The sequence below is a fragment of the Sinohyriopsis cumingii genome, chromosome 9 (assembly GCF_028554795.1).
Source record: "Sinohyriopsis cumingii isolate HCF-2022 chromosome 9, ASM2855479v2, whole genome shotgun sequence".
Taxonomy (NCBI): domain Eukaryota; kingdom Metazoa; phylum Mollusca; class Bivalvia; order Unionida; family Unionidae; genus Sinohyriopsis; species Sinohyriopsis cumingii.
This window is the reverse complement of record NC_142969.1, coordinates 24,735,040-25,023,397: the sequence shown is the minus strand read 5'-3', so window position 1 is coordinate 25,023,397 and position 288,358 is coordinate 24,735,040. Positions and strand designations below refer to the sequence as shown.

Genomic DNA, 288,358 nt, shown 5'->3' with positions numbered 1-288,358 from the left:
GACACCAACTAAACACATGCACACTACTTCTTGAAAATGGTTTTCTCCACCCTGCTGCAATACCGACAGATATTAAGTGACTTGTAAATAATATGTCCAAATTCTGTGTACAACAACTCTGGAAGTTTGTTTATTGTCAGTATCAAGAAGTGCATCAGATCCTTTGAGGGTCTCCTGTTTTATTGATGTGGCCTTGGTAGATCAGGAATTTTGCAGAAAAGTTATTTCTTTGGTCAGAGTTGGGCATTGGTATGGTGGCTTTATGACCTTATCCTTAATTTCTAATACTTTAAATTAATAATTTTTTTGTGCTTGTTTTATAAATATCAGTAATAGAAAGGACTGGGATTTTATTTATTTGTACTTGAGAATATGTTATGGGGAAATCCTTTTCATTCAAATTATATTTTAATAAAGTTTTTTAAAAAACTTTTCAGATGCAGTTGACAACAAGAAATTTTGATAACTCATTGTGTTCAAGCAGTACTCAGTTTCCTTTAAATTCACCCTTTGAGTATGGGGTTGATCACAGAAAAGTTCGATCAACCTGGATTCCAGATTTCAAACAAGAATTTCAAGACCAATCATATTCAAGTCAGTCAGCTCTGTCAAAGGGGCCTAATTCAACACAAAAGTCCAGTGTAAAAGATGATCATGATATTTCAGGCAATCATGTGGACTCTGGATATTTTGATCAAGTGAGCTTTAGTGAGAAGTTTGGTTTAAACAGCAGCTGTTCCAGTGACAAACTCTCTGGCCTTGATGACCTGGTCAGTAAGATTGTTGATGAAGAAACATCTTTATTTCCATTTAGTGGAACAGGCCATGATGGGTACCAAAATCTTGAGAGAGAGGATTCATTCTCTTTCAGCAGGTTTGTGATTTATCTTCTGCCATTAAATTTTGACTGGATACACTTCCTTTAAAACTATTAGGAGAGTAAAATGGCACATAAAGGAAGGAGTTGTTTCTTTTAAATTGATAAACTTTCACCATCAAATTTAATTTTCTTTTGAATATAATGTAAGAATGTGAGCAACATGTGGAGACAGTGAACAGTTTGTAGACTAGAGCATATATTTTAACTGCTGCAGTAAGATCATTTTCCATTATGCTTCAGAACTCCTGGCTCCAGCTATTTTAAATAGAATGCTTTAGAAGACAGAAAAGATTATAACCCTTGTGAATCTTGTATGTTTATGCATGTAACCAAAACATGACACCTGTGATGATTTTATGCCATTAGTAAGTTATGTCAATATTTCTACATTTAAGTCATGAAATTGCATCAAGATTAATTTGCCTTGGTATTATGTTTGTTAAAAGATTTGTTTTAAGCTGTTCACTCCCCCAAAATGGTGTATGTATCATGAATAATATTTTTTTTTATACAGATGTTCACTTGTCACCCACAGTTTTTAACAATCATTTGTTACTTGGCATAAAATTTTCCTTTTAGATCATCTGATTTTGGAACAGGGATTCCATCATCATGGTCAGCAGATTTACAAGAGAGTCCCATCTCAAGGAATGATAAGAACTCACTTCCCTTTAACAGTCAACTCCACAGTACTCCAAATTACTGGGTGGAAAAGAAGCAGGCTAATCAGGCAAAGGGCAGAGAAAACATGCAGCCATGGAACAGTTTGCGGTGCTCAGACTTGACTAAAGCTTTGAATGATTTTCAGTTTGGAGAATCCAAAATGCATACCTCAGGACAAGAGAGGAATGACTTTGATTTTTTCATGCCAACGACATCGACATGCCATCCCTCTGGCCGCAGTAGTTTGTCTTCGCAGACTAGTCGTAAATCAAGTAGCAATGATTCATTCTATGAGCTACATGGTTTTGTAAATTCCCATGACACCTCCAATAAATCGCAATCACATCTTGAATCACTTGGGTCAACAAATTCCAAACTTAACCTATCAAATAATGATTCAGACATTAGCATTTCCAACGTGCATTCTCCGCCAATACTTTTGGATACCCTGGATGCCCAGAATAATGTGGGATCTAAGCATGCTCTTCCATTCAGTACAAAAGGCACCCAGTTTTCAAGCAATTTTGCACAGGATAGTTCATATTCAAATGAGTTGGTGTTTTCCCCAGATATTTTGAAGCAGAATGGTGTGACAACAAAGAAGACTAGCTTTCTTGGAGATGCATCATCCACTATTTCTAATTTGGAAAAAAATTTGAGTCAGTTAGCTTTGGGTGTAGGACAGTCTGTATCACTTGCACCAGGCAATGAATCATATTCCCAGAACAAACCTATTTCATCAGATCTCTCACTTCTTCAGAAGTCTTCTAACTTAAACCATTTTACCCATTCCAGTAGAAAGGACAACATTAGTCAATCAAAAACTTTCGTGGACACAGCATATCATCGCAGGAGTTCAGTGCCTAGTACTGTTCATCCCATTCAGGTTGTTACACAGCATACCCAAGGACAAGGAAATGGCCGACTTTTGTCGAGTCAAAGCACCACAGTCTCTCCTGACGGTGCCTTTGGTGATTTTAGTAGGAACAATATCAGCATTCCGACAGTGCATCAATCTATATCTGGTCCATTTGTTCAGATGCCACCAAGATCTTTTGGTAGGCAGGTTCCTATAACCCAGCCTACGACTGCACAACAGTTTGAGAAACATCTCAGGGCCTCGGTGATACCAGGATTCAATCCCAAAGTTGCACATTTATCTCCGATTCCACCAGATCTCCACCATCCAACTCCAATGGATCTGAAGCACCACTTTTTCTCTCAGGAGAAAAGGTTCCAAACTTTTGGCCTAAACCCATGCCCATCTGATGTTTTTGTAAATGATGTGCTCTCCCCATATGCTCAAGAGCATAACATTGAGCAAAGAAATCATGATGAAATTTACCATGATACTCAAGGATTCAGTGCGCAGTTTCAGCCTCTCTCTCCTTTTGTGAAATGCCCTCCTGGAACTGGGCTTGTATATCCGTTTATGGGTGCTCCTACCCATGGCATAGTACCTTCTGAAGGATTAGAGTTGTATGCTGTAGACCCGTTTGGCAATTTCACTGTAGTATACCCTGATATGCTGTATGATGTCCCCCGTTACGTCTATGGATTTCAGCCTTTTTACCATAATTTTAGGCAAAGGTAAGTGTATCATTAAGAACTGTATTATAAGTTACGAAATTCTGCAGACAGTTCCATCCCTCCTATCTGTACAAATGTAGCAGGCAAGCTGCAAGAAAGCAATTAAAATATGTGGTCAGTACCTTTTTCTTTCATTGATTTGGTCTTGTCTTACGTCGCTGTCATTCAGCTTTTTAATCAAGTGTAAAAATTATTTATTTTTATGTCAATCCATGAATTATTGGATTTTCAGTAGAATAAAGGTGATGTTTCACTGGAATGAATCATTCAGAAATGTTTTTGTTTTTTTGTCACTTCAATTGACAGATATTGATAATGTCATGACAACAAAAATTGATTTTTAGTTTTGACATACACATGATCTGGTGGTAAGTGTAGTACCCTGTCATGCAGAATTGATTAAGACCCACACTGCTTATTTTTTAATAAATATTTTCTGAAATTTTTTCCTAATAGCATAAAATAGCCAGTAAACAGCTGGCATTATTGCATGGGACAGTGTAAGAAATTTGCTATTTCAGTCTGTTGTACATATTGATAGCTATTATGTTTAAGTGACAATAAAAAGAAAATTTGCTTGTTCTTCATGAATAATGGTATATACAGATCAAGTATGTGAAAAACTCAGCCACTTGATAAAATGTCCATTATTCACTCGAAACCAGCAAATATCCCTTATATAATCTTTATTAAGTAATGAAATAACTAGATGCAGTTTGTTTCTTCATGATTTTCCTGGTGTACTTCTATTGCTTGCCCGATCAGTAACCCCATTGGCAAATATTGTTCCAGATACAGTTTATGTTTCCTAAAACCATTTTTCTCATTGAAGAAGGAGTGGCCCAGCAAATGAGCTTCATGTCAGGCTAGAAGAATGTTATGAACAGTTCAAGAACATTGAAAAGGAAAGAAAGAAGGTAAACTTTTCTTCATTAAGTTGGACTAGTAGCTTTGCTTAACTTTCAGTTACCTTTGTTTTAAGTTAATTTTCTAGTAATTTGCAGTGGATGGTACATGTCCTTAAAGGAGCACTATTGCATAATATGAAAAATATAAAATTCCAGTAAAATTAAAAGGAGTAATGTCTTGTAAAAATACAGCTTCCTACCCCATACAGTACATTGGGACTGGCATAGATAATCTTAGTCAAACTTCCAGATTTCAAAAACAGCTGCATCGGTTTTGAGATCTATAAATAGCACACAGGAATAATGTTTACATATTTGAACAGCTGCGGCTGTTACCGTAGAAGCTTGTGAGTCCACGTAAACATTAATACTATCGAAAACACTCTTCCCAGAAGAAGAAATATGTTTTGGGGAAAACATGCCTATACATAAAGGATTATTTTGATCAAGAAAATGGAGAAAGAAGAAATTGAAGACAGGATAAAAGATACATTGGAGCTATATGCTTTGAAGCTACATGGAAAATGGCTTAAATTAAGCTGAGATGAGATAACACAGGGGCGTCTCAAAACCATTCTACAAATGCTGGATTATTATTGCTCAAGGATCTAGATGTTGCCATAATATCCAGTTGAAGCTTGCAGCAAATTTAAATCAATGAAGTTTTCCATTAATGATGGAGGAATGGATTTGCATTAAATATAATGATCACGGTTATTGTTACTGGAAATTAATGTGGAGAGGAAGATATAAATATATATACTTTCATCCTTTTGACCTTTAACTGAGTGCATGCTATCTGCATAAACAGAACTCTTTCTTTTGCCATATATATTGCTTAATTCAAAGACCTGTTGTTGTTAAACCACAATTCATTTGCTTTACTGAACATTTATTTACAGTGCATTGTGTGTATCTTAGTCCCCATGTCAGTCAGGTGTAATTTAACATAATGTTCACATGTTCAAATGTGACATGTTTTTAGTTAATGTTGTTTTGTATGCCTCTATAGCAACCAAGCATTTTTGACATCACCCATGTTGAAACTTGTTTTAATATATTTAAAATCTATAATGGAAATTAAAGTCAATTTTTAGAAATAAAAGAAATATTGTTTACAATTTCTACAACTATATTTTGTATGGAGAACAACCAATTATTTTGTCTGAGAAGAGGGAGACAATGGATTCATTTTCAAATCAGAAATATTTTTCTTTATTACTTCAAGATAGTTTATTCTTTTCAACTAATAATATAACTGGATAGACTTTTTTCTCCCACAATTCAGAGCATTAATTTTTAAAGCTATCTGAAGGCTGGAATTTTTTAGTTTTGGTGTTACAAACCCCCCCCCCCCTTCCCCATTGGCAGTTGCAAGTTTAATGCAAGAAAAAAAATGAGAAAAAAACTCTAAACCAAGTTGAACCTACAGATTATATTATATTTTTAGTTATTTCAGTGAGAGCCAATTGTGCCATATTTTGTTGTTACAAGTATTTTTTGTGGGGAATGGTGTTGAGAGTTATGACTTGTTCAAAATATTTATGTTTATAATAGCATACTCTTATGATGGCAGCCATACTTTAGATGATCTGTGTTCAGTGCATTTTTGTCCAGCTGATTTTGTTTTTTTTTTAATCTTAGACCATGAAGGATGTTTAATGGTCACATCAGTCTTGTAATTAACATTCCAACCCAGTTGATCTGTGTTTTAGTCTTCCAAAAGGCTCTGTTCTTAGCCCATTATCTTCACTCTCAGGTGTCATGAATCAACATCTGGTATCTCATCAGTTGTACAATGAAGACAATTATACAAGTCTAGCTGCCCAACTGAAGTTGAGGCTACTATCCAAAGTGTTGAGAGGTGCATTTCTGATGTGAAGTCATTGGTAACATGTAACTAGCTGTAGATGAATGATGATAAAAATGAAACCATCCTGAAGACTAAAAGACTTTCTTATTCATAAAATTTCAAATAATAAGTATTAGCAATGCCAGCATTAAATTTACAGTTGGTTTGAAACCCAGGTGTCACTTTCTACAGTACTCTATTATTATACCAAAATGTAATGAAACATATCAAGCTGAGATACATCAGCTCCATTGGAATTTTCTTTCAGTTAATGCCACTAAAACTTATGTGTTCCTTAGTACATTCAAGACTGGATTATTGTAATTCACTTCTATCTAGTTGGCCTCGGTATTTACTACAGAAGCTACAAAAAGTTCAAAACACAGCTGCTCAGATCATCCTTGGACTACAAAGAACTGAGAACATCTACACCCTGCTCTGTAACCTTCACTGGCTACCCAAAGAGTGATTTATCATTCTTTTTCTGTCAATGTCAGGATTCAGGTTTTTTAAGGCATTATCTGTGCCCAAGATAAGCAGCATATCTGCATATTTCACTCAATTAAAATAGTAAAATAACCATTTTTTTCCTTTCAGTATGCCAAGCATTTTATCTTTCACTCAAAACACCAATATTTCTGTGTATGTTTGTGTGAACAACAGATTGAAACTTTGGTCAAATTGTATTGTCTGATGCTACTTACATGTTTGATGGAACAAACTTAAAATTGCACACTTTTAGGACGTAAACAAGAACCTATCTAACTTAATGAATGTTGCTTGCAGAAGTTTTCTGTTTACTGTACTTCCGATTATCCGTAGGTCATTTATTGCATCATATCAGTCATTCAGATAATATCAGACAGACCATGAATATGTCAGAATACCAGGAAGAAAATCAGCAAAATCCAAATGCCTGAAGAAAAGACTTTTTCCCAGCCAATTGACAACCCATCATCATCAATAGTAATATGTATTCTCTTAGACACAGTGGCTAAATCTGTTGAATTAGCCTCTGATGAATTGCGCCCCAAAACATGATAGAAACAAGATTTCATCAAAATCATTTGGAGACACAATCACTTCTGTGATTGAAGTAACTCAAATTGAGACCCATGAAAAACAAGATAATAAACATGACATAGAAAGGAGTAGGTAGAATTAGTTGTTTTAGTGTTTACTTTAAAAATAATTTAAAACTGAAACTACTGAAATATTTTTGTATAAAAACTTAATTTCACTGAGTTATTTTTTATTTTATGAGTGAAATACCCAATATGTCCAAAATTTGTTTGGGGCACTGGATGTTATGTCTTCTTCATGGAGCAAATCTTATTGGTTCTGTTCTTTCCACCTCACCATCACACTTGTATTCAAGATATCACAAAAACCATTGACCCTAACCGGATCAGATCGGATAGTTTTAATGTGTTCCAAGACCTGATTAGGTTCTGTTTAATGCTGCCTTGCACAATGAATGATATAAGCTTGGAAACAAAGTATCTCCAGTATGATCTGAATGAACTGGACCAGATTTAAAATGCGGATGGCTTATCTTTTGGTGACCTTGTCTCGACTTTTAATGTCACAGTGATATTCTGCTTGCATGAATTTGTGTCATGGGGTAGGCGGTTATAGAATCTTGAAGAAACTTACCAACCTTACTTTTACCCACACAACTAGACAGATGAGTGTGAAGTTGCCTCCCAAATGCTAGAGACAACTGCCCTCTGGATCTGTTTGAGAATATGGAAGCAGCATTTAAACAAATATATGAACATCTAAATTCTACTATGCTGAATGTAGTAGATTTTTAAATAGAACTGAAAAGAGAAGTGAAGCGAACAGAACACACTATTTCCAGAAATCCAGCAGGAACCATTGAGGACTCAGAAGAAGGAACATCACCCATGTGGGTATTCTCAAAACTTTGAGATTGTTTGCTGATTTGTAAATATTAATAACTCTTATGATAATCATTTTTATTTTATGTTTCTAATATTGTCATAAATCTTTCAAGTTTACCTCTTAATTCACTCATCAGTCTTAAAAAAGGGATTATCATTTAACCCTACTCTCAGTGAAATCGACCCAGGCCAAATTCATTAAGACTTGGATAACTTCTTTCGATGAATTACACTTTTTTCATTACGCTCAGAAAACTGATGATGAGATTAACTCTTTCGAAAATGAAAATATTCATTAATTCAGACAAGAAAGCATGTGGATACCACCTAACCACAATGAATGTATTGAAACTTTTTTAAATTGGTAAATTTTTCTATGTTAAACGGTAAACAAAAAAGGAGATATTGCCTGAATATTACAACCAGTGAAAACCAGGCCCAACGAGAACTATGCAATAACAAAAATATCGTTATTAGAAAAGCCGATAGAGGCTCCACTATTGTAATCATGATCACTGATGATTACATTAATGAAGCCCAAAGACAATTAAATGAGGAGAATTATTATACCAATGTAAGGAAAGACCTTCCTGAAACATATGAAACATGGTTAAAAAACTTGTACTACAAATTCATGAGAAAGGGGAATTAGATGCAAAGGTTTTTCTTAACTATATCAATGACCAAATCTGTACTCCTAGATTCTATCTTCATCCAGAAATTCATAAAAGTCTTATCCTGGGAGAAATTCCTGGAAGAACAATTATTAGTGGAAATAACTCTACAACTGAAAAAATAAGTAGTCATATAGACAAATCCATTAAACTGTTTGTTGCCTTGAGAAGGTCCAAGACCTTGTAGGTTGTGGTGACTGTGACTCAACCTTCAAAGTCACATTGTCATATTTTGTGTTTAATGAAGGAATCTACTTGTAAACAAGTACAGCAAATAGCTTGTAAGCAAGATATGGTATGACCAAGTTGGACCAAGTTAATAATATAGATGCCTTAACTGGGGTTTCTGGAAATGCGCAGCTTTTCTTGACCTTGAGAAAATTTTGAAGATATAGAATGTCATTCTGTTTATAGTTGGGCTTTATGCATCATTGGTGGATGAGGGAAGCCTGCTTAGCTTGTTAACTTGGTATCTTTGGTTGCCTTTAAAGAATTCCAAAGCCTTATCAGGTTCTGGTAGATGTAATCTGACCTAATTCTCAAAGCTGAACAGAATATGTTGATTTGCATTGATTTCACTCTTAGCATTTCTGCCTTATTTTCTCATCATCTAAGCTAAGTATTTTAAACCTAAATATAAACTACTTCTGTACATCAAGGACAGATTTAAAGTGGCCCCTTGTGTATCCTTTTTAGACATATTTCACTATAATTAGTATCTTGATAATATTATCAACATGAAAAGATGATGTAATGTTTTTTAATCACAACTGGTTTCCAAGATTGCTTGGAAGTAAACTTGCACTCCATTGCAGAAAATATTGAGTAACCTTGGAAACCTAAATGTATTATTGTCACATAATGACTTCCCCTTCAAAGCAGAAACTCTTGCTATTTAGCCTTAAAAATCAGGGGACTTCTGTATCGCACTCTTAACAAAATGAAATTTCATTCACCATACTTGTTTGATCTTTTGCTTCTGGTAAGTAGAAGTAAAACAGATCTACATTAATTGGTATAATTATGGGCATAGGGAAGGATGTGCTTTTTGCTTATATAAACAAATCTTTTGTTTGTTGGTTTATATTGTTTCATTTGAGCAGGGGCTCAGTGTGCAGGCTTTTTTATCTTATCGAGCCAGTATTGTTGGTGGCAGCCAGGGCAATATCAGCAGAATCAAGTTATTTTGTTGAAGTTTTTCAATACCAAAGCAGCTTTATAATGAGGGATCATTGTTGTTGTTGTTGAGGGCTTAACACCATTTTTCAGCACATGATAGTCTTTACATGATTGCCAGTATATATTGTGAAGGAAGAACCTAGGAAAAAACCCTGAAAGAACCACTGACCCACATGCTTTCTCACATACCCATGTTGGTCAAGTCCAAGAGTTGAATCCACACTGACAGGTGAAATGTTAGTCACCTGTATTGGCAAGCACCTCTGACCATTCGGCCATCTGGGTCCTTAGGAATCACTGCCACCATGATAATTATGCACCATGCAGAAGGGGTAATTTTTCTAAAATACTTTCTTTTGTATAGACAGAGGCTGAACTGGCTAGGCAGAACCCTGGAAAAAAGGTCTCCAGTGCTAATAATGTGGTTGTGCCAAGGCTGCCAACTAATCCTTCTAGGGTTGACAGACTGGTGGTGGACTCTTTCAAAGAGCATGCTAGAGTAAGTATATTCTCAGTTGTAACTTTTGTTTGGTCTTCAAATTAAAAGGTGATAACATTTCTGACAACATTATTGTTGTCATTGTCAAATTTTCGACTATTTTGAACTTTAGGGACTTGCAATTAACATGGTTAATAAAAAATAAATAGTAACTTAATGTAGACCCATGAAATTTGGCAGGCAAATTTCTCTTCGTAATTATTTTCAGTCTGTTACTGTAGTTTTTCAATTGTTTACAGATTTTAAAAACTTTTTGTACCTCTTTTGATACTAACCTTGTTAGCACAATTAAGCAAAAACAACTCAAGTTAAATTAGTGGGAATATTTGGCATTCTTAAATTTAGATGTTGATGACCTGATTAGGTTTTAGGCTAATTCAGGAATTGTTCAATTTTTATACACTTCTTTTTAGTTCATCACAACAATAAGTTTTTGCATTTAGCTGAAGTTTCTTACACCCCCTATAAAAACTTATATCTGAAATCATGAAAGTTGGAGAGGGGATGTATGTTGTCAAGCACTATAACCTTATCACAAACATAGGTCACTGACCCATATTTCGTTCTTGATTTAGTCAAACTTTTGTTAAAATTTACTTTACAATCACTATTTGTGCTAGAATCATTGAATATCTGAAACTAGAGGGTTGTATTTATCTCTAGTTGTACCACACCCTGAAAACAAAAGAGGGTAATTGTGACCTATATTGAACATTTTACTGGCTTAGATTAGGTTTTTGTGTTGGCCTCATGACCCCATGTTTTGTGTATCCTTTATACGTAACCGTTGTACCTAGATTTATGAACCTTGTTGAGGGAATTCATCTTGATGAATATTATACTGTCATCATAAGAGCAAGTCACAGCGACCCATATTTCTTCCTTTCCTGGTCTGGGGTTAATTTTTTTTAAAGTTTATTTTTCCTGCACTGTTAATGTTAGAATCATCAAACCATGTCATATTTGATTTCAGATTTTCTTGGAATAGCATGCCTAGAAACAATTCTAGCAAACTTCCTTACTAGTTCAAAAATTTAGGGAAAGCCTGTCTTTGATCACTCATATCTATAATTTCCTGTTGTGTATTACTGTTATTTTGAAATGGATATTGAATTGGTAGGTATTTTTTTAAAGAAATAAATAATCAAAGCTGGTTCAATGCATACCTTGAGAAGTGTGTAAGAATTAGATATAGGTGGGTCTGATTTATAATGTTATGAAACTGTCCAATTTGCTAAACATTTAAAAATATCCAGACTCTCAGGCTTTAAAGGAATGAAGTGTTCCATTTTATTATTAGGACTGAGCAAAGGTATTTTTTCTTGGAAGCAATTTCACTTCTGTGTTCTTTCAAGTTGATATTTGAAATGGTAGCATGGTAGAAATGAGTGATGAATGGAATGTGTTGCATCATTTCCATGCTTTTAATAGTAATAAATGGAGTGAAAACAAAAATCTGTCCAGAAGAGGACTGAATTTGGACAGCAGATCACCATAACACGACTGTCTAACATAGAGCAATTTAAAGTTAGGTTTTTTAAAAATTTGCTGCCATATTTTGTATTAGATATAATTGCTCTTGTTGGTTTTTGTTGATCAATCACAGATCATTACTCTTGTTGAGAAGATGGAAAAGCTTCGAGACTTTATGGTCCATCCCAATATACACTCAGCACTGGAAAGATGGCTTGAGGGAATCAGAAAAGTACAGGCTAGGCGTAAAGAGGAGGTTGTAAATACTGCGAATAGACACAGAAATGGAGGACCTCGCCATCATGAAGAAAAGGGTATTCCTAATTATAGTCTAAATGAGAATTTTTCTTCACTGTATATTTCGTAGTATTTATGTTATTTTGTTTAACAGACCAATAAATTACATGATCTGCTGCTGTATTATTAGAAGATAGCATGATCATCACTTAGGTTGTTGGAACCACAATGGCTTTTTAGTTAGCGTGCTGGACTCAGGACTGAAAAGGTGTGGATTTGAATCCTAGCTGGCCCCTTGGGCAAGGCACTTTACTCTAATTGCCTCAGCACTAATTAACCTATTTGTGTTGCTGTGTTGTAAAGCACCAAACCAAATCAAACTTAGGTTGTTAGCATTAGGTATTTGCATTGCAAAATTTATATTAAAATCTTAAATATGTAAAGAAGAGATGCAGATATTTAAATGGTTATCTAAAACATTAGTTTTCTTGAATTACAGTGGTCCCCCATTTAAAACACCATTACTTCTGTAGAAATATGGCCTTACTAAATGGGTGGCCTTTCAAAGAGAGACGAAATAGTTGAAATACATTGTTTTTTTATGTAGATCAAGGTTCCTTATAAAAGGGGTGGCCTCTCTTAAGTTTTCTGCTTGCTCTACATCCAGTTATCAATAGGTCAGTTTAAAAATTGAATGGAGATTTATTCTACTTCTTGTTGACAGTAGGATTTACTAGGTACAATTTTCACCAGATATCACAAATATGTTTCTGTACAAATGGAAAATTCCAATCAGAGGATACAAATGGTGCAGTCATAACTGAACATTGGTCCATTACTAATATAGATTCTAGTTATATAAAAACAGCTTGTTATTTTGTCTGTGTTATCAAATAGTGAGACATTGGTATCAGTGAGTTAAAGGATATTGGGTTATAAGTTATATATCTAATTTCATATAGCTGTTCTGTTTGAGACTTGTACTCTTTGCTTTTTTTTTCAGATGTCCTTGCCCTTGCAGCAAGTATTGCAGAGTTAACTGCCCTTACAAGAAGAGCAAGAACAGCTACATGGTGTGCATTACAGATGGCAGACAAGAATAATCCACAGCTAGAAAAATTAGGAATCGTATACAAGTATACAACAACAGATGCAGGATTTATGAGTTTCAAGTCGATACCAGTGGCAGAGGATAAAGATCAGAGTTCCCAGATTAAAGAAACAGTAGAGACAGAAGCAGGAAAATAGTGCAATCATATACTGAGAGTGGAGAGAATATTCTTACCTTAAATGACATAATATAGAGACAGCTGATATTTTTTTTAGAACTAGTGAAAGATGTTTTGCAGTAGCGCTGGAGGATTATAAGTTTGTAAAGCTGCTTATTTTTCTTCCTCAGAATGAATTATGATGTAAATTTCTCATTCAGTTAATGGAAGTTGACTGTTTGTAGAACATTTTCTAATTGCTGCAGAATGAATTAAGTCAGTTACTGTTATCAAGCAAAAACAACTCAGTGCATGTATATATTTTGCTATTTATTCTTACTTGTCAACACAAACAGTTGATCATAAAATGATTTATTTTGTAGTTAAGACTTTCATGAAATACCTGCATCATGTATCATTTTTAGTCAAAACTAAATCACATGTTCAGAATTCAGGTTGCGAATAATATCGCAGAATCCAATGACTAGATAATATGCCATATATATTCATTTATAAATTGGAAAGAACTGCAAACACAGTATACCCTGGTCGGCCATGAAATTATGTGATGGCAGAACTGGGTTTATGAAGTTTGAATATGGAGCTGGCTTACAAGTGAGTATATATGGTACTAGTATAATAAACATTGCACGCATAGATTTTTTGGTGATTAAAATAGTTATACATGGAATTTGCATACCTGTGATATCTCATAGTATGAGGAATAATCTCCAAAACTATCAGACAATTTCATAGTGTCACTTCACGAGTTTCATTTATCATAGAATAAGATATTGCTTATGCTTAGATTTTTTTCAGGGGACATTTTGGGTATCATATTTTCATAATAAGTTAGATGTTCGAGTAAACTTGTAGACTAATAATATCCAACATTCAGTCATGATTGTATGCATATTCTACACAATCAACTGGGTTTTTTCTCTCACTGTTAATGGGAATCTAAAAGACAGTTTGTTTACATTTGGCGTCAGTACACACACAACCTTGAGAAAACTCAAACCCGAGAATATTGTCATATTTTCTAGTCAGGTACTTGGAAAATATCACAGTGTGAATCAGTTGGTGTTCAGTTACCATAATTGTGGAAGAAATTTCTTGATTTTCTTTTCTCATAACAACAACTGACAAATAATGTTCACTTTTTATTAAAGTTGATTTTCTCTATGTGAGTTTATGATTATGAAATTGTACTGCATCCCATGTAATGGTGTGTACATAACGTGCATGTTTCATAGGACTTGTGGAGCTGGTTATTTAATTAATAGCTGTGTGGTCTGTTTAGATGAAGAAGTCTTGGGAGTTGGCAAGATTCCCAAAAATTGAAGTGCTCAGGCTTAAGTACATGGCTCATAAGGCACTCTTTGGTGCATGATACCACAAAGCTATTTAATAATGCTTGTACATTTTATTGTTTGATGATTAAGTAGCAGATATTTAGCAAATGAACAAAATATTTTATACAAATTGTTAGGTTAGTATTTACAATGTATAATGGTACCAGCATAGTATTTGCTTTTCCATTGCTTCCACTGAAACTGCTTGCCTTTGAGTGACATATTAGTAGATAACATTCATAGTTAAGACAAAAGTTTCTTACAAAGAATATTTGCAAGTGTCTAGTTGACTAACATATTAATGTTCTTCCTGAATTTGCTTAAGATATTTTATGTTTAATGCAACAGATAGTCTGATATAGCTTATTTATTCTAAAACTTCATTGATGTCTTTTACCTTTGTCTAATTCTATCACACAATTAATCTCCAGTAATGTGCATGAAAAGTACTTCAATTTGCTATATGTCATTTTTTCCATCTTTCTAGATAAACAGTCAGTGATATATCATTTTTAATTACCCTGACTTACAGTTGCTCCCGTGAATAACATTGCCTAATTTAAATAAGTTCCATTTGCAATATGTAAGGGCTGTTCCATTTAAACATACGTGGTAACCAGGGAAGGCATATTTTTTAAAATGTATGCCAGGGTACTTCGTTTTCGCAGATTTCAAATTAAAATGATTAGAAAATCCTAAATTACGTCTATGGGTGAGTACTCCACTTTAAAAGTGCCTTCACTGGGTCCCATGTATGTTTTAATGGAACTGCCCTAATCAAATCTTTGAGCTTTCTAGTTGTCAGCTTCAAGGAAAATATGGTGGGAGGGTGGACTACCAATTATAATAATATTTTAAAATGTTATGATTTCATATATATCATCGATTTTGTCCTCAATGATGATTCTATTCTTCAAGAAACTGCATCTAGTCTGTAGAATTTTAACACTTATGCAATATTGTCTGTTCGCATATTCAGTATTTATTTCCAAACTTTTAAAGTTTCAAGAGGTAGTCCTTGGGATGCAAAAAAAAATCAGTGCAATCAAATACTGCTTAAGACAGTATCTTTTGACATTGTTGACAGTAATGATCTTGACAAACTGTGTGTATCCAGTTGCCTTGTGGGATATGCATAATTTTTATTTATCTTTTGATTTTAATTCATTTTCTTTATCTTTTGTTCTTGTTGCAACAATCTCAGGTTTTCATATTTGCGTTTTAAAAATATGCCATGCTTCTTAAATTAGACACTTTATATACTGTTACAGGCTCGCTGGAAATTGTTGTCTCTTGTTAATATGCATTGCAATGTACAGTTATATGTATCAGTTGTCTGTCTGATCAAGTTTGCTATTTATATGATTTTAAATATTTTATGTTGTATGTTCTTTATGTAATTATCATTCTGATATTGCTATTTTTCTACAAATGAAACACTAAGTATATTTTTACACATTGTTTGTGTAGACTATAAAACTTGTAAGCAGCAAGTGATAAAAGCACAGCTCAAAAGGTCACAACTGTTTTATTTGCTTGTAGTCAAAGTAAATGTGTAACAGTCAGTTTGGTGATTCATTGTCTGTTGCAAACTCATGATTAGAAGTAATGCTTATGATTGTGTTACTGACAGTTTTTCTTACAAAGTTATGGTTTTGCATGACAGTTCTAAATTATTATAATAACAGGAAGTGTAGTTTGTTCACAATTTATTTTTTGTCCATAATTGTAATTCTAATTATCAAAGAAAGATTTTTCTTTAGGGGGTTGTGTATGGTTGAAGAGGAAATTGATCAAATTGAATATTTTGTCTGCATATGAGTATCCAGGTTAAAAACAATTTTTTACCCACAATATGGACCCAGTGTTACAGCCTTATGACCTCACAATTGGACAAATTCAAAAATCTCTTATTCCTTTTGAAAGTTTAAACTGTTTTTGTGATATCCTAATGGATTGGTTAAGATCTATGAAGAGGAACTACAACCCTGATCCAAACTCTGATACAGGAACAAGTGATTATTTTTTCATTCTGAAAAAAATAATAATGGGGCATACAAATTTCTACTTTTTTTGCTATAACTTTATCAGATGTTTGGAGATTTCTTAATTACTTGGCATCTGTGTAGAGCCTGTTCTTTCCTCTTAAATATCATTATTGTGTCTATATGAACTGGGAAGAAGATATATCAGCCCCTGGAGTTGGGATATAAAAGCATCACTACAAATGCCATCACTTAGATCTAAAGTGATAATGACAAAACTTCTTTTTGCTAAATACTGTATGTGGGATGATGTTTATTTTATTATATTTAACTCTTTATTTATCCAGGTATGGTATGAATGCAACTTTTAGTTAGGGTCTCTGGTATTTTCTTTAAGATTGCATATTTTTCATTCTTCATTGTGCATTGAAGACTTTAAGCTTTGAATACAGAGTTGGAGATCAAAATCTGTATTGGTTTTAGAGTAGCAAAGTCAGTTTTTCTTTTATTAAACAACTTTGAAATCAGTCCTCACAGAGAAATTGTTTTTGGAACACATTTTAAACTTTTACACAGGAACTTCTTGTAGAATTGACACTCAGAGTACTCATCCAGTTTTTAAAACTAAAAAGAGTTGGCCACAAAAAAATAAATAGAGAAAGTTAAATTATATGGTTATTTATACACTGGCCATAATGACATTAGTTCTTCATCTCAGACCTTGACCAAATGCTGTGGATAGCCTGCACTTGAGGTAAGGAAGAAGCCTATCACTGATGGGGTCAAAAGGTCAAAGGCACTGTGATTGAGAGAAAAAAGTGGTTTCTGAACAAATATTTCTCTTAAATAGAGGACTGTTACAGTGTGCCATTATTGATACCCTTGTTTTTACTGATATTGTTCACATTCAATTTAAGTATAATCTAATTGTGTACCTCAAAAAAGTATTTAATTCTAGCATTGCACCATTTATTTCCCTGACAATTGATTTTAAACATTTGCCCATGTTATTCAATCATATATCATGTATGACCTTGTTGATCGAATTTTGTCTTACCATGCTTATTTGCTTTAGTGCACACTTTTCATCCTGAATTGAACATAGCTATCTTTATGTATTTTTATGATGAATAATTTTAAAATCTTTATAATCAAAATGAAGAATTATGAGACAGGTGATAGAAAAACAATATCAAGATCTGTTTAGTGAAAGGCTGCACCTTTATTTCACGAGTAATCAGGTGCATGTCTGTTGGAAGTTAGAGTCTTTACTTATTTGTACATACCTTGCATAATAATATTACATGCTTTGAAATGAAATTGCTTTAATTTTGTCTGTTGTGCATTTTGTGTTGATCAGATAAATGGCATCAAAATGTGCTATTGCCAACTTTCCAAAAGATGTTAATATTATTTTTATATTATTTATATGATAATCACAGTTTGTGCCTAATGAATTTTACACACAGGGTGTTTCAGACATGACATGGCAATCTCTGTTTGATCATATTGCCAAAATCTGATTGAATTATATTGTTGGTTGTGTTATTAATATCTTTCCCTGCTAATAACTATATGTGCTTTAGATTGCCTCATTAGCTTTTCTTTAGTACATCAGACTGTTGCAGTGAATCATTGAAATTCTATTCCATAAAATTATAATTCCATTAGAAATTTTATATATATATACATATATATATATATATATATATATATATATATATATATATATATATATATATATATATATATATAAACTTGTTAGATCAGACATTAATAATCAAGATGTTTTGAAATGAGATTCTGTTGATTGATCATGATCGATTATGAATTGTATTTTTGTCCCTGATGTTAGCTGAACAAAATCAATATTTATCTATCCATTATTTATTGATACAATTATGTACTGAAACTATATTTAACAGTAGAACTTCAAAGGCTAATAGAGCATGGGGCCTTTTTTCATTAAGCATTTGTGGTCACAGGCAATAGAAAATGTTACTTTCTTACTGAAAAATGCTTTGAGTATTTGAAGGTTTTATGTTTGAGTTTAAAAAATGTTGGTGTATGTCTATTTAAGCAAAAGCTGGTGAGGAAATATCAATCAGTCTCAGGCTCAGTCATCTATAGGAGTAAACATTTGGCTTGAATTGTTGGTTGATTTTATTTTTCCAGGTCACAGACAAAAGAATACTTTACACAGGGACTGAGTGATTAATTTAATGATTGATGCTTGATTTATGGAATGTTTACCACATACTTAAACTGAGTTGAAGGAATATTACAAGAGCAGATTTATGTGTAGAGTACATTGGTAGTATGGTTTGATATGTTGAAGAGTCTTTTTATGTCGGGTCATCATTTGGAAAACATTTCCCCAGAATCATTATTTATGTTTTAATTATTCTGCAACATTGCAGGGGTTTAGCTACATTGTCATTAAAAAATATAGAGTATTCTTTGAAAAGTATTATGCATGGCAGAACATTGACTTCAGGAAAAGCATGCATCTTGTTCCTGTTTGAAAAATTGTTTTTATTGTGATTTATCTTGCCTTATTTGTCATTCCAGATTCACTACTTATCAGTCAATAATACTTCTCTGAAGGTTTATTTATGAAGATTGTAGCCTTTTTATTTGTAGGTTGTAGTTTTTCCTGCTACTTTTAAGCTGTTAAAGGAACAAAATCATTCTATCCAGATAGTTACTCTTCAGCATTAAAAAAGAAATAAAGTCTACTCTGGCCCTAGAAAATTGGACAGTAGTATTTCCTTCATATAGTGCAGAAGTACAGTGTACAAGAAAAATCAAGCTTTGATGAAGAAAAGTAACTTTGTTTTGAGTTTAACAGTTTGACTCTTTATTGGAAATAGAAGACAATTTCTTCAAAACATGACCTGAGGAATACATTTTCATAATCCAAATGATACTGAAAAAGTTTAGTTTCTTAATCCACAATAAACACCAAACATTAAGGATATTTTACAAAAGTAAATGCAGCATTTGTCAAGTGAATTTAATTTTTTACTGCATCTTTAAATTAAAAGTATCTTGTGAAATAGAATCATGGATGACATCAAAATCAGTAATATCAGCATATATAAATTAACATTTGTCACTGGTCCTACTGTATGCACATATTACCGAGTGATCATGCTGTGGGATATATCTCATGGTCAATTATGGTAATGTAAATAAGCTTATGAAAGAGATGAAATTCATTTCAGATTTTTATTATTGCAATCGAAAAAATTTCCTTTTGAAAAGGAAGACATTGCCATATGTTTTCAGTCTTTATTTCATCTACATCTGAGTAATTGGTCAAGGAAAATTCAGGTAATATTACAATTGGTTGCTAAGAATTTTAAGATTATCCAGATCTAATACAACTCCTCCTACATTATAACATGATTTCGCATAAGAAATGGTACTACTTTAAATCCCAGGATCAAAATTAAACGATTGTATTTGAATTGTCTTATTAAATTTATGACAGTATGGGTTGAAAGAAAACAGCTTGAAACTTGGTATGATAGCTTTATTTCCTTTTTTGAAACATTTGACAAAATTCAATCATTTGGAACATGCTTACAATGAAGCAGTCCAGATTATAATGTTCTTACCACACTGCAGTTCAGTGCATAATGTGGTCAGCATTTAAGAACCACTGCTGCCACATTATAGTGCAGGAGAGCTTTACACATAACTTGGCATATTTCACAGAAAGGTGATTGAAAGCCTGCTGAGCAAGGTTTAACGTTTATTGTTGGATAAAAATAAATATTCCTATTAGTATATTTCAAATTCAGACTTTTTTTTATAGCTGACATTCTTATTTGACATTGTTATGGATTAGCATCTTGGCAAGACATTCCAGTATATGGAGTCCAGATAAAGAAGTTTTGTTTTAAATGGAATGTGCCATTATTTAGACAGTTGGTAGTTGTAGAGCAAGCACAGAAATAAGGTACTATACAAGTGCAATGGTTATGGAGATTGCTGTGTTCAGTAGATTCAAATTCTCTATGCTGTAGAGTGCATGCAATATTTGCACAAGCAAATTTATTAGTTGCTGTGCAGTTTTTATTCTTCATTGATTGTAAATCTGGTAGCCATCTTGGTTAATTACATTTGTAATTTCATTTGTAGATTTTTATCATTGCTTAATTGGGCTGTAGTGTGTATTATTTGTTGTGAAAATTATTCCATCATAGTAGGGTTAATGCAATTTTCAGTACAATAAACTAGAACACTTTACATTTTGCATGTTTTTGAGTGGAGTTAAATTTTTACTTCATATGCACAAATTCGTCTGATTTGGTTTGTGAAAAATAGCTTGTTTCATGGATTTAGACTTAATTGATTTAATAATATGCTGAAGTGTTTTGTTTGAAAGTTTGAGCTAGTCTTCAGAATGACTGTACAAAATGCTATCTGTACTCACTGATAAATTGACTTCAGCTGCAAATGATATAGATCTTGGTCTGCCATTTTATATTGTACTGGTAGATCAGGGACTGGTTGTTTGTTTACTCCTAACAAACTGCATATACCCAGATCTGCTGGTTTATGATGCAGCTGGAGATCTTTTGCTGTGTAGTTTACAGTTGTAATTGTAAATAAGTATATATATTATTTTGCTTGATGGGAGTTTTATGGTAAGGCTACATTGAAATCCATGTGACATTGACACAGTTTGCTAGATATTATTTATCAAATTCAAACAAGGTCTTGTTGTGCAATTATAGAACAATTTGTTTTAAATGTTTTTTTAGCTGTGTGTAAAAATGGTGTTTGAAATCTGATTTTATTTATTCTTGTGTGTTCTTTGTAATTAATATGCTAATCTTAATAGCACATTGTTCTTGCAGACATTTAAACATATTACCAAATACAAACTGTGCATTTTCAGATCTGGCATTTTTGTAACCCAGTGAGAATATTTAAAAGTAAAATTGGATGATATAAATTGGTATGTTAATTTCTTTATGGTTTGAGGGGCCAAGTACATGTGGAACATGGCATGTAAATGTATTATTTTATGTTAATAAAACTAGACACATAAACATAAGCAGCACATAAAAAATACACCCATTATATGCTAATATCTCAGGGTATCTATTAGTAAGGAACCTATTAATGAGGTTTTACCTCATTGGTAGAAACATAAACAGGAATCTCATTTGGATGAAGGGGGTGGGGTAAGTTAAGATTGATCTGCTTGTTATAGAAGCACAATCTGTATACTCACACCAGAGACTTGTAAGGAAAAGAATGGGATAGGGTTCCGAAGACAAGAAATGCGAAGTCATGGTGCAGATGCATTAGGCAGATCACTGCACTCTTCCAGCTTATAGATAACATAAATTTGGGTGACACCTAGAAGTTTGCAATATCATAGCAACCATTCTTTTTCCATTGCTAGATCGTTCTTCTCTATTTGCATGTGGAGTTAGGCTCCTTTGTATGTATTAACATTATCCATTTTGAGATTTTGCTGTGAATTATAATTGTTGATTTGTCTCTGAAAGATTTATAGATACAGTTGATTCCTCATTGGTGCCATATGCAATTTGACACTACCAGTCTGTAATTTGTCATATACTCTTAGTATTTTTTTACGTGTACAAATATTTATAGGTAAATAATCATATATTTAATCTGATTCTTATGTATGGGATGTAGTAGATTTAAAACAATGTTCTTGGCACTCAGAATTAAAGTAGAAACATGTTATTATCTTATGTATTGTTGAGGTACAAAACATTTGATGATGTGGTAATAATATGTAATTTAGTAATGAATTCAAGTCCCTATTAACATTTATAGGCATTCTGAGACTCATGAGATGAATTACTATGCACATATATACGCACTTATAAATTGAGTGCAACTGAAAACAGAATAGACCCTGATGTGCCATCACATAATAAGCCAGCAGGTCAGGGTCTGTATAATTTGTTTTTTTTTTTTCTTCTGCTGATTACTCCTAACAAATTGCAGATACCCAGATCTGCCAGCATATTATGCGATGGCAGATCTGGGTCTTTACATTTTTCAGTTGAACTTGTTAATGAGTTATGTGCACTGTTTAGGAAAATGTGTTTGGAATTTGAGCCTCAACCCAAATTGTTATTGTACCAAAAGAAGTTAAAACTTGTCTTGTACCACAACAGTCTGAGGGTAATTTATACAAAATAGGATCATATTGTGAAAGGCTCAGGAGGACAGTCTATATTGTACTTGTATGATAATATTGCCATAGGTTATGTAGCATTATGACCTCAATTCTTATGCATTATATCAGAGCTTGAATACATTAATGTACAGAATTTCAATTTTGTGACTGTGATAGTAGTATTTGCAAAATCAGATGTAATTTATTCATATGTTTGTTTGCTTATTTATTTTGTTTAAAGTATTTTATTATGCAAGAAAATAGTTCATGCATTGAAAATTTGTCTTGGATAGTAGTCATTTGCATAAAGCATGAAATCTGTTTTATGAAGAATTCAGGTGTACTCATATATACATTGGCCTCCAATATGAACATTGCCATATAAGTCTCTGTTTGTCAATATTAGCTTTAGTGGTGGTGATGGTTTGTGGGTCCAAAGCAGTGAAACCTGTCTATATTGAATATTCAAGAGAGAACACAATTGTGTCTTTTCAAGATCAGATTCCTTGCTGTAAAAAATTGAGTACCTGGCTACCATGTATGTTTAAATGGAACAGCCCTAACAGTGCAATTTATCTGAGGTGCCATAATTTGTATGTTTCCTTTACTCTCATTCGTGATAGAATTCAATGCAAACTCGGGAATAATAGTAGGAACCAGTTAGAGTCCATGTGTAGTAAACTAATGTTTCGATGAAAACATCATAATGGCAGTGTTATGTTTTGAAAGAGTATGTGCGGTGGGAAGTTTTGCTATGAATGCAAAAAATATGTAATTACTTGATTTTAAAAACAGGGTTCATATACTGGACATACTCCCCAAGCGTATACAGATGGTGGCTGACTGAAAACTAGATGGTCACTTAAGAATTGTGAAGATCAATGACAATTACAAGAAAATTATCACTTCTCATTATCAACCCAATGTTTTTAAATTAAAGTACAAAAGAATTCCAGCTTTCAAGTTTACCTTTTGACCATTGGATGTATGATGAAAAATATGTTGAGTCTCAATAATGGGAGAAAAAAAATATTGGTGGAATTTAGAACTGTACTTCTTAACCCATGTTATTTATTGTGATTCAAGTTACTGTTGCATTTTGGGATTCAAATTTTCTTTGTTAGAGCTTTTTATATTTATCCATTTTTATTTAAATATTTTCTTATGGTATTGGTCTCAAACACCTGTAAATATTTAATGTAAAATTTTAACTTTTGCGCAGCTCTACAAATGTTTTGATTGAGGACTGAAATCAAAATTGTTATGTAATATTGGCCTGTGTCCATTTTAACTAGCTTGTCTTTAATTTTAAGACTGGGTTTAAAACATTGTTCAGACTTAGCTGGACTATATGCACTAAAACTGCTTAATTCTAGGTTCAGATGCTGGGTTCATTGTTGAAATTCAGGACTGAAGCACCAGAGATGTTCAAGAAAACGGAAAACTAAAAATTCTGTGGGTTTGAATAATGGTGTGGTTTTCGTTTCAAGTTTCGAGTTCACGGCCAAGAAAAGGCTTTTCACAATGAGTGATGCCAAATATTTGAATGATAAATGTTTGAGTTTTCAAAGATTGTCTTTATTTTCAAATTAAGTGATGATATATGTGGCTCAGTTTGTGCTTATGTAGTGTAAGAGGTCAATATATAAATGAGTATATATTATTAAAAGATGATTAAAATGGCCATGCTTTGTTTTAGCTGGTACAGTAAAGATGATGTAGAACAAAACATCAGCATTGATGGTTGTGTCAATTTGCAGACTTCTTGCTAAATAATCATTGTAACTTTTTAAAATTAATATTTATAGAATTATATTTGAATTTTCTTCACTGTTGTTGTTTTCATCTTGGAGAGAATCTTTTCCATGCCAAGATCAGATAATTAGCAACTACAGAAAATAGAATTTAACAAAATGTCAGTTCATTTTTATTGTGAATTTACATTAGCTATTTAGTTTATTAAGTCACATAATTCCTAGTGAAAAGGGTAGTCAATCCAGGAAATGATGTGCACAAAACTTGGATAGATGGTACATATAAAAAATATTGCTGTGTCTCATTTAGCTGTAGAAAATGAAGTTGAGAAAACCTCAGATTTCTTAAATACTTGTTTCATTATGAACTGTAAATAAAAACTGGATTATAAAATAACTTATGGGACAGTCTGTTTGATCATACATGTATACAGTCAGTTGGGACCATTATAATTAATAATTATCAATCTTGGCATTAAAAGGTTTTATGTTACAACTAAAATTTCCTTGTAAATAGAAAATTTATTTATTGAATACCAAATTTGCATTGGTAGGTTTATTGTGGTTATAGATTTTATGGCTGCTGTCCTTGCTAAGCAAAGTGGACCTTGTGAATTTATCTGTGTTTAAATTGAAACTCCCTTTTATATGTATTATTAAAAAGAGTCAGGTGTTAGAGCTTGTCCAAACAGTGTAAAGTTTATTGAGACTAAGGACAGTTCCATTTATTGATGGTACACAGGGAAGGCAGATTAAAAAAAAAATATATGTCAGGATACTCAAATTGCACAAAGAGTTCATAATAAAATGACACAAATTTTAAACTGCATGTGTGACTACTCCACATTGAAAGTGCCTTGCCTGATTACAAAGTATTTGTTAAATTGGAAGAACCATGTTAGGGTTCATGCAACACCAAGTTGCTGATTGCCACACTTTGGCTGATCAGTGTGGGTCAAATGGCTATTTATCAAACAAAGTTCTTCTTGAGTGTTTTGTAACTACAGTATATAAGATAATGAAATTGGGAGAAAATTACTGTCATTGGATTTGCTGTGATTTAGAATTTTTAAAATATTACTTGCACTATGTCTGCCACAAGTTTAGATTATAAGGCAAAAGGTATTTTGCAATGGAATAAATCTCTGAATAGCTTACCATAATTTGTGCATTTAGTTAATGGTGCTAAGTCAGAAATCTCTGAATTTTTTGGGGCAGGTAAAATATCCCACTTTGGCCAGAATCATGTATGAAATATAAACCAAATATTTTTCAACTCTATTTTCCAAGCAAATAGCACATTGTAGGATGTTTCTAACCTTATTGAACTGTTTAGTTTTCTTCAGTACAAAGATTTGTTACAAAAACTCTTTATTACATATTTAATCATTTTGGTTGATCTGGTAGTTTATATGAATGATAGTAATTCTGTATCATACGTTAAGATTGGAATTACATGAGTGTCTTCATGGACGTCCACTTATTGATATTCTTAAATCAAACTTTTATAAATGCTGACATGTATTTAATTTCATTCACACTGTGTAACTAAAGTATTTGGAAAGCATATGGGGTGTTGTGTTATAGAACAAACTGCATTTGTGTTTTATTCTGAGACAGCAAAAAAACCTGTTTGATAAACTGTATCTCAGCTAGATGGCCATCACATTTCAGCATGTCTTATCAGACTTGTTCTTTTCACCAGCTCAGAATAAATTATGAATATAGTTTTGCATATAGAAATTCAACATGATGCAGGCCAGATTTTTATTGTTTGCAGTAATGTATATCAGTATTACATACTTTGAAACAAAAATCTTTCAAAATAATATTGTTTCGATGTCTTCAGTGTAAAAGAATGGATCATTATGATCAAGGAATGATGGGGCAAAAGGTAATATAATACTTATATATGCTGGACCAATTGCATACCTGGAGCTCACATTCTCTGAAGTAGGCTTTATTAAAAATCCGATTAATGATGGGAGGTTTCAGTTTTCACACAGATATAAAAGGTTGTTTTGAGATCTATCCACATTTGATAAAATTGGTGCTTGCTCAAGTGAATGACATTCATTTTGATAATGCTTGATTGTAATGAATGTGGTGGATTTGTTTTGATAGTATCATGTATGCAAAGGTTTGTGAAGGTATATCACAAAATACTTTTGTTGAAAAAAGAAAGTCAGGAAGCTATGATAGTACATATTATATTTAAAAGCCATCCAAAGATATGTAGAATACATGAGTAAGAAATTATATCAAAGTATCATGTTTATGAAGGTACATGAGAAAGATGTGCATAGGACATGAAAGCAGTTTGGTATATGAAGAGAATGATATTTATCTTACAATATTGTGGCAGCTTCATATGGTAGGCAATTTTTGTACCTTTTATTGCCACTGATATGTAAAAGAACATGCTCAAATATAACTGATGTCTATCTCCCATCAATGATTTGTTCAGATAACTATTTTACATATAGCTCTCGCATCATCAGTTCACAAAACATACTTTTACTATGTATCAAAAGCTTTGTCATCAGATCATATAGATATCTGTAGTTATGCTAATAACATTTGCAACCAACCTTCAGTTTTCTGGCATACAAATTATCCCTTTTCATGATCTGATGCAGAATTAAAACATAGAGTTAACCTTTTTAATAGTACTTAAAAAATATGTTGTTTAAAGATATATTCAGAAATTGCCATCCTTGGGATAAAGTTGCTGACATTTTGTTGTAAATTCTAAGGCATCTTGTTCATTTTTTGGGTTAGGGTGAGGAACAGAGAGATGGTTCTATGTAGTCATTATGATGTTTGCTGAGTATTGGGCTGTTAGTGAATAAAAATGAAATTGTGATGGTGAGTAGATGGATCAAGATTTATACGATATATGTTGAGCCCAGTATTTGGCTCAACATTATGAAAAGTTGGCAGAAATCTGGACAGCTGTGCACAGTATCCATCCATAACTATGATCCCACTTTCTATTTCCCAGTGAAACTTGTTGGATATAAATGAATGGTATATTATTATTTTAGGCATTCTAAGTAGTTCTTGTTTCATGAAAAGTATAAAGATCACATATACATTTAATTTCAGAAATACTTTACTTTTCCTAAAATAAAAAATACAGGTAGATACGAACATGTTGGAATTTCACCTGTATGTGTTTAATGATTAATATTTTATATATCTTTTCATATACAATCTGGGATATTGGCAGTGGGAATCTATTTATGGCAAAGTACTGTAAGGTCCAGCAGTGCTTTGCATTTGTTTTGAACAGTTATTTGCTATAGAGTGATACAGGTACATTTGGAAAACTATCCTAAGGTTTTTTATGCACCAGATTTTTAATTATAGCTGCTTTTACTTGATGTAGGTGTAGTTGTTATTAAGAATTTCTAGTTCAATTTGGCTTGGTTCCATCACCTAGCAAGTTTGTTCATGTCATTTGAAATATTAAAAGCATGAATATTAATTGGATACAGTGTTTGTTTCTTCCTATTACCACTTAATATAGGATGCCAGAAACATTTCCCTTTAATTCAAAGTTGAGTTTAGAAGTATAGTGAGATAAGACAAATAGATTAAAGCTTGACAGTTTTTATGTATCCATTTCTAGATACTTGGGCAGTTTCACATTACATGAAATTTGGGTCTTTGGATACTCAAGATAATCAAACTAGCTTTAAACCTACTAATGTCACTTAAAGGTGGACACTTAAGATTTTGTATGTTATTGAAACCATTGTGATCTAACAAAAGTTGTGACAGGTATATCTGAACACTTATTCAGATGGATTGATCATGGAATTGCAAATCAAATAATTTATAATTTTAGCTGGGTTGCAATTTGATGAAGAATGGGCATGCACGCAGGGCATACTTCAATAACTGCACAAAAACATGACATTAAAATCTACACTTACAAAACTCTGACCATCAAAAGAGGAAGTAGTTTACATTATGACAATAATGCTGCCATTACTGAGTAGACTTCAAAGCCACCATCATCAATCAACCACCAAAAGAATCAGTAGTTAGAAAGGATAATAACACTGCCATTAATAAGTAGTCTTCGAAGCAGCAGTTAATAAGCAATAATTAACGACAATTGTTTATATCACAATATAAATGATGAAGCTGTTGGTTTCTTCATTTTTAAAAATATTCTGTTAATGTCTGTCTAGACAAAGACATATGACTATTGACAGTGCCAGTATACCTATCATGATCAACCCAGATTAGATCAAGGACAATTTTTATGAAGACCTGGAGTCTGTCAAATTATTGCAAGCAGACATGCTTATCATCATTGGTGGCTTCAGTGCTAGAACTGGAGCAGATCACCAGACATGGCAAGTTGTCATTGGCAAACATGGCATTGGTAAGTGCAAAAACAAGGGTCTCCTCCTACTGAGGAAATCTGTTGAAAACAACTTCCTAATTGTCAACGCAGTCTTTCAGAAGTGCAGGATGCTTGATTGACCACAGGCTCATAGTCTCCAAGCTCTGTATTGAGATTAGCAGATGACCACAAGGCAAGAAAGTGCTACAAAACCTCATTTTCTCCAAATTGAAACAAGAGAATGTGAAGGAAACTTGGGCATCCATCAGAGACTCTGCCTCCATTGGCCTCCAAAACTCTCAGTCCAACCACATGTAAACATCATCAATTGGTTTGATGACAATGATGTGCTATGCAGAGACTTGTGTACTCATCTGCATCCAAAACTCACATGTAAGCATCACATTTGGTTTGATGAGAATGATGCAGCCATACAGAGACTTATGAATTCATCTGCCCCCAAATCTCTCAGTCCCACCACATGTAAACATCACAATTTGTTTGATGACAGTGATGTGCTATACAGAGACTTGTGTACTCATCTGCATCCAAAACTCACATGTAAGCATCACAAGTGGTTTGATGAGCATGATGCTGCCATACAGAGACCACTGAGTATGAAACATCAGCTACAATGACTTATTTAGGATAGCCCTTCATCATCGAGTATGGTAGCCTTGAACATTAGGTGGTATTTGCAATGCAAACTTTTAGAGTTGCAAGACTTGTGGCTGTCAAAGCAGATGAGATTGAGTCTTAAGCAGACAGGAATCACATGAACTTCTATGATACTTTGAAGGCAATCTTTGGCTACAGTAATCAGTAGCATCTCCAATACAGAGTGCTGACAGTACCATACTGGTCACTGACAAAGAGGAGATACTATAAAGACGACCAGACTACTTCAACAATATCCTCAGTCTGCAATCATTTATCAATGAGGAGGCAATTGATCAACTGCCTCAAGTGGAACTTAAGACATCCTCCAGCACTGACCGAAACTGAGAAAGCAATTGACCTGCTGTCCAATGGTAAAAGACTTGGTTTGGATGCTATACCAGCAGAAGTCTACAAAGCCAAAGGCTTATCAATTCACAGAAACTGACTAAACCCTTCCAGACGGTGTGGCCTTGAGGAACTATACTCCAGGAGTTCAAGGATGCATCCATTGTCCACTTGTACAAGCAGAAGGGCAACAGACAATCTGGAAACAATCATCAGGGATTCTGCCTTGTCAATAGCTGGCAAAATCCTTGCCAGAGTTCTGCTGAATCTGAACATCTCATGCATCACATTGATCATGGACTCCTGCCTGAGAGTCAGTTTGTTTTCAGGAACGGACCACAAACATGGTGTTTGCAGCTCATCAACTCAAGGAGAAATTCCAGAAACAGAACTCCAACCTGTATATGACACTCATCAACATGACAAAAGCCTATGAGACAGTCAGTACTTGGGGCCTCTGGAAGACATGCATTGAATGACTCTAGAATTTGTATTGTTATGACTATAGTCTTAAACTAATTAACAGAAAACCAACAAGTTTTGTAAAATTCAACAAATAACTTAGTTCCCTAGAATACATAGTGAAAATTTAAAAAGAACTTAACAATAATGTGAATTAAATCCCAAACAGTCATAAAAAAGTTATCAAAAGTCCAAATGTATAAAGTTTTAATTAAATTCCAGTGGTATTCCAAATAAGATACAATGCTGAATGTGTAGCCTCAAAAGTGTTAATATTCCAGTGGTCTAGAGTGTGGAGATGGGCCAACTGTCTTTCCATATTTTACAATAATACATTCAAGATGTCCTTGTCTGAATTCACTATGGTTCCAAATTAATATTCCAGTCAAAGGATATTATAGATGAACATTTGTATTTCCAGTGAATAATAATTTGTATAAATAATTGCACCCAAATGAAATACTGAACACAATAAGACTGATTCTGCTTCAGATGTTAAATGCAAGCATGAGTAATTTCTTGTGTAAACAAGGTTATAAACTCATCTACTTGACATAGGTCACAGTTACCATTATCTGAAAATATTTTGTCACTTAATGGAATTTTCCATTCTAGAATGTTCTAAGTTGTCAAGAAGACCAAGTCTGTTACTAAAATTATAATAAAGGACATGAGAAACACGAGGTAGACCATGTATTGCCATGGTGAATACCAATGTAAAAGACCCAGACCAAAATAAACATTTAATTCCATTGATAATGATCTGAATACTTAATCCACAGTCATAGAGAAAATATTAGCTATATATATCTTGTGTATTTTACAAATTTATGTCTGTAGTCGGGTACACAGTGAACTTGATTTTGGACAAGGTGAAGTACAAAATACAATTATACATAAAATATAATCATGGCGAAAAAAAACTTACAAATACAAATTAAATACGTAACAGTATGAACAACAACTTTATGCAAGGAAAAAGAAAATGTGTCTAGAAAGAATCAGCAGCAACAAAATCAAAGCTTGCTTTTTTTAGTAGTAAACTTCATGCTTCTTTACTAAAACTGCATTCTCCTCCTAAATATAAATTTCGAAGTGCAATGGATTGGAACTTGTCAGACTTTGCCTTTTCTCAGTTGATACACCACACAAAGTATTGAACTCCGTTTCCATCACATATTTCATAATATTAAAGTCATGGTGAGTGTATGCAAGTGTGTTGTCACTGTCAGTTTTAGAGACCAAACACATTTATGAAAAAGAAGATGTATCAGTCCAAGAATTAATACCTGGGGTACCCCATTACATATATTTGCCAATGAACTAGTTCCCTATTTTGACATAATGTCTTCTGTTTTAGAGGTACATGTACCTTATCATGGTGTTTATTGCCAAAACTGAAAGTTGATATGCTGCCAGTTTCTGAAGGAGCAGTAAATGGGGTAAAAAGTCAAGAACTTTTGGTAAATCCATCAAAATATCTGCAGCTTATTTGTTTTGGTATAGAACTAAATCATAGTCTTCTATTGAATTATTTTAGTCTGACAGCTGAAACTCTGAAAGCAGAGAGTTATGGGCATAATATATTGTCCAAGTTATCAGTGATCTGGTCACAGTTCATTTGAAGAGTTTTGATAATAGTTGGGGGAATACTGCAAGAACGTTAGTTTTGTTTGTTGTGGATTGTTTTTCTTGCTGAGAATATGTTATGGGCAACACTGTAATTTATGTGTTTGTTTATAGGACCATTCAGTGATTGAATTTCAAGTTTTAATAGTTTTGGTGAAATAGGATATATTCTGGTTGCCTTTTTAATGCTGATATTTGATGTGGCTTTTGCTGTAAAGTCTTTCAGTGACATGAGAGAAATAACTTAGGTGGTTATTTCCTATGTCTTTAGTGACATTAATGAATGAATCATTGAAGATATGTTAAATATGGCATGTCCATTTTGACACAAATTTGTCAAATGTTTATTAAGAATATTTATCTCTGATGATTGGCTCACTCCATACTTTTTGATAAGTTTTTTAGGCTTGTCCCAATGTCCTATCATGGAATAAATTCTGATTGGTGGAATTTATTAACACCACATATCATCATTTTCTCAACAGATGTTTTAAAATTTGAAGGAAAGGCTCAATGCAAGGGTGTAGGATTTATTAGTTTAGTCTCAAGTCCTGCAAATTAACATTTGTTGCATCAATGCTATTGACTTTCTGATGATATTGTTACATGTTTCATTGATATCTAGAAACTAGTTAAGATAAAAAGGTATACATGTTTAAAATACTTCCTTCAAAGGAAAACTGCAGTAATTGCACGTCAACCTTTATATACAATTCGGAATACTATCTTTTTTGCATGAAATACATAATTTTAATTCGAAACCTATACCGCGGTAGTGCAAGGGAAATAACCTGTACATTAGTTATTTTGATATTTAAGAGTTAGTGCCCCTATAATCTAGTCGTTGAGACGCACTCTATGCAATATTATCTTGTGTATGCCGTCGTCCAAATGTTAACGATCACGCGATGTGACAGATGCGGGAAACAAAAGTTAATCAATAGATATACATATGACTTGTTTGGGGGATTCTTTTTTTAAAACTATTTGTTGTCCCTTGAAAGAAAGTATATTATAGTTCGGTGATTTGCAGGTAAGTCCATTGCAAGATAAGAATCATGGATTGGAGCAAAGCAGAATATGATTTTATCGCTCTGTTGGATTAGACCAACAAGTTGTTCTCTGCCCCCCCCCCCCCCCCCCCCCCCGGTTCTATTTGTGACCTGACTGATGGTGGTGTCTGGAAATAAAAAGGCGGAGAACAGCTTGGATTCCCTCATTTCATTTGCGTTTTAGTTTTTAAAAATCTATATGATAAATCAAGTCTAGGTATTTAGAGAGAGAATTCAATAATTGGAGTTTCCTTTGACTTATCACCCCGTATTTTTATATTTGGAAATGTATATAGGTGTGTACAATATACATGTCCAAATATCAAAAACGGGGTGACGAGGGTCAGAGGAAACTGGGATTAAGAGTTCAATAAATTCCTTGTCTAATCGCCCGTACCGGATATCTGCAAAAACCTTCGTTATCACTTACGATCCGTCATCATCATCATCATCATCATCATCAACCATGATTTCTAGTTGGATAGAATCACCAGAATGATTTGGAATTTAGCATATGTGCAGGATGTTTGTACTTGATATTCATTTTAATTAGACTGTATAATCACATATCTAAATATCTAAGAAATAAATTTAGGGTGCTGTTTTATATTATTCATTATCACTCTGAGAGACAAAATTTATTAGGCTACTCATAATTCCCCACTGTCTCATTAGATTACCATAAAGAATGTTCAATTTGTCCAAGAAAGCCTTTACATTTTTAAGCCTTTGGTTAAATTTCAGTGTCTGCAAAGTAGTATATTATGATTTTTGTATGAATCTTTATGAAGTTGTATTTTAAATTGTTGATTTCTTTCTGTAATTTCAGTAAGTGAGTATGCAGCTTGATAAATATATCATTTTCCTTTTTTAATATTTGCTTCTTTGCTTTTTTCTACAATTCCTGTATAAATTCAGTAGGGGGTTTGAAGATAATACAGTTGTCATTAGTGTTCATCACTACTTTCACTAGAGGCTGGAATGGCCTGGTGATCAAACGTCTCAGCCAGATTCTCTGAGTGAATCCTGGTCAGGACCAAGTTGATGTATGTCATATGTTGTTTGAAGTATGTACAAAGAATTAAATATCTCTCCCTGACCTGTTGTTTTTGCTGACATGCTTCTCAAAGTAAAGACTGCTTTGGTGGCCTAGTGGTTAGAGTGTCCACCCCAGTTATGGGAGATCGTGGTTTCGAACCCTGATCGAGTCATACCAAAGACTTCTAAAAATGGTACTTACAGCTGCCTCACTAGACAATTAGCATTAAGAGGTTAGTGTTAGGGCTGGTCAGCCTGGTGTCTGGATAATGTAACTGGGTGGGACATCATGCTACATGCCTACGGCATGATGTCCCAGTACTAGACATCACTTTAAACTGCCACACTGCAGACATCGTAACGATATGACTGGACAATTGTTAAAGCTATGTTAAAAATCTAAATCACACATGCTTATCAAGTAAAACTCCTTCTACCAGTCCTGAAATTTATTTTTGTTGGGCATTGCTGATACTGTTGATAGCTAACTGCTTACTAAAAATGGCTTCAAAAACAAATCACACTTGAACACAGACATGATTTTTCTCCATTTGAAAGTGGAATTCCGCTTTTCTCCTGACTTGAATCAGAATTTTCGTGATATAGTCCATTTTTCATATTATCTCCGATCCAGCTTTTTTTAAAAACAGTCTGTCTGGTCCCATTCCGTAATGACCTTTGTAAATTATTTGTTCCATATATTAGTTAGCCCTTGACTCTCATAAAGAGTATTCTGATTGTCAAAGGTTTAAATTCATCCAATGAATCTTCATGTAATGGAAACTGATGGCAATGGAAAGAAGTATGCTTGCAAAACATGGCTTCCCGAGTTGTTGAGAGACCATGACACAAAAAGTTTACATAAAGGTTTAAAAAACGTATGGAAATGGGAATGGCTGGAGCGAAAAGTTGACAGAAATTTATTTGGTCAGTTTATTAAAAAAACTGAACACTAGAGGACTGACATTTTGTGACCTCTGCAAGAAAGATCTGAATTACGGTAATTTCAGTTGGAAGAGTTTGGAACAGCACCTACAAAAGTAGCTGCATATGAAAAATTTAAGCTCAGAAGGCATCTGGAAAAAGTGCAATAAATTACTGTAAGAGGAAAGATTTCTTGCATGATAGAACAGATGTAGCCTTCTGTCAGAATGTGCTCACTGCATGTCGCCAATGCAAGCATCAGCTTGAAAGGAGAAAGGTTGTCATTGAGAAGGAAAAGAAATGATTGCACATTGAGCCAAAAAAGTCAGTGGTGACAAAAAAGAAGGCTAAAGAAATCTTTGCCAAAGCTGCAAAAGAGCTCATCTGGCATATCAACAGGTTGTGTCCATTGGAGATAAAGATAAGTGAATGTATGGGATTATTTGTATATAGCTGATGTACTAGGGTGTTTATTTTACAGTTTTGTTATGAAAAGACAGAAGTATAATATATTTGCTGCAAAATATTGACAAATTATTGTTACTTAATTACAATGTGAACACTGTCATGGACATGGAATAACTTCAGCATCAGTAGTATTGGACAACAAATTCATGTGGCAATAAATATTGTGAATTTTTGAAGTCAAGTTGAACTGTTTTGGTAAGTTTATTAGTTTTTCAGATAGTTATTTTGGTTTATTTTATGATCATAAGTTGAACTGGGAGCAGTTTTTTATATGTGTAAAATGTGTTTTTGGACCCCCAGATCAGGGGCACTGATCTTTGAGACCCAGTTGGTGGAGGACCCCCAAACCCCCCTTACAATTTTTTCAGCTTTTTTGGGGAAGACCAGAATCATGTCTGTGAACAATGTTGTGACAGTTGAACTGATCATGCCTTGTGTTTTATATATTTAGTAAAATCCAACTTTCACAAACTTGTCAAAAACCTATAAAACATAGGGCTGAAACATTTTCATTCAAAGCAATGATATGTAATAACTTTTTTCCTCCTATGTGCATCCAGCATTTCTTTGATTTACCTATATTGGCTTGTTCCACTTCCTGATCATACCTATGCAAATTAGCAAAATGGGCTCACCCACTGCAGCCTTCAAACACATCTCACTAGCAATTGTGAGCCAGTTAAGTAATTTGTGAAATGGTGGTTTATACCTTACCTCTTTGCCTTTTAATTACCACTATTAAAACTGCCCAAATTATAGTTTTACATCAGGTCCAACCATGACTGTTCACCATTTATGTATTCAACATGTAACTGGCATATACTGAAAGTGGTGGCTATTTTTCTTCTATTTTCGAAGATTACTGAAAATTGTGTTTTCTCAAAACATGGCTGTGTCAATGGGTTTGGGAGTAACAAATCATGTTTTTAGCATGCCATGCCATGTTACAGTTTGATTAAAATCAGATCTTTATGTAGAACAATGACAATATGTTTTTAATCAGGTTGCACCGTGTCTGTCAACTTCTTGGAAAGACATTTCTGCATTTAATATACTTTTACACTGAAAATAGTTGATAGACTTAGGGACCAACGGTTTCATTTTCAGGGGATTATTTTTCTAACCAGGATACTTTTTTTTCCATTACCTCAGGATAATGTATTTTAAAAAAGAAAATGAATGTATTTTAAATAGTTTTTGTCTCTCCAACAAATCAGAGCAAGAATATTTTTCCAAGTTTATTTTGGGTTTGATCTTTTTATACATTTACCATCCATTCCAGTGATTATCTCTATTTTGGTCCCATCTTCAACATTAAAAAGGGTACCATGAATTAAAAAATAAGTGAGTTTAAAGATGAATTATTCTGATTTAACTTTCATTTAATTGACTACATCCTTTACAGTCCATTCTGGTGATTTTATACACCACTGGTTTCTCACATCACTTCTTTCATTATGAGTCTATGCTCTTAAAATAAGTAACAGAAAAGAGTGAAAAGCAGTAAGCTTTGTAAAATTCAAAAAATAATTTATGTCCCTAGAATATGAAGTGAAAATGAAAAAGAGAACATATGGCGTTGCAAATTAAATCCCCAAATTATCTTGAAGTACAGGCATAGGTCTTAATAATTTAAAGTTCTGAATAAACTTTAGTAGAAGTCCAACGCTAAACTATTTGTTTATGTGTTTGTCATGCCCTGTATAATGCTGATGTGCCAACAGTCTTTTGTTGGAACACAGTAATATAATTTCAGGTTTGAATTCACTATAAATTCCTGTGAATGTCTGTATCCAAGAATATTATTTTTGAAAGAGTACTCTGTATTGCCAGAGAAAATAGTTACTGAACTAAATAATTTGAAGAAATAATTCTAGCCCAGATGAATACAACAATGATACAGATAGATTCTGCAAAATTTTAAGCACGATTTTGAATATTTCCAGTACCAAGATTATATAATCCTCTACTTGACCTCAAATCACAAGTACCATTTTCTTTAATAAAAAGACATTATCTAATGGAAAATAACCTTGTAGAAGGTTCTTAATGTTTACAAAATAAAATGTTAGTTATTATTAGAAGTCTGTTACTAAAATTATAATAGATAACCTGGACAGTGTCAGGTAAATTGTTGGGGAATCCCAGAATTAAAAAAATAAAACAATAATTAAGGACAAGTAGAAAATAAACTTGATTTTGGACAAGGTAAAGTCCAACATACAATAACATATAATGAGAAAAAAACAAAAACAAACAAACAAACAACATAAATTAAATATACTTAACATCTGTAGACTGCATTATATTTCCTATTGTTAAAACAAATGGTAATATACATGCTTACAGTTTTCATAGTCATAAAGATTGTAACAATCGAGCTTGAGCTTAAATGGGAGATATCTCCATTGGTCATTCATTTAAGTCCGAAGGGTGCAAAATTTATCACAGAACCTCCACTTAGAATTTCTGATGTCCACTTGACCAGCTTCAATTACTGACCGATTAGGGGTAAGAATGTATAGTCTAGTAGGAGTGAGAGGATTCTATAATATAATAGCCTTGACTGGCATTTGAGTAGTTTGAGCCTACTCTGCTGTCGAAAGAAGGTAGGATTGATTAGTTCTTTACCTTCAGGTACAAACTATCCATGCATATGAGGTAAGAGGTGGGTTTTTCAAGATATAAAGAGCAATTATATGTTGTGTCCCTTATGAAGACAGCCTCATATGATGCATCTTTACAAGTATATACACCATGATTTTGATAGACTTTATTACCTTGAGTGTGTTGAAATATATGAAAATACTTCAGTAATACCTTTACAAGATTGTTTAAGAAAATATTTTTCACATATTTGAATGACTTGCCAAAAAACATGGAGGTGTTATGATCATCATTGTAAGATGTGAATATTGACATCACTTTGCAGTTTTAGTTTGAGTTATTTCCCCTTTGTGTCTATTGCTTAAAGGTGTATATGATGTAATCTTGTTTGTGCATTCATGCCATATTTACGACCACTCCAGTGGCCTAAGTGGTTAGAATATCTGCCTTGGATTTGGCAGGTCACTGGTTTGAACCCTGGCCAAGTCATACCAGTGACTTATAAAAATGATACAGGCAGCTGCCTCGCTTTGTGCTCAGAATTAAGAGATTAGTGTTAGGACTGGTTGGCCTGGTGTCAGGATAATGTGACTGGGTGAGACATGATGCTACATGTCTGCAGCATGATGCTCCAGTGTTAGACATCACCATAAACTGTCACACTGCAGACATTGTAGCAATATGAATCAGATTGTTAAAGTTGCATTAAAAATCCTAAATTGCATTGTTGTTCAGGTCCTTTTGAGCATTCTGATAGCCTTGCATTATGTTTAATATTTGAGAAGAGTATGTTTGAATTTCTCATGGTGAATTTGGTTGATTTTATATGTGCCATTACATGGTGCCATATCAACAGGTGACTTGTATGCATGGTGTCATGAGTAGGTAAAATAAAAATAAGGTGCTTCTAGATTAGGGGTCTCAAATTCAAACCACCCTGAGGACTGCATGAAAGCATTTTCAGTGGCCAAGGAATGCACCACCTTTATTATCTCTCATGATACCTTGTGACGCCAATCATTTTGCAGGCCACATGATACGGCTTGGCGGGCTGCATGCAGCCTTCAGGCTGCATGTTTGAGGCTCCTGTTCTAGATAGTTGGTGAAATGTTCACTTATTGCATTTACATGCATGGATAATAACATGTACTGAATCTAGTTACCCGATAATTGTAGAGTTGATATGGTGAATTTTACCATGGTTTTAAGCAGATTGTTAGTAATTAGTGGGCAAAATGAGGCAGTCAGCACATACATTTAAAGTGCATAATGGGAAGCATTTGCCTTTCAACCAAAACATATTCTGATTAGTTAGCAAGTGTTCGGAGTACCCCAATAGACAGGAGACCCAACCTTGCTCCACAGCTTAAATGTTGTGCATTATAAAATCCTGTCATAGCAACTAGTGTCACAGTTTGTAATGGATCATCGTGAAACTTGGCACATGTTTATGATCTTCATCTAAGATGTTCATATCTATAAGTCTCTCTGCTACTGTGATTCTTGCTAGAGTTGTTGCCTTGGAGCCTGATGTATACCAGAATATTGTGAATTCGTTTAGTCTCAGTTTTTTATTGACCACCATGAAACATGATACACATTATGGCCATCATCTGATGATGTGGATGTCAACAGATCACTTTACTACTGCAATCTGTTTTGGATTTGTTGCCCTTTTTGTAATATTGTAGAGTAGAACTCAATTTTGTTAGTGCATCTAATTCCCCAGTTTCCGATGGATTGCCGTAAAAAATACTAGGGAAAAATCACTCGGGGATATTCCCAGGAATTTTTTTGTTAGCTTTGAGGTAAGAGTTCGGTAGCATCACAAACTGTTTTAAGGAAATGTTATCATACAAGTGGAAAAAACTAAGAGCAATGCTGTAGGCATTTTTTACAAACATAGACTTTGCTGAATTTGTGTACTGAATAGCAAATATGACTTAGTTCTTCATCATTCAAATGCTGAAAGAGAAAAAGTAGTCCATGATGTGTATGATCATATTGGAATCATTGTGGCGTGTCGGGTTTGTTATGCTGACATTGTGGTAGGTGTCGGGTGAGGTGCTTCCAATATTTATTTAAATTATTATAGAAGTCCCACCCAGGCTCGATTTTGGTTGGAAGTTAAATTAGTGAAAGACATATGTAAAGCTCTGAGCCCCCAGTCAGCAGTGCTGACGGTTAAATGATTGAATATACAAAAAGTGAAATTCAACTAATAAAAATTTAATGACAATTCAATAATCAAATGATTAAAATTTCCCAAATACTCTCCTTCCACTCAACCCTATGGTAGCCTATTGCATCACTTGATTTGTAGTGTGAGATAGCTTTCCACCTGTCCTTGTATTCTACTCATGTGTGTATTATTCTCTCTTATTCCTTCAATTCCTTATTCTCTTCCTCCTGACTTTCTCCAAAATTCCTTCTCCTCCTTGACTTCTCTATACTTCTCCACCTTTTCCACTTTCTCCTCCTCGACTCCTTTTCCTCCTCCTCCTCGACTCTATACCAACTAGACTTGTTGACTCCGACTGATCTGCTAGTCTTACTTTCGTTGCCTCTCTTAGAGACTTGTGACTCAATCAAACCCGAAGTTCTGTGTCCCCTGAAAGCTTCCTGTGAAAACACAAGGACGGTACAGTATTTTCCTAAGCCCTCTCATCTCACACTACACCCAGCCTATCATCAGATAACAGCTATTAAATTTCTTTGGTCATGCATTCATTCACATCAAAATACTCATACGTTCTTGTATGGTAAAACAATGTTGTAATAAAAGCACAGTATCAATTACTTCTCACATATACATCAATAGATTGCGTCACATCAGTATATATTCCTAATCCCATTATATTAAACAATATTACAACAAGCAGATGCATTACTTTACATTACAACTCATACAAAGTACAGAAATATTCAAATATCCATGCATCCATATTAGCTAATCTTATATACTTCAACCATTTTCCAAATTCACAATTCAGGCATGTGTAAAATGAAACATCACATGAATAAATGCACTAGTTTACTATGAAGTAATCTAATAGCAAATTACAAAATTAATTCTGACTACAAGCTAACAATCTACATAATTCTCTACATAATACTCAAATACGCCTGTAAATGAACACTGCAAAGGTAATTCTGCATACTAAGTGATCCTAGTACTTAAGTATACATACTACACATAATTACAATGCCGTAATATTCTGCAAAAATCGAGTGAATAACTTACTGACCTTTACGAAGCTTTGTCTTTCCTTAGAATCTCCTAAGTTTTACTGCCAGATTACAAGTGGCTTCCTCTCATTAATCCTATTTGCTCAGCAATCTTCCCAGGAGAACAAAATTTTTGCTTGCTAGTTAGAAGTTATAATTCGGATTGAAATTGTTACCACACCCTCCGTCTCACTTCCCACCAGATGTCTGTTTGATCTGATCCAATCAAACTTAGCGGACAATGTCCTTCTCGCTGTCTCTTCACATGGGGACAGATTTACAACATGCCATGGTCCTTACGGGTTCCTCTGGTCTTTGTAACACGTAGGTGGGAAGTTGCTCGATCTAAAGCCTGTGCCAATCCAAGTGTCGGATCTTCTCTCTGGTCTCGGTAACCTTGCGTAAGAGATTAACTCAAGCCTATGGCATGTTCAGACATCAAACATGGCTTGTAATAATAATACCTTAGTTTATACATGACTTACGAACTGGAGTTGAGCAAACGTGATAATCATTCATCTGGAAATTTGCACAGTCAGCAGTTTTATTATGTAATATTGAAATCAGCTGAACTGAATGACTAAATGTTTTTCTTATATAAATTGGTAGTTTGAGCACAATTATATAATTAATTGAATGTTGTATTCTTGTCATGAAATTATTAAATTGAAGATGCATATGCGTTCAACAGATTAGATTCATCGTTGCAGGATGGCTATACCTCATTATCACAGTCTATTTTTGTAAGTGGATATTTTATGTATTGCATACCTTGTGTGTCACACTGATATGAATTATCACAGTGAACTTGTTGTGTAAATATACACTAATATCAAACATGATTAGATAACAAATCTTTGTTAAAGGTTATGTACATGGTAAGAAGATCCCAATTGATACCTGTTTATATTGAACCAAATCTGATGGTTAGGTTCAGAGTTAAATTTTGCCTCCATATTCTTTTGTGAATAATTGGTAGTAACCTCATGTCATATTAAAACATACATTGTCTGATTTGGTAGAAAATATGATATTTCTTCTAGCATGGAAATAAATTATCAAATTTTATATTTAGTTGTGGTCATATTAATGCAGGATTATTGTCAACAAATTAATATAGAATTTAGATTTTTTATTAGCTGTAAGAGATTTTAAGCCCCAACTTTGCCTATGGTATGGTGTCTATTATTTTTAAGTTTGCATTACTAATAACCATAACAAGCTGTCTGATCTATGGTAATTTATTTATTTACTAAAATTAATAATAAAAGTATAGATCCACTGGCCTTATGGCAATGTTTGTATGTCAGGGGAGGTAATTCATTTAAAAATGAATGATTAAGTTGATAATGATTAAATCCCATGAATATTGTTCCACTGATGGTAATACTTAAAACAGTTGTAGCAAATGCTTTTAGAAGGAAAGCACCACAATAGTTCCTTCAGTATTATTTCAGATGTTAATATAATACTCAAGTAATATCTAACAAAACAAAAATCTAAAGATTATTTAGACTATTATGTTTATAATAGTAAAAAGAACCATGAATAGTAATATTACATAATTATATCCATTGATCTGATTTGATGTAAAAAAAGAACCACGAATAGCAATATTACATAATTATATCCATTGATCTGATTTGATGTAAATTTTGTTACTTGAACTCTACAAGTCATAAGTGTTCTCAATACTATAATTATTTTTTTCAGTTTTACATGGTGGATGAAAGGTACCGGTCCAGAATGAAGTGGCAGCATCACCTTACTTTGGTCATTCTGTGGATGGTGCAATCATTTACTGTATCATTTGCATCAACACGGCCTCACATTATTGTAATTGTGGCTGATGATTTGGTAATTGATTTGGGTCTGCTTGAATTTCTTATGTATGTAGTGTATAGCATTAGCAGAATAGGTACACTTTATTGTTGTTGTTGTTGTTTTGGGTTTAATGCCATTTCACAGTGCAAGATAGGCTATACATGGCAGCCTGTATAACTAATGGAGGAAGAACCTAAGAAAAACTCCAGTAGGAACCAACAACGCATGGGAAGCTACTGGCAGTTTTCTTATATACCCACATTGACTGAGCTTGAAAGTCAAACCCACCTAGATAGAGGTGAGATGGCAATGATTGGTAAAGGTGAGAGCTTTAGATCACTCTGACATCCAGGGATCAAGATCAACTTTGAATCACCACATTCATAATGAAATATTTAATGCTGCCACAATTATTGCTTGAATAATACAAGTACAGCGACACCTCTATTAACTGACACTCTGGATAAATGCAAAGGTCCCTCACTTTAAAGTGTCTCGTTATGGTGAACCCTCACTATGGTTGTGGCTCCCATTTTTGGAATGAACATAGTATGAAGTGACATTTCTTATATTGTAATACAATAGATTTAATTGGCTCCCTGGACAACATTATAGTTTTTAGTTATTTTATCTATATGGTCTGTTATCACTGGTATACAAGTTGTTGGTTATTTTATCTATATGGTCTGTTATCACTGGTATACAAGTTGTTGGTTATTTTATGTATATGGTCTGTTATCACTGGTGTACAAGTTGTTGGTTATTTTATCTATATGGTCTGTTATCACTGGTACACAAGTTGTTGGTTATTTTATCTATATGGTCTGTTATCACTGGGTATACAAGTTGTTGGTTATTTTATCTATATGGTCTGTTATCACTGGTTGTTGTGACATGATACATGAATTTGTCAGTTGGCTGCTCAAAAATGAGTCCATGCAAGATATCATACAGTACACAGACAGTAACTTGTTTATTATACAGTTAAACCTGTCAAGTACCCTTTGCTATGAATGACCACCTGTCATTTGTGACTGCAGTCATCATGCACTGATCAATTTTATTTTATAAATGCACTGTCATGAGGAACCACTTGCAGAAAGTGACCAGCAAGCATGATTGTTTTTGCAAAATAATATTTTTGACATTACTAGAAAACAATCACATTGCAAAAGCAAAGAAAAACACCACTAATTTTTGTTTAATCGTTTATCCATATACCAAACTGAACTACATTTTCCGCAATGGAATTGCTAAAGTCATGTAAATCCCCATTATTATTAACTGTAGGGGTGAAATGATACACCTGTGTTGCATATCGATACAATTCAGAATACACATCCTATGATATGATACATTATCAATACACATAATAACTTGATGTTCTTTCTGTCTTTAGAAGGTCTGTATTTGGTAGGTATTGCTCTTTTATGTGATTTACTGGTGTATTCCCAGATTACAGATAGACATGCATATGATCAATTTATTTGCCATTCTCACCTATGACAAGATAACAACTTACTTTCAGACAGACTTCATATCATTTTAGGCCATTTGATCACATGCAGGATTCACTTTAGCCACCAGACAGAGGTATTTTTATCAAAGAAATATCTTTACCTCTTAATTTTATTTTTTCATTCTTTTGTATTCAGTTTATCTAAACCATGAGAGGGAAATATAATTTTTGTAGCATATGATCCCGTATGGATAAATTGTTTGAGGAAAGAAATGAAAATTCTATCATCCTTTTAAATTGTCGGTATTTTAATTTGGTTTGGTATTCTGCCTTTTCTACATTTGCTGAAATGGTGATTGACCTGCATGTCTTCTTGTTCTGTCCATGCAGCAGGTACATTGGGTTCATATTTAACACCAATTTCAGGCTCAAAATCATCACTGGTATCTCAGTTAACATGTACCCCATCTCCATCATAACTTTAACAAATATTTTCATCATAACTATCATCAGCCAGTAATTGCTGAATGAAATCCTCATCTGAAGATGTACCACACCAGGAATCAGCCATTTTGGGTTTTCTAGGTAGCCTGTATGTTAAACATGCATTTGCAAAACTTCCTTGATGCAAGGTTTAAATACAACATAATGTTATCCCAGGGCAAGATGTGCCAGTCAGATTTAGTTTACCAACAAAGGATGTCGTTTGACTAATTATGCAGATGGTGAGTTCCAGGTAAAATGTCATCGATGATGCAGTTTCGTCTTGTCTGTCAGTAGGATAAAGAGATACCAAATGTTATACTTGCAATTTCTGAGAGAATGTAAATCATGTTCCTGTTGATTTCATGCAGGTATGGCCTGATGTAAGGGCGCTCAATTTTAATAAGCCAGCTAGTAAGCAGCTACCCATGCCAATGGTGTGGGTGAATTCCAACTTTCAGTAGGCCAACTAGCTGTGACCTTACACCCTAACATGTCCAAATATTAAAAAGGAGGTGGCAAGGTTCAAAGGAAATTCAGACTACTTTATGCTGAACAAATTTTTGGGATAAAATAATTACATACCATGGAATTGGTGGGGGGTGCAATATTACCAACTACATCACTTGGTATTATATTACAAACCACATCACTTCGTGTTAATTTGTAGATGGCAAGTGGGTATTGTCAAGTCTTTTTCATTTTAGCTCACCAAAACAAGTGCCTGCCCCTTCTTCAGATGTATCAGTCAAGGACATGTATAGTCCTTTCAAAGGGTCACATCATTTATTTAAAGGGTTTCATTGTAGTGGTTGAGTAAAGGAATCACCTAATCCATGTGTATATTGTTTTCCTGAAAAACCTCATGTATGACGAATCCATATATTATTGGAGAGCAGAGAAATCTTTGTCCCCGTCAAACACATAAAAAGCTTGCAGTTTCTGCTGTTATTTAACCCTGGACCTCAATGTTCTGAAACTCTGTATGTATATTTCTCAAACAGGTTATAAAAGTACCCCAGTGGGCAAGATTATTAATTACAGAAGTGAAAAAGATTAAAAATTAAATGAAATTAAATGGTTGCGATACAGGGAACCCAAATATAACATGGTAGAGTGTGTCTATAATGGCCAGTGGCATAATAATGTACTGAACCACAGTATAGCAAAAATAATTCTAATTTAATGAAATGCATTATGTACTGAATTGCAGGATGGTGAGAATGATGAAAAATTAGATGAATGCATGTGTGTGCATGTATGTGTGTGAAATGAAACAAATGTCAGTCAAACATATAGTAATAATTCTACGACTTGTCAATTTATGTAGCTGTTGGAATTAAGACAGCCCCAAGTTAGATAAGAAGTAATCACCGATGTGTAGGACAACATTAATTATGCTACAGGGCCTTCCATTAGATATAACATTGAAGGGTGAGATGCTACAGGGCCTTCCATTAGATATAACATTGAAGGATGAGATGCTACAGGGCCTTCCATTAGATATAACATTGAAGGATGAGATGGTACAGGGCCTTCCATTAGATATAACATTGAAGGGTGAGATGCTACAGGGCCTTCCATTAGATATAACATTGAAGGATGAGATGCTACAGGGCCTTCCATTAGATATAACATTGAAGGATGAGATGCTACAGGGCCTTCCATTAGATATAACATTGAAGGGTGAGATGCTACAGGGCCTTCCATTAGATATAACATTGAAGGGTGAGATGCTACAGGGCCTTCCATTAGATATAACATTGAAGGGTGAGATGCTACAGGGCCTTCCATTAGATATAACATTGAAGGATGAGATGCTAAAGTAGGCAGAGGGTATGGGGGACTGTCCCCAACCAGAATAATTAAATTTTTCAAAGTAGCCAGGTGTAAATTAAAAGTATCCATTACATCACCTGGCTTCTAGCTGAGAAGGAAACCACTGTGATATGTAAGCTGTATGTTTTTGAAACATAACTAATTATTTTGATATATTTGCCAGGTTGGCTGTTATTTTGATTAGTGACTGGGAATAAAGCAAAAACTTGAGAATAAGATGAAACGTGAAATGTGGTTCCTCTGCAATTATGGTCAGATTTATTAGAGTAAACTTTTCTCATCTGGATCCCCAACTGTTCTCTAGGACCCTCCAGTTCCTGGAGATCTGTTGTCCTCGATTTCAATGGTCAAAGGCCAAAGAAAACTCTATATACAACCAGTATTTTATAACCCTTATTAATTCGTTATGCAACAATTTTATTTTACTTGTATTCTGAATTCTCTTTTAAGTTTGCTGAATTTTGTCTTATCATCCCATACAACTTGCAGCCTGAATTATTGCTAAATAATTGCTAAAGTTTGGACAGACAGATTTGGATTCATTGATCCTCAGTACTTATTCAAACAAAATTCAGACATTTTAAGACAATATTTTTAACAGACAGATCAAAAGGGTGATGAAACTGCGAAACGACCTCTTTAAAATATTTAAATAAATAAGTTCCAGCTTCATGTTGTGGATTCTTTTTTAGCTCATTAGATATTTTCAACTTCTTATGCAATATAAATGTAGGGCCAATTTTAGTTAGACCTGATAGGAATGTTTTCAGGACATGCTCCACAAAAATGATGTTTAATGTGGCTTCCATACCATTGATGCTGCTTCCATAGTAACCAAACTGGAAAATCTGTTTCATTGTATTCAGAATGGCTTAGCCACTATTGATCAGATTTTATAGGAATATGTTGTAGCATATACAGATTTGGTTGTGGGTGGCTTCTGTTCCAAAACCTATTTTGGACCTCTTTTTGTAGAAGTTTTTGTCGAACTTGGCAGGAATAATTTAAGGAGATTGTTTGAAAGGCTACTGTTTACTTTAGCAATCACATGGAAGAATGTTTAACCTTTTTTTATTGAATGGCTGAGCCAACAATTTCAGTCAAACTTGTTAGGAATGTTTCTTATGACATGCTTTGTCAAAAGTTTGTCCATGGTGGTTCCCTTATCAATGGTGTAGCTTCCATAGCAGTTTTCAACTTCTTCATCAGAATAGCTTGATCAGTTTTTGATGTGAATGATGTTATCTTGGATATATATCAAACTTGTTTCTGGGGTGCACCCCCCCCCCCATGGTGTGGCTAGTTGTTACTCACATAAATAAATAAAAAAGCTGCCCTAGAATTACATTATCTCCAGATCTATCAGACCATTAAATTAGGTAGAGACCTACAGTAGTTGAACACCATTCTCTTTATTACAAACGTTGCCAGTACACAATCTAGTTCAGCTAAATATGTTACTCAGAGTATTTAAAGAACATGTCAGATACCACAAATTTTTACAAATTAAATGGAAATTATCTTGACACAGGTGTGGCTTTCAACACAGGGCACCTACTTTATCACTAAATTTGTCTTTTTTGACCATGGTATGCCAAGTCAGCAATATTTGACCCACTTGGGCCTCATGTTGTCTTAAATGCCATGCAAATACACTTATTTCATTATTAAGAAATTTTGTTCTTTTTGGATTTTACAGGGATGGAATGATGTCAGCTTCCATGGTTCGGATCAGATTCCTACACCAAATATTGATGCCCTGGCTTATGGAGGAATCATCCTGAATAATTACTATGTGTCCCCAATTTGTACCCCAACAAGAGGGGCTTTGATGTCAGGAAGACACCCAATACACACAGGTAGTCAATACATTGTACCATATATGCTCACTTATGATTCTAGTCTAATTGCAGACTGCACAGACCCAGATATGCTTCACATATTGCACTGGCTGATCTGGGTCTGATTGTAACCTGCACTGACCTTGATCTGCTGTGACATATAACATCATCAGATTTGGGTCTATGTGGTTTTTAGGAGTAATCAGTTGAACAGAACAGAACTTGATTATGTGATGTGAGATCAGGGATATGCTGTTTGTAGTTGGACTTGACTTATAAGCTAGTATGTACAGTACTTTAATCGAATTGTATATATAGTACTTTAATTAAATTGTATAAGCAGTACTTTAATTAAATTGTGTCTTTATCCATTATTGAATGCAAATCCATGAATAGACAGATAGTTGAGATAAAAATTCAGGCAAAATAAATGATGTTACTACATGCAATTCTCTCCATTTTCTTCATTGTGTTATTTGGGTTCAAACCCCAGCAGAGTCATGCCAAAGACTTCTAAAAATGGTACTACCAGCTACCTCACTAGGCACTCAGCATTCAGAGGTAAGTATTAAGACTGGTTGGCCTGGTGTCATGATGATGTGAATGGGTAGGACATGATGCTACATGTCTGCGGCATGATGCCCCAGTGCTAGACATCACTATAAACTGCCACACTATAGACTTCGTAGCAATCTGACTGAATTTTTTTTAAAGCTACATTAAAAATCCAAATCACACATACACTCATTGTGTTATTATTATTTCCATGCTTTTAAAACAAAAGAAATTAATCAGGGATATTGTTATACCCTCTGATTGTCTTTCTGGCTGGCTGTTAGCACATCTCCTGAACCTCTGGGTGTAAATTCATGAAACTAGTTGGGTTACCACATTTATGACCATCTGTGCGAGGGGTATGACCTTGCTCATGTTCTGGGGTTCCAGGTGTCAAGTGTGCAACAGTTTCAATTACAGTGAATTTTCAAATATTTTCAGACTCTTTTATAAGCTGCCTATAAGACAAATGCATTATATATGTGAAAATATTTTCATTGTGTTCTCTGGGTCACCATCTAAAGGTAGGTATGAGTACTAGGGAATGGGGTGATGGAGGTTAAATATATGGTTGGAATATGGAGTTAAAAGCAGGGAGATGTGCCTTGGCAGCCTATTGCTATTGTTATTGTTGTTATTATTATTATTATTGTTATTATTATTAACAAGGGCTCCAGCACAGTGTGATCTTTGCATCTCAGACATACGGGCTTCCACTTAACATTACCATCATGCCTCAGTGGTTCCAGAAGCTGGGATATAGAACCCACATGGTTGGCAAGGTAACAGATTCCTCTACTCTAAGAGGGTGGTCTTTTTGAAAGCTGTTTTTGAGCATCATTTATAGGCACAGACAATTAATTCATTTCCCAACAACCATAATGTTAATGTTGGGCTAAATTATATAGGATCATGGTAAGAGAATTATACAATTAATCATGGTAAGAGAATTAATACAATTAATCATGGTAAGAGAGTTAAAACAATTAATCATGGTAAGAGAATTAATACAATTAATCATGGTAAGAGAATTAATACAATTAATTATGGTAAGAGAATTAATACAGTTAATCATGGTAAGAGAATTAATACAATTAATCATGGTAAGAGAATTAATACAGTTCCCATAATGTTAATGTTGGGCTGAATCACTGTAGTTTCTTGGTAAGATAATTAATACAGTTTAGATGATTGGTGTGTCCTCTGCAAAAATGTGTTCCTGTAACTTTGTCCATGTATTCCAGAACTTATTCCCACAGCTATTCCAGATTTTACAATGCCTCACTATATAGAGTACACTCTTTATACAATGCTGTCTCATTATAGAGTGTACTCTTTGTATATACCATATTTACAGTATGTTTTCAGAATCGGTTTGTTTTCGGACACTGTTTTTGGGGGGCAAATATAATATTTAAATGCCTTATAATTTTTGGACTTTGCTATGCTTTAATTTTTTCTACAACTTACGTTTTTGGAAACAATCTAAGACGATCTGCTGTGTTGTTTTAAAAGTAAAATTCACAATGTGTTTGCCATTAATTTAGCTGATACAAAGTTGGCTTCATTAGGTTGCTAAAACAAACGCTTTTTCTCTGAGGCATTATGTACCACAGTTTAAACATAGTTATTATTATACAGGTAATAAACCTATTTGTAGATCTTCGGTACATAGTGGGCTCTTTTAACAAAATCCAGATCGCTGCCTTTTATTTTTGAACACACCTGTCAAAGAAATCCCACAAGTTATTTTATTAACAATTATCACCTAGACACCTTGAAATCTCTGACATACATCAGAACAATCTTTAAGCAGTCAATTGTTTTGAGTCGGCAAGCTCTGCTCATTTTGAAGTTACCCTCAGTTAGGTGGGGGAAAAAAGAAGCAAGAACCACAACAAATAAATCACTTTTTTTAAAAAAAAATACCAACATATTAATCACACCAACTCGTATATTACAACTTGTTATTTTTACCCATCCTAGGCGTGCGTAAGCACTCATCCCATATTGAGCCTCTCACCTTTGGTGCTCTAAGATTAGCCATATACGTGTACTGGTATTTCTGCTCTTGATACTAAAATGTTTCTGTCATAAATGTCTTCAGAATTATAATTCAAAAGTCTTTTTATTTAGTTTGTATTAATAGCTTAATTACACAGAAATAAATCTTGCTTGCTTTTGTACGGTAGATTTTAATGATCACTGATTAGCAGAGGGTTAAACTGTGGATTGCAAGATTACTAATATGGCGGTTCTTTTGGAAAATATGAATACAATTGTGGCTCTAATACATATATGGCTGCATTTTCTGGTGGATGGACATGTATCAAAGAGACAAAATTGGCTAGTAATGCCTGTTTTTCATTCATTATCCTTTCTGTGGTGTTAGACAAAATACTACTTTGTGGCAGCACGTTGTCATGTGAGCTAACGATAACTTCATTACAGACTGGGGGGGGGCACAAATTTATCTTTCCGTTTGTTTTCGGACATCTAATTAAAGAATTTAATGTCTTCAGATGACAAAAAAGTAGTTATTTCTTGCCATCCTAAAACATGTCGTAAACATGGTAATACATTTTATGTACAGTGCCCATGAATGCCTCTCATACAGTTTTCCATTATTACACTGTTCTCCCTCATTATATTGTTTTCCTTTATGGCACATGAAAGCCCTTATACTGAGGTATACTTAAGAAGTCTGTGTCTTAAATGTGCAAAGGAAGTATGGCCTATTTATTTATCTGATATCACATTATATTTGATTCTCTACACCACAGAACAAAATCCAAATGAAAGGAAACTAAGTATATAGCAATTATAAAATAAAATAAAATGTTTCCATTTACCTGGATCCATGACCTTACCTCATCATAAGTGGGAAGTAATATAGTGAGGGGCTTTATAGTGAGAGAGCACAGTACATTTAGATATTTATATAACCTAACAGCTGACAGCATTGGTTTTGCATGTAGCTATTTTATTATTTTGTCAGTGGCACCTGGGAATGTTTGCGGAGCAGTATCTTCCCACTCTACGAGGTTTTGAGTCTCACTATGGCTATTACCAGGGATGTGAAGACTACTTTGACCACACCTATGAAGCTGACCTAGTAAGAGAGTTTTTCTTTTTTACCTTTTATGTATGCTCTGCAATGAATATATGTAAGGGGTATGTATTCTTACCCTTGTCTGTCACGTCTGTATGTAGAATTGTCTGTTCAGTTTCAGCTTTAACCTTTGATGTTGTTGGTGCAATTCCATCCTGACATGCTTGCTGTTTTAATCTCACTTTAGATACTGTACAATCTGGATAGACATATATGAGTTTTGTGAAGAAGCCAAAAAAAATACCACCCTTTCATGCTTTCTGTGTAAATAGCATTGAGCAGAACAATTGTCTTTTTTTTTGCACCTACTTTTAATGTACACTTAATTTGTCTAATCCACTTTAGTGGAATGTGAGACATGGTGATAAGTTTACAAAAACATATTGTTGTCATCTCCAACAGCTTCATGAACATTTAGGTCACAGGTTTTAACCAAAGAACTTAACCCTCATTTATTGACCTTGTGTGTGTGTATTATACAGATATTATGATAAGCTATTTAGGGACAAAACATACCTGTATATCACAGAGTCTGATAAATGTTAATGTCAAAGTCAGATTATAGCCCTAGAGGCTGCCAGGAAAAGAACCCTTGTCACCCTGTTTAAATTTTGTTGCCCAGATGAAGGGAGAGAAGGCATTTGAAGTTGAAACAGCTATTTGACCTTCATATCTGTCACCAAGAATTATTATTATTTTTTTAAGTAGTTTTGATGTTATGCTTGGAAGAAATATAGAGTAGTTCATTATACCATGTAGTAGTCCACTGGGTTACTGGATTGAATTATATGATAGTCCAGTTGCGGCATTCTGGTAGTCCGGGTTAGTGTTTTCAAAAAGCAATTTTAGACTGGTACCATTCCATGCCATATGTTCCCCATGGCTGGCTCTTTTTTTCTTCTTCATTGCACCAGATCTTTCTTCCGACAACTTGCATTTTTTTGGGTTATTAAATTCCATTTTTTAATTAAAATTTCAACATTTTTTTAATGACTGTAATTGGTAATATACCTATGCCCACAAGCTTGGACTATTCATTGTGTAGAAGGTCATTTGCAAATTAACACCACATGGTGAAGTATTATGAAGTATCTGTTTATTGGAACTGACCGCTCTGGGCAGTATGTGCACTCACTGGACAATGTTTTGACATGAAGTTGAGTAAATATGATTAAAGGGATTACCTATTTCAAATGTGAATCGTCTTGACAGTCAAGGGCTGGGTATGTGTCAGTTTTGTTTATTCTAAATGATATTAAATAATCATAAGTTATTAATGTCCATTCATCTGAGAAGCTACATCTAACATGAAATTACATTGCATTGAATATGCTTATCAGAATAAGTATGGTTTCTGCAAATGGTTTCTGACATTTGATTGTTGTCAGTTAATAGTTTTTAATGACATTCATGTAGTTTATTGTGCCAGATTAAAGCTGAAAATTTAGCAGGAAATCTACATTGCCATTTTAGCATTACTATGTTTTTGAAATGGATAAAATTTAAGGGTACACCAAACGTTAGTGACTGGTTATATCATTCTTTTTGAAAGACACATCTAATGAAGTAAACTCAAATCATGCCCTTCATTTAATTAAATCATTGTTCAACCAAGAAATTTAAAGGATGCATACATTTTGATTTTTAAGAATATATCAGTCTAGGTTGATTTTCTGTTCTCTTCCACAGTTTCAGTGAGTTATGGCCTGTGTTTGACTTAAAATTTTGCACTTTAGTTTCCTGAAACCAGATTTGGTATGTTGTTTAACATTTCATAAACCTAAATTAAGTTTCATTTTGATCTTTCTCCAGAAAAAAGTCGTGGCATTATGACCCCTGTTTGACTTGAACCTTTACCCTTTAGTTTTGACTTAAAGAAATGTCAGTTAATATGAAACTTTATATTATGAAGACTTTGGTCAGCTTTAATTTTAACCATTTTATGGGAAAAAATTGATTGAGTTATGTCCCCTTGACTTGACTATTTCCACTTAATCACTTTTGAAAGATTTTTTTGATCTGAGCAAAATTTGGTATGAGGCTTTACATCAAAAAGACCTAGGTTATATGAGATAGATTGTACAGAGTTATAGCCCAAAGATTTACATAAAACCTAGCTCATCAGTTACTGCAAAATAACTTTTTAAGGGACTCACTGGTTTGAAATCAGATGTGGTATGAAGATTTAGATGAAGATGGATTTTCACCTTTTTCCAGCCAAAATTTTATTTGGAGTTATGGCCCTTGACGACTTAGAGCTTTGCCTATCAATTTCCACTCCATTACTTTGGAGAAACTTCATGGATTAAAACCAACATTAGTATGAGGCTTTATATTAAGAAGCTTTTGGTCAGGCTTGATTTTAAATATTTTACAGACAAATTTGGCAAAGTTATGTCCCAGTTGGACTTGAAACTTTGCACTTCATTTGCATCCTATTGGCAGGGATATCTGTTTTATTGGATATTTCCGGTTGTACTGTCAGTGTTGTTTGCCAGCTTAGATTTACAGTGTGAAATTTGGCAATTGCTTTTTTATTAAGCAAGAGAGACCATGACGAAAAGAACAAGGAGATTCTAAAATGATCTCTATACCAAATATCCTTGAATCTTGTCATATTTTGGCGCTTTAAATGTTATTATTTTTGTTTGATATTCTTATCTCCTATCATTGCATAGTTATGTTTGTATTCAGAAGTAAGTGTTGATATTTTTATTGTTGTCTCTGTTTTGTGTAGGAATATTGGGGTCTTGACTGGCGGAGGAACCTGGAAGTATTAAGGAATGAGACAAACCTCTATTCCACTGATCTCTTCACAAAGGAGGCTGTCAGCATCATCAGTAATCATAATGTTTCAGAGGTTAGTTACTCTGATATCTCATGGACTCATATGTCAGTTATTGTAGTTACTCTGATATCTTATAGACTCATAGGTCATTTATTATATTTACTCTGATATCTCATTTACTCATATGTCAGTTATTATAGTTACTCTAATATCTCATAGACTCATAGGTCATTTATTATAGTTACTCTGATATTTCATAGACTCATAGGTCAGTTATTATTGTTACTCAAATATCTCATAGACTCATGGCTTAGTTATAATTACTCTGATATCTCATAGACACATTTGTCAGTTATTATAGTTGCTCTGATACTTCATAGACTCATAGGTCAGTTATTGTAGTTACTTTAATATCTTATAGACTCATTGGTTAGTTATTATATTTATTGTAATATCTCATTGACTCATTGGGCAGTTATTATAGTTACTCTGATATCTCATAGACTCATAGGCCAGTTATTATGAACCTTTCAGTTGCTGCCAAACATTGTATAACAGTCAACTTTATAGATTGGTCACCTGTATATACTATATATAAGCTAGTGTATACGTTGCTTCCCACTGCAATCAACATATAGTCTGATTGCCTGTCACATAATGTTTTGAAAGATAATTATTTTATTATTTTGTTCTTATTGCTACTAATAAACTGCATAGACCCAGATCTGCTGGCACATTATGTGATGGCAGATCTGGGTCTTTGCAATTTGCAGTTGGACTTGACATGCAGTTGAGTATATACATGGCACATCTAACTACATAAAAGTTTTCCTGCTTAACAAAACTGATATCTGCCAGTTGCATGTGTGACCTTAATCAAGAGATTTGACGAGAAATTAATTTATTTTTGTCATTTATTAGTATTTGTGGTTCTTAAGAAAATGAAAATTTGGTTGGTACAGATACTTAATTTTTGGAGATATTCTTCTGATGGGGAAGATTGTTTTTTTTTTCCATTTTCACAGCTGAGGTTTTACTTTATCGTTATATTCAAAGGGGGATTTCCATTGTAAGTGATTGATCTTTGAGAAGAAAAGATCTAGCTTTTACCTGACATAATGCTGTAGCTATTTATTGACAGCAGTGTACAAGTACCATATACTTCTGTTTATCTAATAACCATATATTTATTAAATAGCCATATACATATATTTATTAAATAGTCACATACTTGTATTTATTTAATAGTCATATTCTTGTATTTATTTAATAGCCATATACTTGACTGTATTTTTTAAATAACCATCTTTTTTTTAAATAGCCATATACTTGTGTTTATTAAATAGCCATTTACTTCCATTATATGGGCCATATTCTTGTATTTATTAAAAAGCCATATACTTGTATTTATATAATAGCCATATACTTGTGTTTATTAAATAGCCATATACTTGTATTTATATAATAGTCATGTACTTGTACTTGATGCACTTGTACTATTCTTTAGCATTACATCTCCATATGCTGTAATGCTTAACATGTCCATATACTGTTATACTTGTACATTTCTTTAGCTTAACATGTCCATATACTGTAATACTTGTACATTTCTTTAGCTTAACATGTCCATATACTGTAATACTTGTACATTTCTTTAGCTTAACATGTCCATATACTGTAATACTTGTACTTTTCTTTAGCTTTACATCTCCATATACTGTAATACTTGTACATTTCTTTAGCTTAACATGTCCATATACTGTAATACTTGTACATTTCTTTAGCTTAACATGTCCATATACTGTAATACATGTACTTTTCATTAGCTTAACATGTCCATATACTGTAATACATGTACTTTTCTTTAGCTTTACATCTCCATATGCTGTACATTTCTTTAGCTTAACATGTCCATATACTGTAATACTTGTACATTTCTTTAGCTTAACATGTCCATATACTGTAATACTTGTACATTTCTTTAGCTTAACATGTCCATATACTGTAATACTTGTACATTTCTTTAGCTTAACATGTCCATATACTGTAATACTTGTACATTTCTTTAGCTTTACATCTCCATATACTGTAATACATGTAAATATCTTAGCTAGACATGCCCATATACTCTAATACTTTAATATTTCTTTAGCTTTGCATGTCCATATACTGTAACACTCATAATATGAACTCTGCTTATTTTCAGCCACTCTTCCTGTATCTACCACATCAGGCTGTTCATAGCGGCAACACAGAAGGTGATCCACTCCAGGCACCACAAAGCTATGTGGACAGGTTCCCACACATACAGAACTACCACCGTAGACTGTTTGCAGGTAGGTTAATAATTATGTTAGGACTTACATTTGAATTAAATAAAAGTCAGTATAAACAAATATTGCATGGTATTGAGGACCTTATAACAATTTTGGACTGGTCAGGCCCCCTCCACAACAGGTATAGGGATCTCAGTTTTACTTCAGTCCATATCCTTTGTTTAAGGTGACTTACTGGTCGATAAAGTGCCATGGGGCTTTTAAGTTTTAACAAAACTACGCCATGTATAGCCTATCATATGCTAAAAATGGCGTTAAACCCTACAACAACAACAACAACTCTAAGGATTGCCATGAAACTTTATACATACATTCATCTGATGCTTTCTTTACTAACTGAGCTGCTGTGGCTTCCTCTCAAACTCTTTATATTTTACACTACATGACTTTTGTATAATGCTAGTATAGTACTGCCACCATTGCCACTGGATAAATTATACTGCCAGTCAAGCTTGAACTAAAATTGATGGGTGCCAAACGGGGCAAAAAAAATAGTTTAATGCCACCTGAGGGTACCTCGTAGGTTTAACAAGTCATCCAAAACATACATCATAAATCTAATTATTTTGTTTAAATGTTTTGACAAGAAAATTGATTCCAGTAGTGTGATTATAACATACACTTGCACTAGGTAAAATATTGTGATGTATTTTATCAATAGACTCATGTGTAACCTTAAACATTTTCCTTTGCTGAACATCTAGCATTAGTAGATATGACATTTATAGCATTAGTAAATATGACATTCATATACATCTTCTTAAACAGCTATTAAGGGTGATCTAGATCTTTTTTAGTTGCTGTCTTTACAAATGCTGTTCTCAGGTTTTCCACATGGTCTTAAGTACTAGCATTTACCAATCACTGCTATCTCACCACACTCTGCATTGGTTCAAGTCCTGAGCGCAGACAATGTGGGTATGTGAGAAAGTTTGCCATTAGCTTCCCATGGATCATTGGTTCTTCCTCCACCTGTGTTATACTGGCTGCCATGTATCATGTGCTGAAAAATGGTGTTAAACCCAAAACAACAACAACAACAGCTTGTCCATATGCCAGAACAGGCTGAATCATTTCATGTTTAAAATGTTTTGCAAGCGTAACATGCTGAATATACTTGTATATAAATTAAGACCCAACTGCAATCAAAAACTGTGGTCTGCCATCATATAATGCACTGGTAGATCAGGGTCTATGCTGTTTGTTTTACTGATTACTCCTTGCAAACAGAGTTGATCCAGATCTGCTGGCACATTTTGCAATGACAGATCTCGGTCTGTACAGTTCGCAGTTGGACTCTCCTTTTAGGCAAGTATATACGGTATATACTTATAAAACTGTGTTCACTTATTTCATACATTTTTTCACTGGCTAGTTATTTCCTAAATGTTTTGCCTTTGGGCATTTTATTAAATGGAATTGGCATCATCCACACTTGCCATGGACTTGACTGCTTTTGCTCATGTGCCATCCAATACAATGAACAGTTTGTAAGATCTCCAAATGTTTTCTAATTGACTACAGTTTTTGAATTCGGATAGATCCGAGTAAAATTTAAAATTGTTAATGGAGAAATGAAGGGGATTTACCAAACTTAGATGGGTATTTACAAAAGAAAACGTAAGGAACACAATGAAAACATAGAGGAGCACTCATAATTAAGGCAGGGTGCAGTGCTCCTCTAAATATAGTGTGCTGGAATGCTGTATAATTGTATTGTGCTGAATGCCAGTGCAAGAAGGCAGTCTTTTACACTCAAGTCACACATTTATGTCTAATAAACACTAAGGTATGGAATTTTTTTTACTAGATTATTTAATTCTTAAATATTGATGAAAGTCCTTTCCTGGTGTTACAGGTATGATGGCAGCCCTTGACGATTCTGTTGGATCTGTTGTTGCTGCTTTGAAATCTCGTGGGATGATCGACAACTCCATCATTATGTTCACAACTGACAATGGAGGGCCTGCCAATGGTTTTGATGCCAATGCAGCTAACAATTTTCCATTAAGGTGATACATTTATATCACTTACCCTTCCCCCTTCCATATACAGGGGTCATACAGCTATCGCTATGTCTGTCTGTAAACATATTTATCAGGAGCATAGTCTCAAACCATGCAAAATATATCAGCTTAACTGCTTGAATTTACCAGATTGTACACTAGAATCAGCATCTGTGGTAATTTTTATTGCTTTCTAGATTTGAGAATGATACTAGAGTAAAAAAAAATAATAAATCAATTAGCCATCATGTCATATCTACCTCCTGTTAAAACTTTGTAAAGTTTACCATTGGTAAATGAGCTACGTATAATGAGACAGAAAACTTATGGTTACATAAATTGCAAAGACTACAATTTTGTTTTTTATAGTTAAAAATATTATAAAATAGGAATGAATGCTACCTTTATGTTGAATTTGTTTTTTATTGTTTTTATCAAGACTATTGCACTTCAGTCACATGTCAGATTTACTTGCAACCTTTCTCATCCCATGCTTTCAAAGTTTTGATGTTTTTTCAAGAATGATCACTTCTAGTAATGCATTATGGGATTGCAGACAGCATGCATGATTTACTTGTGTTTGAAGCTGAAGAGGATAGCGTTGTGCAAGCTGCATACCTCCAAAACTGATAATTTGACAATGGAAGTGCTTCACTGAGCATTGTCAGTTTTACATTTTGCAAAATCACATGTTAATACAGTTTTATGAAGCATTTTTTTTTCCCTTAGCTCAGGTTACAGTTATGACATATATTAAATTGACCTAAGCAAGGCATGAAAAGAAAATAAGTAAGAGGGGCCAAGTGTTGGAACTGTTTTGTTGCTCATAATATATGTGTCCACCGAGTTAGTCAGCTTAGAGGTAGTATCCAAAATTGAATAGCTAATCACCAGATAATAGAGGCAATTGGTAATGATAATGCTAAGTGCCATTCAAGCACAAAACATTATGGGATATACTGAGTATAAGACTATTTTCTGTGACCCTGAGCTTTGCCGTACATGGGATTAGTATAATGATGGAAAATGGATAGCCTGGGCATAGCAACCAGTCCAATAAAAAATTATCGCCCGATTTATTTTGTTAATTTTTGTAAAAAATAGTCATTGAGCAGTTCAGACAATTCATGATTGGTAAGCACAGCTATATCAAACTAAAGTAAAAAAAATGTCATGCTCATTTTTTTGTGCACAACTTTTGGTGCATTAAATATATGTTTTGCAGAACTTGGTGCCTGTTTTGTACAAGTCCTACATGGGTACAACTTGACTGAAACACTGTTCATTATAGGAGAATGAAGATATATAATTGACTGTGGAAATACGGTATCACGGGTCAGATGGTTACCTTTTGGCTGAGACTATGTTTCTAGTACAATAGAAATTCTATGTACATTTAAAAATATAACGTTTATTTCTGTCTCCAAGCCAAAGTCTGTTAATTTTCCATGCTGTTTTTTTCCAGGGGTGTGAAAGCCACACTGTGGGAGGGAGGAGTGCGAGGAGTGGGGTTCATCAACAGTGCTTTACTCCAGAAGACAGGCTATGTCAATGAAGAGATGTTCCATGTGTGTGACTGGCTACCCACCCTCTATAGAGCAGCAGGGGGAGACCCAAGTGAGATGGAAAACTTGGATGGATACGATTTATGGGACATGTTATCAAAAGATACCAAGTCAAAACGTACAGAGATCTTGCACAATATTGATCCAAAGGGGAATTTTGGAGGCCTACAAGTCGGGGATTATAAGATTTTGGTTGGAGATGTAGGGATGTCTTGGGATGATTGGTATCCCCCATGGCAGAGCCCAGCTGATAGTGTCTTACTGCATGTCAATAACTCCCGCAGTTTCCATAGAAATGGACTCAGAGCTCATATTCCAGACCATCATATTGCTAAAACAAGTGTTGAAGACCTTGTGAAAGTATTCCATATGGGATTGGAATCTAGAATTACAGATATTCCATATGACATGTTAAAAACAAATTTCCCTATTGTGGATATGGAAAAGATGAAGTCTCGACCAAAGAGGTCATATGTCCATGGAAGTACTCCTGTCAAAATTGAATGTGGTCCAAAACCATTTAATGCTTCCACAAGCTGTGAACCAACCAAGTCGCCATGTTTATTTCATATTCCATCTGACCCTTGTGAATATTACAACATAGCAGACCAAAACAAGGACCTTGTCATTAGTCTTCTTGTCAGACTTAATCAGTATGCCATGACAATGGTACCCCCTTTGAATACCCCTGTGGACCCAGCAGGAAACCCCAAATATCATAATGGTACATGGGTTCCATGGGTCACGTTGTAGACTTAAAAACAGGTTACTCACACTATCATTTGAGAAAATTTCCTCAAAATTTTTCAGTATCAGAGATAATCTTGTAACAGTGAGGTATTTAAAAGACCATGTCTTTGGTCAACTGTTGGTTTCGATTTCCAAGTACCATATTTACTAACTAATAAGTCTAGTCCAACTGCAAATTTTCAGGTTCAAGTTCTTGAAAGTTAGATTCAGGGGTGGGGATGCATCATTACACAAATGCAGGCTAGGCACCAGGTTTGCAGAACATTGTTTTTCTTATACTTTGGTGAACATCTTTATTTAGTACCTACAGTATTTTTATTTAATTATTAATTTATATATTCTTGGCATATCAGTATTTTTGTTTACCCCCAAAATTGGTTTCTACTTAATATCTACTCAGGTCGCATAATTCTTACCTTACTTTCTCTAGAGTTGGCACCAAATTGCAGATTTTGACTCGTATAATAATTGCTTGAATAATAAATGCTTGATGTATATTTTTCAGTAAATAGTTTGACTGAATTTACAGATGCCTTGTACATTCATTCCAGACTATTTTGTTTTACTTTCTTTACAATTTTCAATACTCAAAACTTAAAATTTTTGTTTGCTTTTGTTAGTTACTTATTAAGGTTTACTCTTGCAGCGGTATACTAATATTTCATTTTACTCTAAATTGACTCTTATTTTACTCTAAATCGACTCTTCATTTTTAGAATTGAATCATTATTTTTACCAGATAACAAAAGTTTATCACAGTGGCAAAAAAATAATTGCAAGTTGTTGTGCTCGTGTCACATTTAAATATGAGGGACAATTTTGAAATGGGAGACAAATTATGACTCTGATTAACCGTGTCCGAGAATGTTCCCTAAATTCCCAAAATTACATTCAGCAAGTTGGATCCATTTAAGTAATGACATGAAATAATATTTTGGGAATAGACTGATTGTAACTTGCTTTAATGTTTGTAGGAGGAACAAAATGTTGACACAGATAGATAAAGTAATGATATGTGTTGAAAGATTGCAACTGAAAGATGTATGAAGATACTACAAATTCTGGACAGAGTTATTTTTGAAATTAGTGGACATGTGCACTTATTTTTTATATTTGCTTATTGATATTGAAATGTTGATTGGTTGTTAAATGTTTTTATGGGACTTTCAACACATTTTTGGCTGTATCATGCTGATTAAATGGGAGCTTAGCACCACTCCCAAGGATTCACTTAGACAGCCAACTTGGGCTGGCCAGAGTGGGTATTGAACCCACAACCCATAGATTATGAATCCAGCACTCTACCAGACAATAGTTATGCAGATCAGCCGTATTACTGAGCATTGTTGATTAAAGGAAGGCCAGAGAGCAAAAAGGAAATGGCATAATTGAAACAAAGTTAATAAAAAGATACCTTTGTAATTTAATTAGCGGTGGATTATTTGTCCAATTAAAGTTATATACTCATACCTGAGAAAATTGGAGAAATTTTTTTTTTAATGTTGAAAATACAGGTAACAATAAACAAGATAAATAAACATTCCATAAGAAGTGTCTTTGTTGTTTTGGTTATCTTGTTTTCACTCTCTTCTTCTTTAATTACCCATATACTTGTCCACAAATTGATCACTTCTTTACTATTAAGAAGACTCTATATATTTTTTTTACACTTGCCTGCCTACATGCCTTGATATTGATTAAAATAAACAATTGTACAGCTGTAACATCTAACTCTATGACCATAGTGTGCAACAGAATGGAGATTGATTACAGAATCTGAGTGTTCTGCAGTAATGTTACTCATGCAGTGGCTTTTTTCATTTTGAATGACCAAAGACTGCACTCATTTTAGTTTTTGTAAAATCATCATACAGCTGAGTTTTGAACAAGATGTGACAATTAAGTCTTGATTTCTGAGAAAGATGTGGCAGTCAAAGACTTGAATGTCTGAGAAGGATGTGACATTCAAGTCTTGATATCTGGGTGATGTGACAGTCAAGTCATGATATCTGAGAAGGATGTGACAGTCAAGTCTTGATATCTGAGAAGGATGTGACAGTGAAGTCTTGATAGCTTGCAAAGATGTGACAGTCAAGAACTATAGGTTCTTTAAATGATTAAGATGTATTTACCTCTATTTCTAGATCTAAAATTCTAAAATATACCAGCATTAGTATTTTTTTGGTAATACTTGTAAAAATTAGTGTCCACACATGCAAGATGCTTTCTATAGATTAGATGAAAGCATATGATTTTCAGTGAGATAGATGAATCTGGAGGATTCTGAGACAACAGACAATACGAGTCAGGGATAAAATTCAGGCAGCACTGATACAAAGTGAGCACATTACAGTTGCATTATCAGGGTTTTTCTAATACTAGGTTATTCTCAAGAAGGTGAATCATCTCTGAAGTATACGTGATAAAGAAAGGCCATGGTGTCTATGTTTTGGATGAGTCAATTATGTATCTGGGACTGGTACATTCGCCTCAGAATTTGAATGTTGGTGAAGTTTAAATATTTCAAAATTAAAATACCTGTATTTGCATTCATGCAAAAAATATAAAAAGGACAAAAGATGGGACATTGACACAAAGGCAGAGGTCAGGTTTAATGAGGATTTGTCCATGTAGCATGGTTTGTATCATATATTTATAACCCTGCATGGGTGGCTGAGATGTCTAAGGTCAGGTTTAATGGGTATCTGTCCATGTAGCATGATGTGTATCATATATTTATAGCCCTGCATGGGTGGCAGAGTTGTCTAAGGTCGGGTTTAATGAGAATTTGTCCATCTAGCATGGTTTGTATTATATATTTATAGTCCTGCATGGGTGGCTGAGTGGTCCCAGGCACTCACTTTCACAGATTACAGTAGAACCTGTCTTGAAAGACCACCCCTTTTGCCAAAAATTATGGTCTTTCAAGACAGGTGGTCTCTCATAACAGGTCATAATGCTATATAATCAATCTGCACATTGAGAATATGGTCTCTCAATACAGGTGGTCATTCAAGACAGGTTTTACTGTACTGACAAATTGAAGTGACCTTTCATCTCAATCCATGTGGATTCGAGTCTCAGGCTTGGCAAACAAGGGTATGTGACAAAGTGTTTGTTCTTCTCAGGTTTTTCATGGGTTCTTCATCCACCAAATATATCCTGACTGCCATGTATAGTCTATCATGTGCTGAAAAATGGGATTGAACCATAACAACAACAAGAACATGAGTGAATGCCTGAATGTGATAAGGCTGGACATATATTGCATTTTCAGACTATATGACAAAATGGCCACACTACAATACTATTATAAAATAGTGATGATTTATTTTTAATAAGAAAAATGGTACACTGTGAATGGTTAAAAAAAGGAAAATGTAACTCTTGATGTGATTCAACCACAATACTTCTGACAACTTTTCCATTCACTCTGTTTAGAGAGCTAATCCGAATACATGGTGCAGTGTTGACAAATTTAATAAATCATTGGGAATTTTGAACTGTATTTTGTATTTATTTAAAAGTAAGTCTTTCATGTAGAACATTGGTTAGTACCTCCACAATTTAACTTTATTTTTATCCCCTACCCTTTAAAAAAACCCAGCATGTTACAAGATTCTTTGGAGCAAACATTTGGGAATTACATGTACTCTGCAGTAAATTTGTATTAAAGCTTTTAGCCTCACCCCCACCCAGAATTTAAAGAAAATAAAACATGCAAAATAAACAAAAATTAAAATAAGCTTAAGATGGCAGAATCTTTTGAGACAAATGCACACTAAGTCAAGCCTTATCCTATTCCATACTTTTGTGATTTTTGGAGAATTTTTTTATATTTTATCAAGATTGTTTTCAGATGTTTTGAAAATGTTTGATACTATATATATTTTTCAAAACTTTTAACATAAACATATATTTTTCAATTTTTGTATATATATTTTCCAAAATTTCTTTTATATTTTTTCCTTCCCAATTTTTTTTCTTCAGAATAGTTATTCATTTTTCTCATAAATGTCTGGATGACATTTTATTTAGTTCATTACAACTCCATGTGGTGGTTAACACTTAATAATATGTATAACATGTTTCATATCTACTTTTTCAAATAATGTATTTTGTGGAATATATGATTAAAACTTTTTTAATAATTGATATTGAAAATCCTTCTGCTTTTTTATTTTTTATTTCTATCATTAAACATTAAGTTAATATTCTTTAGGCCTTTTCCAAAAAATTCTTTTACTGGCCATCCATTACATTCATCGTTTGATTTACATACAGTTTTTTTTATTGGTTGTATTGCATAAAGGATGATGGGTAATTACTGTTATCATACATCACATAAAGGATGATGGGTAATTACTGGTATCATACATCACATAAAAGATGAGGGTAATTTCTGGTATCATACATCACATAAAGGATGATGGGTAATTACTGGTATCATACATCACATAAAAGATGATGGGTAATTACTGGTATCATACATTACATAAAGGATGATGGGTAATTTACTGGTATCATGCATCACATGGTTCTCTTTCACATGACCATAGCTATTTTCTGTTTTAAATTCCAATAAAAGAACACCAGTTTCCTTATATAATAATGATCATTTTCATCAAATGTGCATTTTAAGCAATTGTTTAAAATTCATACATAAGCAATTTACTCGTATCAAATAAATCCTAGTATATACCTACCTATTCAACATCAATTTTGATTTAAGCCTGTGAACTATTAAGTTCACAGTAAATATATTTTGGTTACAAATTCAATGTAAACGAAGTAGAGCAATTCAATATAGATCATTAGATAAACATTGGAAACAACACAAGCACACCAATGATATGTGCTACGGAAGTAAAAAAATGAAAAGAATCTGAGGATCACAAAAATGAATATATGCAATGGACAAATAAAGACAATAAATGGCAATTAAATAAAGAAATGGAAGAGGAAAAGAGTAAATATGTCAATGTTTATGGTTTAATTGAGCAATGCTTTTATGGTAGGTTGCATAGCATACACTGCAAATTACATTTTAATAATTTTTGACAGGTGATCATTATTCTGTGATTGAATACCTTGAAAAGTATTTAAAAATCAGTGGTCAATACGATGTGTTGTATGATGCATTTCATGTGAATAAATGTGTTATCATGAACCAATAAAATAATACCACTTTTGTTTTTGAACAGGGTGTCCACTGAGATCTTTTAAAACAAATAAACAGAAATAAGCAAATTTTATAATTGTATGACATAGTATGCATCAGACATGAAAAATAACTTAGTAACTTGAACTTGAAATGAATGCTCATTTTATTTCTTGCTTTTCAACAGCATCACGGACATAGGTGAAAATCGTATGAATTTAGATTGCTACTAATGTAGCCATTTACACTGAAGTCCCACCATATGAGTGTAAAAATGTATTTTTTTTTATATGTATGCTCAGCTATATAGAGGATTTTTGCATAATCAGAGACAACAGAACAGGAGGACTAGGTAAACTTGTGTCAAAGTTAAAATGTTGGAGGTCATGAAAACACTGGAAAGTATAAAATGTATGTTTTAATTAAAAAAGTTAGAATTAAGAAAAAAGGTCAAAAATTAAAATGTCAGAGGTATAAAAATGTAGCTAAATTAAAATACCATGGGTCATGTAAAAGGGAAGTATGAGATAGATTTAATCAAATGGTATAAATATATTAAGAGATTTAATCAGATGGTATAAACATAGTGAGTATTCTATATTTGACAGTTCATCTTGAGATGACAGTAATAAACCTGCAGAATAACCATTTATAACTGGAAAATTTAAATAGATTACATACTTTTTGTTATCTTCGTAGCACAATGAAAGATTTCTTACAAAAGTTACAACACTGCTTTTTATAATGTGGAATTTACTGGAGACAATTGATTAATTTAAGTTCCTAAGACTGATTTAAATGATACTGTGCTTTGAATAAATTAAGTTTTTATTTTTGTTCACTGATTATGCAAAGATGTGGCAAAAGGTAAAAAGTATTGAAGCTCTAATATGAAATAACCAAAAACCGGCTTGATGTATAATTTTAAAAGTTCTGCTGAGTGCGGCCACCACCATCACCAATTAACACAGAAGAAAGGAACAGGAAAAACAAGAGCAAAGAAATAATACTAAGAAGAGGAAACAATTAGCAACCCACCAAGCTGTGAACAAAGGAAGTACACAGAACAAAGTTACTCTCAAACAAAGGAACGATAGGAACACGTAACAGAAAACAAAGGAACAAAGGAGAGACTTGGAGCGGAGGAGCAGACTGGGCGTTGGGACAAAAACAAAAGATAAGTCATCGTTCAATGCTAGATGCATTTTAAGTAAAAGAATGCAAACTAGGTCCAAACAAATGGCTCTGTTCAATCCAAACACACAAGCCACCAAACAACCCTATCAACAAATCGGTAAAAATAATGGATGTATCACAACTCCAAACAGCACCAATAAAGCATGTAAAACAAGGAAGATTAACACAAGTCGTACCAACCACAGCAAACTCCAATTCAACCAACATCACACTGGGACCCCAAATTCTGGTAACAAACACAGACCAAACAAATCACAAACCAGCAGACATAACTAACACACACCCCCCACCAACAGAAACTACTAGAAATACAAAACTACACTCCAGGGAACAATATAAATACAATGCCAATACTATTGCCAATCCTCTTCAAGGAAGCGGAAAAACCACACACAAATGAAGATATAGAAACCACTATTCCAAACCTAACAAATGAATTTGACAGTAACCTACTTACCTTAAACTCCCCACAATTAGACCGCATAACCATAACCAGCACCCCAAAATTCACCAAAAATGAAATAACCAATCCTAGAAACATGCAAACAAACCAACAACAGGAAATCAAGCAAAAAACAATAAATCAAAACATTAGGAAAGAAACTATACACTCAAGCCAAACTCCTGGACCATCTGGGATAATAACACCATGGGAACCACCAACCTATGGGAACAAATCCAATGAATTAGACACTACCAAACTATCCAGCAGCATCACTAATAAGGCAACGCAAAGACCCCAAACAACCCAAAACCCCAAAAACATATACCTAGGTAAAGGCAAGGGCCCGCTAAAACCCCAAAACAACCAAAACCCCCCCACAAGTAAGGTTAACTCAAAACAGGAAATAAAACAACAACAGAACCCCCAAAACAAAATTCACAATTATCATTCCATCGAACACACCATATACATAAGCAGCAGGTGCAACAGAATTACTAGTCTAAGTACCAATAGTATTATGACAGCACTGGCCAAAATTCAAACTGATAAGACCAAGGCAAAACTACCTGATTGTCCAATGCAGCACAATTCAACAGGTGGAAAAATTCATCCAATTTGAAACTATAGGCCGAATAAAGATCAAAGTAGAGAGACACCATAGCACTCAAAGGAAAACACGAGTCACTTCATACTCCAAGCACAGTGAAACCACAACTAATCTGGCTGAACCCACTAAAACCACTATCTTTAAAAAAGTAATAGCACTAAACGGATACAACAAGGACATAAGCAATAAACTCCTACTTCATAAACTCACAGCAAATGGAACACAGACCACCAAAGTCTATCGTCTTAAAAATCACAAGGGACAAGAAACAAACAAAGCAGTTATAGAGGCTACCGAGCCAATACCCTCAATAATAAAACTAGGACAGTCAGGGGTGTACCATAAGCTGGAAAACTACATAATTTGGCCAAGATTTTGCACCAAATGCCTGCACTGGGGACACTATGCCCTCAGATGTAGATTCAAACCAAGATGTAAGTACTGTGGAGGTCCAGACAAAGGAGAATGCCACACAACTAAACAAAAATGTGCTAACTGTAAAGAAAACCATTATCCTAGATCGGCAGAATGCAGATTTGCAATAAAAGAGAAACAAATAGTGGACTTAATGAACGAAAAACACCTCACCTACCATTCTGCCAAAAACATTATTTGTAAAAACAACCTCAACACACCCAAATCTACCTCTGAAACAATCAATAAGCACCAAAACTCTCCACACAGAATCAGAAGGGAAAACACTGCATCACAAAACATGCCTTCGAATCAGGAAACAAAAGAACCAAAAACTACAACTCACATTGTAACAAACCAAGACCACCCTGATAACACTCCAGATACAAACAAAACTGTCACCTGAAACATCCCCAAACCTAACACACACCCCAACACAGAATTAATACAGGAAGTAATGAACCTAACAACAGGAACCCTAATACAAGATCTCAATAGCATAATGAGAACCCTCAAAACCAATTTCACCATACTAGTTGATTGGACCACAAGACTAACAGATAAAGGCAACGTCAAAAATGGATAGTACAAAAAATAATAAAATCCCCATCTGGCAATGGAACTGCAGAGGAATCTTTAAAAACCTATCAGAACTGCAGAACAAACTGAATAATACGGCCGTAAAACCAGACGTAATCTGCCTACAGGAAACCCTCATAACACATGAACACAAACGCCTGCCCAAACTACAAGGCTATAGCCAGGAAATCTTTAAAAACAGACCCATGGGGCAGAAAGTGGTTGGACTAGCAATTTTTTTGATAGATACACTAATCTACTATGAAATAATAGAAGTACCCCCTAACCTAAACATCAATAATATCATCAAAATAATGTCAGTAATGATAAATATAGGAACCACAAACATTCAAATAATAAATGCATACGACCCAGGGGGTACCTTTTGCCCTACCAATCTAATCTCACTAAGGGCAATCACTAATAACAACAACAACAATCTAATTATCTGTGGCGACTTCAACGCACACAGTGAATTATGGGGAAGTAAAAAGAAAGATCAAAGAGGGAAAATGGTTGAAAAATGGATAACTGTGAACAATCTGGTCATCTTAAATGACGGGTCAAACACTAGATTAAACCCTGAGGATGGCACTCTCTCAGCCATAGACCTAACCATCACTACCCCAAAATTGGCTCAAACAAAACCTCAACACATTCCAAATGAAACCCCACCTAAATGGAGGTACCAACAGGCAGACTGGGACCAATTCCAATTATTACTAGCTAGAGTAAATCCAGATAACTTAGAAAGCCCAAATATTTACATGTATTATGATAACATAACAGACACAATTATAGAGGCAGCTAACTGATGCATCCCAAAGACAACTAATATCCAAAATAAAAACCCTGTACCATGGTGGGCTAAACAGTGCACTATAGCACATAAAGACAAAAAAAGAGCCTTAAATAAATATAAACGCACTAAAAATTCTATCTACTTTCAGCAATATAAAGATAAAGAAAAAGCACTAAAACAAACAATAAAAACTGCTAAAATTAATCTATGGCAAACCTTTTGCTCTAAACTGAGTCTAAAATCAAACTCAAAACAAATATGGGACAAGAAAAAAGCCATAAAAGGGAAAGCAACCACCTCAGCCCCAAAAATTAAAAATGCCATAACAAATAAAGATAAGGCAGACCTCCTAGTGAAGCATTTTTTGAACATGAGTAGCAACAATAACCACACCAGAAACTTTCAAGAACACAAAAAACTAATGGAGGAAACCCGACCTCAAATGTTTCAAGACCAAGGAACAAAAGAATCCCACCTAAATAGTGACATCACAGTACATGAATGGGAGATAGCCCTACGATCCAAAAACGAAACATCCCCTGGTAAGGATCAGTTAGGTTACATTATCTATAAAAAAATCTACCTATCAATATAACAATAGCCATAATTAAACTCTTTAATAGGATATGGGATAAAGGCCAACTACCCACCAAATGGAAACAGGCCATAGTAATACCAATCGACAAGCTAGGTAAAGATCCCAACAACATAAATTCGTAAAGATCCATCTCCCTTACAAACAATATTTGTAAAATAATGGAGACAATAATCGCAAATAGGTTAAAACACCACCTAGAAACCAATAACCTACTCTCAATAAATCAATGTGGCTTTCAGAACAAATGGTCCACCACTGACCTACTTCTCAGATTGGAAACAGACATCAAACTCGCTTTTAACGCACATAGGAAAACCGATCGCAACCTCATAGCGGTTTTTCTAGACCAAGAAAAAGCGTTTGACCTAGTATGGACCAATGGACTAATGGCCAAGTTAAACCAATTTGGAATATCTGGATGCTTGTTCAACTGGATTAGCGATTTCCTCACAGGCCGGAAAATTACCACAAGAAGAGGCAACACCCATTTGGAAGAATTTTCACTTGAAAATGGAACACTGCAAGGCAGTGTAATAAAAAAAAAAAGTCCCTTACTACTTAACCTAATGGTAAACGACCTTGACCTCAATGCAGCCTCCACAAAAATAAACTTGTCACAATTTGCAGATGATAGTGGCATATGGAGGAATGGAACTCCTGCCAATAAAAAGTAAAGTTTTTAAAGACTAGTTAAAGAAATCCAGCAGAGCCTAGACAACATAGGGAGATGGGCGGACAAATAGGGTTTCAAAATATCTCATGAAAAAATTGTGGCAATCATATTTACCCCCAAACGAAATAATAACCTAGTCCATCCAAACTTCTATATACAAAAATCAATTAATCAAATATGTCACAGTAGTAAAATTCCTAGGAATGTTCTTTGACAACCACCTCACATGGAAACAGTACATTGAACAACTCACCCAGAATTGTAAAAAAGATCTCAATTTACTCAGGAATATCACAGGGACTGACTGGGGATCCAACCAGGAAACCCTCCTCACGATATATAAAACCCTAATTAGATCAAAACTGGATTACGGTTGCTAAGCATATAACTTGGCTAAGCAGCCTGTACTACAAAAACTTGACACTATCCAGAGAAAAGCCTTACTATTATGCACAGGAACACTCCCCTCAACATCATTAGAAGAACTACAAACACTAACAGGAGAACTACCCTTAAAATTACGTAGGCAAGAACTGCTCCTCCAATACTCCATTCGATTAGATACCCACCCAGACAACCATCCCACCAAAATAGCTATAAACAAGTGTAAAGTTGTCTTCAAACCCAAAATCATACCCACCACACCAAGTGGCAAAGTAATCCTTGAACTAAGAGAAAAGATACCTCTACTAAAAAAACAGGTAACAAACAATACAGATCAGAACAAATCACCATGGTTACAAAAACCACCAAGGATTAACACTGAAGCTACCAAATTAGCCAATAAAGAAGGACAAGAAAACTTACTAAAACCTGTACTGGTACACGAAATCAACCAAAAATACCCGGACTATGTTAAAATATATACTGATGGATCAAAAACAAACAACCCACCAAGAACAGCAGCAGCAATAGTCATCTCTGAATTCAATATACAAACGGGATCCAGATTACCTGACTATTGCTCCATTTACACCACTGAATTCTGGGCTATACTTGAATCACTACAATGGATCAAAGACAACCAAATACCTAAAGCAGTCATTATAAGCGATTCCCTAAGCGTTATCAAATCGATCCAAAATCACAATACACGCTCTAGGGAACAATTCCTCGACAGAGCATGCCAATTAATCGACGATATCACCACAGCACATCAATTAGTCGAGCTCATGTGGATACCATCGCACGTTTGGAATATCTGGCAATGAAACAGACAAAGTTGCACAAACCAAACTAGGAGATCAAAACTCTATCAAGCTTAACTATAGCTCAACAGAAGCACTAAGCTTTGCACAAACATATGTAGACCAAAAATGGCAAGATTTTTGGAACTCCTCCACAAAAGGTAAAAAGCACCATGAAACCCAAAAAACCATAGATAGGAACATACAGCTACCTAAGGGTACCTATTTAGAACAGAAAACCATAAACAGGATAATAACTGGAAAAACTAAACTAGCAAGCAGTTTTGGAAGGTTTATAGGACCCAAACCAGCAACCATTAACTGCTTTAACTGCCAAACCACCGAAGATCTACACCACGTATTCAATATATGCCCAAAATATCAATCCGCTAGGAAAATATTTATCAAAAACCAAAAAGAGATAGGATCACCACACACATACCCAGAGTTACTTATGGACTCTAATAAAAATAAACAATAAGCATATAAAAATATAAATAAATTCATAGACTCAGCAGGACTTAGGAACAAAATATAATTACTATCCCCACAAAACCAAAAGACCCAGTAACTAGCTAAATAAATTTAGAAGCCCCCACATAAAAACCCATAACATATCATTCAATTTTATAAAAATATTAATAAATAATTCACTTACGAAGCACCTATCAAACACTAAGGAACTGCAAAATCGGATGTCCCAGATGTCCTTAACAAACTGAGTAATCAGCTAGGACTCCGGTTCTAGATGTCCTTAACGAACTGTGTAATTGGCTAGGACTCCAGTCTCCTGCTAAATAAAGTATAAATAACATTCAATCTCTAAAAACAATAAATAAATAACTTAAAGAGGCAATATCTAAAAACTTATAAATAACATAACGTAGGAATCACACCCTAAACACCTCGACTAGTAATACCTTAATAACCTTGAAAATCTCTCTTCATACATGATTTCTACTAACAACCTCTATAAACAGCATAGAACACCCCCCCTTTTTAGAACATTTTAAAAAAACAAAAAAAAAACCCCCAAAAAACAAACCAAAAAGTAAAAACACGCAAGAAACAGCAGGCAAATGCAACAAGAAACCAGCGATGTGAAGCAACCAGGACTGTTCCTGAGCTCTCCTTCCCACTAATAACAGCCAACCATTCAACTGTAAGGGACCTTTATGGACCTGCAGATTGAGGCCAAACTATCAGGGTTCCTTGAACCCATAAAAGCCTGGGGGAGGTGGCACCATTCCCTTCCCCAGGAACAACTAGCAGGCTGTGGTGCAGTCAGAAAAAAGTGGCACATGCACACTTGTGCGCATGCCACTATAATTAAACTCAACAACAACAAAAACCAAAAACGAATAGAGAAATGTTGTTGTTGTTGTTGTTGTAGGGTTTAACGCCATTTTGCAGCACACGATAGGCTACACATGGCAGCCAGTATTAATGGTGGAGGAAGAACCCGGGAAAACCCCGGAAAGAACCACCTACCCACGAGAAGCTACTGGCAAGCTTTCTCACATACCCACATTAGCCGAATCTGAGCGGTGAGATGGCAGTGATCCATAACGGAGAGCGCTTTAGACCGAATAGAGAAATGTAATAGTTTCAAATATAAAAATAATTATTTCATGTCTCATGCTTACCAGATATAATAAAAGAGTTTGATTTGGAATATTTAAGATTTATTTGTTGGCACAGCTATGTAAAGACCATGCTTTTACAGCCTCCAAGACTGAATATCAGTAAACATTTTGAGATATTGTCATCATTGCTTTTCCACAGGAAAATATACATAATAACGCTTTATGATTAATTTAGAATACAATGCAATTTGGCTGACTTAAAAGTTTGACAATACTTATAAATGACAGATAAAAATAGCATTTGAGGTATCTAAACTATGATCCCAAAAGCTGAACTGCCCAAACAAATGTAATTTAATTGTGGGAGCTTATTAAACTGGACAAAAGAAATTAGCAGAATTGAAAGAATGCTAATCAAATACTCTACCCACATATCACACAAGCAAGCAAGAAACAGATTTATGTATAAAAAGGTTTACATCACTCTTGCAGAAGACTAAATTACATCTGACAATGTTGACAAGCACTCAAATGAAAACGATAAAGTTTGAGTCCGATGGTTATAATATAAGGTAGTACGAAGTTGTTTATCAACATGCATAACTTTCACTGTGACATTACAGTCCACAATATTCAATCAAGATTGTACTGGATCGCACCTTTAGGTTGATCTCTTCCGAAACTGTCCAAATACATACTTATTTTGATGTATGTACTTCTTTTATATGTGTAAATAATGACTTTCCAAAGGAATATGGATGTATGAGAATCTGAATGAAGTGAATAATTGCCATTTGATGGTATGTTGAGTAAAATTCTAAAAAAAGTTACACCTATCACTGAAAATGAGTTTCAGTGTTGAACACCTACATGACCTGTATGACATTTACTATAGTACTTAATGCTTTCGGAGATTTGTAATGTGTGCACCTTGTGCTACTGTAAGAACATTATATAGCTATCTGATTTTACTGCACCTTTATTGTGTAGTATGGTGCATCTTTGGCACCTTCTATTTTTGGTCACAATATACAGTGTATTTTCATGTGACAAGCTTTCAGTGCACCTTCACTTCTGTATCTCCTGTTTGCACCTTTTGCCATGGTCATCATAAGTGTTTCAGCAGTGCACCTTCTGTAATAACTCTGGTGGAGATCATAAACATATCCATTCTCGGGACAAAATATCTTCTGTTTGGAGTCTTGTAAAATCATCTACATCAGCATTAGATTGCTCAATTTAAAGTCTCTCGAATTAACAGATTATCCAATTATTCCTTTGTAATTTTCTTTATGCCTACATTGTTATTTTAAATTGTGCTTAAATATATTTATTTACATAAGTGAATAATATCTTTATGTATTAGCAACTGATAGCTGCAGTAATAAAGTTATCTATGTGTTCACAATTTTAGTTTTCGTTGTCTCTTCTATTAGGACCAAAAGTAGGGAACCCACAAACATGTAACTGCCATTTGAGACTGCTCAAAGTAGACCTTGACTGGAGTTTACAATATTGTAATAGAAAGTATTTTGGAACAAGTTTGAATATATCAGAATATAAATTATAACTAATGACTTAAAAGCATTATGTCACAATGGTCATAGACAGCAACAATATCAGATTCATATTTAAACATTTAAGGTAGTCATTAAACTAGTACCATTATTAAGTGTTACAAATATGGCAATGAAAAAAACAACTGACTAGATGAAATGACACAAAAGATAATACAGAAGGTGCCTACAATGCGCTTATTTATTAGACTGAATTCTTAGGCCCATTGATAGATGTGATAACAAAATAATCCATTATAAGCTTGATTTACATCATGCAACTTAACAGGCATAAATAACAGAAAATTAAGAGCCAGCGTATTTGTCCATTAGAAGTCCTGTAGTAATTCTTTCATGGGGATTTTGAAAGCTGCCATATTGTTAGTCATACTATATATGTTAAAGAGTTACTAAAATGAGTTAAAATTACTGTGTTCCAACTAAAAGATATTCAAACAAAGTACCAGAAAGGCTTCAATTTCATTAAGGTACTTGATATCTCACAATTATTATTTGCATGGTAAGTTACAAATACTATGACATACAGGGTTGCCTGTATATTAAAATATTACACATATTGTAATTTTTTCATTTAATTTTTTTTTGAATATTAAAACAAACTGGAACAAAATAGTCAATAAAACAACAATTCAATTGATACCCTCTCTCTCTTTATCTTCAATAAATAATTTGTCCGTCAAGAACCAATGATGTCTTAAATATATGGAATGTTGATTTTACTGTGAATTATACGTATTGTAATTGTAGTTTTGAATCATTGTTAAACTGACCTGCTGCCAAAGTCATGCTCAGTATAATGAAATACCTTACGAGCTACAGAATATGATATTTCAGTATTTAAGGCACAACATGTAATAATTGTCCGTAAGACAAAATGATTTAGGTATTAATTAAAAATACTTAATTCTTACTATATTTTTAGTATCTTTTGTTTGTCTGTCTGTCTTTAGCTCATTTTATATTTAATTATTTACACCATGCTCAAAATTACAGATTTTAGAATCTTGGTAAACTTTGGATAAAGTACAATAAATTTGTGATTCATGTTCAATTCATGTGCGATTGTTTAATCTTGATAATAAAGTATTGTGCTACTTAATCGGGCTTCATGACTTCTGACTACTTGCAGTTCAAACCCAGAACATCTATGCTCCCCTGATATGTAATAACACCCACATCGCTAGAGTGACACCTCTGGAGGCCAGAACGACACCTGTGTTTCTCGATATGAGAGTGATAATCAATAAATACAATCCAAACAAGCAACAACATGCATAACTATTTTATATTGTCCACATGTTTGGCGTGATTTTCTGCTGCCCCATCTGTGTGTAATGATAAAACGGGTGGGTGGGGTCAAGGTTTTGCCATATCGTACGCATTGATTTTAATCAGGGATGGGTCAATATAATTACTTAGCATCAAGACCGCTCCAGTGGCCTAGTTGTTAGAGCATCCTCCTCGGATGCGGGAGGTCGTGGGTTCGATCCCAGACCAAGTCATACCAAAGACTTACAAAAATGGTACTAACAGCTAACTCGCTTGGCGCTCAGCATTAAGAGGTTAGTGTTAGAAATAGTCCTACATGTAAAACATAGTACATGTTGATTTTGTTTAGGCCCACAACATAAATATCATCGTCAGGTCTTACATGTAAGACTAGTGTTAGAACTGGTCGGCCTAGTGTCAGGATAATGTGACTGGGTGGGACGTCATGCTGCGACGTGATGTCACATCACTATAAACTGCCACCTAACAGACATCGTAGCGATATGACTGAAAAATTGTTAAAGCTACGATAAAAATCCAAAACACACACTTAGCGTCAAGTGTTCGAAATTTGTTCAAAATATTTGTTGTTGGGTTACCACCATGTCCAATAAAATCAGCCTGCCACCCCCCGCCAACCTGTATTCGTATCAGTTCCTTATCGCGCCTATTTCGGGTGTCTATTGAAAAACAAAAGAAGAATGTTTTATTTTTAAACATTTCTTCGAATTTGTTACTATCTATCTATAACCATTTCTTCGAAATCGACTGGTTGCTTGTTCTGATATTAATGACATAAACTTATCTTATCATAAGATGAGGAGGACAGTCTGCGACAGTCGTCAACACCTAAGTCAAGTAAATGAGGTAAGTCGTCTGCCTATCATACTTTCTCTAAGATTGGTTTATTAGTTAGGGAGTACATGTAGACTTTATAGTTCTGTACAATATAAAGTTATTGCTATTTACATTTTGTTTTGAATATAGAAAGGCTGAATTACGTTGTTTTTTTTTTTTTAGTCTTAATTTTACTACGATGTCGTGGTTACAAAAGTTGTAGTCCGGCGAAAGAGGCGGGGGTTAGTAATATTTTACTATTATAAAAAAACAAAAAAGTGTTTTTTAGAAGCCCCCTACCCCCCAAAAATGAAGAAAACATTATGGTCTATTGTGTGCAGTTTTCAAGTTTTTAGCTGGCAGATTTTTAGTTCGATATTCAGTTTGCTTTTCCAGACCCATTTAAATAGTTTGACATTTATGGTACCGTAAGGACCCTTGTGTACACCACAACATATATGTCAAAATAGCGATAAAAAATGGGGTGGAAGGGTATGAGGAAACCCACTTTTAGTAAATGATGGATTAATTGATTAAGTTCAAATGTGTCACCATTCAAGCTTTAACGAAATTAGATAGCCTGTGTAATTTTTTAAAACCGAAAGTAAAAGATGAGGATGTTGAAATTTAACAATTCAACATTGCACCAATACACAGGTGCTCGAAGCGAGCTTGATGTTAAGAAAAAAACCAATCATCTCAAGGAAAAAAATCGTACAGAGTGACAAAAATACCTTAGATTACCCCGATGACCCGTTTTGACATAGGACCCTCTCTATTATAATATATAAGAGTCCAATGTCAGAACGGGTCATCGGGGTAATCTAAGGTATTTTTGTCACTTTGTATGATTTTTTTACTTTAGATTATTATTATTTTTTAACATCCAGCTTGCGTCGAGCACCTGTGCACCAATATTGCTGCTGTTTAATAAGTATGGTAATGTTGTTTTTCAGCGTCATAATATTTCTGCAACCTCTTGACAATGTTCCTTAACTATTCGAATCGGTGAAGAATTAGATCTACTTTGTAAAAGACACATGTTCCACTACTGCCAGATCTTAATTTAAACATTGCAAAAGTATGTTAGTAAAACTATGCATACTATCACCCCACATAAATTAAATTTAAAGAATTGTTATTATAACGTCAGAAATAACTTTACCTTGTACAAGTGCATATAAGTTTGAATACTGTGATTATTATCTACTTCATGTGGTGTTTGTAAAACTGTACTGCAAAAATGTTTCTTCCGAAAAAGGGCAAGTTTCAATCAGATGAAGAAAGTAGTGTAATTAATCAGAAAAAGTAAAATGATACACATATTTTGATATGTGCCTACTCTCATCCCACACAAATCATGTTTAGATTTCTGTAAGAAACCAAATTTAAAGACAGTAGTCTACAGTATAAAAAAATCACTGCCTTGTACAAGTGCATATAATTTTGAATACTATAATTGTCTATTTCATACGTGTTTACATAATTGTGCAGAGAAAAATGTTTCTTTTGAGAAAGTTAAAGTTTCAGTCATATTAAGAAAGCAGTGTAATTATTCTGAAAAATTGAAATGATCATTAATATGTGCATGAACATATGTATACATGTACAAAATTAGATTTGTCTCCTGTAGTTAATTTTGTTCAGAAATACTTAATGAATCTCATGGTGGATGACCATACTGCAGGATTGATTTATTTAATGCACATAGCAGCATAAAAATAAAAATAAATTATCAAAATTGCATACAAGTCTTTGATCATTTAATTATGAAGAAGATCATGCCTTCTGAACTTGTTTGTCAAGTTAATGCATTTTAAATGTAGGCATTTTAAATTGGTTTGCATGCAAGAATCATTTACTGTTGATGTCATGAAAACCTGTTCAAGTACTATATATAAACAAGGAAAATACTTGTGAAATATCATTTCATCAATAGTTTTGTTTGGCAAACAAGCTTTACCTGCTTTACAGGCCAAAGGTCTATAGATACATAACAGCAAATTTTTTAGTATGACTACAGTTTTTTGTTGTTCATTTTTCAAACATTTAATAATACATTGTATCAGAACCTGCATCCATGACAGAAAAGTCAATCTGAGTCTTCTTCCTGTTCTGCTCCTGCAAACTGAAAACTAATAGGAATGCTTGAACAAAGGCATATCTTGGCACTACCTAAAAGTATAATGAAACTTTCTTCACTGTACTTGTACTTCCTGGAATATGTTTAAGTAGGATTGAACTTTAACTTTGAGATTCACTTTGCCATTCAAGTCAGTGAAGGATGAAAGCCTTTTTTCCAAAAGTAGATTCTCCATGTCTGAAAAATTTACTTTCAGTAAAAATACATGAAGAAACACTAACATGATCTGAAAAAAGTTTGATGTAAATTTTATTTTTCCATAACTCAAGTTTAATTGTTTCATTCAGTAGAACAACCTTTTATACTATCTGTAATTTAAAAATGCAAGTACTTTTGGGAATATAATGCATATATAGACAAAGCCAAATCAAAGTATGATGAAGAAAGAGCTAACACCATGTATTTTTCCCTCCTTAATGCACTGGGGCATCATTGAGAGTCTCAGATATTGCTTTTTCTGCCTCATTGGCCTTGACCATGTGTTTGCTTCTCAGGTAGTCTACTGCAGGAGTTATAAATACCTTTCAAAATAAGTTTCATTACAACCTAATCAAACTATGCTGCATTCCAGGGACCTGTGAGGTTTGAAACAAGTGTCCATGCAGCTTATTTGCTTCATGAGGGATCCAGGCCCCTCTGTCAAAGGAAATCCTTGCATGCATGATGCAATTTACAGTTACAAACAGTAGATAAGCTTTCTAAACAGTTGAACCACTCCATATCTGAAAAAAGACTTTAAATTACCATGGATTCTTTCTGAGTTCTGGACTTTCCTCCAGTCTCTGCAAAGATCCTTTATTTCTTGTACTGTTTTGCTGGGCCTTGAAAGTATTTCTTCAGTATCCTCTTTACAGGTCCATTTGGTATCTCCCAAGTTTTCTTTGGAAGGATTGACCATTCCTGTTTATTTTCTGTAATATTAACAGCTGGAAAGCTGTTTAAGCTGGGTTTCGGGTACCAATTATGAATTTTAGAAGATCACTGTTAACAGTGTAAATTGGGCTTATGTTGAAAAATGGCCATTGTAATCACGAGTCAGATAAAGGCCCCATAAATGCACCAAGAATATATAGCATTCCAAGTACTGTGTATTTTGGAACATATTTTCTTTGACTCATTCCTTCCTGCAAGTTGTATACATGTACAAAACAACTTCCATAGCACAATCATTCAAAATACAACCTCACTACAACAATCAGGATGTTATAATTCATAAAATTTGATAAGGCCAAAATCATACCTCATGTATGTAAACATACAAGTTGTCAAATTAAATATTTTCTGACACAGTTTGGAAACAAAAATCAGTTATTTGTTTTGGAAATAACACTAACATAAATATTTTTAAAATGATGGTCTCCATCAGATACAAGTCATAAGACACCCATTAGCTTTGTAAACTATTATCCATTGCATTATTGATAAATCTTGTATACTTTTGAGCTTCAAGGACAATTTATATTAAGTGCATATGCAATGTTTTAGCAGTGCTTCCTCTGTGTTATTTCTGCAATGTAATCAATTTTACAATCTTGCAGACATGTCATGTTAGCTCGGTAGATACTGACAAAAGATCAAGACATTTTTTGTAAAACAGCAACAAAGTTTTATCATCTATATATTTAAAAAAACTTAAATAAAGATTCATATTTTTCTATTTAACCTTTATTGTGAATTGTGAATCAATAACTTGATGCTTTTCTGTTGCACCTTGAATAAGCCTGTGATATTTTCCTACTTAAAACTGGACATTATCCCTTTAAATTTGACACATCTCCATATCTTGATCTTCATATGGGGACTGTGGTATTTAAGTGCATAGAGGGATCAGGACAGGATTATTTCTTTTCCTGTTAAAGCATAAGCTGGATTATAAATTTTGATCTGGACAGAGATGTGTACCATACCTCCAGATGATGGGGTCAGATGGAGAAAAGTAACCTAGTTTACTGTTTATTTGAAAGGTTTCAAAGTGCTGTACAGTTGACTTGAATGTTTTTTTTATAGCCTGTATTAGGACATTTATTGATGTGGAAAATGCAGAAAATGCATGCGAAATAAGTGAAATAGGGCTGTTAGAGATAATGCATCAGCATTAGGCTGAGTATAGTAATCAATAACCAGATCATTTCTGCTACAGAGACTGTTACAGCTTAACCCAGGTTCAAGAATACAACATTAAAATATATCTACTGAATCTTTCTATTTCTTTGTGTTAGTCTTTGTAAAATGCATGCATATTTTGCCTATTTAAGCTTCATGTAAAAGGTTTGAAGTCTTCATCTCAAAAACCAAGTAAGAAGGCACATACACATGCTATACAACTACACTACGTAGCTTGAAAAACATGATGGCTCTGAATTTTCTTAAAATATTTTTAGTTTTTTTTTCTTCTTATGATTATATGCAAAAGCAAGCAAGATATACCATAGGTACTTATAAGTTGAGTCAATCTACAAGCAGCATAGAGCCTGATCTGCCATTGCATAATCTGACAGCAGATCAGGGTCTATATTGTTTGTTCTTCTGATTATTCCTAACAAACTGCATAGACTTAGATCTGCTGGTGCATTATGTGGTGATATATCTGAGTCTATGCAGTTTGCAGTTGGATTGAACTTATAAGCAAGTATTTACAGCAGGAATGGTTGACTCAGTGATCATCATTTTGTCATTACAGCGGGATAAGTTTCACACTTAACTTTTTCTGACAAAGGTTGTCTAGAGGGTGTGTACCAGTTGCCACATGGAAACTGTCACTGCACAGTTATTGTTAATTATGTTTGAAGTGTACACATTTTTAAACTGACAAAGAAATTTGTAAAAAAAAAAAAAACATTTTGTCTATGCATCTGGCAAAAATAGTGTACAGGATCAGCATGAGTACCAGTAGTGATTGTTTGGTAACTGGTTCAAGGCGGAGGCTGATGCTGATCCCCTATTTATTTCATAGATGTGTCACCCGGTTTTAGGGAAACTCCTGTTTTCTATTTCAGAGCACCTTATCTTCCTGATGTCTATCTGGGAGAAAATCAAGAAGTTTCCACATGAGGTGCTGATGCGGGAAGTTGTTCCTTTGTATGGGGATCACTTTCCTTTTGAAGTTCGTCACTACCTGGCAGATTTAGTTGAAAGCTTGCCTTGGTATGTTTAATGATAATTTCTTGTCTTGCAATAAGATTATTTTTTTATGGGTACTGTTATATACTATATGTGTTTGGATCTCAAAATAAGTTACTTTGTTCTAAAACATATGAAATTATTTCCGATTCTTTGACTGAAAGCAAACAGATCAAAGAAAAAGCTGAAATCCAAGTGAACAAATGCATATATTAGACTATGCCTTTTTTTTGCACATCAGAGTATCCACACTTTACATGTATGTTAATGAATGAAAACCAACATTACTTTGTTTTGTGTAGCTTAATTCAGTCAGCAACTACAGCCCAGCGTGTACAGTCTGGTGCTGATACAGAATTTTGACCAATAGCAAACTACATTACATGCCAATACCAATACCAGTTCACAACAATGTATTAAAAATTTGAAGTAAGGATCTGTTTTGTAGTGGGTTATTTTTTGTATATGTTATATTTCACTGAAACTAATTCCCATATGTTTATGATATTTTTGATTTTATTTTTCTCAGGGGTGTGTAATATAGTTTTAATATCATTATATCAGTGTCAGCAATCTAATGAAAAGCAAAGCATTGCCCTCCCAATTTTGACAATTTGAATCGTACAGTATTCCAGCTTGTTGAGGATATTTTGGATAAAAAGCAAACCATTCCCCCACTTTCTGAAAGCTGTATTAATCTGTCTCTTTGGTCCTGTTACATGTGTTGTGAAATGTAAGTTTTTTTTTCTGAAAACATCTTGTATAAATAAAATTATTTAAAAATAATGTCTGAAAATTACAAGGCATAAAAAATTTGGTGTCAATAAATAAACTATCAAAGACAGAAAGAAAGATAGATTCATTCAGCTTCTAATTTATAGCTGACATGAGTTCAGAAATAATATAATTATATATATGTAAATTATGACTGTATTACAGTATATAAACTTGATGTAACTTATAACTGTATTACACTATATAAACTTGATGTGTGGCAGTTCAGTTTAAACTAAGGTAGATAAATCCCTTTAAATGCAATTATAGAGAGGAAAGATTAAATTTTTGTCTTTCTGGGAGGATTGGATTTGAAAGGTGGTAGAGTTTACTTCATGTTAGGTATGATCATTAACTATTCTCAGAGAAACATAATTTACAACATTTACTTTCTGGTAACAAAATTTTCAAGTTTATAAATCTGTTTGCTGAGAAATACTGATACAGTACTTGACCACTCCTTTGAATCTCTTGAATATTATGTTTGCTTAAATAAAGTTTGACAGTTGCTAGTATTGTCATGTTAAAGCACCCCAAACATTTTATGTTATATGGGATCACATATATGTTTAAAGGCATTTCATGTCTTCAGTGCCATTTCTCACAAATCAATTTAAATGTATAATTTTAATTTTAGCTTTTAATAATAAGTAAAAAAATAACCCAATATACTTTTTTCCTGAAACTCTTCTAAATATAATTACTAATTGTGCAAAGAAACCAATAACCTTAAAAATATCCAGAAAAATTCTGTAGTCAGTCAAGTCTGATCAGATGGTGGGAATCAAACCTACAATGTTCTGATTATGAGTTCAACATGTTAATCACTGAGCCACTGCAACTTCTTTCAATAGAACTTACAACATCAGGTGTGTGGTCTCTAGGTCCATGCTGATTGCACAGATTAACTCTCCTTGTAATGTTAAGTAAGTATACTTACTTTAAAGGTGGGGCTGTGAACAATTTCTAAGCTATTTATCAGGACTTAGTCCAAGTGGGCAGGGAGATATTAGAAGATGATGCTACTTGTACAGTTTAAGTGACAGAGCACTTTTACTTCCTGGTTTGGGACTAGTTGCATTTTTATATGACTGCTATTAAGCAGGGAGTATTGTGTTATGATGTTATATGTGTGCCCATCTGTTACCAGTTTTGTTTCCACACAATAATTAAAGTTGTCCACCATATACAGTTGCAAAACGTTGTAGGTTGCTTGCATTTAGAGTAAGGTAGAAACATTTTAGTGTCCAAAGGTCAAAGATCAAAGATCAAAGAAGAAAAGTCATTTCATTACAATAACTCGATTTCTCCACCATCTACAATTTCCAAACTTAATGGATAACTTGCACCTGGGGTAAAGAATTCTATAAATTTTGAGGTCAAAGGTCAAGGTTATAGTGACTGAAAGTATTGAATGGTTTCTGCACAGTAACATTATTTCTACACCACACACCTAGAGCATACCAAGACCAAACTTTGGATTGCTTGCACTTGGGGTAAGGAAGAAGCCTATTGATTTTGGAATTCAAAAGGTCAAATATTAATGTCTCTGAATTAAAGAAAAAAACTGGACTCTGCACAAACACTTTAATTATCTACATTGAAATACTATCAAAGATGGGCAGGTATATTGTTATGTATATTTGATTTAATTTATATTTGATTCAATTTAATTATTTGTTTGTTAGTTTTAAATATTTTTTTAAATTCCATTACATGCTATTATAGGTAACTTTATTTACTGGATTTAATATTGTCCAGATTAGAGTTTAGTTCTGACAGATTTTTTTATTTTTGACCTAAACAACTTCATAGAAACATTGTATCTAATGTTGACCTAGTTCCTGACCTTGATTCAGAACCAGTATAAGGTTTTTATAAACTTTTTTAAATTTAAAAAAACAACTCTTTCCCAGAGTAAAAATCATTGGTTTTAGTCAAGCCCATACTAGGAATATGTGATGTTAGGCATGTAAAAAGCTTCTGTGTTGTTCTAGAAGGGTGATCATGTGACCCTCATATGGGAATTTGTTTTGCATCTTAAATTAGTGTATAATTGTTTTCTATAGAGAATTTGGACAGTCAGGCTTAAAACTATTGACACTTAAAGGTGTTTTGTTGTGACCAGTTTGAGTTGAATTTTTAATTTTTCTTCAAATTATTTGGATTCTAAGAGATTATTTGTCCCAGGAAATACTTGTGCTCTAAATTAATTCTTGGACAAGGACAGTTATCAAAATTTACACAGAATTCAAATACTGGAATATTATTTTCAGTGATTCAACAAAGAACTGTTGACACGTCAGTATGACACTGACCACAGCATACGTCATCATCTTCCATTTTGGATTTCATCAGGTTTCGAACTCAGTTTCATTAGGACTTTTTATTACTAGAACTTTTATTTTTTAATTCTTGGATTATTCTTGGCTTATTTTTGGATTTTATTCGTAGAACCATAAGTTTTTTCTCTCATTTTACCTTGTTTTTCTATGGAAATAAATTATTTGTTAAATTTTACAAAGCTTGTTGTCTTCACTCTTTTCTTGTTACATTTTGTAAGAGCCTAAACAAGACAATGTCATGTGCTATTCATGGTACTCTTTTTGTTTTACCTCTTTTCCGTACTTTGAGGTAGGGCAATGAAATTGGGTTCCTTTTCATGTCTGTCTAATGACTTTACAGCTCTGTTTTAAATGTCATGGTCAGATTTCATTATTGTGAAATTTTTCACTTCACCTTGGTAGATGGGGGACAAAATTCACTGAATTCTTTTATTATTATTACTATTATTATTATTATTATTATTATTATAAACATAGTTAACAGTGTTGTACATGGGCTGGGATAGCAGGTTTCTTAAATTTTTTTTCTCTCAAAGTCACCCTAATCTTGACCCCTGCTGACTCACTTTTTGTTATCAGTACTAATAGAAACAGTTATTTTGCCCTCCCGCCCATTTTGGGTGACATTGGGGCATATTGTTTCTAGTGCACTGGGTACTAGGTCCAATACTGTTCAAATAAGTAAGGTATAATTTTGGAAAAATGTTTTACATTTCAGGGAAGACATTCATGAGGATGATGTCCAACATGAAGACTATGCCAAACAGGCATATAGCAGCATTGTTCATGGACTTCATACAGAAGCTGGAAAGGCAGTGGACTTTCTTATGAAAACAAAAATGACTGACTTTGCGTCAAAATTTGAGGCAAGTATCTGAAGTTAAATACAATCATTACAGCCTTGCACATGTGCAATGCTATCTCATCAAAATACGTCTCTCACTCACAGGTAATGTTTCTCCTTTGTAACTAATATTTTAATATTAATATGTTAATGCTGTCTCACTTGGAGATAACAAGATCAGAATGCAAGTTTCATTGCAATTCACAATCAGCAGATAAAAGCAGGGCTCAAAATAGGGTCAGAAAGATGGGAAAAGTGTGTCTTCCACCAGATATAAAAGGAATGGTTGCCAGATCAAACAAGTTCCATGCTACTTCTAAAATAGCAATATCAGTGGTGTATATGAACTTCCAAAGTACATTCTGGGAATGAAAATCTACTCAAGATAAAGATTCAGTCCTACGACTTTAAAAACACTGATCTTACGTTATGGACTGAACACCACATTGCAGAAATGAACCCTTCAGGACTTGGTAGTGCACATGTAAAATGGGAGCTAATTTAAGTGGTAGGATATTGTACTCGTGTGGTTTGCAATGAACATCATCAACATAAACCTACTCTTGTTGCAAATCTATCAGCAGACAATATATTTGGTGCAGACAATCTGCCAGTGATGGACATAAAAGTGCAAGTGACAGTGATGAAAATTCAGAAAAAATGAAAAGCTATTTTGTTTGATTTATCCAACTTTAGCAATAAATATAATTGATAAGGTTGAGATAAATGATAATGTGATAATATTGCATTATATATTTTGTTATCTCGTTTAAAAATTATATTTCACCTATTTTGGCCCTTTCCTAAAGCGTAGATACTACTTACATTTTGTAAAATGTGAGCTGATGAAAGGATGAAATTGGACTGAATTGCAGATATTGCTTATCATATTGATACGTGGAATTGTAATTTCAAAGTAATGTTTATTTTTACCCAGACATCTTTTCCCCGTTCTGTTTCAGTTTATCATTTAAGACTCATTTAGATATATCATTTAAGATTCATAAAGAGATTCATAGACTTTTTAATTGGCAATTACTGTATATAAATATAAAGACTGTTGTAAGATATTACAGGTTTTCACCTTAAAATACTTTTTTTACATTATTTTAAATTGTTGGAATGTGAATTAAACATTTGATTTCAGTGGCTTAAATTTTGTGATTAATATAATATACACTCAATCACCTTTTGGGGTGCATGGATCATGTGCATGTGTACAGTGTCATAATATTTAAGAAACAACCCAACGTATTTGTCAGCAAAGATAATATGCATATAAAATATTCTTAGGTCATGAAGGTGGTGGACAGAAATGACCCTAATATGTAGTCCTTTTCCAAGTGAATGTTTTAGGTCCTATGGCTTTGAACAAGAAAGAATTGGCTTTCCTTTTCCAAGATGTACAGTAATTTTGGTAGTATAGAGAATTTATCTTTTGTTCTTTTCAGGCCTTGTATGCAGGCAGTCCCATGGAACTGGTTTCTGTAATGAAGAAATGTCTGAAGAAAGAGAAAAGTTTGTTACAGGTGTCCAAACGTATATCTCAAACAATTTGAGAAAGAACTCTAGCACACAAATCAAGCAGTTACTTTCATAGAGTTCTTTGGGGTAAAAAGCAGTGCTCAGGCAAAATGTAAATTGGCTTTAACCCCCCCCCTTCATTTTTCAAAACCAAAATAATGTACTCGTATTTCATATCTGCAACTTTCTTCAAAAAAGGTTTAATTGATTGATATTTTTTGCTATAGTTGAGCTTTTGCTCTATTTTCTTCAAGCCTTTTCAGTTTGTAAGAAATTCTTCTCTCAAGCTTATGTCAAGATGAACACAGACAGATATATCTCAGTGACACATGTAACTATTCATAAGATATTTCCACCTTTTTATGTGTATATATGTATTTGTCTGTCCATGTACATGTATATGCACCAAAATTCTTGTATGTACTTATTCCCACATCTTTCCATGGGTTTTTGAAACTCATCAGATATTGTTGACATGAAGTGATTATGTGCTAGTTGTTACATTGTCATGCTCGGATGTCCAGAGTTATGACTTATTTTGGAGTTAAATGTATAAACTATGGATGATAATTCTTGTGTGCATGTGCAACTAGTTCCATGAAATGCTTTAAAGTACCTTGAACCTTGGCAGAGGTTATTGACATCAAGTGAAGATGGTGATATAATTTTGCTGTCTTACTCCAAGGCATATTTCCAGATTTATGCCCCATCAGGTACCAGTTGTGCCATTAGGTGAATATATACCAGTTGCTTTGCTGTCATTCTCCAGTGCTTTTTTTCAGAATTATATATATATATATATATATATATATATATATATATATATATATATATATTTGCATGCCTAATAGAGCAGCAGTTTTGACTGGAACATACTTTGAACAACTGGATATTGATCATAGGAGTTACCAGATATCATTATATTAACTTGTCTTTTATATCTATTAGACTCAGATAAACACCTTAATGAAGTATTAGTTCAAAAGGTCACTAGGTCTAGTTTATAGACAGTTTCTATGTCATATAGTCAGTAAAGATGTTGCCAACTAAACTTAATTCAGATGTGGCTAAATCTGAAATCCACTAATCAGGTGCTACAATAACTGTTTCAAGGCCTGAAATTTGCTGAGCAGTTGTTGTAATGATACTACCTTTAGATCTGAAATCTACTGACAAAGTGTTGAAATGACAATGTCCAGAGGCCTGAAATCCATTGAACAGGTGTTAGGCTGACACTACCCAATGTCCTGAATTCCACAGATAAAGTTTTACAGTGCCACTACCTTAGGCCTGAACTCCACTGGCCAGGTATTACAGTGACACTCTAATGTCCTGAAATCCACTGACCAGATGTTGAAGTGGTACTGCACCATAGCTTAAAATTTACTTTCCAGGCATAACAATGACAATGCTTTAAGTGCTGAAATTCTCTGCTGTTACACTGACATTGCCTTCAGACCTGAAATCAACTGACCAGGTGTTAAAATGACAATTACCCAAATGTCTGGAATACATTGACCAGGTTTTACAATGACACTGTCTCAAGGCCTGAAATTTACTTGCCCAGTTGTTACATTGACACTTTTCCAGGGCCTGAAATCTGCTGACAAGGTGTTACAATGACACTGTTCCAAGGCTTGGAATCTGCTGAAAAGGTTTTACAATGACACTGCTCAAAAGCTTAGAATTTGCAGAAATGTTTTACATTTAAACTGCCCCAAAGCCTGAAATCTGTCAACCAGGTGTTAACAGTGTCTCAAAGCCTGGAATTCACTGTCCAGGTGTTACAATGACACTGCCCCAAGGCTTGGAAGTTTCTGAAAAGTTGTTACAATGACACAGCCCCAAGGCTTGGAAGTTTCTGAAAAGTTGTTACAATGACACTGCCCCAAGGCTTGGAAGTTTCTGAAAAGTTGTTACAATGACACAGCCCCAAGGCTTGGAAGTTTCTGAAAAGTTGTTACAATGACACTGCCCCAAGGCTTGGAAGTTTCTGAAAAGTTGTTACAATGACACAGCTTACAATGACACTGATCCAAAGAATCTGCTGAACAGATGTTTATCCTTATTGTAGACAGACTTTTTATCATTCAGGATTTCTTATATACCTGTAAATCCCTGATGCAGCTAGGTGTAAATGACTTGTTGGGTACTCAACTGATAATCAGGCAGTTGACATAAGTGCATTTAAGAAGCTGGTGGAATGTTTTCAATTCTGCAGTTTAAAATAAATGAGAAAAAGGTAAAATTAACACCTGACATATTCTGGTATAATGATTTGATTAAATGCTACCCAGTAAATTGCTAAAAATGGTTGTGATATATCAGTTACCTGTTTTGTGTACAGTCTAAAAATAAAGTAAACTGATGCAGCAAAAATGCTTACATTGATACAAAAGCAGATTTGATATGACAGAATTGCTTGTAACAAAGTTGATTGCAGTTGTGAGAGTTGACTGTCATAGGATTTCTCATCTGTCTTGTCTATTAATATCGAAATGTTTAATTGGGTCTTTGAGAACACAGGATAAATGAGGACAGATGGTTACGTCTGAATACATCCAAATACATCTGCTTCCAAGAGATTTTTATTTAGCAAGATACCTAGGTGTATAAAAGACATGGCTTATTCACTTGTTCATGTGCAGAAGGGTAAAAATTGGACTTATTTTTTTATATTGGACTCGTGATTTTTGTGTTACTACCTCTTTTCGCTTCAAATCTCAAACTTATCCTACTTTTTGCTAAGGTTCACCTGCCCATGTGCAGTTTGGACTGGTTCTTTTTTGACTGGTAAAAAAGACTAAAATCAGACAAACTCTGGTTCTGAAAAGTGGTAATTTTTGGTTTTAAAAAATTAGGCCCCAAACATTAGGTTTATCCTGCTGTGTTTTGTAATATGAGTAGGAAGTGTACATTATTTGGTATCATTGTAGAGCTACATCTGTCTACTTCTCTGTAATGCCACCCACTTTGGTGTAACGTAAATGATGTTGAAGGTACAGAGTTCGGACGTAGGGTATGCACTTATGAAGTGTAAATGTAGCTTGTGGGATTGACGAGTTACCAAGTTTTTCATAAATTTCTTACAAATAGTCAAGGAATGGTTAATTTTGTAATTTATGTGCAGTATTAATGCACAAATGATCAAAAACACAAGGAATATTTAAAATTGGTGATATTTTTGCAATTCACCTGTTAACTCATTAGCCCATGGAGATTCTTTAGATTTTTGCCTGAAATGAGGGAAGGAAATGCATATTTGGGGTTACTTTTGAATACATCCGAATACATCAGCTTCTAGGGGATTTTCATTTTGCCAGATTTTTAGATTTATAAAGGACATTCTATTGGATTGGCTATTTTGCTTGCACATGTGCAGAAGGGTAAATGTTCGATTCTTTTTCATATCAGACTCATGATTTTTATGACCCTGCCACTTTTCAGTCCAAATCTCAACTTCTAATTTTTGCAATTGTTCACCTGTCAGTGTGCAGTTCAGACCAGTCTTTTTTAGATCTCAGGCCAATAAGTAAAATATCTGGACACAAACTCCGGTTTCAAAAAGCTGTAATTTTTGTCAAAAGAAATAGTGTCTAAAATTAGTTTTTTTTCCCCACTGTATTTTGGAAAGTGAGTAGAAAGTGTACATTAATTGGTATCATTGTAGAGTTGCATCTACTTTTCTATAATACCACCCACTTTGGTGTATTGTACATGATGTTGACAGTATGGAGCTTGGAAGTGGGGTACATCTTTATGATGCATAACATAACATAATGGTTAATAAGTTATCTGGAGTCATGTGTTTTAGGACTGCAACAAATTTCGTATACAACCTCGTGAAAGTAGGAGTGAATCTTTAACTCAAATTAAAACTATTGCTCTGCTCAGTGAATAAATATATTTCTGTGTTCACTTTGTTGATTGCCATTATTATATCAGCAATTTGAAAGTATCATGATATAATTACATGACTACACACACTCTGCATATAATGCCTAATTTCATTGTTTGATGTTAGTTGGTATGCCATACAGTTGTTTTTGAATTGTATTCGTGACACAGCTTCATGATGATTAAAATTGGCATAATATGTGATGAATTATTTACCGCTGTTTCTTTTAGTCCATGCTAATGCCACAAAATGAATTGGGATCCAGTTCAAAACAGCAACGAGATATTGCTGGAGCTCTTGAGGCACTTCAGCAGATGATTAAGGTAGGATATTTTCAGAACTCTTTTATAAGAAAGAAAACCTGTGAATAAAATATTCCATTATGACAATAGTGTAATATTGTACACTAACCACAATAAATTATCCCACTAACAGTAATGCTCGAGATTTCTGAGACTTTGTTGTTTCAGCTTCAGGTTTAAATACTGCAATGTAAGTTTTCGTGGAAGAATGACTTGATTAGTGAAAACATATGCATACAAATCCATTGGAGGAAACTGTTGGTGTATATCAGAAAGCAGTCAAGTACAGCATTGGTTCATGATGTTTCTCAGCTTAATTGTGTGTCTGTCCATATTGTCTTTACAGTTTCAGCTTAGGGGACTCTATCACAAAAAATGATTTGGGAGCTGTGCTATCTTTTTGCTGACTTTTTTCTTATATTGTAGTTTTGTATTTTGATTTTTTTTGTGTATGCAGATATTTTGCTATACTTGTCAGTACAATTATGCAGAAACTTCTTGACTTTGGACAATTAAAATTTATTACACATGTTTTTGGTTCTGTGGATGAATGGGGTTTTAACTTCATGCCATTAAGCATGGCTTTTTTGTATTCTAATGAGTTTTATTTTTTAACTTTTGCATTTAGTTCAGCAGAAACCATACTTCAAGTTGCCCAAATACTCAGAATCTGTTTGACCTATCCCAGTCAAATATTTCAGACTCAGTTATACAGACATGTAGTAGTCTAAATTGTTTTGTCACAGAATGTAATGTGTGCATGGAATGTTAAAGACAATCAGACACCAGAAATGTTGTATTATAAGGTGTGCTATTAAATTAATGTATCTACCATCAGATCTTGTGTCAACATTGGCATCAGTATATGAAAGCCTGCATATGTTCAGCTTCACTGCATCTTAGCCATTCTTTCTATCTAGGTCCTTTAGGCAACAGTTTGAGGTCTGTTTCCTTGTATCCAGCTTGTAAGAGTACTTGGTAGATTCTTGGTCATGTTTTATTTTTGTGTTTTTCTAGGATCATTTGCACACATACTCAGCATATATATATATATATATATATATATATATATATATATATATATATATATATATATATATATATACACACACACACACACACACAGACACAGACACACACACACACACTTGGAATCATAAAACTTGATGATGGATTGATCATGAGGAGTACTACACCCTTATCACAACAAGCAGGTCACTGCATCCCATATTTCACACTTCACCAACTTAGTTACAAATAGGAATGAGATCTATGCATAGCAATTGGGCTCACATGACCTAAGTTGTAGTAAGGGAATAATGTAAATATTGTATGAAATGTTAGACTAAAAACCCATGTCAAAGTCACCATTCATTCAAGAAGACAACATTGCTTGAGATGGCCAGCAGAAAGCCATTCAAGTTACAGCCTATTTCAGTAGTCCCACCACCATTGCCATGTGACCCAATGAGGTCGAGCTGTAGATCTCCCTAACCAATGCTGTGATCATAGAATGAAATGGAAGGTAAACAGACCTGTTAACTCTTATGATTTTGCCATAAGTCTGAGGAAAATTACCCTTAAAATACAGACTTAGGGCAAATTACTAGTAAAAACTACAGAAAAATGATGGTTGCCAAAAAATCAGGATAATTGGTTCATCCGTGTTTTATTTGAATCTGGGTTTCATCTTAGAATGAGTGAAATTAGTCAGGGAACCAGACTAACTTTACAGCAGCCCCTAGACACTTAAAACTGCACCTGTTTATTCATGCAAAGCATCTGCATGATCAAACTGTTGATTATATAATTTTTTTAATGGCGTCCAGAAAGCAATGCATGTTTAAGACAAAAGGGAAAATAGCTTCTAGAAAAGTGTTAATAATCAACACAGAAGAATAAAAAGTAGTATTCATTTTTTTGTTAATAAAAGCTGGAAAGGACACGGTGAGGTTTATTGGACATCACATGTCAATTTGAGTATGTCTCATGGCGGGAGATCATATGAAATGGAAAAGAATTTCCAAGAATTATATCAAGTTTAGAGATAGCAAGTCATTGAGCTGCATATGATTTGGAACTAGAGTTTGTGCAACTGTTCTAGTGGTAAATCAAGTGTATGCTTTTTTTTTACAAACTTTTCAGTTGAACATAATGTTTATCGTAGATGTGTTGAACTTTTAATTATGTTTTCCAGCTTTATAATAGCAGTTCTTGGTATTTTGTTACACCTTACTGAAAACTGGTCAGTCTTACAGATAAAATCAGCTGCCTTACTGAGACGGACTCATCAGGGTTGGCAGGTCTGGGTACATGTGCAGGGTTTCCAGCTGGCACTTTGCAAGATGCCTGGGGTGACCTTGCACCATATGTACTCAGCTTGTTACCACTCCAGAGGCCATAATTCTGATCTGATTTTGATTCACATTTTGATATATGCTTTTATCATCAAGATTTCAGACAGGTTCGATAATGAGTGAGATCTTGTGCATCTGATTGGCTTGTTACCGGTTTGGAGATCATACTTCTGATGAAATTTTAATCAAAATTAAAATATTTACTTTTATCATGAAGATCTCCGATAGGTTAACTAATGAGTGAGATACATGCATATCAATAAGGTGATCTTCCATTTAATTGACTGAACTTGTAGCCACTCTCGAAGTCATATATCTCAACCAGTTTTAATCAAACTTTGCATATAGGCTAATATCATAGAGTTCTTGGATAAGTTTGATAATGAGTGAGATCCACATGTTAATATGGTGATCTTGGCTTGTTACCATTCTGGAAGCCATATTTGTAATCAGATCTTGATAAAACTTGGAATATATGCTTTTATGATCAAGATCTCATCTGGGTTTGGATAGTGAGCAATATCCACACATATTATTAATGAGTTGATCTTGCATCTAATTAGCAGAGCATTTTACCACTCCAGAGACTGTACATACTATTGATCCAAATTTGAGTAAACTTGCTAAATAGACATAAATGATGTTGTCCAATAAACTTCAGTATGAGCAAGATCTGCACATGGTAATGAAATTCACTGGTTATGAATATTTCTCAAATGAATGCAATTTAAGCAAAAATTGACTTGCTTATAAAATACCTGTTCTCTTTCTCTCTTTCTCTCTCTCTCTGTCACCCCCACCCCCCACACACTGTAAACAAGGAAAGTTACCCATGATTACACTGGTTTGGGGTTACAGGGTTCTTCCCCTTGCTGAAATTGTATTTTAAAAAATTAGATAGGAAAAAAACGAATACAAGATATGTTATTTCAATAGAATAATTTTCAAGATGAGGAAAACAATACACCTCAGGGGTTATAATGAATAATTTGTAATTTATAACTGAAGAAAAGTATATGATAGAAATATTGTTGGAGAAAATGTACAGTAGCAGGCTAGCATAAACTATACGCAATGTTGTAATTAAGGATCAGGATTTCTTTATTTATTTGCAGGTAAGTTTTTTTTTCTTCTAATGTTGATATTGCTCCATATAAGAACATCTCTAAAGTTATAAATTTATTTGCATAAAATTATTTCTTTGCACTCTGCCAAAGTTGAAATTCTTAAGTATTTTGAAGCAAGTTTGGTGATATTGATTTTGGCATTTGATATTATTGCCCTGTGCAAGTGCTTAAAACATTTGTTATTTTTATGTTAACACATGTATAGTGCATTATTTATGTTGTTGTTGTTGTGGGGTTTAACGCCATTTTTCAGCACGATAGGCTATACATGGCGGCCAGTATTAATGGTGGAGGAAGAATCCGGAAAACCCCGGAAAGAACCACCGACCCACGAGAAGCTACTGGCAAGCTTTCTCACATGCCCACATTGGCTGAATCTTAGACTCGAACCGCCGCAGACAGAGGTGAGATGGCAGTGATCCGTAATGAAGAGCGCTTTAGACCACTTGGCCACTCGGGGCCCCCGCATTATTTATGGCATTTCATATATTCAGTGCCATTTCTTGCAAATTATTTGAAATTTATATTTTACATGTCTAGCTTTCAATAACACAATATTTCCAGATTTAACTACCAAGAATAAAGAAGTTCATGGCCTTAAAAAACAACCACCAGTGAATTATGTTTACAGTTCATGCCAAAGATATATAATCGTGTTGACCAAAAATTAGAGTTGTGTCTGTAAATTTAACTTTTAAAGATCTTGGATGACTCCTGTTATGATCAAGAGACTTTCCATATTAATTGGCATTTTATCTTTGGAATTTTTTTGTATCAGACCATAGTAAAAGAGGAAAAACTGACTTGATATAAAGATGGGGAGATAGTTTACATAGGTTGTGTTCTTACAATTATACAAAAGTCTGCTCACTTAGATGGTGAGTTATTACATTAAGTATGTGGGTGAGTGATATAGCACCCACTTGAGCCTCTTGTACTTTATTGAGCATTGAACTCATGAACACATCAATTTGTTCATATAAAAATGAATTATGACCAAACTGATGTTTATATTAAGTTGATTTTCAATAAACAGTTGTCAGCACTCTGACATTGAATTAAAAGTAAAAGGTTGTGATATGAAGTGTTTTATGAAGTGTTTATCTGTAAAAGGTTGTAAGCATGATAACACATGCAAATATGAATCAATAAATGTTAAACCCAGATTGTGGATTATCGGAGAACAAAAATATTGATGGTGGGTTAACCAAATGTTTCATAATGGTATATCTTGATGGTACCCTCAGAGGAGATCATTTATCTTTTGTGCATGGTATCTGTGTTTCAGAGGATCTTGAGAACACTTTACCTCAAACAGATTAGAAAATATTTTTGTAGTTTCTCAAAAATATCAGAGATGGCTTAGATTCTCTGCAATTATAAGGAATATAAAGATAGAAGAAAGGACTTCTCATGGTTGTTGCAGTTTCTTTCAAGACAGTAGAGCATCAGTACCTTCAAGGGCTTTTGGGTATATAGAGAGTTGCTGGTTGTATTGAAGCATCAGACAGGCTACAAGATAATCTGATTTCTTATATCCCCTCAAATGAAGACTGGGCGAGAATGTTACAGAATTTTCATTAAAACTAAAATTTAGGTACCACCAAATGGTTGAGAACAGATGTTGAAATTTGAGGAGAGAAAAATCTCACTTTGCAGTTCTTAAAAACTTCCTTTTTTTTGTTCCAGTCATCCAAAGATTTACTGCATCAGCTTCAAAACAGACAATTGCTTGACGACTTTTGCATCAGATGTCAGAAGTGGCTGTCAATTAGTGGTAATTGAAAATGTAGAAGGGACATTTTATTAATACAGAAGGACGGGAATATCTCACTCTAATGCTGTTGTTCTAATGTGCCATAAATTTTTCTGCATTATATGTAAGGTCTTCTTACACTCTGATACATTATACATAGAGGGGGTATTTGCTTGAAACAAGTGAATAACAGATATATTTCATTGAGTGGGTGGAAAACCATGAAGCCACAAGTCATAATACTAAAGTTTTTCACTTAAAAGATAAAGTATGTTATTCACTGCAAGCAAGCAAATTTTCTTTATAATTTTAAATGTTCAAACATATTGGCTAGCATTATGTATAACAAATTGATATTGCAGATTTGTTATTATATCCCGTCAATAATGTTATTGGTTTATCATTTATATTCTGCTGCATTTTGTGTATATTCTCACCGAAAATATAAGTAGTGACATAATTATTATTTCTAACTTGGGGCAAAACAGCACATAAAAAAATTGAAGAAAAAAGTGCGTGCACATTATTGAATTATAACCTGATTTGTTTGTATGCAAGGTAGCCATCCTTACCATTAGACCAAACAAGCATCTATAAGTATCTCAGATTTCTTGATTTTAATATTATTGATTCAGCACTGAAAATATTTGTCATATTTCACCCCAGGGAAATGTCACAATTATTTTACTTGGAAAATCCTCTAATTTGTTTCCTAGCATAAAATAAAATATGATTATTACATAATGTTATGGGATTCACAACCATACCCTCCTAATTCAAGGGACTGTGATATACTGCGGTACCTTACTGCAGTACCTTAAAATGAAGGACCACTCAACCACTGTTAAGCCCTCACCCCACTCCATAGGCAAGAAGCCCATGAAATTATTTACATTTTGCTTTATTATTGCTCTGAAATCTATTTCACATAGTTTTAGTTCTTGGCTTATGAGAACTAATTATAATGAGATTTTTCATTACTTTATGTCTATAACATACGGGTTACTTTTTATGACTGTCATTATTAAAATTATAAAGAGGGAGCACAGAAATCTTAGAATAAAGATCAATATAAGATATACCTCAAAAGCGATCCAAGCCTGTTGTCACAAAATTGAATACATACTTCAGTATTTGTGTGGAATTTTTATAAATTGAATAAAAATCAATATATTGGACCTATTGGCAAGGGCATATGAGCTATAGAATGTAACAGTTGGCATATTGGCAATGGCATCTGTGTTGTATGGACAATTTTCTGTGTGTACGTCAATTAGCAGATATCACAGTATGTGTTGCAAGCTTTCATTGTTCTGTTGAACCCTTGTTAAATTTTCCCTATTGTGCAAACTTGTTATTTTTCAGATTCCATAAAGATATCTGTTCCAGATGAAAATACATCACAACTGAAACAGGAGGAGGAACAACTTGCACAGACAGGTTCCGAGTTATGTCAGCTTAAACTGGTACAAGTTTAACTTGGGATGAATTATAGTATAGTTTGATCAATTCAATATGGATAGTTACATCAGCACTACTGCAGATATGTTGTGATAGGTTATTTTTATCTGTTTATCCATACATCCATCTGTCCCTAAATCCATTGACCAGTGATTGCAATCCTTGTAACATGAATTCCATTTATGCCAATTAAGGGAGAGTGACTGTTTGGTCTGTGGATGTGCAGGGATGAGTAGATTACAACAAAGGTTCCTGATTTTTGATTTTAAATACAGTCCAAAGAATGAGGAGGGGATGGATGCCAAAAGTCACCTTTTCATAGGTACAGTCAAACCCAGTTATCTCGATTATGTCAGGGGTATCCAAAAATTGTCAACATAACTGGGAAATAATCTTGTTTACCATTATGAACAATCAGCCAGTAAAACTCCACAGAGAAATAACTTCCTCTTGATCAGGCAACAAATTATGGTATTTCACTTCTTCAGACTTCAGACTTCATGTGTAAATTTTGGCAGGAATGTTATAGATTGAAGTGTAATTTCTGTAATAAAGAAAAATGATATTCATGAAAATGTTGATCAGAATGATGAAAATGCTTCATTTCAACTTTTGTAAATTGCTTTTTGAACAGTGAAATAGACTTGAGAGCTCATCATATTATACTTTGAATATGAAAGGTTTTAGTGGCAGAAGAGGGGGTCTAAACACATCAACTCCAGAAAAGGCAATTAAAAGTCTGCTTTGCTTCAGTTACATATTTTGGCATAATGACAGGTCTTGAGGTGACTTTGGCTGAATTGTCCATGATTGTTTGGTCATGATCTGTGTGGATTTTATTCCCACCTATGGGTTGGTTTGGAATGGCTATCATAGTTTCAGAGTTCTTGGCAAGGCAATTTACTTGCCTAAGTATGGTTTAACCTTCAAAATGTTGATATACTGATAGAAAACAAACAAACACCAAAACCTCCTCAAAAACTTTAATGCTGATGTCACCACTGTTGTCACTGCCATGAAAGTGATACCTGTATATGCTATTTACTGGCCAGATAACTTGTATATATGTATATGTATGATTGTATTTTTTATATGTGTATATGTATAATTCTTATTTGCATAATGGATGTTCAGTTCAATTTAACTTCAAAAATAATTCATACTTTATGTCTTTTCAAGATGCAATGAACCATTGTGATGCATAATAAATTTGCAATCCATGACAGCTGTGTTTAAAGTTTGCTGGGTCTTGTAGTAACCACATTGTCAGTCTTTCCATCAGTCCATCCACCAGTGGCTTTGGATGTCCATCCATGTGTCTGTCCATTTGTCAACAGTGTGGTAACTTTAATGGGAACCACTGCATTTGAACAAATTTGATACACAGCATTGTGTTGATTAGAGCTCAAAAGAGTTCCATTTTCAACCTTATGTCTCATCATTTTTACAGGAGTTACAGCCTCTTATTGTCTTCCTTGTTGGTTTCTATAGCTTAAGCTTTCCCAGGATTGTTAGAGTTACAACTTACTTTGAAGAGACTTTGAGTGAGTTTAAGTATCAAGTGTGATAAAAACATTATTCAGTTGTGTTTTCAGACTGCTCATCCTCCTGACTTTGGTTTCTGCATCATTACTTTTATCAAGGTTTGTTGGATTTCAAAAGATTATACATGCAACTTTATATTGATAGGGCCTTGAATGAGTTGAATTTCTGCAGCATTTCATATTGTTATTTAAATTTGCATGACCACTGATTGCCCATTCTTCTAACTTTGTTTTCAACAGCAAACTTTGCTAAGGATTGTTAGATTCAATGAATATTTTCATGTGCCTTTTTTATATTAGAATGATTTCCAGCATTCCATGTCATCATTTATAGAAGTTTGCCTTGCAACTTTATATTGATGGGGCCTTGAATGAGTTTAGGATTCCTCAGTATTTCATTTAAAGGAGTTATGACCAGTGATTGCCTGTTCTCCTAACTTTGGTTTCTGCAGCACAACTTTGCTAAGGATTGTTGGATTTCAGTGAAATTTATCATGTACTGATACCTTTGTTTTGATTAGACCTTGAATAAATTTGATTTCAAGCATACCAATTTATCATTTATTGATATTTTTAACCCTGAATGCTTATTAAGATTTTGTTTCTCAACTCCAGTTTGTCAATATATGGCCCTTTCTAGGATATAGTAGTGAGAACAGGGTCCTTTGCAAGCACTCATCACTAATAGCTCTATGGCAGATAGCAATGCATCAGTGTAATTTTGTTGCCAGTAACTGTATTGTTGTCATTACCATAGTCAACATTAAGATTTAGCTTCAACATTATTTTTGAATTTTTTTAAAGAAATGTCATATTACACATATTTTGCAGGAAAAACACAGTATTTGATATAACTTTTTTTGTTGTTGCAGAATTTAGATAATCATTTCAGCAGCACTATCTACAATATTCATCAGCTGCAAATTAAACTTAATGATGAGCTCTCAAGTTGGAAGCGCATGCAGCAACTTGCTGTGAATGGATTTCCATTTGACTCTCAACATTTGGATACAATACAAGCCTGGTGTGAGTCCCTGGCTAGTCTCATTCTTGACATTCGAGAACAGGTCATTCGAATGTGCCATCAGTGGCAGCTGTTGCCAGGGCATTTCTTACCAGGTCTGGACCTTTCAAACCTGGATGGATTCAGCGAGACATTGATTCACCGTCTGAAATCATTGGTGCAGAGGTAAATCATCAAGTTTAGGCACAGAAAGGGTTAGAGTTCAGAGGTTTAAAAAAGGTCATAAATAATAGAAAGTCATTTGGGCAGCTTCATATTGATCAGAATTAAAACAAATTTGATTGTTTGTGTTTCATGTTATCATAGGGTGGTGTTATTACCCCTGATAATTCATAACTCACATGTAATGTCACTTCCTCTCACTATGTTTATAGTGATGGAATATCAACTTGGTTTGTTGTACAGCTTTATATGGCTTGATGAAATCAGAACTAGGGATTATAAACTGTTTTGACACACACTTGGACTTACTACAAGAGTCTGATATCTGATTGGTCACTTATTTATATAATCCAACATCAAAATTTTGAGTTCTCTGAGCTTTAGAGTGAGAATAGTATGGAATCTTTAGGTAAGTTGTCTGCTGTCTGCAATATCACTTTTTTGACATTTTAGCACCAACTCTCCATTTATTTATTCACTTTAACATTATTATTTTAAATCAGATTTAATTTACAGCCATTTTTTTCAGACATGCCTAGGTGAAGCTTGATATAATGAGTCCTCTGGTGCCCATGTATGTATATGTATCTTCTTCCAGATCCTAGATTAACCACAGATTAATAATTTGTTTTGTAATTCTTGAGTAATCTCCGTTTCTCAAGCTTGCCAGAATCTTTTTGCTTGTTATTTAGATACATCTTGAACAACACCAGTTTACTGAAAGCTTGAGGTACATTTGACATACAGGCCATGACCAGCTTTTTGGACTGAAATGATCTCATGTTTTATTCTCATTTTACTTCATTAGCTGGCATTATTTTTGTTCAAAATTTGGCTTATACTCATTTCTGCTTATGCTCGGTTACATTTTTAAACACTGGTGAGCTTTGGGACCTTTGCAGTAACATCCATTTCTATCAGATCTGGTAGTAGTAGTTATTGTTATTAACATGATAGTTATCATTACAGCACATTTATAGTGGAGGAGCAGCCAGCACAAATACTGGAAAAGAATCGAAACTTCAAATCCAAAGTACGGCTACTAGTTGGCAAAGCACTGAATCTTTATATGAATCCAACAGATGTTAAAGCTATTATCATCAAGTAAGAAACATTGCATATCACTTAATTACAAACTGATAACGTTACTAGTGTTCAGGCCAGTCCAGCTATATGAGATTTGCCTAACCCATAATGACATGTACGGTCTTTACTGACTTGCAAGTCAGGTCCCACTGCACACAACATAGAGCCTGATCTGCCATTGCATAATGTGACGACAGATCAAGGTGTTATTTATTCTACTGACTACAACAAAACAATTGCACAGACCATGTGCATTATCTAGTACAGATATGGTTCTGTACTAATTGCAGTTGGACTTGACTAAAAAGCAAGAATATACAGTAATAAAACAGAATTTCTAATTTCATAATTGTGCTAATGTCTGTTATGAATTCACAGCAGAGATTTAAATAATTTTATGAACTTTAATTAGTAACCATCAGAGGTTTTTTGAGCACAAATAAATTTCCTGATTCCATTGGTACCCCTTCAGGAATCCAGGAGATCATGTATTGATCACTTGTTAGTCAGTGCATTGGTTTGTGAACTAGTCAGCAAGAAGCATATTGTGTAGATAAAGTTTAGATTTGCTTATCCATTTTATGTTATTTTGCCTGAGGCTGTTTAAAGATATTGTACAGAAGGGAAAAAATGTATGCCTGGGTACTCTGATTACTTATCAAAATATAGTTAGTAGATTGGCTTCTAAATCAGCAGGATTTCATGTCGACATAAATTTTACATTTCTACACAATTTAAAGCAAAACATGCATTCTTTTGCCATTGTATACATTCTCATTATAAGAACTAATATATGTATAGAATGCATATAAATACGTTTAAAGTTTTTAATAAAATTTTTTGTTACTTTCAAAAGCAGTAGATTTAAATTGAAAACCTATATCAAGATATGCAGTAGATGACCTTTATTGCACCATCTATATCACATGTATAGTTCATAAGAAAATTATCCAAAATTCAAAATTGCATCTGAGGGTGACTATTTCACAATTAAAGTGCCTTCACTGGGGTCCAGGTATATTTAACTGGAACAACCCTCACTAGTTTGCATGAGACAGATGCAAGTTCAAGACTAATCCATTTGCAGGAGTCATGATATATATATGTATGTATGTATGTATGTATGTATGGATGGATGGATGGATGGATGGATGTATGGATGTATGTATGTATGTCACTATTGCACATTTTCTTTTCTTTTCTATTAACCAATCATAGACCATAATATTAGAGCCTGAGAACTGAGGACTGTTCTATTAAAATATACATGGGACTGGGGAAGGCAGTTTTGAAATTGGGTAGCCACCCTTAGATGTGAACAAGGCCTTTCAGGATCCACCAATAGAATTTATTGAACAATAAATTCACCCACTGATAGAATCTTTTTTGGGGGGGTGGACATATTAAGGATAATATTGAACTCATAGAATGCAAAGTCTAGATATTATTTTATTCAAGATATAGCATAAATATGCAATTATGTCAGGGTTTGACACTAACTTTTTTAAAAAGGAAGGCTGCAGGACTTTCTGCTTTTGAAAACTGGTGGTCCTTCTGACAGAAGGTTCTTCTCATTTATGGATCTACTTACTGAAAAAAAATGTGTAATTTATACAATAAAATAAAACATGCATACAAGGTTGTTATTTTATCACAGTTTACATTAAATTCATCAACAATTTATATGCTTTGTTTTGTATTGCTGACAAATCTTGTGCGTGGCATTTATTGTCATCATCATAAACATCATTGTCATAAGTGGTATTAGCATCACTGTCAGATGCACCATTCGTTCCCATTGCAACATTCTTTTTCAGCCATTCATTTCCATATCTCTCTGACATAAGACCCACTATAACACGACTGATGGTTTCACTGTCTGCCATGGGTATCTTTTTTATACCTAAAAATAAATAAATTTAAACCTAAGGAGAAATACTAAATTATTAAATTAACAAAATTAAATAAACTAGAATGGATCTAATGTTAAATTGGTGGTTTAAGAGCTTAAAGTATTTTAAATGGAATGGATCTAAATCTAAATTTCTAAAACAATACTGCAGTATAAGAATTTATCAGAGTTTGAAGTTGATTAGTGTGAAGAACATGGTTTCTTTTATTTCAGTTTAGAGAGATTTTCTCTGACTCGTAACTGTATGGCTTATTATTGGTTGGAGAGTGATACAAATCAAAGAGGCATGTTTATAATTAAAAGAAAGATTTATACAATCCTATAACATGGGATAGATATATTTTTAATATCCACAATTTAAATTTGCAGGCCCCACAGACCACCCAGTTTTAAGAAAGTGGTGGTCCTTCTGAGAATCAGATGGCCTGTTCCATTTAAACACATGGTATCCAGAGAAGGCAGTTTAAAAAAAAAAAAATATGCCAGGGTAGTTCAATTTCACATTAGTTCATATTAAAATGACAAGAAAATTCAAAATTGCATCTAACAGTGTGTACCCCTTAAAAGTGCCTTCCCTGGGTCTTATGTATGTTTTAATGGAACAGCCCTCAGCATTTTTACTAACTTGCAGTTACAATACTGTAATCTTGTTAGTCCTATCAGTTAAAATTCATTGCAATGTATAGTTTCTATAGCGTTCTCAAGTCATGTGGCCAAAATACACTGCATATGAATGTGATAATTTTTATATTTATACATATTTATAATATACATACAACTCAGTTTCTACTTGAAAATAAAATATTGCTTAAAACCAGTGTTAGATGCAGATATGCATACTGACAAATAGAGGGCATAATTCAGATAAGAGAATGAAAGCACACACATGCATAATATATATATATATATATATATATATATATATCTTCCACTTCTCCCTGTTTAGCTTGACACTTCTCTCTCTTCTGTCAAAAAGAAGACATTTCTCTCTAAATTCAAGTCGGGCCTGTTATGCATGTGTGTGTGTTTGTATATATATATATATACACACATACATACATATATAGTGCAACCCCACTATAATGCGCCCTGCAATAACATGAATTCGGATATAATGCGGTCATGGCATGGCTCCCGAAATTTCGAATATTCATTTGCACATGCATTTTATATCAGGTTTGTGGCTTCCTTTCATGGGGCCTCTGAATTTCTCCACTCCAAACCAATGGTTGTATATACAAGTTTAAACAGCCAACAATGTCGGCAATAAAAAAAAATCGCCAGATGTTATAATTTGCCACCAATTAGCAAAATAAAATCGTAGTTTGCGACATTGGTGAAGCCCTATGTGATCCTAGAATAAACATTTAACACTTTATTTTTTGTGTACAAGAAAAATACATATAAAATTTCAGGAGCCACTCCACAATCATCTTGTATTAATCATCCATGATCTCTTCCCTAAAGTGATAATAAACTTTTTATGTTTTTTTAATACTTTTAAAAAAGATTTTTTTTTTTCTTGTGTGAGAAAATTAAATGTATATAAAATTTCGGGAGCCACGCTTCGACCGTGTTATATCAGAATTCGTGTTACAATGGAGAGTGCTGTGGCAGGGTCACACTGTATTATTATTATTGACAAGAAGACAGGAAACATTTATTTTTCATATTTAAACTAATACTAGTTTCAGTTTGAGTCAGTTTGTTAAGTCTATCCTGCAGAAAATGTATTGTGTTGATGAATATTGATCTGAAGACTTTAGTTAAGTATTGAGTCTGCTGTTATTATTGAATGTAAAAGCCTGACCCTCAGATGAGAAACACCTCATTTTGACTTGCCCATTTTATTGTCCTATTTTGAAACCACTATGAGCCACTAAAAAAGCATTATTGAAAACCAAGACATTTAATTAGGACATTTTCATTTTGACACATATTTTAACCATATTGCAATTAAATGTTTTAATAGGCCTGATTAAATAAATTTTTGGTGTTACAAGAAACTGTCTCATCCAAATGCAATCTGCAAAGATGATAGCCATTCTAGAATTTGCAGAATTGTATTGAATTTTGAGTCCAAAATCTTCATTCAGCAAACACTAGATGCATTTAGTACTGGAAAGGTGTTAAGGCTCTTGACATGGAAACCATATACAAATGGGGTTTCAATCTCAAGGTTCTTAATTTATTGTTATTTAAGGGAAAAACTATTCATTACTAGTGTTATAAGTCTACTTGTTATTTTCTGTTTTTTTCTGAATAAATCATTTTAATTTTAATTTTTATTAGATTGTCTTCTGTGTAACAATATTAGAATCAGTAGCCTGATTAGCAAAGGTAAATTCATTAATTGTTTAATTGATTAGTTACTTTGCATTTTGTCCAGTTATTTATCTTCCTTTTGTTACTGATTTTGAATTTTGAATTCAGTTTCTTTTTATTATCAGCATCATAATGTCTTTTTTGTAGCTGTTGCAGAGGTGCCAAACAATCTGGATTTTGTAGAATTATAACAAAATCTGTATTGAAATGCTACATTCCAAGATATATTGATAACATTCTGACAAAACAAAACTGGACTAGAAAAAATTGGGATCAGATGAAGAAAGAAAGCTTTTTTGGGGTATCTAATCACCTACATGAAAGACTGGTGCATATTATTTAGTTTCTCAATGTTTAAAAGAGAAGGTATTTAAAAATAAACCAGTCATTTAGACTGGGAATAGGTTTTAAAAGGTAGCAGGCATAAATAGAAAAGAAAGATAACTATAATTTATGAGAAAAATTAATGTTACTGTTTATTATTTTGGTAAAAATTATAAAAGGTTTTCAAAGGTTCTGGGACTGACAGAATGGAATACACTGTTTATTCTCACTGGATCTTAAATGCTGCTGACTGTGTATAGGTATTTAGTACATACCCACTTAATCTTACATGCTCAGAACAAAACAAATGCAGTTTTGTGTAAATATAGGCTATAAGTTGTAATATGATTGTATAGATGTTTGTTGTTTTTAACTAACGTATTAACCATTATGCTAAGATTAAAAGAAATTGATGTTAGGATTCCTGATAACCATGGTAAGTGGTAGACATCCCATTTGTTGTTTTTATTACTGACTACTATCCTCATGCTAGGAGTTGCAGTTTCCCTGTTTGTCAATTCATCAGTTACTGTTTAGTTAACCATTTGTCACACCTTCCATATCTTGAACCCTATTTTGCTAACATATTTCAAAATAATTATGTGAATGTATCTCAGACAAACTCTATGGCACCAAAAGAAGGCCAGTGTTACTTATTTTTCATATTAAGCAACTTTCATAATTTCATACTTTTGTTAATTGTAACCTTCAAATATCAGATGCTATTTCACCTTAGACTCAAACGAATAGGTATATATTGTATATTTGCTCTTTGGTAGAGTTAATAAGTTGAACAGATAGAAGGTCACTGTGACCTATTTTTCAACCTTGAGACACATTTGTTTTTTCTTGAGATGTTTATAATACTTTTTACATCTTGGATACCTATTTCACCACCTACACTCATTCAAACTGTTATGTGGATGCATTTTGGGAAGAATGAAACCCATTCAATCACTGATTTATTTTTCATGCCATGTACAGAAGACCCTGAATGACTACTTTTGCCAGTGAAATGAAACCATGAAAAGCAGTTCACTGAGCACTCCTCCCGCCTAAGGAGGTAAGACCTAGTGGTTAGAGCGTCTGTCTCGGATACGGGAGGTCACGGGTTCAAACCCTGGCCAAGTCATACCAAAGACTTACAAAAATGGTACTTACAACTGCCTCGCTCAGCATTAAGAGGTTAGTGTTAGGACTGGTTGGCCTGGTGTCAGGATAATGTGACTGGGTGGGACATCATGCTGTATGTCTGTGGCATGATGCCTTAGTGCTAGACATCACTATAAACTGTCACACTGCAGACATCGTGGCGATATGACTGGACAATTGTTAAAGCTTCATTAAAAATCTAAATCACACACACACCTAAGGAGAGTGGCAGTTGATCATACGGAGTTGCACTGTCTCCTATCACGTTCCTTTTTTTTGATGTTCCAGTAGTGTCAGACTGGTGCTTTTTTTTAGAGACTTGGTCCTTGTAGGTGATTTGTGGGTCCTTTCAGCAATAAAGAAGGGCTACCATCTTTGCTTTTGGACCTCATGTATTTCCACCAATTGGTGTCTCTATGGGAAGTGATATCACTAGATAGGGTGACAAATATCCAAAGTCAAGTGTTTTATGGATCTTTCTAGTTAAGAAAATGAGGAAAACTTCAACTAATCAATATTCCCCACTGGACAAGTTTCCTCTGGAAGAATGTTTCATGATGGAGACATGCTCCTCAGTGTGGAATGACATAAGTTCAAATGACTGGGCAGCATCCATAGATTTCCCTGATGCATATCTTCACATCCCCATTTTCCCCATTCTACAGGAAGTTTGAGCAGCTTTTTTCAGGCAGGATATCTTTAAGTTTCTGGCATACCTAGGGTCCACCTGTCCACTCCCAGGGTCTTCACCTGGGTGAGTTGTGTAATAGTAGCTCCTTGGAGGTCTTAGATGTACTCATCATTCAGTACTTATATGTCTTTTTCATAATAATTCACTGTTTTTTTTTCTTTCTGAAACACTACCAGATTGAATTACCTTCAATAATGTCACTATCTGGACCCTGAAGGTTTCAAGTTGTTGACCCTCAGTATGTTCTTTGCATAAAATAGATGGGGAAAAACACAAAGAAAAGAAACCCAGATCTTGTTTTTATGAAGATTGTGACAAGACTGCAGTTAATTTTTTCATGTTTAACATAATAGGACATCATGCATGTTGGGATGATAACTATTTGCCCAATATTTTTTTGCACATAGACTAAGATATTGATTAAGTAATTGGTACCTTTGTATGCTGTTTGCTAATCATCATCAGTTAAAATTTACAGCAAAAGCAGATTATTTAAACTATTATTTGCAGAGTGCTGTTGTTGAGTAATACTGACAAGGTCAATATTTAGGTCATGCTTCTGTGATTAATTTTCATAAATGAAGGAGAAATAGATTAGTATAAATACAATCTGATTTCCTTTTTGCGTAAAACCAGAAAATGTATATTACTTTTGGTTTGGCTTTACAGACATTGTGTCAACCAGGTGAAATTTTTTTTCTTTTACAAACTTACATCAGTCATTCACCAACTTGCGTTAGGCCCACATGGTCATTTTGTTGATAGTATTAAATGGAGAGAACTATTGCTTTTGTATCTGGTATTTTTAAAAGTATATGCGTTAGGCCCACATGGTCATTTTGTTGATAGTATTAAATGGAGAGAACTATTGCTTTTGTATCTGGTATTTTTAAAAGTATATGCGTTAGGTCCACATGGTCATTTTGTTGATAGTATTAAATGGAGATAACTATTGCTTTTGTATCTGGTATTTTTAAAAGTATATGTTTGTTAAAATGGAAGAGTAATGAAATTCAAAAGATACCATTGAATTTAATATACACATTAATAAAACTGCAGCTGCAATAAATGTACTGTCATGTAGAACATTTGTCAGCATATTTTTTAAGTTAATTTCTCTAGCACTGGTGATGATGTCATCACATCAGTGGTGGTGGTTGGAAGAATTTCACAGCTTATAGGCATTAAAAAGTGTCAGTGTAAAGAATCTTGTCCTGGATTATAATGCAGAAGTCGTCTTGTCTGGGAATTTAGTGCCAGCCCAAATTAAAGGTGATTAGATTTTAGAATCCAAACATGAAAATGCCTTCATGTTGTTTCTGTTTTTTATATTGTTTATTGATTTACAGTCTGATTTGCATTTGGTTTGTATTTCCTTCAAAGTGCTTTCATCATTTTGTTTCTTCATTGCATTTGCATTCAGTTTTCATTTCACTGGCAAAAGTAGTCATTTAGGGGTCTGTACATGCTTGGTTAAATGCTTGTTTTTAGCATAGATATTTTAAACCCAGTTTTGTGAATTGTTATAGCGTGTGTGCGTGTGATTTGGATTTTTAAGTAGCTTTAGCAATTTTCCAGTCATTTCGCTATGATGTCTGCAGTGTGGCAGTTTATAGTGATGTCTAGCATTGGGGCATCATGCCGCAGACATGTAGCATGATGTCCCACCCAGCCACATTATCCTGACACCAGACCAACCAGTCCTAACACTAACCTCTTAATGCTGAGCGCCAAGCGAGGCAGCTGTTCCTAGTGTTATAGCTGGATCCATGGTTAGGAGTTGTATCTTGATGAGTATTACACCCTAGTCACAACAATAGGTTTTCATGCTTCACTGACTTTGGTTAAATTTCATATAACAAAAGAAAGTCACTGTGACCTACATTTCATATTTTACTGGCATTTGATAAGCTGTTATATTTGCTCATGGCTATATTCCCTCATTGTAGAAGGTCATTTTGGTCCATATTTTATGGTCTCAAACTTTGATAAAATTTTTCATTTGATGCTCATTTCTGATCAGGCACTGAATCGTGGAATCGATGATGATATACATCTCTGTTACTGCCACACTTTTATTACAAAAGAAGTTCGTTATAACCTGTATTTCATATTTAACTAGCTTAAATGTTTGTATTTAGCTCACAACCAGATGTTTTTGGCATGTTATTTGCATGCTGTTCTATTTGGAGGTAGCAACCATTTTAAAAATCTTGTTATCTCAACTACTTCTAAATTAATAGTTGTGATCAGCATGGGGTTTTCACTAAAAAACTTCTTAAAATGATGTTGTTGGTCCTAAACAAAAATTTTGCCAGTCTGACATCCATTATGGTTGTGATGGTGTTGCTTTTCAAAATCTTTTTATCACTACTTCAGCAGCAGAGGGGGCGAATCGGACATTTTGTCCAATCGTTATTTTGCTTAATTATTACTTTCTGCACTCAACGATCTAGTGTCGTCAGCGCCTGGTAAAAAAAAAACGACGTCGGTCCATCCTACACGATGGTGACGTCATTTGGTTTAATTAACACCTTCTGCGCGTCGATCCCCAGCGTCGTCAGCGTCCGGTAAGCACATCGACGACCGCGTCGATGTCATCGCCCCCTCTGCTGCTATGATCTTACAAACAGAGTGATCACTAACTCCTCCTCTTGCAGATCAATTAGGTTATTTGACTGATCGGTAATTCTAAAATTAATTCTCGTTAAAAACCGATCATGGCATCGCATATAGACCGGATTAATCGGACTCTCAACGATTAAAAATCCCGGAGGGGCTGTTGGTGAAAACGAATAAAGGATATACCCCTGTTGAGCTTGATTTGATTGCTTGGTATCCACCTGGTAACTTCCTTCGATAGCATCACACACTAGATTAATCGCTATCACCGATGCAATATTTACGTTGTATGGAGCAATATGCCTACCATCATCTCCGTTATCGTGTCTGAGGATAGTTGATGAGGGGGTGTCCGCGGGTGGATTCTCAGGCCATCCTAGTATGGTTCTTATTGAACTGTTATAAATATCAACCATATACCCCGGTGTGCTTATTTCAATCGTCGACGATAACGTCGGTTCATGAACCGTAATAGCTATTTTTGATTCCTTTCCTGTGATTGATTTTATCCTGCGTTGAAATTCTTTATTGATTTGCTCTATTTGGTATGACCCAGTTGGTATTGTAACCTCCTCCCAGTTTGGGGTTCCATCGGGTTTATTTGTCCGTGCAAAAACCAGCGAGTTATTAGGTTGTTGTCCGTTAAATGCGTCCGCTCGGATATTAGGCCAACTGTGATATACTCGCAATTTTGCCAGCGCTATTTCCTTCACTGGAACCGGCGATGGGAAGTTTACACTGAATTCGGGTTTCGTTGACGTTATTGATATCATATTTGTTTGTACCGGAGTGGTGTTCTCCGCGATCCGCTGAAGTAATTGAGACCCTTCGGGGTTCAGCGACATTATTATTATTCGTTGTCTTTAGTGTCTAATTTCAACAACCAGGTGGTTTCGGCTTCCAGTTGAAAATCCTCGATTTTTGACATCGCGGAGCTATATAACTGGACCATCGTGGAGAATTCAACATCGGATACGAACAAATTATCAATCGATAACGAGATCAACCCGGATAATTTCGAGTAAGCGTCGGATACTATTTGATGTTTTACTGTATACTCGTTGAGTTTTTTCTGAAAACACGATGATATCTTCCTAGTGATTGCGTTGGCAACTCCAGCAACTGTTGTCATCGCGGAGACAGCGATTGGAACAGCGATCGGGGTTATCGTGGTCACCGTGGATAAAATAACACCGGCGCCAGCTACTATACCCGATACCGAGTACACGACCGCGTCGATGGCGGTTATTTTTCGGCGGTATTTTTTTATTTTTGCACGGTATTGTTCGGAAAGCGTTTTCAAGTTCGCGGAAAATTCTTTTGCGGTATCGAATCGATATTGATGTGACGTCGGTGATACCTCTGATTCAATTTCCTTGGTGGTCATTTTTATTTTAAAAGAGCTAGTGTTTTTAATTACTTAGATTCGCTACAAATTCCACATACCATGTAATGTTTGCCCTGGTTAAATTTCTATCAACGGCATAAATTGTAAACGGTTCAGTTGCGTCCTTGTCTATAATTGTTGATATTGTATTGTTAAACCCGGATGAACTCGACGATAATATATTAAACTGCATCATTGAAACCAGTGTCAGTCGATAAATGCCCTTAACAGTTGCGGTGATATTTACTGTATTCTGTGTAAGAGTCCAATCGAATGATCCATGCCGAATTGTGTATACTGTGTTGATGATGTTCTCATGAGGGGTTTTTATTTTTTCGAGTTGCTCTGCCATTCTCGGTAGTCTGTCTTTAATCGCTTCAACATCAGTTATAACTATTCCTACTCCCCGCCAACTCGCGTCTATATTATTCTTGTTCGCTGCAACATTAGTTTTGATTATTTCTATTTCCCGTGTATTCTCGGTCATACTTTTTTTGTTCGCTGCAACATCAAGTTTGATTGTTTCTATTTCATATGTATGCACGTCCATACCTTTTTTATTCGCTGCAACATCAGTTTTAATTAATCCTATTCCCCGCCAATACGCGTCTACATTTTTTTTGTTCGCTTCGACATCAGTTTTGATTGTTCCTATTTCCTGTGTATGCGCGTCCACACCCTTTTTGTTCGCTTCAATATCAGTTTTGATTGTTCCTATTTCCTGTGTATGCGCGTCCATATTATTTATGATCGTTGTAACATCAGTTTTGATTATTTCTATTTCCCGTCCATGCGAGTCTACATTATTTATGATCGTTGTAACATCAGTTTTGATTATTTCTATTTCCCGTTTATGCGCGTCTACACTCCTTTTATTTGTTGCAACATCAGTTTTGATTGTTTTTATTTCCTGTCCATACGCAGTGATATCATTTATAGTTATTGTGATTTCATCCGGCTTGGTATTTTTTTTACCAAAGAATTTATCAAAGTTGTCATCGATCCTGTTAACATTTTTTCGCAACTGTGGTAAATTGGCCGACAGCGCCATAAGATCCGAAATAGTATTTTTTATTATTACAAGATTTGGTTCGTCTGCCGTCGGGGGTCCCCGAAAAAAACTATTGACAATGTCTCGCATTTCGCCGACGGGTGTTATCATCGACATTAACTGTTCTCCATACAATTTAATTTCACCACGTAAACTTTTTAACGAATTCGACACGGATATATAACTGTTGCCAAGTACACTTATTTTTCCATCTATCATCGATATATCTTCACCCGGTTTGAGTCGTCCGTCGCTGGTATATAGCGCGATAGCGTTCTCGGAGGCATCATTATTTCGTATTAAAACGTCATTCAGTGACACATTACTGGATTTCAATTTACCCTGGCGGTCTTGAAATACAACTATTTCATCTGGGTCAACACTGGTTAAATTCAACGTATCAGCGATTTCATCCTCAATTAGTTTTTTTATGTCATCGGTGGCGGGTGTTTCCGTGGGCTTTTTCAGCGCCGAAACCGGTCGTCCCCAAATATCAATCATTATTATTGTAAATGTTATTCTCTAAAATCCGTTGAGCTTCTACGACTCCACTAGTGTATTCGTTTACAACCACATGAGGTGGTTTTCGCGATGATGAAATCGCCGCAAGTACGTTCAATACCTCGCGGCCACATATCGGCGGGTCACTCAATTGCTGTGTTGGCAGCGTGGAATAAAAAACCCGGGCCGAACACGCCCGGGCTGAACACGCCCGGATATACCGCATGAACTCTTTCGGCGGGGCTAACCCGTATGAATCAAAATAGACGATTGCACGCGGATCAATCGCGTATGCAACCCAATGAGTCCCCGCTCCGGAGGACCCATCGAGGTTAATTATGCCTGTTTCAATATTCCTTGGTGCCGCCGGTAATTGATCCCTCATGAAAACACCTCTGAAGTTTTTTATCGCTAACGCGTTTGCGGCGTCTATTAAATCAAAATTAGACATTGGAGTCATAGACTCAGGAGTCATTGACTCAGGAGTCATAGACTCTTGCGTTAATAAACGGTTCCCGGTAGTCTTAGACCCTTTCCCGAGTACCATGAATACGGGGTTCCCGGTAGTCTTAGACCCTTTCCGGCCACGGGTCATTTTTTTTTGTAGCCTTTCCCGGTTGCCTTCTTCAATGCCATCCCCGCCGCGGTACCAACGGCTCCTAACGCCGCCGCCTTAGCCACTGCTGGTGCGGCCGCGGCAATCAACGCTGGAATCGCGGCTAACAGCGGAAATATTCCACCGGTCTTTTCCATGTTTTTAATTGCTGCGGCTGAAAAATCTATTTGAACACCCTTTTTATTCTTCATCGCATCATTGAAATGTTTTATTTGACGCGCCGTCAACGATATCTTATGATTACCACCCGCCATCTGCGACGGCTTCAGCGTTATTGTGGTCCCGCATTGTTTAGCCGACTTTGATCGTAATTTCTTGACTTGACCATCAGTCAACTCTACACTGACGACACTATACGACATTTTATTGTAAACGCGTTTTGTGCTTTCAATTACATGTTTTCCACTGGTGCATCAACGATTCTCATTCGTCCACCAACACCTTCTAGCAGCATTGATTTATCGCTGAGAATGACAGCAACCGCTCTATAATTAACACCACCCGGGGCTATACGAGCTCTGAAGTGTATATCAACGACGGATTGTCTCGTTAAATCAAGATGTTCCAACGAAAAATAATAAATCGGATACAGGTTTTTAAAATCAAGTTGTGATATTTGCAAACCAGTGTCGACGTTTTGATCACGACCCATATATGACAGCAATCGATGATACACACGTGCGATATGGTTGTCGCCGTAATTAAGCTGTATATCCTCGGATGGTTCCTGTTGTCCGTTTATTCTCAGCGAAACATCCCTGACTCCTAATTGATCAAATATCATATGGCTGTGTTCTTGACTGCCCAATCGTTCCCTATTCTGTAGCGCTATGAATATATGACGCGGGGCTGAAACACCCTGTTTTGACGCCAGGTGCCATGTAAACGTATCGGCGACGTTATCCTCTTTAGCATCAGTTGTTACCGCTAGCCAACTCAACAACGATTTCCCTCCCTGTTCCATAAATGCTAACAATCGTGCTTCCGTGGTAACTGATGGAGTCAGCACCGGCATCCACAATACCATTTTAGTTAAAACGACTTTACCGGCAGCGACGCCAGCAGCATGCCATATTGCATTGTTATCATCGCCCCTTCGCGTCAGCGCGATTGTATGCTTAGCCCCATAGACAACTTTTCTGACATTTCTGCAGAATCCAAATATGTGATGGAGTGGAATCGCGCATGAAAACTGTCGGCGTGGTCCTTGCAACATTCCTACTCGTGCTGCGAATCCTAGATTGTAATCATTGTTGGTGCTTTTTATAATATTGAAATTAGCGCCTGGTCTTGCTCTGCGGTCTGGATTGGCTGCTTCAGCCTGTGGGTTAGTTGCGGTATCTCCTTCCACCAGCACGTTGATGTACTGAAGATGGTCAGCGTTATTAGTGGTGTCCTTTGCGAACATTATAGATGGGCCCGCCGATCTTGTATAATCATCCGAGTATCTCGCCAACCCAATTATCGTCGTTGCAACATCAACCTCGCGTTCTATTGATTCAATTTCTCGCCCGTCAATAAGATATCTGGCGCTCTCAAATAACGCCATGATACCGTTGTTGACGAAGCCAACTCGAACACGATGGTCATCTGCGTATGGTGCATTATCGGCGGCATTTGTCACGAGTTCTCCCTCGATTTCGATAAACGCTTCACACGGCAGAAAGTATTTACTGGTATCTTGGACTTGAAGTTCAATTCGCGATCGTAGGTCGGGTTGCGCTGCATAATAAGAATAATATTGATAATCACGGACAGAATCATCCCTGCGCACTGGGGCGTCCATATCAAACGCGGGATCAGCGGTACGCGCAAACATTCTATTATTTATCATGTTGATGTTTTCAATTGCGATTTTTTCGTCGTAAATTCTTTGAATTTAAACCACTCCCCGCTATCGCGTTCATGAGCGCGTTGGTTGCCGCATCGGCGGATGGCGAAGTCGCCAACGACGGAGTCGTCGCCAACGACTGAGTCGCCGCCAACGACTCTAATTTTTCTTCCACGGCGTTATTTATTACTTTACTGACATTTGCAGGCATCACTGTCGTTGATGGCATTACCGGTGGTTTCTGTTTTTTTCTCCTGGATTTCACCAACGACATTAGTTTGTCTCGCGCGGCTGAAAGCGCCTTTCCGGCAACATCTCCAATAGCACTAATTCCCTTATCACGAATAACATCAATAGCCTTCATTCCTAATTGTTTGGCTAACGGCGCTACTTTTGGAGCCATTCTTGTAAATAACCCCGCAATGGTGCTACCGAGACCGTCTCCATAGTACGCGCGGTAAACAGGCAATCGCGAGTTTACCACGTAGACGAGTACTGGTTTATCATGGTTGTAGTGTATAATCATCCTTATTAAAAACACCAGTTTTCCAATTAATCATCCACGAGTTCGTCTATGAGCGTTCGATATGCATTAATGTCTATGATACCGCCTGCAAATAACCGCTTGCAAATATCAGCAGCCTCATTGATTATTTCCGTAGAGTTATTTCCGGCTCGTTTTCCTCCAATTAGTACCTCTAGCCGTGATATATCACTGAGAACACTACCAGGACAGGTAACGCCGTAGGATTCTTTACCAACAGAGTATCCTTTTCCTTTTTTTGGTGTTATACTCTTAACTTCCTTGTGGAATTCATCGTAATCGGATTTACTACGATGTGGTAATGCATCTTTATGTTTACTCGCTAAATACACTATTCTTGCCCAGTCCTTTAACGACTTTATATTTTTCTCGTAACCGCTATTGATATGCTTCTTATCTCGTATGCTCTTAGCAAAATTGTTGGCAGCAAAATTAATTAATTCTTCCCTGTTGCTGAAGCCTCTAATTTGATCTATTGTGCTCTTCTTGAGTACAATACGGGGTATATTCCCCTCTTTTTCTTCCGGTATTTCTTCTTCCGGTATTTCTTCGGGTATTTCTTCTTCCGGTTCTTTCGCAGTAGCACCTAGTTCTTCTTCGTCGGCCATTGTAACATAAGGTTCTTGTGGTTCGGTTATAGCGAGTGGTGGTGGCCTCCGTGTTGTAGCAGCCGCTATTTTTGCAGGAAGTGTTTCTAAAGACCTTTTTGTTTGTTCGGTCTGAGCCGCTATCTTTTCAAGCGCACCAAGAACGGGTACAGTTGCCGCCGTAACATCTTTGGTCGCTTTAGTTACCGGGGCAAAGAGTTGTTCGCTTCCAACAGTAAAATCAGTTTGCATTTGCTGCCGCGTTTGAAGTTGTTCTCGGACCCTGTCTCGTAACGGTATAAACCTTCTAAGCGCCGCTAGCCGCTCTCTGGCTAGCCGAGTAGTAAGTGATTCGCCTACCATTATTGCAATTGCGAAGCAATTTCTAATTTCTCGCCGGAGACTCCGTCTATAATCCTTCTAATGTTTTTGATCTTACTAGAAATCTCCCGGCGTCGTTCATAAACACGTCCAAGTTTTTTTCGTATTATTTCAACGGCAGTGAATAGTCCAATGAATGCATTTGCGTCATTGTGGTACAAGTTTTCATTGATCGTATGTTGTAATCGTTTGATAAAAAAATACTCGCGGGCCAGGGTAAAACGCCCCCGTTTCGATTGTTCGTTAATAATTTCATAATCGGATAATATTTTTTCACTGTCGAGACCATCAGATAATTCAATTCCTTGATTTTTTAATTTTGAAATCTCGGCTAATATATTATTGATGTCTTCGATATTCATTATTCTTATAAAACATCTTGTTTTTAAATAAAAAAAAATGAAAACCCGCGTATCAATTCCGAAGGTGTGTTAAGTATTAAACAGACAATTCGTCACGGTGACCTTGTCAGCGCCATAGGCGCTGGTGACCTTGTCATTCACTGATTTCTGTTATATATGAAAATCGAATTCTGTGATCCGTCTTTTTTGAGATCGCTGAATTCTGTATTCCTTCTGCTACTCTTCGTATTGAGGCCTTACAAATGTCGAAATATTTTTCTGCCGCATGCATGGAGTGAAATGTTTTTTCCTCGTGAGTTGTTGTATCAAATGACTTTACGCCCCTTGCTTTCTTTGGGTATTTACCGGTTTGGCCTTTTTTACTATTTTCACTCTGAGAGATAGCTTGCAAGTTTATAAGAGAATTATCAGTCTTATTATTATTAATATGATCAATCACAAACCCATTCTCGATTAATCCGTTAAACGCTTCAAATACCACCCTGTGAACAAGATACTTCTTCTTTCCGGCACTAAACATCAAATACCCCTGATTATTCACGGTACCAACCGGCTTCTTCAGTCTGCGGTTTCTAACAATACCGTCGCGAGATGCCTCGTAATTGACGAGCAGGGGATGCGGCTGAAATTCTTGGTCCATTTGTATAATAATACTACTTGTCTAATTTATTATTTGGTTTAATTATGAATCTTTCAACGTAGTCTTGGGGGGTTTTGATGACGAAGTCTGCGGTGGGATCAATGACGGCGTTTTTAATTCGCTTGTCATAATAGCGTTTTAGTTCCCTGTATCGCTTTCCGCCACAATTAATACACAACTGCGATTTTCCTCTTACACCGACGTGACAAACCAAGCACGGGAGGGGGCCAAGAGAACCATTACGAACACTTTGTAAATGATATCCGCAGAATTCACCTCTACATGATTTATTGCACGGGGTTGTCGACCCAATCATCAACCATTTGCAGTGATTCATTATACTATATTCTTTCATTTAAATACTTGTTTTAATTATATGGATGAGTTTGAGAGATTAGCAGTAATTAAGCCCTGGAAAAATATTAAGTTCAATCTCGATAGAGTCCTCAAGGACACACCAAAAGCGTTAATAAACGATAAAACCCTGTTGAATAAAATACGCGATTGTATCAATGAATTCAAGCGTGATGGCGCATCTCACAGTTGGTCAACATTTCGAATTGATGGCATTGTTGATGCTACCATGAACGACAACCGCGCAGCAATGATAATATCACAACTTGACAGTAAAAGGTATTTCTTCAGAGTAAAATTCATTGTCCGGGTGAAATCAGGCGATTGGATCATACGTGATAAATTTGAACCGGTTCTCAGCGACAAGAAAACAGTCATTGTCAGCCGCGACTCCAAGCCGGGGTTGTTAACCGGAATTGACAGACCATACTATGAACGAGCGTATCCTGAAACAGCAGTTGTTTATGGAATATACCCGTTAAATAAGAAACCTGATATCGGAAAACTGAAACCGATGAAACAGTCAACCGGGATAAATTGTGTAGCAGAACGAATAATAGAGCATTTTACAAATGCGTGTCGAGGAAACAAATTGACTGATTTACGACGTAGCAAAATCAACCAGTGGGAACTAACCGTAAAAGAGCGTGGAGCGACCATCAGCGACATAGCGAGATTAGAAACATCGCTGAGATTTCCAATAACCGTTACAACGATAACCGGTGAAGTATTATACGAATCAAAGTATAAATCGAAGGGAGCCCCAATCAAAATTATTGATCATAACGAACACGCATGGACGCCCGCGATCACAATATTTCCACGGGATAGAACAGTAAAGTATATACCCGAAGAATTCCTGGGAGAACAATTCTCCAAGGACGGTTTTCTCGCGGAGAGGAAACTATTTGATGCTATTGCCTACTTGTGTAAAAACGACCCTGTATCAGTGTGGTTACTTCGCAGCGCTGAAAACGATGCGGATACCTTTGATCAGTTTGTAAGACCAAACGGTGAATTATATCGCACTGAAGCATTTCACAACAGGATGAAAAAAACCGCCATGGAATTTGAAGAGCATGATGAACAACTGCTAACAAATTGTTTTACGATTCCATCGGTTGTAGCTCATGTTGCAGCAAGGAAAAATGCGTGGAGACCAACGCGCAAGGAATTTCTGCCGGATGTACAATCCAGTTGTTTGGAATACTATCACGGTGGACTATGGAACACTGAATACAACCGCGACGCTATGATTTCCGTTGATATGGTTGCCTGTTATCCAGCGAGTTTTCTCGGTTATGGATCCGCCGCTGAGTATTTCAAACGATTTGGACACCCCAGACATGAAATGACTCGTGTTGCTATTAATGGACCACTGCCTGATTTTGATTTAACCGGATTCGCTCGCATAGTATCATTTGAATTCGCGGCAGGACTCCATCGCTGTTGCTATATTTGGATCGGTAGACACATAGCTGAAAAGAAGTGGTTGCCAATAGCGCTGCTACGGTATATGATTGATTGTAGCATGCTAGTTTCGTTGATTGTCAGTGACGCGATTATATCATACCGGGCGCAGACTGAAGTCTGGTTACCGGAACCGGAGCGTCTAGATAGCATAATTGACGAGTCCAGAAAACACATTGATGCCGACGAGGAATATATCATCGAATGGTCCAGGAGGATATTCAACCAACGAAACCACGAGGCAAAAGATCTCGGTAGAAGAATAATTGGTAAGTTTACACAAGGTGGAAAAAACTGCGATTACAAACGATATTGCTCACGGCTGATTATAGATGACGCAGAATATGATTTCGTAATCAAGGACGCAGTGGCGAAAAATAGATACGTGAACTGCAAAACAGCTTTCTTGTCCAATGGAACAAGGTTGGGTACAGTTGTTTCCTACAGCGATGGAGACAGCCCGGCATACCCGCATTTGAGGGCGTCTATGCTGGGTTATGCCGCTATTAATTTATTCTCGATGATAAATAGATTTCCTGACACCGCGGTTAGAGTAGCCGTTGATTCATTTTATATAGACGTAAAGTACAAGAAAAACGTAGCCGAGTTTACTAGTCCGGACGAGAGTTGGGGTACATGGAGAATTAAAAATGAAATACGACGCGATTATTCCCCGTCAGCAGATGTCACCGTTGAGAACAACTACTTACGCGGTGATAAATTGTCAGAATGGTCTAATGCACCATCGTGTTCTGATCCAATTTGTAGACACAAGACGGTTTATTTAAGCGGCTGTGGCGGGTCAGGAAAGACGACTCGGGCAATTGAATTATTTCGAACGCGGGCAAGTATAATCGTGCTTACACCGACTCATAGACTAGCGCGAGAGATAAAACAACGAAATGTTGACGCCGTTACTTATCACAGCTTCTTTCGATACAGCGGCGGTGAGTGGACTCCTGATCGAATGGGTGAAAAATTTATTCCCGACATTATCATCTGGGATGAGATATGTACTGTTTCGTTAGATACTTTACAAATGTTTCTTGAGTGGTTGCTGCGCGCGAATACAGCGGTAATCATGTGTGGGGACCATGGCCAACCACCACCATTTGTCGGCGAGGGTCCACATGATTGGTTAAGGGGTTTTGTGGACTATTATGAAGAAACCGATACTGATTACCGAGCACTTGATGAACAACTGCGCGAGGTTAAGAAATTAATCAGATTACAGCCGGATAGAATTCAATGTGAAATAATCCGCGAGGTGATTCCGGAAACGCCGTTGAATGAATTCTGGGAAACATGGAAACCAAACGATTTGATTGTAGCGAGTAGAAAGATAGTCAGAGACACACTTCAGCGGAAGTTGTTTACGTTGCATAAGGAAAAGTTTCCAACGCGTCCAGTGCCGTTATGTTATAGACCCGCGGATACACGGCGGCAGAACATTGAAGTTGAAATTCCAGGCCGGACAGAAAAACAAATTCTCGTGCTGAATGATATCGTGCTCGTTGATATCAGCGTCGTCGAGGACGCGCTACGTGCTGATAAATCCCCGTGGACGCTAGGATACGCAACAACAATACATTCCTCGCAGGGACTAACCATCACGGACACAATTGTTTGGATAGTTGATAATCGCATCGAATGGTCGAATCTAGTCTATCTTGCAGTGTCCAGAGTACGAAGGATAAATCAGCTTCGAAGAATTGTTATTGACGGAGCCGGTGACGGAGTCACTGACGAAGCCGGCGACAAAGTCACCATCGATGCAAGCGTCATTGATAGAAAACTCTCGGGTTACCGCCAACAGGATAAAAAAAAACAGCGGCGTTTTGATATTGATGCCGAATTAATAATCTCGCTACGACAACAACAGAATAATCACTGCGCGAGTTGCAATTGTATAATGAGTTGGCGTTATTCGGATAAAGACACTCGCCAATTTACCGTGGATAGGATCGATAACAGTCTCGGTCATGTCAAAAACAATGTGAAGTTGACCTGTCTTGAGTGCAATAGACGCAACGGCGCTAGTTAAGACCACGTGGGGGCAATTGAGTATCGTTAGGTATCACTTGTAGTTGCTCGCGTGTAAATCCGCGCTGAGGAGCAGTTGAATCCAGTCTATAGATCTGTGGTCTACCAGTTGATCGTGTTATCGTTGATATGTTATGTGTGGTAACACTCCAAATAGGATCGGTAGCCCTTTTTTTACCGCCTTCAAGCTCTCCTGGTTCATACAGATATCTCACGGTGACATCGCCAAGAATCGGCTTAGAAACGCTATTTATTTTTAATTTTCCGGGTATATACTCGTATTTAATCGCGTCGCTGGGCTTCATGTTGATTACTCGGGTAATCTCGTTATTTAACGCTGCAATTACACCTGGCAACCTTTTAACCCATTCACGAGATCGTTTTTCTTGGATAAATTCCTTCGCGTATTGATATCCAAATAACCGTTCAGCGAGAGTCCGATTGAATCGTTCAACAATTGCCTGATCACGATGTAGCGCAGTATGACCTCGTCGTATCGCGACGCTATGATGTTTTAGCGTTGATAAAACAGCGCCGCGAAATTCACTACCAGGATCAACTTGTAATAGATTTGGCCAGCGCAGAGGGCCTCTTCGATAAATTCTTTCAAACGCAGCGGCTACTTCAGTTGCCGACTTTGTTTTTAACGGCTCCGCTTGTTTGTATCGACTCGCAACATCAACTACGGTTAGCGCGTATTTGTAACCGTTGTCATGCGGCAAAAATAGTATATCAGCCTGATGAACTTCATTAGGTACGCTGACATCAAAGCGCGAGAAGTTGATTTGTTTAGGCGGTGGTAGATAGATTTGCCATATAGCCTGTTTGGATAACCAATTAGCCGCAGTGGTCTTTGTTACCTTTGCAGCGCTTGCAAGCTTACCAATTGCGGCCTTCCCCTTCCAGTATCCTCTCGGAGAATAATAGATGGATTCCATGTTGTTATTATAAACGCTATCGTTTTCAATTACCAGCGCCAGAAGCTCCGCTTCCAATCATTAATTTACCTTTCATAGCCGATTTTACCAACCATGAGGCCAATTTTTCTTTGACGGATTTATCAGGAATAGCATTTAATGCGTAAATTAATTTTACATCCGCGATATGACGCTGTTGCAGATCGCTACTTTTGTAAGCAACATCATGAACATGACACGCCTTATCGATAGCGTTTATTGGATACTCACCGGGTTTGGGCTGATTTTGATCATCGAGTCTGATATCTAATCGTGTTCCGGGGCCACAGTAGCTATATCCTGGGAGGTGTTTTTCTCCTGGATACTTTGCCCACGGGGTTCCGGGGAGTTTTGCCAATTTGGCTGCGATGTCACCTCCTCGCTTTTTTTTAAAACATCCCCGGGTTTAATAGAAATAAATCTAAATTTCTTTGTACCGCATTGTACGCACTTACCAGTAAGCGCCGATCTGTTATTTCTTGTTGTAGCGGTTGTCATATCATTTGTGCCAGTACGCACTCTGCACTTCACACAATATAGATCCATAATTTATGTATAGAGATATGAATATAATTGATTTTTCGGCGACTAAAACGAGAGAACCAGTTAAGCATGTTGCAGCGTTACCAAACTCGATCCGGATGATTATCATCGGACCATCTGGATCCGGCAAGACGCAATTGTTACTCAATTTAATAATGAGATGGATGAAGTGGGATAAGTTGTATTTGGTTGCTCCTAGCGTAGATGATCAACGATGCTACGAGGTGCTGAAAGATTTCAACGAGAATGCATCAGCGATCGCTAAAAAAAATGTTATTGAGTTTATTACGGATATCAATGATGCACCGGGTATTGATGATATTGATGGCGACGTTAACAATCTAGTCGTGTACGATGATGTTATGTTAGACAATCAAAAAAACCCAGCTAGAATATTTTCCAGAGGCAGGCATAAAAACACTGACGTGATATATGTCACTCAACGATACACTCAGATTCCAAAAGTAATTAGAGACAACTGTAATATTCTTGCTGTGTTCAACGGCGTTGATACACACACGCTACGAAATATTTGGCAGACATGGTGCGGCGGTGACATGGACTTTAATACTTTTCGAAACTTTTTTAGTCATGCTCAGTCGACCCCACATGGATTCGTAACGATAAATTTACATGATCCTCGGACACGATATCGTATCGGACTTGACCAAATATTCGGTTAGTTGTAAATAATTTTCATTGTAAATAACCACTTAGCAGCAGAGGGGGCAATGACATCGACGCGGTCGTCGACGTGCTTACCGGACGCTGACGACGCTGGGGATCGGCGCGCAGAAGGTATTAATTAAACCAAATGACGTCACCATCGTGTAAGATGGACCGTCGTCGTTTTTTTTTTACCAGGCGCTGACTACACCGGATCCGCTGAGTGCAGAAAGTAATAATTAAGCAAAATAACGATTGGACAAAATGTCCGATTCGCCCCCTCTGAATGGATGGTCATATCGACATGGGCTTTTACTACAATACTTCTTATGATGTCCTTTTAGTTCTAAATGAACATAGTGCCAATCCAACATCCGTTATGGATACCATCTTGAAATTTTTTTGCTACTTTTCTTGAACAGATGATCATATCAACAGAGGTTTTCACTGAAAGACTCTTTTATGGTATCTAGTTGGTCCTACAAAAAAATGGTGCCTGTCAGATATTGAGCATGGCTGCTGTGGTGGCCATCTTGAAAATCTTTCTACTCCTGAATGGACAGTGATTTCAGCATTTTATTTTCATCAAAAAACTTCTTATGATGTCTAGTTTTAGTTGGTCCTAAATGAAAATGGTGCCCATCAAACATCCAATATGGCAGCCATGGTGGCCATCTTAAAAAGCATGTTAATGATATTTCCTTCTGAATGGATAGTCCCATTGACATCAAGTTTTATTGACAGACTTATTATAATATCCAGCAGTCCAAAACTGAAATGTTGCCTGTCATTCACCCAACATGGTTGCCATGGCTTTGCTTAAAATCTTGTAATTGTTTTGGTCCTGAATGGATGGTTATGTCAGCATTGGGTTTCCACTAAGTGACTATGTTCTCCAGTTGGTTCGAAATTATGGCCACCATGATGGCTATCTTGTTATTGATACTACTGAATAGATGGTCATTTCAACATGGGATTTTCACTAAAAGACTCGGAATGTCTATATGGGATTGAACAAATATGGTGCCAATCAGACCTCTGACGCTGAAAATTTTGTTATTGCTACTTCTTCTAAATGGATAGCCATAGCCACATGAGATTTTCACCAAAAAACTTTTTATCATGCCTGGTTGGTACTAAATGAAACTTGTGTAGATCTGATATGGCCAGCATGATGACTTTTGAAAATCTTGTGGCTATCTTTCCCTATGGATATATGTACCTGGCTTTTCATGAAAATACTTCTAAATTGAAAAGGTGCTTATCTGTTTTAGCTACATCTCCCAAATGGACAGTTGTGGTGAAAAGGAATTTTGCTAAAGGATTTCTTATGACATCTAGTTGATCTGAAGTAATAACAGTGCTGATGAAACCTCCAGCATTGTCATCATTGTGGCCATCTTGAAAATCTTGGTATCGTTAGCCCTCATTAATGGATAATCATACTGAGACTTTATTTTCACTCAAATGTTTCTCTCTATATGTATTTTAAATCTGAATGAAAACTCCACAAGGATCATGCTTTGCTTCACCAATGTCTCAAATTGTGATTTTTTTTGCCCTTATTGGCAACAAAATATGCCATCTGGCAATTTTTTGGGTGACAACATTTTTGGCTGTTAAAAACTATATACAGTCTTGGGTTTGGAGTGGAAAAATTTTCAAAGGCACCATGACAGGAAGCTGCAAACTTGGATATAAAATGAACTGGAATCTATTGTTACTTACACAAATCATTTGTTCATACTGACAAACCACGCTAACAGTGCATTGTTATTTTGTAATCCACTTATGCTGATGTCTGGCATTAGCACTGTATGCTGTAATATAACCCAAATAGTCATGCTACCTGACTAGGTACAATCGACCACCTCAGAAGGCAGGAACGGAAATGACTCCAAACAGACAACAGCAATATTTTTTGTTAAAAAATATATCAGAAAAATAAGTTTTGCTGAAACTTAAAAAAGACTGACTACCTTTGAAGCACCAATCATTCTTTATATATACTAAGCAATTAAAAATAAAAAAATTCTGGCTCAGTCATTGTTCTATAATTATTTTATGTTTCCTCAGCAATAACAAACTGGCATTTGTTTGGTCCTTCAAAGAGGGCCTTTAGCAGTTCCTTTAGTAACACACACACACACACCTATGACAAAGCAAGCCAATAACTTTTGATCAAAGGAAGTCGGCAACAAAGTTAAAGCATTGTTTCATTTTTCATAGTGATTGGAAAATATTTTTTTGTGCTGTGAAAGATTCCTGCTTGCAAGAAAAAAGCCATGCTTATGATCGCTACCAATGGCATGATAAAATCTAAATTAAATTTCCAATATTTTGAAACAATATATATCTGGCTGTTAAGTTGAATGAAGGTGGGACATCTCGCAAGAATGTTTGTTAAACTTTCTAATTTGTTTACATGTTTTCATTTCCCAATGAATAGCTTCATCCTCTTGGTAGCCTGGCATGTTGGTAGTTGTCTCTGGCTGACCAAAATCAAGGCCAATTTAAGTGCATGTACATGTAGCATATAAGCAACTATACAGCCATATGCTACTAGGGTAATGAATATCAGTGTGAATTGTTTCATGAAACATGTTTATTGACCATGGGATATAAATCAAAAGAGGACTACCATTTTTTATATATACATGTTGGATGTGTTTTCTAATGTGATTTGACTGACACATGTAATTTTCTAACATATTATCGAGTACGCGAATTCATGGATTTTTAATATACATACACTTTATTTAACAATGTGGAGTGTACAACACAAACGTAAGTTGTCAATATACAAGTGTATTTCAGTCTTGTATCAGGTTTTTAGCTGTTTTGGCTTGCAAGCAAGATAATGAACAAGTATGTAGTTGAATAATTCCAATAAGATAACTTTTTTTTCTCAAATATATTAAAGATTTTAAAAAAACTTAGCATGTTCTGGTATCTTGATAGTGTCCAGGACAAGTTCATGAATCTTCTGTTGTGGATATCTGGTTCAAAGCCTTGATAAAGAATTTTGTACTGTACTTACAGGTATCTTTTGTACATGTTAACTCAAACACAAAAACAGCTTCATTACTGAATTTGGTTCATTGAGAGTTTGTCAAGAATATTAGAGATGATTTCAATATGCAGCAGTTAAATCTTTACCTTCTGCTAACGCATATATGCGACCATAAAAATAGCCTTGTAACCCCAGAGACGCATATACAAGCTGCTAATAATACTCCCTCTGTCCCGGCTGGCTCATACATGCGTTTCCGGCCAAGGGTTGGGAAACCCCAGATACGCATATGCACGTTTCATATTAAAGCTTTGTATTGGATGAAATTGCAAACATCCGTTCTCTTTTGTAATATTTAGCCAATGAAAATAGTCCTTACATAAAATGATGAACGTATTCTGTTAGTAGTTTTACAGTATATAAGCTGGAAATTCTATTGAAAACAAGGTCAATGGTGACAGTACAAAAATGTCAACATTCATGTTTTCCAATGCCAATTCTGATGGAAGTTTTGAAGGATTTGAAAGTGATGATATTGATTTTAACCAGATTCAAGATGAAGAATTGGACATTAGTATAAGTCCTGTTTCGACACCTGACATTTCAGATTTATCTGAAATGCGAGACAATCAAATCTGGTCAGAACACATGAGACTGGTAAATGTGGACGACTTTACAGCAGTTTCAGGGCCAGCATTTATTTTAGAAGAAAATGCAAGGGAGATAGATTTCTTTTTACGTGCTTCAGGCAATATCATAAAAAATTGCCAAATCTGCAATAAAATAGTGGACACATTGGTGTGCAAAATAGTGGTGAGAAAAGTAATCTAATATACATTTTAAACACATAACATCGAGATATATTTTTTTAATTATAAATATGTGAATATAAACATTGATTCCTGTGGATTATATGTACTTGGTGAAAATGAGTGGCACAAAACATTGGTAAGTGTTTAAAATTTTATTTTACATTAAATTACATAGTTTGCATGGGACAAAATTGATACAGAAAATGTAGACAGCATGTAAATAACTCAAGAAGTTCTCACTCGGGCAGCTATTATGATGCTCTGGAGTTCAGCCTACAAACTGCTGCTAGAAGGCAGGCTGCTAATCAGGCTTAGTAGCCAGGGCAGCAAGTACTTGCAGAAAGTAAAGAGTTAAAAAAAAGTAATGATCTTATGTTGAATTCCTGGATATTTTTTTTGGCCAGTGGAGCATCATTCCTTCAGAGGGACTCTTATTATCAAACCCAGTTTGTAGACATATCCAAAGAATACCTTAATTGATGCCAGATCAGTAACTTGAGTATTTAACATATAGATTCAAGGAAACTTGGTATATGGGTGTACCAGTTGGCAATATCTGAGGATTGGTCTTTCATATTTGTATCAAGTTCAGAGTTTTAAGGCCATGAGAAAGATTTTTTTTACTAAACTTATATCTTGTTAACAAATATTTAAAAAATATCTTTGTTGCAAATTTGATATGTTGGAATAAAAGGAGGAAAGAAACAGATTTAGTATAAATTCCTGGAAGTATTTATAGGTTATTACAATACTAGTTTCTTTGAAGGACTCTTGTTGCAAACATTTTGACTACATGTACCTTTTACAGTGAAATCCAAGCCAGAGAACTGATCCAGAAATGCTTGAAAGCATGTGATTTACGAAACTCAGGACAAATTCTCAACAATTCAGGCACCATGGAATATCAAAGAGCACTGGGTCATTTTAGTATTTCTTTTACCAAAATGGTAAGTATTTTTTATTTTTCAAATAAATCTCGCTGGAAAAAAGAAGAATCTGGGATCATTTTTTTGCCCCATCGTGTCCATTTTGAAAGCATTATCACTAGTCCTTAGAAATGGATAGTCCTATCAGTATTGAGTTTTCACTAATATACTTTTTATGATATGTAGATGGTCCTACATAAAAAAAGTGCCAATCTGGCTTCCGTCATGAAAATCATATTATCAGTATTCTCTGGAATGGATGGTTGTATTAACATGGGGTTTTCAGTACAATATGTAGATGGTAAATGAAAACTGCAGTTTTGACCTCCAGCATGGTTATCATGGTAGTCAGCTTTGAAAATCGTCATGGCTACTTCTCTAAATAAGGTTGTGTCAACATGAGATTTTCACTGAAAGACAACTTATGATATATTTAATTTACCTTAAATGAAAAAGGTGCCGATTTGACTTCCAACATAGCTACCGTCATGAAATCTTTTTATTGCTACTCTTCTTGAATGAATGCTTGTACTGATGTGGAGTTTTCATTAAAGCACTTCTTGCTTTCTGTTTAGAGCCTGTTTGAAAATGGTACCAATCCTTTAATTATCTTTAAAACCCTCTTACAGCTGTTACTTTCTGACTGGATGTTGTATTGATGAGGGGTTTCCACTGAAATATTTCCTGTGATATGCAATTGGTCCAAAATGAAAATGGTGCTAGTCTGACCTCTCAGAATGGCTGATATAGTGTCTGTCATTAAAATCTTAAGTCTTCTCCAAGCTGATAATGTATCAGCTTACAGTATATAGGTGATCCCATTTTGAAAATCTTGTTATTTCTTTTCTAATACTTACTGACTGGATGGTACTATGAACATGGGTGTTCACTTAAGTATTATCTTGCTGTGTTTAGTTTTATCCTTTATTAAAATGACATCAATCTAACCACCAGATTGGCTTCCTTGGTGGCCATCTTTAAAATCTTGTTATGTCTGTTTCTCCTGAATAAATGGTTGTATCAGCATCTAGATTTTGCCATGCAGACTATAAACAGTTTATAGCTGAATCTGAATGGAAATGGTTTTGATCTAAAAACCAACATGGCAATAATAATGGCTGTGTCAAAAGCCTAATTGTCACAATGGTAATCAAATGGTTGCATTCACATCTAATGTTTTCACTAAAAGACGTATTTCATTATGTAACTGAACCATAACGAAACTGATGCAGATTTGTTTACTTCACTGAACTTGTGAACACAATGTACATGTTAGTATGAAATTTGATTAAATTTGTATCTCATTATTTTCAGTAAACAAGTTGATAGTCTGAGCACTCCAATGTTAATTTAAATTTGTATCTCATTATTTTCAGTAAACAAGTTGCTAGTCTGAGCACTCCAATGTTAATTTAAGGGTCAATAATCATTACTTATCTGTAATGGCATGTGATCATAATAACACAAACAAAATATTTTGATCATAGTTTGTCAACATATCTGAAGAATTCCTTGAATGATGCTAGCCTGTTCCTATATCATGATCAATTTCAGGGCTCAATTTTAGTTTTATATGTCTAAAAGTGTGTTTGCTTTGGTGTTTTTTGAAAAACCTGTTGAAATGTTAAAGGATGCATTTAAAACACTACCTATTCCAGATTGTTTTCTTTTTCTTTTGAGGACCGTCAATGATCATTGCTATCTGTCACCATCTCATTTTCCATCCTGCCAATTCAGCTATGTTGGCAAATCCATCCATAACTGTTAGCAAGCAGAGGTTGCCATGAACCAGCCAGCTGCTCCTGGACAGTGACCTGTAGCTGCCCTTCTTACCAACTGCCCAGCTGGTCATTCCAGTGCCAATTAAGTTGATGGGTAAAGTCTTGATAGTGTAATCAGTGGGCAGATACCACAATACCCGCAGAACAAAGCTGACTCTTTGTTACCTTGTGTTGTGACGTACATGGACATTGAAGCTTATGGAGTTTACTTTGATAGTGGCAGTTGAGTAAATTTAGTTTATTTTGGCACTGCTGGCCAATAGCCCCCTACTGCTGTCCATAAGTCTGGCCTAAAGGTCAAGGCCTTGGTAGATGCAGATGATAATTTTAAGTGCTCTCCTTCCATCTGATGTCTCTGTCATTGAAGGTTAAGGAAATGTCCTACTGTCTATGAGATCCAATCAAAGACTTTGATTGCATGGCTTTCTTAGAGAGCCAGTTGGCAATGTCCTTCTGATGGGGCTGTACCCACTTAGACACCTTCCATACAGAGGTCCCAAGCTTTGATAAAGATATCATGGCAGTAAACATGACCATCCCCCAGTTTTATTCATTACAGTTTGGTTCACTGCTGCTGTGCAGCATTATTATTGAGATTGTTTAGTAGCAGCAGCACAAGAGCTGCCTCTTAAGCTCTTCTTATCCCATTCTTCATTCTTTAATTGGTCATCATTCTCAGTTGCATTGAATAGATACATTTAGGCAGGAGATAAAGAATCCAGCCAAGTGTTATCTGTTTTTTTTTTCATGATCAAACTTTAGGTGGCCTCAAAAAACCTAATAAAAGGGAGGGGAAGCTTGGTTTCTCCTTTCCCATGTCAGACATTAACTACTGCCACCATCCTGCCTTTGGACACCAGGTTTCTTCATTGTTGGTAGGCTTGGGTACACTTTTTTTCCACAAAACAAATGAGTGATCAGAGTTGCTTAGAAGGGACTTGATATTTCGTTCACCAGTTCTTCTTCCCCTCTCAACTGAAGTCCTGAACTGACCCAAGAAGTCAGATATTCTACAGAAGGAAATATGCTCTTTGCTGTCCAAGGAAGCAGTATAAGATAGTTCACAGGCTGAACTCTTTCTGGTTGTAATCCAGATTTTTCTATGTACCGAAAACTGGTGGAAAGCTCTTAATGGTTATGGACCTGAGTTGTGTCAGCAGATATGTAACTGCACCTAGGTTCATAATGGAGATGGCATAGTTGGTAAGGTTTTCAGTTAAGAAGGGTGAGTTTGCAGTCAGTCACAATCTGACTGACACATTCTTTCATATCCTTGCCAATCTATATACATTGCTTTGTGTTCCAAGGAACCATACCATATATCAGTTTTATGCGCTATTAGGACTCAACCTTGGCCCATGGGCCTTCTGAAGACACATGGCTGCATCATCCAACTTATCAGATTGATCTTGTCCAGAGCAACTGCATTGTATCTTGATGAGATCCTTCAGAAAGAAATGGCAAGTTAATTCTATTGCAGGGCATAAACAGCCTTCTTTTTTCTTTAGCTTTGATTTCGTGTGCACAGGGAGTTATGTCTATTGCATTTTTTGTAAGTTTTTTTAAAACTTTTTTTATTTCATTATATGCTATTGTAATGTAACATTGTATGTTTGACTTAACCTTGTGCAAATCAAATTTATTTTCTACTTGATCAGAATTATTGATTTTTTTAAATTTTATTCTGTAAACAACTAATACATAGCTAAAATATGTTCAGTGTATATTTGTTTATTATCAGGATCATTATTAATAGAAGTAAATATGTTTATTTGAGTCTGGATCTAGGATATTTTAATTCTCCTTCAATTTACCTGGTGTGCCTAATATTGTCCATGTTATATATTATAATTTTAGTAATATACTTTCTAATAATAACTAATATTTTATTTTGTAAAATTAAGAATTTTCTAGAAGGTTATTTTCCATTAGGTAATGTGTCTTTGTTAGAAAATGTTAATGAGGTCAAGTAGAGGACTATATAATCTTGTCCCTGGAAAGATTATTCATTTGTGCTTAAGATCTAACATAATCAATTTTTGTATTATTATTGTGTTCAGTAGTTAATTTGGGCTGGAATTTATTTCTTCAGATCATTCAAGTGAATTTTCTCTGGAAACACAGAGTGCTCATTAAAAAATAATATTCTTGGACAGAGACATTCACTGGGATTTATAGTGAATTCAAACCTGGAATTATATTACTGAATTAAAGCAAAAGACTGTTGGTACAACAACACAATACAGGCCACCACAGGCATATCTGAACAATACCTTCAGCATTGGACTCAATTTGGATTCCTACTAAAGTTTATTCAGACCCTTAAATTATTAGGACTTGTGTCTGTAATTCTAGGATTATTTTGGGATTTAATTCACAATTCTGTAAATTCTTATTTTCATTTTCACTTTATATTCTAGGGAAAAAAATTATTTGTTGAATTTTACGAAACATGTTGCTTTTCACTCTTTTCTGTTACTTATTTTCTGTTACTTATTTTAAGAGCATAGACTTGTAACAATGGAGAAGTCAGATTTACTCACTCCCAGCACTTCTTCAATTTAGGTATGGAATTATTTATGCGTCACCTTCTTTCCAAGTATATTACACCAATCTTCAAGATTTCAAAATCAGTTACGAAGGGAGTGGATTTTAGCAAGTTAATTTTGTAAGTTCTTTGTTTACTCAGTATGGCTGCAGACCTGGTACACCTTGGCTACCTGTTCCAGCAGTTCCTACAGATGATTCTCTTCACCCGATGTCACCACTTTTATATGCACTTGGATCATTGGACTTTGATTTTGACAAAGATTAAACATTGTCTGTGTCGGTGACTTAAGTTAAATTGTCTGATGGTAGGAATATCTCTGGAAAATCCTCAGCTAGTGATTACAGTTTGCAATTATGTTAGTGTATGCAGTTAAAGGAGGTCCAGCTGCTGCCCCATTTGACTATGGTCATTGGCAATTATGGGACAGAAGAGAGGCCCCTTCATATCAACATTCCAGAAATGAAGTCCAAAATCAATGCCTTTCATGCTTGTAAGGATCATCTTCGTGAAAGAGTAACCTTCATAATGTCCGACAACTTAGTGGTGATGACCTACCATCTCAAAAGGGTGGTATGGGATGGATGGTGGGGGTCAAATAACTTGACCACAGTGACCTGGTCTGGAACATTCTGCACCAGGTCTATCATCCCAGATCTCTCAGCACAAGATTATGTTCCAGACCAGACACACCCTGACAGGTTCATTGTCCTGGCTGATTTGTTAAAGAGGGATCAGATACTTCATACAGAGTGGTCCCTTCACCCATCATGTTTATCTGCACACTTTGGGCTAGATCTTTCTGCGATGGGGTTGGAATTATAAACTGCCCACCTTTGCCTCACATCCAGAAGCCAAGGCTGTGGATGCTCTGTCACTTATTTTAGAAACAGGTTTTGAGGCTGTGCCTTATCTCCAGCTGTTCTGATACTGAGAATAATTAAGAAGATGAGGTGTCAGACCAGCAAAGGGTTTCTGATATGGAAACAATCTTCAGTCACTGATCTGCTCAATCTAGTGATGTGCCACATATCCTTTGGTTGTACTACCAGTCAGTAGAAGAGTGGTTTTATCCGTGAGACAATGATACAAGTTATATCCTGTCCAAAGGGTTAACATTGGTAGAAACTGGATCCTTATGCATGTCTTCCTCTGTTGTCTATTATCCTAAAGTAAATGTGATTGGGTATTTAATACAGAAAGTACATTTTAGTAATAGATTATGTTTCTCCCCTAATACTTACCTGATCACATTAAGATGAAGCCCTCCGTCACATCCATGCAAATATGTGCATGCTCAGTTGTGATTCACTCAAGCTTAACCTGATGAATATCCATTATATTTGTGGTGGCAAAGGAAGGTAATTATAATGGTGTCTTGGAACAGTTTCTTCCTTTAGATGCTGTTTTCATTGTCTATATGATTTATAGATGGAAAGACTAAACAATTTTGGCTTTCTAGAAGGGCTGGATTCAAAAGGTAATGAAAGTAATCCTTAATGATAATGTCATTGGGCTAAGTTTTCTCGCAAAACATAATTTTTGAAGAAGAAAAATACTATCATGAACATCTGTCAGAAATTGGGTTGGGGAAAATAGATAAAATTCTGTTCCCTTAGATAATGTGAAAGGCTGACTTTTACCTTTTAAAAATTGAAGAAATTATTTATTAGATATTATGTATTATATATGACATCTTGCAGTATTTGCAGCCTTTTTTGCACATGTTAATCTTTTCATTTCTATCATTTTTTTGATACAACAGAGCATATGCTATAAAATTATCCATCTGTTCCCAATATCACATCTACACAAGAACTTGAGTTCTCAACCATTTGTAGTTGCCAAACTTTATAAATAGTTTGCATTTAGAATTATGAAAAAGCCTATCAGTTTTCAGTTAAAAGTTGAATGGTAACAATAATTTTAATTTTATATCACAGATGTGGACCAAACTTTGTGGATGGCTTGCACTGGGAATATAGAAGCCTACTGATTTTGGGGCAAAAGTCTCTGTGACTGAAAGAAGAAAAAACATTATTGAACTTGGTTCTATTTCACAGACCTCATAAATGTTGTGGATGGGTTGAACTTAGAGTATGGTATAAGCCTGTTAAATTTGTGGTCAAAAGGCCAAATGTCAAGCTCACTGTGGCTGTGAAACAAAAAATGATTTTGTCACAAATATTTCATTTAATGACCATGTACCTTCATTAGAGCTTTGGGATGGTTTACATGTGGGGTAAGAAGGAATCCTATCAAATTTGAGATCAAAAGGTTGAAGGTCAAGGTAACTGACTAAAAGAAGATAAATGGCTCTTTGCATGATAACTTTTATTCTGAACCGCATATATTGATGGAGGTTTTTGGAGGTTTTGCATATGAGGAAAGGAAGAGATCTGTTGATTTTCAAGTAAAAAGGTAGAACATCAAGGTCAGTCTGATTAAAAGAAAAATGAGTTGTGCACAGTACTTTTCAAGTAAGTTCCTTGACCAAACTTTGTTCATGGCTTGCACATAAGGTAATAAAGAAAGATTTTTGAGTTTAAAATCAGAGGTCAAGATAATAGTGGGTCTGATGACAGAAATGTTTTCTTCACAGTAAATTTAAGCTCATTGCAACCATTTCAGATGATAATCTCCTGCATTCTCATGCTCCACTAGTGCCAACATAGAGGATTATTAAACACAGAGTGGACTTATAGTTTATCATTCACAGCACTTATGTTTTTCAAACTTAATAATTATTGGAGTTGTATTCTCTCCTTTTGTCATAGTTGAAAATAATTTGTTTTACTATTCATTAATATTTGTGCTAATTTTTGTTTAAAAAAAAGAAAAAGGTTTTATTTTTATTTTTTGTTAAATCTTTTATTTTAGAAACTGACAAAAATCAGCAGGAAGAGAGAAAGTTCTGAGGTAAGTTAAATTGGTTGGTTTAATTTCCACATTTTATGAACAAAAACGTGAGTGTCAGACTTGGAATATGGATTTATATCATCAAAGTCTTGGTAGAACCCAATGGATGTTAATTTGGTGACCTTGCTTCTGATTAAAAAACTTTGTTACCATTCTGGAGGCCATATTTCTGATTTGATTTTGATCAAAATTGGGATACACTGCTGTCGGGCATTTCTGCGCACCTAAGGTTTTCATTTCCAATACTGAAGCAAAATGCTTAACGAATTCGAGTGATTGACAAAAATAAAATACAGCAATGCTTACCATTTGAAATGATGCAATCGTCACCAGAATATTCTGTTCAAAATAATATTCATTTTGGACACAGAGGATACCACCCCCCTGTTTTCCTGACTTGCGATATGTTGGCCTATTCTGCGCATAGCTTTGGAAATATGTAAGGTTTATCCATTGGTCTTCAGAAATGAATTATATTACTTTGGACTGTTTCTGTCAGCAGTTCAATCGAGCAATTAGGTCAGGTTTATAGCTAGTTTTACAAAATTCTACATATAAATCCCAATAAATGGCAAGAGATATTAAGCAAACTAAACTGATCTTGTAAAAAAGTTAGTAAAGTTCAACATTTTATGAAAAATAAGCTATTACATGGAAGAGAAACAACAATGAATAGGATGTAATGTGATTACAACGTCTTGTTGATGGGGAAAAATTACTACAGAATTTAAAAACAGACAATATGCCGGGGAATTTGTTGATAATTTATGTTCTAGCAGCAAGTAGAGACGTTGGGTAGCATACGATTTTGTACGTGTGGGACAACTTCTTGCAAAATTGGAAACTTGGATTAAAATACAGTTTTGTTTTAAGGTACACATTTCCATCTTTTATATAATGTATTTATTTGTATGATTCTAAAAGATGCATAGTAAATAAAATTTTCTGGGTTACAGGTTGAAGAAGGTCATGGAGTGGGTCTTCACGTTGCCATTTAGAAATAATATTTTTATGTGCATTTCGAGTCTCACTGTGGGATAGTTTTGTATACTTTATGAATATCACTTTTCTTAATTAATGTACGATTGTTCTTTCTGGATGCAAAATGGATTTTTGACCCCAAATAGCACGTGATACAATGTTTACAGAAATGACATATCGTTGCGCAGAATTACCCGACACGTAGAATTGGCCAACATGGCGGTATATGTATATCATTAAGATCTAGGATGAATTTGATAATGAGTGAGATCTATATATGCTAACGATGTAATCTTGCATGTAAATGGCTGAGTTTGTTATCATTCCAGGCTGTATGTCTCATATTTCGATCAAAGTGGGAATATATGCTTTTATTATATGCTCATTTTTTTCTCCGTTAACTTTACATTGTCAGAATCTTTCATATAAATGGCTGATTTTGTTATCACTCAGGCTGTGTACATCTGATCATCTGATCATATTTTGATCAAAGTGGGAATATATGCTCATATGATTAAGATTTAGGAGAATTTGATGATGAGCAAGATCTATGCATGCTAATAAGGTGAATTTGATGATGAGCAAGATCTATGCATGCTAATAAGGTGATCTTTCATCTCACTGGTTGGCAGCTTTTCATGGATTTCTGTGAATTTATGTACATATAGTGCTCATCTTCTAAAGATTGACAAATCTTTGTGCTCCCTTGATTTTTCTAAGAGTTATTGTCCCTTTTGACATCTGGATGCAATTTGTGACAGAAATCAGCAGTGTTTCATTAAGAGGTTGGTACAGAACAACAGATAACTGATGACTTTACCTTTCTATCACTGTCAGACTGAAAGCATAAAAATGATGGCATATATGATGACTCTGTTTTATAAGTCATTAAAACCCCACAAAAACCAAGATGAAACAGAAAGTGAAACTTCCAATCTTGCAGAACCAATGAAGAAAAACATTCAGACACTTTCAAGAAATTGTTTGCAAACTGAAATTTTGTACAGACTTATAATAATGATGTTGGAAGGATATAAAATTGTAGACTGTATTAGTAGGGGATAATGATTGGAGGCATCAGAAAAGATAATATTAAAGTTTAGGAAAAAAGTTTTTTTTATTTGGCTTTCCATGAAGATGTAAAATCTGCAGTATACATGATATCTCATTTTATTATGTGGTTGACCCATTATGATCACACGATTTACACACTTTTTCAAATAAAAGATGCTCATTGTTCTTTTTTTCTCACCTCTTGCTGAAACACTACCATGATTTGTCATAGCAGGAATATTGCAGTGTTTAACACAAAGTACAAAGTAAAAAGAGAGTGTAAGCTAAATGGATTTAATATATATATATATATATATATATATATATATATATATATATATATATATATATATATATATATATATATATATATATACATAATATATTATTATCAAGTGTGGTCTAAATTTTTCCATTCCTTCTTTGTAGAAAGCACCAGAAGAGAAGTTCTGTATTTTGTACCAGGCACATTTCAGTATTGGGCAGGACCTAGACTTCCATGTTCATGTAAGTTCATGGTTCCTCAGTATGACATGGACTCTTGTATGCCACAGGTATGGTCATGGATCCCAGATGAATGTAGTTTTTATATTAATCTAGCCCAGTATAAGGTGTCCACTCCAGACCTGAGATCCACGATAACCAAAATAATAAAATTCCCAAATCAAGTTAGGAATTATTTCAAAGAAATTTTAATACTCTGAAACTTTGCACTGGAATAGTATTCCAGTAGGGAAAAAAAATGTTCACTCTCTATCCAGTGACTTCAGAGATGTAGTTAAATGGAAATGAAAAAAAGTATATGTATTCATAAATGCATCAGGGCATTATTAAATACACTACCTATATATTTGGCACTAATTGCATATTGCATGCATATTGGCTATGTGATTTGCCATGTATGAATAAGTGTCCATGTGAGGGAAAGAAAGGAAAGAATGAGAATATATTGTTGTATATACTATGCTATGTATATCATGTATGCATATATATATATATATATATATATATATATATATATATATATATATATATATATCTTTGTATATAAATATGTATCTTTGTATAAGGACCTCACAGTAGATTAGTTCTTCAGCTAATTGTGTTACCCTCTTTAAATACCATCATAATTATTTCTCACGTACAACTCATTATAATTTTATGGCTTCCCATAATGGCATTACAGTGAGGGACCAAAGTATGACCTGTCTTGTGAAATATTCTCAGTTAAAATCCCACAATCCACTTGGTCATCAAATGCTTTTGATTCTTGTGTTGAATACAGTGCTCCTTGTCTTTGAGTAATTAACAAATGTTGGAAGTGATTGCTGGTGCTTAAATAAAATAGTGAAAAAGTTCTATAATATTTGTTTAAGCAGTAAAGGACACAACATTAAACTAGCGCTGGGAATCAGATAAGAATTCATGAAGGATCAAAAGTTTCATCCAGCTGATTGACGATTGATTAATAATTGGCTAATTTGTCATCAGAAATTAATATTAAAAAGGGGGCTGTTTTTTCAAATAGTGAGGTCTAAAATGGGAATGATGTGAGATTTCAGGCAAAATCTATTATAGACATCGTAAATTAGTAATTTCACTTAAGTGACAGATGCTTGACCAACTGTTTGATCAGAACAGCCGTACATTTAAGATCTTAAAAAAGTGAAAAGTGTGCACCTTTTTAAACATTTTTCTTTATAAATTGACTTTTTTTTAAGATGGCCAACCTCTGAAAATCATAAACATTATTCCAGCTGGTTTCAGTAATTTTCACATGTAGGTGAAAACATTGTATATTACATCACTGCTTTTTGTTGTTCTTGATTCAATTCACAACCAAACAAGATTCCTTGTTTCAAAAACTAGGGACATTTAGTTCGTTAAATAACTGTCAACATCAAGACTAGATTCTTTGTTTGTTCTTTTAGTAAAATATTGATGCCATTTCTCAGACACTCTTGTGGCATGAAATGGTATGTTAATAGTTCATGATGATTTGTAACTACAGCCTATCAGTGAAAACTAGTTCATGGCATAGTTCATGGTTTGCGGTCCAGCTATGGCCATAGACAATTTTATTGTTTCTTTGTTTCATTATTTGTACTTTCTTGCAGTCCAGCTATGGCCATAGACAATTTTATTGTTTCTTTGTTTCATTATTTGTACTTTCTTGCAGTCCAGCTATGGCCATAGACAATTTTATTGTTTCTTTGTTTCATTATTTGTACTTTCTTGCAGTCCAGCTATGGCCATAGACAATTTTATTGTTTCTTTGTTTCATTATTTGTACTTTCTTGCAGTCCAGCTATGGCCATAGACAATTTTATTGTTTCTTTGTTTCATTATTTGTACTTTCTTGCAGTCCAGCTATGGCCATAGACAATTTTATTGTTTCTTTGTTTCATTATTTGTACTTTCTTGCTTATAGATAATTTTGTATCAGGAACATGAAACTAAATGAGCGGAGGCATCTTGACAAATACTATATCCTCAGCACAAGTTAGTCCTAAATGAAAATGGTGCCAATCTGACCTTCAATGTGGCTGTTATTTTGGTCACCTTGAAAATGTTATTATAATTATTATTATTATTATTTTCTTAAGGAAAGATTTTATTTATTATGTAAATTTACAAGTCTTATTAGTCCCTCTCTCAGTTGAAGGCCCCTCATACTACCTGCAGCATACCTAAATACCTGTGTTGTGTAGGTACAAGTCAGTTTGTAGTGTCCAAAGACAAATAATATGCTGGGACATGACAGTAATGAACTAAACGATGACTTAAAATGATCTATTTCATTACTGTCAGAAGTGAAATTTACATTGACAAGTAGTATTTGGACAGATCAGTTGTAGATTGGGTAATATGAAAAATTTTATGCTGTGGTATTTCTGGACATACCATGAAATGTACCATGGTATCCCACATTTACATAGGAACAAACACTTTAGTTTTCTGTGGCAGGGTATTTTGATTTTGATTGTTAATTTCTGACTCTCGGGTAGCTGGAGAAAAAGTATCTAGCTCTGATTCATAGCAAAATAACACCATATTATGTATATCACATTATTTGAAAAATAATTGTTGAAATAATAGAAACTAAAACATCTCACCTTGAAAGAAAGTCACAGCCTCCCTCTCATTGAAAATAAAATGGTTATTATTTTGTTAGTCGATGAATTTGCTATGTGTTTGTTAATTGTTTCATGTATTGTCATCTAAAAACTGAAAGTTGTATGATAAGCTTACACTATGGCTGACACCCTGTAAAAGACATTGTGATGACGGTAGAGAGCTTGTTGATAAAAATCGGAAGTCTGGCATTAAAGCTGACAGCTAACTAGCTACACATTTGAAGTAATAGGCAGGTAAACTTTGATTTGTATGTCAGTGCTGACCCAACAAATGAGAAATATTTAGTGGATTGGAGAAATTACATAAAATTCAAATGGAAAACAACTGCTGTCCTGTAACTCTTATGATGATTGTTGGTGTTACAAAGGAATGCATGTATTTAACACATTTACTTGCTCTAGTAAATACATAAGTAAGTGAAATGTTTTTTCTTCTTATTTTAATCCAGAATCTTTACAAAAGTTCGATTTGACCTGAATATCTTTCACAACATTCAATTTGGCTGCCATGATGGCATGCATGACATGTCATACATGTGATTAAAGGTTCATTAATATAACTATTTTTGTAGTGTTCAAAATTAATTTTTGACAAATGCAACTACATGTATTTTGTAAAAAAACATGAATAATTTTTGGGAATATTTTTTCATGATGAATAAAACTTTTTAAAAATATCATCACATTCATAACAGTCTTACATAGGAATTTCTGTACATTTTAATACTGAAGGAAACTACTGAACTACTGGTACAGTGAAAAACTCCCATCAGGGTTCATTGACATTAACAAGTTTTTCTGATTTATCTCCACTTGAAACACTCTAGGCATTTCTAAACTTTGAATGTGCAGTTTTCTTTGAAAACAGATTTTGATAAAAGCCGGTGTCATTAAAGAATTCTGTTTTAATTTTGATCCATGTTGGGGTTTTTAACAAAGACACTAAACAGTTTCTGTTTGTTGTGAAGTGCCACCATGCAGGTAGAGCAAACTTAATTTTAGAGCTTTTCTATATTTTCTTTGATAACTCTGCAACAAAACAACATACTGTACTGTCCAAAACCTGTGCAACAGGGTTCCTTGAAAATGGCTTTTACTTATGATATAAGCTTAACACATTTTTACTTGCCTATAAGTGGAGTCCAACTGCAACCAAGATAGACCCTGATTTGCTGTCAGATAATGTGCTGGCAGATTAGGGTCTCTGTTGTTTGTTCTGCCCATTACTTCTAAAAATCTTCATTGAGCCAGATCTGCCTGTGCACTTTGCAGCAGGAAATTGGCTCTGTGTAGTTTGCAGTTTGGCTCAACTTAAAAGCAAGTGTAAATGGCACTTGATTTTCAGAGAAAATAGAGGCTGATATCTGAGATATCACTGTTAAATAATTGCATTAAAATTTAAGCTGCCAAAGTTGAAAAGTTCTGTATTGAGTATGACCAATTTTCGTTAAATTTGAGGCAAAGCTTTGATGTGATGTTGATGTTTTAATTTGACATAGCTATTTCAATTTAATGCAGAAATTAAAAGAAAACTTACATTGAATTTAATCCACCCTTCTTACCTATGTTTGTGTTAAAATATTTGTTGTGGCCATATTAAAGTATGGAAACCTGGAAGAGATAGATATCACCTTCGGACTCTGCCCATGCACATTCATACACATCTACACTCTCTATTACCAGTGAATCCACCCAGATCATACAGTTGAGGTTTCGCAGACTAAAAATGGCTTTTATGAATCCATTGAGAAACTGTTATTGAAGAGAACTAGTTACCTAATGGTGGCATAAAGTCAAAACTACTTATAGTGTAGTGTTTTAGCAATGTATCTAGACAAAGTGTAATCATGTTTTGAGTCATTTGGGGTGAAAGCAAATATTTAGTAGCACAATAAACTTGAGTGTACATGATGTAAATCCAGCAGATTTTGATGTTAAAGTTTGACAGACAAAATTTCCATTAAGCAGTATGGACCTTTTAAAAAATATTTTTATATTTCTCCAGAGAACAGTGAATCAAGGCTGCATGCTGCTGAGAAAATTAAAGCAAAATGATTTGTGAGGCATTAAGTTAAATTTTATCTGCAAATATTATTTAAAATGTTTTTCCTGTCTTGACAACCAAATTCCATTTGAGTTTTCATGGCATAGATTAAATGGTAATTGTTTGTAGTTTGAGGAAAAGAGTGCATTTCCTAAAAGATTTAAAAATGTTTGACAATTTTTATATATATTTGTTTTATACATTAGCCATGAAAGTATCAGATAATTGATGGCATACAGCTGAAAAATATATGCAAGGAACATAAAAGTAAAACAATCTACAAACATGATGCAGATACTGTCAGATGCAATAATAAATATGATTCAAGCATATAGTCAGACTCAGATGTCACCTGTATTAAGCACCAGCATCAAACAAATGTCAAATAGGGTGAATTTATATCTTTATATGGAATCTTGCTTGTATTAATGAGTCCTAGAAGGAGCTGGATTTCCAGCTTTCCTTGTCATCATTTGGAGGAATTATGGCCCCAGAATGCCCATCTTATGTTGACGGACCTAAGGAGCAAAATATAGTGAGTGGGGATCTTCACAATGCACCCATTGCTGATAGTCCTAGTTTGAGAAATTGGATCATGTGATGTCGTTATCCTTAATTGCCAAGCATTTTGATTATACCATTATCATTATGAATTACAGATATAATTACATCTTGTGCTCACCCGAGTCAGGACTGAGAGTACAGCATGGGTATGTCCCAGCCATGGATTTTCAGATTCATTTGCATTATGAAAATAAAAACCAATGACAACTACTGTGTTTGTCACATTTTAATCCATATTTATGAATAAGTTTTGAAATAAATATGCCTTTAGCTCTTTTCATATTCAAAAGAGTTAATATAACATAGACATTTACTTTCTAAAGGTCTTCTAGAATGTTCTATTTATAGCAATTTAACTTCTGTAATAATAGAACCCTAGAGAATAGAATGATTTCTTCAAGCTGAAAACTTAGTGAATGGATTTATTATATTTGTTCTGACAGTTGAGTTGAGAAAACCATTTTAAAGTTAACAAGTTGACATAATTATGAGGTGCATTGGGCTCTGTCAGTGTTTCTCATGAATGTTTAGTAGTTATGAAAATGTTTGAAGAGGTATTATTTTGAACTGGAAATGTTTGGAGCATATGCAATATAGGTGTCATAACCTTAGAGGACATCACAATGTTTGTGAGGTTTTTGGAAGTAATGTTGTTGTTGTTGGGTTTAACGCCATTTTTCAGCACAAGGTAGGCTATACATGGCGGCCAGTATTAATGGTGGAGGAAGAACCCGAAAAAAAACCCAGAAGGAACCACTGGTCCACAAGAATTACTGGCTGGTTTTCTCACATTGAACCCATGCAGATAGGTGAAATGGCAGTGATCTGTAACGGTGAGCACTTTAGACCACTCGTCCACTCTGGGCCCTCCTTTTTGGAGTTGACTTTATCATCAGTCAGTGGAAAGTCAATTAATTGAGAATAAATGTAAATCTTAAATACAGTTGATGTTAATTAAGACAGAAACTGTTAAATTATGCTTTTTAATTGCAGATTACTTTTTCACCACATGGAGTATGCTTGTACATTTTTGGGGGCTGGCAGATATGTACTGGCTCAGCTTGTCATTTGTTTGATATTGAATGCAGCTTTTATATAACAAATGTGAAATAAACAACAGTGACAACAAATATATATGAAACATTTACAGACCATGTCCCTCCCAGTGGTTGTGACAAGTCATACCAACCAAGAACCTGATGCCATGGCCACCATCCTTTGGGATAACCAATTTTCACAAGTGGTAAAGACTTTTTGCTCACTTTATTATATATTTTAGTTAAATTTGCCTATCAGTTTTTATAAAAAATTGTTATCATTGCCATTGAGTTGATATTGGAATCTCTTTGTGAAAATGTTGATAGCACATTCTACAACTGTTTGAAATATCATATTATATTGGCATGCTTCTATGCCTATATGTAGATTATCAGATTAGATATTTATGACATTTTTATACTAAGCACATTTTGCTCTCTTTTTGTGTATCCAGCCCACTTTGGTGGATGCTTAACATCACTTACATAATTGTGTGCATGTCTGTATGTCCATCCATACCCTAAATTAACCTCAGTCATACAAGTCTTACTTTCCTTTTATGTCACTGAGATTTTATTCCACCCTCTTTGGGTTTAAGATATAGTTTGGGTGTGTCTGACATGTTATTACATTACTGGTGACAGTTTTGTTGGCATACTATTGTAAAAATGTCTTGTGATAGACAACTGAAATGTTATAGGCATGTATTAGTGCAAATATAGATAATCTAATTAGATATTTGTTCTGTTATAGCAATTTGTTTTATGTTTTGACTACAGTTTACAAAATCTTCTCAGCTAGGTCTCAGATGAGTTTGATGATAACTAGATTTTGACTACAGTTTACAAAGTTATAGCCCTTGACTGACTTAGACTAGCCATGCATCCCAATATATTTTTGAACACTTGAGCATCCACATCATGTGCTTAAAATTAACATAATTTCCTGAAAAGTTTTATTTTGACAAATCTCAAATGAGTTTGATGATAGCAGATTTGGACCAAATTTTGCAACTGGCTTTTAAGTGACATATTTTAATGGCTTGTGAAATCTAACACACCATTTTTTTTTAAAATCATATTAGCAATGAAGCTTCTTAGAAAGATATTACGTGATATACATTTTAAGAAAGATTCTGACCATATTTTAATAAGTTAGTGATTATGATTCACTACACCCAATTCTCTTACCTCCAGGTTTTCAGTTGTTGGGGGGGGGGCCTGAGTGGCCGAGTGGTCTAAATCGCTCTCCATTACGGATCACTGCCATCTCATCTCTGTCTGCATGGGTTCGAGTCTCGGATTCAGCCAATGCTGGTATGTGAGAAAGCTTGCCAGTATCTTCTCGTGGGTCGGTGGTTCTTTCTGGGGTTTTCCCGGGTTCTTCCTTCACCATTAATACTGACCGCCATGTATAGCCTATCATGTGCTGAAAAATAGCATTAAACCCTAAAACAAAAACAACATCAGTTGTGGGGGAGTTCAGGACAATAGATTATATGGCCATGATAGTGCTAGCTTCGCGAGGGTTTTGTGCCACTTCAGTTTATCTTACTTTCTGGATTCAGACTGTTTGCCTGTATTTGGAGATATAAATATTTCATAAAATAAATCTGGCTTTCATTTTTTTTCATTTTTCTAAGTAATGTTAAAGAGGTTACATGGAATGATGTATCATCAAGGCACTTTAGTCTTATATTTAAGTTTACTTTCATATCTGAACAGATCTGTTTGGATTGCTGGATACATCATTTATGTGCAGAGATTCATTTTCTATTTGTTTTATTCAATAATACAGCAGCAGCTGCCTGGATAGATTGATATATAATAATTTCCAAAATATTTAATTATGGATTATATCAGTCATTTTCCAGCAAACTTTTGTTATGCATCACTTTTCACTTAGCTACTTTGTCTGTTTGTGAAGTAGACTAGTATTTGTATTTGTCTATCTTCTGTCAGGATCGACATCCATTCATAGTGCCTGATGTAGCAAGATGGTCAGAAGTAGCTGATATGCTGAGAACAAAGTTCGCATCTGAGACTGGCCGACCTCTTTCCGATGATAACCTTCAGCACTTGGCCAGCAAAATATTAGGTACAAAATTATATGAAGTAATACAAAATATATTATTATGCCCCGACTACAACTATGAATGTCATATGGATTTTACCTTTTCGAGCTTTATCTTTTATTTTACATATTTTTTAAAAGAAGTTTTGACCATTTAGTTTTGAATATAAGTTTTATTTTATTTCAAATGTTTTGCCATGCAAATGATTTCATTTAACTGTACCATTTTTACTACCTAACTTTTAGTAGCCATTTTATGACCATGGTTATGCTGATGTGCCATTAATTCATCATCACTCGAGTCAAGCAGCTAGGTAGTCCCCTTCCGCATGCAGATAAAAAGGATCACCAGTGACCATTGGCAGTGAGAGCCACATCAGCACCTATATATCCACGAGACTCTCATGAGACTCTGTGATAATATCTGATTAAGAGGGTTATCTGAAAGGATTTGGCTATTCTTTGTTTTGTGTTCCTTCAAATGAAGCTAGACATTATCAAATTGCTGTAAATAAAATTATCTGTTTTCACAGTATGAATTTCATGCATCATGTAGAAATTATAAAAAAAATGTTTGTTTGCCATGGCAGCCATCCTGAAAAACTTGTTGTTACTATTCCAGGATGAATGGTCATTTTGACATTTTATCAACACAAGACTTCTTATAATGTCTAGTTGGTATTAAAAATAAAAATGGTGCTGACATGTTGTCCTGTATGGCCACCATGGCAGCCATCTTAAAAATCTTGTTATTACTATTCCTCTTGAAAGGAATGTCATATTGATATAGGAATACCACCAGAAGACTTCATGTTGTGTATTGTTGGTCCTTGATGATGTAAGCATGTGTTGGATGCCCCTGCCATGTATCTCAATACAGGCGTTTCCAGACATGTAAGGAAACCTTCTGCTATTTGCAAGATCAGTTCATGGTGCCACTTATAAAATATCTCCAGTAGTAAAATAGGCTTTCTTGAAGTTTCCTTGATGTCATAGTATGTGTTATTTTTTTTAGATGAATCCCAAATAACCAACAAGGTAAAAGCGAAATAGGAAATTCAGTGCAACTGGTTGCTGTTACCTTTGCAGGTGAACAACATGGAATCTATGCTCAGAGATTTATTTTTGAAGATTGATTTCATCTCAAGATCTTGTAATTTCCCTTGAAAGACTATAATGATAAAATAACAAGTGCAACAGCTTCAACAGCAGTGACAGTGATTGCCTTGAAGTAAAACAATGAGCAGAGTCTATTTATTTGACGCTAATCAATCAAAATACTACTAAAAATAGATCAGTGTATTTTGCAACATCTTCAAAACCTTCAGATCAGAATTAATCAAATTTGATAGAAGTATTCCCACTTGAGGGTCTTTCACATATTTATTTATATCTATGTATGTATATGTGTGTGTGTATATATATATATATATATATATATATATATATATATATATATATATATATATATATATATATATATATATATATAATTTTAATCCATCAACCAGTATGACCACCATTACTAAAGCTAGAAAAATCTTTAAACTAGTGCTTCCCAAAAAAAAAAACCAACTGCTGAACGTAATCTTAACCAGATTTGATGGAAAACATCCTTGCATGACATTGTTTGAATTTTTATAAATGGTATCATCTGTATACAGATATATTTGCAATAACTAGCAAAAAAATGTTTTAATTGCTTTTTTCTCAAATACTGCTCAGCTGAATTTGATAAAATTTGACAGAAAACATTGTGGTAAATGGCAGTGTTGAATCTAGAATTCCATACATTAATAATAATCTGTCCCTCTGACCAAATCTGGGGCACCCAGAATTTCAAACTGAGAAAGAAAATTACTGATTGAAAGAACATCTTCCCTAGAAGACATACTTTGACTCAATTCACTCATAATATAAAAATTGAGAAGTCTCATTTGTTTCAAATGTTTTGCCTTAATATAACCTACTTTGTTGTCGCATTGTAAAACCATTTCTTTCTGTGGATGCTTAAATTAATGCAGTAGAAGCCTTATCAAGCACTCAAGTAACTTATGAATATTCGTGGTTGATACTTATCTCATTAGGCTAGTATTTACCAGCAAACTTCTACTGCTTTGCAAACTAATTTGATTTTTCACATCGTTGTCATCATACATTTGAATTTTCACAACAATGTCATTGTACCAGTTTTTGTTCATTTTTGGCAATCTCTCTGTTATGTTGTTTAACAGGGAAACCATCTGTTGGTATTTTCAGTGACTGGTAAAATTATAGTTCCATAGCAACAGTAGATTATGATACTTCATAAAAGGATAGAATAGTGTATTATCTATGCTGATATCAACACTGACAAATGGCATAGGACTTAGAAACCATTATATATATGTTTTTTACACCTATATAACAAATGTAGGTCACTATGATAATTTATTGTTCATTGACTGGTTAAAATTTTTTAAAAAAATTAATTTCTTGGGCATTGTTAATGTTTGAGCAGGGGTGGGCAGAATACTGCCCTTGACATGGTTTTATCCATTAATTTATATAATAGGGTCTGACTTTAAAAATCACCTATCCAGTCCATGCCCTGGTGGAAGATTCCCATGCGTGTGTTCGAGTCATGAAACTCAATGATAGTATGTGTCTCTTGGTACCATACCATACTATAAAAGAAGTCACTGTGACCAATATTTCATCTTTTGCTGGCTTTGGTTACATTGAATTTGTGTGGGTGCAAATTCTACCAGTGGACCACCCTGGGTCTGCTGCTGTGGTTTGTCCTTGGGCACGGCATTTTACTCTATTTGCAATGGCACTAAATAACCATAAAGCATCAAACCAAACCAATCAAAGGGTGGTGTGACTTTAATCTAAATGCTTTTCTGCATGATTATTAATGTTTATGATGGCTTCTTCAGACTTGAGTTTCATAAAGGGAAGCTTTGAAGCAGTTTCTTTGTTGGTTTTGTTTCTTTAGGAATAGAAATAGTTCTTACAGATGTACATTTAGCAATAACCTATACTGGTTGGAGACCAATTCTCATTATTTTGACCACGTTTTTAAAAAATCATCTGATAGCCACATGAACTTGGTCTATGATGATACAGTGCATAAATGAAGGGCCTTCATTGATATTTTTCCTCATGTTAAATGTGAAATTAGCAACATGACCTGTTACATGGGGACTGTTAATAATAATGGTGATTGTGATGAATTTTTTGCAGTAGATTCAATACCAATTGTCGCCAAATGTAAAAACTGTTTGTCTGCTACACCAGTGGTTTGTACATTCTCTTTGTTCTTGGCTTTAATGAAAATATAAGAATTTCTGATTATTTAAGCATAAATTCACATTGATGTACAATTTGAATTCATGTTTGTTTAGGTGTTATGAAATATAATAGGAAATGATGTAACTTTGCTTATTCAGCATTAAAAATCATTTTATGACATGGTGTGATCTGAAGAAGTTGCATTAACATCTACTGCTGTGTTGTTTGGATAAATATCTCAAAATAGGTGATATGGGAAATTTAAGGAGTCAAAGATATTCCAGTACCTTATAAATGTCAAACAGTGACGTAAGTAGTGATTCATTTGTAAAATGGACACCTGTTTTTTGCAGTTTTTATAGGGCCAGATTTAATTATTAAAGATGGTATGATATATATTGTGGTTTTAGAAGAGAAGATATATTAATTGTATATGATTCTGCACATTCTCTTGATAAATTTAAAATTTTTATGTGTATGATAAAGGAGTACACAGTTAAATTTAGTGGCTGTGATTCCTGCTAAATATGGTTTCAGACACTTGGGGGCAATGGTGTTTGGTTACAATGCAGGTTGAGTCGATTGAAACAAAGAAGCAGTTTTATTGGCAAGATTGTGTGTTTGTAGACTTCCAATAAATCTGTGATAGCAAGTTTCCCTTAAAAGTCAAACATTTAGTTCAATAACCAATTGTTGTGAAATTTGAAGCTCTCTTAGTAGATGTAAAGTACTTAAAACAGGGTTAGGTATTTACAGTTTAATTTGGAAATAATTAACTCATGATGATTAATTTTACAAGTAATTTCCCACTTAATATAATATTTTAAAAAATTTCTAATACACATTAAAGGTTTCAATGGAGTGTGTGTGGAGAGTAGATATATGGCTATAGTTCGGTTATTGAATATAGATTTTTTGCACTTTGGTATGTAAACTGCAGTTAGATAAAGGTCTGCAGCTAACACAGTCAGACCATAAGTTTAGTTCTAGAAAAGGTCTTCAGGGAAGGCTTTCTGTGAAGTCTGCTATGATCCTTTATAAGCTAAGGTCAGACATAATGCATGGAGTCAGCACGTAGACTAGCAGCATTAAAAGTGGTAAAGAAAAAACCTGTCTTGTGACTAATTTCTCCAGGTACATCAGATTAGGTGCTACAACAGCTGGTGGAGAATTCGAAATGGAAATAATATTGTATGAAATTATATTCTAAATTTTCTGGTTTTATTGGATTTAGGGGAATTCTATTCCATTTTGGCTGTGATGACTCAATATGCAAATTAAATAGCAATATTTTAGTATAATTCAAATCCAGGTTTATTTCTTGTGGCATTTCAACAAATTTTTAATTTGAGATTTGTATGTACCTTCAATTTTTGTCATTTTACTGAATCAAAATGGATAGAAGCTGCATAGATTTCAGTCTTTTCCCACTCTTTTCTGGCAAAGGAAGCCAAGATGCTAAGTTATGATTAACTCGCTTCCAGCTTCTCACAACAACCAAGGGACTAAATGTGAATAAAGCATAAGCAACCATACCTTTACTACTAACAGACTAAGCACTGTGATGGTATATATCACTAGCACAAGATATAAAAGATGACTTTATTTTGCTTAAAAAGGAATTCATGTGAAAGAGTGAAGTGGCAGAAAACAGCAGCACTATGCCAAACATCACAAGGTATCAATGAGAAAGTTGAAAGCTTCATTGCCAATATAGTTACTAAGGGAACTAAGATGGAACTACAACAGACACAAATTAAGCATATCATCAATAGACTGAAGCCACATCATATTGCAACAGAATCCAGAATGGTAGATGATCTACATAAAAGTGCATGACATGACAAAATTACTACAGCAGACAGTACTAAAGAGCAACAAACACTCATGTCAGCTATTCAGAGACTGGAAGAAAACTTGAACCAATGTCAATTGTAGTGTCATCTGAGCCAGATTTAAAGCGTTCATTGAAAGAAATTGGACATTGGAACAACCAGACAAGTCAGCGACCTGAGGTTTGTGAATGGTGTAGAAGAATTCCATGTCATGTAAAACAGAGATGTCTAGCAAATGGCAATCAATGGAAAAGGAACTATTTTGCTGTAGTGTGCAGATCAGCCCCATGGATTCAGTCAACAGAATGACAATTAAGAGAAACTGAAAGTCCATCACAGTAGGGAAATGCCACAATCAAATCTTGGTAGCTTACATGATAAAATCACATCTGACATTAATCAGAAGTCACTGTCAGGCTGGGTCATTGGAAACAATTATGAATACAAATCTACATGGGAATCGACAAAGTGAAGGTAAAATTAATAACATGAGACAACTCAGATTATAAGAATATTTGCCAAAAAATAGTCATGTTTTCACTTGGTGAAAAATAATTCATCATTTCAGTTTCATTTGGACAAAGATAAAAGATAAAAGGAACACATCTTTAAAAGCAATATTATAAATTTTCAGTGTTGTAGCATCAAACTATTGTTACTGATTCATTTAGTGTCACTAATTAATCCATTCTTTACTGTTCAGGCGGAGACTGCAGATAAATTCTGTCATCTTTGCCAAGGATACCATCTTGCCACAATGAATCCAGAATATTTCCTTTATCTCATCTCCATCATTTTCATCACTGGACTATTCCACAGGTGGATTAGAAGACTTGCACTCAATGCATTGATTTCTTTCTCTTAACTTCTGAACATTTTCTTGATTAATTTCCTCTTTTTTTTCAGTTGTTATACCTTTTTCTGCCCTTTTTCTCTAATTTCTCCTTCGTGCATCATAATTTTGTTTCTTACCTTTTCTTCTAACTTCCTGCAAAATCATCACATGCTAGTAGTCTTGTTTTTAACACCAAAGTTTGTCTTCTAACTTGCAGTTTAACTGGCACTGCCAGTAAGATGTTAGGTGATGTGGTATAAGGCCTTCCAGTACCAAAGGGTTTACTCCAAGGTACTTTCCACAGGTTGGACAGACTGATTTTGATACCTGTATTTCCTTCTGAGGTGATGGTTTTGCTGATTTGGATGTGACAGTGCTGGTATGGGTTGACAATTAACCATTTTAATGTGGCTATTGATAAGCTGTGTCTTGTCAATAGCATTAGAATTCCATGGGTGAATCCTAGTTTATCTAAAGGCTTCCTTGAGAAGGGGAAAATTGATCAATGGCATAAGACAGCACTATGGGAAACTTGGCCTTGTTTAATACTTGAGTGTTGTTGATGTAACCCAGATTAAATGTAATGGAAGTGAATTTTGCTTTGAGAGGACACATGATATGTACATGCAGTGGTTGTAGAATGTGGGTTGTGTGCAGTGGCAACCCTAATAATTCAGTTTGAATTTCTCTTGCAAGCTTAATGATATCTGGGCTTGTGTGGCTGTCATGATTATTAACTCATTTACCCCTGCCACCACTATAACTTGTCGTACTTTACCTTCCTCATCTCCTGAGTGCCACTTTAACATGGCACAGTTTACCTAGCTTGTTTCCTGAGCGGCCGAGTCTGAGTGTCAGTATTAGTCTAGGCCTGTATCCTGCACAACGAGTTAAATTGTCACAAACCATTGGTTGATTTCAAGCCATTTCCTAATTAAGCAGGCATTTTAACCAATTAGGTTAGCTTACATAGATAGAGTGAACATTGCTGAACAAAAGGGGAAAAATTTGACTTTGATAGTGTAAAAAATAGTGGAAATATTTAGATTAGAAAATGATGAAAATTATGAGAATCAGCCACTGGGAGTAGACTTTTTACTTAACAGACTCTGATGGAGTATTCACACGAGATTAAGTTTGCAAGAAATATGACAAGTGGAATTTCTGTTTACATAAAATGGAATGAATTCCATGTGTTGATAGTGTTAATTATTCATTGTGAATTCATCATGGATTTTATGGATTAATCATGCCAAGAGAAACAAATTGGTAAGAAAATCATTTTTTTCATCTTTATGCACGAGTTTTATTTTTACTTGTAGGATGAAATTTATACCATTATGTACGTAATTTTATTGAGAACTACTGTGCCAAATTTTAGCTAAATTAAAGGAACATAAATAAGAAAATAACATTTACTGCAAGTAGCTCATTCTGAAAAAATATGCAAGCCAAGTACTCTCAGCAAGTCTGTTGGGTACAGGCACTGGTAAGGCTAACACTGCTGTAGGTGATCTCTCTGCACATATGCTGTAGGGGAATGCTTAGCTGTTTGGCTCAGGGGTTAATGAGTTATTGATTAGTAGCACTGGTCTAGCTGATCCACAATAATTTAAAAAATATTTCCTTAAACCACCATCCATGTACCCATTTGCAGGGTAACCAAAACAACCAGGAACACCTTATTTTTATGCCGTATGTGGTAAACACCTTTCAGAAATCAATAAGGAAGGAAACACTTTTCCACTGGCAGCTACACATAAATCTGACATGATGCTGTGACAGATTGTTAATAATTGTGTTGTAGTTTCACACCAATAACTTTCTGCCTACTTTTTTCTTTTCCACTGAATCCTGTCTTGTTACAATTGATATCTGATCTGGCTTGTAATGTAATCCCAATATCTTTGGCATGTCCTGAAGTAGAGTGAAGTATAATGATATTTGCCATTCTTCAGTAGTTCAGGATGTCTCTTAAAAAAAATTCTTGAATCATTGGTCGTTGGGACTCTTTCTTTATTTTGAAAAAGAGGAGGACACCAATTTGCTTTAGGAGGGTTATTATATATTGTCATGTAATTCTTTTGGTCAAAGGAAAACCTTGTTTTGCAGAATACTTCATATAATTGTCAGTGAATGACTTTTCATTTGCTGTTAATGTTGAACGTAATCCAGTGGCCTTTTCTTGTACATTTTCCTTTACATGGTCATCCACAGTTGTTAGAGGGACTTTGAATTCCCTCTTGGCTTGTGAAATTGTCAGTCTTTGTTGCTTCACAGCTGAAACTGCAGACTGAAGGTCTTTTGTTATATACCTCTTTTGGTTTTGCTAAAAAACAAAATTTGCTTCTGTTATTTTTGTCTGTCAAAATACTGCTGTAAATAATATTCATCAGAAAGATTATATTTTTCTTTTTATTCACATGCATTATCATTTTTCTTGCTGCTTGTATTACAGTCTTTGAAACAGATTTAATTCTTTCTCATTCTTCAATGCTCTTTCCAGTGAATTGTCACAATTATTAAATAAAAGTATAATAAAGCACAAAAATCGATTTCATCTTCAATAAAACATAATCAGATAATGTACTGAGGGAAATCTCTCCTAGATGCATAATCACTATATGGAATGAGGATCATATTTTGTAAGCTGAATAGTCCTTTTACTGCTTTTTACTATACATCTACATGCATTTTTTAAAAGCAAAATACATTTAGATGTAAAGAAAAGATAATTTTAATCCCTAGTTTGGATGGAGGTAATTTTTTAAAAATATTTTAAAAGATTGTCTATTTAATAATTTAAAAATAAATTGATATGACCCGACAAAATTTGTCATTGCTTTCATTTAGTAATGAGGTACACTTTTCCATTGAAAGGGAAACACTTGCAGTTCAATATAACATTTTTAAAAGAGTTATTTCTCCATTCTGGGATTTAATTTAAAAAAATCAATGCTCTCTGGCTATTGACCATTGATCTTTGCAAATAAAATATGGGGTCTAGAGGCACTGAGTTGTACAAATAACATCTGATACTATATGTGAGATCATCGCTCCTGCCTTGCTGTTGGGTTTATATGTTGTGTTAATATATTGTGTTAAGTGTGAAAAAGAATACACTTGATTCAGAATACTTTATTGTGAAAAATATGGAATTATCATTTACAGTCTTTTTTATAGAAGTTGGGGCAACATGTGGTTTTATGACGTAGTTCTTGTTGGCCCATTTATGCTAATATTATGATGTGACTCCCTGCATTTGTACATGGAGGCATAAGAGGTTAAAGTGATGAGTTATGTCTTTTTCTTTACTTCAGCAACTTACCTAATGCTTATTTTTGTTCAGAATTTTCAGCTTTATTATTTTCAAAACAAAATACTAAATTTTGTGTGTGATCACAAGTTGTTATTGCTATGGATGCAATTAATATGCTGCAAGAATTGGTGTCCAGCCTGTTATTATTTTTTCATTTTTTTATTCTCTGTCCTTACAAAATTTTAGTATTTGTGGAAGCATCATAAACAAGATAATTATAAATATCTATTTGAGGAGAAATTTTGAGATAAGTTTGTAAAATAGAACATGGCTCTTTTGTAACAGGTAGTGCATGATAGAATCTCATCTGATGCTTTAAGTTTTTTTGGCTATTGGTAGCTATAGAGATTGGATAGTATTTCGACATTTGGCTACATACAGCAGGTGTGTTCTTAACGTGTACTCAGATCTAAATTTCTTGCATAAATAGCATAGCTTTGGTAGGTAGGTAGACAGGTATGTTGATAAATGCTAGATAGATAAATGCTATTTCTTCTGTTTTCAGGTGGAGATAGCAAAACTGATTATTCTGAAGCTGTTGTTATATGGGCACAATTCAACAAGGTACATCATTAAAAACAGTATGTCTTTTCAAATGAATTGCAGACTTTATTGAAATAGAAGATTATGAACTTTTTCAAAGATATGAAGAAATTCATTGATATGTAGGTACATAACTGATACTTATAAAGTCAGAATGGTGCAAACATTCAGTTAGGTACATAACTGATACTTACAAAGTCAGAATGGTGCAAACATTCAGTCATTAATGCAGATTATCAAAGTGTAGACAGGCAGTCAGCATGCATTTTTCAGTTGTTTCCATAGTGTTGAGCCAGTATTGTCTTTGAGCACCTGGTCAATGAATATAAATTGTCTGCTTTCACTTTGATAATTGGACTACATTGTCACCATCTCGACTTTAGTTATAAACATTTACATCTTTGCCTGTGCTGAAGTTAATGATATTGCACTTTTCACAGTGTTATGACTGTAAGGTATCAGTACAATTTTAGTTCAAAGAAAATAAAATGTTCCAGATATGATGATAATAAATTCCATATTTTAAAAAACCTTGAATTCAGATGATACATGATTGTTAGCAAACCTGGTCATAAGATCAAGTAATCTTACGGTACAGTGAAACCACTAAAAAAAAAACTTGACCTCCCTCCACAGTTCAGTTTTTGGAGGTTTTGGACATTTCTGTTCTATAGTTAAAGCACTCTTATGGATTTCAGTGTATCCATATGGAAATGTTATGGACTCCGTACGTACTCCGTATGGAAATTCTCATGGAATATGCTAATTAGTCCATGAGATCTGTAGGTTGTCCATATGGAATAAAATTAAAATTCCATATGGAATTTGGCAATACTCCATATGGAATTTGTGAATAGTTCATATGGAGTTGGCAAATATACCATATGGAATTTGTAAATGTTCCATATGGAATTTGTAAATAGTTCATATGGAATTTGGTAATAGTTCATCCAGTACAAAAATTTCCAGGCATACTTAAGGCGGATTTCAGACGGGTTTTTTAAGTGCTTTCTGTCTAAACCATAAAAAAAATCTGCTTCAGATTTCTATTAAACTGCCTAATGATTCTTAGACATTATTGGGAATCAATGATGAATATTTCACCATAATTTTTAAAATGGATATAAATTTTATTTTGACAGACTTTGTCAAATAAGATTTAGGTTTTTCTCGTCCTCATTTTCTTTCTCACATACAAAGCCTAATCTGTGATGGCATCACTTAAGTCTTTTTCATTTCACTGAAAAGTCTGGTGAGATTTCACAAATATTTGACTAAAACGTTTATGAGATTTCACTACAATTTTGATCATTGTATAGTATTTTACTGAAGTTTCATAAGTTTTTCATACATTTCAGAAGGTTTCAGAGTAATAATTAATATGACTTAAACAGGACTATATTAACCAAGGTGATATTAAGTTTGCATGGATTTTTTTACAGATGTTGTAATTATATGACATCCAAGGCAAGAGATATGAGAGTTAATAATAATAATAAAATTAATAATAATAATGACTTTATTTAGAGAAGGTAACTTAATTGCGGAACTAATCTACCTTGAGGCCTATCTTTTATGTACAATATTTATAGTATTTGTTTATATTTGGATCAAAGTAATCTGGAATAATATCACATAAGGATCACTTACCATATCCAACATAGTCTTGTGTTGGCTTCTTCTGTTTACAGTAGTGATATTATCAAATCTTGTGTTGGACCTTTCAACTGAAATCAGTTGACCCACTGATGTCACCGATCAGCATTGGATTAATTCATATGCATGTGAAAATAGCCACATTTCTCAGTTCAAGGAAGAAATTACGTGGCTCATAATATGATGAGTCATCAATATTTTCTAATTTTAAAGGCACCCAACGATGTTTAAGACCAATATCTTTCAAGATTCAGTATTATTCAGTGATTTAGCACACATGACTTTTTACACATAATGGCAGCTTTGGGGCTTTGATCTGTGTCAGCTTGTGTGTTAACTATTGTGTTTATCTCATTTGCCCTTCATGACAATTTTTGGGTGTTTGTCTCAAAGATAAATGTATTACAGTACATCTTGACCATAAGCAATCTGTTCCAGAGTGTTTTAGGAATTTAGCAGGTAAAATGCATTAATTTTCCAAGTTTGAAGTGTCTTTTGGTTTGGTAGAGCATTTTAAAGTGTAAAATTGAAATTTGAGCTTGAAATTTACTTTGGTATTTGTAGTTTAAGAATCTTAATTTACTGGGTGAAAACTGATGATATCAGAGATGGGAAAATTAGGAACTCCAAATAAATGTTGGTCATGAGGGAATTCTGATATACTGAGGTTTCAGGTTTTAAGAGTTTTTACTGTATGTGGTGTCCATCCTGCATTGTACATCATCCTTTATATGTCTCCTTCAGTAATTAATATTTTTAAATTTAAAAGAAAAACACTGGACCAGTTGCAGCCGAACTTTGCAGCAAGTATCTTGGCTTAAAAGCCTTTCAATTTTTATGACTGATGTTGATCTGCTGTCTAATATGGCTGCCATCATAAAAAACAGACAAATGTTAAAACAACTTCTTGCTAACCACTGAACAGAATTGGAGAGCATCTTGGCAAGTAGGCTTCAGAAGTTTTGAAAATGATGTTTGATTTGTTGTCAAATATGGCCACTGTGACTAAAAGTACAAACGAAACTTTTAAATGATTATTTATGAAAATAGCATTTGACCAAATGAGTGGAGTCAGGTATTAAGACCTTTTGATTTTATACAAATGATGCCAATCTGTCGTCACATGCAACTGCCATTGCTAAAAATATAACATGTTGGCAAATTCTCAAAAACTGCTGCACAGAATTTGACCAAATTTGAAAACATCTTTGCATGAAGGCTTATCAATCTACCATCAGATACAACCATGATTACTAAAAGTATGAAACATTTAGTGTTTCTACTCTAAAACCACTGAACAGAATTTGTTCCATGGACTATTTTGATTGATGATCTTTTCTAAATAAACATACATATTAAACTGATAAATATCATGGGTGCTGATGTGTCAAAGTCCAGTAAGAAATGGCATTTTATGGCTGCTGTGTACTTAACACCACTAAGTTGAAGAACCATTGTGTTAAAGAAATTAACTGCAATTTCACACTTTAAAAATACAAAGAATATATAAGATGGAAGCAATCTTATTCATCTCTTTCATTCTTTTTGTTTAGCTTATCTCTACAAATACCCATGGCATCTACTCTGGTAAATATGAAGCATTTACATACATAGACGGCCTGATCGCATCTAAGTGTTTTCGTTGTCTTAGGCAATAGTTTTCGGTTTGTTTCATAACGTCTATTTCAGGGGAGGGGCTAACTTTGTCACTGTATGTATATTATTTTTATATTCTTGATGTTAAATTTTGCATTAGCTTGAGTTTTGTGTACCCTGCATACATCCCATTATATCTGGTATCACGGTACCAATTGTTTTTCCATATACCTCAATGCTAATGTTTTGTGAAATAAATATACTTTCTGTCCTACTTGGGCATGCATGTCACACACTGTCATATAGAACAATGCTAGATTGTCAATTTGACAATGACATAACCAGGTACTCCATTGCATTTAAGAGAGATAACTCTACTGGAACTAGACAGGGGTAAGAGTTATCTAGTCACAACAAGCACATTTTCAGACATGTGTACCATATTTTAAAAAAATCATAAAAAATACAAAATATGATCTAGTTAGAAATTAACACAAACTCACATGTTGCCAAGAGGCTCAACTTTTTTTTAAGTCAAACAGAAAGTACAGCTCTTACATAATGCACCAATCACAGCTAGTGTTGTTCTTTAATTCTGAATACAATGTTCCATACACCTTAAGCTCCGCCCACCTGGACTTGCGCAATTGGTACCGTTATACCATCTGGAATCATGAAACTTTGTGCGGGGGATGCATCTTGATTATTTCCACACCATCGTCGCACAAGTTGGTCAATGTACTTAAGACTGCATGTGTCACTGACATGGGTTAAAATTGTGTGCTTTATTTGTTGAGATCAGTTTATGCTTGTATAGTAAAACTAAATGACTGTATATATTTGCTTCAGTACCACACCCTTATAACAAAAGGTCATAGACATTTCACATTCACCTGGCTCAGGATAAGTTATGGCATAGTTTTTGGTACCCTGTGTACATACTGTTATACATAGAATAGTGAAACTTGATGAGGGATGCATCTTGATGAGTACTGCATCTCATATAATAAAATTAGATTTTAATGTCCCATATTTTATTAATAACTAACTTTGTTAAAATGTTGTTTTAACTGTTCATGCTGGAATCATTAAACTGTATGGTTGTATACATCTGTTAGTACCACACCCATACAGAGAAAACCAGGGTTACTGTGATCTACATTTCACATTTTGCTGGCTTAGGTTAAGATTTTGCATAGTGTTTTTCCATGCTGTATAGACACTCCTATCAGTCATCATGAAACTTGGTGAGGGGATGCATTTTGATGAGTACTATTCTGTCATTGCAAGTAGATCCTTATGGCCTGTATTTTACACTTCACTGGCTTAGGTTACATTTTGTATTTGATGTTCATTTCTTAGGCACTGTTCATGCTAGAATTGCGTACCTGCCATATTCCCACACAGTGTTAAGGTTTTTGGAGACTCAAAAAGAGCAGCAGGGAAGTTGTACAGACCCCCTGGCTCAGATAAATTTAACCCTCCCACCAAACATTTCTCCGTAGAAGCCTCAGAAAGCAGAAATAACGCCTCCTGCGCAAATTAATCCGCAAAATTTCAACCCAAAGTGCATTTTCAGGCATAAAAAAAAAACAGCATTTTTTTGGGGGGGGTATTGTAAAATTTGTTTGTGCCATAATGAATTATGGTGGGCTGCAATTTTATGAGTAAATTTGATCAAGACCGATTCGATATCTACTACGTGGATCATGGAGATTAATCGTGACAAAACCGTGCGGAGTTGCCTGAGCGTGACTAAAGAAATTTTTAAACTTATTTATGTCCATATCACCGTTGCACCAAGTTTGATGGATATTCCTCAGCGTGTGAGTATCAACGCCATTGAAAACTGATAAAATATTACAATTATCTCTAATAACCTTCGGAATTTGCGTATATCGCTGCGTCACGTAAATCACATCGGTGTTCTTGTGTCGGCCACGCGAGAATATCCTAGCTGGGTTAGTTTGTTTGTCCAGCATCACATCATCAAAAACAACAAGATTATTAGCATCACCGTCTAAACTTTCCACTGATGGAGCCTCATTGATGTCCGTTATAAATTCTATTGTGCCATCCTCAGTATTATCGCTAAATTCTTTTAGTACTTTATAACATCTCTGATCATCAACGGACGGTGCAACCAAATACAATTTATCCCATTTTAACCATCTCATTATCAAATTTAGTAACAACTGTGTTTTTCCAGAACCAGATGGTCCAATGATTATCATTCTAATCGAATTTGGTAATGCCTCGGTGTGCTTTACTTGCTCGCGTTTCTTTGTGGCTGAAAAATCAATTACATTCATGTTATTAGAATATTATGGATTCATATTGTGTTAAGTGTCGCACTCGAACTGCTACGATAAATCCAATCGAAGTCGTTACACGCAACAACAGGAATGCAATTAAGGGAGAATGTGAAGTTTGTAAGACAATTAAGTTTAGATTTGTAAAAAAAAAAGTAGAACCGGAGGAGACATCGCAACCTCCTTAACAAATCTGCCTGGAGCTCCCTGGGCGAAATATCCCGGAGAGAAACATTTACCAGGATATAATTACTGCGGACCTGGCACAAGGCTAGATATAAGACTTAACGATAATAATCAACCAAATCCTGGCGAGGATCCAGTAAACGCCATCGATAACGCATGCTACTATCACGATCTTGCATATCGCAGCGGAGATTTACAACAAAGACATCTCGCTGATATTAAATTAATTCACGCAATAGATGCTATTCCTGATAAAAATTTCAAAGAGAAATTGGCAACTTGGTTGATAAAAGGAGCAATGAAAGGTAAATTAGTACTAGGTGCTGGTAATTTATAATGGAGCAAATATATTATTCTCCGCGAGGATTTTGGCGAGGAAAATCAGCAATAGCCAAACTTGCTAAGGCAGCAAAAGTAAAGCAATCTGTCGCTGAATCGTGGCTATCGAGGCAAGCAGTCTGGCAAATTTATCTTCCTCCGCCTAAGAAAATATCATATGCGAGTTTCTCTGTCAGCGTCCCTAATGAAGTCCATCAGGCTGATCTTATGTTTCTTCCTTACGATACCGTTGACGGAGTTACATACAAATATGTTCTGACGGTTGTTGATATTGCTAGCAGATACAAGGAAGCGGAACCGTTATCGAATAAAACAGCAACAGATATTGCTAAGGCGTTTAGCGAAATTTATTCACGATCTCCATTAACATGGCCGAAGCTTCTCCAGGTTGATCCAGGTCGAGAATTTCTTGGCGCGGTTACTTCACTGATGAAAAAGAATAATGTTAAAATCCGTCGCGGTATTGTAGGTGTTCATCACAATCAAGCTATCGTTGAGAGATTCAATAAAACTCTTGCAGAACGATTATTCGGATATCAGTACGCGAGAGAATTTATCCAAGATAAACGATCTCACGATTGGGTAACAAGATTACCTCACGTGATTAACGCACTAAATAACGAAGTAACACGAACAATATCAATGAAACCCGCAATTGCAATTACAAAGACAAAAATACCACTAAAGCGAGATTCTACTATTCCACCTGTGCTAGGTAGTGTCACGGTTAGATATTTATACAAGGAGGGAGAAGCCGAGGGTGGCAGAAAAAGAGCAACTGATCCAAACTGGAGTGTTACGACACATAAAATATCAGCTGTAACAAGATCATCAGGAAGGCCAGCGATTTATTTTCTAGATTCACTAGCACCACAACGCGGATTTACCAAGGAGGAATTACAAATAATACCAAAGGATACTCAATTACCACCATCGTCGTTAATGTGAAATTTAATTCTACCTAACTGAGATAATTTTCTTACTCGAGACACGGCCAGATAAACTAAATTTGACCAGGAAATTCTATCATCGACAATCCAGACTTGACCATCTACTGTTAATCCCTGTGATGAATGTATCGTTGCTGCGTATCCGAGTTTCCATGGCGATCTTTCTGCGTTTATTGCATCATTGACAAGATTAATATCAACGAAAATAATATCATTCAAAACTAATATTTTTTCTTCTCCACATGGCAAAATAACATTGATATTTTGTTTCCTAGTATCAGTTGGCCTATAACACAACGGCACCTGCAATGTTGGAAATTTATCACAATGAAGTTTGAATAATATTTCTTGAATATTATCACGAATAATTTTTCTGCTAGCAACGATCAAATGATCCGGACGCCACAAATTTAGAAAATTATCCATCGAAGTTTCGTCGATTATTTTTCTCATCACATCACATTGAAATTTATTAGGTTGCAATCGAATCATTTTTTTAAACTCGGTCAGTAAAATATCATTAGATCTATAATCAGCATCAATCTCTTCATAATAATCTACAAAATTTCTAAGCCACCTGTGAGGAGATTCACCATCAATAGGATCAGGTTGGCCGTGATCTCCGCACATTATTACAGCGGTATTTTTTTCTTCTAGCCAACCCAGGAATAATTTTAACACAACTAAATTTACCGTGCAAATTTCATCAAATATTATAATCTTGTTGATATATTTATTTCCCATTCGAGCCGGATCCCACAATCCACCGCTGTACTTGAAATAACTATGATACGTACAAGAATTAACGCCACGTTGTTTTATTTCTCGCGCTAATCTATGAGTTGGAGTTAACACGATCATATCAGAATTTGAAAATAAATTTATTGCTCTTGTTGTTTTACCACTACCACCAGGACCATTTAGGTAAACGAATTTGTTTCGTGAAATTGGATCAAACACTGATACTGCTGTTGATACTTCATCGCATTTATCTTTATGAAACTTATCGCAATTTTCTACATCCGCGTCCTCACAATAATCTAGAATATCCTCGTTTTTTATTCTCCAGGTTCCCCAGGAACCATCGGCGATTAAATTCTCCAACCTACACTGGAATTTCTTATCGATATAAAATGAATCCGTTGCAACCCTTACCGCGATATCAGAAAATTTATTTATCATCGACAGCAAATTGATACTCACATAAGCGAGCATCGATGATCTTAAATGAGTATACTGCGCGGATTCTCCATCGAGATAAGTGATCACTGTACCCAATTTTTCTCCATCAATAATAATATTTTCTCTGTTGCAAAATATTCCACGCGACACTGTATCAGCAATAATAAAATCCATCTCAGCATCATTGATAAATAACCTAGCGTGTCTATGCTTATGATCAACTGATCCTCCTTGAGTAAATTTACCAATTATTTTTCTTCCAATATCTTTCGCGTTCTCACAATCTGTCGGCAACCACACCTCGGTCTGCTTTCTATACGATATAATTGCTTCATTTACCGTCAGTGATATTAACATCGACGAATCCAGCATATATCTCAACAATACCGTAGGGACCCATCTTCGCTGAGATAAATGCCGACCAAACCAAATATAACAAATTTTATGCAAATTTTCAGCAAGTTCGAATGAAGTAACATGAGCGAATCCTGTCATTACAAAATCGGGTAACGGTCCGTTAATTGCCACTCTCGTCATCTCGTTGGTAGGATGGCCAAATTTAGCAAAGTAATCTGCACAATCGCCATATCCGAGAAAACTTCCAGGATAGCAAGCGCTCATATCAACGGAAATCATATCCTCGAAATAATATTTGGTATTCCATAATCCTCCATGGCCGTATTCGATACAGCTAAGTTGAATATCATTAAGAAATTCATTCCTTGTAGGTTTCCACGAATTTCTTTCTCTGGCGGCGTGAGCGGCAACAGACGGAACAGTAAAGCAATTTGTCAGTAACTGATCTGGATTTGACGAATACTTCTCCGCGATATTTTTCATCGCTTCGTGTAATATTTCATCTCGGTAAATATCTCCGCGTGGTAAGATAAATTGATCGTATCTTTCTTCGCTAGAAAATAACCAAATCGATATTGGATCGGACTTGGCTAATAGTTTGATATATCTAAACATTGCATCGGAATTGTCTTTCCCAGATTCCACGGGATAAAACTTAACAACACGATCTCGCGGGAATATCATTACCGACTGACTCCACGCATGTGAATTATGATCAACAATTTCGATTGGTGTTCCTCGAGAATTATACGGCGATGAATATAATATTTCACCCGATAGTGTTTTAACCGTAATAGGAAATTTAAGTTTCTTACTTAACGCAGCAACATCGTCAATTGATGCGCCATTAGTAACTGTATTTGCCCACGTGTTAATTTTATCCAATCTCAATTGAGTCAGACCAGATCCGCGACGAGCATTCCTCATATGTTCGATAACTCGCTCAGCCACGCAGTTTATTATCGGAGATTCCCTCATCGCAGGTAGATTTTTCACATCAGGATTATTATTCAGCCGATAAATTCCATAAACAACAGCACTAGAAGGATACGCCCTAGCATAATAAGGACCATCAATCCCTAGTAGCAATCCTGGTTTCGAATTTTTATCAAGAACAACATTTTTCTTACCGCCACGTACTGGATCTCGTTTATCACGAATAATCCAATTATCGTCCGGCATTTGTGCAATAAATTTTATTCCGAAAATAAATCTTTCTTCTTTGTGTGAATTTTTTATATGCTCGATTATCTTCTTTGCTCGCTCTAGATTCATCGTAGCATCAATGAAGTTAGTTTTCCAAGTTGACCAAACATGAATCGCTCCATCGTCAAAGAATTCCTTCTTCGCACTATCAACTTCAGGAATGATATATTCTGCCTCATCGAGATCAAATAAATCCATTATTATATTTTAGACAAATATCTAAATATAATGAAGCAATGCGCGTGGATAACAGTTGGATCAACAAAATCATGCGATAAATCCTGCAGAGGTGAATATTGTGGCGCTCATATATACGAAATTCGACGAGGTAACAAAGGACCACAGCGATGTTTAATTTGTCAAGTTGGCATTCGAGGAAAGACAAGATTGTGTTTCTCCTGTGGAGGGAAAAAATATCGTGAATTACGAAGATATTATGAAAAAAGATCTTCGTCAGTAATAAAATGTGAAGAAGATTATATTAATCGTTTCAAAGCAAATTACGATTTAAACAAAGAGAATATCATATATGGAAATGAAATCAGCGATTCCCACAATGAAAATCACATGCGAGTATAAATCGCATCCCATCATCGAAGGTTACGAAGCATCTGAGGATGGTAATGTCAGAAACATCAAAACAAAGAAACGTGTTGGTAGTATTTGTAATTCGGGATATCTCAAATTTACAGTCCATAAAAGAAATGAAAGAACAGAATGTTATTTGAATCATAGATTTATATTCGAATGCTACAAAGGACCAATAGAGAGAAGACTTGTTATCGACCACATTGACGGTAATAAACTTAACAATAAACTTTCCAATCTGCGCGCGGTAACCCAGAGTGAAAATTCAAGATTTGGTAATAACCGTGGATTTCCTAATTATTCGAAGACTGTTAAATCAGTGAATCAGGCAACAGGTGAGGAAATCGCGTTTACATCGATGAGTGCAGCAGCAAAACATTTCTTTATTGAACCACGATCAGTACAATTTGTGGCAGAAGGAAAATATAACGCAACATTTTCTTATGATGCTGATTCATGGATCAAATTCTCCTATGTACCAATAATATTTGATTCGGAGAGTGACGAAGAATAATTGAATATCTCCGCAAAACAAAAAAAAAAGATTAATTTTGAAAATTTCCCTGGATTTTATTTATTTTTTTCGCCTATTTTTCCCACGGAGATAGATTTGGAAAATCTCACTTGCGATTTAAAAATCGGGAATCAGAGATTCTCACGATTTCACCAAAAGATTGATACTTACAGTTTCTCCTCGTATATCAAGTAAATTTCCTTTCTGATCCGTTAGTTTGAAATTTATTCTTGTCAATAATCGATTATGACATCGCAGGTAAAACGGATTCATTGGTTCCTTGATTATCAAATAACCCGGGGATGCGCTAGGTGAAAATGAATATAAAATAAAACCCTGATGGGCTTGATTTGACTCTGACGCATCAGCATTATAACTACCCTCGACAACATCCGCGTGAAGATAAATCGCGATAACATCCGTTATATTAACGATACCCGGCGATATATGTCGTCCACCTTTGTCAGGATCGTTATTGTGTTTAAGAATCAATTCTGAATGTACTTTTTTGGTCCATGCGGCATATAATTTCGGAAATAAATCATCGATGGTATCAGTGACGGATTTTCTCATCGCATCAAAATCAGAATTAGGAAATTTAAATTTTGGTAGTGTTTCCTCGGTTAATTCAAATACTCTCATGAATTTTTGTTTCTCACCCGAGTTCTTGATCAACTCGAATTTGCTAATAGGAAGAACATAGTCGGCAATTGATATATCGTCGACTATCGCCCGAATAAACATATCATGATAATATTCAATATCATTTGCAAGTTGATTTAAAATCTTCACGTGCTTTATAATTTCGCTACATGAACTAGATTTATTTAGGATGCATTCATGAAATGATCCTCGCAATAAATTTAATTGTAATTCGTGTTCTTGAATAAACTCGTCTAGTGTTCTTCTTACCAAGATACCGTCTATGGGGGCTATTATCCTGTTAATGTGGGTAGCGTCGAAGATTTTCACGTCTGGGGGGATTTTAGGAAGAGGCAGCCATGAGAGAATTCTTTCGTTAATAAAAGTGAAAGCGAATATTACCAGGTTAATTTTGTGATTATTCATGAGATTGATGGCGCTGTGGATCAGAGGTTTGTGTTTGATATCTCCATACCATCCTTCGTTGGTTGTAAAATCTTCCTTTTTTGGTTCCGGTATTTCTGGAAGGGTTTCATCATACCAACCTGGAATAATAACATCCGATTTCTTTGGTTTTATCAGAGGTGCGACCTCGGGCCAACCTAATATATTCCTGATCGATGATTGGTAAATATCTACCACGTACGGTGATTTCACTTCTATCATTGACGATAGTGTTGGATCATGTGAAGATATCTTTATTCCCGGAGTAGCATCGCCGGTTAAATTTGATATTCTAGTGGTAAACTCATTATTCAGCTGATCAATTTCATAACTGCCCGTTGGTATACCAACGACGATCCAATCGGGTGTTCCATCGGGTTTATTCTTATTTGCAAAAACAAGTGAATTATTTGGCATCAAATTACCAAATGATTTCGATCTAACATTAGGCCAGCTGTTGTAGACACGCAACTGTGTTAATGCAATTTCATTAACGCTAATTGGTGTTGAAAAATTAATGCTAAACTCGGGTTTCGTTGAACTTAGCGATATTAACGTTGTTGTCGGCGGTGTCGTGTTTGTCACGATCTGGGCTAACTCGGACATTATTAATATTCATTTGTTCAATCTCCGAGTAAATACTGATCATTGAAGAAAATTCTAGATCGGATATAATACCATCGTTGAGACTTTCAGAAAGTAACAATGATAACTTCGAGTACGCGTCACTAACTTTAGCAAGTTTACTTTTGTACGATGATAACTTTTCACTTGTGCACGAGGATATCTTTTTTGCGATGATATTAAGAACACCGGCAATTGTTGTTGTTGACGAGATTATTATTGTTGCTACAATTGGCGCTATCATTGTTACCGCGGATAGAATTATTCCTGCACCAGCGACCACAGCTGATACTGCGTACACTGCAACATCAATGATAACTAATTTGCGCTGGTATTTATTTATTTTTGTTTGATAATCCTCAAGTTGTTTTCGCAACGAATCCTGCCATGATCGCGCCTGATTGTAACGGTAATCCGATGCGTTCATATATAATATAATTCTCTGAATAATTCTGGGGATGTTTCTGATAAATATTCGAAAACTACAAAAAAATGAATTGGGGTTGTTATGGTTCTATCTGGTGGTACCAGTTCGGTATAAATTATTTGCCCTTCACTTAAGGGTACAATAATAAAACCAGGATAATATTCAATGAAAATTGCATTAGTGGTTTTTGCATTAAATTTTATCCTGGAGATAATATATATTCGATAAATACCCGTAATTGGCGCTTGAAGGAAAAATGGGTCAACCCCAGGTGTCCATATATCTTTATGTGTATTTACCACAAATGGCACACTGCAGGTAACATTTTTTATTTCTACTTTTTTTGGTATCGAAATTCGCGATAATCTTTCAAGGTTCATTGACGATATTTTTGTGTTGATATCGTCAATTTCTTTACCTAATTGCTTTACGTCAGTGGCGTGACCAGTTTTATCGGCGGATTGATCAATTTTTGTTGTTGCAGCAAGAAGTTTCGTGTTTAAATCTTGAATTTTTTCATCGTACGTTGATGTATCGACTTTTTGACGCGCTAATTCACGTACCACGTTAATTTCATCGTTGATGGATTTTATTTGTCCTTGCATCACGTTAATCCCCTTGGTAAATTCAGGAACAACAACATTACCAAGTTTAATAATTTCCTCGTTGATTTTTTTGTTGAGATCGTCGATCGATGGTTTCTGACCCATCGAGATATTTACTTCGTTAATTTCGGCAAGAATATTAGTAATTTCCTCGTTGATTTTTTTTATTTTTTTGTTGAGATCGTCGATTGATGTTTTATCGATTTTCTGACTCATCGAGATATTTACTTCGTTAATTTCGGCAAGAATATTAGTAATTTCCTCGTTGATTTTTTTTATTTTCTCGCTAAGATCGTCATGTGATGCTTGATCGGCTTTCTTATTTGCTAGTTCGTTTGCGGCGGAGGAAGTATCACTGGATGTTTTTATATTCTCGTCAAATTTTTTGCTAAATTTATCTAAAGCATCGTCAAGTTTTTTAAGGTCGTTATTTAGCCTATTAAGTCTTTTTGTCATTCTATCCTGAAGATCGTCGTGTAATGCTTTATCGGCCTTCAGGGGTAACTTTGCTATAATATCGGCGATATCAGCAACAGATTTTAATACCATCTCCGATTGGCGAGTAAATTGACTAATGTGATCGCGGTATTCGTCTCGCTTAATTATATCAGTTATTTTAACGTTGCTAGTTTGTAATCGCCCTTCTGCATTTTGAAATACAGCAACTTCACCAGGATCAACTTCTGACAGCGATAAAAGATTATTAATATCACTCTTGGTTGCAAACTTTGATGTATCGATGTCGACTGCATCTTTTTTTTCTTTTCTGAAGAGAGATCTACCGTAAATGTCAACCATGATATTTATCTACGGTATATTCAAATAAAATTTTGCGATAAGAATTGGATGATTTTGAAATTGCATCAAGGACGTTAATTGATTCTAAACCGCATATTGGTGGATCTGCTAATGTTTGTGTTGGAAGCGTTGAATACCAAACCGGAAGTTTTAGTTTTGACACGTATTTGATAAATTCATTTGGCGGTGCTAATCCATATGAGTCGAAGTAAATGATTTCGCGAGGATTAATCGCGTAAGCAACCCAGTGAGTGCCAGGACCAGAATTTTTATCAAGATTTATTATTCCTGTCTCGGTGGGATTTGGTTTGTCCGGTAGTTGATCTCGCATAAATACGCCTCTGAAAAATTTTATTTTCTTTTTTTTTGCTTCACTTATTAAATCTAAATTTGAGGCTGGTAGGCTCGACTTAGACCGGATCCGTACGGGGGTCGTCTTAGGTAAAGGCCTGATCCTTGTTGCGGCTGCAACAATTTTGCGAGAAGAGAGGGGAAGAGAAATCCTCCCTTTTTTTTGCGATATCTTCCTCCGACGACCTTTTTTGCTAATGCGGAACCTACTGCTCCAGCAGCGCCCAATCCTACTGCCTTTGCAATCATGGGGGCCGCTGCAGCTATTAATCCTGGAATAGCGGCGAATAAAGGAAAAATACCACCTACTTTGATCATATCTCTGATTGCACCTATCGAGAGATTCAAGCGAATACCAGTATTTGCTGATCTGGCTCTGGTGAAATGTCCGTGTTGATTTTTAGTTAACGATAGTTTGTTAGGTCCACCGTGAAGTTGATTACTTTTTAAGGTTAAACTTAAACCTCGTCGTGCTGTTGTTGCTGCATGAAGTTTTTTCACCTGACCGGGGGTCAGAGTTACGCTGACGTGATCGTATGGCATATTAATAATCACTTAATCTAAATTTAGAATTTATTACATATTCTCTACGGGAGCGTCGATAACTCTCATTCTTCCACTAATACCTTCTAGGATCATTGTTCTATCGCTGAGAATAACCGCGATTGCTCTTGCCGGTCCTCCTGTGTTAATTCTGGCTTTGAAATGAATATCGACAACCGACTGCTTTACTAAATCGAGATGTTCCAGGGAAAAGTAATAGATAGGATAGAGAGTATTAAAATCTAGTTGTGATATTTGCAATCCGGTATCAATATTTTGATCACGTCCCATAAAACTTAGTAATCGATGATATGCACGTGCCGTCGAATTGTTCTCAAAATCGATGGCTATTTCCTCAGATGGCTCCTGTTGGCCATTTATTCTCAACGATACGTTTGTTGCCTCTAATCGATCGAATATCATGTTACTATGTAATTGATCGTCTCTAATCATGCTTTGCAGAGCAACAAAGATATGTCTAGGTGCGGAAGAGCCCTGCTGTGACGCAATTCGCCAGGTAAATATTCCGTCCAAATTAACATTTTCGTTGGAGTCAGTCATTGTTGTCAACCAAGACATGATGGATTTTCCTCCTTGATTCATAAATGATAATAATTTTTCTTCTATGATCATCGATGGAACTATCGCTGGCATCCACAAGGTAATTTTTTCAAGGACAACTTTACCAGGATCACCAGGATCTCTCCAAATGGCTCTGTCATCATTGGCATCTCGAACGAAAGATATCGTATGCTTCGCTCCGTAAATAACTTTTCTGAAATGTCTGCAAAATCCAAAAATATGAGATAATGGAATTGCACAGGAGAATTTTCGTTCAGCTCCCTTCAACATATTTTTTCTTATGGCAAATCCAAGATTGTAATTGCCATTGGGGGCGATCATAGCTGAACGAACAAGAGCGGGTTGGCCAGCGAGGTCTACCGGTCTACCGATATCAAATGGTAAATGTTCAGGGTAGTTGGAATTATCCTTGGCAAACATCATACTAGGACCGGCTGATCTGGTAAAATCATCCGAGTATCTTGCTAGACCTATGATAGTCGTTGCTATATCAACGTTGTTCGTAATTGATTCAATCTCTCTTCCATCAATCATGTAAGTGGCATTCTTGAATAATGCCATGATACCATTATTGACAAAACCAACACCAAAATCCGCATCGTAGTTGGTACCATCAGCTGCCTTTACAATTTTACCAACAAATTCGATATACGCCTCAGATGGAAGAAAATATCTTGTTGTATCGTGGACTTGAATTTCCTTCCGATTTCTTGAATCTGGCTCAACTACATCGTACGAGAAATACTGAAAATCTCGCACTGATGTGTCCCTACCTACTGGCTCGTCCATATCAAATACTTCATTTGACACTTGTGCGAACATTTATTATTAATAATATCGTCTAAAACGAAGACCACTACCTGAAACAAAACTTGTATTTGCTAAATTTGTATTAGCAACATTCTGTGCTGGATTTATATTAGCAACTTCCTGCGCTAGATTTGTTATAGCAGCTTCCTGTGCTAGATCATTTATTTTTTTATTTGCCGCATCATTTATGACCTTACTAACTTCGGGTGGCATTTCTCTGGTGCTAGGTAATTTAACAGGTTGCTTTTTACGTACTAAACTTAATATTTTATTTTTGATAGCGTTGAAGCCTTTACTGGCCAAATTACCGATACCAGAAATGGCAGTCTCGCCGATCTTTCCTATCGCTTTCAACCCAAATTGCTTAATCACGGGTCCAATTTTAGGTATTACTCGCGTGACAAGACTTCCAACGATATCGCCGAATCCATTACCGTGAATATATTTGTATACTGGCAATCGAGAGTTTACTATGCGAACCTGATTAGGTCTGCGCTGATGTTTATGAATAATCATATTATTTCAATTGTGTTGATTTAATCGATGAGTTCATCGACAAACTCCTTGTAAATGTTAGAATCGATGATACCACCACGGAATAATCGCTGACAAATATCTGATGCTTCGTTGACTATCTCACGGGAGTTATTTCCGGCTCGCTTTCCTCCGATTAATACTTCGAGGCGAGATACATCGTTGACAACACTATCGGGACAAACTGAATATCCACTTCCTGTTTTTTTTGTTTCTGGAGATTGTAATGGCGTTACGTAGAATAAATCGTCTGACGGCGTTGAAGATGTCCCTGACGACGATAACCCTGACAGCGTTGAAGATGTCCCTGACAATGACCTTGGTGGCAAATCCCCTGTAGGACTATCTTGTTTAGGATATTTTTCCCTTATAGTAAGATAAGGACTTATTTCAGCCTTTTCAGGAGTACCACTCCTCTCAGGTGACGAATATGGTTCTTGTGGACGAAGTGATGGAAATGGTGTTGGTCTGCCTGAATGCAACGTTGAATAATGTTCAGATATACCTCTCGAAATTTCCGGATCAAGTAAATGGCTTACCCTCTCTCTCTTAGGTGGCGAACTTTCCTTACCTGTAGGTAATGGATCGAGGTAGGAGTATGCTGATGCAGGAATATCCTTTTTAGGTGTTGCTAAAAATGTTGCCCTTGCCGTTCCCTCTGATAACTCTGTTTTGTACTTAGAAACATCCGATAAAAAATCTAAAAATTTTTCATCAGCATATCTTACTGGTTTTCCTGGATTACCGAAATAAATTATTGCATGCCAATCCATAAAACCGACGTCATCAGCATCAATACCTTTGCGTAAAATGAATCTTTTATTGGCCGGAGAATCATCCGCAGCCACCATAATTTTTGATCTATAATCTCTGGTTAAATGCAAAAGCGAGCTATCCAAATAATTATCCGCTGTTATATTAGGATTAACTCTAAACTTACTAATAGCCGGTGATGATACATATTCGGGAACAATTATCGGTTCATCACTCTGATCTTTTTTCTTTCTTGATTTTCTTTCTTTTTTCTGTGGTGGAATATCTTCCTTTGGTCTAGCTCCTTCCTCTGGTTGAAATATTGGCTCCTGTGGTTGAATATCTTCCTGTGGTACTGCTTTTCTTCCTCGTTTTTTAGGTGTTGGTCTAACTTCTAATTCCTCTGGTTGAAATATTAGCTCCTGTGGTTGAATATCTTCCTGTGGTGTTTCTTTTCTCCCTCGTTTTTTAGTTTTTTCCTTCTTCTCCTGTTGTTTTCTTTCTTTCTCCTCTTGTTTTCTTTCGTCCGCTACTTGCTTATTAAATCTTTGTGTATCTCTTGCCGCTTCTAAAAATCTTCTGTAACGTGGATCCGTTACTACACTCACATGTGTTTTTCCCGTATAAACTTTATATACCATGCTGTACCAATTATCACGAGTTCCATATCTTTTTTTTCCTATTGGAGTCAAATATTCATTTCGATCGCTAAAATAATTTTCCGCAAAATCACCAATTTGTTCTATAGTATACAATGCCGAGAGAGGTCGCGATATCATATCCCATCCCTCCTCGGTAAAATTTTCTCTTAAATTCTCAATATTAAACTTTCCTTTTATCATTAAAGGTTTTCCTCCTCCAGGTTTTTTTCCTCCAGGTTGTCCTCCATCATCAATTGCAAGTTGTTGCGCCGCTGCTGCTATTGCTAATCGCTCGGGTAATGTTCGTGATTGATCCTCAATACCTTTCAACATAGGAAAAATTCCACGTTTTCTAGCATCTGGATCTTTTTCGTCGCCATATACAACCTGCTCAATTGTTCCGGTCACTGGCTTCAACCATTTTGCCGAAGTTTCTGAAATTCCATGCTGCATATCTTCGTAACCACGAACATTTCTCTTAAATAATCGTTTTGTCGGAATGAACTTCTTTAATGCCGCTAATTGCTCTCGCGCTAATCTAGCAGATTGAGGCTCTCCAACTGTGCTAACTTTTCGACTCATCTTATTTTCAAAGATATTGTTTTAATGTGAAATAAAATTAACATCCGCAGCCCACCATAATTCAATTATGGCACAAACAAATTTTACAATACCCCCCCCCCCAAAAAAAATGCTGTTTTTTTTTATGCCTGAAAATGCACTTTGGGTTGAAATTTTGCGGATTAATTTGCGCAGGAGGCGTTATTTCTGCTTTCTGAGGCTTCTACGGAGAAATGTTTGGTGGGAGGGTTAAATTTATCTGAGCCAGGGGGTCTGTACAACTTCCCTGCTGCTCAAAAAGTGTGTTTTGAGGTCCCAATGGTGGTCAGTGTATGTGGTCATTAAAAGCGATGTTGTCCAATTAAGAATAGGCTGTCTTTTCACATAAGCCTATAGATAATGATTGGAAATTCAAGTCTGAATAAAAGAAAATAACTTCTCTGTTTTCTTCAAAGCATTTAAAACACTTGCAAATATATAGTTGGTAGACTTAGCATTATCAGACCTCTGCCTGCATAGGTTTAGGTTTTGGCTCAGCCAATGTAGGTATGTGAGAAAATTTGCCAGTAGCTTCCTGTGGGTCAGTGGTTCTTCCCTGGGCTTCTCCAGGTTCTGCCTCTAAGAAATATACTGGCTGCCATAAATAGACTATCATATGCTGAAAATGGCATTAAACCCACAAAACCACAAACAGTCCGACAAAGTGGAATCTGCACAAAGATACCCTGTGAGCTCAAATATCATTGCAATCAGATTTTTGTTCAGTTGGGATTAGTTTTCCCAGTGCATGACCCCAAACAGAATCAAATCAGATTCAGGTTGGGGTGTTCACTGGAATCCAAGAAGGATAATAGTTCTTTGGGGTTGTGTTTCTGGAAGAAGCTATCCTTCACATCAGCAATTTGGAAATGAGGGCTACATTTTCAGCCTTGTGGGGATGTGTGAACCAAATGAGTCAGTGTGTGATATCTCTGGTGACAATATCTTGTTATTATTTGACCTCAGGCAGTAAGTAGATACACATGCTCCTTTTCTTTGCATGGAGATTTGGAACCTCCATTGTTGGGCAGCCTTTTAGGGTATTACTTTCTGTATGCAAGAAAAATATTCTGTAGGACAGACTTTCTATGGGAGGCAAGGTTGTTCAAATAGAATGTTCTCATCACCGGTCCAGAGTAGAGTTCCTGTTCCACCTCTGGGGGAGTCCCTTAGTGGATTAGATCATAATGAGAATGAACAACAGTCTCCCCTTTTATGTCTACCCAGTCTTTGATCAGAGCATATAGGCAGTGAACAGGTTCAGTCATAGGTGGGTTCATCTGTTCACTTACACCTTTCCACCTTCAGAATGTTTCTGCAAGTGTTCCACAAAGTTAGGATTTCCACTGATCTGCTCATTCTGATATCCCCTATGTGGCACCAACAGTCTACTCTATCTTTTGGTATACCAACCCAAGACAATACTTAAGAGGTGGGACCTGCTATTTCAGCACAGGGGGTCTTGTCTCCAGAGCAGCCCTGAAACGGATTCTCCACCTTCATGCTTGGCTCATCTTAAGTGATCAATCTGCCAAGTCATGTTTTTGAGTAAGGTTACTAACTGCATTGCCCAGACTAATAGATGGTCTGTGTCCAAGGGCTATGATGCAAAGTGGAGATTCTTTTGTGATTGGTGCAGCTGGAAACACATTGACCTTATATGTTCTTTTCTGATTACAATGGCAGATTTTTTCTGTTCCTGCAATATAACTTAAGTTGACATCCATCTACAGGTACCAAAATTTGCAGATTGTCAGCAATTGGAGCTAGGAAGAAGCCTATCAATTTGGGGTTCAGAATTTGAAAGGCAAAGGTCACTGAAAGAACAGAAATGTTTTCTGCATAATAATTCAAGTTGTCCAGCAACTGGAGTTATCAAACTTTCTGGAAGGCTTGCACATCGGGTGAAGAAGAGCCCTGTCAGTTTTTGCATCAAAAGGCCAAAGGTCATGGCCTCTGACTAAGAGGAGAAAATTACTGCTGTAGAATAACTTGTGTTCTGCATGATTTACTGTTACAAATTTTTGTGGATAGTCTGCACTTGGGGTGGGATATTGGGCCAAAAGGTGAGGACCATTGTGATTGAATGAAGACAATATTTTCTGCACAAAAACATTAATTTAGCATTACATACTGAGACCAAATGTTGTGGAGAGCAAGGAAGAAGCCTATCTGTTTTGGGGTTAAGGTCAATATGACTGAAAGATGAAAAATGTTTTTTGCATAATAACTTTAGTTCAAGGACACATACCATGACCAGAGTTTGTGTATGGTTAGACATTAAGGTATTGAAGAGGCTTGTGGATTTTGGAATCAAAGATCAGGTCACGTCATTGTATCTAAAACAAAATGGGGATTTGCAGAATAATTTTTCTTCTAAAATGAGTTTCTTGATCAAACTTTGTGGATGGCTTGCATTAAGGGTAGTAAAGAAGCCAATAGATTATGGGGTATAAAAGGTCAGAGGCCATGGTCATAATAAGTGAAATTAGACAATAATAATTTCTGCATGTTAAATTTAGTGCGTTAAGTTCCAAAATAAGGGAATATGAAATACAGGAGGGCAGTATAATGTGCCATTTATGGTACACAAGTTGTAAGAGTTATTGACCATTTTTACTTACAAGTTGATGTAATTGTACAACAAAATTTTATGAATGCAACTACTCTTACATTTTTAATGGATTGCTATGAAAATTAGTTTATATTATTATCGTCACCAGAAGATATGCATGGTTACCAATTATTGTTCTCACACTTCTTTTATAGGTATTATTTCCTTTTTGTTTGAATATTGACTCATCTCCATGATGGGATAGGCATACATGCCAACCATTAAGCTTTTGGCATAATCATTACGCTTTTTTTCAACAAATTACATTTTCCACTAGACTGCATATGGATTACACTCTTTTGCATTCATTAATAAATAAAAATAAAATAAAGCAATAAAAAAAATTTGTGGTCATTTTTATTATCATCTCTTTAATATCCACTCATATAAATTTGAGAATATTCTTAGAAAGATGACTGTTGCTTAAGAATAGCGTAAGAGAGCTTTCCTTTTTTGTTGTTTATAGCAACTGTATATGACTCATTTCCAAGAAAATAGATGGGTTTTTTCAAAAGTGAATTTTGCCTAACAGATTCATTTTATTGATAAGCTAGTTAGTTAGTGAAACAGTCTGTATTTTTAAAGAAAATGGTGCCAGATGTTAAGTGAAATGCTTTATGATGTGAGTTGTGGATGTTATATGACGGAAAATTTTAGAGCAGATGGATGTTTTCAAAACAAGTCAGATCAAATCAGAAAGAGTGACAAATCAACACCACTTCACAACTTTTAAAGAAGAATATGAGAGTAATGTAGTATAGCACTCTGAGCACCTAACCATGATCAATGCAGATTTCCAGTTCACAATCATTCAGCGAAAGTTACACTTCCAGAGTAGTTGAAGTGAATGCTGAATATAAATAATATTTCAGTGTATTTAGTGTTTGTACTCTCGATCTAATCCTTATTGATTTTGCCCTTCGTGACAAGAATTTTGACCAGCTGCAGAACCAGTTTAGTTGTAAAAGTATATCTTATTCATACATGCTGTAATTCTGGCATGTATTGTATAGATTACACTTTTTATGCCCAAAGTATGTTTCTTTGCTACCTATCATAGCAATAATTATGCTTATATCTCTCTGGGGGTTGGCATGTATGGATAGGGTGGGTGTGAGATAGGCAGGGGTGTGTTTATTTTGTGTCAAATTGTTTACCATTTGTCTGGTTAAGTTCATTAGCTTGAGTAAAATAAAATTCTAAGAAGAGATGTTAATTGAAAGGAATATACATTTTCTGATTTCTCTTTTTGCAGAATCTTTTGAATCCTGGAGTGAAGTGGACTTTCTGGATGTGGCTGTACAATATTATCAAGCTAGTCAGAGATAAAGCTGTGGAGAGAATATGGGCTGAGGGGTAGGTATATGATTTTAATATATGCTACTGCAAATGATGCATACATGTCAACCACTATGCTATTGGCATAATCATTATAATTTTATTCACCAAATTTCGCATTATGCTACTGTATATGGATTATGCCTCTTTGGTACATTAAAAAACAAAGTAAAAGTTAAGCAATAAAAAGTATTTTTTGTGTTATTTTTATTGTCATCTCATTAATTCCACTCGTATAAATTTGAGAATATTTTTAAAGAGGTGACTGCTGCACGAGAGCATAAAAGTACTTTCCTTATTTGCTATGACCCATTTCCAAGAAAACGGGTTTGTTCACATGTGAACTTTGCCTCACAGATTCATTTTATTGAGAAGATAGGAAAGTAGTGATTCAGTCTGTAGTTTTTAAAGAAAATGGCACCAGATGTTAAGTGAAAGACTTTACAGTGTGAGGTGTGGGTGTTATATGACAGAATAATTTAGAACAGATGGATCTTTTCAAACTAAAGAACATGTCAGATCAGAAAGAAAAAACAAATCAACACTGCTTTACAAACTTTAAAAGAAGTATACAAGAAAAATGTAATATAGCAATCTGAGCACCTGACCTCATTGCATATTTTCAGTTTGCAATCATTCAGCGAAATTTACACATGTAGAATAGTTAGTAACCTCAAATTATATCCTGGATATTTCATTGTTTTAGTAGTAATTATAGGCTATCGGGTGACTAAAAGGCAAATCAAAAGAATTATTTAAATGAAAATGTGGCAGCTGCAAAACAGATGATGATTTTATTTGTGTGTGGTTTATTTTTATAGTCTTCTTGATTTAAACCACATGGTTTTAATGTTCTAAAGTAGCATATCTGGTAATATTCCTTTTCTTTTCTGGTTTCGGAACTCCATTTGGGGTGTTACATCACTGAATGTGTGGCCATTGGACGAGAAGTGTTCAGCAACTGGACTTCTGTACAGCTTCTTTATCATCCAATCAGATATGTGAAGATTGATCCTTTTGTGTAACTTTTTAGTTTCTCCGACATACTGAAGGCTACAGATCTTACATGTGATGAGATAAATTACATTTTCTGTTTTGCACTTTCTGTTTGGACCATGTATGTTCAGTATTTCACTACTTTTGCTAGAAAATGTGCTTGTCTCTATCATATATTGACAGGTTTTGCACCTTGTGTCACCACAAGGGCCAGATTTACTAGGGTGGTCTTGCTTAGTGATTGGCATTAGTTTTGCTAGTTAGAAACTAGTTTTGTACTGTTTGTTGTCATCTTGTTGCATTTATCTTAATCAATTCCTGAGATGCAATCCCTTGCTGGATACAGTGCACTTGAAAGGACTGTTATTTGCCATATGATTTGTATTCTTTATATATATATATATATATATATATAGATGACCTGTTTGGATTTTCATGCTTTATATAACTTTTACAGTTTGTATACAAGAAATGTAGATGCATTCCCATTGGTGCAGAAAAGCCCTGCTGATTTTGGGAACAGCTTTCTAAGTCATGTATCTGGCCCTTTGTTACAAGTCTGAATGTGCATGTGTGCAACATGCAAGGTAACATCTAAGTTCTTCAGAAATTTAAGTGAGGAACAGAACCCAAAGTTTGACATAGGAGTACTGTTGGAACCATGTCTGTACATGTCTTTTCATATGTCCTCAAAAATAAACTGCAGAAAATGCATTAAAACAATTAACCTTATATAATAATGCTTTATTCAGCAATTTAGGTCACTGGCACATGTTACAAAATACAATACAAGTCAGTAAAATGGGCATCACTGTGTACAGAACTCAAATGTTGTGTTCAACATGAGTATACATACAAAATTTCCTATTAAGATTCATTATATGATATTATAATGTTACTATCACTAAGTGTATCATTCACCACTTGTACAAGTTACCAAAGATTTTCTAAGACAAAAAGCCAAATTGATATAGTAAGAAATATTTCTTATAGTTAATATATTAGTAGGACTCAGACAATTAACCTTATGTTTGCAGGTTATCATGTATTTTGTGTGTGTGTGTGATTTTGGATTTTTATGTAGCTTTAACAATTTTTCAGTCATATTGCTACAATGTCTGCAGTGTGGCAGTTTATAGTGATGTCTAGCACTGGGGCATAATACCACAGACATGTAGCATGATGTCCTGCCCAGTCACATTATCCTGACACAAGTCTGGCCAGTCCAAACAGTAACCGCTTAGTTCTGAACACCAAGCGAGGCAGCTGTTAATACTATTTTTATAAGTCTTTGGTATGACTCGGCCGGGGATCGAACTCATGACATCCCGCATCAAAGGCGGATGCTTTAACCACTAGGCCACCTTAACAGCATTTTAGTTTCTGAATTTGTATATTAAAAAAATGGAATTAGACTTTCTGATCTGTATTGGGGGAATACATGCTTTATAAACACAAATCTTGTTTCATAGAATTTAATGCTTCTGTGCTTTTTACAGTCTAATAATGGGCTTTGTTAGCAAGGAGAAGGCCAGAGATCTTCTGATGACCAAACCAAGTGGCACTTTCCTCCTTCGCTTCAGTGATAGTACTTTGGGAGGTATCTCTCTGGCCTGGATAGAAGATGATGTACAGAAGGGTTTGTTTCCTGAAATCACTGTAAAACTTGTTTATTTTCATGCCCCAGTTTGATAGCAGAAGGGGTATATTATTTTGTTGCTGTCCGTCTTGAATCTATTTTACCCTAATTATACATCAATCACTTACATTGATATGTAGCTGGTACTGCATGGAAATGGTTTCATTCTGGCAGCTAAAATGGACACCACAGTGGCCATCTTGGAAATCTTTTTATAAGTACATATACTAAAGTGATAATAGTATTGACATGATGTTTTCAGTAAAACACTTTTTGCAGTTTGAAATTGATTAGCTATGCTGGTCATCGATCAGAAGAGTTTAAAGGGTAGCCAGTTTTCCATAGTCTTTGACCATCTGTTATCTGTCATCCATCATCCATCAGCATATTAGCACAAGTTTGCTAAACTGCTTGGATGATTGCTATGAATCTTTATGGATACATTCATCCAACATCTAGTTGGTTCTAACAATGACAATAATACTGCTCTAATGTCCATTATGGCTGGCATTAGCCATCTTGAAAATCTTGGTTATGCTTCAGCTTTAGAATGGATGGTCATATCTACGAGGTGTATTCACTTCTTATGACGTCTGGGTGATCCTAAATGAAAATGGTACTGATTGGACATACAATATGGTCATCATGGTAGCCATTTTGAAAATCTTGTTATGGCAGCTCTCCTGAATGGAAAGTCTCATTGACATGGAGTTTTGACCAGATGATTTCTAACTGTGTCTAATTGGTTTTGGATAAAAATAGCGCTGATCTGACCTCAAATATGGCCGCAGTAGCAGCCATCTTGAAAATTTAGTTGTAACTACTCCTACTAAAAGAAAAGTTATATCGACATGGAGTTTTCACCAGAAGACTTCATATGATACCTAGTACATCCTCAATGAAAATGATGCTAATATGATGTCTAGTATGGCCACCATGACAGCCATCTTGAATATCTTGTTAATGTTACTCCTCCATAATTAATGGTTATAATGATATAGGGTTTTCATCAAATAACTTCATATCATATCTAAATAGTGACAATCTTAAGCAAATATGGCTACCACAGTGGCCATCTTTAAAATCTTGTTTTTGCCATTGCCTCCGGAATGGATGGTGATATTGGCATGAGGTTTTAACAAAAGTCTACTAATTATGTAAATGGTACTGAAACTGCCATCATGAAAATAATATTATGGCTACTCATCTTGAATGGATAACCATAATAGAAGGGCGTTTTCACAATAAACTTATAAGGATGTCATTTTTCTCCTAAAGGAAAATGGTGCTGATTTTACATCCAGTATGGTAGCCACAGCAGCTAATTTTGAAATCTTATCAATCAAGAATATCAGAAATAGTTCCAGCATTGAGCAGTCAAGAAAGAAGAAATGGTCAAATCTTGAATACCAGGAGCATCAGTCAACTCGAGGGACTCTTTTTACTAAATTGGAATGATTAAGATCTAACTTTCAACATGACCATCAAAAGTAATCTTTCGAACAATGACTTATAATATGTTTTACACCAAACCATTTATCAGGGATTCACCCTTTAATATTTAACTGAACATCTTTCATGCCAAAACATGACAGACAGGGAACTGACAGCCAGCATGTGCAGAAAAATCAGTAATCTTATGGAAATATAGAACTGCCATCATTAATCTAAATATCCAGGACCTCGTTTTATTCATGGTCACCATATTTTCATTCCTTTTAATAATTTTAATTTTGTATAATGTATGACCTCTAAGTAATGTTTTAAGCCAACAGAAAAGAAAGAAAAAACAATTTGGAACTCTACATAAAATCAGAAACAAGTGATTGAATAGGTGTGTCATGCACTATATTGGTGATTCTATATATAATGTGAACATCATAGATCTATATACAATGTAAACATCATGGGTCTATATACAGTGTAAACATCATATGTCTATATAGTGTGAACATCATAGGTCTATATACAATGTGAACACCATAGGTCTATATACAATGCGAACACCATAGGTCTATATACAATGTGAACATCATGGGTCTATATACAGTGTAAACATCATAGTTCTATATACAGTGTGAACATCATAGGTCCATATACAATGTGAACACCATAGGTCTATATACAATGCGAACATCATAGATCTATATACAGTGTGAACATCATGGGTCTATATACAGTGTAAACATCATAGGTCTATATACAGTGTGAACATCATAGGTCTATATACAATGTGAACACCATAGGTCTATATACAATGCGAACATCATAGGTCTATATACAATGTGAACATCATTGGTCTATTTACAATATGAACATCATAGGTCTATATACAGTGTGAACATCATAGGTCTATATACAATGTGAACACCATAGGTCTATATACAATGCGACCACCATAGGTCTATATACAATGTGAACATCATGGGTCTATATACAGTGTAAACATCATAGGTCTATATACAGTGTGAACATCATAGGTCCATATACAATGTGAACACCATAGGTCTATATACAATGTGAACATCATAGATCTATATACAATGTGAACATCATGGGTCTATATACAGTGTAAACATCATAGGTCTATATACAGTGTGAACATCATAGGTCTATATACAATGTGAACACCATAGGTCTATATACAATGCGAACATCATAGGTCTATATACTATGTGAACATCATAGGTCTATTTACAATGTGAACATCATAGGTCTATATACAGTGTGAACATCATGGGTCTATATACAGTGTGAACACCATAGGTCTATATACAATGCAAACATAGGTCTATATACAATGTGAACATCATAGGTCTATATACAATGTGAACATCATAGGTCTATATGCAATGTTAACATCATAGGTCTATATACAATGTGAACATCATAGGTCTATATGCAATGTTAACATCATAGGTCTATATGCAATGTTAACATCATAGGTCTATATACAATGCGAACATCTTAGGTCTATATACAATGTGAACATCATTGGTCTATTTACAATGTGAACATCATAGGTCTATATACAGTGTGAACACCATAGGTCTATATACAATGCAAACATCATAGGTCTATATACAATGTGAACATCATAGGTCTATATACAATGTGAACATCATAGGTCTATATGCAATGTTAACATCATAGGTCTATATTCAATGTGAACATCATAGGTCTATATGCAATGTGAACATCATAGGTCTATATACAATGTGAACATCATAGGTCTATATACAATGTGAACATCATAGGTCTATATACAATGTGAACATCATAGGTCTATATGCAATGTTAACATCATAGGTCTGTATGCAATGTTAACATCATAGGTCTATATGGAATGTTAACATCATAGGTCTATATACAATATGAACATAGGTCTATATGCAATGTTAACATCATAGGTCTATATACAGTGTGAACATCATAGGTCTATATACAATGTGAACATCATAGGTCTATATACAGTGTGAACATCATAGGTCTATATACAATGTGAACATCATGGGTCTATATACAGTGTAAACATCATAGGTCTATATACAGTGCGAACATCATAGGTCTATATACAGTGTAAACATCATAGGTCTATATACAATGCGAACATCATAGGTCTATATACAGTGTAAACATCATAGGTCTATATACAATGTGAACATCATAGGTCTATATACAATGTGAACATCATTGGTCTATTTACAATGTGAACATCATAGGTCTATATACAGTGTGAACATCATAGGTCTATATACAGTGTGAACATCATAGGTCTATATACAATGTGAACACCATAGGTCTATATACAATGCGAACACCATAGGTCTATATACAATGTGAACATCATGGGTCTATATACAGTGTAAACATCATAGGTCTATATACAGTGTGAACATCATAGGTCCATATACAATGTGAACACCATAGGTCTATATACAATGCGAACATCATAGATCTATATACAATGTGAACATCATGGGTCTATATACAGTGTAAACATCATAGGTCTATATACAGTGTGAACATCATAGGTCTATATACAATGTGAACACCATAGGTCTATATACAATGCGAACATCATAGGTCTATATACAATGTGAACATCATGGGTCTATATACAGTGTAAACATCATAGGTCTATATACAATGTGAACATCATAGGTCTATATATAGTGTAAACATAGGTCAACACTTCAGAAGCTTACAATACATATATATTGTCACTAGAAAATGTGTTGCACTGCACTTTTAAGGTTTAACCTTGATGTCAAGGTCACAAGTTGGTTTGTTTATTTTTTTTTTGTTTGTGCCTCTGTATCATAAAAGCTGTTTGAGATAAAGAGATGAATCATGGTACTATTAAGCTTTTCAGTTTTGATGGAGTCTTGCATCACAGTCAAGGTTTTATTAAGATCATGGTTACTGATTATTTTGTACACATCTTCTGCACTTTTCTTGATGCTCTTTAAGATGGCTTTTAACTGACTGAGAGGGCCACAGACCAGCAGGTAGCTAAATCTGAGGATTTTCATTTCTCCTTGTAAGGGATTTCATAAAATCACCACTCTGTTTCTTTATTTTAATTTTTCTAGTTGTGAACAGGAGAAAACCAAGTAATGTTATGTTAGATACATGCTACATACAAAAATCAAGCTGTACTTTCCTATGTAGAGTTTTTCTGATCTCCAGGACTGAGGTTCATTCATTCTCTTTACTGTCACCATTGCTTTGACTTAATGAACCATGTGTGAAAAGGGGATGTAACCTTTACTCCAAAGGTTTATAAACTCAGATGGACTTTAACATTTAAGACAACTTGACCCTATTACATTCTAATCTCAGTTGGCAGTATATCAGCATGAACAATAAGAAAAGAAAGCATCAGAACTGCAAGCAGTAATAATTATTTGAAAAAGAAAACACTAATCATGTAAGTGTTGTTTCTTTGCAAGCATGGAGATAATACAACCTAGCTTACCTAGCTCACTTCCAACCAGCACTGAATATAGTTGGTGCTTCAATACAGTGTAGTGATAAAATATTTTTCCTGACAAGATAGTTGAAGAAAAAATTATAATTTTCATTTACAAACAAATTGTCCAGATAGTGAGAAAAGTAATTATTTTTCATGTCTGGATAATTGGATCAATGATGGCATTAGCAGTGGTCTCTTGCATTAATAATGTTAGACAGTTATGTGTGTAAGAGCATTTCATGGGATTGCAGAGAGTACAAAAAGAATAGGTACATAAATATATCTGTTTGTTAAAATATAAACCTTGTTCCAGCTTGGATTTTGGAAAATTTTAATATGGGACTTGCTCAGGAACAACAGAATCCAGTTGAAGACTAGTTTGACAAGTTCTAGCAGGGATATTACCTTGTATCATTTCAGGAATACATTTTTTGTTCCCATCATATCTAGATTATACATGCTTCATTTTATTATTATTGAGCACAAAACGGTATATTTATAGTAATATGCATATAGTTTTGTCTTTTTGTCCCTTATTTTGAAACAAATTATGAGTAGTAATTCTATTCATTTCAGGTGGGCGAGAAGTTAAGTCTCTTGAACCTTTTACAAAGTCTGACTTCACAGCTGTGGGCCTGGCTGAAATGATCATGGGCAACCCCTCTTTTCCCTTGGTAAATCTCTTTCCAGACATCCCAAAAGGCAGTGTATTCACCAAGCATCTAAAAGAAGGTATATATAGAGTGTTTGTTGAAGATTTGTTGTGTCATGAGAGTACATTTCCAAATGTGAAGTAATCTTAGAAAATTGTGCTAAGAACAGCTTACAGTCTGATTTGCTTTGTCAGTTCATTTGCTTTTGTTAATTACATGAAATTAATAATTAATCTGTTAGACTAACTTATTTTTTCTGATTGAGCTTCATGAAAGCTATTCAGGCATGGATTTTATTCTAACTGAGCTTCATGGGAGCTAACAAGCATGGATTTTATTCTAATTGAGCTTCATGGGAGCTATTCAAACATGGATTTTATTCTAATTGAGCTTCATGGGAGGTGTTAAGCATGGATTTTATTTCTAATTGAGCTTCGTGGGAGCTATCAAGCATGGATTTTTTTCTAATGGAGCTTCATGGGAGCTATTCAAGCATGGATTTCATTCTAATTGAGCTTCATGGAAGCTATCAAGCATGGATTTTATTCTAATTGACCTTCATGGGAGCTATCAAGCATGGATTTTATTCTAATTGAGCTTCATGGGAGCTATTCAAACATGGATTTTATTCTAACTGAGCTTCATGGGAGCTATCAAGCATGGATTTTATTCTAATTGAGCTTCATGGGATCTATCAAGCATGGATTTTATTCTAATTGAGCTTCATGGGAGGTGTTAAGCATGGATTTTATTCTAATTGAGCTTCATGGAAGCTATTCAAGCACAGATTTAATTTTAATTGAGCATCATGGGAGCTATCAAGCATGGGTTTTATTCTTTCTGAGCTTCATGGGAGCTACCAAGCTTGGGTTTTATTCTAATTGAGCTTCATGGGAGCTATTCAAGCATGTAGTTTATTCTGATTGAACTTCATGTGGAGTATTCAAGCACAGATTTATTCTAACTGAGCTTCATAAGACCTATTAAAGCATGATTACTGGTTTGACACTATTTGCTGAACAATCACTCCAACCAAGTAAACTGTAAACAATGGCATGTAACTGCAAACTCATAACCTTGTTCACAGGTACTTAATTTGTTTTATTTCTGAATGCATTGCAGTACATCCTTCTAGATAATTCAAGTCTAATTCTTCTAGTTATGCTAGAACAGTATTAAACTAAATTTTATATAATTGTCAGAGGCAACTAAATTTGTTTTGAACAATGTATCTAGTCTTTATGTAGTGGTACATCAATCACCATGTTTAAGAGAATGAAGGTCAGTGACTGGCTGAAAATTATATGGTTAAATTGTATGCAGTAGGAGGTTTGAAGCATAAATCATTTTCATTGTATCACTTCTAATCACACTGTTAGTAATTTATGTAAATGGAAAGAACTCACCAGGCCCAATTTTTATAGTGGACAACTACAGAGGGAATTTGTCTTAAAAACAAGCCATGCAGAAGCTTATTCTATATCTAATTGTTCCAGGTTCAGACAGAACATTATTTATATAAACATGTTGTGTTCTCTCCCTTAAGCATGAAGTAAACCTTCTAACTGTGCTTTCATCACATTGGTAGATTTTCAGTTTGTTCAAAAGGATTTCACGATCCACCGTGTCAAAAGCTTTCCTGAAATCTACAAATACAAATCCTATTATTCTACCCTGGTCAAGTGCTTGAAGCCATTTAACAGTTACGGAGACCAAGTCAGTCTCACAGGAATGTTTCTGTCTAAAGCCTGATTGATTAGGGTGTAACAGCAAGTGTTTTTGGCTAAATGTGACATGAATGAGTCATGGAAATGTTTTTCGATCAATTTTGACAAGTTTGGTAGTATTGAGATTGGCTGGTAGTTATCAGCATCATTCTTAGAACCAGATTTGTGAATGGGAGTTACTTTTGCAGTTTTCCATATTTTGGGGAAGATGAGGTTGCAATACTTAAATCGATTATGAATGTTATGCAGTCTAAAGTAGCAGAGGCAGAAGATTTAATGAGTTTTGGGCCAATCTGATCAAGTCCTGTAGCTTTCTTGGTGTCGGGTTCACTGAGATATTTTTTAGCAAAGTTTTTTGATACTGGTGGGATATAGAAACATACCTCCTTAGAGATTTTACTGCTGCAGAAACTTTTTCAGTTCATTAAAGATGTTTTCTATCACTGTTTTTTTATTATGTGGTAATGTTGGTGAAAAAAGTCATTGAAAACATTTGCAATGTCAGTGACATCAGTGACTATGGTGTCATTTACCAGGAGTGAGTGAATTTTATTTGTCTGATCTTTGTGTGTTTCCCCGGTGAGTTCATTGAAGACTTTCCAAATCGAGTTTGTGTTTCTCTTTTTGTTTTCAAACAGTGATTGATAATAAGTTTATTTAGCTTTTTTAATCATACTTGTTATTTTATTTCTCCATACTTTATATTGTGCATGGTTTCCCATAGCCTTGAATTGGTCTCATGTTTCCATAGTGTCTATGATTTCAGTAGTAAGCCAATTATATTGGATTTCTTTCTTTACTCAATGTACTTTCAGTGGTGCATGCTTAGAGACTACATGTGTAAATAAGTCAGTCCACACCCTCAGAGCTTCATCTATGTCATCCAAATTTTGGATCATATTCCATGGAACTTTTTATAGGTCATTGAGAAACTGTTCTTCATTAAAAAAATTTAACGAACTGTAAATGATAGATTTTTGTGTATTTTTCTTATTTCTCTTGCATTTAACCTTTCTTGTCAAAATAGTAGGATAGTGGTCACTAAGGCCAACATTCGGTACATTGACACAAGCCACATTTTGTCTGGTAGGTTGGTATAAATATGATCAGTAAGAGTGCTTGATTTTTCTGTTACCCTTGTGTGCTCATTTTCCAGCTGGTCTAGGCCTAATTATTCAATAAATTCCATCCAGTTGTTACTTATTTGAGTATTGAGAAGGTCCTTATTTATATTGCTGAGTATATGTTTATTTCTCCTGTGCAAGAACATTGTCCATTTGTTTCAAAACGTTATCATTCCAAATTGCTTTGGAGGAAGGTGGCCTATAAATTAAACCAACCAGGAAATATTTTGCTTTATTTTGAGAAATTTCCACCCAGATACTCTCAATTTTATGTGACTCCAAGTCAAGTTGCCTTTCTGCATTTACATCTTCCTTAATGTATACAACAAGACCTCTCCATGCATAATGGTTTATTGTAGCCTTGACAGTGAAATAGATTATCATTGTCGTTAGCAATTAATTTGGTTTCAGTGAGTCCTAAAACATGTATATTATTTTTCTTGGAAGACAACATTAACTTAATCTGGTCTATTTTTCCCACTATACCTTCTACATTTAAGTGACCTATGTTAAAACCTTTTGTATTTAGTTTTATATCAATTATATGTATGTCATCATGCAATGGGGTACTCAGTGAGATTGTCTCCATAATAAATTTATCATTCTGTCAGCCTATTTCCATATTTAAATGTTCATATATATTAGCGTCTTCAAAGTCACATACAGACCCAGAAAAGCCATTAACTTTTGCATTGACAATAGTGTCTATTGAATAGTTAGAGTCAAGAGTCTCACTAGGTCCATTTAGATTTGTTATAAATAAAGCATTGGCATTCTCCTCTTTGCCAGCTTCCTAGTATGTATAATACATAGATTGACAGAGTCTTTGTTTATGTCCAAATTTATGGCATCTGAAGCACTCAATCTGTCTGCCATGATGGCATCCCTGTGTCACATGCCCAGTTTCTCCACAGTAGAGACAGTACTCTTCATTAGAGTGCCTGAAAATGGGGGCATATATGTTAATATTTCTCAGTAGTTTTGAGGTTCCTTTTCTACTTAAATGAATTTTGTTTCTTTGGTGAAGCTTAGGTTGACATCCTGGTTCTGAAGAAAGAAAGATGTCTATTGTGAAATGTACTATAGGTTGAAGTCTTCAGTTAGGTCAATTATCAGATCATTGATTTCTTTCACCCTGGTGTCCACACAAGGAGGTAGTCCTGTTATCATTATTTTATTTGTATTTGGGCTGCAATACCTAGCAGCATACAGTAAACTTTCAAAATCTGTTTTGATTTGATTTAGTGGTCTTCCATCACTGGCATCATTTCCACTTACTAAAATAATAATTTGGTTGTATTTGGTTAGGTCAGTATTCATTATTCTGTCTATTATTCTATACATGTGTGAAATAAAGAGATCATATGTGTGTATGTTTTTTTATTGTAAATATTGAATGTAAGTACTCTGATTACTTTGTTGATGTATATTGTGTATGCTGTGTGCTTGTTGTACTTAATGTTTTCTAGCATGCTTTATTTATGCATTTTTTATTATTTGCTGATACTGAGGATCTTGGGGGAAAATTGTACATTATAACTAACTTACAGAAATAAAGTTGTTTATTATTATTATTATGATTATGATTATTATTATTATTATTATTGTTATTATTATTAGTGAATCTGAAAAGACAGTGAATGTATCCCCTTATTATGTTTTTCCTTTTCAGGGAAAACAAGTCCAGATGGCTATATACAGCATAAATTAATACTAGATATAACGGGGCCAGGAACAAGGTGAGCTTTTTAGTCATCTGTTTCACACACATTTTGTCACTTGGACTGTCCGTATTGGTGGCGCTCACCAGATAATATGTACTTTTGAGAGAGTGACGTATGTAAGGTGAAGTAGTTCGCATTTAAAACATGCACAGTGGAGAGAATGTTTGCATACCTCTATGCTACATTAATGTAATGTGGATGGTATTTCTTTTGGATATTGTACTTTTGGAAATTTTACATGATTTAAGCACACTGCTAACTAAAATGACTGCTCCCTTGTGTTAAAAAATCAGTCTGAATTAGTCTAAAGTACACTATACATAGCAGCTATTAAAATAGGGAAAATGAATTTTGCCAGACTAGACAATACCAGCTTCTGAAAGTGCAATGAATGAATTACCAAATATATAAAATGTAAAAAAAGTTATCAGCTCTTTTTTATACAATTGACCTCTGAAGTTTAGGAAGTGAAAATGACCAAGTAGAGCTAGCACTTTTTTAAAAGGTGCACATTTGAAGTAAGGCCAAGCTGTATACTCTATAACCCATAGTACACCCATCAATCATACACCAAAATAAAGGGAATTAAAGGTTCTTTGCATTATACCTAAGATATACAAGGTCTTTTTTAAATAGCCAGTATAACCAGTGAGGAAAGCCGGGGACATTCTTTTTCTTTAAATTCCTAACCCTATGCAAAATGCGAAACTGTATAGCGCCACCATTAATATATGTTTATAAAAGTTAAATGGCTACCTTTACAAAATTGAAAAAACTTTTACTGAGATTGGTACAATGCTTGAATGATTAAAACGAGGCCAGATTTGAAGACCTTTAACAGTTAAAATGGAGTCCTACATTTGAAGGCCTTTGACAGTTAAAATGGAGCCTAATTTGAAGGGTCTTTGACAGTTAAAATAGAACTAAATTTGAAGGCCTTTGATAGTTAAAATGGAACAGATTTGAAGGTCTTTCACAGTTAAAATCAGCCAAAAATTAAAGACCTTTGACAGATTTACATGTAGACAAATCTGAAGGCCTTCTGCATGTCTCATACTTTTATGTATGAATGTGAGCCATATTTCTTGTCCATATTTCTCTTCTGTTTGGTGGTTTGATTTATTATTGAGCACTCACCAGTTTCAGAAAGATTCATTAGATTGATTGATATTCATTTTATCTAGACCAGGTTTGATTTTCACCTTTCTCAGTCTGTGCCTGACATTTATTGCACCTGTTCAGTTTTGAAATTTATTTGTTTAGTGTTGTGATTAATGACACATTGGCACATGAAAGGCTATATTGTTCAGAAGAAATTGGAGAAAAGTACAAGATCTGCTGCAAAAATCCTTCAAATTATTAGATATATGAAAGTGAAGTCTGATTTTTCATTATTTGGAGCAGGTTTAAGAAGGTTATGGAAGTTGGCCTAAAACTATTATGTAAGAGAGCAAGCGTCACTTTAATACTAAACATTTGCTGAAAAATAATATTCTTTGGTCTTGTTTGCATACATGGGTATCATATTTTGACAGTTGCATTGGCATGTTAAGGTTCTGTGTTAATTATTTGTTAACATCAGATACATTATGGATACATGGTAATATTTTGTGATAGCTTGACATTGAATTCTGCTGTTCTTTGGTTCCCCCCGTCCAATTCAGGTTGTATGTTTTTTTTTGATACCATGACATTGTACATTTTTGTAGCTGTAGTGTCATTACATTGTACCTTGGTAGCTGTAGTGTCATTACATTGTACATTTGTAGCTGTAATGTTGTTACAGTAAACATTTGTAGCTGTAGTGTCATTAAATTGTACACTTTTGTAGCTGTAATGTTTTTACATCATACATTTGTTTCTGTAGTGTCATTACATTGTACATTTTTGTAGCTGTATTGTCATTACATTGTACATTTGTAGTGAAATTATATTGCACATTTGTAGCTGTAGTGTCATTACATTGTACATTTGTAGCTGTAGTGTCATTACATTATACATCTGTGGCTGTAGTGTCATTACATTGTACATTTTTGTAGCTGTAGTGTCATTACATTGTACATTTGTAGCTGTAATGTCATTACATTATACATTTGTAGCTGTAGTGTCATTACATTATACATTTTCAGCTGTAGTGTCATTACATTATACATTTGCAACTAGTGTTGCTACATTATACATTTGTAGCTGTAGTGTTCTTACATTACACATTTGTAGCTGTAGTGTCATTACATTACACATTTGTAACTGTAGTGTCATTACATTGTACATTTGTAGCTGTAGCGTCATTACATTGTACATTTGTAGCTGTAGTGTCATTACATTGTACATTTGTTAAACAGGCATCAGACAAGTACCCATTCTTTGGAAACAACAACCATTGCATTGTAAATTATATTCTCTTTTGATGAAATTTCCATTCATATCATTCACATATTTATGCATTTGTTCAAGAAAACACAAAGATTTGTAGAAATTGCCGAAAAATGTGTAACCTACAGAATTTACAGATTGACTATTTGATTTTTCTTTTTTTTTCTTTTGCAGTCCTAGACCTTTACAGAATCCAGTTGCCCCAGTCCAGCAATTGTTACCACAGTATGTTGTATAGTTATATATATATTTTTTGTCTTTGCATACATATCGATAATTCATAAATGAATAGAAAAACAAAAAATGCACATCATTTAACCTGATCAGAATTAAATTTTGGATCAAGAAGAAATAATCAGTCTTAAACAGCTCTATCTGGAAATATCACATAGGTCCTAATTAAAAATGGTACCCTCAGACATCCAATATTGTTGTTAGGGCATCCATTTAAAAATTCTGTTATTATTGCTGATCCTAAAAGGATGGTCATATTAACAAAAAAATGGGTGTCGATAAGCTGAGTTTACTACCCCGGTGTTGCTCGTGTGCATATAGTTCAGCAGTACTCGAAACCCCAGTGTTGCATCTATACATATGTGACCACTATGTTAACTAAACATTGATTGGTTGAAAGTACAGAAGTTTACATATTTTTATTTATCGTAACCAATGAGAGGACTGTTTACTTAACATTTTGATACAAGTTTGAAAGCTGAGAGGTTAAATATAGACATGCTTTAAAGGCTTTTCTTCACTTTAGAAAACACTTGTAGTTGAGATAAACAAAGATGGATTCCGATTTGGATATGAGCAACTTTAAAGGGTTCAGTGCAAGCAATATCGAAGAGTTTAATGGATCATTTTTAGAAAATGGATCAAATTTTGATGTTAGTCCCATTTCAACAACAGGTGTAAGTGATTTTTAATCGGATGATGAGGCAGACATAGTCCCACTTACACAATGGAGTGATGACCTCACCATGTTTGAGATCAGTGATTTTGATTCTCATGTTGGTTCAACAATCGAGTTTACATCACTAAGCAATGAGAAAGAATTTTTTCTCATGTTTTTTCCTGAATGTCTGGTGGAAAAGCTTGTGAAAGAAACAAATGATTATGCCAAGAGAATGGGGGACCAACAGCAAGACCTGAAATGGTATGAAATCAGCATCATGGAGATGTGGGCATATCTTGGAATATACATCATCATTTATGTGTGGATAATGACCGTTTTGAGAGGTGTCACTCTCAAATTTGTAATTAGAGTGTGGATTTCATTCATGAAAAATTAGCTTGTTCTCAATTAATAGATGATGTCACTTTTTTATATATCACTCAAACATTCCCCCATTTGGGACCTCAAAACACACTTTTTGAGTCGCAAAGCCCCTCACCCATCCTCCCACTGTCTGGGAATATGGCAGGCATATTATTTGGATTTTTTAAGTTTGACAAATGTTGACAGAGACAAGAAATACTATTTTATCATTTTTATCTCTTTCAAGAAATATTTGTAATGAATATAAATTTGTTTTATTTGATGTTACTACAAATATATTTTATTTTTCAGGGAAGATGATCAGCTCATGGAGTTGATAGATACAGAAGATCTGATTTCCTGGTAATTATTTTCAAAGTACTTAATTGCTTTTTGTTTGTTATTATTGAAATTTACATATTTAAAGCAGCAGTATTTGCATAGAAAGGGTACAAACAAGATTTTGATTGTTCTTTACTGTCGACAAAATCCCATGGTGCACATAGGTACATGATATTTAATTCAAATAAATATGTAAATAGGAAGAAATTTTCAAAATATGTCTAGGATACTTGTCATAACCACCATCTGTCCAACCATACATTCATTCAGCCATCTGTGATTACATATCTACTGGGTGAAAATTCATGAAACTTCATATTTGTCTTGTTCATATGGAAGCTTGTAAGAGGGGAGATTATTTTTTAGCTCCCACTGTTGTTGTTACTTGGAAAGGGTCAGAGGCAATATTTACAAAACATATTAACGACTGTGACATTTCAAACATTTTTCTGATCAAACATTTTGTTTGCAGTCATAGTAGTGAGATGCATTGTATAAATATAAAACAGTTGAGGGTCTGACACTTGCATCCCTGTTTAAGGAGATTTGTCAAGGATGAAGTGGCAGTGTTAAATAAAAAAGCATGGAATTTTCCATGCTCATAAAAGTTCCTTTGTAAACAAACTACATCAATTCTTATATTTCTGAGGCACAATCAATACATTTACCTTAATCAGTCATGTATAGCCAGTGTTGTGATGAAATGATGCTGTTTAACTCTAATTCATGCAGTAATAATTTCATACATGTCATGTTTAATGAAATAAATTATATATGCATGGTAAAAATGTCGGCTGATGCAGCATTTAGATCCCTCATTTATGCTTGTACATCGCAACATACCCCATCTTGCCAGTATTCTAAATGTGGATGAAACAATAATTAATATTACATTATCTTTCCCAGGCTATTATTACATTTCATGGTCAGGCTAGATACAAAGATTGAATTACAGAGTGATGAAGTACAAAATGTAAACAATTATGGCTAATTGTACATCCTTACCTTGGGAAAATGTACATATTTATACTGCTACTTTAAAAACGTTATTTCAGGTCTGAAAGTGTCAGTGTAACTTAAATGTTACAGTGCAAATTTGACAGAAAGGTGTGCTATTCCATGCACAATTTATCTTCTCTTGTACATAGTTTCTTCAGTTGAAGTGATATTTCTCATTTTACTCACTCTGAAAAAAAAATATATATAGGGAAGATATGTTCACTAACTTGTTCAAAGAAATCCTCAAACTTGTCTAATTTGGAGATTAGGGGATTCATTTTACAAGAATGTGAGTGCTTTCAGTGAGTTTAAATTTTGTGGGAATTTACTTTCATCATAAATTTAACCTGTTAATTAAAAAATTTCATTTATTTTTCAGGTTTGATGACCCAGACAACTCTCTTGGTGAAACTGATTAGTAATATATGTCATCCTTATATGACACTACCATTTTATGGAAGCAGACCCCAGTCTCATGATGAGGTTTAAATCTAGACTCAATAGATTTTGAAAGAATAAAAATATTTAGAAATTTTTTTTGACTAATTAGAATTCATTGAATTCATGTCTGATGTTTCAGTCAAGATTCAAGTTTTGTTTTTGAAAGTTGTTGCATAATTTTTTTCAATACCTTTTTGAAAGTCAGCACTATCTTACACAGTGACAATCCAGACAAGGATATTTATGTCTGACTTTATCCATTACATAAAATCTCATGTATCTCAAGACTTGTGTAAAAAGGGTATCAAATCTGAAAACTTCTCACTGGAAAATAAGGGGTCCATTAAGTGTAAAGCTACATGTCTTTAGTTTTCACTGTCTTATGATTTGCTTTCATGTTAGTTCAGAGTGCTGTTTTTTTTTGTGATATAAATGATGTAAAAATGTTACTATTGATCTTTTGCTTGTGACTGTCAAAACAAAGGTATAACTTTCCGATAGTGACAGTGGTGGCTTCAGCAATGTTAATATGCTAAGTTTGATTTAATGAAAGTCACAGAGTCAATAGAATCTTTGGGAAAGTGTCTATATTGATAAGATTTGTATCCAAAAATGCTTCTGTCTCACTTACATAAGAAAACCCCTGTATCATAATAATGCCCTTACATAACAAGATAAAGGTTCAATACAAAATCTTTCAATTTTTTTTCTCTCACATTTTACTGTATATAGAGTGAGGGCTGTTCCATTTAAACACAGAAGGTACACAGGGAAGGCAGTTTAAAAAAATATATGCCAGGGTACTTTAATTTCATAGAGTTCATATTACAATAATAAGAGAATTCTAAATTGCATCTATGGGTGAGTACCCCCACATCAAAAGTGCCTTCCCTGGGTCCCAGGTATGTTTTAATAGAACCGCCCTAACTGAGAACAAAATACTGTCAACATGTTAAAATTTAATGGATTGTGCGACTTTAGTTGGTTATCAAAAGTAATAGTATTACAATTACACTTCATATATCACTGTCTGCATGCATGCATATACAGTAATACCTCGTTTCTGGATTCGCGAATTCATGGATTCGTGAAATTTTCATTGGTACCCTCTACGTACATGTTTTCTTTATTTTATTGAATTGTACCTTCGTTATATGACTTCTGTGACATTTGAAGTTAACCTAGTTTACCTTCCTGACAATCACAAAGAAACGTCAGTCATTAAGTTTACAGTCCCATTTGTTACTTGGTTTTACCTTACTATGAGCGCAAAAGAAAACGGTAGCCAATGAATTAGTATAGGGGTAATATTAGTATACACGTACCGTACTGTAAATGCGCTAGTGTGGCAAATACCCATTAGGCGATACTGTACTCTATTTTTACGTCAACCATTTATTTCTCTTTTTAAGGGTAATGTATTAAGCTAACTTTTAAATGAAATTAAAGTGCTTTGGGAGCATGATTTGGGTCATATTTAGGGTTTAAACCCTAGAAATAAGCATTTATTAGCATTTTTAGTGACTTGTACCAAACATTTGCGATTCCTCCTGATCCACGACTGGTTCTGGAACCTAACCTTGCGAATGTTCGAGGTACTACTGTATATATATATATATATATATATATATATATATATATATATATATATATATACACACACACACTTTTTTGAGTAGATATCAGAAAATATTTAATGAGTGAAGTGGGATACATTGTTTTGTCATGAGGGATGAAGCCATGAGTGACCGTACAAACTGTTTTCCACTTCGCAAGATTTTCTTTCTATTATATATTGTTTGAAGGCAAAAAAATTTGATTTGCATGGATTTTTGTCTCCATTGTATGCCAGTGGATGGTTTAATTAGTAAATCAATAATGCATTTTTCTCAAATTAATGACTGTGTTAATAAAAAATTTATAGATTTTTGGGGTTTCTTTAACATATTTCTTGCATGAATGGATACAGCAGACATTGTTAAGGGTGGGAGTCCTGTATAAACATTACAGACTGGTCACATCTGACAGATTTCAGAGCTTAATATATTTAAATAAAAGATTTTAATGATTGCGAGTGTGCTTGAATGGATGTGTTTTTTTTTTATTTTGTTCATTTCTGCATTAAAATGTGAATTGTTCACCTTAACAGGCTTGCAGTCTAGTATGGTAACAGAAACTGTACCCGTATTTCAGTAGTCACTTAACATTAGTTTGCAGTTAATGCTCAACAATGCCAGATTTGTCCATCATTTTTAAACATGATGATTGATTGTGCTGAGTTAAAATCAATACTTAAACAATTTATTACTTTGTTTAATAAAGAGTTTTTCCTAAAAATTATGTCTGTTGTAATTGTATAAGGCATTCAGTACTACATGGCTGACACAGAACATCAAATAACAAATGTTCATGTAAGCCAAGTCACTAATAATTTGCAGGATTCATTTGAAAAACTAATTTATAAACAAGGTAAATAATGGTTTATAGGCATTTTTTGATATCACTTCCTTATTGATTACTAAAGGGTCTACAGTCTTGACACATTGTAAGTTCTTTAAAAAAAATTAAATAGGCCTAAATATAGAAATATATGTTTAAATATCATACACAAGGACATATATTTTCTGGATGAGAAGAAAAGTAGTTCCAAAAGTGTTATTGCCACTGTGGCATTAAAAGTAGCATCATCACTGTCTTAATATCATTTTTCTTCCACTGATATATTTCATTATCTCCATAGCTCTTAAAAGACCCTGGATTTGTCAAGTTTTACCGACTTGGAATTTGATTAAATGTAAGGTTCTTCATTGTATGGAAGAATGCATAAGACAGTTTGGACAATTATCTTTTTAAGTTAAATATCTTTTTTAAGTTTTTTTTTATTGAGTAGAGTGATTGAAAATTTCATCTTAACTTATGAAACGGTAAGAATTATAGTTAAAATTCAGTTTGAGGAAACAATTTGATAGTTTGGGGCATAATCATTGCAAAGATTTCATATGAAAATCAAATCAAATCTGCACATATATTCTATTAATTTTTGAATTGTGTTTATTCATTTTGTTTGACTGTCATATGATGATTAACAAACATTTTTTTAATAATGATTTTTAAGATGGTGTCCTTTTAAAGAGGTGAAAAAAAATTCTGATTCATGTCACCTGAGATAAATATGAGGTTATGTAAGTATTTTTGTGAAGACAATGCATTCTGACCTTAAACACTAAGGCAGAGCTCAAAATCATGATAATACTAGGGATGTTTTACCTGTATTTTTAGATGTATGCAACAAAGACCCATCTTACATACTGAATCCTGTCTTAATAAGTTATAGAAGATGTTCAGCAAATAAAACCATCACCAGCTGAATGATGTAAGGCATACAGATTATTTTAGCAATCAGCTGTTCAATAAGCCTAAAGGGTAGATAGTGGAAAAGATTGAGTTTATAATGGCATTGTCTCTGTTACAATAAACTGTTTACATTAAAAATATTTTTTGAACATTTAAGTCTTTAATAGTTGTTATTTACAGCTATATGAAACTTGATGGATGTATTTATTTTGGAGGGTACTGTTCATCACAGTCAAAAGTAGGTCACAGTGATGCACTTTTCTCACTTCATCAGTAATATAATTGATTTTGCATTTAGCTCTTTTTCTTTGAAATTGTTATATGTAGTCATCTTGATTGATGTATTTTCTTTAGGGATATTAATCACCTCAATACCGTAGAAAGAACTGATCTTTGTATTAGCCATTGTTATTGCTACACCATCCTGAATGGATGGCTATATCAACATAGGGTTTTCACTGAAAAACTTCTTATGACCATTGATGTCTAGTTGGTCCTAAATGCAGATGGTGCCGCTCGGATATCAAATATGCCCAACACATTGATCATCTTCAAAACCTTGTTATCACTACTTGCTATGAATTAACAGTCATATCAGCATGGGGTTTTCACTGAAAGAATTCTTATAATGTTTAGATGGTCCTAAATGAACATGGTGCTGATCTGACATCTAGCATGGTTACCACAAATTGTGCTTACATCAGAAGACTTCTTGTAATGCATAGTTGGTCCTAAATGGATATGGTGCTGATTTTATATCTAATATGGCTGCCAGAGCAGCCATCTTGAAAATTTTGTTACTGCCACTCCGCCTGAATTGATGGTCATATCAACACGGTGTTTTCACTGAAAGAGTTCTTATGATGTCTAGTTTGCCTTGGATGCTGATCTGATGTCTAATATGGCACTACAGCAGCCATCTTGATAATTTTGTAATTGCTACTCTTGACAAAGAGTCATTGACATGGGTTCTTACCAGAAGACTTCTCTTAATGCCAGGTGAATTGTAAACAAAAATTGTGCCAATTTAATGTCTAATATGGCCTCTTTATAACTACTTCTCCTGAATGGCTGGTCATCTCATCAAGAGGTTTTCACTAAAAGAATTCTTATAATGTCTTGCTGGTCTAAATAAAAGTAGTGACATTCAATTGGCCAGCTTGAAAATCTTGTTATCTATACTTTATTTGAATGAATGATCATATCAGTATATGGACTTACCAGAAGGACTTCTTATGTCTAGTTGGTCCTCAATGAAAATTGTATTGATCTGACCTCCAGTATGGCTGCCACAATGGTCATCTGGATAATCTTATTATCACTACTATTTCTACCAGATGATTGGCCATATTTACATTGTGTTTTCACCAGAAGACTTCTATTGATGTCTGCCTTATGTCTCTATGCTTTTGAGTAAAATATGTTTTTAGTTTTACTTTTAAATATACCTGTGCCATTGTATTGTTTGTTGCATCATCAAAAAATTAATTATAATGATGTCTTTTGGTAAATAATAAGGATGTTGACAGCAGTGTAATATCTGAGATATATTTTGTTCATGTAATAAACTTTTGTAATTATACATATTTAAAACTTTGTTTTTTTGAGAATTTATTAAACTCAGTCTTGGTCTGACAATTTTTTTCACTTGTTTTCTGGTGATGCTTTTTTTATTAAACAAATGTACAAGAAAGTTTGTTCAGCATGACTACTGCTATATTCTCAAAAGAGTCTCATCTTAATAATGCCTTACATCACTGATTACATAAAAGCCTGGTAATTTAGACAATTTCACATAAAACTCTGTGTCCTTATCTACCCTCTGTACCTACAAAATTTGAAATGAACTTTATTTCATTTATTTTCTTGCACCCAAGAAAAATGCCATAAGAAAGAAATGAACAGATGAAGCTTTGCTTATATTTCTTTTTTAAGCTGATTGATGTTGTTCACTGACCAGATGGACATAACATTTTCTGAAGGAATTGTACAGAGCTTTCTTCTCTTTTTTTCAAACAGGATGGATATAAAATTTTCATTCAATGATGATAGGAGGGGAATGCACTGGTATGCCCCAGATTATAAAGATTTTTGTTAGCACAAAAGAAATGTTTTTCAAAATTAATTACAGCTGTCAGTAACCCGAGTTAATCATAAAAACTTTTGAATATGACAAGGTAAGGCATAGGTATCACATATTTATTTATGGAGAAAAGACACATGTAGATGTTGGGCATGGTGAACTACTTATTTCTGTAAATTTTTTCATAGTTTCTGGTCAGCAAATTTTTGTGGTGCCTTATCAAGTTTTACTTGACCAGCTGGCAAAAGTCATTCTTTTAAAACTTAACTAAATATATTTTTCAAAATTGGTCACTGCTATTTATTCTTGCAAAACTTGGGTGAGAAAAATAAAAGTAAACTAGAATTGTGTTCCCAGAACACAGATGCTGCACCACAGTGCCTAAAATGACCTAAACACAAAACTTAAATGTGACAAATAGACCACTTTCAAGGTGAAGTATATCAACAATTTAAGGAATTAAGGATTTTAATAAGATCTGATGAGAAGGAATTTAAATTTAAACTCTTGAGGAATGATGTGAGCAGAAAACTAAACAAATCTTGATGAAACCAATGCAGGTAATTCAGCTTCCATCAAGTCAGTTCAATAAATTATCATTGTCTATTGACCTTGGATTGATAATATTAGCAACATGCCCTATATTTGTCCCAACATGCACTGTAATCTTAAGTTAACTTGTGCATGTGATATCTCACAAAATCTACCCAAAGACAGTTTCTGAAATATCATTAATAATAATAATAATAATAATAATACTTTATTTATAGAAGGTGATTCATTTAGTCAAGGATTATTATTATTTGAGGCTCTCCCATTAAAATAATATAACAATGTGTATATCCTTGTTTATTCCCAAGAATGCTCGATGCAGTTTTGCTTTTTTCATCATTTTTACCAAAACTCATTTCCCTGAATCACATTTAAAAATGATGTAAATTACTATTTAATTGGACCCATGTGCTCAAGAATTAGTGTTTTTCAGCAATATAAGTGATCCAACAAAATGATGTAAATCATATGAAATGACAAACATCTTTAATTATACAATTCGCATAACCAGTATACAGTAATTCACATAACTGATCATCATTGACACATTTTAGTTTTGTGTTTGGGCTTTCCGTAATGCAAATTTGTAACTTCAACAGAGTATTCATTCCACTTCTGAATTTGGACAGCTGGTTGTTTCGGTGTTTCGTTGTGTTTATAATTGGCAGATTTGTCTTTTGTTTTCTCACAAAAGACCAGGTAATTTGAACCATGAAACTTGTTTGTGAAAAGAGGGATTTTTGTCTGGCAGCAATACCCGTAAACCGTTTGTTCTGCAACATTAATCCACACGAATTAACTGTTGTAAAATCTGAAGTTGGTTGAGCAGGATGAGATGCCCTGCATAATAGTGGTAGTAAATTATTTAGGCCCCCAAAATTATATTGGACTGATCGACTCATCACTCACTATCATTGTCAATGAAATAAGGTATGAACACGTGCTTATTTGAGTAGCACCGTTACCAAAGCCAAGTAAATGGGTACTTATTTATGGTCTGTTACATCAAAGTAAACTACGCCTGAGTGTTGAAGATATTACAGTTATTTTCAAAGCATAATTTCTGAAACTTCTTTACCGTGTATTGAGGTATTGTTAAAGTTCAGTGCAATTGTGCCAATAATTCGAATTCAAAGGATGTACTTCATTATGTGCAAGTCAAAATCTTTAATGCACATATGGGGATGCCGTGATGTAAACATGCTAACTAAATGTGAGCGTTGAACCAAACGCTTTTGTTGTTCGTTCTTGTCATATTGGGAGCAAAGCATTAACAAGTTAGGTATTTACATTTTGAAGGCAAATAAAAACATAATTACTGGTGCATTGGTACAATATTCTAATGCAATAATGCTTAAACGAGCAATAATACACTGAAGATAAAAGGGATAGTTTACTGTTGCAAATGCTTACAGCAACTCACTAATGCTCAACTCCTGTCATTGATCAAATTATACACAGTTGAATTGGGTAGAAATAATAAGGAAATGCAATAAAATTTAATATATTTATTGACTTTTCAAACAAATGTTGAAGGTGTCCCAAGACTTATAGTACATTAATAAATTTTGTGTTGTAACATTTATAGGTCATAAAAAATTACTTTTGAAAAAAATTTAGGGTGTCTCAAGACTTATAGTGTCCCAAGACATATAGTCATCACTTGCATCAACAACCATTTTAATTGAAAGACTGAATTTTTGAGCTGAACGAACTGGCGCACTCTTAAGTATGGCCTTTAAGTTATGAAAAGTCTCCTGACATTTGTCAAACCAATAAAAGTTGGTTTTATTACTCAAGAAATTTGTCAGGGGTTCAGAAATTATGGAAAAATTTGAGCAAAATTTCCGATAATATCAATTCATACCCAAAATCACGTCGATTGCTTGATACTGATAAGCACAGGGAATTCAGAGACAGCATTGACCTTAATTGCTATAGGCTTAACTTGACCATGTCAAACAATATGTCCTAGAAAAGTAACACAATCACGGCAAAATTTAGCCCCTCACCTGTGATGATATTGATTGGCAGTTTAGGGGGGGGGGGCTGATATCACCTATTCTTTAAAACATGCACAAATTTGCAGGCAATTTTGGCTGCATACATCGGTGTACATTTTATACACTTACCAACATTTCTCGCGACTGTGGCGCTACCGTAGGCTGAAGGATTCGTTTGGTAACATGTAAATTATATTTCCAGAGCAAATCCTATCCTTGGTGACTTGTAAATCCAAGTAGAATAGCACAACCCTGTCATGTGGCCATTTTCACGCCAGATATGGCTGTTACCAATTACCGGTATATGTCTAAAGTGTACACATGTTTGTTCTGGAAAGATATGCATGCAGCAGGAATGCACATTTTAATGAGCAGGTCACATTGATATCAAGACAGAATTGGGGTGGGGGTGGGTGATTTATCGGACTAGGCAAAACTCACTTTTACTTGTCAAATTTGCATCAGTAGTCTATGGAAGAATTTCGGAATGGTTTCCAAGTAATCTTTCCAGGTGTTGTTGTAGATGATGATGTCATCGATGTAAGCGTCACAATTATCTAGAACCGCTACTGTAGCCTAGTGGTTAGAGTGTCTGCCTCAGATATGGTAGGTCGCGTGTTCGAATCCTGGCCGAGTAATACCAAAGACTTATACATTTTTTACTAACAGCTTCCTCACTAGGAGCTAGGCATTAAGAGGTTAGTGTTAGGAATGGTAGGCCTGGTGTCAGGATGATGTGACTAGGTGGGACATCATGCTACATGTCTGCGGCATGGCTCCCCAGTGCTAGAGATCGCTATAAACTGCCACACTGCAGACATCTTAGCGATATAACTGATCTTTTTTTTAAAGATGCGTTAAAAGTCCGTATCGCACACACACACACACACACACACACACACACACACTTATCTAGACGAGATGCAATCGTGTTAATTAAACATTGGAAAGCACAATGTGAACCTTTCATTCCAAACAGCATCACTTTATATTGATAAAACCCATCTGGAGTCACGAATGCTGAAATTTCCTTTGCTATATTCGTGAGCTGAATGTGAGAGAATCCTTTCAAAAGATCAAACTTGTTAACATATTTTGTATTTTCAGTTATGTCAATGCAGTCATCGATTCATAGCAGTGGAAATTAATCTGTTTAGGTCACACGATTCACTCTTTTATAGTCAGTGCACATGCCAAAATAGCATATGGTTTCGGCACAAGAATAAATCTTGAACTTTTACTTGTTTCTATGAAATCATTCATCAGCAAATAGTGGATTTCTTTTTTCAAATATTCCTGTTTTGGGAGGGTTCATCCTGTTTGCATGGTGTTTAACAGGTGTGGAATCTGCAATTTCAACGTCATGGTAGATTTTATTTATTCGTGTTGAAGTATCTGGAAACAAGTGCTCATATTCAAATAATAGTTATTTTAGTTCACTCTTTTTCTGTGGTTGTAGATGTGAAAGTTTATGTCCCAGATTATTCCATATTTCTGATTTGCAAAATCTCAACGGTCTGATTGCATTCCATCACTTAATCCTTACAGTGTTGGATTGGTACAACTAAGTTGACTGCATGATTAACATAACTATCTCTATCAACATACTCCTTTGACATGTTAAATGACAAATCTGTTTTTGCTTTCGCCTTCCAGGGGTGTTAATGATATAATTTGCGTCATTTTTCTTTCTAACTGTGTAAGGACCATATTACTTAGCCTGAAGAGGATTTTGAGGCATGGGCAAGAACACCAGAATTCTATTACTAAGTGGAAAAGTCCTTTCCATCGTACTTCTGTCATACCGTAATTTCACTTTTGGCTGAGTAGACTTAATATTAGTTCTTGTTACTTCGCAAGCCTTTGGCACCTTATATTTGAGATCGGAAACATAGAAGATTAATGTCTGAATCTCTACTTTAAAGAAGTTTCTATTTTCATAACTTCAGTGGTACATGGACAGTATGTCCAAAGACCAGTTGAAACAGACTGAATCCTAATGATTCTTGAACTGATTCCCAAACAGCAGACAGCAATAAATGAACACATTGATTCCAATCTCTACAGGTCTCAAAGATATATGACCGATTCATATTTGTCAAAGTTTGACGAATCTTTCTAAAGTCCCATGATATTCAGGGTGATAGAAGATTTAAATTGACTGATGCCCAATTCACGTATAATTTGCTGAAAAACTCCGCATATGAAATTTGACCCCTGATCAGATTGGACAGATTTAGGATGGCCAAATTGTGTTAAAAAAAAAAGAACTTTATCAAAGCTTTTATCAGGGTTTTAATTTTAATATATTCCTCCAAAGATTTGCCTTTGGAAATCTTGTGGACGCACAAATTATGGTTAAAAAGTATTGGTTGCTTAGGTGGCTTAGGTAAGGGACAGACATGGTCTACCATTATTCTGCTAAAAGGATGGTCCAATGCAGAAATAGATTGCAAATAAGCCTCAGGTATCTTCTGATCAGGTTTTCATGCTATTTGACACGTATGACAAGATCTACAGTATTTAGAAATATCACTTTAAAATTTTCGGCCAATAAAAATGACTGGAGGTCTTGTGATAAGTCTCATGGACTTCTAAATGATCAGCCAAGGAAGTATTATGGACTAGACTAAGAATTTCATGTCAATACAACTTAGCAACAACAGTTTGATAGTTCACTGATCACTAGTCACCAGCCGGTACCTCAGGTGGTCTCCATTTTCTCATAAGGCCCCGACTTTTAACAAAATAACAAACGTATACGTCTGTGGCTTCATTTTCATTATAGCCCTCTGAAACAGGCAGATCACAGGATCTTGTTCCTGTTCATCAATGAGTAATTGTCGCTTGTAACCCTGATGAAAACAAAGAGAATGAGTAGTAAACACAGGATTCATGTGATGAATACTTCTCCATTGATCAATACCAGGAGCCAAAGTGACCTCATCAAAAGCCTGACCAATACATATGTCAGTTAAAGGAATAATTTCCTGACAACATCGTTCTCAAGAATTATTTTTGCCACAGCTCTAGTAACTTCACCAGTTGGGTATCAATCAGGGATTTAGTTTCCAATAGGATCGACATTTTGATTCAAACAAGGCTTGTCAGTTGCAAGTAGTTTAGCCACAATCCTATGTCCAGCTAGGCCATTGCCTTGCAATAAATGAATACCCTTGATGGGCAAAGATTGCACTGTTCCAACCCACACAAGTCCTGGGACTAAATCTGATGACAAATTTACACAGTGGAGAGGAATATTAACAAAGGCACACTCTACTCCCTGAATAATAACACTTTCATTCGAAGAAGACTTCTCGGAACAAGTCAAAGTACCTGATATTAAAAGAATCTGATTAGCTCCTGCGTCCCTTAAATTTTTGTATATGGGATAGGATTGGCAGAATCTTCAATTATTATAAGTTGTCTGAGGTTATCGTAGGCTTGACCACCTTTATTGGTTGAGCACGATCTATAAAATAAGTGTTATTTTTATCATGTAAATGTGATATGGTTGTGTCCAGTTTCTTTTCCTACAGTTCCTAAACCTATGCTTGAGGTACCAAATCATAACCCTTCAAAATACATTCCTTAACCCGATCATAATCAGCACTTTGGCGTACTGACAGTGAAGCGTAGACTTCACGAGCTTTGCCAGTAAGTGAACTTTGTAATGATCGAGTCCAAAGGCCTTGACCATTTCAAATTTTCATCAATTTGTCAAAATGAGGAAACTATTTTTCTAGATTTCTTTAATAGGGGATGCTAACCAAATATATTAGCAACATCACAATCGGAACTTGTATGTCAGAGGTCATGGTGTATTCAACTTTCCAACTCTAATTCTTTTAATCTGAATTAAAATGATCTTTCTTCCTTTTCTCTTTCTCTCTGCATTTGTATTTCCCTCTTATCCTTCTCTTTGCATTTGCATCAGCCGATCTTCTCTTTCATCTTTCTGTAGATACATTTGTCACTCTCTTTCCACTTTCTTCAATTGCATTTGACTGTCCTCTTTCTAATGATGAGACTTTCCTTGCTCTATTTTCATCTTGTGTTCAATTTCAGTTCTATTACTTTCATTTCAGAGAAAGAGACTTACTAATCAAACCCAATGCACTTTGATCCAAAACAATAATTTTGCACCCAATATTGGGTCAAAATATTTTTATTTCTTGCTTCCTTAAAGAAACATCTGTTTCAGAGAGATCATATTGTCTGGCCAGCTTGAGTAATTCCTGTCTTTTCAAGTACTCTAACCCTTTTTGGGTAGGATTTAAAATGAAGTTTTCCACTTTCGATGACATTGTGAAAGCTTGTTGGTTTCACTATAGATTTCTCAACCAGTGAAAGTAAAATATCTGTGACTTAGAAAATTCCGAAAAAGTGTATTTACATTTCAAAGTTATTTGAAATAATTCAGAGAAATTCTCGTACAATGTTCTGTTACGACTCGATGGTCTTAAACTAAGTAACAGAAAGGAACGAAAACAAAAGAGTTTGTTCAACAAATTATTTATTTCCCTAGAATACAAAGCAAAAGTTTAAAAAGAACTTACAGTATTGTGAATTAAATCTCAAATAGTCCTAAAAGTTCTAACTCAAGTCTAACTGCGTGCAGTTCCAATTGAATTCCAGTGGTATTCCATATAAGTTCCAATATTGAATGTGTAGATGTGCCTGTAGTCTCGAATGTGTTAATATGTCAGTGGCCTGGATTATGAAAATGTGTTAACAGTCTTTTGATGTATCACAATATTATAATCCAAAGTGTTCTTGTCTGAATTCACTACAATTCCAAAATTAGTATTTCTGTCCAAGAAAATTATTGAACGCTTTGTAATTCCAGTGAATAATAATTTGAATAAATCAGTTCACCTAAACCAAAATCAGAACACAGCAATACTAGTGATTCTGCGTAGGAGTTTAAAGCAAGAATGAATAATAGTTAGGTAAACAAAATTATATACCAACCTACTTGGCCTAGGTCACAATTACCATTTCATGAAAACACTCTGTCAACTTACTAGAAACTTCCATTCTAGACGTTTCTAAGGTGAGAATCTGTATCTTTGACTCAAATTCATGTAAACATGTTTACCATTAATAATGTTCTGAATATTTAATTCACAATGCTAGAGACATATTATGATGTTGTTTACAAAAAAATGTCACTTATCAGGTACAGTATTAATTTGATTTGAGACAAAGGTCAAGTGTTATATATAATCATAGAGCAAAACAACAAAGAATACAAATCAAATATACATAACACCATGTTAGTGTTGTATAATACCATGTTAGTGCTGTTCGAATACAATCTTCTGTCATTGGGTATATGTATTTTTGGCTTAGATAAGATCTTGTGAATTTGAAAATAAATGGAAATTTGCGAAGCGATTTCAATAACTCTGCAATCTTTCATTGAATATGTGCTGGTAAGAGATATTGCAACCTTTAGTCGCACAATGGCTGAATTTGGCAAAATTCGTATAAACCCTGACCGCTCCTGTGGCCGAAGTGGTTAGTGCGTCCGCTTCGGATGCGGGAGGTTGCGGTTTCGCACCCTGGCCGAGTGATACGAAAGACATAAAAATGGTACTAGGAGCTGCCTCGCTTGTCGCTAAGCATTAACAGGTTAGTGCTAGGACTGGTTGGTCTGGTGTCAAGATAATGTGACTGGGTGGGACATCATGCTACATGTCTGCGGTATGATGCTCCAGTGCTAGACATCACTATAAACTTTCGTACTGCAGACATCGAAGCTACGTTAAAAATCCAAGTTACACACACACACACACACACACATCTAAACCCAGTCTTCTAAACCTATCATTTGATTCGTTCCTACCTTTAGGGGAGGACACATCCAGTAATAATAGCTTAATGGGCTCACTGGAACAGCAATATTCTGATCAACAGTTGGATTATGATTCTGAAACTGAAAAATAGATTAAAGTAAAAGAGAATAATGGAGTTCCAGTAGTAGTTTTGGTACCTGTGAAAGTAAATGGTGACACACCTTGGGCTGTTGCAGAAACTGGTACAGATGCATCAGTCAGTTCAATGGATATTTGTTATGTATCTTTAATTTAATTGTTTGCTTGTTAGTTTAAAATTTTTCTTTATTTCATTACATGCTACTGTAATGTAACATTGTTTACTAGACTTGACCTTGTCCAAAATTGAGTTCATTTCTGCTTGACCTGACTGACATTTTAATTTTTTTAACATTTAATTTATAAAAACAACTAATAACAGCTTCATTATACTCTGTGTGTAAGAGCTTACTAACCAAATTCTTATTCAAGTAAACAACTTGAATTTTTTTTTATATCTGTCTCAGTAAGAATCATTAAGTTGAATCAAGATCATACCTGGACTACGTGATATTTATCATGTGCCAATTGGTAACAAACTTCTATTTTTTCAAGAAGAATGAACTCTTGATCCTCATCCGGGAATCTGTTTTGCGTCTAAATTAGTCATATAACTAATGTTATGATAAAGGTTTGTCAGTTGGGCTATTGTTGTGACCAATTTGGGCTGAATTTTATTTTCTTCCAATTATTGAATTCAAGTGAGTATTCTCCCTGGAAATACGAAAGTGCTCTAGTATTATTTTTGGACAAAGATATTTACTGAAATTTATATTGAATTCAAAACTGGAATAATATTTTCTGTGATTCAACAAGAGACTGTTGACACATCTGCACTTCGTAGGTTATTACAGACGTCATCGCCTTTCATCTTGAATTTCATTGGGATCTGAACTGAGATTCACTTAGAAATTATCATTGATAGGACTTGTGTTTATAATATTTGATTATTTTTGGATTTAATTCGCAATGCCGTAAGTTCTTGTTTTCTCTTTTTTCACTTTGTACTCTAGGGAAATAAATTATTTGTTAAATTTTACAAAGCTTGTTGTCTTCACCCTTTTCTGTTACTTATTTTAAGAGCATAGTCGCGTAACAATATTGCAGAGAGAGTTGATATTAGACCAGCAGTCAGAATATACAGAGGAAGACGTTGAGATTAAGGCACGTGGAGGGGTCTCAGCGACACTCCAGATCGCCCACACTACGAGGCAGTGGCCTGTGTATTTTGTGCCAATTACTATTAAGAGAATAAGTGATCCTGGCGAACAGAGGGACCTGCAGTGCAACTGGTTGACCATGAAAAGAAAACAAACTAGCGCTTCAGCATAAGCATCAGACACGACAGACACATTATAAAATGCATTAGATGGGTGCAAGCTCAAAGAAATCCGACAACTGTTGAGGTTCGGTCGTAAAGTTATGAGCTCAGGAGCTACTTGTTGGTGTTTGAACAGTTTCTTCTGGTGGATGATGTTCTACGTTATAAATGAGAGGTTCCTATTGAAATTTCAACTCTTCTACTGGTAGTACCAAGGCAGTTCAAAAGAGAAATCCTGGAGATGTGCTATGCAGCGTCCTATGCCGGTCACCATGGGATCAGCCATAGGAAATATAGGGTAAAACGGCACTTTTATTGGTATTGCTTGGCTCAAAACGTTGAACACTTTGTCAACTCCTATGACCGTTGTGCAAGGAACAAAAAGGAATCAAGAACATTAATTGCACCTCTTCAGACTTACCTGCATGGAACTTGATTGGATTGAATCCATTTAGATGTGTTAGAGCCATTTCCAGAGAACACATGGGGTAACAAATATTTGATAGTTATTATCGTCCAGTTCACTAAATAGGTGGAAGCGTTCCCTTTGCCACACCAGGGTGTACGGTTAATAGCAGAAAAATGCATTCATGAGTTTGTGACCCCTTTGCTACATGGCTGCAACTCCACACGAATCAGGTAAGTAATTATGAAAACATTATGTTCAAGGAGGTGTGCCTATCATTAGAAATATTACAGATTCGAAAAACTCCCCATCTTCCAGGCTCCAAACGCCAGGTCGAGAGGTTTAATCGGACAATGTTTCAAATGATATGTTGTTATCTACAAGAATGAGAGGACAAATAGGGTTAGAAAATATTCTTGCTACTATCAGCATATAGAAGCACACTACACCCAGCTTCTTACATTACACTGAATCGACTCATGCGTGGCAGGGACGTCGTGTGGCCGGATGCCTTATTATTTGGACATATATTATTGCAAGAGAATAAAGATGCATCGATCTGGACCTAGCAGAAAGCTTGGACCGGACCGTATGATATCGCCAGAAAGATTGGCCCTGTGTTTTATGAAACCAATGATGTAAAGAGAGCATTGAGAGTTAATTATAACAGCCTGAGTTAATTCAACTCCGACTGTGCCAAACTTTGATGATATTAGTAAGGTCTCATATTCAAGGAATAGGGAGTGACCAAATGACCTCTCCAGTAGAAACAAGTGTTGATACTGCCAGTTAGGAAATGGACACGAAAATGTCAAGAATGTAGTTGAACAAAGACCATTATGACGCCAAAGAACCAATTCAGGAAGATGTTCTGACGGGGACCATTGAGCGACCTGGTGGAAAGCAGAGTCCTTAATAGAAGTTCACAGCGAACTGTATCAGTGGGCACGTCAGAGGGCAAGACGCGGCATGGCGGTAGCATAAATCCACCATACATGATGCACCTTTAATTCCATTCAAATTAAATTGTTTCATTTGTCTTCTAGTGACCTAGACTCTATATTGTGATCAAACTGATTTCATTTCCTTCTTCAAGTTATTTTATCTTTATTTTTGCAACCAGCTCTTTCCGAACGGGTAAGTGTTGCTGCGGCGTTGTGTTTCAGTAATGACACTCATGTCGATCGAAGTTCTTTTATGTGGAGAGACAATAACTTCTTTCCCGTTCTTAATATTTGTGCATCTAAAGTGTATCAAAGACGATTGTCGAGGAACAACAGGTTTTCTTCAGATTAACGGGGATAGTTTGTATTGTACCCTTGGAATGGCAATTGCACGTACTTTAATGTATAGGTATGAAAAATATATAGTCCCCTGTTCAAGAAATTATCTTTGCACCAGATTTTACATCTTTAACGTCTGATCTTTAATGTCTAGTCGGAAATGATTTATGCGCGCAATTTTATTGATTGACACAGAAAAATATTTGTTTTATATTTTTCTACATTTAAAATCTAATATTCAACAGAATTTGTACATCCATGTTCGGAAGTGATGGTAAAGGGAGAAAACTCCTTCACTTATTTATGCTCTGAAACAAGTGAGTTATTTTCTAACATACAAATTATCTGACAAAACTGTAACCCGAAACTGAAACTTATCTAACGTAAACAAAGTGTGACAAGTTTTGTTGGCATGGTGTATAAAGTAAGCTATGTATTTTCAGACATGGATAGCCAATAATTGGAAATTTTTACAATCATACGACTGCCACCTCGATAGGTTGTTACTTGTTAACATATTTCGTATCGATACTTACTACTGCTAAAATAATGTTGTGTTACACATGTTATGTGTATTATTATATCCTCATTTTTGTCTTTGTTAACTTTACATTGTCAGAATCGAACAGTATTTTACGATACAGACACTTTCATAATGCACGCACGCTCACAGCCTATGTGCCTAAAGATAGTATAGTGTATTAGGAACTATTTTATAAACAAACCATGTACACTCGTGTAGTAGACGATTTAGGTTTTGGTTGATTAAATTTGTTTGTGAATGAACTAAAGCAGCTGTTACGGCCGTTTGAAGGAGGTATAGATGATAAGGCTGACGATGCGGACAGGTTCACTGAGGCAGAAACGAAACTTTCAAAGAAGCGAAGGAATGAACGCGATATTAGCAATGTCAGCAACAAAAGTGAGAGACGTGGTAATTGAAAATACCATTCTGATAATTAAAACAGCTATTTAGGAGAACATTCAGATCTTTTGGCAAATAGAATGGTTAAGACTATGACGCGTGGTCTAAAAATATAGCATTGAAAAGCATATTGAGGCCTAGGGCTATCTCACATCTATCAGAGACGAACCATTTTACAAGTGTGTCAAAATGCTAGATTAAAAAAATGCAACTGAAGGTTTTGGTAGGAAACTAAGAGCCTCAGAGCCAATAATCCAAGACGACGAAAAAGCATTATTTCCGCGGGAGTGTCAGTTCTGCTTTTCAATTTTCCCCGCGAAATTATTTTGATACAATGTTAGGCTAGCGATATATGACACAATGATAAAGGTCATAGCTGTGGTCCCTCTAAAAGCGAGGTGCAAGTGACAGTGCATAATTATGTTTTCTTTAGCTGGATATAAGAATGGTTATATATATATATATATATATATATATATATATATATATATATATATATATATACACACACAAAAATATATACATACATATTATATATATATATATACTTACATTTATGAATCGTGAAGTTCCTCAAATTGTACTTAGTTATTCAAATCCGACCGAATTGTCATACAAGACCTGATACAAGAAGAAGCTGTACTGGAATTTCGAGTAGCCTACATATCCAGCTGAAATCTATTCACCTTATTTCACTGAATCGACCCAATAATCCAGACCTTCATAATAAGAAAAGATGAACTGAGTTGGATCAACATAGACAAAAAATTCATGCACATTCAATCAGAGACGTCGAAGTATCGGTTAAATTTTTCTAAGACGACGTCGATGATGCTGGGGCTTTGACGAAGCAATATGTGGACGTTAAAGCCACTCAAATGATAACAGCCCTACCTTCATTATTACTTACTACAACTTAATGGAACACAGTATAAGAAATATTAACTAGCAAAACAGAGGAAAAAACGCGGACGGTGTAGCAAATGGTCGATTTATTTTCTTTATTAAAGTGGACCACTTTATAATGCCTAAAATCCACATCTTAAAGATGCAGGAGTCCTGATCATAATTGTTCATCTTAACCGGAATTAGAGGTCGGTGGGGTACAATAACAGTATTGACAGTTGATACACATTTTATTAGTTAATCAGTATCGCGTGCCATTAAAAACATTATGTTATTGAATCTATCACATATGCAATATCGGGGTAGGTGGTCGCCAGAAATAAAATTCAGTCCGCACGGGTGCCAAGCAGTGTTTTGCGTATGTGTTTAAGATTTATCACGATATATACGTGATAACGTTGGAGCAGCCGCGTGCTGATGATGTTGCGGAATTTACGTAGTGTTGGACCAGCTGACAGGGGGTGCTAAGGTCAATGGTAATTTTGTTCCACTTGTCGACGAATATCTGCTTCATAGTGTTGTGAGAAGATACTTATATACAATCCAATATAACGTAAGCAAGGGTCAGATAGAAATCGACCGTTCGGACAACCCTGATGTACCATTATCAAATCAAGGCCACCTTGGAATAATTGCATTAGTACGCGCAAACGCTAGGTCCCGGGAAGATACGCCACCGTCGGGAATGAAATCAGCCCAAGACTGTTTCTACAACGAAGAAGTGACAATCACCAATGAAGAATCAGCACCGGTTATATACTGATATTCACCAAAGATGCACGTGACCACATAACAGTTCTTGGACACACACAAAAAAGAAAAGATCGTCGGAAGCACAAAGCAAAGGCATAATCAGTGTACACTTAAATGAACGTGGTTCTAAACCATTGGAGCGTACAATCACCGGAGACTTAAATATTTCTCAAACAGATATTTTCTACAATTGTATGGCGGTTGTAGAAATGAAAAAAATATAATTGGTTGAAAGTGAGTGCTCGTCTTGCACCAGTGCAAGGCTGGCATATAGACTAGGTATACTTCATGGTGACGGATATACAAGACCTGTGATGGACACTCAAAGCTACCGGGGCGAAACAATAACCGAAGCGGAACATCAGCGGAAAGATGAAATAACCAAGAAAACCGTTTTACTTGCAAAATACGAACACATGTGTATTGTCGTGGATGCTCTTTGTGGGCTCACCGTGGCTGTTGGTGCTGACACAATATGTTTCCTTACGATTCCATTCGCGAAGTCGTATTTATTAGGAAATTCTTGCGGCTGCCTAAAGCAGTCTCAGAACAAGTTTTAAACTGTACTAGGTGGCCATAGAAGATAAAATGATTACACCAATCGAGTTTCATGACGGTGCTGGTCGAAATAGCAAACCACCGACTTCTCCGAGCACGGATAAAGTCATCTGTTACAAAGCATTCGGAAAATGTCACTATAGGAGCAATTTTCTTTAAAACGTTAGAAAAGTGTATATAAAATGCAACGAAAACATGTAGACCTTCCGCCGCAAATAATCGCGCAAGTACAAACCCCGTATGACTGTGTTTCTTCAAACGTAACTCAAGAAATATATGAAATCTGCTCAACCAGATTATACCAGCTATGGAATACTCTCAAATATTGCCAGATGTGAAAACAATCTGGTATCAAGAAAACGATATATAGTCTATAATTTTAAATATTCAGTTAGCGCTGTTTGGATTTCATGATGTGCAGAAAAAATGTCATCGTTGCATCCACAATATCAACAGGAGAATCGTTTAGAGCCATAAAACAATCTCCTATTGTTTGCAAGGGAAATTAGGGAAGAAACAAAGTTTGAGCCGTATTCTTATTTGACCAGCGTATAAAGACCACGTTTACCTATTACGGCTTCCAACCCCATCAAGGCATGACGCGGGCTTCCACGCGGACTCATGCATCATGCAGTCAGTGATGCACACTTGTGTAAAATTCCAAAGTGAGGCAAACTTTTGGGGAACTAGGAGTTCTTGGCTGGGTATCGTGAGAGGTATAGATGGTCTCAAACATCTATTATACTATTATTACTTTTGCATACAATCCATGTTGTGTTAAACACGTTATGTGTGCTACTGAATGTCAAATTCCAATTGTTATGCTATGTTAATGCTGCATAAAGTATAGTACGCTGATTTTCACTTTTACGTTTATGGTTTTGTATTTATTTATTTATTTATTTTACATTACGGTGTGGTGGAATAACACTGTACGTACATGAACCATACATTTTGTAAAACAATTCGGTTGAAATATCATATCAGCGCATAACAAATGTCAACGTGATCCAGAAGATCTTGAAAATAAAAATATTCCACTTATAGACAAATAATCATCTATAGATTATTTACATTAGGAGGACTTCAAAATATGATGAATTTTGACTGAATCTGTTAATGAATGATCATTAAAGGCACAATAATGTAGAGTGTCTGCAATTTTATGAATTTCAGAGATCACGAAACAAATGAAATATTACAACTTCTAAGCTGAAAAAATTCACAAAAACCTAGAGTTTGTGAAGATTCAATTAAATAATTGATAAATAAACGAGAGGAAATGCATTTTTGCGGGGCCCCACTTTAATTGAAACTTGTAAGTAACGGACTGTTACGAGAACCTCACGTGACTACAAAAACAAACATGTCATCTTCGTCTATTGGCTTGGTTATGAGTCACGTGGTCATAATTTAAAATCTACAATAAACAAAAATGGCGACCGCATGATGTAGTCAAAAACGTAAAGGACACATAGTGCTAATTGTATGGAAAAATGGGAACCCGCCTGGAAATGGGTGAAGATAAAATAGAGTATATATGGGTTTGGGTGGCCAGGATTGGTTGATAATGAAAGCTATTTTGTAGAAAAAAGACTCTTTTGAGAGCTTATTCTAGTTGGAACCAACAAAAATAGATACATTGTTTTCTTGATGGAATTTCAGTCCTTAAACAGTCTTGAGCTTGGAACACTCATTACTGAAATTAGCACCTGACTCTTTGGTGCGAAATTGAAAGCACATGTTTCAAACACACGCAGGTCCAGCAAATGCATCGGCCCATATCCTTTTCTCTACACAGAAGCTGACATCCAGGTTGCATATATACAATGCTGTCCGGCATTTCTGTGCACGTAAGTTTTCTTTCTCCAATATTGAAGCAAACCGCATACCGAATTCGACCAATTGACGAAAATAAAATACTGCAATGCTTTTCATTGGAAAAGGGGCAATGTCACCAAAATATTCTGTTCAAGACGCACGGCCATGTTTTCATGACTTGCGATATGTCGGCCTATTCTGCGCACAGCTTTGAAAAGATGTAATGTTTATCCATCAGACTATATAAATGAAATACATTACTTTGAACTGTTTCTGTCAGCAGTTCAGTCGATTAATTATTTCAGATTTATAGCTAGTTTTACAAAATTCAACGGAACAATACCAATAAATGGCAAGAGATGTTAAACAACTAAACCAATCTTGTAATTTCTTTTTAGTGAAGTTCAACAGTTTATAAACAATAAGCTATTATGTGGAAGAAAAACAACAATGAATAGGATGTAATGTGTTTACAAAGTCTTGTCTATGGGGAAAAACTACTAAAGAATTTAGAAACAGAGTATACGCTGGGGAATTTCTTGAGAATCCCGTTCTAGCGGCAAGTTGACACGTTGGGTAGCAGACGATTTTGTATGTGTGGGACAACTTCTTGCAAAATTGGAAACTTGGATTAAGATGCAGATTTTTTTTAAGGTACATATTTCCATCTTTTTTATAATGTATGTATTTGTATGATTCTGAAAGATACATAGTAAATGGGATTTTCTGGGTTACAGGTTCAAGAAGGTCATGGAGTGGGTTTTCATGTTGACATTTAGAAATCACATTTTCATATGCATTTCAAGTCGAAATGTAGGATATTTTTGTACACTTTATGAATATCACTTTTTACATGTTGCATCAGACAAGTACCCATTCTTTGGAAAGAACGACGATTGCATTGTAAATTATATTGTTTTTTGATGAAATGTCCATTCATATCATTGACATATTTATGTATTTGTTCAAGGAAACACATAGATTTTTAAAAATTAAGGACAAATGTGTCACCTACATATTTCATTGGTAAAAATCAGAATCAAAAGACTGACAGTTTTCTTCTTTTGCAGTCCTAAACCGTTAGAGAATCCAGTTGCATCAGCCCAACAGTTGCCACCAGAGTATGTTGTATATCTATTTCTGTCTTTGCATTCATATAGATAATTCATAACTGCATAGAAAATTAAAGAATGCACATTATTTAACCTGGTCAGAATTAAATTTTGGATCATGAAAAAATAGTTTTAAACTGCTATGTCTGGAAAAATCCTCTGGTAGATTGAGACAGTTGAATGGAGGTAAGGAAGGGAATTAGGCCAGTCCAAAACATCAATGGTGACAAATAAAGACAAGTCCAGAGCTTCCTTGGGTGGAGATGGGCAAGTCAATATCTTTCTCTAGGGCATGGATACCTTTTCCTCATTACTTAGGTAAAATAAATGGGCACAGACCACGAGAGCTTTGCAATGGCCATGCATTCAACATCAATTTGATCAACATTTTTATCACTATTCATAAACAACTATGATGATTGTCACTAAACTTTACAAACACATTCATCCCAAAATCTAGTAGGTCCTTAATAAAAATGGTGCCCTCAGAACTCCAATATGGCTGACATGGCAACCATTTAAAATTATGTTATGATTCCTAATCCTAAATTGCTGGTCATTTAACAAAACAAACCTCCCACTCCCTAACTTATGATCTTTAGTTTTGATGTAGACTGTTTGAAAGTATGTACCAACCAAGACAGTCTTGGACTAAAAGAATGCAGTTTATACCAAAAAAAAAAATGAATCAGGTTTTCTAAGATTTTATATTTGCTACCAATATCTGTTATTTTATACACATCATGTACAATATTTATGTCATTACATCTTATATTTTATTTCCCGTTGTACTTAATGTTTACATTTATTTGAAAGGGTTTTTTTTATTCCTAAAATGTATAGTGCCGTTTCATTTTTACAGCTTTCAAAATTGATCTTTGTTTGAACTGCATAGCCACTTTTATTCCAAGATACCGTAAAACACTACTACGTACATATGTCAACGTGAGAGAGAAAGCTATCTAAGTGGACACCGCCATGTAAAGGACACATGATCAAAAATAGAGCATTTATGAATTAGTTCGCTTGGTCATATTTTTCCTTGTTCCCCAGATGTTGCTTACCCATGTGTGGAGTGGTAATTTTTTTCTTCTACCTCATATGTTATTTACCCTTGGGAATGTGATATTTTTTCTTGTACCTCAGATATTGTTTACCCATAGGTAGAGTGGTAATTGTTTTTTCTACCTCAGTTGTTTACCCATGGGTAGAGTGGTAATTTTTCTTGCACCTCAGTTGTTGCTTATTTATCAGCAGAGGCAGAAGCCCATCGGGTTTGGTGCTTCTTGATTCATGAAGCTGAATGTGATTTTCCTTTTTGCATAACAGGTCAAGTTTCCATAACCTAATCTTTATCTGACCTTTTTCATGAAAGGCAGGGTCATAGCTCCCTGTTGATCTTAACAGGAGCTGCACTAGGTCAGTTGGTAGAGATTCAGACTTGTAATTCAAGGGTTGTGGATTTGATAACTATACAAGGCAGGCTGGCTCAGCTGCCTAAGAGTGTGCTTGAGAAGGCACTTTACTCCTATTTCCTCAACATGGTATAACCAATACTGTGTTCAAAGTGCTGTTAATAACCAATAAAAAAAGATTCAGAGGCTGACGTGAAAGGTTAATGTCGCTGGTGCCAGGATCGTAATATTTTGTTTGATATCTGTAATATATTATCTATTGTTACTGTGTAGCTTACTCTTTCTGGGATGGAAATTAACCTTACCCATATTAATACAATGTACCCTCATCTCTGTGAATATAATGTATCTTCCAATAGGGTGACCTTTAGAGATTATTGGAAAGTCAGTGTAGTTGTACACATACTCAGTCTATTTATTCATGCCACTGGCCCAGGCACAGATATCCTCATCTTTTTCCAGACAAACACCATTTTGAACGTTGTTCAGTTCAGTAATGTAGATAATTGCTTTTACTACATGTAATAACTGGCTCAGGACATATAAATGCATTTATTAGATTCCTTGAGCGTTATACCCTCTGTCTAGTGTTTATCGATTTGTTGGAATTAGCTCTCTTGAGTTACTGACATTTTCTGTTAGGAATTTCAGAACATTGTCGTGTTAAAGTTACCTAGCTATCACCAGAGGCATTAGGGTAACGTCTTATTGTTAGATTAAGTTCTTTTATTCTTTTGTCCGATCATTTAGCAGGTAATTGTCACCTTTACTATGCTGGATTTGATGAAGTGACCATCATTTCTTTATTTTTAAATAGTATGAATGTTGAAACTCTGTTTTTTTTTTAAATATATGGCTTGTGCTGAGTTTTAGACTTACGGAAGTGTGTCACGCACCATCATTTTTATTCTTGTTTGTCTCGGGGTAAAGGTCACACATCTTTCACTCATTTTCATCATTATAGGATAGTACTCCTATCTGTTTTTATTAAATTATCATTATTTTGCCTTGCTAGTTTTTCGCTCTATCTATCATCTCCAGTACTAAGTTAAGTATTGTCACTCATTTTGTGCTTGACATCAGGTGTTGTGGATATTTTATTTCATTTATTAAAAGAATGCAGTCATTTGAGTGGTTATTGTATTCATTTCCAGGAATTCATGTGCTCTTAAGTACGAGCAATCAGGCAGGTATGATATTGCTGTCATTGCTTTGCATTAACTTCTAGTCCCACACCACACACTTTGTATTAACTTCTAGTCCCACACACTTTGCATTAACTTCTAGTCCCACACACTTTGTATTAACTTCTAGTCCCACACACTTTGTATTAACTTCTAGTCCCACACACTTTGCATTAACTTCTAGTCCCACACACTTTGCATTAACTTCTAGTCCCACACACTTTGCATTAACTTCTAGTCCCACACACTTTGTATTAACTTCTAGTCCCACACACTTTGCATTAACTTCTAGTCCCACACACTTTGCATTAACTTCTAGTCCCACACACTTTGCATTAACTTCTAGTCCCACACACTTTGTATTAACTTCTAGTCCCACACACTTTATATTAACTTCTAGTCCCACACACTTTGCATTAACTTCTAGTCCCACACACTTTGTATTAACTTCTAGTCCCACACACTTTGCATTAACTTCTAGTCTCACACACTTTGCATTAACTTCTAGTCCCACACACTTTGTATTAACTTCTAGTCCCACACACTTTGTATTAACTTCTAGTCCCACACACTTTGCATTAAATTCTATTCCCACACACTTTGCATTAACTTCTAGTCCCACACGGTACACATACATTATAATTATCTTAGGGGTTGTTCATATTCTGAGGAATTCTTTCACATGACTGTAAAAGCAGAGTGTGTGGAAAGGCTGGTATAGAAAAGTCCCATAGCACACACCTACCTTGTATGTGCAAATTGCAAATGGACAGATGTATGTTCAAATTGTTGCCTTTAGTCCAGTGAGGTACGGGACCTTGCTGAGAGCACATTTATCTATAATGGGAGGAGGGAAAAGCCTTCCTCCTTCTCAGATTTTTCAGGCATGTCAATCTCTGAGTCCCTTGCGTTTTAGAGGAGACAAATCGTTTTGGAGACACATAAGGCTTATAGACATCTGCCATTTGGTTAACAAATTAACAAAGTCAGTTAGAGCCTTTTGGGGTCAGGTTGAGGGCCCATCCCAAAGGAGGAATAAGTGGCTGGAGAGTGAGTCACACCCTTCCATGAGGGAGGAGCAGACCCAACCCAATCTCACAGGGCAATGAGTGAGTCATGTCCCTCCCATGAGGATGGAGCAGCAGCCCCTACAGTCCCAAAGTGAGGCTGTGAATGAGTTATGCTCCCTCTTCCCCTGTGGAAGGAGTAACCCTCTCATAAAATAAAGCTCATTTATAGCAACAGTATTGAATTAACATGGCAGGGGAGAGCACCAGTCCAGTTTTATAAGATTTGAGGAGTTCTGCAGATTAGAGTCTCCTGACTGGTTAGTGGCAGGTGAATGGTCACCAGGCAGCATCACCTGTCGATGTTCAGTGTTCACCAGACACCAATTAGTGGTATGAATGTGTCAGTCACTAGAACAACTTCAGGGTGGCAAAAGGGATCAGGATGAAATTCCTTTCTCACCAGGCTACCATTTAACCCTGTTGGGGACTGGAGTTCAGTGTTCATCCGCCTAACAAGGGAATGAGATCAGATTGTTATGTCCTCTTCCCTTTTACCATGCTCAATTACCGCTGCATGTGGGGACATTCACTTTAAAGAAATGACATGTCCTTACATTTATGCAACTATGGACATCATGGCCTTAGACTCGTAGCAGAGTTGAGGTTGTCAGCTGTGATCTAACATCACCCATTCACAAAGAGGAATCAAAAAGGAAGGAGGGAGGCAGCACTTCTTCCCCTGGGTGCTACAGGAAGGTCAAGAGATGTTCTTGTCATCTAGTTGAGTCTGCCACTTCGGACAGTTCTCTTGCTTCACACGAGGAACTATGGAGAATAGATCCATTATCCCAAATCTCCCCTACATTAAGGAGACAAAGAACCGCAAAATCCTGCCTCCTAGGAGTGAGAGCAGGACAAATATACTTTGTAAATCGTGATGGATTTTCAAAAGTTTAACACAGAACAAACTGAGGGCATGTCTCCTCCTATCCATCGAAGCAGGGAGCAGAGGAAACAGTGAGCTGATCTTTTCATTAGGCAGTAAAAATCAAAGTTTATCTTCTACCCTGGGACTGTTGTCCCAAGCCCTTGGGCTTAAAATACATGAAAATATTCTCCAACATAGAAAGGCTTCAGGGTTACCTTTCACCCGTTCACTTTCATTAAGACGTTTCTAAGGTCAGAATAAAGAGTGTATCTTGAACTCAAATTCAAGTAAACATTTACCATTAATAATGTTCTGAATATTTATTCCACAATGATAGAGAAATATTAGTTATGTATTATGTTGTTTACATAATAAATGTCACTGGTTAGATACACCAATAAGTTGCTTTTGCTTTTGGAGAAGGTCAAGTATAAAATGCAGATGTACAGAACATATAATTATTAAGGAAAACCAACAAAAATACAAAATAAAATATTTAACACCTCCCTTCATAAAGAAAAAGAAAGATTTATATATATATGTGTGTATGTGATTTGGATCTTTAACATAACTTAATTTTTTTCAGTCGTATCGCTACAATGGCTGCAGTATGGCAGTTTATATAGTGTTGTCTAGTACTGGAGCATTATGCCACAGACATGAAACATCATGTCCCACCCACTCACATTAGGCCGACCAGTCCTAACACTAAACTTTTAATGTTGTGTGTCTAGCGAGGCAGCTTCTAGCACTTTTTGTTTTTATAAGTATTTTATATGAATTGTACTGGAGTTGGAACCCGCGACCTCCATTTTCCGAGGCGGACACGTTAACCACTTAGGCCACCGAAGCAGTCAAGATTGATACAATAAATCTTTCACTTAAATAAGTCAAATATAAATATGATTAAAAACTAATAAGATGAAGTCTTAAGAATGATGCAAAATATACATCAAACAATATAATACTTCTATACACGTGAAGGTGCATCTGCAATTAGATTATCTTCGCTCTCGAAGTGCCTGATGTCGATATTTTATTTCTTCAAAATCAAATCCTACCTTAATCATCTCTGATTTTTGTATTTCATCTTGCTGAATTAGTACACTTCAAAGTGTTGCAAAACCAATATCAAAGCCAAACATTCATTCTCAATTGTGGAATAATTTCTCTTGTGCTGATGTAGTTTTATTTATCACAGTACACCATATGATCTACACCATTTTTGTCTTTTTGAATCAATACTCCACAAACCCTAACATAATTTGCATCAACAGCCATTTTAAATGATTGACTCAAATTTGGAATTTTAAGAAATGGTGCACTCTAAAGTACGGCCTTTAACTGATAGAAAGCTTCCCGAAAATGTTCTGACCAATTATATTTGGTTTTCTTACTCAGCAAAGTGGTCAAGGGTTCAGAAATTATGGAAAAATTTCCGATAATATCCAGCTATACCCAAAAACATCGAATCAATCACTTTTTACTGCAAGGCACAGGGAATTCAGAGATAGCATTGACCTTAATTCCTATGTCACCGCTCTGGTGGCCTAAGTGATCACAGCATCTGCTTCGGATGCAGGAAATCGCGTTCGAAACCTAGCCATGTCATACCAAAGAATTCTAATAATGGTACTAGTAGATGCCTTGCTTGGCGTTCTTTTGTAAACATGATTAGAGTGTCCATCAAGTCCATCTCAGCCCAAATAAACTCAAATGACCCATAACTAAGTATTGAACCAGTTCACATAGGGCTAGACTTTGTATGCTTGTATCCAGCATCATCAAACGTCATGGAATACTTATATCTCTTAGCTATGGGTTTTAAGCAATCAGAGTTGGAAACGGCTTCGGAAACATTTCTTCTACCTGCTGCACAGCTTCGTTTGTTCGGTTTTGATCATCAGTTTGCATAGTATCTGAAAGCTGGTTAATGTAGATGTCATCTGTATATTACATGCTGAAAGGCGGCGATCTTTGCTGTTTTCGCTGAGCATTGTGATATCTCCGCCGTCTTTGCCTCCTTAGCTGGGAATTTATTGTGTTCAACGGGCGACCTAGCCAATTGCAGCGACTTGCATAATACACTTACTTTTAGGCTTCTTGTTATGTTCTTCGCCGAGGTTTCGTCGTGCTCGTCTCAACGTGATCCCTAAATCAATTAATTTATCAAGCTGCTCCAGAAAATTATTAAAAAAATCATGCATCTTTTGGGTCTCTCTGGCGAATCCATATGACAAATTATGGTTTAAAAGTGATTTGCTCTTTTCTGTTACCCTGTGCATGTGTGTTGTAATGGCAATTACGTTTCAGCTTTAACATACATACATACGTTCCCCTTCTACGCCTTTTTCTTGTTGAGACTGAGGGAGGGTGAATTCGCAGCTTTATTCCAATAAACATCCCTGTGCCAAAGGGACCTTCTTGCTAAGGAGAGTAATTCATTATCTGTAAAATAATATGCTCTCTTGTTTCTATTGCACAGTTCATGTTGTTGTAAATCTTTGTTGTTTGAAGTGAGTACTTCTCTGAAGTATTACAACTCATGAGCTGTATGTCCAAGGGTTACATTTTAAAGCAAGTACCAACCGATAGATTTCATAGTGTCAGGTTCATACTTGCTGTTTTCTCTTTTGATAATATATTTCAGCTCTTAGACTTTATTTGCTAGACATTCTAAAATTATGCCTTCCTGAATCCGCTGCTCGTATGCCATTTCCCCCCGAGAAGCCTCACGCGAATTGGTTTCTGCTCTACAGTTATTACGTACTTCTGAGACAGGGGTCGGTATAAATTTAAGTTGTAAGCACTGACAACATAACCAGGGGAGAGAATGTTGGGATATTGCTATCCTGCTTTCGTTTACTGTGACTAAATGTTATTTTCATATGGCAGTTATAAAAACTATGCGTTAACGCATACAGCTTATAAAAACACAATGCTTCTCGCATGTGCTCGCAAAATCAGCCTCAACTAGTCCGTATTACACTAACTTTAGCAGTTATTAAACTAGGGAAACTGAAGATTGCCCTATTAGACAACACCGTCTTTTGAAAGTGCATTAAATGAATTATACATAATACGTGTAATTCGGATAAAAGGGATCCAGGCTGATAAAGTTTATTAGCCTGGATATTGTGTTTATCAGACTGGATATTGTGTTTATCAGACTGGGTATGCTGAACGAATGAACGAAAGTGATTGAGCTTCATCTGCACCATATAATCAATATGTTTATTCGAGTCTAAAAGGGAAAGGAAAAGTGGTGAAAGCACAACACTACCATCTGCTTAATTTACTACTGAAGATTCAAAACAGTAGATGCTCACCTAGGTTTGTCTGATTCGGCTGCGTTGGCACGTCCTTGGGAAAAGCACTTAGCTCTCATTTCATGACAATTATGTTCTAAAACGTGCCAGTGAAAGCATCTAAACCAAACTCACATAAGCAAATCATTATTGCTATCCAAAGATATATTATAAATGATATAAAAGATATATAGTTAAACAATTGTGGTAGTAGAAATTCACTATAAGGGTTATGGTTGTGGAACTCTATTTCTAGATTATGTTTCACTTTTGACGATACTGAATTAATTTTAAATTGGAATTCATAAGAATTTGACAGCACGTCTGAAATAAGCCTTTAATTGTGCAATGCAGAAAATGTCAAAAGAGAACTCTTACACATTAGTTAATTGCTTTTACACGCTTGGAGAAGAATCAGAGTTTCATTAGCATAAGGTGTTTTTATACATTGTGCAGTGTAACGACGAGGTGTTGCTCTACATTGTACATTGTAAGTATGAGGTGTTGCTCTACATTGATCAGTGTAAGTGAAAGTATAAGGTGTTTCTCTACATCGTACAGTGTAAGTGTGATGTGTTGCTCTAAATTGTATAGTGTAAGTATGAGGTGTTGCTCTACATCGTACAGTGTAAGTGTGAGGTGTTGCTCTACATTGTACAGTGAAAGTATGAAGTGTTTCTCTACATTGTACAGTGTAAGATGAGGTGTTGCTCTACGTTGTACATTGTAAATATGAGGTGTTGCTCTACATTGTACAGTGTAAGTGTAAGTATAAGGTATTTTTCTACATCGTACAGTGTAAGTGTGAAGTGTTGCTCTACATTGTACAATGAAAGTATGAAGTGTTGCTCTACATTGTACAGTGTAAGATGAGGTGTTGCTCTACGTTGTACATTGTAAATATGAGGTGTTGCTCTACATTGTACAGTGTAAGTGTAAGTATAAGGTATTTTTCTACATCGTACAGTGTAAGTGTGAGGTGTTGCTCTACACTGTATAGTGTAAGCATAAGGTGTTTTTCTACATCGTACAGTGTAAGTGTGAGGTGTTTATATTGTACAGTGTAAGTATGAGGTGTTGCTCTACATTGTAAAGTGTACGTATGAGATGTTTCTCTGGATCGTACAGTGTAAGTATGTTGTGTTGCTCTACATTGCGCAGTGTAACAAGCCATTAACCTTCAGGTATTAACAAAATTAAACTCAGAAAAATATCTCCAGAATTTCCTGGTTTGTGGAAAGGAGACGAACATTATGACATCCCGTACATCAGGTTCATTATATACATACATGTGGTAACAAGACTAAGTTCACAACATATTCAATAATCCTACGTCAGTACACATCACCTAAACAATTTACACAACGATAACCGATTTAGATAAGTTCCCGACTTGACGTCTATTAGTTGACTTCGCTGTATCAATAAATATTGATTGTGTAAATATTATTAGGAGATTGTACATAATACATACATTTTCCTTGTCTGATTTACTAGGGTCGGTTGTTGTATAGTATTATTTAATTGTTCAAATTTGGTAAGTTATTGGTTCCATTGTGCGTGCCTGAGCTATTATTCTGGGTTCGCAAATCAACTAAATCTATTTTGCTCAGCAAGGTGCAACGGTACTTGCAAGTTCCTGGTCAATCCCTCGTTTGTAAGTTCCCGGCCAATCCCTCGTTTAGTAATATGGTACTTTACAAATGTTTCTCTAGTAGAACAGTTTCAGTACGTTTTAAAATAATTCAATTTATGTTGTTTCCCTAAATGAGACAAGAACTTATAGCACAACGAACACTTACCATAGCATAAGATGCAAAATTATGAATCATGAGCAACCACTGTAGTTTTTCTAGAGTATAATGTTGCATGACAATTTACGTGTGATACGTGTGAGATGTAGATCTAGATAATATTCGGCATCGTTTTAAAAAATAGGAGTATAACCTATATCCAATCATTAAAACGCATACAGTATTGTTTCCTGTGGACGTGACGGCAACACACGTCTCCATACAGACAACACTTTTAAGATGAACAGGTCTGAATTCCCACCTCTCATATCATATATTGACCTATGCAAGTTTTGAAACCATAATACAAATTCGGGCGGAGCTCCGCATCCTTGGACCCGGTAATGACATGCCGTTATCTGTGTAGAGATAACTCATCTTAGTTCAACAGTCAGATAACTGCACAACTATAACGTTTAGTCGATGTACTTGTTAATTTTGTCACTTATTCGTCTCACCCATGTTTGAAACGAAAGACACAATCATACAAAGTACTGTATTTCCTTCTATTGACTGGCCGTTTTAAAGGTAAGATTTTAATTGCTGTCCGTAAACATTCCTTTAAATATACCAACAAATTTACATACACATTTCTTAAATTTACCTTGTGAACGAATTATACCAAATATCTTAAGAATGCACGTAAGATAAGTTACAATTGTGTGGATTAGGTGGTACCAGATAGTTATCATAATATCTAGTTCTAGAGTTAAGTTACGGCTTGGTGGATGTATTTGTCCCTCTTAACATTTATAATATTAATGTGTTTCAAATTATATGCAAAGAAGCTGAAAAACATATACAGTATTAAAGATGACAAGCCAGCAGTAGAACACTCACCAAGAGACAAGCCAGCAGTATAACACTCACCAAGAGACAAGCCAGCAGTATAACACTCGCCAAGAAACCCACAAATAGAGTACTTTTATGCACTGGATTAGACTAATCCAAATAAGTAATTTTATGTAAGAGATAGTACTAATACGTCTACCGTGTGTTTTCAGATAACATTTATGCTCATTATAATAATTTTGTTTGAATGAGATCTGGTTATAAAATATATTATAGCAAGGAGATAACATTAATGTTGACTTCGTTTGTGAATAAATCATTGGCAAAAGCATCTTTATTTTCTTCATTGAAATAAAACGAAATTATTTTATAACTTATTCGTCTCACCCGTGTTTGCAACTGATTATTCTTGGCAATTTCAAATTTCACTTTGACTATCCCGGAAACCCAAACACATCAAAACTTATAGATTCCATTAATGTTTTCAGTCTCAAACAGTCATTTAACCAACCCACCCATAGACATGATCACATTTTAGACTGGATTCTTCATAGACCTGATGATAATATTCTACGGTCCTCCCTGGTACCCAACGAACTTGCAACAAACCATCTCTACATTATATGCAATCTTGACGTATCAGTCCCTAACCCTCCACATTTATTTGCTACTAAGAGAAACCTCCGTATGCTAAATAGAACCAAACTAATGCGTGCCATCCAAGCAAACCTAACAACTTACTTACCTACTTACTTACCTCCTACAGCAGAACAACGCGATAACTGGCTGCGTTCAGTGCTCGACAAACATGCCCCAGCCACCAAGTGCAGATTATCAATTCAAAAGTGTTCTCCATGGTATAGCAATGTTAAGGACCAGCTTTGCACTGCTAAAAGAGACCGCGGTAAAGCTGAGAGGCCTTGGCTTTCCACCAGACTCACTATTCATAAGCAAATCTATGAAGCCGCTAAAAACAACGTCACAAACATAGTCCATTTAGCGAAATCATCCCACTACAGTACCAAAATTATGGAAAGTTCCAGCTGCAAAGAGCTCTTTGAGATTACTAACAAGCTAATGTCAAGGAACAAATGTGCACCACTTCCAACTACCTTCTTTGCAGTCGACCTTCCGGACCTGTTTGCAACTTTCTTCCTTGACAAAGTACAAACCATTAAAGACAAGCTTGACAACACAATTTCAATTGACTCGTCGTCACCATACAGTTGGCATACAAAATTTCAGCGGCAACCATTAACAGCATTTGAACCTGTCTCTATGGATTTAGTACGTACAATCGTGATGAAAGATGTACCAAAGTCATGTGAACTTCATCCAATTCCAACAACACTGTTGCTTGAGTGCTTAGATCTAGTATTGCCTTCACTAACTGATGTTATTAATACCTCTCTCTCATCCGGGGAATTCCCATCATTTTTCAAAACTGCCATTATAAAGCCTCTGCTGAAGAAACCAACACTCGACCATAACGATTTAAAGAACTACCGCCCAGTTTCGAATCTCCCATTCATAGTAAAAATCTTAGAAAAGGTTGTTCTATCCCAGCTTGTATCTCATCTGAATTCAAACAGTCTTTTTAGCAATGTACAATCTGCATATCGCCATTGCCACGGTACTGAAACTACTCTTCTAAAAGTAATTAATGATATTCTCTATGCTTTGGATAGCGGAAATATTACAGTCCTCACCCTCCTTCATTTGTCTGCAGCATTTGACACAAACCTGAGGCCATTCTGATCACAACACAAAGACTTTATCATTCACATACTTTACGTCAACAATAAATATCAGCAACACCAGCATTACGTTCACACAATCAGTACGAAACCTAGGTGTTACTCTGGACAGTACTCTCACATTTCACCAACATTTCACGAACATATGCAAGGCTGCATATCTTGTAACTGAGACGCATCAGCTCCATTCGCAGATATCTTTCAGGTGATGCCACTAAAACACTTGTGTTTTCATTAGTACTTTCAAGACTGGACTATTGTAACTCAATTCTGTCTGGTTCATCTCAATATCTACTCTAGAAACTTCAAAAAGTTCAAAACACAGCTGTTTGGATCATACTTAGAGTTCTTCCACGATCAGAGCACACCTCTCCGTTGCTCTGTACCCTATACTGGCTATCCATTCGATCCAGAATCAAACACAAAATTTGCTCTCTGTGCTACGTTTCACTGACGGACTCCAGTCCAACATACCTATCCGACCTTACCCATGTGTACACACCAGCAATATACTTATGCTCCTCTTCTGACAATCATATACTCATTATTACCACTATGAAAACGAAGTCATATGGACAATGTTCTTTTGCATACCAAAGCCCAGCAACGTGGAATGAATTGCCCACTGAACTTAAACACAAAGACACAGTGATCCCATTCAAGAGTGCTTTTGAAACTCACTTAGTTCGACTGCAAGAACAAACTTAAAGACATACTAATGTTTCCTACCTTAAATAATTTCAGCATGTTTTTTATGTTTTCTAATTTCATGGTGTTTGTTTTTTGTAATCATATAATTATATATGTTTGTTATGTTATAGGTGTAACGTTGTAAAGCGCTCTGAGCTTCTAAAGATTAGGTGCTATTAAAATCTTCATTAGTATTATTAGTATTTTCATCCATGACAGTACTGTTGCACTGTGACGCTCAGTATTTTGATGTGGTAAGCAGAAATGGTACAATACACAAAGAGGGCTTGTAAGTTCACATTCCAGTCTGTCTGCACTGTAATGGTAACAACGCAAGAGCGTAGGGATTATTATGCCTCACAGTCCTAGAACCAAACAATGCATCACCCGTTGTAAGCCATTTCATTGGCTATACTTATTTTCTTACCGCGTTCACTTCGAATTGACTTGAGTAGCTATTCACACAGTGACGAGAATGGCCATGCTTTACTGGGTCTATCCTATAGGCGATTTATATAAAAAATATTTAAAAAAATTAAACTAATGTACGAACAATGGTACCATGGGCGATCCCATGGAAATTGTGTCCGTCTTATTGCAAAATACATCAACATTTAAATTAACCGTGCAGATCGCTAGAACAAACCTCTGATAATACACATTTTGAAAAGTGTTGTGTGACACGGATCGCCATTGTTGCTTCATGTCTGCTTTCTTCTTCGAAAAGAGATCGTTTCGTCTTGACTATAATAATTTAATTTGACTAAGTTTTGCGCACTACTTGAACTCATACATTTCACGTTGTAGGTGTAAGCCGTCGTTCTCAGTTTTCTGGAAGTTCGTTTTTGCGTTTATCAGATGTGATACTATTTTTTATGGACCGAACGAAATTTCTTTTGGCGTGAATCAGGACTCGTGGTTTTGTGGCATAAATGGAGAGCAATGAATAAAGCTCAGTTATGCCGTCTTCGAAATCGCTGACACGGATTTGAGCTAACACTTCAGGTTTTGTGTGAGGCGACACGGCACGTCATTGCCTTTTACTTTCTCAATGAAATCGTTTCATCTTATTGCAAAAATTACATTTGACTAGGTTTCATACGCAGGAGGTCCCTGTATATAGGGAGAGTGTCTTAGCGTCAGAGTATTCATTCCACTCTCAAACGATCAAGAAGATGGAAGAGTCAGCACAGATCGACCTGCTGGTCAAATATATGCTAAAAGTCATACGAAAGCATAATTCACAGGCGAAAGTGGCAACAAAACTTACTCTTTTGGTCGTTGATTTGATGAGAGTCATACGAAAGTGTGTAAGTGCTGATGAAGTTTGCTATATCTGCAAAGGTAAATGGGTATTTGTCTCCAGAATACCTGCTTCGTCTAAGAAAGAGAGACAAAAGTCAAGATACCTAATATCGTTGTCAGGAGAAAGGACACTGGGATTCAGAGTGTCCTAAGAGAAAAGAGAGGAAACAGAAACAAGACGAAAAAGAGAAGAGGGATTCAGAAGAAGAAGAAATTGAAGATGAGGAAGAACTTGTGCCAGTGAAGACATGAAAATGGAAAAATTGACAATGTGAGCCGATACGTTGGCCCTGATGTGAAATTTCATACTACCTTCTAAAAGAGAATAGACCAGAAAGAAAACGTAAGTGTCTCTTGGTCTTGACATTGTATAATAAGGATGGCGTGTTTTGTTTTTACTCACACTTTATGAAATTGTGCTCTTTCACCTCTCTCTATCCCTCTGGATCATGTTTTAGTTAGAATTGAAATAGAAGGATGTTTTCCTTCACGCACGCTCTTTAGGCATGCAAGTCGGTAAATAATAGTCAGTCTATTCATCCATCATTTTGTGTCTTGATGTTTCCTAAATCACACACTGATGCCATAAAATAACGCGTTAAATGGGTTTTGTAGTGTTGGGTGTGGGGTGTGGGGTGTAAGTGTTTGGCAGAGTTGGTCATTGCAGGTGAGGGCTTAGGTGCTATCAAAAAACTTTTTCTTCTTCACTCTGTGTTGCTGGAATATAATGGGTTATTTTCTTCACTCTCTGTTGATAGTATATATTAAGGGTTATTTCTTCACTCCTTGTGGATAGTGTATAATGGTTTTCTTCTTCCCTCGGTGGTGTGTGTGTGTGTGTGTGTGTGTTCGCGTACGTTGTGTAGATCATATATTTGGTTGTTTTTTTCTTCTTCCTCCCGAGTGTGGATAGTATATTTGGGGTTTGTATGCGTTAGCGACGTTGTGTGGATAGTATATTTGGGGTTTGTATGCGTTCGCGTACGTTTGTGTGGATAGTATATTTGGGGTTTGTACGCGTTAGCGACGTTGTGTGGATAATATATTTGGGGTTTGTATGCGTTCGCGTACGTTTGCATGGATAGTATATTTGGGGTTTGTATGCGTTAGCGTACGTTTATATGGAGAGTATATTTTAATTTTGGTTTTATTCTTCGATCTCTGTGTGTGTGTGTGTGTTGTGTGTGTGTGTGTTAGTGTAAGAACGTCTGGATAGTATATTTGTTGGTTTTTTCCTCTTCCCTGTGTGAATAGTATATTTTGGGTTTGTTCTTTCTTCTTCCCTCTGTGGTGTGCGTGTGTGTGTGTGTGTGTGTGTGTGTGTAAGTGTGTGTGTGTGTGTATTGGTCTCTGTTTGTCCCTATAAAACTCCCTTTATCCCTATCAAATACATTCTACCTACCTACCTACAGTAGCGCGTATTCAGGTCAGCCGCTTGCAACACTGTTGCCATTTATCCCCTAGTTTCTAGTACAGTGACGTCACTGACGCTGGAAATTTTGAGATTATAAATATGGACTTGGGGTTTTCCACAGGTTGTAGCTATACATATGTACTAGAGTTCATAAACAGGAACGTCACTCAAGCTGAAGCTATAAAAAGATAGTGGGATTTTCCAAAGGAATAACCCACAAGTTGTAGCTATAAATAGATAGTGAGATTTCATAGGAATTTCAGCTGATTATAGCTATAAATAGATACATGGGTGTTTATCCACGATCGTCACACAAGTTGATATTGGAAGTAGTTACTAATTTTATCCATTTTAGTCTAAACCATTGTAACTTAATTTTCGGGGATATGTTTATTTTCCTTTAAATTCTGGGACAATTTCGTCATTTTAGCGTTACTTTTAGTCACATCCATTTTGTCGTTGAGCATTTCTTGATTATAGCTATTTATAGCATCATTACAATTATGCAAATTTTTGAACACCCCAGCAAGATTTCAGGTCTTGGTAATGCTTTATATATAAATCTCACGCTTGTACTTGTGCATGTATGTCTCTGTCTCTGTTGTGTTTGACCCTCTACCATCATTTTCCCTAGACAGTCCCACCATGTTCAATTCCCCTTGACGCTATACAGACCCACCATGTTCAATTTCCATATGTTAAATTCCCTTGAGGCTATACCCCCCCAGGGGTTTCCGTAACGTCAAGTTTCCCATTGTCCCTAGACAGTCCCACCATTTATTCCCATGTTAAATTCCCATTGTCGCTCAACAGTCCCACGATTTATTCCCAATGTTAAATTCCCATTGTCGCCAGGTTACAAACATTTTTCTCTAATGTTAAATTTTCCATTGTCGCCAGGGTACAACCCCTCTAGTTTAACATTAAAGTCCCCTTGTCGCTATAGTATCCCACCTTACTACTCATGATCAACAAAAACGAAACGTAAAATGGACTTCGTAGTACTATATGGAGGATATTAATTTACTGTCTATATTTCAACTTTACTTGTTGTGTCACTCTGTTCCAAAATGGAATCTCTATGCCTGAAACTTTAAAGTGCACTGGTTCAAGTTGTACCAAAAGTTTTGAATTATTTCCTTTTACCTGGATTTTACATTATCTCGCACATTGACATTTTTGACATTAATTAGATTTAGTCAGATGTAAATAGCGGAGAAGAATGCAAATTATTTATAAATTTTAAAAGTGTACAAATAGGAGTCTTTTCATTTTAATACAGTACAAATAGTTACGGAACATTATTTAGGACAGCATTTTAATTGCCCTCATATATGAAACAATACTATATATAGACAAATTTATGATATGATTTGATTTTAATTGCTGACCTCTGCTTCATTTTCAGTGCATATATAATTATTTCCAACCCGCGCAACAAGACATAACTTAAATAACTATATTTGAGGAATTAAAATTGGAAACGTTTCATGATGCCTGGGCCTTAGTTTGCATAATTAGAGAGTACTATATTTTTTACCTTGAGTTAAAGCCTGTACTTGTTTTCCTTAGAAATTGTTACATATGAGATATGGAGCTGGTAACTTCTACATTTTTTTCTTCTGTATACCATGCATGACTTTGACTACACTATCTGGATGTTGCCTGTTTTGTAAACATTTGTAGCATAAAGTAGAATATTATATGAAATACGCTGTTCTTGGTGTACCTGACGTGAATATAATTTTGAACTCAAGTCATGAGAGTCTAATTCTTTTCTTAATAATTTCAGCTCAGCAAAAAGCATTAAAATATGTCTGACTTCTTTTCGCTCCCGATATTTGAGAAACCCCAGTGCCTCATTAAATCTAACAACGAAGGAACTTTGTTGATCAGTAGAAAAGTGCTGGAACAAATAGCTTTGCTAGACAGAGGACTTCATGTCGTGACTATAGCTGGATTGTACAGAACCGGCAAATCATATCTTTTAAACCGCTTGGCAGGGATCAATAAAGGTAAGTTTGCAGTGAACAAAAGTAGCTTGTTTCATGGGAGTTAATATAAGATATTTTGACCGAATGAAGTTGATTTATCCAAACACCGTAGGAGAGGACCTTGTAGAAACAGTCATCATGTGAGTAATATTTATTCTACTACATAAGGCCTGATATGTATGTGTGCAATATTATTTCTGAAGCAATATTAGGAAACGAGGAATAAGGAGATCCCCCAGTGCTAGACTTGTATGCATACACTAATAACATAAATACTGATCCCTGACAAGGAAAACAAATTTATAGAAGGGCAAGGAGACCAGCCGAAAGGTGTCATGCTTGAGGAGAGGAGTACTAACAATGTACAGATATGCTTTAGACCTGGAAACGAAACAAAACGGAAATCTACGGGAATCTAATAATGTACGTCACCTTCAAAGAGCAAAAAGAAACAAGTTAAAAAATCATGTCAATAAACTTTTCATTCAAAAGTTTTAGATCTTAGTAATGGAAATACAAAGGCCTAAAATCCATTTATCATTTTCGGTCAAAATGGGATCACTTCAAGGGCCTATCGATTTATCATAGCTGATGGTTTCAAGAAGTTTCCACAAATAAAATAATGTGTTCATATGTCTTCTACTAGTAATGTTTAATTCTAAAGTTTGTTCTTTTTCTTAGGGTTTCCCATAGGATCAACTACCGAAGCTAAAACAAAAGGAATATGGGTTTGGGCACGTACTCATCCAATATACGAAAACCATATTCTCCTCCTTATGGATACGGAAGGGCTTGGAGATGTGGAAAAGGTATGGCGTTTATCAATTGCCATTCTACTTTTAATTAAAAGTTATGTTTTATCAACGCACAAAACAAATATTCATCAGGCATATCTATGTCCATTTCACTAGTTAGAAATATATCTCGTATACAAATATTTGAATGGCTGGATGTAGCTATGCTTGACCTACTCTATCTCGCCCCAAAAAAGTCAAAATTTGTACAAGAAACATTTGTTGGAAAATCTACCTATCGTATAAATGAAATCCAGTTGGTTACTTGTTTCTTATTCCTTATTCCCGATTCAGTAAGGAATAAGTAACCATTTGCTTATTCCCGATTCAAATATTTTCACATACTTGTTCCTTATTCACACCGAGGTTTGTACTTATTCATTATTCCCAGTTCCGTATGTAATTAGTTACCACTTAGTTAATGCAGATGAAAGCTCTTTAGGGCATGCATTGATGTAACTGTAACCTGACTGGAGAAATACGAGTCCTATATAAAGCTGAATATAGACAGATCACGGACTATAAGTAGGAATGGTTTACGATATTGATAGGAATACGTGTTTAGTAATTTGAGATAGCGTGAACTATTAGTATTCGGGTTCGAAAAGCTTACTAATGACTCAAGTAAAAAGGAAACCATAAAAACATACAAGTGTGAAATTGGAGATTCTCTTGTGTGGTCGTCATGTCCTTAGAGAAGAATTATGTGGAGTATTTACAAATTTAAGAAGCCTTCAGTTGACTTTGAACATTATCTTGAAGTCCTTGGAACTGGGGAACTTAGCATACTACTAATCGATTTCCAGAAATTGTGGTTAAATAAAGGGGAGTGGAGGGCGGGTAAAGCACGTGCCGCAAGAAGATTTTATCTTACTTATTCAGTATGGTCGTTAAGTATCATCTTTAAAGAGATTTGACAGGACCCTTCTTGAAATGTTATCTCTAGAGGATAGTGTAGTCACGATAGAAGTCCCGAGAAATTTCGTTGAGCCGATTTCGCGAAATCAGCTAGATGACTGAGGCTTCGTACGAAACATGTCGCAAGAAGATTATCAGATAGACCCTTCTTTGGCATTTTATCTCTAGGTCCATCCACGAAAAATGTTCTGACGAATTTAGTCGAGAGGAAACAGCGAAATAAGGGACGCCCTATGGGTACCTGGTATTAACCTCTCCCCTCAAAATACCCAACAAAAATAACAACAACACGCACATATAATTATATTATATCGACAGTTTGTACTAATTGAACACCTGCTAAGAGAATTTTGATTTCAGCATTTTTTGCATAGCATCTAACTATGTACACGTTCTAACAGTAGAACAAGTTTTTAAAAACATTCGTCGAGGCTATTTCGTGAAATCTACGGCTAGATGGAGGTCGTGTAAGACACATGCCGTAAGAACATTATATCTTTATACAGTTTTGAAATGGTACCTTGTTTGATATTTTATCTCTAGGGGATAGTTTAGTCTCGACGGAAGTCCTGACGAATTTCGTCGATAGCAAACCGCGATATAACGGGCATCAGATTGGTACCGGTACGAAAAACAGAAAACATGCAAATATTAAAAGACTGAATCAAGAGTTTATACTAATTGAACCCGTAATTGGATGACTTTGATTTCAACGCCTATTGGACAGTACCTGGTTAGGCACCAGTGCTAAAAGCAACACAGAAAAGTTTTAAAATGAATACGTTGAGTCGATTTTGAAAATGTCGCGGCTACATAAAGGCGGTCGGGTACAACACATTCCGTATACAAATTGCATTTACGTATATATTTGGGTCATTGAATTCCTTCTTCATTGAGTTTGACATACACCCTTTTTTGACATTTTGTCTATAGGGGGATTGAGTCCATCCAGGGACGTCAGATGGGTACCGGGTATGAAAACACGCAAATGCTATAGATTGTATCAAGAGTTCGTACTAATCGACTCCTTACTTAAAGAATTCTGATTTCAACGCCTTTAATACAGAGTCCCATTCTAACAGCAGGATATGTTTCGAAGAAAATTTGCTTTTAAGCCTCATTTCACCTTTAACCTTGAACCATATCTACCATCATAGTAACAACACAAGCCGTCTCCAGACAACGGACGGAACCGTCCCTGTCAATTACTCTTTTGTACAATTTACCAGTCACTCATCACAAAGACGGCACATGGACTCACACAATTGATGCACAAAATGAGGTTTCAATCGGGACTACTCAGCTCCAGGGACACTTACTGGACTCGGACCTGAACTACCTATAAAATTAAACGATTCCATCCCTGAATCTCAACACAATCTGTGACGTTTGCCCATTGCAACTGGCTAATTAGTCGGGCTGAGGACACCGACTTCCCAAAATCAAACAATTGATCACTAAAATCTATGAAATCCTTGGAGAGCTATATGCAAATGGCGGATACTCCAAAATATATTACAATATCAAAAATGGGTCTATGTAAGAACTGAATAAGACAGGAGACGTATTAGCCCAAATGTAAGCGTACTATAAAGTCTTACGTAATGTGTTGTGCTCTACTAATTTTATCTAGCTGAGAATTTCTCTAAATTGGCTCGACGTGTTTTTTCCCCACTTTTTCCTACTGTTGTTTAGATAATATCCAAGAATCGTAGTGATAAAAATTTTCTTAGTAGAAGTTCAATTAGTGTAAAATTTCGATACAATCTATCAACATTTTAGTGTTGTTCATACTCGGTACCAATCGTTGTTTCTTATCGACGATATTCATCAGGACTTCCTTAGTGGGTGGACTCTATCGCACCGAGATAAAATACCAGAGAAGGTCCATTGTAAGAACTCTTCAAAAAGGAAACACAGAAGTCCATCTATGTACATAAGACAACATCTTCTGATCGCATGTGTTGTGCCAGACCTCTTTCATCTAACCACGATTTCGTCGAAATCGTTTCGACAAATTTTCTTCTAAGGCTTCCTACTGTTGGGATAGGTCACTCTTGATGGACTTTCAAACAAGGGTTGAAATCAAAATCAGTCAGGGTTCAAGCATAGCAAAGTTTGGCTACAATCTGTTTTCCGCTTGCATTAGACAAACACCGTCGGAAACGATTTTGGGAGTCAAATATATCTCTGTTTAGAAGATATCATACAATAATAAATGTCAAAATCATTTTAGTGGTAAACAGTAAGGAACCAGATAGGGACTGAAGAGGTAATCTGCTAATGGACTTTGCTACAACTATCATATATTAATCTCCGGATTACAAGAAATCGGGTCAACGAATTTTCTTTAAACTTTTCCTACAGTTGGAAGAGCTCAATAAGTAGATATTGTCCAAGAGGCGTTTAAATCAATATCTTCTAGTTAGGTTCAATAATTACAATCTTTTCAATCGATCCAAATTTTCATACCCGGTGCTCGTAGGTTGCCCCTTGTTCGCTGATTCCTCTCGATGAGCTTCGTCACGACTTCTTTCGTTGCTCGACACTGTCCCTAGAGATAAAATGTCAGAGAAAGGTCCATATCAAAACTCGTTAAAGAGGAGACGTATTGGCCCACCTGCATAATTAAGATATAATCTTCTTGCGGCATGTGTTGTACTCTAGCCCCCTTTCATTATGGAGCCCTGGTTTCCGGAAATCGGTTAAATGATTTTTTAATGACTTTGGCATCTGTTGGAACAGATTCCTGAATAGAAACTGTCCATCAGACGTTACAATCAACATCGTTTATGCGCAGGTTTAATTCATAACAAATATTGATAGATTTGATCCACACTGATTTGTTTCATTTACCTACCCGTATAGTTGTTTAATCAGTTCCAAGGACTTCAAAACAACAATCGACGTCAACTGAACGTTTCATAAACCCGTAGATATTTGAAATAATTCTTCTCTAAGCATATTATGACCACAAAAGAGAAATTTCCAATTTCACACTTGTATGTTTTTTTGTGTGGTTTCGCGTTTACTTTAGTCATTAATAAGCTTTTCGAAACTGAATACTAATACCCAAACACCTAATACAAGTATTTAATCCTGCTTCAAATTACTAATTATCTACACCCTCCAATATTTTAACCACTTCCTCCACATAGTCCGTGATTTCAAGTCAAGTCAATTGGATTATATTGGTGTGCGTTAATATAGAACATGTACCACTGTTTAATGCACATAATGTGCTTATTAATTACTCCTGAGGGAGGGAATTGGAGCCACCTCCCCCAGGCATTTATGTACTCAAAGAGTACTATTTAATTTAGCCGTTAGGTTGTAGGACTATTTAGTCCCTAACAACCTAAATGTAACGCTCTTACATGAGTGGGAATTGAAACACGCACCCATGTTAGTCAAATTGGATTGAACTGCCCCAGGTGTCAACCCAAGCAGTATGTAACGCCCGCTGCGATTGGTCGGCAGCGATGACGTCACATTAGGACACCTGGTCGTGTGGCAGGTGGAAATCGTTCCACATACTGTCACGTGTACGTTGTCCGAGCATGTTGAAAGAGGAAAAGGCACTCGGCAAGCCAGCCATGGATGTTGTGTACTTCCTGAAATGCTAGCCCGTACTTATTTCAAATTAAGTCCAGTTTTACTAATGGACAATAATAATACCAATAATATGTAAGCCACCTCTGCAATTAATCAAATAAAAAGAGTTATCAATTTTGAATAAATTTTTACGAACAAGTTTGAATTTAGTGTACAAAATGTACATAAAATATGAAATAAGAACCAATCAGTGAAGTCTAAACGACTTGTATCAGTTTGAGTCACGCATGGTTAAAAATTGAGTATAAGAATTTAGACGACGGTACCAAAACAGGTCAGATTAGGTTAGTTATAAAATAGATATTAACGATTTGGTTCTCTAGCCAAACTGAGAACCCAACATTCAACCAGGCAGTTTGATACGTTGCTCGACCTCTTCAAATCGAGTTCGGGAACGTCACCGAGAGGTACGGATTGGTCTCCACTGATATTATCAGTCATGACGACTTTTCGGCATAGGGAATTAATTCTATGCTAATATCCCGCAAGACACTGGTATTCCGCTGTTATCAACGGTTGAGAAGGCTGGGTAGCTAGGTTTCCGTGGGCTGCATGCTCCGTGTTAAAGGTCGCGCCCCCTTTGCTGCTTTTTTGTTGCTGATTAGTCACGGCCCACGTCCCGCAGCTATGTCCACTCCTCGCTCCCTCCATTAACTCTATTCCCTAGTATCCTGCTGTCCGGTATAATTCTCCGTGTCTTTCTGTCTTCCAGCATAACTCCATGCTGAAGTGCCCTTTATGCTGCAAGGTGAATATTCTGTGACTAGCAGCACGGTGGTAGGCTACATCTCGAAAAAGCTTATTGCCGAGTATACAGTACGTATATTCTTTGCCTTTAAATAATCATAGCGGGTGTACATAATGAAAGAACAACACATCAAATACTTGCTGAAGGGCACATACATCTATGAACAGACAATCCAAAAAATTGTTACCTCTGAGAAACAATTCTTGGACACTGATTGGTTAAACGATAATACATAAAAAATGTATATCTGCAATGCTCCCAGGGTGTATGAAAACCTCATGAGTTGTACGGAAAATCACAAAAGTGTTCCATCAGCGTTCAGGATAGAAACATTACTTCAGCTTCGTGAAATTATTCTGTCGGAATTACAATTATAATTTTTAATGTTAAAATTGAATAATGTTTATTACAGAATTCTTAATGACCTCTTCGTGGAAACTCTAATAGCATCACCTGTAAAGTAAACTGGAAAAACATGTTAAAGCCCTATTTTTGTTTACAATAACCACGATGTGCAAGTGTAATTAGCGACTTAAATTATTCAACAAACTGATTGGAATATGTTTTTCCTTATTAAAAAACCAACATCATCGACGCAATTAAATGACACGAAACGTATATATTGTTTTCTCAAAATAACTAATATGTGTGTGTGTGTGTGTGTGTGTGTGTGTGTGTGTGTGTGTGAGAGAGAGAGAGAGAGAGAGAGAGAGAGAGAGAGAGAGAGAGAGTAAATATCAATTACAGGGTATGAATTTATTTCATGGTCACAAATGACTGACCTGTTCTTGTGCTACTCGATCGCTTTTTGACGACCTTTTGTGTCCATACAGTCAGTGCGTGCTGAAAGCATATATTTGTGTCCATACAGTCAGTATTTGTGTCCATACAGTCAGTGCGTGCTGAAAGCATATGTTTGTGTCCATACAGTCAGTACGTGCTGAAACATATATTTGTGTCCATACAGTCAGTGCGTGCTGAAAGCATATATTTGTGTCCATACAGTCAGTGCGTGCTGAAAGCATATATTTGTGTCCATACAGTCAGTACGTGCTGAAAGCATATATTTGTATCCATGTCAGTACGTGCTGAAAGAATATATTTGTGTCCGTACAGTCAGTACGTGCTGAAAGCATATATTTGTGTCCGTACAGTCAGTGCGTGCTGAAAGCATATATTTGTGTCATAATTCTCACTTATCCTCTTAACAAGTAAATTAAAGTTGATATATTGAATCCAGAAGTCTGGATCTTAGTGACATGTTTACCGGTAAGTTCAATATTTAATCCGGAAGTCTGGGTCGTAATTACACGTTTACCGGTAAGTTCAATATTGAATCCGGAAGTCTGGGTCGTCCTTACACGTTTACCGGTAAGTTCAATATTGAATCCAGAAGTCTGGGTCTTCCTTACACGTTTACTGGTAAGTTCAATATTGAATCCAGAAGTGTGGGTCTTCCATACACGTTTACCAGTAAGTTCAATATTGCTTCGCTAACAGTGTACCGGCGATTTCCGAATGTGTGTGTGTGTGTGTGTGTGTGTGTGTGTATGCGTGTGTGTGTTAATATAGCAATACAGATATCAAATACAGAAACATACAAATGCAAACACTATTACATATCTATGATTGATGGTGTCGTACAATTGACCAAAACTAGTTTCACATGGATGGGAATTAATGGTATTAATACCACACAGATTAGCCGCTCAATTGGCAGGCACAGTGTGGAAAAGCGCTTCGAGCAGAATGTATGAGGACCGTAAATCACGTAAACCCGACAAAAATACCGTGCAACTAATATTACAAAAGATGCAGAACTCCCAAGTTTAGAGACAGAACCGTCTGAAGCACGGTAGCCTCATAGAGCGAGTATTAATCTCGAAAATTATGAAATCTAAATATATCATGCACATTTTTACAGGGAGACAAAAACAATGACAACTGGGTGTTCGCTTTGGCTGTCCTGTTGAGCAGTACATTAGTGTACAACATTATGGGAACCTTCAGCGAAAACTACATAGAAAATTTAGGGTAAGGCGGCTTATTGTGTGGGTTTTATATTAAGTAACCTAAATGCTTAGAGACTTAACGGAGTATTTAATAATTATGTGTATCTGACAAATATAACACGGCATAACAAGATATATTAGGTTTTATTTTTATTTGCAGTTACTAATATTTCTTTATTCCAATCAAATTTAAATGAGAAGCTCAGGTATAGAGCGGTCACTTCAAATATTTTCATAACGTTTTCATTTTTCAAATATCAACAATTTATCTTATCTGTTTTAAGGTGTTATGGATAAATCAGCAGGGACATATATTCATTTGCATAGTGGTCAAACATTAACTTTTAAAACATTCAAACAAATATTGCCAAGTCGTATACGAGAATACGTAGAGTGTATTAAAATTTACTTGTAAATATAAAACTGTTCTGTGACCAAAAGTTAAAAAGTGGCACAGTCTCGATTTATCCTGGAATATATTGTAAGGTACATGTAGGAACGTATCACTTACTGTTACTATTTATGGAAATTATTGCATAGCCGTTAAAAACCGAAATAAGTTTTGAGGATACAAAATTATAATCTCGTATTATTCCAACTTCTTTGCGAGGACTGGTTAGATACCTACAAATGTCAGCTTGCGTTGTTTGTCTCGGCGTGTCTTTGGAAATGGCACATGGCTCCCATTTACTCAGTATGAAATAAGCAATAACGCCCTGAAAGTGCAATTAAAAACCAGCTAAATTGACCCGACCATACACTGATTCAACACACCATAGCTCCTTATTTTTTTGCAACAATGTTTTTACGAAACGGCGTTTGCAACAGATGATATAAAAAAAACTGATATAAAAATACATCTGAACGTTTGTACGTTTATTTAATTAGAGAAAAATATTGAAAACATTGGTTATAATTAAACGCACTAAAAATCTCTTTTAACTTATATTGTAATCACTTGTACAACTTTAGCCTGCCATTTTTAAAATGTGTCTGATTTATATTCCAATTATGCAAATATTCTTCAGCCTTGTGACCGTGATGTCAAGTTACATAAAGACTTCAGTGAATGGTCAAAATAAAGATGACAGTGATTTTGATCTTTTCTTCCCTGTCTTTGTACTCACATTACGAGACTTCTCACTCGAGATGAAGAAAGGTGATAGAGAACTTACTCCAGACGAGTATTTGGAAGAAGTTTGTTTGAAACCACGTGAAGGGAAATCTGAGAGAGAACGTGGGTACAACGAGTCCCGACTATGCATTCGGAAATACTTTAAGACGAGAAAATGCTTCACATTAGACAGACCTGGTGACAGAGACAAACTAAAGATGTTGGAAAACTTGTCTGATTCAGAGCTTTCAAAAACTTTCTGTGAAGATTCCAACAAGTTTGCTAAATTTGTTCTCCGTGAATGCCCGCTAAAAATGTTGGACAATGGACGTGCTGTCAACGGACGCAGTAAGCTTTTTAACTGAATGCATACATTACCAAAGGATTAACAGTCAATTAGCAAGACGGACTTCATTTGAAGTTACACATTTGTAGCAAAGTGGTTTATACACTCCTTTTTATAAAGGGTTTTCTAAACAACATCTTTAAGTGAAGGATATTAAGTTTGTTGAAAGGTATTCTATGTTGTCATTATTAACATCAGCAAACACACTTTGTTGACAATAGGAAATATTTATTCCCCAACATATTTAGAGTCAATAGTCTAACTGGTTTTGACTGATAAGGTAATTTAGAGAAATAAAACGGTTAAATTGAGACTACTCTATATGTACAATTGCTCCGTATGTCACGTATACTGCCGAGTGTGGTCTATTTGTTAAGGAAAGCGAGTGAATCAAACATTACCTTTTCTTTACATCTTTAAATCTAACGATATAATTGAAGCCTCTTTTGTTTCTTTTTCTTAATTCTCAAGTGTTTGCACTATTGGTAAGATGTTACGTTCACGAGATTCGAAACGGATGCGTCCCCTGCATAGAGAGCGCAATGAATGTTACCATGGAGAATGAAAACAAACTAGCGGTAGAGAACTGTGTTGAAATATACAAGCAAGAGATGAAAAATAGCATTCGATTGCCAACGCCTGATGACCAGACTCTATTAGACGCCCATAAAAAATGCTTTTTGGAAGCGATGACACATTTCTTGGAAAGTTCATTCTTTGATGCAGATGGAAGCTACCTAGAGGAAGCAAATGTAAGTGTTTCAGGCTTGTGATACTGAACGAAATTGTTATCATTAAAGCCACGTTAGAATTAAGCCATAGACTGACACGAAGTCTGCATAAGTAATAAATTTCTTCTCTGAAAACACGATTAACGATTAAATGTGAAGAGCAAAAGTGAGATGAGAGAAAGCATATTCAAGCAAAAAAAAAAAAAAAAAATACATAAATGCGAGATGATAGGAAAAAATACTCGAAAACCTGTTCTAAACAGCTCTGATTCTCAATGTGCCTCTTAAATGGATCGTTGTCAAGAAATACATTGGCGTATTCTAAATTTCTTAAGTGTTATGAAATATGTTGGCACAATGAAACATTTAATATATTTTTAATACTTTGCAACTAATAATTTTCCTTGATTTCTTAGGCAAAAATAATGGAAGCGTATGCATTATGCAGAAGAAACAATGAAATCAAATCTGCGCAATGCTGCAATAAAGCGCTCCAAGATTTATATGTCAAAGTACAGAACAAACTCGAGAAGAATGTATACTTTCGTCCCGGGGGATACAAAGAATACATGGCTGATGTTAAAGAATTGCGTGACAAATACGCACTACTTGAAGGATTAGGTTGTAAGGTAATTTCATGACAAATACGCACTACTAGAAAGATTAGGTTGTAAGGTAATTTCATGACAAATAAGCACTACTAGAAGGATTAGGTTGTACGGTAATTTCATGAAAAATACGCACTACTAGAAGGATTATGTTGTAAGGTAATTTCATGAGCTAACATGGCAACAAACTTCAAGTAATGGCAGAAGTAATACATTCGAAGTTTCGAAATTTCTTGTTTGGATTTATTATTAAATATTTTTAACTGTAGCGTTGCATACCTAAAGCCAATATAGTCAGTTCACAAGAATAAGTGGTGAACAATTAAGCACTTCCCTGTTGGTAAGTCTTCAATAGAAAATCTATTTTTGATTATATAACCTAACACAACTTTTAATGCTTTGAATATCAGACTTAAATATTACATGCAATTTCGGATTCATTTTATCCTCAATTCTTACCTCTTTTACAACTTGCGACACATCGTTCCATCAGAAAGATGAAATCCTATTGAAATTCCTTGATGATATGAATACTGAACATCAGAATGTCCTGAAAGCTGATCAGATGATGGCCGACAGACAAAGGGAAGTTGAGGGTAATCATAGATTTTCATTTACCTTTAATTTACCTCTCGTAAAACTTCAACATGTTTTTAGTCATGATATATAAAGGAGGCAATTCACAAAATATCAAATAAAATGTTAGCTGATCAATGAAGACGGTTTTTTGAGAACTTTTGATCAAATATTGTGTCCGGAAAAAATAATTATATATACAGTATATGAAACCCAATAACAATCCATAGAAACTGTTCCAGAAAGTTTTAATCATCGTTTAATTATGGCAGTCTTGTGTGTGTGTGTGTGTGTGTGTGTGTGTGATTTGGATTTTAAATGTAGCTTTAACAATTGTTCAGTCATATCGCTACGATGTCTGCAATGTGGCAGTTTATAGTGATGTCTAGCACTGAGGCAACATGCCGCAAACATGTAACATGATGTCCCTACCCAGTCAAATTATCCTGACAACAGGCCGACCAGTCGTAACACTAACCTCTTAATGCAGAGCGCCTAGCGAGGCAGCTGTTAGTACCATTTTTGTAAGTCTTTGGTATGAAAGAAATCACTAACACCTTGTATTTGATATCATTCTATATAGAGAAGATGGCTCTGCTTCATAAGATAACGTAGAGCTGATATTTTGTTAATGATTTTACTGAATATCCATTGCATGCAACATAGATTTGCAATTAGCTGTTTGATGAAAACATTGTGTCGTAATAAAGTTATAACATTTTATTTTATCCATGTTTGCAAAGGGTGGCATGTAATAACACTTTTAGATTTTCAGCTTGCTTTTATTGTTGAATTTCTATACCGCAAAAGTCACAGGCAAATATATTACTGATAAGGCTTTAAACTGGAGAAAGGTTCTGTCTGTAGCAACGTATTATTCACATAAGAACACACACACACACACACACACACACACACACACACACACATTATACATTTACGTTCACATGTAAGCTGAAACTGAACATTTAATAACGTCTATATATAAATATGACACCACATAACAGTCTTTCCAATTAGAATGGATATTTGAGAGTTCTCATTTGCCCTAGAGAAAATATATGGCTGAAAATAATATTCTAAAACCGGTACAAATAATAGTAGAGATTGACTGGTCGCTTTTGGGGGTTGAACATCCATTCCCAAAGGCCAACAGCATGAATTAAAACATGAACGAAAAGATTATTTAAAACAAATGATGCCCTTAAAACGATGTTAAGTTAAATAAGGAAACTTTAATATGTTTGAAGGTGTCCTTTCAATTGATTCCGCAAATGCACCTGATGGATACGACAAGACTTTGCAGCATTATTTCTCACCTCTTCAAACATTTTCTTTGACTAGATCAGAAACCAACTGGCCCTATTGATGGGGGCAGTGGTCCACGTTTCTCTATATAATTTTATATCGTATTAATGCAGTCAATGGGACCATTTTAAATGGATAAATTAATAAAATCGTATTTGCCAAGCAACTTTTATTGTGCAGACATACATCATGAAGATGAGCAGCTTAACGACTGATCGACAGACTATATATATATATATATATATATATATATATATATATATATATATATATATAGCGAGAGAGAGAGAGAGAGAGAGCGTTGTGTTTAATGCGCGAACAAACGAAGTTACGATGACGAAGATACAACGTTACGATAAGGAGATGCGAGACAGAGATGCGATGCTAAAAGGATATAAATTTGAATGCAACGTCAAGATGACGTGAAGTTACGATGCAAAGTTGCAATTTGAAAACAAACAACAAAATTATGGTGCATTCAGGGGAATTATATATTAGAAACTTCACTTCATACTCCTTAATGCGAATGCGTAAAGAAATCAGCGTCTGTGCATGCGTTCTTTCCTTGGTGTCAATGATGGCGGTTTCGATTCTGAGGTTACGCTTCACTCTTTTCACAAACTTTCACTTTCTGTTACTTATGTATTCTGATTGAGGTGCAATTTTTGCGGTGAAAACTGTCAATATCGGGATATTTAAGTCATCTCTAACACAATTCGATGTCTATCTGTGTAGCTGGAAATTTTATGGCATTTTGGAGTCAGTCATATTGTGTAACTGCATAAACGCTAACTTGTAAATAGCCAGAATTTTATTATGTTTCTTTTCTGACAAACGAATTTTTCCACACCTGCGATCGTTTGGAGGCTTAAGTCCGTTAAATTGCCTTTATGTAGACAACATTTAAAGAGCATCTGACCGTCTAAAAATGTAATACACAGTTTTCCTGCTATTATATGACCTGTTCTCTCTGAGAGAAGTACGAAGCTGTCGAATGCCAAATACCTTCAACGATCCTAAGAGTTGTATTAACAGAAAGGACATTTTTTTTTTAGGAATTACTTCGACCTATGTTCATTTTCCCTACTTAGGCTCTCCTGCTGTATAAAACTTAGATTTGAAAAAAGAAACATAACTGAGAGAATAGCCTTTGTCTGCAAACTTTGTAATTGCGTGCATTACCACAAGATTACTGTCATAACAATAGCAAATTATGAACATGGAGGCAGCAGCTGTTACATTCTGTTACACTCTGTTACATTTACATACAATTATATCAAGAAGTAATAACTAGAGTTTTAATTAATGCATTTACTCTTATAACTGTAGTAAGTATGAGCAATAATATGCGCGTAGAACAAAGATGAAGTCGTTGCTGGTGCTGTGAACCCATGTGTTAAAGCTTCTAAGCAGTTCAAAGCTCCAAATAAAAGGACGCAATGCGTGCTAGTAGATTTCATCTCCAGTGGGTAATGGTAGTAGATTTCATCTCCAGAGGGTAATGGTAGTAGATTTCATCTCCATTGGGTAATGGTAGTAGATTTCATCTCCAGTGGGTAATGGTAGTAGATTTCATCTCCAGAGGGTAATGGTAGCAGATTTCATCTCCATTGGGTAATGGTAGTAGATTTCATCTCCATTGGGTAATGGTAGTAGATTTCATCTCCAGAGGGTAATGGTAGTAGATTTCATCTCCAGTGGGTAATGGTAGTAGATTTCATCTCCAGTGGGTAATGGTAGTAGATTTCATCTCCAGTGGGTAATGGTAGTAGATTTCATCTCCAGAGGGTAATGGTAGTAGATTTCATCTCCATTGGGTAATGGTAGTAGATTTCATCTCCAGAGGGTAATGGTAGTAGATTTCATCTCCAGAGGGTAATGGTAGTAGATTTCATCTCCAGAGGGTAATGGTAGTAGATTTCATCTCCAGTGGGTAATGGTAGTAGATTTCATCTCCAGAGGGTAGTCGTAGTAGATTTCATCTCCATTGGGTAATGGTAGTAGATTTCATCTCCAGAGGGTAATGGTAGTAGATTTCATCTCCAGAGGATAATGGTAGTAGATTTCATCTCCAGTGGTTAATGGTAGTAGATTTCATCTCCAGTGGGTAATGGTAGTAGATTTCATCTCCAGTTGGTAATGGTAGTAGATTTCATCTCCAGTTGGTAATGGTAGTAGATTTCATCTCCAGTGTAACAACTAGCTTAAAAGCTCTCGTCTCCTACTGAGTCTTTGTCGAAGCAACTGCAAACTGCAACACGGGAGACCGGCAATAAACACAAAATAAACCGTTGAGCTTACAAAAACTTACATGATTTCGGGCCTGATGGAAGTATTATTTAAACATTTAAAACATCGCGCTTCACCTTTGGAACGTGATGAAAAATGGCAACCTAGCTGGCGTTGACCAACAAAATCAGTCATGAGATTGACATATATTTTCCTAATACAAAACGATGTAGGCGTATATAATATCCAAATTAAATAATTGTTCCTATTGTAGCAAGAACAATAACAGAAATACTACAAAAAAAAGAAAAAAAGAAATCAACCCAGTAGTGATTAGGTAAAGTGAAAAATAATTAACTAAATGAACCAATTTTTGTCAAATTAAAACTGGACAAATAATTATTGTATTTGTGTGAGGATGCCCATTTTAAGACTTCTTGATTAAACCAACGTGGTGTATCGATCATGATTTCTTTTCTTTATGCTTGTTGCAACTACAAATGAGTTAATATAGAAATGCAAAAGGTCAGTATTAATGGTGGAGGAAGAACTCGGGGAAAACCCCGGAAAAAACACCGACCCCACGAGAAGCTAATGGCAAGCTTTCTTATATACCCACATTGGCTGAATCCGAGACTCGAACCCACGCAGACAGAGGTGAGATGGCAGTGATCTGTAACGGAGAACGCTTTAGACCACTCGGCTACTAGCCCCCCCCCCCCCCCCCCCCCGCGCAGATGTAGATTGGCAACAAGAATTTTAGCACAATATAGCCTCCTTTGTTCCAAAACATCCCAGTGAGAAACTAAAGTCCGCAATGTCCCAAAACGTCCCAGTCAGAAACTAAAGTCCTAACAGATATCTGATTTTTACTCTATGTTTATTAAATGTTTGATTTTCCTTTCGATGTAGTTTTTAAATGCTTCAAGACTCATCATGTATGTAATGCTGTTTAAAGCCGGTGGGGTTTGATGGGAGATAGGGCAGGGGCGCTTGGATATCAAAGGGGATAAAATATTGATCATCACTAAAATATCAACCAATGAGGGTCAAATTCAATTCATTAGCATTATATGAATTATAATGTTTGAAAGTTTCCAAGGGTCATTGAACGTGGATTAACAAATTTAAATAATATATTAAAGTGTTACTTTTCATGTTTGAAAAGCGAGATTAGTTGTATACTTTGTGACCAAACATTGACTATGGAATCATTAAAGGAAAGCACATCATATATGTGACATTTTGGAATCATTAAAGGAAAGCACATCATATATGTGACATTTTGGGTTCTGATCCTTTTTGTTATTATAGCTCTTTGTTTTCAACGGTTTTCTAATATATATATATATATATATATATATATATATATATATATATATATATATATATATATATATAGTTTAGATCCTTGTTTGTTTGGGACATTTTTATTAAATTGTGCGGCGATACTGGTTATGTGTTATTGCTCAGTTTTACTGAATATTTATTCTTAGCTCTTTTTGATTCTTTGACGTCTTTGGGTTCTTGTTGTTGACCTTTTGTCTTTTGAAATTTGTTACTTGGGTTGCTTGATATTGTCCTCAGAGATTTAAGTCAGGGTGTTTGTTTCTTGATATATGTTTCTCGACATTGGGATTTTGTCGATGAGTCTTTGTAATGTTTTTGCGTTCTTGAGATTTGGTGAAGTGTACTTTTTATTGGGTATCTGTTTTTGGGTTTACTGTGTTGAAATTTGTGTGCAAGATGTGTGTTCTTGGTTCGTGTTTGGGGATTTAGGTTATTTTTACTTTAGTGTTGTTAAATTTTATCGTTTTTCAACTGTAGCTTGCCTTTCGGTTTCTTCGTAGTTACTGTTTTTCTTGTTTGTTGTGTTATTTCCTCATTTCATAAGGGGCCCCGAGTGGCCGAGTGGTCTAAAGCGCTCTCCGTTACGGATCACTGCCATCTCACCTCTGTCTGCGTGGGTTCCAGTCTCGGATTCGGCCAATGTTGGTATGTGAGAAAGTTTACCAGTAACCTCTCGTGGGGTCGGTGGTTCTGGCCGCCATGTATGGTCTATCGTGTGCTGAAAACTGGCGTTAAACCCAAAAACAACAACAGTCCTCATTTCAAAAAGGACTAACTGTGGTACACACAGGAAGATTCTGTAGTGCACGTTGTTTGCTTGAAAATGTATCTTGTACGAATGAAGTCATGTTGGAGAAACGGGAGTATCAGAAGTCGAAAGTATTGGCAGAAATCAGGGGATGAAGACCTAGACGATACCAGTCTTGTTTTCCCTTACCCCACGAAGAGTGAGACGGTGATCGATCGCCACAATGGAGAGTCATGAACAGGTGGTAGCGACTTAGGAGATAATGAAAACTGCACAAGAATTTGAATGATATCCATGTTGGGCTTATCAGATCCTAAATGCGTCTGAAACTTTGGCATTATGGCTGTAATTTGAACTGCACGCTAACTCCTTTTGTGATTTTTTTCCACAGTGTTTTCAAATGTCTTGTTGTGTGCATTCTTATGGATAAAAAAAAAAATCTTTAGAAGCGTGGGTTGTGTAATAAGATGAACACATGGACACAAACTTTCGGTTTGATCAAAATTAAAGTTTTGATTTTAAATGTAAGAGGGCTTTGTAGCGCAATATAGTGTCCTAGGTTGTGGTCATGTGATCCTGTATGTTCGGCATATTTACGGGTCAACTGTCGTTGCAATGGTGGTTTGGTGTGGAATGTTGTTATGTAATTTAATCAAGAGGTAAAATATGTCCTCTTCGATTGAAGTTGTGCAAGCCACCATCCGAAGCAATGGCATTTGTTTGTATTGTTTGTATATTGCCGTATATCGTCGAACAGGATAATTCTGAATTACAGATCTCGAAAGGTGATAATTAGATCTTTCCTCGACGAGTACATGGGATTTACAAGGACCGTTAAGAAAGCAAGTGTTTTTTTTTTTTTTTTAAACCAGTAGTTTCAAGAATTAATATTGTTATCGAAGATCCCTCTCCTCTCATTTATTCGTATCTGTTCGTCGCTTTATCTATTGTGATGGAACGACGACTTAGAATACATTCCAGTAGGCGACATAGACTAGAACCCAGTCGACAACTTAGAACATGCTACAGTCGATGACTGAGAACAAGATCCAGTCAGCGACTCACGGGATGAATGGCAGACGAAAACAGAAACAATGTCAGAGACCAAGAGAACAATCTATGCTGCGAGTTGAAGCCAAAAATGCGAGAAAACTTGCTGGCATGTTCTATTCTGGATCGTGAGACCTTAGACGGATAGAACTGTGTTTCACTCTAGCATAAATACCTATCCAGAGAGCATGAGAAGATGATAATATTGGCACCATGTTCGAGTGAGACGTTATAATAAGATTTACATGAAAACGAATTATCAATTATTGGGTACAGAAAAGGCAAATTCAGAATTTATTAATGGAAGGCGGATCCTAATTCTATTTCCCATGACCCACGTATGGAAGAGCTGGTGTCTATGTACAAAACTTAATTCACGAATTCACGGAACAGATTCATAACAGATGTGTGATTCCATTTTTGCTGGTCAATTCGGCTTGTCAATACTTCTGATTTTCCTGTATTGAATGTCATTCTTCACAGAGGCAATTTTCATTGTGCAAACCATCCGCGACATGGGAGTCCGGATTATAATGTATGTGAACTGAATCATATTTCCGTTGAAATGTGATATATGCAGTGCCTCGAGGTGGGGAAAATACACATGACACCTTGTTAAAGGGTAAAAATTTCATAGATGCTGGCACTTTTAAAAATAACCGTTTTGCTCAAGAAAACCAGTCTTCCAGTGCATATTTGTCTCTATTTTCAAAGGTAAATTTCCCCTAGGGGAAATAATGAGAGACAAAGAGCCAGACATCAGAGAAGGTATGGTCTGAAGTGTAAAACTGTCCTCTAAGCAATGTTTGTTGTTTAAAAACACGTTTTCGCTCATACTAGTAGGTTGTTTGTATAGAAAGTTGAATGGAATCTACACCTAAAGTCCAAAATCAAAGTCACTATCACAAAAAACAATTTAACATTTTTTATATCTGGCAAAATCGAATCACGCTTTGAAAATCCATGAATCAGAATGCGCAGACGATGCACCAATCACGATGAAAACACCAATAGTGGAAAACACACGTGACTTTTTAACCAAATATTAGCTTGAATATGCTTTTTTGACATGCATTTAGTTCATATCTAGAAACATATCGTAAGCAGCGAGATTGTGTGACTCGTTCCTTCTTCCTGTTGTTGACACATCTTAGCCCCATTCCAGCACATAGAGCTGGTTAGAACTTAGAAGTGACACTCTGATTATATCTAAAAATGTATTTAGTGTGGGTTGACCCTGTCCTCCCATAATACATCTGTATATGTTCATTGTATAAAACAACAATGTCAATTATAAATTTTGCAGGGTTAATTTCTTTTTTATGATCATATTTGTAAGTTTTTTAAAATCCCATGAAGCCAAAATCTTATGTACTTTCCGACCTCCATTAGGACTTTTAGAGGTCCGAGTTCCATAAGTTTGGACTTCCGATTTAGGGTCGTACTATTGTCCCAGCGACATGTGAATGTCATGGGCCAATTTCCTCCCCCTTTTTTCCTTTTATTATGTTTTTTATTTAGTTGACTTTGCCAGAGTCATTTAGTCCCATTTATTATTATTGTATTATCTTGTTCTCCTTTCTCCTTTTTATTCATTTTTTTTCACGTATGTATTTTTTATATTGGCTTATCTATATCAAATGGTTCCGGTCTTTTCTTAAGTAAGTATATAAGAATAATAAGTGTGTATATATGCTTGTATGTGGTTTAGGGGTTTTTATAGTGTGCCATAGCATACTGTATATTATTGGATTTTTTAAAGGGTGAGGTTTTTTTATAGTTCAAAACATTGGCACATTTTAGTGCGTATATCTTAATTCGGGGTAATTCTCCCTTCCCCGTTTGTCAAACAGGGAGTTGAGATGTATTAAGTTTTGATTGATGTACCGTAGTACTTTGTACTTCTAATCGTCATGTATACGTTATGTAGTATTATATATTCATTATATTCCTATTTCGGTTGAGTCAAATTGTTTACGTTCGTAGAACGTTTATACATGTGATAGGTCTTAGTATGTTAAATGAATTCAGTTGTGTATTATTTTCCTCAAGAGCGGATTTCAGTGTATACCACTGGGAACATCTTGCTTCGGACCCATCTTCATGGAATGACCCGTGGGCAAAATTGCCGCATGGCGCGACAGATCAATTTAGAGTTGAATCGAGCGTTTTCTGCCAACAAACAGCGGGATTCTCTGTAATGGAATAATTGGTTCTCGAATCTATGTCCAGATGGAAAAAGTCCGTCTGAGTCCGTCTGGACGTCGCTGGTATTACATCAGGCTTCTTCATTTATATGGAGACGTTTTAGTGAGTTGAATTTGGAATAAGATGGTTATACAACTGTGACAGAGATTCCATCATCAGAAACTTAAATAAACGTCTGAGATGAACTCTCTGTCACATTCATTGTTCATCTATTTTAATTACTTTCCAAATTTGAAAGTTCTATTAAACTGTGATATCTCATTATCAAGTTATAATTTTAAGGTTAAATCAATAGTATCTTAATGGAAATTTCCATTATTTTTGGTTATATTCAATTTTATTGTATTAATTATAAGGAAGAGGGTAGCGGATGAAATCCCTTTCGGGTAACATTTCTCGCATGATTTTCCATCCCATGCCTCGTCTTTATTTATATATAAATCTTCCAGTCACAATGGTCTAAAATTAAATAATTTGTATTTATGTATTTAAAATATAAGGGAGTGGGAGCAATTATGAGTCCCATATAGCATCCCGCCCTTATTTATAATTTGAAATTTGAAATTAAGTTAAATTACAGGAAAATGTTTTTCCATTTATTATAGCAGAGGGATCTCTGCAGGCCCCTTTTGGGGATCATGATGATCTCCTGTTTTGATCCCTCTATTAGATTCTTCATATAAGATGATACATTGAAATTTTGTATTCAAGCATATTTGTTTCTTTCTTCCTAACCCCCTAACAAGAGGCGTGGATATGGATATATCGACCTTCTTCTGGCATAAAAGAATGGCCGTGGTATTTCTAGTTGTCGTGTTAGCACGATGAACTTAGTAAATGTACGTTGCACTTGTTGATTCCAGACCCTGTTCAAAACGTCTTTTGCACATTTCTTTGAAGTCGATAACATTTTGTAAAATGATTATCATATAAAAATTGCATGTGGTAAATTCTGCACAAGACGATGACAGTCAACTTCTTGCAAAAACCTCATGTCTTTACTAGCTGGTTAGTTTTGCACATTTGCCATTATCCTAGACAGAATATCAGGCTCACGTTTGTCATTAAACGACAGAAACATTTTTGCTTGAGTTGTAATGTTGATATAAATTGTACATTTTCTAATGTCTTTGTTTCCGTATTGTGCTACATTAAATTCGAACTAAATTTAGTATCATGATAATATGGAAGAAATTGTACCACTTTATTTGGAGCATTTATCTACTCAAAAATATTGACAATGGACATTTATTTAATAGCCATTCATCTAAACACTCAAAATGTTATTATATTTTTTTACTTGAATGTAAACACTCGAAAAATATAAATAATATCGATTACATTGGTGCCATGAGGAGACAGAAATAATTTTAACACTGTGTTATGTACACGTAATTTGTATTGTGTACTTTACCTTTGTACGTGATTAAAGGTAGAATACTGGCCTACATGACTATTGTCACTACTGTAAGATGGTTACTGGAATTTTAGTTTAAGACCTAGCATCGTGTATGACCTTAAAATATTCTGGAAGGGAACTTGTTTACACTTGTGTGTAATTTTTCCATTACAATATTTTAAAAAAATTCAGAAAATACTATTACGACAATATGTCAATTGGGGATCAAGATAAAGGGGGTTTGTCAACAATAATTTCATTCCTATTTTAATATCGGTCTGGAATCACTTACTGTTTATTAAATTATGATTTGACAGGATTCATTTATTTAAATTGTTAATTGGAATTACAAAGTACTCATTTACATTTTGGACTAAAATGCTACTTTCGGCTTATTGTGCATTTATTTAAAGGTACTCTGGATTATATCATTGGGGTACATTAAGACTATTTGTACATCAATATATTCAAGACTTGGAGTTCTTTTAGAATATTATATAATTTTGGACTTGTGGTAGAACATTGAAGATTATTATGATTTAAATCACAATAATGAATATTGCTTTTAAATTTTCACTTTGTATTCTAAGGAAATAAATTGTTCAATTAATTGTACAAATCTTGTTAGGTTTCATTTTCTTCTTATTTAGGTTTAGGCCATAGAGTCGAAACATATTTTCCTCACCTATAAAATGTCACATTACATCCTATATTGTGGAATAAGTCTCTTTTATGATAGAAACGAAAGTGTGCAGCCTCTTTCAAACATATAAGGATGAAACAACAAGCCACTATATCACATCTTTCCCGAATGAACTTTTACAAGGGCGGAAAGAAATGCATTAGCTTATGGACAAACTGATGAAGGAAATATGGTTTGGTTAGAGACAATTCCGGCTATAACTGCCAGCTGAAAATATTTTAATGCATATACCAGGGCATTGGAGTCAGGCCCAATGGTAATTCAAAAGTATTATCGAATATTTAGACACGAGACAGTGTTTTGGATGACTCTTTCTCTGTACCCAAAAGAGAATATGTCATAAAAGGAATCTGATAAATAAATAAATAAATAAATATTTAATTAATAATGTAGCTATTTAATTAATTAGTTATCGCGATGCGACCATAAACTTGAAAAGTAATTAAGATTTCATCTTATATGTTTAATGATATAATATAGTTCGCTCCACACAGCGCCGTGAAGTTTATTTTCTCTGTAACTCAATACATTTTCAGGTCAGCTTCCTTAAATGTAACTAAAATTATCTAGTTCGTTTTACACAAAATGTTTAAAACGAATTAGGTACTTTTAGATACATTTAATAACGCCGAACTGAAAATTTAGTGAGTAACTAATATCATAGAATTCGCATTACTGTATGGAATGAAATAATAATAATAATAATAATAATAATAATAATAATAATAATAATAATAAACAAGTAACCTATGTAATATTTCTGACACAAAGTGGACTTTGACTATGATGCATTCGATTCATTAAATACAATGTTTCATATTGTATACCAGTTTATTAGGCTGTTACGGTTCTGTATTAAGAAAACAGAGAACATGCTTAAAGGGCATCAATTAACGTCTTTTTTAAAGTGCAATTATTATATGATTACGAAGATATATATTACATATCTCTTCATACGAAACTAAAAATATATTTCCGTATCAAAACAAATTGTCTTGATTATACGCCAAGTTCATTTCATGTTCCTTACCTTCTAAATATATATATTTAAATTAATCGTGAGCCTCAGTATGAAATAGTCCTTTAATTTTTTTTCCAAGTAGAAGAATAATAGTGTTTTGAATGTTTTACGTTGTCATCTCGTATCAGATGGGATACATCTGTGTTGCTTTTAAAAGTAATGGGCATGTTATCTTTTGTCCTTTCATACTCCAAAATAACGCAAAGTTCTATTCTGCATTTGAAATATTGGTCAGGTTTTAGACCCAGAAAATATGATGCGAAGTTTTCAAGATTGTAACCTCGCATCTTCTAATCACAACTTCAATTCTTCTCATAGAAGGTAAGTGTGTTCGCTTTGTAGGATTTTCGCATCGCAGTTTTTCGTAAGTAGTAAGGTGGGATACCTTAGCCTCAATGGGAATTAACATTACAGAACCCCTTGGGATCGTTTAGCCTCAATGGAAATTTAACATGGGGAAAAATCGTGGGATCGTTTAGCCTCAAGGGAAATTTAACATGGGGAAAACTCATGGGACACTATAGCCTCAAGAGTAAATTAACATGGGTGGGACTGTATAGCCTCAAGGGGAAATTAACATGGGTGGGACTGTATAGCCTCAAGGGGAATTGAATATGGGAAATGGAATAGGGTCGGGACCCTATTTTAATACGGTCCCGACCTGATAGGTCTATGGAAAGGGAACAGGGGAGAGGATATAAAACACACACACACACACACACACACACACACACACACAAATAAAAAAAAATAAAAAAATAAAATAGGGTAGGCAATTGATCGTCGATCTCTTTTCGAGAGATTGGAATGACCCTGAAAAGGGCCATTGGGTTTCTTCTTCTTCTTCTTCTAACTCCTCCACTTCTTCCATCCAGTTCTCACTTTTTCCATTATTCCTTTCTTCTTCTTCTTCTTCTTCTTCTTCTTCTTCTTCTTCTTCTCCTCCTCTGGCATCCAGTCTGGATGACCTATTGCTCGGAATTTCTCCTGTATTATGATCCAATTGTTGTTGAGTTTGTCAAAGGCCTCTTTTTTTCTTTAAGTTTTCCTTATCCTTTCGTTCTTTATTCCACTTGTCTTTGATCTTCTTTACTTCTTCCTCCATTACTTTTCTCATAAGTTCTTCCGATTTCTTAAGCTGGTCCAGGCCTTTTTTGACAAAGGACCACTCTGTCCATTCCATTACGTCTTCCAAAAAGCACCTTACTTCTATCACATTATCCATGGCTTCCTTTAAGTGACCAATCTTTACATACTCTGGATCTATAAAGCCTCTTAGTCTTTTTACTTCTTCTTCTATCATCTCTTTCACCAGATCCATAGCTAATTTCAGGTTGGTCACTTGCCTTCTGACAAAATCTCGGGTAACTTCATGCTTCCATTCTCGTTCAGTCCTTTCCACTACATAAGCTCCATCCACCATCCAATACCAAATGTCCTTCAACTGGTTAAACAATTCTGTTAGAGCTACCATCTTCCTTGTCTTTATTCCGTAGAATGGTTCGAACATCAAACCTTGTGGGTTCTTATAGTTAAAGCACGGACGTGAAGGAAAACATTCCCTAAAACAAAATTGATATTACCTAGATCATCACTTAAAACGCGCGGACGTGAAGGAAAACATCCCCTACTTTTCTCATTTCATATTATCTACTATCCACATACGTGAGGCAGCAATTAACTAACCCCAAATCTACTATCCACACTAACCAACTTAAGCTCTTACAAAACCCAATAATCTACTATCCACACTAACTTACGTGAGCGCTTAGAAACACACACACACACACACACACACACACACACACACACACATAAACATATACATTCACGAAAGAAAAAAAGAGTCAGTGTTTATATTCACACTACTCTACATACACACATTGGCAAATCGATTATATCTCTTTTCTAGAGTATTGGGTAGCTCTGAAAAGGGCTGTTTGTTTTACACTCCAGGGCACCTGGTTAATGATGGCACCTTCCAGGCCTGGCACCACACACACATCTTCTTCCCCAGTCTCCTTTCACTCTTTTTGGGGGAGAGCAGAGGCGGAATAAGTGGCTTTAGAACCCCAATCTTCTGTCTCTGGGATTCTGAAATTTTCTCTCTCCTTTTCCTCCTCTTCTTTTTTTCTTCTTTCCTCCTCTTTCATCCTTCCCTCTTCGACGAGGGCCTCCGCGGCCAGTTCATTCACTATGCGCCTGGCATATTCCAGGTGCATCTGGAGTTCTAGAAGTTTAGCTAGTCTGGTGTTCATTCTGGTGTTGATCAATCAACAAGGGTAGCTAGACTGCAGAGCGATGTTTAATTTATACTAAAGGCGCGGACGTCAAGGAAAGCATCCCCTAAAACAAAATTGATATTACCTACATCATGACCAAACAACGCGCGGACTTAAAAGAAACACTCACTGACTTTTTTATACTACCCATCACTATTCTAAATAAATTTCATTAAACTAATATTATACTATCCACAAACGCAAAGCAGTCAAATCAAACCCCAAATCTACTATTTACGCACGTCAAACAGCAAAAAAAAAAACCAAACAAAACATGATCATAATCTACTATCCACACAAATGTACTTAATCGCTTACAAACACTCACACATATAAACATATACATTCACACCAGAAAAGAGTGAGTGTTTATATTCACACTACTCTTCATACACACATTTGCAAATCGATTGTTATTTTTTTTCTGGAGATTGGGTAGCCCTGAAAAGGGCTGTTTTTTTTTGCTTGCGTGAAGTTGAAGCTAGGGCCATCTTTTAGTTTCTAAGAATGCGACGTCCTCTGAGGATAGACTTTCTGACGATAGGTCTGCTTCTTCGGAAAGAGAAGAAGAACTCTTTGGTGTCGATACGACAATCGACAAAGCCTCTGTCAGGTTCAGGTTGCTGCTGCTGTTGTTGTTGTTGTTGTTGTTGTTGCTGCTGTCTCTGAAGTCTGTACTTCTCTGTCCCATTCTTCTTTCTCCCTGTTCACTTCTTCTCTGAAGAGCTCTTCTATCAGGTCTTCAGTGACTTTTAACATTCTCACATTCTCTATCTCTTCCGGCTTCGGTATCAGACTGTGTCTGACCCTATGCAAATTCACGTAGGCTTCGTTTAGCTTAGCTAGTTTGGAGCACATCTTCGTAGGAGGATGAGTCGACAATGAATGGTTTGACTGGAAACTACCCCGGTTCTTAAAGTCAAGGCGCGGACGTGAAGGAAAACATCCCTACACGGTTTTCGAGCCGAAACGTTTAATGAGTGTCATGAGAGAGATAGAGATAAGTCAAAGCGCATGAATCAAAATTCTTATAGCCAAACAAAAGACAAAGGCATTTTTTAAAAAAAACACAACATTTTTATTCAAAATTACTTAACACTAACAAACAACTCTAACATTTTTAACAATAATCCAACAATATAACATCAAACATTTTTTTTTCAAATACCAAACATTTTTTCAATTTACACATTATTTTTGACAGGGTTGACAACGTTGTGAATTAAATTGTGATTTCCACTGTTGGAAGTCATTAGGCCATTGATGGACACTACGTTTCTAGCTTGAGACAAAAGATAAGCATAATGTTCACAGAACCATTGATCTACTTTCACATCGTTTCTAGAAGAAGAACGAGGATCAAAATGAGTCACTAAATGTTCTAAGGAATAGCCCAGGCTGCGATGATGCAGAAAATACACGCAATATTGTCCACACACCAAGGAATCTGTGCCTTGTAATTTCACATTATTGAATCGGGTGGTCTGAGCATTTCTTCTCATAAAGTCAATGATATCGTCTTCCAGAGGGGGCAATCCATAAGAATTGAAATATTCCACACATCCTTCTTGAGGAAAGTAGACGGCTACCCAGTGGGTTCCTGGGAGATGACTGTTGTCCGTGTTGATGACATAAGCTTGATGGCCTTGAGGTTTGCGATGAGGGATTTCATCTTTAGCACAGACGACAGGATTCCAAGAAGCCGTGTACGAACTGTGGTTCAAAAGATGATAAAGTTCCCAGGTATCCATTGATTTGTGTGGGTTTTTTTCTTCACAGGTAATGATAAGTGATCAATTCGATCCTGACCTTTTGCTTGAAAATGACAAGTAAAAGGCGTTTAGCTCCGACTTCTTATTCTGGTCAAAGAGAGATTCGATGCGACGGCGCTCCAGAGACGTTAATGGAGGAGAAGAATGTTTATCCAAGCCTTTATACCACTCCTTCAACACGAATTCTATCTCGATGACACCCCAAGCTTTGTCCAGATATTCGTCCAATTTTTCTTCTTGGCTCAACATCAGACATTTGTCGTGTTGAATTTGACTGGGATGATCGTTGTGACATCAATAGCACTCTTCCTTGATCAATTCTTTCATTACATCTGTCAGGAATGTAGCAAAACAGGAGACTAAATGGGCTTCTTGTTCTGGCCATCTTGACTTCATCATGATAACTTCTTCGTCTTGGGATTCTTCTTCTTCTTCTTCTTCTTCTTCTTCCATGGTCTCCTCACATTTCATGTCCAAAGTTTCTTCACTAGGTAAAGAGGGATAACAGTCTTCCATGACTTCTAATAGTCTAGAATGACTTCTCTCTAACTGTTGATTTCTATGGTATTATCAAATTCTGCATACAGGAGGACGTTCACCGTCTCTGTTAGATTTGTAGTAAACTGAATTTCCACACGAATCTGGCCGGATTTTATAGGGTGGAAATGTCCCTCGTCGCTGCCTTGGTCTGGAGTGAAATCAAAAGCCCACAAAGCATAGCCTCCTGCGTAATCGTCGTACGTAATGCCGTGACTGGTGTTGGTTCCTAACTGACCGGTGGCTTCGTACAGGGACAAGTACGATCTCAAGTAATTCTTCTTGTCAAGGTTAGGTTCGAAAGGTCGGGTACACAAGGTCTTGCCATCGCGACTGACTTCGATCTTGGACACGTCAACGTGTTTAAAGTGGAAAGGATTTTTAGCGATAGCTCCTTTGAAGGCTGCATTCTCGACGATACCAACGATCAAACGTTTGGGTAACTGTCCTTGGAACAGATGATCTTCGATCATGGATCGAAGCCCTGTAGGAATGGTGAAGGTTTTCACTTCCACGCGTCGTATGGGATACTTGGCGGTCGTTCTGCTCAATGTCTGACTAATGTCGTTTCCCACTTTAGGTAACACTTCCACGCGTCGTACGTAGAGCCTGGTTTCCTCGATGACAGTTTTGCAAGCACTAGTACCTATCAAATGGAAAGCGGCACTACTACGATACAGTCTCAGGCGGACATTCACCCCGTTCAGCAAATACTTTTCTTGTAACCACATGTCCAAATGCAAACGATCCATCAGTTCTAAACTATCTCCATTTTTGATTCTGTCTCTTCGTTCTACAAATCCCGCATAGTGTTCTTTGGTTGTATTAATTTCGAATTCTTCAAACTGGCCTGCATCGTCATCTTCCCATACCACACAGGCATTGAGATGAGTGTTCTTGGCGTCTATTCCGTACGTCAAGAGATTTTCCAGGTACGCTCGATAAGGGTAAGTATCCATGCTGCTACTGACTAGTTTGTTATTCAAGTACAAGTCCACTCCACTGAGCAAGGAATGCATGAAATTACTGACGGGAGCTATTACCTCATCACCATTAAGGGGCGAATTATCCTCATCGACAACTTTGACTTTCAGGTACAAGTAACTGCTATTCAGATCGATGTAATCTTCGGTCTGTCCTTTGATTTCAAACTCGATGGGGGCTGATGCTGTCAAAGAGGAGACGGGGTGAAATTCCACCCACTGGGATTCTTGCATGGTCATCATGGTGGGTGGCATGGCAAACAGATCCAGTTCCGACTTGGAACAAGCGCATGACTCGCGGTGCATCATTTTTTTTTCTGTGTCTCAATAATCGAAAACGTCTAAGTCTTGGACGGTTCTTCTTTTCTTTGCCTTTCTAGCCTTAGACGTGTGACGTCTGGTGAAAGGGTGTTTTCGTCGTCGTCTCTTTCTGCCTTGTCCTTGCTGAATGCCTGACTCGGTAGCGTGCAGGGCATTTATAGGTGTTTCTCGTCGGCCCAACCGGTCTTTACACGTTTGCATCAAGACATTTTTGCCTGCCCTCATGAAAGCTTCTTTGGGGTTTTGTTTGTCGATGATGACATTTTGGAGAAATTCTTTGCCTTGTGTCAATGCCGCATCTTTCAAGGCGTGCAATCCGCGTGTCACCATCGGTTTCAACACCGGAGCCACCGAACGAAAGGCCGATTTTAACATATCTCCTAAACCGTGTCCTCGCTGTCGAGCAACCCCTCGGTACACTGGATACATGACTTACGAGTCGTGAGAGAACCGTTTTCGAAAATGGAGTTTCACCGTGACTTTTCCTTTGGTCAATGGAATATTTTGTCCCAAATCTCCTTTTATAGCAATGTTGACCGTGTCCAAATAAAACTTACTGACAGGCAAATAGTGAGGCTGTACAAATTCACGGTGAACGTGATAAGTATTTCCACCTTCCTCGTCAGCGACCGTGGCAGAATCCACTTTGAAAGGAGTGACACGCAGTAACGGCACGGAGGTGTGTCCCACCACGTTATACTCCACCACATCGGAGTACACAAACATCAAATTCAGTCCTTGGATCAGTTCTACCGGGGAACGAAATAACTTGCTAAAAGACTCGCTGTCGTAAATGATTGGTAATTCGTTTTTCTTGATCATGGCCATTCTCATGTCCATGTCTCCGCCCAACATGTCAAACAATTCAGGACAAAATAAAAAAGACACGATTTTACCCCCCGTCAAATTTCATCAGGAAGCGACGACCTGTTTTGTGGTACTCCAGGGTGACACTTTTTTTTGACATTTTCCAAAGCTTTCAAAAACACGACATTAAACCTGGAGGCTATGGTGCTGACCAAATGTTGACCACTAAAATAATAGCCTGGGGGAATGAACAAGTGATAGGTGGTCCACTTTTGATTTTTTGTGCCAGGGGTTTTTATGTTATATTTGCCATGGGTATCCAAGTACTGTTGCATTTGCTCGTCATAAACTTCCACATTAGAAAAGTTTTGATTGGGAAGGACATTGAGGACTTTGGTGGGGTGAATGATTTCCACTAAAGCCACTTCCCCAATGGGCTTCGTGATCTAATGGGATGGCCTGAGGTAATTTGGCCGTGTAACAGCACAACGTGTTGTTGGGAAACACCTCCATGGAACTGTCACTAGGTAAGGTTAAATAGAATTGGTTTTGGTGGCTCATAATTCCAGAGTTCTGTAGCTGTCCGAGGGGTTACTGGACGTCAGAGGCGTGTCTCCGCCCAAAATAGGGTTGTTGTTGTTGCAGGAGTGGTGACTGGCACTGGACACAAGGTTTCCGTGGTTCCCGTTCGAGGTGAATTTCAGGGAGGGATTGGGAAGCAGGTAGCCGATGCAACTGCTCAATAAAATGGTCCACAATTGTTTGTCTCCTTGTTGCAAACTCAGATTGGCAATGGCTGCCCCGATGACACAATACACCACGAAGATTTGGCAGAAAAAGACGATTTGCGTTTTAGGCACACGTTCTCCACACCACACCCACAAGGGTTGTTTCTGTAAATCTTGCAGAGAAGAACTGGGTGAAGGAGTGGTCGCCGTAGCTGCGTCTGTGTGAAAGGTCATGATGGTCACTTCTTTTTATAGTCGATGCCTTGCGAAGCGTCGATCCAAGAATCGAAACTGGGTGGATATCCTTTCCAACGTACTTTGACTTCTTTGACACGTCGTTTGCCCACTTTACGGGTTCTGCGTTCGAGAATGTTTTCGGTGTCGTACACTTCGTCTTCTTTTTTGGTGACACGTTGTAACTCGGGCAAATAAAACGTTCCTTTGAGTACTTCTCTGTTCATGTCTTCCAATTAATAGACGGCAGGATCACGGGCATGCACTCGTCCAGTGACACGAAACAATTCGGTCGTCCAGTTAGGTAAGTATCCTTTGTCGAAAGTGCGTTTGGTTTTGCCAATGCGGACCCAATCTCCAACGGCCAACACACCACTTTTCTTGGGGACAGCCCTCGTCGGGGACGTACCAAACAGGCGCTCAAACACTAACACTTCGTTGTCGGGGGTGACTTCTTGCGGGGCACGTCCAATGCTTCGATGGTAAGATTGGTTGTACGCTTGCACCAAGTGCGGTAAGATCTCGATGTACTTCAGAGTGTGGTGATGCGTAAAATATTTCCACATGCGTTATTTCAAAGTGCGTTGAAAACGTTCCACGATGCTGGCTTTGGTTTCGGGATTCTCGGTGGTAAAAAATGAATGTCACGTTTCTTTAATTCTTTTTGGAAAGCTTGGTTCAGAAATTCGGTGCCTTTGTCCGTTTGCCATCGAAGAGGGTGACGACCGCTTTGTTTCAACACCCGTTGCAGGGCTCGCACTAACTCGCTGCTCGATTTGGAAGTCAAGGGCACGACCCAGGAAAATTTGGAAAAGACGTCGATGACACAAAACAAATATTTGTAGCCACGATTGTAGCTGGCCAAATGAGAGACATCGGCTAAGTCGGCTTGCCATTGATGATCGATGCCTTCCACTCGGGTGCGACTTCTGGAAAACATGCGTCGAATGGGTTTGTGTAAAGTGTAAGTAGCTTGTTCTTGTAACCATCGTTGCACTTGAGGTAAACGGAGACTTTTCAGTCGAGTTTTGGCAGCACGATACAATTTTTGAACTCATTCGTAACCTGCAGGATGGGAGGGATCGTAGTAAATGCTGGCTAAGACTTTTTCCATGTGTTGGTTTGTGTGTTAATAAGGCATCCACTCTTGGAAGATGCAACTCTTTTTCTCTTGGGGTATTTTCTTGGATTGTAATGCTTTGCGTGTGCGATCGGCAATAGGTGTCCAGGAGGAGGAGGATGCATGAACAGGGGATATTTTTTCTTGTTTCACTTCTGTCTTCACCTTTTTTTCTCTTCTGATGAAGAGGGGGTGGTCATCATCTTTTTAATCCATCCAATTCTGGAGGTAGGTGGTGTTGTTAACTTGCGTACTTTTTCTGGTGGAGTTTGAAACCTTTCCTCTTCTTCTTTTCCTTTTTCTGTCTTGGTCACTGGTAGTAGTAGTGGTGGTGGTGATGGTGCTGGACTTTTCATCAAAGTCTTAAAATCTTTCAGAGTGGGAAGAGCTGTTTCGTCTAAAGCTTTCTGGTGAAAGAGTTGCAGCCGTTGCAAGAGTTGACCGTACTTTTGCGATTTTTCTGTTTCGGACAAATCTTGGCGATCCATCAGGACTGGAATTCGTGTTGTAACTGGGACATTTCGCTCAAATTGGGATTGGGAGGTAAATGTGGGGTGCGTTGTTCTTGCCACCGATGGTATTCCATCCATCGTTTGTAAGGCACTAAAGCTAGTTTTCGTCCTTCCTTGGGATGTCAGCGGTCGATTCTGAGATCTTGGGACGTCAGAGGGCCTTTTTATCTTGCTCCCACCAGTCCTCCCAACGCGGTTCCCAAGACTCCTTTCAGCAATGGGCCTAGCAAGAGGGGTAAAATTCCTCTACGTTGGACCGACATCTTCTTCTTTTGACGAATGGGAATTTTCTTTTGAACCATTTGGCGAAGAACGTGACGATGTTTGCCTAAGCATTGTTTCTGGTGTTTGGACAAAGGGATCGTGCCTTTCAAGACGTTCAAACAACATTCGCACACGGTATCGATGACCTCTTTGGAGGCCGATTGAATGAGTTTTTTTCGTAGGGGTGGAGAAGCTTTGGACAGGACAGATAACATGTCCCCATGTGTGACTAAACGAGGAGGCAGTCCTTTCTTTTTCTTTCCTTGGGTTTTAGAACAGGGATGTTTCCTGGAGGGTGACATCTTTGAGTCTTCAGCAACAAAAACACTGATACGTCTACTTAGTCACAGACCTTTTTTATACTGGAACGCGTCGCCACTGATTGTCTTTACGTCGTATCAACTTGAGGACAGGCATGACACGTCGTGCAGGGGTACGCAACGGACTAAATCGAGCCAGTTCTTGCTTGGACAAATCCAGTAAACTTTGTAACATGCCCGATCTCTCTTGGACTTTGATTTTGGGAGAAGGTACTTTGTGAGCAGCGGCCACTGCCGCTAAATTGGAGGGCCCTGCCACTGGGGAAGTTCTTGGGGTCATCAACGTAGACGTTCTTGGTGTGATCAACGTCTGATGGTGCGATGGGCTTTACTTTGTTGAAACAAATTTTGAGTGATGTAAACGACACTGGCATTACGGTGATGCCCTTTGCGCGTGAACCACAGTTTAATTTCTTCTTCGTCTTGTCCTAACATGTCGTCGAAAATGACGAAATGGGTTTGACGGGAGTCAGAGACGATGCCATCGTCTTCTTTAGGAATGCCTTCCACAAACATGATGGAATCGCCTTGACTTTCTCGCAAGAGGCTGTACGCCGATTGCCACTCTTTGTAACACCACTCGATGCGTTGGGTGGACGATCGATCAAATGATGTTTGTGTTCGATCAAACGTTTGACGAATTCGGTTTTGCCTGAACCGCTAGGTCCAGCAATGAGCATGTTAAAGGGATGGCGAAGATACAAAGCCTCCCAACTGACACGATCTAAGTGTTTGTCGATGATTTTGACAGTAAAGGAAGAGGAAGCAGAGACAGTAGAAGTAGCCATAGTGTGAGGAATGTCACTTGTGACACGAAACAAACAAGACAAGAGTTTATATACTTTTTTCGGGACACGTTTATTGAATGTTTTAAACATGAATACGAAAGACAAAAATACATAAAAACCAAAGGCTTAAGTACAACGATAAAAGGCACATCGAAACTATCAACGTGGAATAGAAACAAGTGTCTGTACAACACGTTTGGGCAAGGTTCTGACCAGTTCTATGGGGGTAAGGTCACACAAGTGTCCTCCCGAAAGGGTCTTTCAGGCATGTCCACGACAGTCCTGTCCTGGGTGATGGGTTCTTCTGGCACCGTCACTAACACAGGTTGAAAAGTGACTTTTTTCCTTGAACAACTCTCGTGCATACTGGGCCGCTTCTTGGGTCCAAGCCTCAAAATCTCATTCTTTCCAGGCACGGACATCTGTCCAATTTGGGTGTAAGTCACAAGCTACACACACATCGTCATACACGTCTTGGGTAGCTAAAAGTTGACAAACCTTTTTTTCCCGTAGAGGTCGAGAAGTATTCAGATGAAACCGCAAGGCTTTGAGCAAAAGGAGTCTTTCGTGACCATTTAAGGCCATTGTAATGGTAAGTACTGATCGTAAAGAGTCCACAAGGAATCGGCTGGTAAACGATATCCTAGAAAACAAGTCACTAAGACACACACCACCTGTCGACCCAAATTGAATGGATACAGTTCTTGTAATAATCGATGGTAATGATCCACGGTTTGAATATGGTCATTGAGTTCCTTCCACGGAATCTGTTCAATTACATGTGACATAAGTCGTGGCATGGCAGCCTGTTTTTATAGTCTCTTTGTTTCGGAAATAATACACGTACCTTCTAGCCAGAGATCTTCGTTCTCCAGTGGGGAATCTAAATCTTGCATACTGTAACCGAAACGTCAGAGTTCGTTTAGAAGTTTCCTCTTCCGCTAAGTAGATTCCACGTAAAATATGTTGGTAATCCTTTAACTTGTCTTCCTCAATGCGTTGCTCTAGGTGAATCTCGAAGTAACCAAAATGATCAACACGTGGATCATCGGGGCCCTGGAAGTATTGAACAAGGTCTGACCACTGAAACAATTTCTGACGAATCAGTTCTCTTATACCATTCAGGTACCAGTGGTTAACGATCTGGTGACGTAACGGATACAACTGTTCTTTACGTTTGACATATTTTGACCAGCTCTCGTTTTTGAAATGAAGTTTAAATACTGGTCTCGGTGATGTCCAACATTTGATTTCTAGCCAATCTGGTTTCTTCTTCGTCAACGACATGGTAAGTTACTTCAATGTCCGGTCCCACTAAGGGTAAGTAATGACAATTCGGTGACCATCGAGCATGTTCCAGGTAGGCCGAATCTTGTGGTTCCCAGTGGTGAAGTGACACACCGCAACTGAAGCACTTGAATTTATCTCCATTGCCCAAGTATAAAAATCCGGCTCTGGCTAATTCTTCGGGGGTCGATCCTCCCAGATACTTAGGCTATTTTCCTTTGAGATTGAAGACGATTTTCAAAGTCGAAGTATTCCGACAAACGCACAGGGAACGAATATTCATCTTTCACAGGTTCGTTTCGATGAGGGTTGGGTGACATGGACAGGAGTTTGCTCAGGGCTGGATGACATCCGTAGGGGGGTAGACGTGAAGGTTGACATTCCCCTTTAAAATGAAACCTAGCAAAGTGTCCAAGAGAACGAGTGGCATCGCTTTCGCATCCCTCAGGTTTGGCACGCACAGCATCACTTTCCATGATAGGGGTAGTAAAAACAAAGTTCCCATGATGCTTTACGGCATCGCTAAGGTCACAGCGTACAGCAAGGCTCACAATCGCATTCCACTTCAGAAGCCCCACACTTGAATTGTGCCTGTCTAAACTTGTTTTGTGTTTCTCTGAAAGTATTCATCTTGTTCGCTTGGTCTTGGTAGTCACAATGAACTATCGATTTTGACCATAGCCCCTTTTTATTCAAGTCGCAATGCAGTCTCAAGCTTGTATATCGTTCCTTTTTTATGTTTTTAATGTCTAGTTTTGGAAGGTACCGTCTCTAAGGTGCCGTCTTAATTGTACCGTAGTGTGATGGGTGGAAAGGCCATAGAAAGGTAAGGACAGTACGGAGACCATCGAGTATGTTCCAGAATAGCTGAATCTTTGTAGATACATAGATCCATTCGTAACTTCAGTCCGCAAGCGAAACACTGTACTTCGTATCCCAATCCTGACTCAGGCCCCAAGTAGACAAATCCTGTTCTAGCTAAAACATGCGAAGAAGGTAATCCTTCCCTATCCGTAGGCCATTTCTGAAACGTGTCCAATCGACGGGCACAATCGCAATAGTCAGGTAAGAAGACTGGAAAAGGGTAGGGTTTGAACTTGGAGTTCTCATCGGGTTTCTCACTCGATTCTTGCTGTGGCGAAGTCATTCTTCTGGTGGGTGACTATCCACTTACAACCAATGTTTTATACCAACGTGTCCATACGGTAAAGTAAAGTGGTTGGGAAGTCGCACTCGCTTCTGGTACACGATTTGATAGACTTTTTCCAAGGGTCGACTGACGATGTGGTGAGTGGGTAAACGTACAATCTTGTTGGGTTGATAGGTGGTCACTTTAAAGTGTTGATCTTTTCCAGACTGCAAGGCTTCTTTCAATACCCCAAAGTTGACCACTCGACTGGTACGATAATTCAGAGTCAATCCTTTCACTTTACACTTCGTGTGCACTTCTCCTTGTTTGTCCCGGTATTCGTAGCCGTAATGTTTAGGACCGGCACTGGCGAAACTTAGAATCTTGTCGTCAGGGTGTTCGTCTGTCCAGGCTCCTAAACGGTCTCCTTCGATGTCAGGGTGCTGTTGACTCGGGTGATCGATGTAAATGCAACTGTCCATGTCAAAGTAAAGGACACGTTCCCATAACAGTTTTAAAGCTTCGTACAATTTTAAGCGAGCATGAGCTGTCACGTAAGCCGCAATGATGACATTTCCAAAGGGGTCGTCTTGTACAAAGTCCAGATCTTCTTCGTAATTGGCTAAGATCAAATCCTCGCGAACGACGTCCACGTGTTTCATGTATTTGGTTTTGTCGTGAATCATCTGGAAGTAGCGGGAAGGTTCTGTCAAATATTCCGTCTTGGGTAAACACGGGCGTTGTGCCATTTTGCCCCACAAGCAATTTAACATCACTTTGGCAAACGATCGCCTGCCTTCGTTTTTGTCGATGTGATCTAAAGGGATGCCTTCTTGTGCCCAGTATTTCTCTTTGAATGTCTTTTGGACTTCGGGAGTGTGACACCAGGACAGATAGCCGCTGGCTTCTTGCTTTAGTTTCAAAAGGCATCCACGTAGTCGGCGAAAATGCCTTTCTGCGTGGGGTCACCCTTGTGATATTGTTATGTCTTGGGAAAGTGACAAATTTCGTACACTTCTAACAGTTGATATCCCATGTCTAGAGCTTTGAACAATTCCACGCTGACCCACGTCCCCGTCAAGGCACGTTCTTCCTGGGTGTGCTGACAAGGTTGATCCTGGTTGCACGTTTCGGCACAAGTACGGCACAAAGGAAACATCAGTTTGCCTTGGCAATGGTGAGATAAGACGGGATGGTACAAGTCCGTGGGAGGCAAAACTTTGCACTTGATCAGACCTTCGTATTGTCGAATGTTTTTCAGATCGATGTGTTCCGTCAACAATTGTGGGTGTCCTGCAGGAAAGCAACAATATCTGCACACGTAGGGATACAGCGAACACACGTCCAAGTATTTCATTTCTTCTCCTTTCTCTTCGTCGGCTTGGTACAGCAAACAGGTGGCATTGGTCCTTCCTCCGTACAAACTATTCCTCGGGTTCAGCGGGTCCATGAACTGGTAACTTTCCACGAGACATTTAAACTCGGGATCGGTTTTCAAACGGTGATCGTACTCGTGTTCCCACATTTCCACCACTTGGTATCCTTCCTGTTCTAACTTTAGGCGTCGCTGACAAGTGTCCTGGTACAAGTCTTCCATGGTTCGTTGTAAAAACTGATTTTTAGTGCCACGGTCAGGGTAACAGATGGGACATCCGTGAAATAAGCAACCGTTAAACTCGTACACGATCTTAGGGTTTTCTAAGTCCCAGCCATCGACCGAATGCGTTCCGATGGTCTTTTCGCCTCCTCCGTTGCGGGCATGCTGAATCCATTTGTCTTCCTTGTCGCACAAGTAATGTAACCAACGTAGGGCTTTGACCTTGTATTGACGTTTGACATAGTTGGTCGTTTGAGGACTGATGACAGCCACGGTGTTTTCAGGCATGAATCGTTGTCGGTACACTAAGGAACACGCTTTGGCAATGGTGCAAGCTTCTTTCAAAGGATCGACCCCTCCGTGTTCCATGAACAGTTCTCGAAATTTTCCACAGCAACGTCGTGAGATGTCCACGTCGGAACGACAATACTTTAGCATTTCTTCCTGAAAGTCGAAAGGGTCGGAAGCGTGAGCCTGGTACCAAGCGTAGAAAGCTTCTCGTTGTTCGGTACGCATGTTGTCGGGGTCGTAATAGTGAGCCTCAGGCAAATGGGGTAGAACGGCGTGTTTATTGGCTTCTGTATTGAAAAAGTGTGGAAAGTACCCTTTAGCCATATCTGTCATTCCAAACGTTTTAGGCATTCGACTCAAAGGCATGGCTAAGTAACTCATCGAATCTTTAAACTGCACTTGTCCCACTTGCATGAAAATGATTTTGGCTCCGTTCAAAGTGACTTTAGGACGTTCGGTGCCATGTTCTGTATAGTACCTCAAAAGAAACTGTCCATCGTATCCGGAGAAATTGTGAGCCATCACTGTGGCATGACGATGACAATCTCCGTAACGTTCGATGTCCTCTTGGCTCCACGTCTTGTCGAAGGGGTCTAAGATCCATTGTGCAAAATCGGCTAGCGTGTTCGGTCCTCGAAAGATTTTTTCACCCCCTCCAGGAATCTTGCTGCAGTGAGGGCAATGATTGCAGATAGGTCCTTGAATGCACTTCTCGCACGCTCGATGAGCCACGCAAAAATTAAGAATGTGAATGCCGGTCTCTTGCATGCATTCGAAATCGAAAAAGATGAAACTGCCTTTCTTCTTCTTGTGACCATCCTCTTTCTCTGGTTGGGGTTGGTATTTTTGCACATAGCATTGGTGTTCCAAGTCCACGATGTGGTGATAAATGTGACATTTTTTCTTTCCTCGACATACGTGTGTCTTGGCATTATTGGTAAGTATGCCTTGTCCACAGGTAGGGCACAATCTCAGGAGTTGACAAGCACATTTCTGCTGTGAACCTTGCGTCTTCAAATGTTGTTGGTAACAGGCACGGCTGACAAACGTGCGCAGACAAGCAGGACAATGCACTGGTTCTTGCCCTTCATTCAGACAAGGTGGAGAGGCCAAACATCGTGAACATTTCGATCCGCAATGTTTGTGTTGCTCTCGATTGTTATAGCCATAGTCACATTTCTCACAGTAATAACCGTATCCCAGGAATGCGGTGATACTGGTAATGGTATCGAAATGGTCATCGTGATGATAGAGGTGAATGTATTTTCCGTCCTTAAAGTCTTGGCCTCGAAACAACAGAGGTCCGCGCACTTCTTGATGGTGCAATTTCAAGGTGTATCGTGGAGCTAGGGTATCTTGCAACTTTTGCATCTCAGGAATGCCACAGGGTTTGTCTTTGGGCAAGCCGGCTTGTTGTAACAGGAGTTCTGCTTCGTTTCGTTGTTTGGCTCGGTCCGATTGTCGAATAGTTTTCCAGGCTCTTTTCCATTCTACCGTGTCGTTCTTGTTGACATAAGTTCGTCCCACCACGATGGCTCGGGCTAAACACATCTGGTCTTGAGGGTTGTGAATTCGGACGAGACTCTTTTTGGTGCTGCGAAGGTCGTCCACCAATAACATCTTTTTGCGTCCAGTCCCTTGAGGAGGAGAGACGTGGGTCATGTCCAGTGTGGCTTTTCCATCGGTGATGTCAAACTGATCATTGGATTGTTGTACGTGTTGAATCTTGTCCATGACTTTGGAAGCAGTCAATTCTGCAGGGGCGCTAAACTCGATCCAAACAGGGGATTTCAAACCGTCGTGTTGTATGGAAAGTCTCAAGCGATCGTCTTCTTTGGGTTGACATTGTCTCTTGAGTGTGGTGAGTAAAGAATCCCACACCCCGGTGATGAACCCTTCTGCTTTCTCTAAGGTACTTCGGACTTGAAATCTTTAAACTTCACCGTGTATTTGTAAGCCGTGGTTCAAAATTTTCTAGAGGAGCGCTTTTCTGTCTCTCGAATGGAATAGTATTTTTCAGGGTTAACTAAGGGTGGTGAACTTTGTTTAGAGGGTTTGGATTCTGGTTCACTCATGTCCTCTTCAAAATCACTGGCATGAATTTGTGCCAAGACTTCAGCTCTGGTACGAGGCGGTAGATCACGTTTCTGCCTCTTACTTTCTTCTTCTTTCTTCTCAAATGGATTGGATCGTTTCATCTTGAGTGAAAAACGTCAAATGACTAAAGTTTAAACACCATGGGCTACTTTATAGTCATGGCAGACCAGCGTATATAAAGGGTGTGTGTCTTGTCCTTTCACTATTCATTTCACTCTCAAACCGAGCACAACGATGGAAGAGACTACCCAAATCGAACGTTTCATCAAAGCGTTGCGAGGGGTCATTAGAAAATTTTCATCAGACCAGCCTTCGGACTACTCTCCTTCCTTGCGAGATAAAAGTGAAGATACTTGCTATATCTGTCAAAAGAAAGGGCATTGGTCTTCAGAGTGTCCAGACCGTCAAAAAAGAAAAAAAGGGGTTAGACAAGAGAAAAGTCAAGATACCTGTTATCATTGTCAAGAAAAAGGACATTGGTCTCCAGATTGCCCAAAAAAGAAAAAAGAGGAGTCAGAAGAAGAAGAGAGGGATTCTTTAGAGAAAGAAGAGGAAGAAGAAGAAGAGGAGAAAGAAAGCAGACAGGTAAAGAAACAGGAGAAGAAAAGAAGAAGGGAAGAAAGTGAGGAGGAAGAGGAGGAAAAGACTGTGACTGTGAAGAAATTTAGAAAATAGAGAGAGTGAAAAAATGAGACAGAAGAAGTTAATGGACTTTTTTTTAGAGTGTTTTGTTGTGAATTGTGAATTGAATTGTAAATATTGATAAAAGAATAAATTAATTATAAAAGGTAAGTGTCTTTGGGTTTTTGATTTTAAAATAAGAACCTACACTCACACACTCATACACAGACACGTACTATAGTGGTAAAATTAGGCTTTTTTTGAGTTATTGGCAATTGAAAGTCTGTCTCTTTTCGAGAGACGTGGGTGGTCCTGAAAAGAGCCTTTTTTTGTTGCAGGGGTGAGTTTAAGAAATCAACTTTAACTGCCTTAAGCCTTTGCCACGGCCGAGGCCTACTTCTGATGATGATGATGATTTGGTTTAAATCACTAAGGTTGGTACGGTAGGCTTAGTCACAGGGCTGGAGGTCGTATTCTCTTCGGTCGTGATAAAGAAGTCTGATACATTTGTTTCAGACTTCTTAACTCCGCTAAAATGTCCAACAGTACCGTAACGGTTTGACTTTCACCCTCTTGTTTCTTTGCTGCTTCTTCTTGTTGTTTTTTTCTTACCTCTTCTTCTTGCTGCTGTTGCTGTAGAAGAAAAGCTTGTTCTGCTTCATTTTGCTGCTGCATAAATTTCTCCAATTCTTCTTTCTGTCTCTGTCGAAAATTCTCCACGTGTGGTAATGAAGGTGACGAAGGTTCTGGAACAAATTCTTGCGAGGTAAGAAAATCTACATAATCCCAGTTCACCTCTTCTGAAAGTAAGTCCGGGTTCCCTTGTGTAGTCTCAACGGCTGGTGCACCCCAATGGATCGTTTTCTGAGTTTCCGTCATGTTGAAAAACTGTCGCATGGATTGACTGCACACAGGCGATAGCGAATCTATATAGACTACGTGACGTCACAGACTGCTCTCTTCCGATTGGACGTGGGCTGAATGAATTTTGTAACGCGTGTTTCGATTGGTCAACGAACTCAATCCATTTCAATCCTTTCTCTCCCTATAAATAAGTGCAGTTCACCGCATTCCTTCAGATGTTACTCTGTACCTCAAGATGTGGACCGACGTTCAATCTTCGACGCTTGTGTCAACAATGATGTTCCGGACGGACATACCCATGTATGTCCGATCCAACTGCACAGTTGTCGATAGGACAGAGACAAGTTTGTGGATACGTAGGATTTACGTGGAGAGGCAAGGATGCCTCAAAAGAGTGCTAGTTTATGGGCCTACAGTGAGACGAAGCCTAAGACGAAGAATATGTCGCAGATACCCTTTATGTTAAGGGCATATTAACATAAACCCAAAAGCCCTTTTCAGGGCCACTCCAATCTCTCGAAAAGAGATTGACTTTCAATTGCCTACCCTATTTTATTTTTTTATTTTTTTTATTTGTGTGTGTGTGTGTGTGTGTGTGTGTTTTATATCCCTCTCCCCTGTTCCCTTTCCATAGACCTATCAGGTCGGGACCGTATTAAAATAGGGTCCCGACCCTATTCCATTTCCCATATTAAATTCCCTTGAGGCTATACAGTCCCACCCATGTTAATTTCCCCTTGAGGCTATACAGTCCCACCCATGTTAATTTCCCCTTGAGGCTATAGTGTCCCATGAGTTTTCCCATTGTTAAATTTCCCTTGAGGCTAAATGATCCCACGATTTTTCCCCATGTTAAATTTCCATTGAGGCTAAACGATCCCAAGGGGTTCTGTAATGTTAATTCCCATTGAGGCTAAGGTATCCCACCTTACTACTTTCGTATCTTTGCAATTTCATGCCATTGGATCTTTCTATCTTCGACACGTAACTTCATCAAGGCAACTTTACAATATCGCAACATCTCGATGAAGCTATGGGGCGAAATTGTCATGATGTTAACGGTACATCATACATAGGCAATGGCATAAGAAGCAGTCTGGAGGACACTGTTGTACTGTATGGGTGTATGCCATTTGCAAATAATTATGGGATTCGATATTCAAACCCACTTTTCGACTCTTGGTGTATGCAGATGTGTTTATACCCAACCTTTGCATATCATATTTCATTTCTTGCTTTATTACTTATATATATATATATATATATATATATATATATATATATATATATATATATATATATATATATATATATATATATATATATATATATATATATATATATATATATATATATATATATATATATATATATATTCTCAACTGACTGAAATTTTGCAGGAAGGAGAGAGAGAGCCTTATCAACAGCGAGAGTGATTATAGATAAAGAGCGCCAGGTCCAACAGAAAGAACAACTTGAGGATGTGGCACGTCAAATAATGGAAAATGTCAGAATGATGAAAGAAAAAAATAGGGCAGAAATGGACAGTCAGAGAGAACATTATCAAACAATCCTGAGAAAACGTCTAGCCGAGCAGAAATGTCTCCACAATGAAAATTTTAAGAGCGAAGAGGAGCAGCTCCTGAAAGAGATTCAGTCTCTTCAACAACGCATTGACCAGCTGGAAGAAAAACACAAAAATCAAACCAAAGATTTGGAGAAAAATATCAGTAAAGAAATTGTAAAGTTTGAAGAGGAAACGGAAACAGAAAGTTCATGTTGTATAATTTGAGTGTGAAGTTAACAAATAAATAAAATGTAACATTTAGCAATATTCCCGCATTTATTCAACTGAATGCAAATATTTACGTTTACTTTTCTAAGACTTTAGAGCATGCTTGACAACTTTTTGGATGGATATTGCATTTCAAGTGGTATTTTAATCACCGTTAATTGCATTGCTCCTTGCCATCAAAATAAATATTTTCCGTTCGTCCCTGCTTATAAGTCGAGTCCAACAAAAGCCTGCACAGACCAGATTTTCCACCACATAATACGCCGGCAGATATGTATTTATGAAATCCATTAGGAGTAATCAGTAGAAAAACATCATTGACCCTGATCTACCGGTGCAGTATGACTCGGTAGATCATGGTCTATAATTTTTGCAGCCTGACCCGACGTTTAAGCGAGTACATACTGTATATGCCATATCATGTACATATCTCATAATATAGGAATTTCATAACATCCCAAAAATAAAAAGATGCAGAATTTATATCAAAAACCAGTGTTTGCAATGATTCTTCACTATATAGCTGAGTGGAAAGAACATATGGCAGGAGCAAACTGGCACTTAGGTCTCGTTCTAGAACACTCAATAGAGATTTCAGATGCACCTTCAATACAACATTTCATTAAAGATTTTCCTGTTGGAAAACGGGCGTGTAACGCTGTATTCCGATTTTTAGAATATCCTCTTTGTATCAGGATAGAATGATTAGAGAAATTGTAATTAGCGGATTTAACTTGTTGTAAAGAAATTTTCAGTGGGTGTAATTGTATGTCACTAGAATTGTTATTAATCTAAGCACACATTTATTTACATATTATCTGCATGTTTCATGAATATTTGCTTAGTATGTTAACGGTTTGTTTTTACTATGTTCTTTTTTTAAAATTTGCTTCGATTATAGGTTTCTATAAGATCTAAATATGTGTAGACTGTACACACCCAAACATGTTTACTTATCAAACACCTGAACATTCCAAAATTCTTAACATTTATTTAACATTGAAATAAGCGGGACTATCCGTAAAACACGCAATATATGCTCTTTGTTTAATGTTTAGCTCCTAATTCCATTATATATTCCGACAGAATGCACATGCTAGCTTCTACAGAAAACGCATATTACATGCAGCAAGTTAACTTGCTTGCCTCTTTTACGCATATGATGTTATGTCTGAATGGGTTCAAGACACTTAAGTTCATAAAGATGTACATTTTCATTTCATTTTGCTGAGATGTTACATAAATGTGATAATTAGCATTGTCTCATATTTTGTGTTTATTACGCTAATTGGACTAATTTGGACAACACACAATTCGGACAAGGAGATTATAATCTTTTTCTTGGGAACTATTAAACTATTTCCGTAACTAAAATTTACTATTACAAGTCGTAATACAAAATGAAAGAAGAAGGAATATATGCACGTGCTAGCAGCAGGGAAGTTCTACAGACCAGACGGTTCCAGCAAAATAAACCTTCCTACGAGAACTTTCTCCGTAGAAGCCTCAGATTGCAAAAATAAAGCCTTCTACGAAAAACAATTTGCGTAAATTCGACACAGAGTGCAATTTTTGTGTGCAAATTATATGATTCTGGACAAGGAAAAAATACAACTTTTCGGGGGGTGGGGGGTGGGAAAATGATCGGGTGTCGATGAAGTTTGCAAGATTGAGGCTGCAATTTTATGAGTAAATTTGATCAAGACCAATTCGATACCTACTACGCGGATCATGAAGATTAATCGTGATAAACCCGTGCGGTGTTGCTTGAGCGTGACTGAAGAAATTTTTAAATTTATTTATATCCATATCGCCGTTACACCAAGTTTGATGAATGTTTCTCAGCGTGTGAGTGTCAACGCCATTGAACACTGATAAAATATTACAATTGTCTCTAATAACTTTCGGAATCTGCGTATATCGCTGCGTCACGTAAATCACATCGGTATTCTTGTGTCGGCCACGTGAAAATATCCTAGCTGGGTTGGTCTGCTTATCCAGCATCACATCATCGAAAACAACAAGATTATTAACATCGCCATCTAAATTTTCTACTGATGGAGCTTCATTGATATCCGTGATGAATTCGATTGTGCCCTCATCAGTATTATCGCTAAATTCTTTTAATACTTGATAACATCGCTGATCATCAACGGATGGCGCAACCAAATACAATTTATCCCATTTCAGCCATCGCATTATCAAATTTAGCAACAACTGCGTCTTTCCAGATCCCGACGGTCCAATGATTATCATTCTTATCGAATTTGGTAATGCCGCGGTGTGTTTTATTTGCTCGCGTTTCTTAGTGGCCGAAAAATCAATTACATTCATGTTACTAGAATACATGGATCTATATTGTGTTAAGTGTCGCACGCGCACTGCTACGATAAATCCAATCGAAATCGTTACACGCAACAACAGGAATGCAATCAAGGGTGAATGTGAAGTTTGCAAGACAATCAAGTTTAGATTTGTAAAAAAAAAAGTAGAACCGGAGGAGACATCACAACCTCCTTAACAAATTTACCTGGAGCTCCTTGGGCGAAATATCCCGGAGAGAAGCATCTGCCAGGATATAATTACTGCGGACCCGGCACGAGGCTAGATATGAGACTCAACAATAATGATCAACCAAATCTTGGCGAAGATCCAGTAAACGCCATTGATAACGCATGCTACTACCACGATCTTGCGTATCGTAGCGGGGATTTAGAACAAAGACATCTCGCTGATATTAGACTAATTCACGCAATAGACGCAATTCCTGATAAAAATTTCAAAGAGAAATTGGTAACTTGGTTAATAAAAG

General features: G+C 35.7%; 4 protein-coding genes and 1 long non-coding RNA gene across 7 annotated transcripts in view; 4 read left to right on the top strand and 1 right to left on the bottom strand.

The window, feature by feature from the left end:
• LOC149791413 (uncharacterized) overlaps positions 1-17,966 on the top strand; it is a 19,363-nt gene extending 1,397 nt beyond the window's left edge. The window contains exons 2-7 of the mRNA XM_089969951.1: positions 438-874; positions 1,460-3,133; positions 3,966-4,050; positions 10,018-10,152; positions 11,759-11,939; positions 12,866-17,966. Coding sequence (XP_089826077.1) covers positions 438-874; positions 1,460-3,133; positions 3,966-4,050; positions 10,018-10,152; positions 11,759-11,939; positions 12,866-13,110 — 2,757 coding nt within the window. The 3' untranslated portion in view covers positions 13,111-17,966. The remainder of the gene's footprint in view (positions 1-437; positions 875-1,459; positions 3,134-3,965; positions 4,051-10,017; positions 10,153-11,758; positions 11,940-12,865) is intronic.
• A 14,708-nt stretch (positions 17,967-32,674) lies between these two features.
• On the top strand, positions 32,675-63,227 carry LOC149791412 (arylsulfatase B-like). Its single transcript, XM_089969950.1, has 9 exons — positions 32,675-32,831; positions 42,829-42,972; positions 48,420-48,579; positions 49,786-49,898; positions 52,115-52,231; positions 54,966-55,088; positions 57,223-57,352; positions 59,211-59,364; positions 60,824-63,227. Exons 2-9 carry the CDS (start codon positions 42,835-42,837, stop codon positions 61,674-61,676), a joined length of 1,788 nt encoding a protein of 595 aa, XP_089826076.1. The 5' UTR covers positions 32,675-32,831; positions 42,829-42,834; the 3' UTR covers positions 61,677-63,227.
• A 135-nt stretch (positions 63,228-63,362) lies between these two features.
• On the bottom strand, positions 63,363-78,433 carry LOC149791411 (uncharacterized). The gene is made up of 3 exons (XR_016423351.1): positions 78,368-78,433; positions 73,995-74,129; positions 63,363-64,863 (listed from the first exon to the last, which is right to left on the bottom strand). It is a non-coding gene; the product is annotated as an uncharacterized LOC149791411 (long non-coding RNA).
• A 5,294-nt stretch (positions 78,434-83,727) lies between these two features.
• On the top strand, positions 83,728-203,510 carry LOC149791410 (signal transducer and activator of transcription 5A-like). 3 transcript variants are annotated; one of them, XM_089969948.1, is made up of 21 exons: positions 83,728-83,892; positions 87,706-87,853; positions 89,283-89,360; positions 93,484-93,576; positions 98,729-98,816; positions 100,185-100,261; positions 102,673-102,989; positions 103,956-104,090; positions 131,664-131,802; positions 138,991-139,029; positions 141,493-141,570; positions 147,959-148,051; positions 149,808-149,943; positions 159,690-159,748; positions 182,837-182,937; positions 185,415-185,554; positions 191,109-191,264; positions 195,709-195,775; positions 198,308-198,358; positions 199,704-199,754; positions 201,112-203,510. In XM_089969948.1, exons 1-21 carry the CDS (start codon positions 83,762-83,764, stop codon positions 201,149-201,151), a joined length of 2,217 nt encoding a protein of 738 aa, XP_089826074.1. In that variant the 5' UTR covers positions 83,728-83,761; the 3' UTR covers positions 201,152-203,510. The 3 variants fall into 3 exon arrangements, with proteins under 3 accessions (XP_089826074.1, XP_089826073.1, XP_089826075.1); XM_089969947.1 differs by having other exon boundaries at positions 100,161-100,261; XM_089969949.1 differs by lacking the exon at positions 147,959-148,051 and having other exon boundaries at positions 100,161-100,261.
• A 30,649-nt stretch (positions 203,511-234,159) lies between these two features.
• LOC149791409 (guanylate-binding protein 1-like) lies at positions 234,160-286,970 on the top strand. Its single transcript, XM_089969196.1, has 9 exons — positions 234,160-234,295; positions 241,518-241,740; positions 242,401-242,528; positions 249,719-249,828; positions 250,835-251,268; positions 251,738-252,018; positions 252,414-252,626; positions 253,099-253,201; positions 285,152-286,970. The coding sequence occupies exons 2-9, from the start codon at positions 241,539-241,541 to the stop codon at positions 285,541-285,543; spliced, it is 1,863 nt and encodes a 620-aa protein (XP_089825322.1). The 5' UTR covers positions 234,160-234,295; positions 241,518-241,538; the 3' UTR covers positions 285,544-286,970.
• Positions 286,971-288,358: the final 1,388 nt, after the last annotated feature.

Coding starts and splice junctions, on each gene's coding strand:
- LOC149791409 (XM_089969196.1), top strand. CDS start 241,539: ATGTCTGACTTCTTTTCGCTCCCGATATTTGAGAAACCCCAGTGCCTC. Junction 242,529..249,718: donor GGCTTGGAGATGTGGAAAAG/GTATGGCGTTTA, acceptor ACATTTTTACAG/GGAGACAAAAACAATGACAA. Junction 253,202..285,151: donor CAGACAAAGGGAAGTTGAGG/GTAATCATAGAT, acceptor GAAATTTTGCAG/GAAGGAGAGAGAGAGCCTTA.
- LOC149791410 (XM_089969947.1), top strand. CDS start 83,762: ATGTCTATCTGGGAGAAAATCAAGAAGTTTCCACATGAGGTGCTGATG. Junction 98,817..100,160: donor GAAGTGGCTGTCAATTAGTG/GTAATTGAAAAT, acceptor GTTATTTTTCAG/ATTCCATAAAGATATCTGTT. Junction 104,091..131,663: donor GTTAAAGCTATTATCATCAA/GTAAGAAACATT, acceptor TACCTTTTACAG/TGAAATCCAAGCCAGAGAAC.
- LOC149791412 (XM_089969950.1), top strand. CDS start 42,835: ATGGTGGATGAAAGGTACCGGTCCAGAATGAAGTGGCAGCATCACCTT. Junction 48,580..49,785: donor AAGACACCCAATACACACAG/GTAGTCAATACA, acceptor ATTATTAACAAG/GGCTCCAGCACAGTGTGATC. Junction 55,089..57,222: donor GTAATCATAATGTTTCAGAG/GTTAGTTACTCT, acceptor GCTTATTTTCAG/CCACTCTTCCTGTATCTACC.